This window comes from Sphaerodactylus townsendi, linkage group LG04, assembly GCF_021028975.2.
Source record: "Sphaerodactylus townsendi isolate TG3544 linkage group LG04, MPM_Stown_v2.3, whole genome shotgun sequence".
In the NCBI taxonomy this organism is placed as follows: domain Eukaryota; kingdom Metazoa; phylum Chordata; class Lepidosauria; order Squamata; family Sphaerodactylidae; genus Sphaerodactylus; species Sphaerodactylus townsendi.
The window spans coordinates 156,606,550-156,887,317 of NC_059428.1; the positions used below are offsets into that span (position 1 = coordinate 156,606,550).

General features: G+C 50.6%; 12 protein-coding genes across 16 annotated transcripts in view; 7 read left to right on the forward strand and 5 right to left on the reverse strand.

Moving 5' to 3' along the window:
* The first annotated feature begins 650 nt into the window (after positions 1–650).
* LOC125431690 (acyl-coenzyme A synthetase ACSM5, mitochondrial-like) lies at positions 651–18,424 on the forward strand. Its single transcript, XM_048494714.1, is given in 15 exon segments — positions 651–854; positions 2,022–2,258; positions 3,164–3,202; positions 3,204–3,366; positions 3,494–3,701; positions 5,386–5,529; positions 6,304–6,460; positions 9,460–9,539; positions 10,317–10,440; positions 12,034–12,114; positions 13,080–13,181; positions 13,457–13,584; positions 14,605–14,704; positions 15,452–15,571; positions 16,514–18,424. Coding segments are annotated over 14 exon segments (1,722 nt in total). The 5' UTR covers positions 651–854; positions 2,022–2,069; the 3' UTR covers positions 16,601–18,424.
* A 2,320-nt stretch (positions 18,425–20,744) lies between these two features.
* On the forward strand, positions 20,745–38,231 carry LOC125432117 (acyl-coenzyme A synthetase ACSM3, mitochondrial-like). Of its 2 annotated transcripts, XM_048495481.1 has the most exons (15): positions 20,745–20,887; positions 22,592–22,655; positions 22,762–23,004; positions 24,138–24,348; positions 26,423–26,630; positions 28,061–28,204; positions 28,288–28,444; positions 29,835–29,914; positions 30,828–30,951; positions 31,267–31,347; positions 31,441–31,542; positions 33,955–34,082; positions 35,366–35,465; positions 37,399–37,518; positions 37,811–38,231. In XM_048495481.1, exons 3-15 carry the CDS (start codon positions 22,762–22,764, stop codon positions 37,895–37,897), a joined length of 1,785 nt encoding a protein of 594 aa, XP_048351438.1. In that variant the 5' UTR covers positions 20,745–20,887; positions 22,592–22,655; the 3' UTR covers positions 37,898–38,231. The 2 variants fall into 2 exon arrangements, with proteins under 2 accessions (XP_048351438.1, XP_048351436.1); XM_048495479.1 differs by lacking the exon at positions 22,592–22,655.
* On the reverse strand, positions 31,580–32,228 carry LOC125430697 (max-like protein X). The gene has a single exon (XM_048492821.1). It carries the CDS (start codon positions 32,210–32,212, stop codon positions 31,580–31,582), a length of 633 nt encoding a protein of 210 aa, XP_048348778.1. The 5' UTR covers positions 32,213–32,228.
* Positions 38,232–41,199: 2,968 nt separating the features above from the next.
* Positions 41,200–48,436, forward strand: LOC125431426 (acyl-coenzyme A synthetase ACSM4, mitochondrial-like). The gene is made up of 7 exons (XM_048494192.1): positions 41,200–41,323; positions 42,251–42,451; positions 43,075–43,285; positions 43,380–43,587; positions 45,403–45,546; positions 46,902–47,058; positions 48,314–48,436. The coding sequence occupies exons 2-7, from the start codon at positions 42,275–42,277 to the stop codon at positions 48,434–48,436; spliced, it is 1,020 nt and encodes a 339-aa protein (XP_048350149.1). The 5' UTR covers positions 41,200–41,323; positions 42,251–42,274.
* A 20,459-nt stretch (positions 48,437–68,895) lies between these two features.
* LOC125431619 (acyl-coenzyme A synthetase ACSM4, mitochondrial-like) lies at positions 68,896–88,142 on the forward strand. The gene is made up of 14 exons (XM_048494595.1): positions 68,896–69,108; positions 70,543–70,791; positions 72,390–72,600; positions 73,575–73,782; positions 74,873–75,016; positions 76,645–76,801; positions 77,394–77,482; positions 79,015–79,138; positions 80,639–80,719; positions 80,864–80,986; positions 82,428–82,555; positions 83,732–83,831; positions 84,961–85,080; positions 87,505–88,142. Exons 2-14 carry the CDS (start codon positions 70,591–70,593, stop codon positions 87,610–87,612), a joined length of 1,794 nt encoding a protein of 597 aa, XP_048350552.1. The 5' UTR covers positions 68,896–69,108; positions 70,543–70,590; the 3' UTR covers positions 87,613–88,142.
* Positions 88,143–88,444: 302 nt separating this feature from the next.
* On the reverse strand, positions 88,445–94,595 carry THUMPD1 (THUMP domain containing 1). The gene is made up of 4 exons (XM_048494594.1): positions 94,294–94,595; positions 93,353–93,539; positions 91,038–91,286; positions 88,445–90,167 (listed from the first exon to the last, which is right to left on the reverse strand). The coding sequence occupies exons 1-4, from the start codon at positions 94,504–94,506 to the stop codon at positions 89,866–89,868; spliced, it is 951 nt and encodes a 316-aa protein (XP_048350551.1). The 5' UTR covers positions 94,507–94,595; the 3' UTR covers positions 88,445–89,865.
* Positions 94,596–96,360: 1,765 nt separating this feature from the next.
* Positions 96,361–114,905, forward strand: LOC125431680 (acyl-coenzyme A synthetase ACSM3, mitochondrial-like). Of its 2 annotated transcripts, XM_048494699.1 has the most exons (14): positions 96,361–96,423; positions 99,857–100,130; positions 100,695–100,905; positions 102,582–102,789; positions 103,715–103,858; positions 105,258–105,414; positions 106,311–106,390; positions 107,497–107,620; positions 108,008–108,088; positions 109,434–109,535; positions 110,381–110,508; positions 110,618–110,717; positions 111,938–112,057; positions 113,491–114,905. In XM_048494699.1, exons 2-14 carry the CDS (start codon positions 99,912–99,914, stop codon positions 113,575–113,577), a joined length of 1,761 nt encoding a protein of 586 aa, XP_048350656.1. In that variant the 5' UTR covers positions 96,361–96,423; positions 99,857–99,911; the 3' UTR covers positions 113,578–114,905. The 2 variants fall into 2 exon arrangements, with proteins under 2 accessions (XP_048350656.1, XP_048350657.1); XM_048494700.1 differs by lacking the exons at positions 111,938–112,057; positions 113,491–114,905 and having other exon boundaries at positions 109,441–109,535; positions 110,618–110,719.
* A 70-nt stretch (positions 114,906–114,975) lies between these two features.
* On the reverse strand, positions 114,976–122,829 carry ERI2 (ERI1 exoribonuclease family member 2). Its single transcript, XM_048494698.1, has 9 exons — positions 122,721–122,829; positions 122,091–122,158; positions 121,918–122,001; positions 121,331–121,458; positions 120,732–120,888; positions 119,538–119,638; positions 117,570–117,651; positions 116,973–117,061; positions 114,976–116,767 (listed from the first exon to the last, which is right to left on the reverse strand). The coding sequence occupies exons 1-9, from the start codon at positions 122,741–122,743 to the stop codon at positions 115,487–115,489; spliced, it is 2,013 nt and encodes a 670-aa protein (XP_048350655.1). The 5' UTR covers positions 122,744–122,829; the 3' UTR covers positions 114,976–115,486.
* A 128-nt stretch (positions 122,830–122,957) lies between these two features.
* On the forward strand, positions 122,958–142,032 carry REXO5 (RNA exonuclease 5). Its single transcript, XM_048492375.1, is given in 22 exon segments — positions 122,958–123,041; positions 124,395–124,563; positions 126,519–126,640; positions 126,985–127,111; positions 129,391–129,475; positions 130,042–130,149; positions 130,959–131,047; positions 131,327–131,366; positions 131,369–131,438; positions 131,977–132,069; positions 132,071–132,122; positions 132,499–132,593; positions 132,820–132,922; positions 134,027–134,148; positions 135,666–135,756; positions 136,826–136,936; positions 137,047–137,184; positions 137,340–137,432; positions 137,860–138,079; positions 138,825–139,033; positions 140,177–140,286; positions 141,041–142,032. Coding segments are annotated over 21 exon segments (2,277 nt in total). The 5' UTR covers positions 122,958–123,041; positions 124,395–124,428; the 3' UTR covers positions 141,105–142,032.
* A 4,057-nt stretch (positions 142,033–146,089) lies between these two features.
* DCUN1D3 (defective in cullin neddylation 1 domain containing 3) lies at positions 146,090–179,652 on the reverse strand. Its single transcript, XM_048492846.1, has 3 exons — positions 179,256–179,652; positions 153,593–154,125; positions 146,090–149,456 (listed from the first exon to the last, which is right to left on the reverse strand). Exons 2-3 carry the CDS (start codon positions 154,021–154,023, stop codon positions 148,973–148,975), a joined length of 915 nt encoding a protein of 304 aa, XP_048348803.1. The 5' UTR covers positions 154,024–154,125; positions 179,256–179,652; the 3' UTR covers positions 146,090–148,972.
* A 56-nt stretch (positions 179,653–179,708) lies between these two features.
* Positions 179,709–190,139, forward strand: LYRM1 (LYR motif containing 1). Of its 3 annotated transcripts, none has more exons than XM_048492849.1 (5): positions 179,749–179,843; positions 181,014–181,123; positions 186,058–186,216; positions 188,134–188,226; positions 189,622–190,139. In XM_048492849.1, the coding sequence occupies exons 3-5, from the start codon at positions 186,058–186,060 to the stop codon at positions 189,736–189,738; spliced, it is 369 nt and encodes a 122-aa protein (XP_048348806.1). In that variant the 5' UTR covers positions 179,749–179,843; positions 181,014–181,123; the 3' UTR covers positions 189,739–190,139. The 3 variants fall into 3 exon arrangements, with proteins under 3 accessions (XP_048348805.1, XP_048348806.1, XP_048348804.1); XM_048492847.1 differs by having other exon boundaries at positions 181,014–181,116; XM_048492848.1 differs by lacking the exon at positions 181,014–181,123 and having other exon boundaries at positions 179,709–179,843.
* A 4,632-nt stretch (positions 190,140–194,771) lies between these two features.
* Positions 194,772–280,768, reverse strand: part of DNAH3 (dynein axonemal heavy chain 3) — a 103,026-nt gene continuing 17,029 nt past the window's right edge. The window contains exons 9-61 of the mRNA XM_048492850.1: positions 278,344–278,539; positions 276,730–276,909; positions 274,581–274,714; positions 274,318–274,423; positions 272,924–273,102; positions 272,179–272,363; positions 270,509–270,632; positions 268,327–268,480; positions 267,680–267,824; positions 266,998–267,209; positions 265,122–265,213; positions 264,247–264,361; positions 263,991–264,107; positions 262,397–262,576; positions 260,018–260,154; positions 259,154–259,355; positions 257,793–257,885; positions 257,424–257,534; positions 256,651–256,765; positions 248,944–249,142; positions 247,078–247,186; positions 245,604–245,717; positions 243,317–243,493; positions 240,664–240,755; positions 238,560–238,779; positions 237,261–237,395; positions 234,770–234,881; positions 232,562–232,803; positions 231,870–231,970; positions 230,206–230,311; positions 228,479–228,608; positions 227,663–227,899; positions 227,061–227,164; positions 225,190–225,484; positions 223,775–223,954; positions 222,387–222,510; positions 221,094–221,250; positions 218,202–218,345; positions 216,819–217,485; positions 216,232–216,397; positions 215,259–215,475; positions 214,271–214,453; positions 213,655–213,853; positions 211,032–213,173; positions 206,038–206,257; positions 205,179–205,423; positions 203,974–204,090; positions 203,280–203,437; positions 202,492–202,659; positions 201,170–201,312; positions 200,243–200,447; positions 198,993–199,130; positions 194,772–195,169 (exon numbers count right to left, since the gene is read on the reverse strand). Of these exons, the coding sequence (XP_048348807.1) occupies positions 194,816–195,169; positions 198,993–199,130; positions 200,243–200,447; positions 201,170–201,312; positions 202,492–202,659; positions 203,280–203,437; positions 203,974–204,090; positions 205,179–205,423; positions 206,038–206,257; positions 211,032–213,173; positions 213,655–213,853; positions 214,271–214,453; positions 215,259–215,475; positions 216,232–216,397; positions 216,819–217,485; positions 218,202–218,345; positions 221,094–221,250; positions 222,387–222,510; positions 223,775–223,954; positions 225,190–225,484; positions 227,061–227,164; positions 227,663–227,899; positions 228,479–228,608; positions 230,206–230,311; positions 231,870–231,970; positions 232,562–232,803; positions 234,770–234,881; positions 237,261–237,395; positions 238,560–238,779; positions 240,664–240,755; positions 243,317–243,493; positions 245,604–245,717; positions 247,078–247,186; positions 248,944–249,142; positions 256,651–256,765; positions 257,424–257,534; positions 257,793–257,885; positions 259,154–259,355; positions 260,018–260,154; positions 262,397–262,576; positions 263,991–264,107; positions 264,247–264,361; positions 265,122–265,213; positions 266,998–267,209; positions 267,680–267,824; positions 268,327–268,480; positions 270,509–270,632; positions 272,179–272,363; positions 272,924–273,102; positions 274,318–274,423; positions 274,581–274,714; positions 276,730–276,909; positions 278,344–278,539 (11,077 nt within the window). The 3' untranslated portion in view covers positions 194,772–194,815. The remainder of the gene's footprint in view (positions 195,170–198,992; positions 199,131–200,242; positions 200,448–201,169; positions 201,313–202,491; positions 202,660–203,279; positions 203,438–203,973; positions 204,091–205,178; positions 205,424–206,037; positions 206,258–211,031; positions 213,174–213,654; positions 213,854–214,270; positions 214,454–215,258; positions 215,476–216,231; positions 216,398–216,818; positions 217,486–218,201; positions 218,346–221,093; positions 221,251–222,386; positions 222,511–223,774; positions 223,955–225,189; positions 225,485–227,060; positions 227,165–227,662; positions 227,900–228,478; positions 228,609–230,205; positions 230,312–231,869; positions 231,971–232,561; positions 232,804–234,769; positions 234,882–237,260; positions 237,396–238,559; positions 238,780–240,663; positions 240,756–243,316; positions 243,494–245,603; positions 245,718–247,077; positions 247,187–248,943; positions 249,143–256,650; positions 256,766–257,423; positions 257,535–257,792; positions 257,886–259,153; positions 259,356–260,017; positions 260,155–262,396; positions 262,577–263,990; positions 264,108–264,246; positions 264,362–265,121; positions 265,214–266,997; positions 267,210–267,679; positions 267,825–268,326; positions 268,481–270,508; positions 270,633–272,178; positions 272,364–272,923; positions 273,103–274,317; positions 274,424–274,580; positions 274,715–276,729; positions 276,910–278,343; positions 278,540–280,768) is intronic.

Here is a 280,768-nt window from a genome sequence, read left to right on the forward strand (position 1 = left end):
CACTGCTGCTTCTAGAAAAGGCACACAGGATGCACATCACCCCTCAATTATCATGAAGCACAGGTTGTGGGGCCACACACAGCAGGAGGCAAAACACTACACAGAAAGGCTTTGGGCTTTCTTAGCTCCACACCTGCCCCATCACACCTTCCCAGTCCCAGTCCCAGTGACTGAGTTGCTTCTAGTGACGGCGGGGGGTTGTGAGCGGCCAGGGAGGCCATTTCAGCATATGACCATAAAGGCACACAGCTTTTATGTAGGAAGTTTGGGGGAGGTGGACTAGGAAGCTGAAGCAATTTCCCACGACTGCCCCCTTCCGATCTCTACTCCGTGATTCGCACCAGCACCCTGCTTTCTCAGCACAAAGAGGTGAGTTCGTTATCTCTCCTTCAGAGGGCTTCAGTGCTTAGAAGTGTCGTGAATCAGACAAGGAACGTACCGCAGCATTGGCGGTTTACAACAAGAGAATCCACGGCACTGCTTTAAATCGGCTGCGATTGCAGAGCTGGCTTGCTGACGGCCTCTGTCTGCACAAGCCCGATATTGAGACTTTTTCTCCATTTCACTACCCGCCTCCCGCATGTTCCACGGCCTCTCACTGGCTGCTGATATCACTTAATAGCTGCCTACACCCCATGGGGCCACTGCAGGGTTGAACTTCAGGCTGTCCGCCATTGGGGTGAAGAAACAACCGAGACCGTGCTGGCGTTTCTACGTGCTAAGGCATGCCCGTTTGAGCAGATCGCCTGTCGGAACAACTCAGGGGGGACCACCACCACCCTAAACAGGGCCCCTTCCTCCAGCGATCGGGCGGCCAGCTTGCTTCTAACCAACCGGAAGGCAGGGCAGACCAGGTCAGCTCATGTTTTCCCTTTCTCGCTGCTCGAAGTTGCAATCAAGGTAAACTCCCTCCCCGGGCGCCCTTTATCAGAGTAAATACACAGGCTCGTGAAGAAACGTTTCTGGTTAAGCTCAAGGTCTTACAGAAAAAAAGGCCCAGAGGGGGGAAAGTAGGCGAGGCCGGTCTTGGTCTAAATATACAATTCTGCTAGTGCCTGGCAGGTCAGCCCATCCAAATAGATCGAAAACTCATGGGAAACTTGAGATTTATTGTTTCTCGAGTGCCAAGACTTGCAGTTTCCTGAGTGGCAGGGTTGCGCCTCCTCGGACCCTCTGTTCCAGACCAAAGACCACCCTTTCTTAAAACAATATGCAAAAAATATTAACACTCAGGGCGATCCTGAGTTTCGATTTCTCTTATCCTTTTTTCACTATTGCATGGCTCATCTCCAACACACAGCAAACCTTAGTCCCCCCCCTTTGCTTTCTTCCGCTTCCTAACAAATAGCCTGGGAATCTTGCGTGTGCAAACTGCTGTCAGATTGCAGCTGACTTATTCATTTGTTTACATTGTTCCTCGCCCTTTACTACAAGCTTCGGGGTAAGTTACAATAACTTATGGCGACTGGGCCAATGTATGCATTCAAGAAAATCTGTGGGGTGGCTCGCCCTCTAGTGTCCAGATGGAAAAACAGCAGGAGCAGAAACTAGGGATGAGCGGAACGTTTCCTGAATTTGTTTCTTTAAATTTATGGTTTGTTTCTTTTGAAGTTCTGTGACCTTCAGAGACCTGCAAACAATGCAAAAAACAGCAACATGAAGCGATTGCTGTAAAAATCAGCCATGAAAAATAATCAAGGCTCCACCGAGGCATCAAAACAGACTAGAAACAAACGAAGAGCCTGTCTGGTATATTGGTTAGAAGGCTGGACTATGACGGGGAAATCTACACTTGCCCTGAAATTCAGGAGGCGATCTTAGATCTACATGGGTGTTGTGAGGATATAACGGAGGAAGGCAGATGTATGTCCCCCACTTTTGAGTTCTTGGGAGGAACAACAGAATTAAAAACAAAACAGAACATTGAACGGAATCTTGGCAGCCAATGTAAACCTTTCGGAACATGTGTAACGTAAGAATGCATTTCCATGCAATAATTAAATCTTTAAAAATTGTTACAGGGGAACAAAGCCAATCAAAGTCTTCAAGCTGTCTCATGAACTAGCGCCATGAAGACCCTCCTAAAATTCTTCAGGACTCAGCTGACCCCGTGCCTGCTCCTCCACCACCAAGCCAAGAGATTCCTGGCCTCTCCGATTGCCTCGTACTATGAAGCTATAAACCGGGGTGAACAGGAAGTGCCCGAATATTTCAATTTCGCAAGCGACGTTCTGGACAAGTGGGCTCAAGTGGAAAAGGTATTAACGTTTCTTTAGCATTGGGGGAGCTGGTCCTTGGCTGGTAAGAAACTGGTTTGCCACACATTTCCTGCCCCTGCTCAAATGGCTCTGGAGATCCCTTTCTTTCTTTCTTTCTTTCTTTCTTTCTTTCTTTCTTTCTTTCTTTCTTTCTTTCTTTCTTTCTTTCTTTCTTTCTTTCTTTCTTTCTTTCTTTCTTTCTTTCTTTCTTTCTTTCTTTCTTTCTTTCTTTCTTTCTTTATACCGCCCTCTCCAAAGGCTCAGGGCGGTGTCCATCAATAATAAAACAATTTAAAACATCATAATATATAATTTACATAAAATAATTCATAAAATAGCAAGACTATAGATGGCTTCAACCCCCCCTCCCCCTTTTATATACCCACGGGAGGCCAGCTGTTCTTATGGCGGAGTTGACATCATCCCGGCTGGCCAAACGCCTCGCGGAACAGGTCCGTTTTACAGGCCCTGCAGAAACTTTGTAAGTCCCGCAGGGCCCTGATCTCACCTGGAAGCCTGTTCCACCAGGTAGGGCCAGAGTCAAAGGCCCTGGTCTCTTGTAGAGGCTGCCAGCCGGATCGCCTTGGGGCCAGGGATCACCAGTAGGTCCGCCTCCAATGAGCGGAGGGGCCTAGAAGGGCGATATAGGGAGAGACGTTTTGGTCGTTTTTTAAAGTTATCCCTTTTGGTCGTTTTTTAAAGCGGATCTTCCTGGTAATATGTTTTATTAAGAAATAAATCTCTAATTTAAAGCAGGGCCGTCTGGCCGATGTTGTTCCGGTCTCTTCCTGCCCCCTTCCCATCCCTATTACAAAATCATATCAGATGCACACCGCGCCATCCATTCCTTGGTCACGCTCTTCTTAGTTTAAAAGAAACCAGCCTGCCACCTTGTTCTAACTTAGGATGGGCAGAAGCCTCCGAACGCCCCAGACTGGCGCGAAGTGACGTAGGCAGAAGTGGAGCTTCGAAGAGCTGGGAGTTCGGTCCAGGAAAACCGCCAATCTGCTGACCGGCCCGTGTGGCTTACGAAGAGGGGACCGAATCGTTACCGCTTTGCCTCGAGTCCCGGAGTGGTGGTTGCTGAATGTGGCTTGCATGCGGGCAGGTTAGCAAGTGCGAGAAAGGAATCCCCCCCCGGCCAAAGGCTGGAATTTATTCTCCTTTAGGAAATTACCATCCACCCACCCACCCACCAGGCTCTTGGCTCATTTCACTCCCTTTCCATGTTTCAGGCCTGGTTCTCATCCCAGGGACGTCCCAACTGACAGCTAAAGACCTTTCCTACAGGCTCCAAGCGTCCAAAGCCAAATGCGTTGTGGTCACGGAGTCGCTGGCTCCTGCCGTGGACTCGGTTGCGCACGAATGCAGCTCTCTGAAAACCAAACTGATTGTGTCTGAAGGCGGCAGAGAGGGATGGGTGAACTTCAAGGACCAGTTCCAGTAGGTGTTGCCACAACAGTGGGTCGAGCAGTGGTCCACAAACTTGTCGTCTCTACATTGTTGGGCTTTTGGGGGGGGGGGGTGGATTTGGAGAACTGGTAATAGGCACCTCTTCCCTGACCTGAATGGCCCAAGCTAGCCTGATCATGTAAGATCTCAGAAGTTAAGCAGGTTGTTAACCCTCAGAAGTTAAGCAGAAGTTAACCCTCACTAATACTTAGATGAAGGACCACTAAGGAAGACCCAGGGTGGCTATGCAGATGAAAGCCATGGCAAACCACCTCTTCCAGTCTCTTGAAAACTCTAGTGGATCTCCATAAGTCGGCTGTGACTTGATGCCATTTTACACACAATAGCCAACAAAATGGCTGACAAGGTGGGGGAGGAATGGCCAACCAGAAAATTGCTGCCATGGGGTTGGGCCAATCATATAATGTTGGGAGGTTCCAAGCCCATGTCCTATGATGGAGACCAATTGATAATGAAACCACCGCCAGTCCTCATTTCCAAATGAGGGCTCCATATTTCCAAATGAGGGCTCCATATTTCCAAATGAGAATCCATATTTCCAAATGAGGGTTCCATATTTCCAAATGAGGGTTCCATATTTCCAAATGAGGGTTCCATATTTCCAAATGAGGGCTCCATATTTCCAAATGAGGGTTCCATATTTCCAAATGAGGGTTCCATATTTCCAAATGAGAATCCATATTTCCAAATGAGAATCCATATTTCCAAATGAGGGCTCCATATTTCCAAATGAGGGCTCCATATATCCAAATGAGGTCACCATATTTACAAATGAGGGTTCCATATTTACAAATGAGAATCCATATTTACAAATGAGGGTTCCATATTTACAAATGAGGGCTCCATATTTCCAAATGAGGGCTCCATATTTCCAAATGAGAATCCATATTTCCAAATGAGAATCCATATTTCCAAATGAGGGTTCCATATTTCCAAATGAGAATCCATATTTCCAAATGAGGGTTCCATATTTCCAAATGAGGGTTCCATATTTCCAAATGAGGGCTCCATATTTCCAAATGAGGGCTCCATATTTCCAAATGAGAATCCATATTTCCAAATGAGAATCCATATTTCCAAATGAGAATCCATATTTCCAAATGAGGGTTCCATATTTCCAAATGAGGGTTCCATATTTCCAAATGAGGGCTCCATATTTCCAAATGAGGGCTCCATGTTTCCAAATGAGGTCACCATATTTACAAATGAGGGCTCCATATTCCCAAATGAGGGCTCCATATTTCCAAATGAGGGCTCCATATTTCCAAATGAGAATCCATATTTCCAAATGAGAATCCATATTTCCAAATGAGGGTTCCATATTTCCAAATGAGGGTTCCATATTTCCAAACGAGGGCTCCATATTTCCAAACGAGGGCTCCATATTTCCAAACGAGGTCACCATATTTACAAATGAGGGCTCCATATTTCCAAATGAGGGCTCCATATTTCCAAATGAGGGCTCCATATGTCCAAGTGAAGGCTCCATATTTCTATGTTGCCTTTCTTTGCTGAAGCAAACACAAAGCAGTTTTAATTAAAATTTTAAAAACCACACACACACACACACACACACACAGAGCTTCCCAATTGAAACTCTACCAACGGAAAAGGTGGCAGGCGCGCGGCAATACGTAATGTGCTTGATTTTAAGAGCAGCGCCCGCTGAGCACGACTGTGTTAAAACCAAGAGCGAAGAGCCCATGCTCATCTACTTTACGAGTGGAAGCACAGGAGCCCCCAAAATGGCTGAGCACTCCCACTGCAGTTACGGGATCGGCTTCGCAGTCAGTGGCAGGTAAAGTCCACCTGTTATGATGTCAGGGAACAGTGCGGACGTGGGCAATGGATCTAGGGTGGCCAATTCCCACCTGGCCCCTGGCGATGGGGGTGGGGGTGGGGGTAGGAGTGGGAGCAGAAGTGGCGTAGGAGGTTAAGAGCTCGAGTATCTAATCTGGAGGAACCGGGTTTGATTCCCAGCTCTGCTGCTTGAGCTGTGGAGGCTTATCTGGGGAATTCGGATTAGCCTGTGCACTCCCACCCACGCCAGCTGGGTGACCTTGGGCTAGTCACAGCTTCTCGGAGCTCTCTCAGCCCCACCGACCTCACAGGGTGCTTGTTGTGAGGGGGGAAGGGCAAGGAGATTGTCAGCCCCTTTGAGTCTCCTGTAGGAGAGAAAGGGGGGATATAAATCCAAACTCTTCTTCTTCACTAGGGTTGCCAGATTCCTCTGGGGAACTCCTGCAGATTTGGGGGTGGAGCCTGGGTACAAGGCACCTCAGTGGGGTACAAGGACAGAAGGTCCACCCACCCAAGTATCTATTTTCTCCAGGGCCCCCGATCTCTGCAGTTTGGAGATGAACTGTAATTCCAGGGGATTCCCCGGCCCCACCTGGACGCTGGCATCCCTAAATGGAGTAGGGAGGTGTAGCCTGACACGAAAGCATGTTTTCCCGAAAGACCAGACGGGGTAGAAGGCACTGGACATAATTCTCAGAGCGGAGTTGAGCAATCGCCATTTCGGCGACGGTTCACCAAGTGACTCCAGGTGCCCTCCTTTTTCTCTGCACAGACACCTGATGAACCTGACCCCTTCAGACGTATTCTGGAACACGTCTGACACGGGGTGGGTCAAGACAGCCTGGAGCAGTGTGTTCGCCCCCTGGATTAATGGAGCGTGCGTCTTCGTACATCAATTGGCACAATTCAAACCCGACATCATACTGGATGTAAGATCAGTGGGTCAAACAGAGGGTGTGTGTTGGGAAAGCTCAGAGACTCAGAGGAGGTAGACAAGGGGATTCTCGTGTTTTGTCTCATGCAGTTTTAACAGGAATAAAAACCACACACTTGGGCAGAGTCTTTGCAACTAGATTTGAGTCCAGCAGCACGTCAGGGAACCACAAGGTTTTGGGGGCATAAGGCTTCAAGAATACCCTGTCTCTGGGGAATGGGGTTTCAACTCTTGAAAACTTATTTCCTGAAAATCTTCTGGGTCTCTAAGGAGCTACTGGACTATAATTTAGCCATTCTACTGCTCTGAGGAGCTACTGGACTCTAATTTAAGCTTCAGCATGGCTGCCCTCTGAAATTAACAGTCTGTTGAATCCAGAGATTCTGTATAACGGATACCTGGACACAGGTTACGCGTGAACATAAAAAGGGAGTATGGCCACTCTTGCGTACTAGCTGTATCCCTTGTGTCATAGTATTTAAGCAAGTTTACACACATAAAAAATATAGACACAGGGCAAGCTCTGTGCAGACCACAGAGACGTTAGGAAAGGCAAATTCCAACTGTGCAGACATTAGCTGCACAAGGTACAAGTGTGTTCGAGAGACCCTGAAAGACTTATCATTTGTGTAGCCCTTTCGGTGTCGAAAATGCTTCAGACAGAGGCATAATGGTTAAGAGCAGGTGCACTCTAATCTGGAGGAACTGGGTTTTATTCCCTGCTCTGCCGCTTAAGCTGTGGAGGCTTATCTGGTAAACCAGATTAGCTTGTGCACTCCCACACATGCCAGCTGGGTGACCTTACAGTCCAGGGCTCAGGGAACCAGGCTCTCAGATGTTCAGGAACTACAATTCCCATCAGCCCCTACCAGCATGGCCAATTGGCCATGCTGACAGAGGCTGATGGGAATTGTAGTTCCTGAACATCTGGAGAGCCGCAGGTTCCCTACCCCTGGGCTAGTCACAGTCCTTCGGAGCTCTCTCAGCCCAAGCTACCTCCCAGGGAGTTTGTTGTGAGGGGGAAGGGAAAGGAGTTTGCAAGCCCCTTTGAGTCTCCTACAGGAGAGAAAGGGGGATATAAATCCAACTCTTCTTCTTCTTCTCTTCCTCCTCCCCCCACAACATAGGTTGGCCATTACCTCTCCCACCCACACACACGCATACACTGCAGATAGGAGCGTGACAAAGAATGGCTGGGTTAGGGGAATCTAGTAACCTTATATAAGATACAGGTTTGAACCATGATACACACAGATACCAACTACTTCGGTTATCCCAATCTACCACCTAGTAAGCCCACTTCTTCTCTATGAGCACCCGTGGGAAAGTGGAGAGAACCACAGCTCAGCAGCTGAGCATCTGTTTTTTGTGCAGAAGATCCCAAGTTCGATTCCCAGTATCCCCAGTTACAAAAAGACCAGGTCGTGAGTGGGCTGAAATACCTCTGCCTGGGACTTTGGACAGCAGCTGTCAGTCAAGAGTAGATAACACGGAATTTGATGGACCAATGGTCTGCCTGAATCAGCTATGTGTTAAAGTGATGTCATTTCACAGCGTGAAGATCTTCCAGTCGACGCATCCCAGCATATCAGTAAACAGTGCCATCAAACCTGACCCATGCTAAGCAAGAGGGGAAGGTACACACAAAAGTGAAAATGAAGAAAACTTGGGCTCATTAGAGCCATAATGAGGTCCGAACATTAGTTCTCCCCTGATTGGTAGTATTTCATTTTGAAATTTATAATTTTACAAACAGTAACCAAATGTTTTGGAAAATTGTTTTCATTCTCCCATTGGAGTAATATATATAAACATAAGTTAGAACGGCACGGCAAAGTAATCTCAATGTAAATATAACAGCTTTCGAGAGGCATAAGAACAAACCAATTGCAGAGTGTTGTCCTCACTGATTGTAACCATTATTGTATTTTGAAAAACCCTGACCTGCCTTTAACAGCCGTGAAGTTTAACGAGGCCAGTTGGTTAATTATCTAGAATCTGGCTAGCTGTTATATTTACATTGAGATTACTTTGCCGTGCCGTTCTAACTTATGTTTATATATATTACTCCAATGGGAGAATGAAAACAATTTTCCAAAACATTTGGTTACTGTTTGTAAAATTATAAATTTATTTTGGTTACTTTAAAGTAAATTGCTACTCCAGTGGGAGAACTAATGTTTTGAAGTTTTCATTGTAGCCTGTGGGTACAAGTTTTCTTCATTTTCATCAAACCTGATCCATGCATTGCTTGCTCAATAAACACCCGTACATAGATTTCAAACAGCTTCACGTATATGCACACAGAAGGTATTTCCCATTTAAAAGGGTCTGGCAGCAGGTAACATGAAGAATCCTTTTACTCAAAACCTTGGAGAGCTACACCCAATCCTGACCTCCATAAGCCACTGCTTATGGCAGCGGTTCTCAACCTGTGGGTTGGGACCTCTTTGGGGGTCGAATAAAAAAACACCATCGCCAGCCCCATCACATACACCCCATACAAATACAGGGGTCACCACAACATGAGGAACTGTATTAAAGGGTCGCAGCATTAGGAAGGTTAAGAACCACTGGCTTATGGCTTCTGTTCAAGAGCATTCAGAAAGATTCAAGAGCATTCAGAAAGCAGGCTTTTATACTGATTCGCTACGGCCCCTTCTGCACATGCAGAATAATGCATTCAATCCACTTTCAGTGCACTTTGCAGCTGGATTTGACTGTGTGGAGTTGCAACAGCCCCTTGCAAACCATTGTGAAAGTGGACTGAAAGTGCATTATTCGGCGTGTGAGGAAGGGGCCTTAAATCGAATCCCAGTGGGAAACCTTTTTCCAAGTATCTGGATTCTCGAACCATTTCAGGCTGCGATGCAACCCATTAAAAGCCACTTGGGCCTTCATGCTCAGCAAACAGGACTTGCTCGAAGCCGCACTGTGGCGCTTGCATGACACTTACATTTTCGCCCCCCCCCCCCCCCCGCCTTTATCATATAGACGCTGTCAAAGTATCCGATCACAACGTTCTGCACCGCTCCGACGGCGTATCGTATGCTGGTACAACATGATAGCAAAAGGTATTGTATTTAGTTCGAGGCAAGAGAGAGTCTAAATTGGTATACTATCCCAAAAGATTGGGGTGGGTGTGTGTGTGTTTCTTACATTATGTCCAGTATTATTATTATTCAATTTTGTTCAATATGATAGCTGCCAGTTCTTTAGCTGGTTGCCGGCCTTTCATTACAATTCAAGCCTCACCCAGAAGTCTAGGACGTTGTCACGATTTGGAGTAGTATTCGTGTGAACCCCAGTCTTCCCTGTGCAAATACTCATCACAAGTGACGACTTTCCCCCTCCATCTTCCAGCATTTATCGCAATGTCCTGTAGCTGTGCTTTGCTCACAAATCTATCATTATCAGGTGATCTTGTAATGAGTGAAAACGCTCTTAAAGATCAGCTGTTGCAACTGTCAGTTGTTTCACCGTGGTGACCGAGAAAACCGTGGTTGTTTAACCCTGGTGACCGAGATAACCGTGGTTGTTTCACCCTGGTGACCGAGATAACCGTGGTTGTTTCACCCTGGTGACCGAGAGGGTGACCCTTCAGCCACGCTTCGTTTGTACTATCATTCCGATAAATATGTGAAGTATTTCACGCCACCTTCCGCAGAATCGGAACTCACTGGGATCACATAACACTGAACTGAATGCACCAAAACTTTATATTGCATCTGATGTCGTTTAATGGGCCCCTGCAATTTCAAGTGGCAAATGAAACCACCGCTGGCCGGCTAGCCTTCTGTTCTGTACTGCGGTGATTCGGGGGTTACTAACTGTCATTTTTCTCTTCCAAGCTACACATTCAAGAGTTTGCGGCACTGTGTGACGGGAGGGGAACCTCTCAACCCCGACGTGAGGGAACGCTGGAAAGTCAAGACAGGACTGGAGCTCTATGAAGCCTACGGACAAACCGAAACGGTGTGTCTGCCCTTCCTCTCCCAAGGCGGGGTCTCAGAACAGCCCTTCAGCGCTTGCCCTGTTTTGTGCAGGCTTTTGAAAAGATGCTTCCTTAGGGCCGTGGTGGCGAACCTTTGGCACTCCAGATGTTATGGACTACAATTCCCATCAGCCCCTGCCAGCACGGTCAATTGGTCATGCTGGCAGGGGCTGATGGGAATTGTAGTCCATAACATCTGGAGTGCCAAAGGTTCGCCACCACTGCCTTAGGGTGTCCTTATACTTAGCAAGTGCACATCACTGAATTTACATGTTCCAAAGTCTGTCTGTTTGCAAAACAACTCAACGGCTGTGGATCAGCCACACAGTGTGGGTTTGGCCACACGTGGTTTTTCTTTTTCATGACTGGGGTGATTGGCAGAACCAGCTGCAGCTGTTCCCTCCGCACAGGGTTGTTCCCGATAAATAGTCCCACAGAGCCGCTACTGGTTCTGTTTCCCTGCGGCCACATAACTAACTGTGCCCCGCCTCAATAATAGTGTGAATTCAGGGAGGTTGAAAAAGCATCGTAGCTAAGGATTACAACCTAGGTATCCCTTGTTTGAATCCCACCTGGGAGCAAACATACTGCCGCACTGGGTAAGACAGGGGGTCTGGTAACACCCAAGTCCTCCTTCTCCACTCTAGCAGGTCCAACTCTAGCAAATTTCACCAACATCCCACAAACCCGTGCAGAATATTCTAGCAACTGGGCTGTAAATAAATCTCCCAAGGAGTATAGAGCAGAAATGTCAAGCTTGCATTTACTCAAGTAGAGCCTGTTCACGTTGCAGTCGAAAGGAAGGAATAGAAACCTCTAAAGAGTACTTTTCTCTAGCGCAGGTGGCCAGGTCATCTGGCACCGTGTGTATGGGCATTTGAGGGATTGTTTCTATGGGAGCGACCCGTAGAGACGTCTGACGCCATGAAGAGCCCTGCAGAGAGTGCGCAAACAGGAAGAAGAGGGATCAAACGGCAGCTCACAGTTTAAGACTAAGGCCCCTTCCGCACGAGCAGAATAATGCCCTTTCAATCCACTTTCAATGCACTTTGCAACTGGATTTGACTGTGCGGAAGAGCAAAATCCACTTGCAAACCATTGTGAAAGTGGATTGAAAGTGGATTATTCTACATGCACGGAAGGGGCCAAAGAGAAGGTCACCCAACTCAGGAAGATAACGTTTATGTATGCTTAGAGTGATGCAGCACCCACCCACCCCTCCAATGTCCAGGCACGCTAAGTTGCTTGCTGCAACACTAGCCCCATCCCTGTAAGCCAAGTCCCACAAGATATCCAGGACTTCTCTGACTCTGGGTTAAAGCACAACTTCTTTGGCAGTGCTGGAACAGCCTTTTCCTGATGGGGGCTGGAAACATGAGGACAAAACACTCTGCAAACGACTCTAGGATTTCTTCCACACCATCAGACAAATGACCAGAGCAAAGTTAATTGTTTTTGCATGTCTAAGATGCACACGAGCTCAAGTGGCTGCGTTTGCCGTCCACGCAGGCCACGAAACAGGCACCGGGACAAAACAACCCAGCCTCCTTTTGGTTTCTTGGTGTCTCTTGCAGGTCACAATATGCGCTAATGCTAAAGGGATGAAAATTAAATCAGGCTCAATGGGCAAGGCGTTAACACCATACAACGTTCAGGTACGAGGAGAAATTCTCCATATGGGTGTCAGGGAAGACTGTGCACAACTGTTGTTATTTTCTCTGTTCATTCCCTGTTCCTAGCACAGTGATGGCGAACCTTTTTGAGACCGAGTGCCCAAATTGCATCCCAAAACCCGCTTATTTATCGCAAAGTGCCAACACGGCAATTTAACCTGAATACTGAGGTTTTAGTTTAGAAAAAATGGTTGGCTCTGAGGCGTGCATTACTCGGGAGTAAGCTTGGTGGTAGTCAGTGGCTTTGCTTTGAAGCAACCGTGCAACTCTTCCAACGGGTGACTCACGACCCTAGGAGGATTTACTCAGAAGCAAGCCCCATTGCCAGCAATCGAGCTTACTCCCAGGTAAAGGATTGCGCTTTAGTTCTTTGCATGAAAATCAGTGGGGTTTAACAGTGCTTAATAGGGTTACCTACACTGCTTCCCCAAAACTAGGTCTTAGGTTTAATGCTAATAATCGAGGCCAGTGGCCCAGGCCAGCCTAGATTTGGGGGGGGGGGGGGGCGACTCTGTTTGCACATGCCCACAGAGAGGGCTTTGAGTGCCACCTCTGGCACCCATGCCATAGGTTCGCCACCACTGTCCTAGCATAACGTCAATCATTATGACGATGGGCAACCATGAGAGGTGCATATATTGCAAACACTCTGTAGGAAGTCCACTGGTAGCACACTTTGTGTTCCCTTCTGAATGTTCCTCTGTTGACCTGTCCATTTTCTTTGCGCCACCAAACCTAACATGAACTATTATGAACTCAGCCAACAGACATGTATACAATTCCCCACTCTGGAATCCATCTTCTGAGTGTAACGCTGTTGACCGACAGAATGAACTTTTCTATATGGTTTCCTTTGTTCCATAGAACTTAGCAGGAGTCATTCTGCAGATAAATGTTCAATCATCAGAACCAGTCGGTGAAAATAACATGCTCCTTCATTTCCCCAGATTGTAGATGACCAAGGCAACATTCAGCCCCCAGGAGAAGAAGGAGATATTGCCATCCAAATCCATCCCAAGAGGCCATTTTGTTTCTTCTCGCAATATCTGGTAATTATGATTGCTCTAACCAGCCGCCATTGGGTGCAAGGGGTAGTGAAAGGGTATTCCATTCTAAGCACATTGATTTCCACTCTGCAAAGAATCCACTGACAATTTCACAAGCATAGAACTAAGGCTGCCACTCAAAGAAAGCTTAGTCAATCAGAGCAACAGAGGCATGCCGCTTCAAAAAGCAATAGAGCTATTTACTTGGGTGCGGCATGTGCAAAATGAAAGTCACCTATTCAGAATTCTGACCCCATTGTGCTTCCTTGCCTTGCCAGGATAACCCTGAAAAAACGGCAGCCACCCAGCGGGGAAACTTCTATATCACTGGAGACCGAGGGATAATGGACGAAGAGGGATACTTTTGGTTTGTCGGAAGGTCGGACGACGTCATCAATTCTGCCGGGTAGGGTCCTCGTCCAGCAGATTTTTACAGATTTGATCATAGAACCATAGAGTTGGAAGAGACCCCAAGGGTCATCCAGTCCAACCCCCTGCCATGCAGGAACACACAATCAAAGGAGATGGCCATCCAGCCTCTGTTTAAAAACCTGCAGAGAAGGAGACTCCACCACCCTCCGAGGCTGTGAATTCCACTGTCAAACAGCCCAGAAAGTTCTTCCTAATGTTTAGGTGGAATCTCTTTTCCTGCACCTTAAATCCATTACTCCATGTCCTAGTCTCTGAGGCAGCAGAAAACAAGCTTGCTCCCTCTTCGACATGGCATCCCTTCACATATTTAAACATAGCTATCATGTCCCCCCTTAACCTTCTCTTCTCCAGACTAAACATCCCCAGCTCCCTAAGCCTCTCTTCATAGGGCATGGATTCCAGACCTTTTACCATTTAGGTTGCCCTTCTCTGCACCTGTTCCAGCTTGTCAATATCCTTCTTGAATTGCAGTGCCCAGAACTGAACACAGTACTCTAGGTGAGGTCTGACCCTTGCAGAATAGAGTGGTACAATATTTCCTCGATCTAGACACTACTCTTATTGATGAATCCCAGAATTGTATTGGCTTTCTTGGCTTCCATATCACACTGCTGACTCAAGTTCAGTTTGTGGCCTACTAAGACTCCCAGATTCAGTAACAGAAGGTGTGCCGTTTTGACAGCTATAAATTGGGAGCCCTCAAGGAATCTTGGGGAATGCTGGTGAATGATTATGAAACGTCCCTGTAGCCCAATGCTGCAAAATTTCTGCACTTCTGGAAAAATTAACTATTTGAGGAGTTGCCTAGGTCTGCAGCAACTGCCACTAACTCAGGGTAACCACCTTGCACTGTCCTCTTGATAGCTACGGGACCATCAAGTTCATTTGTTAGGAGTTCACTTGTTCGCTTGTTACTGATTTGCACAGTATTGTTACTGTTCACTTGTTACTGATTTGCACAGTATTGACATAGAACGAACGTGTTCTCTCTTAGGTACCGCATCGGCCCGTTTGACGTGGAAAGTGCCCTGATAGAACACCCCGCCGTGGCTGAATCCGCGGTGGTCAGCAGCCCAGACCCCGTCAGAGGAGAGGTAAAGGGGCATTCAAACCGTTCTTTAAACTCAGAGGTGCCTTCATAGAACACACCAGGTACTTGCTCGGGAAAAGAGCAACAAACTTTGACGTATCAAAAAGTGATACCGCATTTCAGGTACCTTCTTGACCAGGGAAACGATCGCATTTAAAAATGCCGGGCTGATGGGTGGGCAAGGGATGGCCTCCCGCAAGTATCTGATTGTACTGCACCAAGAGGAGACCCCTTTGGGTCACCAAAAGGGCTGTGCTGCGAACAGGGATTGTGAGAAGCACATGGACAAAGGCCACGAAAGAGCAGAATGGTGGTGAGGAAAGGACTTGGATAAGATTCAGCAGAGAAGACGACAGGATAAAACCCACTGGGATCTGGCACAAAATTCAACGCCTGGATCTCTTAAAAAAATTAAAGAGCAAATCCATTTTTCTGGTCCGTATGGCCAGAGGCGTTGATTTGGGAAAACTACACACCGTCCACGCTTGCCAGTTCACCCAGCAGCTTTGTTCTTACTGCCCGGAATAGGAAAGGAGGGAGCAGGTCGACTTCTTTAGCAACCAACTGGGTAGAATTCCCACCTGCATCTTTAGGGGGAACCGTCACGAAGAGGCTGAGATGTCTGCCTTTTAATATGAAGGTTAATATGCTTGTGTGCCTTTTAATATGAAGGTTACAAACAAGAGGCCTCCTTTCTGGCTGGAGCTCTGTTTCCTCTAACTCGTTTGTGTCTATATTGCCCCTCTTCTAGGTGGTGAAAGCGTTTATCATCTTGTCCCCGGATTTTCTGTCACACGATCCAGAGAAACTGACCCGGGAGCTTCAGGATCACGTCAAACGAGTTACCGCTCCCTACAAGTATCCTAGAAAGGCACGTATCTTCCCCGTATAACTGAAGCACAGGATGAGACATGTCTTCGGCCCCTTCCGCACACGCAAAATAATGCGTTTTCAAACCACTTTCACAACTGTTTGCAAGTGGATTTTGCCATTCTGCACAGCTTCAAAGAGCACTGAAAGCAGTTTGAAAGTGCATTATTCTGCATGTGCGGAATGAGCCTTCGTCGGTCAGTGCTGAGCTGCAAATCTCTGAGGCTATCTGTCGCTCCCTCCTGCCGCTGTCCCTACGTTAGGGTGATTTCGGATTTCTCCTCCCTGTCGTTTTTACCTGCAAAAATCCCTTTTTAAATTTTGCCTCTCCTGTGTCCAAATCAAACCCACGACTCTTTATGTTCAAGTTGATCTCTTGTTTACTTGCGTGAATATGTCCCCATAACAATTATTTGCATTCTATCGAGAAACTAAAAATATAGTCAGAGCCAAATGTCCACCAAATCCAGCACCCCTGTTTCCTGCACTTATGAACCATGTTCCCTGGAAGGCCCACAGAACAGGGGCATCGGGCCAACATCCCCCACTACTTCTGCCCTATCCCCCTCCCCCACAGCAACTACTAACCAGAGGTATACTGCCTCTGAACACAGAAGTTCCATATAGTCACCATAGCTAGCAGCCACTGAGGAACCACTGAGGAACCTAACCTCCATTTGTTTGTCTAACCCTCCTATAAAGCCAGCAGAGGTCTGGTTAATCATACACCACAGAAATGTTACGACCCATGGATACCGCTGACAATATTTTCTGTTCAGAAAACGGCACGAAAATTATGGGTTCAATTTGCACAAGGGAGAAATCAAAGAAGACCAGGTGGGCTACCTGCAAGCTATTTTTTTCCCAAGAGTCCCACTCACATCAAATGAACGTTTACAGTCGGTTGGAAAAGGAACTAAAACTTTTAACTTTATAAATGCAGGTGGAGTTCGTCCGAGAGCTGCCGAAAACAGTTGCTGGGAAAATCAAAAGGAACGTCTTACGGAACCAGGAATGGAAAAAAGACTAGCCACAGCTTCACGTGTACAAAGAACTTCCGTTCTCTGTAAGCTTCTTGCGTCCTTGGTTGTGATGTAAATTTTTCAGGGGCTTGATTCTGATATCTCAAACAAAGAGGTCCTGTAAAGCCATGAGCCAAGGCAGGCGATACCCTCCCCACCCCGCGGATTTTGAACACAGTCCTAAAACGAGGCCAACCTCGCTCCTGGTGCCAGGTTTCTTGAGACTTTGCAGCCTCACCAAATTACCCCATAGAAAGTACGCTCTTCAAGGACAATGCGCCATCTTGGGAGAGAAACAAACAAACAAGGAAATACAAGCAGGGCTTGGAATGCACACCCTCTTCAAAATGACCGTGATGCACATAGATCCTGCCAAACCTCAAGACGGCCGACAGCACTGCTTATAAGCAGGAAAAGGATGCCCATCTGTAGCCAGCGACTTCCTATTGAACGGCTGGAAAGCCAGTAGTACCAAGAGGACAAGCAGAGGTCTAACGACCCAGGAATGGAATGAGCTCACAGTTCCTCCGCTCACAGACACAGCTTTGGGGGTAGGGGGTAGGGCAGTGGTGGTGAACCTCTGGCACTCCAGATGTTATGGACTACAATTCCCATCAGCCCCTTCCAGCATGGCCAAAGGTTCGCCACCACGGGGGTAGGGGGTGTTTGGAAAGAGTAGTGTACAGGCATGAGGTGAATGTTTAAGTTAGTGGGCACAGCTGGGCGGTACCGATGCTGTTCTGGCAGAGCGTGTTGCCAGGAACAGCGTCAGGAAACAGAGAGAAGCAGAAATGCTTCCCCAATACTTCTTGTATGGGCGCACTCTCTCTCTAACGCAATCTGTGCCACAATTTCATACTGCAGTCCCCTACAGTCCGTCCCCCCCCCCCACACACACACACACACTCTTGAATGGCCTAGGCTAGCTGAGTTCATGACATCTCGTCAGATCGCAGAAGCTGAGCAGTGGTGGCCCCGGTTCATCCCTGGATGGGAGACCACTAAGCAAGCCCAGGGTTGCTACTGTCGGGTCTAGGATTCATTCAGTCACAGACTCTGGGATTTATCCAGTGGTGGGATCCAAAAATTGTAATAACAGTTCCGATGGGGGTGGGATTCCAACAGTGGCGCTGCCGCACACACGCACCTCCAGTCCCTATTGGGCAGGGAGGTTGCTTTAGTAACCCCTTCTCGGCACTCAGAAAAATGAGTAACCACTTCTAGAGAAGTGGTGAGAACGGGTTGGATCCCACCTCTGGATTTATCACGCAGCAGCCTTTCTTGAAACGAACACTTTTGCAAAGCCAGTTCTAGAGGACCCCCCAAATGCTGGTAGCTTTATTACCTCTGCTTTCCACTCCCTGCCACCAACTACCTAAAGTAAAAGTGAGGAAAGTGAGGGGAAAGCGAAAGCCTTTTCCCAAGGGCTAGGGAAAGATAGGGAGCCATCTGGTTACCCTCCCCTCGCGAAGAAGGCTAGAGATGCCTCTGTTATCTACTGTTGAAGCAGAGGGAGTAAGAAGGAATGAAGGAAGACTCAGAAACCCAAAGAGGCCCTGGCCATTAAGCACACACTGACAGCTACGCAGAGGCAGGCTGCCGGAAACGTCAAGAGACCTTGGCATGTCTTGGAGTACCAGAGTGAAAACAGATCAGCTACTTCACTGCCAGATGACATTCCCAGCACAAAGGTTGTGAACATCCCAGCCCCTGTGTGAACATATTCAAAAACCAGCTAAAAACCTCTATCCGTGCACTTGCTGGAATATAAGGCCCAGGCCTTATCACTGTGATTCATGCATTCTGCCTTATTAAAGTACAATTTGATGCAAGAGTGGCATGCACACTTGTTTTATCCTGTTGACTTTGAAACTCACTCCAGCACTGTGGGGAGTGTAGTGGTTAAGAGCGGGTGGACTCTAATCTGGGTTTGATTCCCCGCTCCTACACATGAAGCCTGCTGGGTGACTTCGGAGCAGTCACAGTTCTCTCTGAACTCCCTCAGTCCCACCTATTGACCAAGGTGTCTGTTGTGGGGAGGGGAAGGGAAAGAGTTCGCAAGACGCTATGAGACTCCTTACAGGACAGAAGGGGGGATTGTTGGGGGGCACAGCGCCTGAGAGGCTCCCGAGTACGGCAGCCATTCTGCTTGGAAAAGGGCCCCCCAACACCTGGGGGGGCCCGCGCCTGAGTACGGCAATACACTGCTTGGAAAAAGGCCTCTCACGTGCAACTGACCTTTCCTTCCCAAATGTGGTTACGGAGAAAACTGCTGACATTGCAAGACCTCCTGGCTCCAATGTGTACATGCAATTTTGCCAAATCCCCTGCCCAAATCCCCCTGCGCCCTTTTGCCCTGTTCATTGTCTTGTATCCAGGTGCTGCAAACCCCTGCCCGCCTGCCTTGTTTGTTTTTCCACTTGTAAACTGTCAATAAAAGGGCTTGGGGAGAAACGGGACGGAAGAGTTGCCCCCTGCATCTCTCGCTTGCCGAAACAATATGCTGCCTCCTTTGCTGTAAGACAACAGGGGAGAGATCCAAACTCCTCTTCGTCTCTTCACTTACCGTATGGATTTCTCCCATAGAAATTTCAACTTCCTGGTTATACCAAATAAAAATTGCTGGGGGAAAGTATTTTCTACACTCTTGCACAAGTTAAAATCAGAGCTTAAAATAAGTACAAAAGATAAAAGCAACAGTTGAAACATGAGCCGGAGGGAGGGAAAGGGATTCACTGAGGGGATGCCAAGCGGGACAAGCTCTTCAAAAGAAAGGGACAAGTGAATTCCCCTGAAAGACGGTTCTAGAATTTTGGTGCCACCACCCAGAAGACCCTCCTCTAGTTTGTCACCTTCCTTATTACTGCCACTATCACTATCATTTATTATTTAGATTTATTCCTTGGCCTTTGCAGGGCAGGTTACAATAAAAGCCATAACAAAATCCTACACAATGCGACAGTAAAGCCATTATAAAACCAATGCGAAAAATGTAAACCATTCTAGACCCTGAAACTCCCACCCCAATCACCCCCCCCCAAAGTTGGAGGAGTGTACAGCACACCTTGTGCCCCCCACCCCCCTTCATCCCAGTAGCAGGGGAATCAGCCAAATGCCCAGGTGATAAGGCTGGTCTTTGCCAGGCATCAAACTCCAAGAGAATCTGGTGGGAGAGGATTCCACAGTGAAGGGGCCACTGTTGATAAGGCCCTTCGGGCTGCCCCCAACCCCATTACCTTTGAAGGGGGTGGGACAGCCAGGTAGGCCTCGCCCTCCAACCTCAGTGCCCAGGCAGCAATATATGAGCAGATGCGCTCTCTCAAATACCCAGGACCGAAGGTGAGCAGACCCAAAACAGCAGCCCCTCTGAAGGTGACCGAAGGGACCCACAGGTTCATATATGTCCAGCTGAACATTAAAATACACCAAGCAAGGCAGCCTTTTCTTAACCCAATCCCGAACTTGCCGTTAATGAAGGACACGCGACCACAGAATGCAAAGTCAGGAAGGGCGGTTTAGCCGTTCTTGGGAGACAGGATCCTCTGAGATCCTGTTACGTATACACACCCCTTAAAACAGACCTGGGCATTATACAGCCTGCGGGCCACATCCGGCCCGCCGGATGACCCTGACTGCCCCCCCTGCCTTGCTGGGGAGCGAGGTGCCTTTGAAAGCCCTGCAGAAGCCGGCAACCAAGGCAACCAGCTTCTGCGGGGCTTTCAAAAGCACCAGTCGATGAAAAAAGTAGGTCAAGGGACTTAAGTCTCCCCACTTGCTTGATTGTCACAGTGGACAACTATGCAGGTAGATTAAGCCTGTGATTCTTTGTGCCAAATAGTGTTGTATGCAGAACTGTTGCCACTGATTCCAAGTTGATCTGTGCACCTGTCTGTCACTTATCAGCCCCTATTATGCAGAATTGAGTTCAGCCTTTTGGCCCGGCCCTCCACAATATTTTCTGTTTCTTAGGCGGCCCCATGGAAAAAATAATTGCCCACCCCTGCCTTAAAATGTGGGTGAAAAGAGAAACCGAGACAAAGTCGTGAAGGTCAAGGTCTGCTATGTCTTGCGGACCGTGTCAATTATTAGAAGATGCTGGCACGCGATGCCTTGCCCTCCGGCATACTTTCAACTGCGTGCGTCGTCCCTCCCAGGGCAGCATGTGCCGAGGCTGGAGAACACTGGTGGCAGGTCCAGAGTTTTCCCAACCTCAGCGGCAATGCTCTTTCTCTTGAAACCGGAATAACCAGCGAAGCTTTTTCTCCAGAGGTTTCCAGCTGCTGTCGCTCTAACAGGTCAGTGTTGCTATCCTCACCGGCATCTCGTAGGTGAAAACAGGGACATCCCGGTGGCCAAAGGCCACCACAGACCCTCCTCCCTCCCAGCCTTGGAGGAAGGGTGGGCTACGAATCTGTAGATAACTAGATAGAGTTGTCTATAAGATTAGCCCAGCAGTGACCATTCACAAGAACCCCCTGCGCAGGAAAACTGCATGAAAAAGGGGCGTTCGGCACACTGCGCCAGATGCTTGCTGTAAAACTGGGCCACTTACTAAACCAGCATGTACATTTGAGAGCCAGCACGGTGTAGAGAGCAGGTGCACTCTAATCTGGAGAACCGGGTTTGATTCCCCGCTCTGCCACCTGGGCTGTGGAGGCTTATCTGGTGAACCAAGATTAACTTGTGCACTCCAACACAGGCCAGCTGGGTGACCTTGGGCTAGTCACAGTTCTTCGGAGCTCTTTCAGCCCCACCAACCTCACAGGGTGTTTGTTGTGGGGGGGGGGAGGGAAAGGAGGTTTTAAGCCCATTTGAGTCTCGTACAGGAGAGAAAAGGGAGATATAAATCCAAACTCCTCCTCCTCCTCCTTCTTGGTCAGAAAACCTAAGCTGGTATGTGGATTGCTCTATTTATAAAAAAATATTGATAGATGGTGCACTATAGAATGAAGACACGATGCTGCTGTCAGGAGGCCTGTCAGAATTGGGGATTTGATTATGCTGCTTTCTGTATGAGGGGGGGGGGTAGTGGAATGGGTTAATGCGTTACAGTCTGCCTTTTGACTGTTTCTTCTGTGTGATTTCACTACCAGGTGCTGGCCAAGGTCAGTGGCTGGGCATCTTCACTGTTATCTTTCTTACAGTTACTTTTAGGCGTGCTTTCCCAGGATGGGGGTGGGGGGGTGCAAGCTGTTTTAATTACTGGATTTTGCACGGGCAAAATCAGTTCTGGCTTTGTCCAGAGAAGATCCACAACTCTGAATAAACTGCTGTTCTTACAAATGAGTTTGTCTCAGTTTTTGGGATTCTGACAGCTGCCTTATATTGAAACAGGCCATTGCTCCATGAAAGGCAGTATGGTCTACTCAAACAGCTCTCTGGGGTCTTTCACATCACCGTAACTATCAAATCTTTTAACTGGAGTTTCCGGGAATCAAACCTGGGACCTTTGGATGCTCTGCCACTGAGACACAGCTCCTCCCCTGATATTGACGGAACTCATGCTGCTCTGTTCTTGCAACAATACAAGCAATTAAAGGAGCGGGGGGCATGGAAAAGAAGCTCATAGCAGACCACACGCACAGAGATTTTATAAAGAATTCCCAACATATTCTCTACAAGCCAAAGACAGTGATTTACAAGGACCAGCGCTAGAAACATCATTAAACAAACAAATGACCTCATGGTTCCTTGTAGACATGTAAATAAATAAACGCTGTCTTTAGCTGGCAACCAGCCAGCAAATTGATCTAAACTCTCCTTGAGAATCCTCTCTTGGATCATTCTTATTGATCGGCAATACCCTGCTCTTGGGGGTTGTGTTTCATGAGGGACTTGGCCGTAGATCTCTTGTCCATTAGGAGATATATTTCATGGGACTCTTGACTGAGAATATTCTATCAGCATTTTTGTACTGTGTTTTAGGACTCTCTGTATTTTTGTGCTGTATGTTGTAGGCATCCATGTTAACTGCACATTTCTGCGCCTTTCCCTTTTAGCGTTTTATTCAATCACTTTGCACTTTAACTCGGATGTGTTTATAATAGGATCGCAGACTTATAGGTATGGTGGAGTGTTTATTTATTTGTACTTTATACCAGTATCACTTTAATTTACTGGTAGACGTATGACAAAATAATATCTGCTTCCCTTCGTAACGTTTTCCTAGATGATTTTGCTAACTTTGATGCCAAGATCTAATTTTTCTACCATGAAAACGTTGCTGAAATCACAAATCCTCTCATCTTTCTGGAAACGTCAGTCTCCTCCTGGGTTATTTCGAGGACACCGTCAGCTGCTTAGCGCTCCAATTTCTGCAAAGTATGGAGTCCTTAGCCACGGAGGCCAGCAACTGCCAGAATACTTTAACTATGCAAGTGACGTGCTGGATCAGTGGTCCCAAATGGAAAAGGTAAAACTGTTCTTCTACAATAGGGTTCCCCAACCTTTTTGAATTCTGACACGGCATGGCGGGCATAGCAACAAAATGGCTGCCGCAGGAGGCGGAGCCTGCCACAAAAGGATCAACACAGCTTAACGTCAGTAACACAGCTCAAGGTGTTGCAGTGTGGTGGCAGCTTGTGCCAAAGCAAAATTTAAAAAAAAACTAGAACAGCCAATTAAATTTCAATCAGAAGCCTTGTTGGGCAAAAGCCCTAGCTCAGTGATGGCGAACTTTTTGAGACTGAGTGCCCAAATTGCAACCCAAACTCCACATATTTATCGCAAAGTGCCAACCGGGCAATTTAACTGGAATGCTGAGGTTTTAGTTTAGAAAAAACTGGTTGGCTCCCTCCTCCTCCGCCCCACCCGCTCGAGCCGGGGCCAGCCTGCTCTAGCCTCCAGCAAGTCCCATGTGCACTACTCTGTGCCTCCCTAGCATCTCTACCTCCTCTGTGCCCCCCCCCCCTTGGGCAGCAGCCACCTGGAGCACAGGCACCAGGCCCACCAGCCGAGTTCTCCCTGCTCACCACGGTGCGCATACGTCATGCTCAGTGGCTCAGGCCAGCCTAGATGTGTGTGTGTGTGGGGGGTGATTTTCCGCCCTCCACATGATGAACTCTGTGTATGCATGCCCACAGGGAGGGCTTCGAGTGCCACCTCTGGCACCCGTGCCATAGGTTCTATATCATTGCCCTAGCTGATTCTGAAAACACTCGCGGGCACCAGAAAAGGTGTTGTCCGGCACGCCCTGTTCTTCAGTTTACCCAGGCCTGTCTAAGTAAATATCTGATCATGAGGCCCTCCCCGCCAAAAACTATAAATAAACCCAAACCCAGAAATACAGTTTTAAGCAGCAGCCTAATAGGAGACCCTGACTCAGACACGAATTGAGGTGTGGGAGGTTAACGCAGACAGGTAGTTTCTGCCCAGCATAACCTGTCAATAAAGCGATTTCTGAAACCAAGAGTCTGGTTATTGCTGGGATCCTGATGGGAGAGGGAATTGGGGAGCTATTTGTAGGCACAAAGATGTGTAGAGGCGTTCCATTAAGAACCACACAAACCATCTCGCTTTCCACACCCACGTGTGTCCGTTGCACAGGACGGGAAGAGACCTCCCAACCCAGCGTTGTGGTGGATCAACGGCAGAGGAGGGGAAGTGAGGTGGAGCTTTGAGGAGCTCGGAGTCCAGTCCAGGAAAGCGGCCAACGTCCTCTCGGACCGCTGCGGGCTGCGAAAAGGAGACAGGGTCCTCGTCATCCTCCCCCGCATCCCAGAATGGTGGCTGGTGACTGTGGCTTGCATGAGGACAGGTCAGTAAAAAAGGTGGCAGAAGCCAGCAGAACATAACGGAACGTTGGTTTGCTGGACAGCTGCGGCAGGGGACTGTTCCGGACGTCACACGCCAAGTGCGACCACCGCAGGCAAGCTGAGTGCTCAATATGCAAGTCAGCGCCTTCACGTTGCAACTGGCTTTGAAGGCAAGAGAGAAGCAGAGGTGGGTTGGCCAGTGTCTTCCTCTTCAGAGTCTTCCTCGGTGATCTCCCATTTAAGTACCAATCTTGCTTAGCTGCCAGGATCTGATCCGATAGGGCTACTATGCCATGCCACCTCTCATCCTGTGATGTCAGAATACAGCCCAATAATACTAGTTATAATTGTCTGCCAACAAGTTGCAAATGACTCATGGTGACCCCAGCCTGGGGCTTTCAAGGCAAGTGTGAAGCAGAGGTGGTCTGCCATTGCCTTCCTCTGCGGAGGTTTCCTTGGTGGTCTCTCATCCAAGTATCAACCCTGCATCAGGGTGTAACATATCATCTGCTTAATAGGGGTGTAGAAGTTTGTTTGTTTGTTTGTTTATTATATTTTTATACCGCCCTATCCCCGAGGGGCTCCGGGCGGTGTACAACAATAAACATAATATAACATAAAATGGCTAAATCTTTAAAAGCAGTGATAAAACAGTAAAAGCTAAATCTCATAAATACAATACAAAAATACTAGCATAAATATAAATGGCGTCCAGCAGCTCCATATTCAAAATCCTCTCCCCAAGAGGGAGGAATGGCAGGTCCCGTGGAATGACAAACGTCCCAGATGTAGAGGGTCATGAAAGGGGCGGGAAGGGAGCACCATCAGCGGCCGGTTCCTCCAAAGGCCCGGCGGAACAGCTCCGTCTTACAGGCCCTGCAGAACTCACCAAGGTCCCGCAGGCCCCGGACAGTTGGAGGCAGAGCGTTCCACCAGGCCGGCCCTGGTCCGTGTGGAGGCCAGCCGCATCACCGAGGGGCCAGGGACCACTAGTAGGTTGGCCTCAACTGATCGAAGAGGCCGTACAGGGACATATGGGGTGATGCAGTCTCGAAGAAGTTGGAAGGAGAGGGGGTTGTTTAATCTCCATGCACCGCTGTTTTCATCCTGGTTACTACCTTTGGAAAATGTCTGCTGTTCCCAGGCAGTTTAGGTGCAAACGCAGTCATCAGTTTAAACCATATTTCTAACAAATAATACAACTGGGGTGGGGTGGGAGCAGAGGTGGGATCCAGCAGGTTCTCACAGGTTCCCGAGAATAGGTTACTAACTATTTGTGTGTGCCGAGAGGGGCTTACTAATGGGTGATTTTGCCACGTGATTTTTGCCTTGGTTACGCCCCTCCTCTCAGCAGTAGTGCGCAGAACTTGAATCAGTCTAGCAGGAGGTGCACCGGCATGTGTGGCAGCCTGCACCTACGTGCATTCGTTTCCTGCCCAAGGACTGGCGCAGCGGCTGCATCCTTGCCACAGCCCCGCCCAGGAATGCCCCGCCCCCGTCGTGGCCCACCCAGCCCCATTGGCGCTACGCCTCAGTTTGAATCCCACCACCATGGGAACCTGTTATTAAAAATTTTGGATCCCACCACTGGGTGGGAGAGGGACGAATGGTAGCCATTTTGCCCCCAAGGTGAAGGCGCCATGGAAGGAAGCTGAATTTTCACGTTGGATTAGGTCACAGGGGTTTGCAATTGGGACTACAATCCCAATTGGCCATGCTGGCAGGGGCTGATGGGAGCTGTAGTCCATGAACATCTGGAGAGCCGCAGGTTGCAGACCCCTGGATTAGGACAATCACAAAATTAAATAAAGGTTCATTCTATATATCATCAAAGGCTTCCACAGCCAGAATCAACCAGCTGTTGTGGGTTTTGGGGGCTGCGTAGTCGTGATCTGCTCCTTTCACCCGCGTCTAGATGCAGGCAAAATGGCAGGAGAAAAAACTACCAGACCACGGCCACCTAGCCCGGGAAAGTTCCATTCTACTCAATGGCCCATGGTTCAGCAACAAGGTACCATTCAAACTACGAAGTCCACGATGTCAGCTGTCTTCCGCATTTCTGTCTTGCTCTGGTAGGAATTGTCGCCATCCCTGGAATCCCCCAATTAACAGCCAAAGACATTCAGTACAGGCTCCGGTTTTCCAAGGCCAAGTGTGTCATCACCACTGATGCTTTGGCGCCCGTGGTGGATGCCGTCGCGGCCGAGGGCCACTCCCTGAAAACCAAACTGTTGGTATCTGAAGGCACAAGGGATGGGTGGCTGAACTTCAGCGGCCTCTGCAAGTGAGTCGTCCTCATTGTGTTTTCTGCTTTTGCCCCAGCCTGTACGCAAGGAGGCCGCTTCTCCTTTCCTTTGCTTTAACCTCACAACAACCCTGCGAGGTTGTTTAAGTGAAGAAACAGTGACTGGTTAAAGGTCACTCAACAAGCTTCACTGCTGAATGGGTGTGGTCCTCTCACATGGGAGATAGACAGCCCCCTGATTCTTTCTGCCTAAATGGGCACGCTGTCACCAATGGAGCAAACAGCACCCCCTGAGACCCTTTCAAGTCAACAAAACAGGGGGGGGGGGAAGGCTAAAGTTCTTTCCCCCTCCCCGCCCCCGGTGTGCTCCAATCCAAATCGGGAGCCTGATATACTTGAGAAGAGAGTACCAGAGCCAGCATGGCGTAGTGGTTAAGAGCAGGTGCACTTAATCTGTAGTGGTGCACTTAATCGTAGTGGTTAAGAGCAGGTGCACTTAATGAAGCCAGAATGATAAATGAAGAAAAATGAAGCCATGCTGAACTGCTGTCTAGGGGAAGGAGTATATATATTGTACCAGAGCCAGCATGGTGTAGCGGCTAAGAGCAGGTGGATTCTAATCTGCAGAACAGGGTTTGATTCCCCACTCCTCCACCTGAGTGGAAGAGGCGTATCTGGTGAACCAGATGTGTTTCCGCACTCCTGCATTCTTGCTGGGTGACCTTGGGCTAGTCACAGTTCTTCAGAACTCTCTCAGGCCCACCTGCCTCACAAGGGGAGAGGAAGGGAAAGGAGGCCTCCTCCTCCTCCTTTTTCAAGCTAGGCTTCTTAATCCACATTTGCATAGGAAGAAAGACACAAATGCAGCCACACAACTATATTTTGACATATTTTGCCTGGGTTCACATCGGCCTAAAATACTTAGCTTAAATTTGGGAGTAGCAGTGGCGTAGTGGCTAAGAGCAGTGGCTAAGAGCAGGTGCACTCTGATCTGGAGGAACCGGGTTTGATTCCCAGCTCTGCCGCTTGAGTTGTGGAGGCTTATCCGGGGAATTCAGATTAGCCTGTGCACTCCCACACACGCCAGCTGGGTGACCTTGGACTAGTCACAGCTTTTCGGAGCTCTCTCAGCCCCACCCACCTCACAGGGTGTTTGTTGTGGGGTGGGGGGGAAAGGAGATTATAAGCCCCTTTGAGATTTGTAAGCCCTTTTGAAAGGGGGAATATAAATCCTAATAATAATAATAATAATAATAATAATAATAATAATAATAATAATAATAATAATAATAATAATTCTTCACTCCTCACAACCAGTATTTATCTGAGTCAAACTCTGATTTAAGGAACTGAAATGTCTTAAATTTTGCCCAGGTCATTTACACTTAGTCCAGCTGACCTCACAAGGATGTTGGGAGCTCTGTAGAAAGACAGATACTTTCACCACCGTGATGCTGTCTCTTTCACAGAGAGGCATCCGCTGACCACACCTGTGTGAAAACAAAGCTCCAAGACCCAATGATGGCTTTCTTTACCAGCGGGACAACAGGTTCGCCCAAGATGGCTGAGCACACTCAAGGGAGCCTGGGTTTCCGACCCATCAGGAATGACAGGTACGGACACTAGCTTTCTTTGATATATGTCCAGTCCTGCAAATGTCCTTTATGACAAACCTCCTCTCCCTCTGTTCAATCAGATACTGGCTGGACTTAACTCCTTCGGATACAATGTGGTGCACAGCAGATACGGGCTGGGTGGTGGCTTCGATAGGATCTCTCTTTGACCCCTGGGCTCTCGGGACTTGCATCTTTATCCACCACCTGCCACAAGTGGAATCGACGACCATCCTGAATGTAAGATGACTCTGCCTAGACCCCTTTCATAATTCTGCCAGCAGTCAGGATTGAACGGGAAGAGGAATAATGACATTTGTGCTATTTTAATTTCCATTCGTGCTCGCCATGAGCTTCCAAGAGGCTCCAAGGCTGCAGGCAGCTGGGTTTGAGGCTCCTCTGCTTGTTCAACTGTTTTTATGCGCTGGCTTGTTGTTTGGTAGGTTTGGCGTGTTTTTATTGGTGTGATTTCTTTTGCTGACCTCTTTTTATTATCTGTTTTCTTTTATTGCTCCTGCCATGAGTAGCCTCACACACGTCTGGAGTGGCGGCAAACAGGTTTTCTTAGTCCAACACTCCATCTAGGTTAGAATATTGCGATATGGCAGAATACTGTACAATACCCCCATTAGACTTGGACAGGCAATATGCAGATTTTCTGAGTCTAACACTGGCCGTCTGCATATTGCCCCTCCCTCCCCTCCCTTGCATGCCACCCCTCCCTCCCCTTCCCTTGCATGCCTCCCCTCCCTCTCCCTCCACTAGGGTGGGTGGGCCATGTCCAGATGCCAGGCCCCCTCCCTCCCCTTCCCTTGCATGCTTTCCCTCCCCCCTTCCCTTGCATGCCTCCCCTCCCTCTCCCTCCGCTAGGGTGGGTGGGCCATGTCCAGATGCCAGCCCCCTCCCTCCCCTCCCTTGCATGCCAGCCCTCACCACCTCCCCTCCCCTCCCTCCCTCCCCTTCAGCCCCTGACATTACCAGTCAATCAGCTTGTGTACAAGAATTGTGTACAAGAGTTGTGAGATGGTCAAATATTTAATAATACTCCATTAGAGATCGAATTTTCTAGACCCAACCCTTCTAAGCCGTATTTTGTAACTTCGGTATGATGATTCAGCATGGTTAGCATGATGTGCTGTTGCTTCTGCAATTAAAAGTATACAAACAGAGAGCTGGAAGAAGAAGAGTTTGGATTTGTATCCCACCTTTCTCTCCTGCAAGGAGACTCAAGGTGGCTGACAAGCTCCTTTCCCTTCCTCTCCCCATGACAGACACCTTGTGAGGTAGGTGGGGCTGAGAGAGTTCCGAAGAGCTGAGACTAGCCCAAGGTCACCCAGTAGGGATGTAGAAGTGCAGAAACACATCTGGTTCACCAGATAAGCCTCTGCCACTCAGGAGGAGGAGTGGGGAATCAAACCCGGTTCTCCAGATTAGAATCCACCTGCTCTTAACCACTACACCATGCTGGCTCTATGGGTCATCTACTCCAACCCCCTGCACAATGCAGGAAATTCACAATTACCTCTCCTCACGCCCCCAGTGACCTCTGCCCAGAGAAAGACAAAAAACTGACAAGTTGAGTTAGAGCAGCCAATAATGTTCGCATGCAAATTTTGCTTTCTTTTTTTAGACTCTCTCCCGATTTCCTGTTACCGCCATCTTGGGCGCTCCTACATTGTTCCGTATGTTGGTACAAAACGATCTGACCAGGTAATCAGGGATGCTGCTTTTTGGAAAGAGCCATATTTCCCTACGCACTAGCCCATTCCATATCCCATGACTGCGAACACAAAGTCACCCCAAACAGCTCACATTTCTCGCTCACTTCGTTTGTCCTCACTATGAGACAGACTAGGCTGAGAAAGTGTGATTTCACCCAGTTAAATTCTCGGCTGGCTAAGTGGGGGGATTTAAACCTGGTTTCGTTAACTGCTACACCATACAGGACCAGTCTTTGAAACTAATAGCTAAGCATTTATAATGGCATCTGTGAAAAGCGTCTTCTCTAAATCACCCCAAAATGACAAAGATCTAGAAATGTCAGAAACACACTACCCTGCAAGTTTCCTCTACTGCAAAAATCATGAGTATATTGGCCACACTAGCAGTCTGAATGTATCTCGAGATGACAGTATCAAGATTCCTTGCTCTTTCCTGGCTAAGCACAGCTCCCAAGAAGCCTTTCCGTCTTGGGGATGCTGCCGGAAAACTCTTATGGTGTTTTTATCCTGCTGTCCCTCCAACTAGTTCACGGCCGTCCCCTTTTATCTTCACAACAACCCAATGAGGTAGGCTAAGTGGAGTCAGGGAGCAGCTACCACAAGGCCACCCAGGAAGCCTTGTGGGCCGAGCAGAGATTGAAACCTCTGGTCTTAATCAGACCGCACGTGCAGAATAACGCACATTCAATCCACTTCCACAATTGTTTGAAGGTGGATTTTGCTATTCCGCACAGTAAAACCCAGCTTCAAAGTACACTGAAAGTGGATTGAAAGTGCATTATTCTGCGTGTGCGGAAGGGGTCTCAGACATTCCTTCGCATTGCACCAGGTGCCAATTCGACACCGCATTTCTAACATACTCTAGAAGTTTGGCCTTAACCAGACTCCGCATCCTCTTTCAGCTACAAATTCATGAGCCTGAAGTACTGCGTAAGTGGAGGGGAGCCGCTGAACCCGGAAGTTATGGAGCAGTGGAAAAGCAAGACGGGCCTGGACATCCATGAAATGTATGGGCAGACAGAAACAGTAGGTGCACAAACATTACGTCTGGTGTGTTTTTTATGCCTCAAAGGACATTTCACGCCATGGGACGCAGCTTCCTTCTCGAGAGACGGCCTGATTTGTCTGCTCTGAATGGCAGCAGACTAGGAGAAACCCTGTGAAAAACGAAATGCCTGTTTGGCTATGCCCCAGGCTATCTAAATATTTCACAGCTACAGTCCTAGGCATATTTATTTTGGACTCAAAGTAAACACTGTTGTGAATAAGAATAAACCTGCGTGGGGTTTGGCCTTCCTGTGTCCTCCACACCACTGAGAAAACTGCTCTTCTCCCAAATAGGGTATGATTTGTTCGACTCTCAGAGGGATGAAAATCAAACCTGGTTCAATGGGGAAACCGTGCTCCCCCTATGATGTCCAGGTTAGTTAAATGTACCTGCTTTTTTAAAAAGTGTGCTAAATTACAGCAGGAACAAACAAGACTGGAATCAGCGCTATACTTCTCTCCTTCCAGATCGTAGATGAAAACGCAAACGTTCTGCCTCCAGAAGAGGAAGGGGATATCGCCATCAAAGTGAAGCCCGAGAGACCTCTTGGCTTTTTCTCATGTTATATTGTAAGAAATCCACCTATGCACTGGGGAAAAGCAATGGCTACGTAGGGCATACAGAGATAGAGGCATTGAAGGACTGGAAAAGGGAGTCCATGATACCCTGGAAAACATTGAATTTCACCTGGTCAGAGACCTGGTTCTTCCCCTCGTTGGGGTTGTCCTGATGAGCTTTGACAATCTGTTCATAGTTTATTTTCATGATTTTCAAGGCCATCACATCTTTCCGGAGCGTGGAGACCTCTTCTTCCTGCTTCTTCTTTTCCTTGTGCAAGAACTGAATGTAGTCAATAGTCTTCTGTAGCACAGCTGCCTTGCTTAGCTTCTGGGTGCCTATTGAGAAATCCTGCTGCTGGCACATGGGCACAATTGCTTGCAGGTCATCGTAGCCTTTCTTAATGGCATCCCGCCTCTTTTGCTCTGCCTGGGTGTGAGCACGACGGCGGCGGTCTTTGTATATTTCTTTATAGGTCTCCTGCTGGTAATCCGAGTCTTCGTCATCTGTATTTGGTACAGAAGAGGCACTGGTGGAGCCGATGCTGTTTGCCCGAGACACAACACTCCCTTTCCTCCTGCTTTCCACAAAGAGTGCAGGATCCAACCTGTTGTCACTAAAGGATGGGTCCACCTTCCTGGCCCAGGGCTCCTCCGGAGAGACGCTCGGCGGGTCCGCCATCTTCACTCCTCCCCTCCCCCCCATAGGGGATACAAAGAACCTGTCCTTTTTCTGGCTTGCCAGGGTCAGCGGCCAATGCCCAAGGGACCCTAGTTCAGGGATGGCAAACCTTTTCGAGACCGAGTGCCCAAATTGCAACCCCAAACCCACTTATTTATCACCAAGTGCCAACACGGCAATTTAACCTGAATACTGAGGTTTTAGTTTAGAAAAAACAGTTGGCTCTGAGGTATGCATTACTCGGGAGTAAGCTTCGTGGTAGTCGGTGCTTTGAAGCAACTGTGCAACTCTTTCAATGAGTGAATCACGACACTAGGAGGGTTTACACAGAAGCAAGCCCCATTGTCAGCAACCGAGCTTACTCCCAGGTAAAGGATCGTGCTTTAGTTCTTCGAATGAAAATCAGTGGGGTTTAACAGCGCTTAACAGGGTTACCTACACTGCTTCTCCAAAACTAGGTCTTAGGTTTAATGCTAATAATTAAGCCCAGCGGCCCAGGCCAGCCTAGATGTGTGAGGGGAGGCGACTCTGTTTGCGCGTGCCCACAGAGAGGGCTCTGAGTGCCACCTCTGGCACCTGTGCCATAGGTTCGCCACCACTGCCCTAGTCCACATACCATCTCAAGAACCTCAGGTGGATCCATTTCCTAACGGAGATAACACTATGATTTTGACACCCCTCAGTTTCTTAAGTAAAACATGATTTCAAATGTTCAAAACAGAGGAGAACTTGCTGTCATTCAACAAATGCAAAGGTTTTACACTTTCCCGCCCCAAAGAAAATGATACATAGATTTTGTTATTTAGAGATAACTCACGTTTTGCGACCTTGTCCTTTTCTCCACAGAAATGAAGGCTAATCTAGATATTATGGTGTCCGCAAGTCTGCACGCTGGATGCCTGACTCTGTTGTAGCAAATAAGACAGAGCTGTTCTGCCAGGTCTATCCATGGGGGCAGCCAGGGCTCAATTCCTCTTCCTCCCTCACCTTCCAGTGTGGTGTAGTGGTTAACGGCAGGTGCACTCTAATCTGGAGAACTGGGTTTGATTCCCCACTCTGCCAGTTGAGCTGTGGAGGTTTATCTGGTGAACCAGATTAGCTTGTGCACTCCAACACACGCCAGCTGGGTGACCTTGGGCTAGTAGTCACAGTTCTTCTGAGCTCTCTCAGTCCCACCCACCTCACAGGGTGTTTGTTGTGGAAAAGGGGAAGGAAAAGGGGAAAATAAGCCCCTTTGAGTCTCCTTACAGGAGAGAAAGGGAGGATATAAATCAAAACTCTTCTTCTTCCTTGTCGCTTTGTTTCCCTCTCTTTTCCTCCAGCTAATTATTTAAGCACGGTGGAGTGTTGCATTGTTTTATTGGTTTTATACAGGATGGTATTGGTAGGAATGTGTTGGTGGCCACTCTACGCCTGCTAAGGTAGGGAGAGAGGCATGCGAGTCAAATGAATAAATAAAGCCATGTAAAAATCCCTTTTGGCTCTTCTGGAGTTTGAAAGGGTGCGGGACGATTACAAAGTTTCCTGTTCCTGCTACACCATGGGATTGCGGCCTTTTTGAACGACAGGACGCTTCTCTAAAATGGTACTGAGGTCCACATGTCAAAGCTGCAGACATCATAAACTCAAGTTTGGACCAAAAAACTTGGGTTGGACCATTCCAATTTGACACAGACTGCAATTGAGTTGGAAATTCCAATGTATCCGTGGTTAATCCTCCTCCTCCTGAAATGTTTCATTAGGATAACCCAGAGAAAACAGCGGCAACGGAACGCGGCCCATTTTACATTACAGGGGACAGAGGAAAGAAAGATAAGGATGGATACGTTTGGTTTGTCGGAAGAAGTGACGATATCATCAATTCTTCAGGGTTCGTTTTAGTCCTTTAGGAGGGCGGGTTTCCTGGGAGGATGTTTGCATAACCAACCTAACATTTTCATATTCTGCTTTAGATTTATTTGTGTATTTTAAAACACTTTGATACCGCTTTCCTTCACCCGAAGGGAATTCAAGTTAGATATCCTAAAGCCCCACAAGAACACAGCCCAAAACAAACACCAAGGAAAGGAAACTAATTTAAAACACTCAATACTTTGTATTGTCGAAGGCTTTCACGGCCGGATTCAACTGGTTGTGGTGGGTTTTCCGGGTTGTCTGTGTGGCCATGGTCTGGTGGATCTTGTTCCTATCGTTTCGCCTGCATCTGTGGCTGCCATCTTCAGAGGTGTATCACAGAGGGAAGACACTGGACGCAGTGTGAAACAGACTTCCCTCTGCGATACACCTCTGAAGATGCCAGCCACAGATGTAGGTGAAACGTTAGGAAAAAGATCCACCAGACCACGGCCACACAGCCCAGAAAACCCACCAGAACCACGCAATACTTTGTTTTAAAAAAAGAAGGCATTTGCTACTGCTCAGTCCAAATGCGTAAAACTAATTTTAGCCAGAAGAGAATGGACGTGTCTTTGATTTAAAAACAAACCAACCACTGATAGATTAGCCCCCACCTGGTTCAACTCATAATCATCTCCCTCCCGCAAAAAACCCCAACCCTTGGAAAAATCCTGGGCCTCCCCAAGCTATTCCCAAGAATACTGAGGTTCTTGATGCTTGGGATCCATACACCTGACTGGATCCCCCTTCCTTTGCAGTCACATGTTCTTGGGAACGAGAGAAGGAATCGGTGTCAGGGAAAGAACCTTACAAACTGCAGAAGCCATACAGACCTAGCAGCATCCAGTCCAACATTAGTGTGTCTTCAAAGATGAAATAATATTTATTTGCGATAACTTCTCCATATGCAAGAAAGGAAAAATCTTGCGTATCACTTGAGATGGTGTGAACAAAGGTCTGGAAATGCTGTTGTTCTGTTCTTGTTATCCTCACTACTTTTAACCACCAGTAAAGATGTACAAAAACTAAAACAGACTATTTAGCACCGGGCTGGTCTGCAAAATTCAGCCACAACTCCTTTGTGGCCTAAATTCTGTAGGACTCCTATGCGTCCCCAAAGGCAGCTAATACATTCTTCCTTTTCTTACCTCTTGTCAAGATAAATACTCCAGGAAAAAAGGCATTTAGAATGCTGCGCGTTTCCTCTAGCTGGTAAATTTCCCCTCTATGCTGATTGTCTTTCCTGGCCTTCCTTAGGTATCGCATCGGACCGTTTGAAGTGGAAAGCGCTCTTTTAGAGCACCCGGCGGTCGCAGAAGCGGCTGCCGTGAGCAGCCCAGACCCGCTCAGAGGAGAGGTAATGAGAATGGCCAGCGGCCTCTCTGGGTCTCTGCCCTACCCTTGGGGCTCAATCGGGGAGAAATGCAGACAGAAACCTGCACCACCTTCATGCTCAAATCCTTGGGAACCCACAGTGCAAATTACACTTGCTTCTAACCATCCTGACCAATGAGGGATGCGTATCTGAACTGATAAGGTTGGAGGTATATGCGATACAAATCTGACTGGTGCTTTTCTAGGTCCATGGCCCACGTGGTCAGACCTGGGAGGGATTCCACTTCGCACCAGGTTCTGTAGCCATGCCCCTCCAATGGTGCTCAGCAGTGGGAGCTAGAACCCCCCCCCCCCCCCGCGATGCAGTACACGAGCCACAATTGATCTATAACATTATTTAATTTACTGAATCTCTAAAACATGTAGAAAGCCACTTTTCTCAGAGGAAACGCAGGGAGGTATACAAAACCAGCACTCAAAAGAAAGCTGTCTGGATCTCCCAGCAACATTGCATCAAATTTCACAGTACAAACTAGGATAGGGAGAGACTTCTGGCAGTCTGCACTGATAGTCCAAAAATAAGAACGAAGAAATCAATATAGTGGCCAAGAATGGAATGGAAAATGGTCATTCCAACAAGGGACGGGTTAGTAAAGCCGTCAGGAGATCGGTCCCCTGCCCTCGATAACTTCTTAGAAAGATCTGTTCTGGCCATTTAATTTTAAAAGCTCCTAGAAAATTTCAGAGAGCCCTTGACGCAAAGTGGTAAGTACTGCAGTTCTTGACGCAAAGTGGTAAGTACTCTGCTCACAGCCTGAGGCCCCTTCCGCACACGCAAAATAATGCGTTTTCAAACCACTTTCACAACTGTTTGCAAGTGGATTTTGCTATTCCGCACAGCTTTAAAGAGCACTGAAAGCAGTTTGAAAGTGCATTATTCTGCATGTGCGGAATGAGCCTGAGTTTCAGGTAGCTCAAGGCTCTCTCGGCCTTCCATCCTTCCCAAGTCAATAAAATGAGATCCCAAGTTGCTGGGGGTAAAGCATAGATAACTGGGAAGGCAGTGGAAAACCACCGCGTAAACAGAGTCTACCCTGTAAATGTTGCAACGTGACTTCACCCCCCAAGGTCAGTAACGATCTGGTGCCTGCACAGGGGACTACCTTTACCTTTAGAAAGTTTGAGGAATGTCTCAGGTGTCCGGGCGCGGGCGGAGCGATAGTATCTGTCCCCGCGCCCGGACTGAAGCCGGTGATCTGGAGGTCGGCTGGGCAGGGGGGTTCCTTGGGACCGGCGCGGCAACGCATCGAAGTTTCGACATGAGGATGCTTCGAAGAAACGAAGCTCCGTAGCTCCGGCCGCGCCCGGAGTGCAGCTGAGCCCGATCGGCTCGGCATGGACGCGCTGCAGCTGGGCAGGGGGAGGGTTTTGAGTCTGGGAAGGGGATTTAAGGGAGAGCAAAGGGAAGCTCAGGAGCTGCCGCTGCAGCAGGGTGACGTGGGAGGGGTGTGGAGTGGTGGAAGGGCCAGACAGCTCGTGAGGAGGTTGCGTTGGGAGGGTGTGCCAGGGCCACCTCCCGTCAGGCAGCAGTCGCTCGTCCAGTGAGGCAACTGGGTGTGGTGCGTCAGCTGTCTAGCCAACCCCGGCTGTTAGTGAGGCAACTGCGGCGGGGCGGGGCCTGACACGCAGGGGGTTTAGGGAAGAGACAGCTGGAGAAACCAGAGGGGGCAGCCTTCAACACCAGGCGCCCTGTGGGCTAAATTGTTTCTTGGCCCCTTGGGCCAATTGGAAAAGAACATCTCTGGGGAGGACAACCCCCAGGACAGGGAGGGAGGGAAGGTTCCATCGCCCAGGGGCCCTGCGCAGGGAGGGGAAGCGCCACATCAGGGTCTAAGGAGGAAAGCAAGGCGACAACGTATCTGAGCATCGCTGCTTGTGCCACCTTCTTCTTGCAGGTAGTGAAGGCTTTTGTCGTCTTATCTATGAACTACATCGCCCACGATAAGGAAAAATTGACTCACGATCTTCAAGAACACGTCAAGAAGGTGACCGCCCCATACAAATATCCAAGGAAGGTAAGTATGCTCAGTCAATGGAGGCATATCCAGAGACAAGGGGAAGAGCCTAGAAATCACTAGTCAGAATTTCCTTATCAAATAAAGCATCCATAGCACTCCTTTCGCCTGAGAAAGATAGAGTGACACAGAAAACCCTGCCAGCATTCAGGGGTTGATGAACATCTGGAGGGCCAGAGTAGGACACTCTGCTTTATGTGAAACTGTGAACACAGGCCCGTCCACCATTCTGAACCAGTGGCTTTTTTCTATATTCTGACAAGTCAATGTTCCTTGTTCCTTTCTTCTCTAGGTGGAATTTGTCCAGGAATTGCCGAAGACAGTCACCGGGAAAATCAGAAGGAACGAGTTAAGGAAGAAAGAATGGGGAGAAGTTTGACGTTTTGGCAAATCTACGAAACAAAGAAAATTATTCAAGTGAAGTTAAGGCTGGGATTACCTGTCTCTTTCTCCATCAGACTTTGGGTTTCAGGCTACAGATCAAGGGGTTTCTAAATTAGGATTGGGGACCAAGAGGGAAGGAAGTGAGAAGTTCCTCCACTAAGGAAGGATTTGCAATAAATACATGGCTCAGGGACGATTCTGAGTTTCTCACCTGTGCCACTTGTATTCCTGTTTTGATCTATCTTCTCCCTTGTACAAACTATAGTCACGGTTCTTTATTTTCACTTGACAGCTTCCTTGCACCTCTCAAAATGCACGCATGTCCAACATTAAACATATGACAAGAAATCAGGATGACGTATGCATATTGCACTTATAAATAATGTATGTCAAGAACATGATAAATTGCATATAACACCATAGTGTTGACTAACAGCTATTGCAGCCTAGTGGTTTAGGGCGCTCACACCCTCTTAGTCACAAAACTTCATGGGTGACCATGGCCTGGTTATTCTCTCTCCCAGGCCTACCTCACAGGGTTGATGTGAGGATAAAATGGTGGAGGGCAGAAACAGTTATGCCGCACTCAGCTCCTTGGAGGAAGGGTGGGATAAAAATGTGACAAATAACAACATGGACAAAACTGAACCAAAGGTGAAAAGTCAAGAACTGGATTGACACAAGTGTTAATGGACATAAAGAAGAAATTAAATCAGGGACACTGGGTTGTTCCTGGTTTTGAACCCTCCCTGACCATTTGATCATTTCCTCCTTCGGCAACCTGTTCACTGGTATGCAAATGCAAATGCTCCTAGTCACCTCCCGTCCGCATCGAGTGGCTCTGAGCCTATTTCATCTCCCTTGCCCACAATTCCTCACATGCAACCTGAGGATTCCCCTGGAGCAGGGGTCTGCAACCTGCGGCTCTCCAGATGTTCATGGACTACAATTCCCATCAGCCCCTGCCAGCATGGCCAATTGGCTATGCTGGCAGGGGCTGATGGCATTTGTAGTCCATGAACATCTGGAGAGCCGCAGTTTGCAGACCCCTGCCCTAGAACTACAGCTCAGTTTCCAGACTAGAGAGATCAGTTCTCCTGGGGAAACGGCTGCTTTGGAGGGCTGACTCTATGCCACTGTACCCTATTGAGGTCCTCGCCTTCCCTGGGCTCCATCTCCAAATCTCCAAGTAGGGATGCCACTCTCCAGGTGAGACCTGGGGGATTGAAGTTCATCCCCTTGAGAAAACTGATTCTTTGGAGGCTGGGCTCTGTGGCATTGTATCCCACTGCGTCCAGCATGGTTAGTGGTTAAGAGCAGGTGGATTCTAATCTGGAGAACCGGGTTTGATTCCCCACTCCTCCACCCAAGTGGCAGAGTCTTATCTAGTGAACCATATGTGTTTCTGCACTCCTACACCCCTGCTGTGTGACCTTGGGCTAGTCACAGTTCTCTCAGGACTCTCTCAGCCCCACCTACCTCACAAGGTGTCTGTTGTGGGGAGAGGAAGGGAAAGGAGCTTGTAAACCACATTGAGTCTCCTTACTGAGAAAGATGGGGTATAAATCCAAACTCTTCTTGGGTCTTTCCCCACTTAGCTTAAGCCCCGCGCTACTTGAGGAGAGTAGCGCGGGGTCCCCTGGCACTCCCCACGAGAGGGGCGGCGACAGCGCAGCCGCCCCGACGCTGCCGCTGTCGCGCCCCCTCAGCGCGAGGCATCCCTGGTGCTCTTGCAAAGGGCGCCTTTTGATGACCCCGCGCAGAGCGTGGGGTCGTGGGGACGCCCGGGTGCGCGCCAGGGATGCGGCACACTGGGAATTGCGTGCAGCGATGGCGGCCGAGGGGAAAGTGTGGAAAGGCCCCTGCTCTTCTTCTCCCCAGGGTTTGCCCCCAAATCTCCAGAAGTTTCCCAGCCTATGTCTGGCAACCCCACCCCTCATCCCTGCCAGAGGCCAGGGCGACCCTTCCACGCAGAGTTCTTCCAGCTGAAGTCTGCAAAGGACTGCCCTTTCTGCTGCTGCTTCTTTCCTTAGCGCAGGAAAGGGGGCAGGTACCATCTTCCGACCTCCCCATTGGTCCGGGGATGCCATCTTCCCTATTCCCTGCAATGTGGGGGGAGGTACTTAGGAGTCCTAGCCTTGGACATGTTTGGCCTGGCCCTGCCACCCCTCTCCATGTAGTATCTGTGGGTGGTGTGTTCCAGCAGCCACTCCGCCTACAAGCACACTGCAGTTCCCCCTTTGAACCGGATCAAGATCCCCTGAGCCATGCTCAGGCGAGCAAGATACTGTCCTCTTTCAATGCAGAGACTTCTTGCTGGGAGGGACGTCACGTCCCAGTGTGGAAGTAACCTCTGTCCACTTTCTCTGCACAGTCACTGTCTGACAGCTGACATTTTCCGCTGCATCTCTTTCAAAAGACTTCTGTATTTTTGAAAACGGTGACTTTGAGAATAGTCGATGGACGGATCTTACGGTCAGAAGTGACTGTCCTGTCAGTTGTGAACTTTAGACACAGAGTTGGTCCAAACATTAACAGGGTAGATACTGTCAGCCCGTACAAGGAAGGAAGTCAAGATACCGAGTCTTGAGGAGGAGAAGATACTTGCAAAAGGCTCTGATCTGTAACCTTTGCCAGTTTATTTATTAAAAATCAGTAACTAAGCAAGACTAAGATTAGAAGGCAAGGAATGTTGAATAAAATCTGGACACCGGTCCAATATTCTGTCTACATCTATGCCCAGTACCATGTGTGTTGGTTCACACATTATACAACCTACAAAGCTATCAACATATCACAAGACAATGGGGAGGGGGGGGATTACAACATACTGGCTTGCATCCATCCAGCTTTTTCACTCAGTCTTGCTCAATTCATCTCCTTTCTATAGCCCCCATACCCAATCCCCATAATTCCCAGCTCAGCCTTCTAGTTGGCCAAAGGGGGCCCATTCCTCTGCCTAGAACGGAGACAACTGAGGTGACATGATAGCCACCATCAAGTGCTTGAAGGACTGTTATATAGATATATACATTCAAAACCCTGATCATTTCAAAGTGAGGCCTGCGAACAGCACGTAAGTTTCGACTTCGCACGTGTTTGGGAGGACCTGCAGCGCTGATGAATTGCAACCGCGGTGAGAAAAGGTAAATGGGATTTTAACATCAACTAATCTAAAATTTAACCAGGATAGTTAGAGAACAGTTGGAAGACGAGAGGGGACGGCCGGTGTACATGGGGTCGAAGGTTTACCATGAACTGCAGAACTGTACATAAGGCAGACAATTTGGATTTTTCAGATGACAGATTAAAAGTTAATATTTACTGATTTGTGCTGAGCGCTGGCTACTTCTCCAAGTTCATTTCTGGAGATTTTCGTTTTTGGTGCTCTACGATCCGGCATGCGGGACCTGACTATTTGGTAAGATACCTGCGCATTATAAACCTCCCTCCCTTTTAATATTACCTTTTCCTTTTAGTTTTGGGGTAGGTTTATATAATAATAGCGGCCCGAAGAGCCCAAATTACCCTTCACTCATCAGAGTTTGGAAGCTAAGCTTGGTTAGTGCTTAGATGGAAGTCCAGCATTCCTCCTGCCTTGAAAATCCCAATGAGGAGTTCCCGAAAATTGGCTCCAACTTAATGGCACTCAGCTATTATTATTATTGTATTATAATGCACTGATTTGTTTCTCGGCTAGGGCGGAAATTATAAAGATAAGATGATCTAGGAATCCAAAATAAAATACAGGCCTTGAGATAGCCATGAAAGAAATGAGACTCAAAGCAGCCATGATGCAATGAACAAAGTCGGGACTCATTGCAGGGAGAGCGCAATAAGCATCAGTTACATGCAGTTATCACAGCGTGGTGGTTAAGAACAGTGGACTCTAATCTGGAGAACTGGGTTCGATTCCTTACTCCTCCACTAGAAGCGGGCTGGGTGATCTTGGGTCAATCACGGTTCTCTCGGAATTCTGTCAGCCCACGCAAAGGCAAGAAATGGCAAACCACCTCCCAATGTCTCTTGCCTACGGGGTCATTATAAGTCAGCTGAGACTTGACGGCACAACACACACACAAATGTACCATAAATCTTTTTCAGCATATTCATGGACAAGTTGCTTTCATTCCTGCTAGCCCTCCCCATAAGTTGAATGGGGCCCTGAACAAGTTGAACATTACATTTGAGGGTCAGAATTTCTGCCTTTGGGAAGCATCACGGCTACTGACTGAACATCTACTGGAACCTGCTCAAATGCAATGACTTCCCAGCTGCCCAAGACATCCGTGTTTGGTTTTGAAGCCGAACGGGGCGTCATCTCTTTCATTCTGTGTTTCTCTGAAAGGTAAAATAAGCCACCGGGAGTAGGATGAAGCTTCTCGCCAGGTTGCCAGTCCTCAGGTCTTTCGGTGCCCCTTACAGGATTAAGATTTGCAGCCGAGCGGCATCTACGGATTTCGCAGACTACGGCGCCCTCTTCAGGGAAGTTCCTGAGAATTTTAATTTCGCAAGTGATGTGCTGGATAAATGGAGCCAGAAAGAAAAGGTGTGTTGCGTTGTTTCAGCTGGTCTTAATGAAAGCTATTGTTTCAGGGACCAAGGTGACTACCTATGCTCTCTGTCTAATTCAGGGATACCTGAATTTAGCATTCTTCTAACTGCAGGGAAAAGAACCTGGTAACCCCACCCCAGTCGCTGCTTTTAACAGTTAGATTGGGATGGTTTTAGGGTCAAGAGATTCATTTTGGTAAACCATTTCCACTGAACTGTTTCATTTTATCTTCCCAACAGCCCTGTAAGGTAGGCCGGGCTGGGAGAGTGACTGGGCCAAAGTTGCCCAGTTTGCTTCGAGGCTGAGCGGGGGGGGGGGGGGGCTGGGGTTTCTCCAGACTGAACTTTATTTATTTGCTTCATTGATATCCTGACTTTCTCCCAAACGGGGACTCGGGGCAGCCTCCATCGTTCTCCTCGCCTCTATCCCTGCGAGGTAGGCCAGGCAGAGAGTTTGGGACTGGCCCAATGACACATAGCTCTGGATCCCACAACCGTAATTCCTCGCCATATTTCAAAGTCCCAACAGCAAGACCAGGTTTGGGGATAGAATCCGATAACACCACAGAAGATTTCTTAATGGTTTCCTACGTCCCTTTTCTTTTGTACATCCAATAGGATGGAAAGAGACCTTCTAAACCGGCATTGTGGTGGATAAGTGAAAAGGGAGAAGAGGTTCGGTGGAGCTTTGAGGAGCTGGGAGCCTTATCCCGGAGAGCTGCCAACGTGCTCTCCGCCTCTTGCGATCTACACAAAGGAGACAGGGTGCTCGTCATCCTGCCACGGATACCGGAGTGGTGGGTCGTAACCGTGGGCTGCATGAGAGCAGGTCAGTGGTAGCTCCGTGCGCTCTGAACTAGGAGGGCTGGGCTGCAGCAGATCTTGTCTTGGTTTCTTTCAGCTGCGTTTTGCTTGACTCCCAGGCATTGTCTTCCTTCCCGCGACAGTCCTGTTGACGGCTAAAGACATCCTGTACAGGCTTCAGGCCTCCAAAGTCAAAGCTGTCGTAACAAATGATGCCGTGGCGCCCTTAGTAGACTCCGTGGCGTCCGACTGCCGCTTCCTGAAAAGCCGGATCCTGGTCTCCGAAGGCGGGAGAGAAGGGTGGCTACATTTCGACAGCCTGCTCAAGTGAATATGGCTCCTACTGCAGATGACATTTTGCTGGGGAGGGGTGGGGGTGGGAGGGGGTCAAGAAAAAGTGCTTGGCAAATGGTGCATGCTGAGAGCATGTGCCACCCATGATGCTCACGAAATGTATGAACATGATGTTGTCTGAACAGGGTCAACACACATATTTTGCACGTGTGCACAGTTTTATAATCTGTTTCAGAAAAAGAAGAAGAGTTGGATTTATATCCCCCCCTTTCTCTCCTACAGGAGACTCAAAGGGGCTTACAATCTCCTTTCCCTTCCCCGCCTCACAAGAAACACCCTATGACAGTGATGGCGAACCTTTGGCACTCCAGATGTTATGGACTACCATTCCCATCAGCCCTTGCCTGCATAGCCAATTGGCCATGCTGGCAGGGGCTGATGGGAATTGTAGTCCATAACATCTGGAGTGCCAAAGGTTCGCCACCACGGCCCTATGAGGTAGGAGGGGCTGAGAGAGCTCCAAAGAACTGTGACTAGCCCAAGGTCACCCAGTGCGTGTGTGGGAGTGCACAGGCTAATCTGAATTCCCCGGATAAGCCTCCACAGCTCAGGCGGAAGCGGGGAATCAAGCCCGGTCCCTCCAGATTAGAGCACACCAGCTCTTAACCACGACGCCACTGCTGCTCCTTCTAAAAGATGTTAGAAGGGTTGTATATACCTCTGCCCCAGAGTGCAATGTGCCAGGTGTTCTTTGTTGTAGAATGCTCCGCCCGGATCCTACTGCCTACCTAGTACCTGGGGAACATGGCTGCTTTGAAAGGTGGACTTTACGGCATTATACCTCACTGAAGTCCCTCCTCTCCCCAAATCCCACCCTCCTCAGGCTTCATCCCGACCTCCAGGTATTTCTCAACCTGGTAGCTGGTGTAGGGGCTGGCCTGGGGGCACCGGGGAAGCGTCAGTGCTGTCTACAATGACAAAAGCGCAAGTGAATTAAAGGATCTGAAAGTTGGTACAAATAGAGCCACTCTGTCATAAAATATATGGTGTGGATGCGGGTATATACCTCCCAGTAGCATTTCCTCTGCAGAACCAAGACCAGTGAATTCTATGCTCCAAAACTATGAGGCGCGCTCTAGGGAGGGTCATCTATGGCCCCTCCCCCTTCCATTTCACTAGCCACTGAGGTACATCAGGCCGAGAGGACCTGGTTGCTCTGAGACCCCTGAGGAAGACCCTTGACCGTGCAGGGATAACGCTGACGCACAACTAATATGTGCATTTTATGAGAGGAAAACTGGGCGTGAGGAGACAGGAAACACCATGAACTTTCAGAATCGCAGTTTCGGTCTACGCAAAGAGTAAGTTAAAATCAGAACGAGGCACTGGGGCCTGAAGTACCGGGAATGAGAAATTAGAAATCGTTCCCATATCAGATTCTATTTCTAATCTAACACATGGACTCCTGGAATTAATGCCACGGTAGAACAGTGGTACTTCGCCTGCCCCCTGCACGGCTTCGGATTTCAAGTTCCAGTTATTTGCCACCATCTTCAGTGGTGTGTTAGAAATGATACAGGACCAACAATGAGCCAGAGTTAAAACCATAGAGAAAAACTCTTTGAGGGCCAGAGGGCACTGGAAAGGGGTGGTAAAGACAGGACATGTGGGAGAAAAAAGGCAGGAAGAAGAGGAGATGTCTGCCCAGGGAGGGGAGCTAAATTGTGTGTGTGGTTTGCTCACGGGGCATCTGTGAACGTGGCCCGCCATCGGCCATGGGGTACGTATGGCTGTCGACAAATACGATTAGCGCAACGCATGTAACGTGTCTTCTTTTCCACTTTAAAGAGCTGCGTCTGATCAGCATCAACCCGTCAAGACAAGAAGCCAAGACCCGATGACCATCTACTTCACCAGCGGCACAACGGGTTACCCCAAAATGGTGGAACATTCCTGCTGCAATCTTGGACTGGGACTGGCAGTAGCTGGGAGGTATCTCTTCCCATTTCCAGAGAGGGGAGCACAGGAGGGCCGTCTCAGACCCTTCAAGAGCAAAAGATCAATGAGGTTTTGTGGTTAGAAGCCATTTTGTCTGATGCTGTGATCCTTGAACACAGCCCAAAACAGGGACCGGCATTGTCTGGGTGAGGCTACGCAACTGCATGACTATTGAGGAACACGAAGAATTTCCTAATCTAGACCCATCCTTGAGCTAAAAAGTGACTGAAAACTAGAGGGGCATTTGCAAATATTGTGGAGGGGAACCCAAACTATGGCTCACCAACCTAGGGACCCTTTTCAACCAGCACACAAGAGGGGTGTGGTTTTTTCTAGACCAAACTAGGGGCTGCAAAGGGGTTAGGCCAGGTCAGAAGTAGACAAGGGCAGGTCAAAGTGATGTGACGTCCTATGTGCCCCAGAGGTCCTCTCTATAAAGGGAAGATTAGTAGTAGTAGAAGGAGGAGGAGGAGCTTGGATTTATATCCCACCTTTCTCTCCTGTAAGGAGACTCAAGGTGGCCTACAAGCCCCTTTCCCTTCCTCTCCCCACAACAGACACCTTGCGAGGTAGGTGGGACTGAGAGAGTTCAGAGAGAGCTGTGACTAGCCCTAGGTAACCCAGCAGGAATGAAGGAGTGCGGAAACATATATGGTTCACCAGATAAGCCTCCGCCACTCAAGTGGAGGAGTGGGGAATCAAACCCAGATTAGAATCCACCTGCTCTTAACCACTACACCATGCTGGCTCTCTGTAAGTCCCCTTTATAGGTCCTGGGCCCTGACCTGTATGGCTCAACCTAGCGTGATCTCATCTCAGAAGCTCAGCAGGGTCGGCCCTGGTTAGTACGTTGATGAGAGCCCAGCCAGAAACACCAGGGCCGCTATGCAGAGGAAGGCAATGGCAAGCCACGGTTGTTTGTCTCTTGCCTTGGAAACCCTACTTGGTTGCCACCATTTGGTTGCCACTTGACAGCACTTTACAGCCACACATACTGGACACCTCCTGGCTAGTCCATCTCCTGCCAGCTCAGAAGCTCTGCAGCATCACCCACAGTTAGTACTAAGACAAGAGACCCCCAAGGAAGACTGGGGTGGATATGCAGGCAACAGCAAACCATCTCTTGCCTTGAAAACCCCACTGGCAGCGACTCAGTGGCATCTCCCACCACCAGACCCCCAAGCCTGCCTGGCCCCCCAAATGCTTTATGTCAAACTGGCCCTAGGGTCAAAAAGTACGGATGTCTCTTTCACAGGAGCTGCTTTTCCCCTGCTGCAAATTATTCGTTCGACTCATTACACTTCAATGCAAGCTAACAAAACAGGTTATTTTTGCTTCCTTATTGACAGGGACTGGATGGGGCTGGATCCCGAGGCAATGATGTGGGGCCTGTCTGACACGGGCTGGGTGAAGTTTGCGTTCGGGGCTGTGTACGCTCCCTGGCTTCAAGGGTCCTGCGTCTTTGCTCACGGCCAGATGCAGTTTGAGCCAACGGCCGTTCTAAACGTAAGAGCGCTCTCTTCTTCTCTGTATTGTCAAAGGCTTTCACGGCCGGATTCAACTGGTGGCGGTGGGTTTTCCGGGCCGTGTGGCTGTGGTCTGATAGGTCTTGTTCCTAACGTTTCGCCTGCATCTGTGGCCGGCATTTACAGAGGCGTATCACAGAGAGAAGTCTGGTATCACAGAGGTGTATCACAGAGAGAAGTCTCTCTGTGATACACCTCTGAAGATGCCAGTCACAGATGCAGGAGAAACATTAGGAACAAGACCTACCAGACCACGGCCACACAGCCCGGAAAACCCACAGCAACTCTTCTTCTCTGTTTGGTATCAAGTGGTCAAATGGCAAAACCCAGCCCTGGAACGTCACCACCACTTTTTATCTATCTATCTATCTATCTATCTATCTATCTATCTATCTATCTACCCATCTATCTACCCATCTATCTATCTACCCATCTATCTATCTATCTACCCATCTATCTACCCATCTATCTACCCATCTATCTACCCATCTATCTACCCATCTATCTACCCATCTACCTATCTATCTACCCATCTATCTATCTACCCATCTACCCATCTGCACTCCGCACCTACCTACCTACCCACTCCATCGATCTGATTACGTTTAGAGATCCACACCCTCCGAGGGGGATACCTTTTCAACTAGCAAAAGAAGGGGAACAGCACTTTCATCAGATACCCGCCCTATAATCCCAGACGCCTTTTATTATTATTCATTTTTGTAGGTTACTGCTGCTATAGTTTTAATAGTTTTAAGGTTTTGTATTGTTTTAATTGGGGCTATTCGATTTGTTTTATTGTCTTGTTATATTGCTGTTGTATTCTTCGGGGTAGGGCGGTTTATCAAATATAATAATAATAATAATAATAATAATAATAATAATAATAATAATAATAATAATAATAATAATAATAATAATAGTAATAATAATAATAATAATAATAATAATAATAATAATAATAATAATAATAATAATAATAATAATAATAATAATAAAAAAGAGCCCCCCCCTTCACTTTGATGATATGCCTGGAAGTGTCCAGTGATCCAAAGAGGCCCAATTTCAGTGGGCATAAGAGAACGTGTTAGAAAAGAGGTGGAGAAAAGTCCCATTTAATCTACTTAAATGGCACCAGATCCAAGCCAGATTATTAGAAGTCCACTACATTCAGAAACACAGTTCAGTTTAGAGGGAGTTGGTTACTGTCCTAAGATGAATATCCTGGTCCTCAGATCGAGGGAAGAAGTGTGCCCCTTTCTAGTTGTGAAAACTTCGAGGAAGATGAACCTATGCACTCCGAAGCAGCTCACAATAAAGAATCCATCAACAAAACAGTGATTAAAGCCAACTACTGAGACAATGCAGATTACTGACAGTATCAACGTTTGCAAAACCCAGAACGGCACAACTGTACTTAAAATCAAAACCGGGAGTGCTTGCCCCAATACGTCTATTCTATTTGGCAGCAGATTTCCAAATGTAGTTTGACAACCGAGCATGGAAAAACGTCTTGCCATAAACTCTACTGTAGTCGCACTCTTAACAGCCGGTCAGCTGTCATAGAACGTAGGACGAGACGCGGAGGTTAACATCTGGTGGAGATCGCCAGGCAGCGGGAGACCGGAGGAGGAATCCGTGTTCCTAGCGAAGTCTCCCGTCTGCGTCAGTTCCTGGCACCTTTTATTGTTACTCTATCGGGGGCGTGTAGGAGGGAGGACTGGGGGGAGTTCCGGGAGAGCAGGAGGTCGGGAGATCATCAGGGTGATGCATGATTCCTCATCTGGCTACGTCTTGGAGAAGAGCCGTGACGCTGCCTGAGCCTAATCCTCACCTGGGGAGCAAGACCATTTGTCCCTCGCGCCGGTGATTGAGCCAGACGAAGTTCCACGACCCGCGGACTCATGGGGGGATGAGGAAGTGGGGGTGCGATGCGACCCGGCACAGGCGCAGGTCCGCTGGAGCGTTCCAACGCTCTACTACGAGCACTGCTGGGTCGGCAGTGCACTACTACATCTCCCTCCCTTTTTTACATTTTAGGTACCAAACGGGGCCGAAACGCTTAGGGGCTTTATTTAAAAGGGATCAGCTTGTCTCTCCTCCGGCCGTTTACCGGTCAAGCTGGCTACAAGCTGCTTGTGCAACATTAGAACTTTAGGTTGCGGGGTAAGGGAAATGCGTAGGGGTTTCTTTACACCACGTTACAGGCAATATTAGACACGCATTGAACTAGTAAACAAGATCCGGATAACAAGGCACACAATTAAAACCAATGCAGAGCTGTACAATAGCACTCAACCATCCTCCGACGCAGCCAGCTCCAGAGGGCTTCCACTCACCAATGGGGCAAAACATCATACTTCCAGGATTAGATACAACTTCTTGCAGCTCACGACTTTCATGTGGATCAACTGGGAATTATCAGAAAGATTAAAAACAACACATATTATGTACATTCTCACAACCTTTGGTGATGTAACAACAACAAATAATCAATAGCTGACACGATTGTCTAGGGTCGCTTGACGAAAAGTTCCTGCTGCTCGGAGGCCAGGGCATCCAGAAGCCCGGTGGAGGTAGAGTTGATGGATCCCCGCGAAGGGAGCACCAGGCCAGCCGGCCAATAGTCTTAGCATTGTAGGAAGCGAAGTCCGGGGACTCCCACTAGGGAAGTTGGGCGAGGGAGACGAACTCCGCCCGAGGAGAGAGGCGACAGCGTCCGGCTCCGACAGGAGGGAGCTTCGAAAGGCAGAGGCGGAGCGGGCGGCGGCGGGCGTCCGGGCTCCCGGGGTGGAGCCTGGGGTAGGACAATGGTGAGGCGGCTGAGGCAGCAAAGAGTTCCGGCAGGGAGTCGGGCGAGGGATGTAGTTAAACGCCCCTCCCCGCGAGGTCCAGAACCAGCCCCTGGGGAGCAGGATGTTTCCGAACACGGGGGGGGGAATGTCCTCCATGTGTGTGCAGTTCCAACTGGCCGAAAGCCCGTGAAGCGGGTCCGGGTCGGTTCCTCCGTTCGGCTGGCGCCCGGTGATGCTGGCGCGCAGGTGTTGGAGCTTCCGTGGTTAGCGACCGTCTTGGTGACAAGGGAAAGAGCGCCAGCCGGGAGGGTTTGGACGACGGGTCCCCAGTCGGCGCTCATAGAATATCTGATGGATAGAGGCATTCATGAAGGGGCTTCAGCCCAGACTCCGCTAGGGAAGTCTCCGGAGTGCTTTGCAGACGGGGGGGGGAGCAGGCAGAGAGCTCCAGCAGGCTCCCGACTCCCTGTGGTACTGGCCCAGGCAGAAAGATGAGGGATCGTTGGCAGCTGGCAGCAAACTGCTCCCAGATGTTGGTCTGGTGAAAAGCTTTCCAGGGGTGGCCGATCGCCATCGGCAGGAAGCAGCACAGAGCAGGCAAAGGATGGTGGTCAGCTGGAGTTGAGGTGGTGATGATCGCAAAGAGGGCGGCACAGAGGTTCCTCGGGTGTCTCGGGGTGGTCTTGCTGGCGCATTGGCGTTAGGGGCCTGGCTGGTGAGTCGCCTTGACGTCTCCCCCCCAGGTCATTCGGGTCTTTGGGGCGTTGGCGTGGCATGTTCCTGCTGGGATCGCTGGGCGGGATCCTCTAGAGAGATGCGTTCCATCTCCGGGATAGAGGTTGGTTTCCTCCTGGCGCCATTCCATGGGTTCCAGCCTTGTCATGGCGAATCGGAGTCCACGGAAGTCCTGTAGGAAGAGGGACTGAGGCTAACACACCCCTTTCCCAGGTTACGGGGGGGCCGGGTCCCGCCAAGCTCAGTTCTGAGAGCCGGATGGCGGGGAGATTGGGATCGAAGTTAGTGTTTAGATTTAATATGGGAAGGAAGAAGGCTTGTTTTGCAGCCTGTGAAGGTTGCTTTTAATGCAACCCGCCTAGGGCCGCCTGGGGCCGCCTACACTCCTCTTTCTTTAGTTGTTTGACAGGGAGGGCAGGAGGTAGGCGACCCTGGTGGGAATTGGCTTCAGAGCGTCATCAGGGTGCGTCAAGGCGAGGGTCCGAGCCTCGAGGGGAGGGAACAGGCGAAGTCCTGGGGATTGTGGGTATGCATACTCTTAATCCAGCAACACAAAAGGGGGCTTTGGAAGCGCACCTTCCTTTGGGGATGGAATTGCATCCGGGGAATGAAGCAATCAGGCAATTAGAGGCAAATTCCTCGCACACAACAAAGGAGAAAGGAAGGGGGGGTTTCTTTGCAAAGGGAGTTGCACTTACCGTGACCTTGGTGGCTAATGCAGGAAGCTGGATGGTGCTAAATTTTTGTGATCGAATTATCTCGGGGAACTGCAGCCCGCCGAGACCGCCTCCTTAAGGGGCGAAAGTTTACGTGCTGTAGCCTGGCCTTTAACATGGTACTGACGATAAAGTTGCCAGGCGCTGGGCCAGCAGCCATAACCCAAACGGTTTGGGTATTAGGGGCATAATGGCGGCAGCCCCTTTTTTTTAAACTGGGGCCTGTCCTGACATTGTGCTGCGCGGTATCAGGATAGGCCCAGATTTTTACCCAATCCAGGGAGGGCCAGTCAGCCAATTGGCCCTCCCGCCTTTACTGGTCCCGAAAGAACAGAGGGAAAAGGGGGAGGAGAGAGGGAAACAGTTTTCCTGTGGGGGAAATTAGGAGAGGCAATTTCGGGAGGCACGATTGGAAGCAATGATCCGTGACGGCTTTATCCATCCCAGACCAGAGTCGTTTTAACCTGACTCATGAGGTCTCTTCCCCAGAGATTGACATGGATGTCTAGAAACGATGGGGCATGGACTGCAGCTGCCGCTCAAGTCCGGGGCTGTTGACCGTGAGCCCATGGATGCCCTCCGTCTCAGCCCGGTTTGCCTCCCCCCCACCCCCCCGATGAGCGGGCAAGCCTCGGTCGGGCCACTGGTCGGGCCACTCGGCTGCTCTGGATGGCCCGGTAACATCAGCGGCGGTGTCCACCAGGCCCTTGAACTTACATCCTTCTATGGCGGAAGCTCCAGATATGGGCCGAAGCTCCCCGAGTAAGCGTCTCCACCGCTCGCGACGGTGGTGTAGGCTGGCGCCATATTGTTGGCTGCTGGGGCTCAGGCTAGCCTTTATTGGAGTGCGGCAGCGGGCAGCGCATGGGGCAAGAAGAATCAGCTGAGCGCAGCTGGCTCAGCGGCGGGCAGCTCCTGTGGGATGTTTGTCCAGGACCTGGAAGGTGGATGGGTCCTTGGTGCGTGGGAAGTCGATCACCTCCGGGGACGATGAACATCAGTCCCCTGTTCAGCGGCGGAGGGCCTTTGGCAGCACTCCAGCCCAATTATCCCGGGTAGGGATGGGCTGCCGTCATACTGGAGTTATGGGGCGACAAGAACCTCGTGGGGAACTTAAAGGAGATGGGCTGGAGGTGCATGCGCGCGCAGCCAGATGCCACGAGGGGGGGGTGGTTTTGGCAGAGGGCAGCTTGGCGTTTGGAGTCTGCTCTGAAGTACTCTCCTCCTTGGTCCTGGGCTGGGGAGAGGCGCCGGGCGGGAGTTTCCCCGGACGGGCAGTCGTTTCTCCCAGTGGGAAGCCCTTCTGGGCAACGTGGGCACCCGGGTTTTGGTGGCCTTCTCCTCCTGGGGGAGGACCCTCCTCCATCGGGGTTGTAGGCCCCCGGCCGAGGCTGCCTACACTCCCTTCGGAAGTGTCCGGGTCTGCCGTGAAAGTTAAAGCAGTCATCCTGAGACTGTCTCGCGCCGGTGGAGAGTGCTGCGCGCAGGAGGCTAGCAGTGGGCATGGAGGATCCAATGTCCTTGGCAAGCCTTTAAGCATGCGTCGGCCAGTTCAGGATTTTTGCCTAGGCCTGCGTGATTGCCCTGCGGCACTCCATGGAAGCGTTCTCCGCTTTATGCGAGGCGCATGCCCAGGAGCTCGTTTTGGGCCTCCTGGCTATCTACCTGCCTCTTGAGCGCCTTCCTGGAGCCTGTTCACAAATTCAGCATAGGGCTCTTTGGGGTTTCTGCCGGATGGAGGAGAAACTCTGGGTTGGCTGGCCGGCATTGGGGACTTTGACAAATGCCTTATAGTAGCGGCACTCCAGAAGCGCACGGCGTAGAAGGGTGGCCTCCCAGGCAAGTACAATCTGATCGTTGGGATTGGCAAAAGCTGTCGAAGCCGTAAAAGCTGAGCGGCGGTGCAGGGCGCCGCCCAGAGGTGGCTTGCTCTGTTGAAGCATTGCTGGCGGAACTCACTTTCCCCAGACCACAAATTGTGCAGGGCTCAGGAGCATGCGAAAGGTGGTTTTCCAGTCATCTGGAACCATTAGGGTGGTTCCTCATGGCTGATGGCTTCCAGCATGCCTCTCCCGCGTAGGGGCTAAGTGACTCCCTCGTCCCAAGCATTGCTTTAAGCGGAGCTTTCGGTAAGGATATTATAGCTCAGGGGCTGCGTTACTACGACAACCCGCCGTAATCTATGCCATCCTCCCTCAGTATCTGTAGAAATGGATGGGGCACAATGCAAATGAATATCGGCATCGTCTTCCGTCAGGAGTTTTCCGCTTTCTTCTGCAGATCGTGGCTAATAATGTTCTGCGCGAGTTTTGAAACCCGCCGCCATTACGATAGTGCTGACGGAGGTGCAGCGCAGTGGCTTCAGAAAATGAAGGCGGGAGCAAGGGGAACAGGGGCGGCTCAGCCGCGCGAGAGTTTGCCATGGGTGAAGGAGCGAGGGGGGCAGAACGAGGACAGGCGCCCAATTTAGTGGATAGAGAAAATCTCGGGGGTTGAAATTGCAGAAGGTGAAAGATCGAAGGAGGGCGGCCTACAGCAAGGGACCCCCCCCCCCCCCCACCCCCCCCCCCCCCCACCCCCCCCCCCCCCCACCCCCCCCCCCCCCCACCCCCCCCCCCCCCCACCCCCCCCCCCCCCCACCCCCCCCCCCCCCCACCCCCCCCCCCCCCCACCCCCCCCCCCCCCCACCCCCCCCCCCCCCCACCCCCCCCCCCCCCCACCCCCCCCCCCCCCCACCCCCCCCCCCCCCCACCCCCCCCCCCCCCCACCCCCCCCCCCCCCCACCCCCCCCCCCCCCCACCCCCCCCCCCCCCCACCCCCCCCCCCCCCCACCCCCCCCCCCCCCCACCCCCCCCCCCCCCCACCCCCCCCCCCCCCCACCCCCCCCCCCCCCCACCCCCCCCCCCCCCCACCCCCCCCCCCCCCCACCCCCCCCCCCCCCCACCCCCCCCCCCCCCCACCCCCCCCCCCCCCCACCCCCCCCCCCCCCCACCCCCCCCCCCCCCCACCCCCCCCCCCCCCCACCCCCCCCCCCCCCCACCCCCCCCCCCCCCCACCCCCCCCCCCCCCCACCCCCCCCCCCCCCCACCCCCCCCCCCCCCCACCCCCCCCCCCCCCCACCCCCCCCCCCCCCCACCCCCCCCCCCCCCCACCCCCCCCCCCCCCCACCCCCCCCCCCCCCCACCCCCCCCCCCCCCCACCCCCCCCCCCCCCCACCCCCCCCCCCCCCCACCCCCCCCCCCCCCCACCCCCCCCCCCCCCCACCCCCCCCCCCCCCCACCCCCCCCCCCCCCCACCCCCCCCCCCCCCCACCCCCCCCCCCCCCCACCCCCCCCCCCCCCCACCCCCCCCCCCCCCCACCCCCCCCCCCCCCCACCCCCCCCCCCCCCCACCCCCCCCCCCCCCCACCCCCCCCCCCCCCCACCCCCCCCCCCCCCCACCCCCCCCCCCCCCCACCCCCCCCCCCCCCCACCCCCCCCCCCCCCCACCCCCCCCCCCCCCCACCCCCCCCCCCCCCCACCCCCCCCCCCCCCCACCCCCCCCCCCCCCCACCCCCCCCCCCCCCCACCCCCCCCCCCCCCCACCCCCCCCCCCCCCCACCCCCCCCCCCCCCCACCCCCCCCCCCCCCCACCCCCCCCCCCCCCCACCCCCCCCCCCCCCCACCCCCCCCCCCCCCCACCCCCCCCCCCCCCCACCCCCCCCCCCCCCCACCCCCCCCCCCCCCCACCCCCCCCCCCCCCCACCCCCCCCCCCCCCCACCCCCCCCCCCCCCCACCCCCCCCCCCCCCCACCCCCCCCCCCCCCCACCCCCCCCCCCCCCCACCCCCCCCCCCCCCCACCCCCCCCCCCCCCCACCCCCCCCCCCCCCCACCCCCCCCCCCCCCCACCCCCCCCCCCCCCCACCCCCCCCCCCCCCCACCCCCCCCCCCCCCCACCCCCCCCCCCCCCCACCCCCCCCCCCCCCCACCCCCCCCCCCCCCCACCCCCCCCCCCCCCCACCCCCCCCCCCCCCCACCCCCCCCCCCCCCCACCCCCCCCCCCCCCCACCCCCCCCCCCCCCCACCCCCCCCCCCCCCCACCCCCCCCCCCCCCCACCCCCCCCCCCCCCCACCCCCCCCCCCCCCCACCCCCCCCCCCCCCCACCCCCCCCCCCCCCCACCCCCCCCCCCCCCCACCCCCCCCCCCCCCCACCCCCCCCCCCCCCCACCCCCCCCCCCCCCCACCCCCCCCCCCCCCCACCCCCCCCCCCCCCCACCCCCCCCCCCCCCCACCCCCCCCCCCCCCCACCCCCCCCCCCCCCCACCCCCCCCCCCCCCCACCCCCCCCCCCCCCCACCCCCCCCCCCCCCCACCCCCCCCCCCCCCCACCCCCCCCCCCCCCCACCCCCCCCCCCCCCCACCCCCCCCCCCCCCCACCCCCCCCCCCCCCCACCCCCCCCCCCCCCCACCCCCCCCCCCCCCCACCCCCCCCCCCCCCCACCCCCCCCCCCCCCCACCCCCCCCCCCCCCCACCCCCCCCCCCCCCCACCCCCCCCCCCCCCCACCCCCCCCCCCCCCCACCCCCCCCCCCCCCCACCCCCCCCCCCCCCCACCCCCCCCCCCCCCCACCCCCCCCCCCCCCCACCCCCCCCCCCCCCCACCCCCCCCCCCCCCCACCCCCCCCCCCCCCCACCCCCCCCCCCCCCCACCCCCCCCCCCCCCCACCCCCCCCCCCCCCCACCCCCCCCCCCCCCCACCCCCCCCCCCCCCCACCCCCCCCCCCCCCCACCCCCCCCCCCCCCCACCCCCCCCCCCCCCCACCCCCCCCCCCCCCCACCCCCCCCCCCCCCCACCCCCCCCCCCCCCCACCCCCCCCCCCCCCCACCCCCCCCCCCCCCCACCCCCCCCCCCCCCCACCCCCCCCCCCCCCCACCCCCCCCCCCCCCCACCCCCCCCCCCCCCCACCCCCCCCCCCCCCCACCCCCCCCCCCCCCCACCCCCCCCCCCCCCCACCCCCCCCCCCCCCCACCCCCCCCCCCCCCCACCCCCCCCCCCCCCCACCCCCCCCCCCCCCCACCCCCCCCCCCCCCCACCCCCCCCCCCCCCCACCCCCCCCCCCCCCCACCCCCCCCCCCCCCCACCCCCCCCCCCCCCCACCCCCCCCCCCCCCCACCCCCCCCCCCCCCCACCCCCCCCCCCCCCCACCCCCCCCCCCCCCCACCCCCCCCCCCCCCCACCCCCCCCCCCCCCCACCCCCCCCCCCCCCCACCCCCCCCCCCCCCCACCCCCCCCCCCCCCCACCCCCCCCCCCCCCCACCCCCCCCCCCCCCCACCCCCCCCCCCCCCCACCCCCCCCCCCCCCCACCCCCCCCCCCCCCCACCCCCCCCCCCCCCCACCCCCCCCCCCCCCCACCCCCCCCCCCCCCCACCCCCCCCCCCCCCCACCCCCCCCCCCCCCCACCCCCCCCCCCCCCCACCCCCCCCCCCCCCCACCCCCCCCCCCCCCCACCCCCCCCCCCCCCCACCCCCCCCCCCCCCCACCCCCCCCCCCCCCCACCCCCCCCCCCCCCCACCCCCCCCCCCCCCCACCCCCCCCCCCCCCCACCCCCCCCCCCCCCCACCCCCCCCCCCCCCCACCCCCCCCCCCCCCCACCCCCCCCCCCCCCCACCCCCCCCCCCCCCCACCCCCCCCCCCCCCCACCCCCCCCCCCCCCCACCCCCCCCCCCCCCCACCCCCCCCCCCCCCCACCCCCCCCCCCCCCCACCCCCCCCCCCCCCCACCCCCCCCCCCCCCCACCCCCCCCCCCCCCCACCCCCCCCCCCCCCCACCCCCCCCCCCCCCCACCCCCCCCCCCCCCCACCCCCCCCCCCCCCCACCCCCCCCCCCCCCCACCCCCCCCCCCCCCCACCCCCCCCCCCCCCCACCCCCCCCCCCCCCCACCCCCCCCCCCCCCCACCCCCCCCCCCCCCCACCCCCCCCCCCCCCCACCCCCCCCCCCCCCCACCCCCCCCCCCCCCCACCCCCCCCCCCCCCCACCCCCCCCCCCCCCCACCCCCCCCCCCCCCCACCCCCCCCCCCCCCCACCCCCCCCCCCCCCCACCCCCCCCCCCCCCCACCCCCCCCCCCCCCCACCCCCCCCCCCCCCCACCCCCCCCCCCCCCCACCCCCCCCCCCCCCCACCCCCCCCCCCCCCCACCCCCCCCCCCCCCCACCCCCCCCCCCCCCCACCCCCCCCCCCCCCCACCCCCCCCCCCCCCCACCCCCCCCCCCCCCCACCCCCCCCCCCCCCCACCCCCCCCCCCCCCCACCCCCCCCCCCCCCCACCCCCCCCCCCCCCCACCCCCCCCCCCCCCCACCCCCCCCCCCCCCCACCCCCCCCCCCCCCCACCCCCCCCCCCCCCCACCCCCCCCCCCCCCCACCCCCCCCCCCCCCCACCCCCCCCCCCCCCCACCCCCCCCCCCCCCCACCCCCCCCCCCCCCCACCCCCCCCCCCCCCCACCCCCCCCCCCCCCCACCCCCCCCCCCCCCCACCCCCCCCCCCCCCCACCCCCCCCCCCCCCCACCCCCCCCCCCCCCCACCCCCCCCCCCCCCCACCCCCCCCCCCCCCCACCCCCCCCCCCCCCCACCCCCCCCCCCCCCCACCCCCCCCCCCCCCCACCCCCCCCCCCCCCCACCCCCCCCCCCCCCCACCCCCCCCCCCCCCCACCCCCCCCCCCCCCCACCCCCCCCCCCCCCCACCCCCCCCCCCCCCCACCCCCCCCCCCCCCCACCCCCCCCCCCCCCCACCCCCCCCCCCCCCCACCCCCCCCCCCCCCCACCCCCCCCCCCCCCCACCCCCCCCCCCCCCCACCCCCCCCCCCCCCCACCCCCCCCCCCCCCCACCCCCCCCCCCCCCCACCCCCCCCCCCCCCCACCCCCCCCCCCCCCCACCCCCCCCCCCCCCCACCCCCCCCCCCCCCCACCCCCCCCCCCCCCCACCCCCCCCCCCCCCCACCCCCCCCCCCCCCCACCCCCCCCCCCCCCCACCCCCCCCCCCCCCCACCCCCCCCCCCCCCCACCCCCCCCCCCCCCCACCCCCCCCCCCCCCCACCCCCCCCCCCCCCCACCCCCCCCCCCCCCCACCCCCCCCCCCCCCCACCCCCCCCCCCCCCCACCCCCCCCCCCCCCCACCCCCCCCCCCCCCCACCCCCCCCCCCCCCCACCCCCCCCCCCCCCCACCCCCCCCCCCCCCCACCCCCCCCCCCCCCCACCCCCCCCCCCCCCCACCCCCCCCCCCCCCCACCCCCCCCCCCCCCCACCCCCCCCCCCCCCCACCCCCCCCCCCCCCCACCCCCCCCCCCCCCCACCCCCCCCCCCCCCCACCCCCCCCCCCCCCCACCCCCCCCCCCCCCCACCCCCCCCCCCCCCCACCCCCCCCCCCCCCCACCCCCCCCCCCCCCCACCCCCCCCCCCCCCCACCCCCCCCCCCCCCCACCCCCCCCCCCCCCCACCCCCCCCCCCCCCCACCCCCCCCCCCCCCCACCCCCCCCCCCCCCCACCCCCCCCCCCCCCCACCCCCCCCCCCCCCCACCCCCCCCCCCCCCCACCCCCCCCCCCCCCCACCCCCCCCCCCCCCCACCCCCCCCCCCCCCCACCCCCCCCCCCCCCCACCCCCCCCCCCCCCCACCCCCCCCCCCCCCCACCCCCCCCCCCCCCCACCCCCCCCCCCCCCCACCCCCCCCCCCCCCCACCCCCCCCCCCCCCCACCCCCCCCCCCCCCCACCCCCCCCCCCCCCCACCCCCCCCCCCCCCCACCCCCCCCCCCCCCCACCCCCCCCCCCCCCCACCCCCCCCCCCCCCCACCCCCCCCCCCCCCCACCCCCCCCCCCCCCCACCCCCCCCCCCCCCCACCCCCCCCCCCCCCCACCCCCCCCCCCCCCCACCCCCCCCCCCCCCCACCCCCCCCCCCCCCCACCCCCCCCCCCCCCCACCCCCCCCCCCCCCCACCCCCCCCCCCCCCCACCCCCCCCCCCCCCCACCCCCCCCCCCCCCCACCCCCCCCCCCCCCCACCCCCCCCCCCCCCCACCCCCCCCCCCCCCCACCCCCCCCCCCCCCCACCCCCCCCCCCCCCCACCCCCCCCCCCCCCCACCCCCCCCCCCCCCCACCCCCCCCCCCCCCCACCCCCCCCCCCCCCCACCCCCCCCCCCCCCCACCCCCCCCCCCCCCCACCCCCCCCCCCCCCCACCCCCCCCCCCCCCCACCCCCCCCCCCCCCCACCCCCCCCCCCCCCCACCCCCCCCCCCCCCCACCCCCCCCCCCCCCCACCCCCCCCCCCCCCCACCCCCCCCCCCCCCCACCCCCCCCCCCCCCCACCCCCCCCCCCCCCCACCCCCCCCCCCCCCCACCCCCCCCCCCCCCCACCCCCCCCCCCCCCCACCCCCCCCCCCCCCCACCCCCCCCCCCCCCCACCCCCCCCCCCCCCCACCCCCCCCCCCCCCCACCCCCCCCCCCCCCCACCCCCCCCCCCCCCCACCCCCCCCCCCCCCCACCCCCCCCCCCCCCCACCCCCCCCCCCCCCCACCCCCCCCCCCCCCCACCCCCCCCCCCCCCCACCCCCCCCCCCCCCCACCCCCCCCCCCCCCCACCCCCCCCCCCCCCCACCCCCCCCCCCCCCCACCCCCCCCCCCCCCCACCCCCCCCCCCCCCCACCCCCCCCCCCCCCCACCCCCCCCCCCCCCCACCCCCCCCCCCCCCCACCCCCCCCCCCCCCCACCCCCCCCCCCCCCCACCCCCCCCCCCCCCCACCCCCCCCCCCCCCCACCCCCCCCCCCCCCCACCCCCCCCCCCCCCCACCCCCCCCCCCCCCCACCCCCCCCCCCCCCCACCCCCCCCCCCCCCCACCCCCCCCCCCCCCCACCCCCCCCCCCCCCCACCCCCCCCCCCCCCCACCCCCCCCCCCCCCCACCCCCCCCCCCCCCCACCCCCCCCCCCCCCCACCCCCCCCCCCCCCCACCCCCCCCCCCCCCCACCCCCCCCCCCCCCCACCCCCCCCCCCCCCCACCCCCCCCCCCCCCCACCCCCCCCCCCCCCCACCCCCCCCCCCCCCCACCCCCCCCCCCCCCCACCCCCCCCCCCCCCCACCCCCCCCCCCCCCCACCCCCCCCCCCCCCCACCCCCCCCCCCCCCCACCCCCCCCCCCCCCCACCCCCCCCCCCCCCCACCCCCCCCCCCCCCCACCCCCCCCCCCCCCCACCCCCCCCCCCCCCCACCCCCCCCCCCCCCCACCCCCCCCCCCCCCCACCCCCCCCCCCCCCCACCCCCCCCCCCCCCCACCCCCCCCCCCCCCCACCCCCCCCCCCCCCCACCCCCCCCCCCCCCCACCCCCCCCCCCCCCCACCCCCCCCCCCCCCCACCCCCCCCCCCCCCCACCCCCCCCCCCCCCCACCCCCCCCCCCCCCCACCCCCCCCCCCCCCCACCCCCCCCCCCCCCCACCCCCCCCCCCCCCCACCCCCCCCCCCCCCCACCCCCCCCCCCCCCCACCCCCCCCCCCCCCCACCCCCCCCCCCCCCCACCCCCCCCCCCCCCCACCCCCCCCCCCCCCCACCCCCCCCCCCCCCCACCCCCCCCCCCCCCCACCCCCCCCCCCCCCCACCCCCCCCCCCCCCCACCCCCCCCCCCCCCCACCCCCCCCCCCCCCCACCCCCCCCCCCCCCCACCCCCCCCCCCCCCCACCCCCCCCCCCCCCCACCCCCCCCCCCCCCCACCCCCCCCCCCCCCCACCCCCCCCCCCCCCCACCCCCCCCCCCCCCCACCCCCCCCCCCCCCCACCCCCCCCCCCCCCCACCCCCCCCCCCCCCCACCCCCCCCCCCCCCCACCCCCCCCCCCCCCCACCCCCCCCCCCCCCCACCCCCCCCCCCCCCCACCCCCCCCCCCCCCCACCCCCCCCCCCCCCCACCCCCCCCCCCCCCCACCCCCCCCCCCCCCCACCCCCCCCCCCCCCCACCCCCCCCCCCCCCCACCCCCCCCCCCCCCCACCCCCCCCCCCCCCCACCCCCCCCCCCCCCCACCCCCCCCCCCCCCCACCCCCCCCCCCCCCCACCCCCCCCCCCCCCCACCCCCCCCCCCCCCCACCCCCCCCCCCCCCCACCCCCCCCCCCCCCCACCCCCCCCCCCCCCCACCCCCCCCCCCCCCCACCCCCCCCCCCCCCCACCCCCCCCCCCCCCCACCCCCCCCCCCCCCCACCCCCCCCCCCCCCCACCCCCCCCCCCCCCCACCCCCCCCCCCCCCCACCCCCCCCCCCCCCCACCCCCCCCCCCCCCCACCCCCCCCCCCCCCCACCCCCCCCCCCCCCCACCCCCCCCCCCCCCCACCCCCCCCCCCCCCCACCCCCCCCCCCCCCCACCCCCCCCCCCCCCCACCCCCCCCCCCCCCCACCCCCCCCCCCCCCCACCCCCCCCCCCCCCCACCCCCCCCCCCCCCCACCCCCCCCCCCCCCCACCCCCCCCCCCCCCCACCCCCCCCCCCCCCCACCCCCCCCCCCCCCCACCCCCCCCCCCCCCCACCCCCCCCCCCCCCCACCCCCCCCCCCCCCCACCCCCCCCCCCCCCCACCCCCCCCCCCCCCCACCCCCCCCCCCCCCCACCCCCCCCCCCCCCCACCCCCCCCCCCCCCCACCCCCCCCCCCCCCCACCCCCCCCCCCCCCCACCCCCCCCCCCCCCCACCCCCCCCCCCCCCCACCCCCCCCCCCCCCCACCCCCCCCCCCCCCCACCCCCCCCCCCCCCCACCCCCCCCCCCCCCCACCCCCCCCCCCCCCCACCCCCCCCCCCCCCCACCCCCCCCCCCCCCCACCCCCCCCCCCCCCCACCCCCCCCCCCCCCCACCCCCCCCCCCCCCCACCCCCCCCCCCCCCCACCCCCCCCCCCCCCCACCCCCCCCCCCCCCCACCCCCCCCCCCCCCCACCCCCCCCCCCCCCCACCCCCCCCCCCCCCCACCCCCCCCCCCCCCCACCCCCCCCCCCCCCCACCCCCCCCCCCCCCCACCCCCCCCCCCCCCCACCCCCCCCCCCCCCCACCCCCCCCCCCCCCCACCCCCCCCCCCCCCCACCCCCCCCCCCCCCCACCCCCCCCCCCCCCCACCCCCCCCCCCCCCCACCCCCCCCCCCCCCCACCCCCCCCCCCCCCCACCCCCCCCCCCCCCCACCCCCCCCCCCCCCCACCCCCCCCCCCCCCCACCCCCCCCCCCCCCCACCCCCCCCCCCCCCCACCCCCCCCCCCCCCCACCCCCCCCCCCCCCCACCCCCCCCCCCCCCCACCCCCCCCCCCCCCCACCCCCCCCCCCCCCCACCCCCCCCCCCCCCCACCCCCCCCCCCCCCCACCCCCCCCCCCCCCCACCCCCCCCCCCCCCCACCCCCCCCCCCCCCCACCCCCCCCCCCCCCCACCCCCCCCCCCCCCCACCCCCCCCCCCCCCCACCCCCCCCCCCCCCCACCCCCCCCCCCCCCCACCCCCCCCCCCCCCCACCCCCCCCCCCCCCCACCCCCCCCCCCCCCCACCCCCCCCCCCCCCCACCCCCCCCCCCCCCCACCCCCCCCCCCCCCCACCCCCCCCCCCCCCCACCCCCCCCCCCCCCCACCCCCCCCCCCCCCCACCCCCCCCCCCCCCCACCCCCCCCCCCCCCCACCCCCCCCCCCCCCCACCCCCCCCCCCCCCCACCCCCCCCCCCCCCCACCCCCCCCCCCCCCCACCCCCCCCCCCCCCCACCCCCCCCCCCCCCCACCCCCCCCCCCCCCCACCCCCCCCCCCCCCCACCCCCCCCCCCCCCCACCCCCCCCCCCCCCCACCCCCCCCCCCCCCCACCCCCCCCCCCCCCCACCCCCCCCCCCCCCCACCCCCCCCCCCCCCCACCCCCCCCCCCCCCCACCCCCCCCCCCCCCCACCCCCCCCCCCCCCCACCCCCCCCCCCCCCCACCCCCCCCCCCCCCCACCCCCCCCCCCCCCCACCCCCCCCCCCCCCCACCCCCCCCCCCCCCCACCCCCCCCCCCCCCCACCCCCCCCCCCCCCCACCCCCCCCCCCCCCCACCCCCCCCCCCCCCCACCCCCCCCCCCCCCCACCCCCCCCCCCCCCCACCCCCCCCCCCCCCCACCCCCCCCCCCCCCCACCCCCCCCCCCCCCCACCCCCCCCCCCCCCCACCCCCCCCCCCCCCCACCCCCCCCCCCCCCCACCCCCCCCCCCCCCCACCCCCCCCCCCCCCCACCCCCCCCCCCCCCCACCCCCCCCCCCCCCCACCCCCCCCCCCCCCCACCCCCCCCCCCCCCCACCCCCCCCCCCCCCCACCCCCCCCCCCCCCCACCCCCCCCCCCCCCCACCCCCCCCCCCCCCCACCCCCCCCCCCCCCCACCCCCCCCCCCCCCCACCCCCCCCCCCCCCCACCCCCCCCCCCCCCCACCCCCCCCCCCCCCCACCCCCCCCCCCCCCCACCCCCCCCCCCCCCCACCCCCCCCCCCCCCCACCCCCCCCCCCCCCCACCCCCCCCCCCCCCCACCCCCCCCCCCCCCCACCCCCCCCCCCCCCCACCCCCCCCCCCCCCCACCCCCCCCCCCCCCCACCCCCCCCCCCCCCCACCCCCCCCCCCCCCCACCCCCCCCCCCCCCCACCCCCCCCCCCCCCCACCCCCCCCCCCCCCCACCCCCCCCCCCCCCCACCCCCCCCCCCCCCCACCCCCCCCCCCCCCCACCCCCCCCCCCCCCCACCCCCCCCCCCCCCCACCCCCCCCCCCCCCCACCCCCCCCCCCCCCCACCCCCCCCCCCCCCCACCCCCCCCCCCCCCCACCCCCCCCCCCCCCCACCCCCCCCCCCCCCCACCCCCCCCCCCCCCCACCCCCCCCCCCCCCCACCCCCCCCCCCCCCCACCCCCCCCCCCCCCCACCCCCCCCCCCCCCCACCCCCCCCCCCCCCCACCCCCCCCCCCCCCCACCCCCCCCCCCCCCCACCCCCCCCCCCCCCCACCCCCCCCCCCCCCCACCCCCCCCCCCCCCCACCCCCCCCCCCCCCCACCCCCCCCCCCCCCCACCCCCCCCCCCCCCCACCCCCCCCCCCCCCCACCCCCCCCCCCCCCCACCCCCCCCCCCCCCCACCCCCCCCCCCCCCCACCCCCCCCCCCCCCCACCCCCCCCCCCCCCCACCCCCCCCCCCCCCCACCCCCCCCCCCCCCCACCCCCCCCCCCCCCCACCCCCCCCCCCCCCCACCCCCCCCCCCCCCCACCCCCCCCCCCCCCCACCCCCCCCCCCCCCCACCCCCCCCCCCCCCCACCCCCCCCCCCCCCCACCCCCCCCCCCCCCCACCCCCCCCCCCCCCCACCCCCCCCCCCCCCCACCCCCCCCCCCCCCCACCCCCCCCCCCCCCCACCCCCCCCCCCCCCCACCCCCCCCCCCCCCCACCCCCCCCCCCCCCCACCCCCCCCCCCCCCCACCCCCCCCCCCCCCCACCCCCCCCCCCCCCCACCCCCCCCCCCCCCCACCCCCCCCCCCCCCCACCCCCCCCCCCCCCCACCCCCCCCCCCCCCCACCCCCCCCCCCCCCCACCCCCCCCCCCCCCCACCCCCCCCCCCCCCCACCCCCCCCCCCCCCCACCCCCCCCCCCCCCCACCCCCCCCCCCCCCCACCCCCCCCCCCCCCCACCCCCCCCCCCCCCCACCCCCCCCCCCCCCCACCCCCCCCCCCCCCCACCCCCCCCCCCCCCCACCCCCCCCCCCCCCCACCCCCCCCCCCCCCCACCCCCCCCCCCCCCCACCCCCCCCCCCCCCCACCCCCCCCCCCCCCCACCCCCCCCCCCCCCCACCCCCCCCCCCCCCCACCCCCCCCCCCCCCCACCCCCCCCCCCCCCCACCCCCCCCCCCCCCCACCCCCCCCCCCCCCCACCCCCCCCCCCCCCCACCCCCCCCCCCCCCCACCCCCCCCCCCCCCCACCCCCCCCCCCCCCCACCCCCCCCCCCCCCCACCCCCCCCCCCCCCCACCCCCCCCCCCCCCCACCCCCCCCCCCCCCCACCCCCCCCCCCCCCCACCCCCCCCCCCCCCCACCCCCCCCCCCCCCCACCCCCCCCCCCCCCCACCCCCCCCCCCCCCCACCCCCCCCCCCCCCCACCCCCCCCCCCCCCCACCCCCCCCCCCCCCCACCCCCCCCCCCCCCCACCCCCCCCCCCCCCCACCCCCCCCCCCCCCCACCCCCCCCCCCCCCCACCCCCCCCCCCCCCCACCCCCCCCCCCCCCCACCCCCCCCCCCCCCCACCCCCCCCCCCCCCCACCCCCCCCCCCCCCCACCCCCCCCCCCCCCCACCCCCCCCCCCCCCCACCCCCCCCCCCCCCCACCCCCCCCCCCCCCCACCCCCCCCCCCCCCCACCCCCCCCCCCCCCCACCCCCCCCCCCCCCCACCCCCCCCCCCCCCCACCCCCCCCCCCCCCCACCCCCCCCCCCCCCCACCCCCCCCCCCCCCCACCCCCCCCCCCCCCCACCCCCCCCCCCCCCCACCCCCCCCCCCCCCCACCCCCCCCCCCCCCCACCCCCCCCCCCCCCCACCCCCCCCCCCCCCCACCCCCCCCCCCCCCCACCCCCCCCCCCCCCCACCCCCCCCCCCCCCCACCCCCCCCCCCCCCCACCCCCCCCCCCCCCCACCCCCCCCCCCCCCCACCCCCCCCCCCCCCCACCCCCCCCCCCCCCCACCCCCCCCCCCCCCCACCCCCCCCCCCCCCCACCCCCCCCCCCCCCCACCCCCCCCCCCCCCCACCCCCCCCCCCCCCCACCCCCCCCCCCCCCCACCCCCCCCCCCCCCCACCCCCCCCCCCCCCCACCCCCCCCCCCCCCCACCCCCCCCCCCCCCCACCCCCCCCCCCCCCCACCCCCCCCCCCCCCCACCCCCCCCCCCCCCCACCCCCCCCCCCCCCCACCCCCCCCCCCCCCCACCCCCCCCCCCCCCCACCCCCCCCCCCCCCCACCCCCCCCCCCCCCCACCCCCCCCCCCCCCCACCCCCCCCCCCCCCCACCCCCCCCCCCCCCCACCCCCCCCCCCCCCCACCCCCCCCCCCCCCCACCCCCCCCCCCCCCCACCCCCCCCCCCCCCCACCCCCCCCCCCCCCCACCCCCCCCCCCCCCCACCCCCCCCCCCCCCCACCCCCCCCCCCCCCCACCCCCCCCCCCCCCCACCCCCCCCCCCCCCCACCCCCCCCCCCCCCCACCCCCCCCCCCCCCCACCCCCCCCCCCCCCCACCCCCCCCCCCCCCCACCCCCCCCCCCCCCCACCCCCCCCCCCCCCCACCCCCCCCCCCCCCCACCCCCCCCCCCCCCCACCCCCCCCCCCCCCCACCCCCCCCCCCCCCCACCCCCCCCCCCCCCCACCCCCCCCCCCCCCCACCCCCCCCCCCCCCCACCCCCCCCCCCCCCCACCCCCCCCCCCCCCCACCCCCCCCCCCCCCCACCCCCCCCCCCCCCCACCCCCCCCCCCCCCCACCCCCCCCCCCCCCCACCCCCCCCCCCCCCCACCCCCCCCCCCCCCCACCCCCCCCCCCCCCCACCCCCCCCCCCCCCCACCCCCCCCCCCCCCCACCCCCCCCCCCCCCCACCCCCCCCCCCCCCCACCCCCCCCCCCCCCCACCCCCCCCCCCCCCCACCCCCCCCCCCCCCCACCCCCCCCCCCCCCCACCCCCCCCCCCCCCCACCCCCCCCCCCCCCCACCCCCCCCCCCCCCCACCCCCCCCCCCCCCCACCCCCCCCCCCCCCCACCCCCCCCCCCCCCCACCCCCCCCCCCCCCCACCCCCCCCCCCCCCCACCCCCCCCCCCCCCCACCCCCCCCCCCCCCCACCCCCCCCCCCCCCCACCCCCCCCCCCCCCCACCCCCCCCCCCCCCCACCCCCCCCCCCCCCCACCCCCCCCCCCCCCCACCCCCCCCCCCCCCCACCCCCCCCCCCCCCCACCCCCCCCCCCCCCCACCCCCCCCCCCCCCCACCCCCCCCCCCCCCCACCCCCCCCCCCCCCCACCCCCCCCCCCCCCCACCCCCCCCCCCCCCCACCCCCCCCCCCCCCCACCCCCCCCCCCCCCCACCCCCCCCCCCCCCCACCCCCCCCCCCCCCCACCCCCCCCCCCCCCCACCCCCCCCCCCCCCCACCCCCCCCCCCCCCCACCCCCCCCCCCCCCCACCCCCCCCCCCCCCCACCCCCCCCCCCCCCCACCCCCCCCCCCCCCCACCCCCCCCCCCCCCCACCCCCCCCCCCCCCCACCCCCCCCCCCCCCCACCCCCCCCCCCCCCCACCCCCCCCCCCCCCCACCCCCCCCCCCCCCCACCCCCCCCCCCCCCCACCCCCCCCCCCCCCCACCCCCCCCCCCCCCCACCCCCCCCCCCCCCCACCCCCCCCCCCCCCCACCCCCCCCCCCCCCCACCCCCCCCCCCCCCCACCCCCCCCCCCCCCCACCCCCCCCCCCCCCCACCCCCCCCCCCCCCCACCCCCCCCCCCCCCCACCCCCCCCCCCCCCCACCCCCCCCCCCCCCCACCCCCCCCCCCCCCCACCCCCCCCCCCCCCCACCCCCCCCCCCCCCCACCCCCCCCCCCCCCCACCCCCCCCCCCCCCCACCCCCCCCCCCCCCCACCCCCCCCCCCCCCCACCCCCCCCCCCCCCCACCCCCCCCCCCCCCCACCCCCCCCCCCCCCCACCCCCCCCCCCCCCCACCCCCCCCCCCCCCCACCCCCCCCCCCCCCCACCCCCCCCCCCCCCCACCCCCCCCCCCCCCCACCCCCCCCCCCCCCCACCCCCCCCCCCCCCCACCCCCCCCCCCCCCCACCCCCCCCCCCCCCCACCCCCCCCCCCCCCCACCCCCCCCCCCCCCCACCCCCCCCCCCCCCCACCCCCCCCCCCCCCCACCCCCCCCCCCCCCCACCCCCCCCCCCCCCCACCCCCCCCCCCCCCCACCCCCCCCCCCCCCCACCCCCCCCCCCCCCCACCCCCCCCCCCCCCCACCCCCCCCCCCCCCCACCCCCCCCCCCCCCCACCCCCCCCCCCCCCCACCCCCCCCCCCCCCCACCCCCCCCCCCCCCCACCCCCCCCCCCCCCCACCCCCCCCCCCCCCCACCCCCCCCCCCCCCCACCCCCCCCCCCCCCCACCCCCCCCCCCCCCCACCCCCCCCCCCCCCCACCCCCCCCCCCCCCCACCCCCCCCCCCCCCCACCCCCCCCCCCCCCCACCCCCCCCCCCCCCCACCCCCCCCCCCCCCCACCCCCCCCCCCCCCCACCCCCCCCCCCCCCCACCCCCCCCCCCCCCCACCCCCCCCCCCCCCCACCCCCCCCCCCCCCCACCCCCCCCCCCCCCCACCCCCCCCCCCCCCCACCCCCCCCCCCCCCCACCCCCCCCCCCCCCCACCCCCCCCCCCCCCCACCCCCCCCCCCCCCCACCCCCCCCCCCCCCCACCCCCCCCCCCCCCCACCCCCCCCCCCCCCCACCCCCCCCCCCCCCCACCCCCCCCCCCCCCCACCCCCCCCCCCCCCCACCCCCCCCCCCCCCCACCCCCCCCCCCCCCCACCCCCCCATTGTCTTCACGGATTATTTATTAGAGGCTAACCGGTGAAATGAAAACCTGCATTCTTGGGGGCGGGGGATAATCCTTTCCTCAGAAAGCCAGATACACACGGTACACACGCAAAGATCGAGGGGTTTTTAAAAGCCAATACAAGGTGGGAGAAGAGGCTGGAAGCAGTTACTGCTAACCAACGTGGCAGAGCGGCACGGAAGAATTAAAAGAAATCTGACCATAAGCCACGCCGCCTCCAGGTAAGGATATCATGCTTTTTTCCTGCTCTTGTATCCCTTGTCTAGCACGCTGTGGAAATTTCTCCCTTTCCCAACAGTCCCAAGCATCTTGCTATAGTCAACGTGACTGTGCCGTTACAGGTTGATGGCTAGAAGTTTACTCTTAGTGCAAAGCGAAAAGATGGCTCCCTGTTACCTCTAGCAATGCATCATGATTAGAGAATTAAATGATCCAGATTGCAAGCACTTCGCGTGATGAAACGGAGCGGTGTCAAACCCAGCAAAAGGGCTTTTCAGGACCAGTAATGGGAACTGGCGGGGTTGGGCACCTGGTGGGGACCACCCCTTAACAAATGGGCCACTTCTAACTGGAGATACTGGAGCTTTCCCCAATCTTCTTGAGTCTGTGCATGTTTTGGCAATCTTGATAGAGGGAACTGCTGCCATGGGGGGCAGGGGGCATGGTGAACCACTTGATTCATGCCTTGGGGAAGGGGTCAGTCTCAAAATATTTGAAGGTTCCAACTCAAGTGTCCTCCTGCAGGCAGCAATTTTAGAATGGGTGCTCCTTGTGGAATCCAAGATGATTCCTTTTGGCATCTCCCGAAGCATTTCCTGGTCCAATGCGATGGAGGAAAGCCAGGATCGGGTCTGCTTTAGGGAAACAGGAAGTGGGTGCCAGATGCCAATAAACTGGCAGGCACAGCGCTGGGGTCACAAGGGCCAACCAGTGCCGGATAAGAGCTAGCATGGGGAAGTGGTAAAGAGCAGGTACACTCTAATCTGGAGAACTGGGTTTGATTCCCCTCTCTGCCACTTGAGCTGTGGAGGCTTGTCTGGTGAACCAGATTAGCTTGTGCACTCCAACACATGCCAGCTGGGTGACCTTGGGCTAGTCACAGTTCTTTGGAGCTCTCTCAGCCCCATCCACCTCACAGGGTGTTTGTTGTCGGGGTGGGGAGGGAAAGAAGATCGTAAGCCCCTTTGAGTCTCCTTACAAGAGAGAAAGGGGGGATATAAATCCAAACTCCTCCTCCTCCTCCTCCTCCTCCTCCTTCTTCTCTGGTCATTAGTAATTTTCCTGGCACTCCATTTCAGAACAACGCTATCTTAAGCCGATAACTCTACAATAGCATTGATTTCTTATTGGATTTTGCCCTTCCAGGACTTCACTGAAGTGGACCCCATTCTGTGAGAACGCCCCCTTCATGTTTCCCCTTTCGTTTAATACAAATCTTCCATCTTCCTCTACTCATGAGGGTGGGGGGTTGGAAAAGGCGTCCCACATGGAATAGCCTAGGGCCTTTCTTTATCTGCTGGGGCCGAGCCCAAGAACATTCAATGGAATCAATGGAATCCAGGCAGACAGGCAGGATTTTGCAACGCTCCCTAAAGTCTGGCGCTCAAATTATAACACATAATGAGTCATTTTCAACCCGCTTCTTTTCCTGAAAGCCCAAGCTACACAACACCACACAATCCTGGGCACAGACGGCTGCAGTTATGAAAACGCTAGTCAAACTCTGGGCTCCGAGACCCATTTGGAACCCGAAGCTACTTTGGAAGTCGTTCCGTAAAGACGGCAGGGCGTCTGCGTCGCTCGACCTTGCCGAGCTCGAAGCCATTAACCGGTGTGAAAAGGAGGTCCCCGAGTATTTTAATTTCGCAAACGACGTTCTGGACAAGTGGTCGCAGATAGAAAAGGTAACTGTTTTCTGACGGCAACTCCCTGCTCGGCCAGGCAATACATTCTCTAAATGGATAAACAGTTTTACACACCTGTAGTGGGGGAGGGAGAAGGATTAAAGATGAAGCCAGAATGATAAATGAAGCAAAATGAAGCCATGCTGAACTGCTGTCTAGGGCAGTGGTGGCAAACCTACGGCATGGGTGCCAGAGGTGGCACTCAGAGCCCTCTCGGTGGGCACGCAAAAACAGAGTAACCCCCACCCCCCACACACACATCTAGGCTGGCCTGGGCCGCTGGGCTCGATTATTAGCATTAAACCTAAGACCTAGTTTTGGGGAAGCAGTGTAGGCAACCTTGTTAAGTGCTGTTAAACCCCACTGATTTTCATGCAAAGTACCAAAACACGATTCTTTATCTGGGAGTAAGCTCGATTGCTGGCAATGGGGCTTGCTTCTGAGTAAACCCTCCTAGGGTTGTGATTCACCCGTCGGAAGAGTTGCTTCAAAGCAAAGCCACTGACTACCACCAAGCTTACTCCCGAGTAACGCACACCTCGGAGCCAACCGTTTTTTCTAAACTAAAACCTCAGTATTCAGGTTAAATTGCCATATTGGCACTTTGCGATAAATAAATGGGTCTTGGATTGCAATTTGGGCACTCGGTCTTGAAAAGGTTCGCCATCACTGGTCTAGGGGAAGGAGTATAAATATTGTACCAGAGCCAGCATGGTGTAGCGGCTAAGAGCAGGTGGATTCTAATCTGCAGGACAGGGTTTGATTCCCCACTCCTCCATCTGAGTGGCAGAGGCGTATCTGGTGAACCAGATGTGTTTCCGCACTCCTGCATTCCTGCTGGGCGACCTTGGGCTAGTCACAGTTCTTCGGAACTCTCTCAGGCCCACCTGCCTCACAAGGGGAGAGGAAGGGAAAGTAGACCTCCTCCTCCTCCTCCTTTTTCAAGCTATGCTTCTTAATCCACATTTGCATAGGAAGAAAGACACAAATGCAGCCACACAACTGTATTTTGGCATATTTTGCCTGGGTTCACATCGGCCTAAAATACTTATCTTAAATTTGGGAGTAGCAGTGGCGTAGTGGCTAAGAGCAGTGGCTAAGAGTGGGTGCACTCTGATCTGAAGGAACCGGGTTTGATTCCCAGCTCTGCCGCTTGAGTTGTGGAGGCTTATCTGGGGAATTCAGATTAGCCTGTACACTCCCACACACGTCAGCTGGGTGACCCTGGGCTAGTCACAGCTTCTCGGAGCTCTCTCAGCCCCACCCACCTCACAGGGTGTTTGTTGTGAGGGGGGAAGGGCAAGGAGATTGTAAGCCCCTTTGAGTCTCCTGCAGGAGAGAAAGGGGGGATATAAATCCAAATTCTTCTTCTTCTAAATTCAAATCAAAGTCTGCCTCATAATTTTCTCTTAGGTCAGGCTGATAGTGAGAACGTGACTAGCCCAGGCCAGACAGCTAGACTTCATAATAAATAGGGATTGGAGCCTTTCTCTCTCCAAGTCCCATTCAGCCATCATGACTCATAGCTGTCAATGGACCACGCTTATTCTTAGGCTGTTGCAGATCGTGATGCTGAGTCTCTGATGCTGCTTTTGCAGGAGGGAAACAGACCTCCTAACCCTGCCTTGTGGTGGATCAACGGCAAAGGGAGCGAAGTGAGATGGAGCTACGAAGAGCTGGCAGCCCTGTCGAGGAAAGCGGCCAACGTCCTCATGGATCCGTGTGGTCTACAAAGAGGAGACCGGGTGATCCTCATTCTGCCTCGCGTACCAGAATGGTGGCTGCTAAATGCAGCCTGCATTCGGACAGGTGAAAATGGCGTTGTTGTCCCTGCTTAGTTACGATGGGAGACCACCAAGGAAATCCAAGGTCACTACAGCCAGTGGCCAGCGTGTGGTAGTGGTTAACAGTCAATTGCAAATGCCTTAACAGTCCAGGTGCTCGGGAGCAACAGCCGCAGAAGGCCATTGCTTTCACAACCTGCATGTGAGCTCCCAAAGGCACCTGGTGGGCCACTGCGAGTAGCAGAGAGCTGGACTAGATGGACTCTGGTCTGATCCAGCTGGCTTGTTCTTATGTTCTTATGACCCTAATTTGGAGGACAAGGTTTGATTCCGCACTCCTCCACATGAGCAGCTGACTCTTATCTGGTAAACCAGATTTGCTTCCATGCTCCTACATTCCTGCTGGGTGACCTTGGGCTAGTCGCAGTTCTCTCTGAACTCTCTCAGCCCCACCTACCTCGCAAGGAGAGGGAGGGAAAGAACTTTGTAAGCTCCTTTGAGTCCTTTTTTTCAGGAGAGAAAGGCAGGGTATAAATCCAAACTCTTCCTCTTTTTCTATGGGAATTAAATCAGCCAAGAGGTAGTGTAGTGGTGAAAAGCAGTGGACTTTAACCTGGAGAATCAGGTTTGATTCTCCACTCCTCCACATGAATCCTGCTGGGTGTCCTTGGACCTGTCACACTTTGCTCACGACTCTCTCAGCCCATGAAGAGGAAGACAATGCAAACCGCTTCCAAATGTCTCTTGCCTTGAAAACCCTACAGCATAGGTGTCAAACTCGCGGCCCTCCAGATGTTGTGGACTACAGTTCCCATCATCCTCTGCCAGAATGTTGCTGGCAGCGGGTGATGGGAACTGCAGTCCAGAACATCTGGGGGGTCGAGTTTGACACCTGTGCCCTACAGGGTCACTCTATCAGCTGAGACTTGATGGCACACAGATAAATCAATATACACGCCTGACCCCAAAGATGACTGTATCAATTCACTGCTCTTTCAGGGATTATCTTCATTCCGGGGACACCTCTACTGACCGCCAAAGACATCCTGTTCCGACTGCAGGCTTCTAAAGCCAAGGGCATTATCACCAACGAGAACCTGGCCCCAGTGGTAGATTCTGTTTCTTCGTCTTGCCCCTTTCTGAGGACAAAGCTCCTGGTCTCTGAAGGCAAGAGAGGCGGCTGGCTGAATTTCAAGGAGCTCCTTCGGTGAGTGCCCTGGTTTCCGAAGTACACTCCTTCACTTAAGCGAGTTAAAAATTCTTCTGGTTCTGGTGGGTTTTCCTGGCTGTGTGGCCCAGGTTTGGTGGATCTTGTTCCTAACGTTTCGCCTGCATCTGTGGCTGGCATCTTCAGAGGTGTATCACAGAGGAAAGTCTGTTACACACAGGGACTTCCCCCTGTGATACACTTCTGAAGATGCCAGCCACAGATGCAGGCGAAACATTAGGAACAAGATCCACCAGACCTTGGCCCCACAGCCCGGAAAACCCACCAGAACCAGTTGAATCCGGCCGTGAAAGCCTTCGACAATACATTAAAAATTCTTCCTTTTTGCAACAAGGAGGAAAGCACACATTCGATAATAGCTAACCTGTGATGGCAGCGTAAAAAGAACACAGCCAATACCTTTAAAAAATATAATAATGGGATGTGGTTCCAGTCTATCTCAAAGGCTTATAGCCCCCCTTGAAGAATGCCTCCCCCCCCCCATGACCAAATACTAGCACATGGGTTGTACACGAAGGCTGGGCATACATGGCTATTCTATGATTAATAGAAGTCCCAAGAACAGCCCCCAGAATCACAGGCTAGCCCCTTGTTAGCGACACTGGGCTACTCTATAAAGCAGGGAGCCCTTGGAATTTAAATGGCTTCTGCAGGAGGCGGAGCCCAAACAAAAATGGCTTCTGCAGGAGGCGGAGCCAAACAGTCAGTCTCTCCTTTCTTTGCAAAAAAAAGAAAAGCAAACTATAAACAAATGAAGGAGAGCTGAAGGAGGAAGGGAGAAAAAAGAAGGGGGAATGAAAAGAAGGAAAGCCTAAAAGGGGAATGGAACCACAAGCGGAGTGTTTTCCAGTCCTCCAAATCCTGCAGCTGCTATGGCAGACGAAGACCCTTTGGTTTGAACAAAGGCAGCCAGTAATAAGCCGTGCCTTACAATCACACTGCTCATTTCTGAAAGATCAGCAGATGCCCGGGAAAGTACTGGTGGCCACCACAACAAAAACCTTTCTGTAAAGTCCAACGAGACAGCTTCGTTACGAATCTCTGCCACTCTTTCTTTCCTTCCTTTAAGAGCGGCCCCTTCCAGCCACGACTGCGTGAAAACCAAGAGCGATGAACCCATGACTATCTACTTCACAAGCGGAACCACGGGGTCTCCCAAGATGGCAGAGCATACCCACAGTAGCTTTGGCATTGGGTGTGCCTTGCCTGCAAGGTATGTGCTCTGGAGTCTCAGATGCCTTCCAAACTTCTTCCTGTCCACACTTCCCTTAAGTCAGTCTGATTTCCGACTGCTGGTGACAGATCCTTTTTGGTGTTGGGCCCAGCCTTACGGAGTGGCCTCCCAGGGAACCCTGACACTAACCTTGTTCTGCAAACACTACCAAGCCGTTTTTATTCAGACGGTCTTTGAAGGGAATTCAGGACCTTCAGAGGGTGTTGCGGAAGTTCTGGGGCATTTAATTCTTGTAAACAATGCCTTTTTCAAGAGTGCAAACTTCTGAGCCGGCCTTGAAGCACAGTGAAAACAAAGTAAATAAATGGCAAGTCATTTACTTGGTAAATGGATAAATGAATCCTTAAATACTGTGAATGACTTGGCTGAAAGTGACCTACTTGGAGAAAAAGAAGAAGACACACTCTCCATGCCCTTCCCCCCTCACAACAAACACCCTGTGAGGTAGGTGGGGCTGAGAGAGCTCCGAGAAGCTGTGACTAGCCCAAGGTCACCCAGCTGGCATGTGAGGGAGTGTACAGGCTAATCTGAATTCCCCAGATAAGCCTCCACAGCTCAGGCCGCAGAGCTGGGAATCAAACCCGGTTCCCCCAGATTAGATACACGAGCTCTTAACCTCCTACGCCACTGCTGCTCCCTGTGGCACAAAAAGGATGGCTTGTGCCACTTGTCAGGAGATAGCTCCCTGGTAGCTTTCCTTGTAGGTAAAGAAATGTTGCAGAGTCCCTTCGAAGTATCCAGAGCTCACTCACTTTCAAAGGCAACACACAGGGCTGCCCCTGACATCTGAAGTTGTAGACCAGTGTGGTGTAGTGTTTAAGAGCAGGTGGACTCTAATCTGGAGAACCGGGTTTGATTCCCCACTCCTCCACCCGAGCGGTAGACTCTAATCTGGTGAACCAGATTTGTTTCCCCACCTCCTACACATGAAGCCTGCTGGGTGACCTTGGGCCAGTCATAGCTCTCTGTTATCTCTCTCAGTACTGGGAAATTCCACCACAATTCTCAGCATCTTCCCCAGACTATGGTTCCCAGATTTCTTTGGGAAGGGAGAACCAGGATAGTAGTACTGATAGATCAGTGGTTCCCAAGCAGCGGTAGGTATACCCCCCAAGGGTACATGCCAGAGCATTGGGGGTCACGTGAAAAAAAAATTAAATAATGGGTTTGCTAATTTGAGGACACAATTCTAGGGAAGTGAGTTGCCAAGGGGTATGTGAATTAAAAAAGGTTGAGAACCACTGCATAGGTAACTACCCTGTTTCCCCGAAAATAAGACATCCCCTGAGAATAAGACGTAGTAGAGGTTTTGCTGAAGTGCTAAATATAAAGCATCCCCCGAAAGTAAGACGTAGCAAAGTTTTTGTTTGGAAGCATGCCCGCCGAACAGAACACCAGAGCATGCAGCTGTGGAGCGGAAAAATAAGACATCCCCTGAAAATAAGACATAGCGCATCTTGGGGAGCAAAAATTAATATAAGACACTGTCTTATATTCGGGGAAACACGGTAGCATGCAAGTATAAAGTAAAGACGCAGTCATCCTTTCTAAGTATCTCTGGGCAAGCTAAAAATGAGCCCTGACCTATTCCTTTCTGTGTTTCGCAGGTACTGGCTGGATTTGAAACCATCAGATATCATGTGGAATATGTCCGACACAGGTTGGATCAAGGCCGCCATAGGGAGTGTTTTTGCTCCATGGCTTCGTGGCTCCAGCGTCTTCATACACCACATGCCGCAGTTCGATCCCAGAGAGATTCTGAATGTAAGAGGATAAATCCTATCACATGGCTGGGTTTACTTTTCATAATTGGTAACTGTGCAAAGTATTCTCTTAAGAGCCTATCGTTTCTGTCCCCCCTGTGTTCAGAACTGAAGAAAAGGGGGGACTTAAAGCTGTTCCAGACAATGACCCCTTCCGCACACGCAAAATAATGCGTTTTCAAACCACTTTCACAATTGTTTGCAAGTGGATTTTGCCATTCCACACAGCTTCAAAGAGCACTGAAAGCAGTTTGAAAGTGCATTATTTAGCATGTGTGGAGTGAGTCAAAGATTGATTAAATATTTGAAATGTAATGCAATATTGCGCTATACAAAAATTATAAAATTAAGTCCAGATATGTGATTTATAAATTACATTTATTTTTCAGATATGATTATTTTAAAGCTAAGTTCGTTTTAAGATTAACTTTCATTTTGGTTTAAAAGTTTCTCTATTTTAATGATATCGGCACAGTTTGGCCAACTAGGCCAACATATGTCTGAGAGCGCAAAGGACGACAATGTTGGATAAGCAGATTCATATTCTGCTAAGCAAACTCACCATGTTTTTATCTTGCTCTCTCTCTCTCCAGACTCTGGTCAGGTACCCCGTAACTACCATGTGCAGTGCTCCGACCGGCTATCGGATGCTGGTCCAACAGGATCTTACAGGTACTCCTAGGCTCTAACAACAACACAAGCCTTTATTGGCATATAAAACAGGACAAAATTTTAAAACAAAACAAGGTTAAGAAATGCAGTTGAAACTGCTAATTTCGAGTATAGAATTTTACAACGGATTTCACAAAAGAGCACATCAGAGCTGTTCAGGAGATTGGGTATCTTATAACACTCATGCCGCTGAGAACATTGCAAGAAAATGGAATTCATGTATTTCATGCGTATCTTATTGTATTTAGGGCATAGAAACAGAGAATGGTCAAGTGTTTCAACCGTAGTCATATCACATGAACAAACTCTTTTAGAACGTTCCATATTCTTAAATCTTCCCTCCAGCAGAGCTGATGGCAGCACATTACATCTTTGCAGTGGCCAAGTTGCTTCTCCCTTCTGGAGGTGGGATTAATCCAAAGCAGGCGAAAGATAATGCTGCTTTATATAACTCACACGCTGCGCATGGGATTAATAATGTAGTCGGAGAACAGGTTGTCTTGGCAGCACGAGTCAAATTATGAAAATCAAGATCCAAGAGCCTATTCTTAACTAGTCTGAAGGCTTCCACCTTTGCGAGCAGGTACTCCTGACTCTTTAATGCAGGAGTGACCAACCTATGGTGCTCCAGATTTTCATGGACTACAATTTCCATCAGCCCCTGCCAGCATGGCCAATTGGCCACCGCTACTTTAATGGCATCAGGAATGTACAGGCTCTGTCTTTCTGCACAATTACGGAGCCTTACACTTAAGGTTGAGCCACCACCCTATTGGTTGATCGACATCCGACCCACAGACTAACTTGCTCAGCCCTCCCACTTAAAACACAAAACGAAGATGTCGGATACTAGATTGGGTCATTAGTGCAACTATCTCAGTAGTTGGCATTGCCCTGCAGTTTTATAAGATGACCTGTTATACAAATACTTCAATAACATTTTTAAAGCCAGCACAATCCTCTGCTCCAATCATCTGTCTCACAGATGAGTGTGCCGAGAACTGGGTGGGCACATGTGAAGAGGTGATCAAGTAGGGCTGCAAACCTCCAAGAGATGGTCAAGGAGGGTTGCAACTAAAGATCTCCCTCTACTACAGTTGATCTCCCGACAACCGAGATCAGTTCTCCTGGAGAAAAAGGCTGCTTTGGAAGATGGGGTCTACGTTATTATACCCTGCTAAGGCCCCTCCCCTCCCCAGCCCCACCCTCCTCAGGCTCCACCCACAAAAATCTCCACATATTTCCCAACCCAGAGCTACAAACCTTGTCTTCAGCCCAATGGGCGTCCAGGGTTAGTGCCCTGGCTCTGCACTGGGAGCCTTTCTACATTCCATTGTCCCCCACATAGCCCTTTTGAGAGGTCAAAGGTGATCCTCTCCTGGCCTATTCCCAGCAGAAAAACTGCCTGGATCCAACTGGCTGTCTCTGATATTCCCACCGTGTGGAGGGAGACATTACAATGAAGGAAAACGTTTTGGATGACGGGGCAGGAAAAACACAGGCAACCCTACCCCCAACCCTATTTCGTTTCTCAACTTGAAGCTACAGGTTCAAGAGCCTAAAGCACTGCTCGACAGGAGGGGAGTCGCTCAACCCCGAAGTGCTGGTGCAGTGGAAAAAACAAACAGGGCTGGACCTCTATGAAGGCTACGGACAGACCGAAGTGGTAAGCGTGCGTGTGTAAAGTGCTGTCAACTTATGGCATGGTGTGATGGCGGCTTAACCTCAAGATCTGTATGGAAAGCTTTTACGCGGCAGCGCTACCGGCGATGAGGAGACGACAGCCTGAATGAAATTTCTGCCTAGCAATCATGCTGGCAGGGGATGACATGGAACCGCAGTCCAACACTGAGGGCCGCCGAAGCCGGACATAATTTTGCTGATTCACATAAGCCCTGCCAGCATCATGCATGGCGGGGATGGTCAAGAGACTGATCATCCCTTGCGGATGGCCTCTCATGGCAAATCTATAAGCATTGACCTGGGCAGGGAGTTCTTCATGCATATGGTTCTCCAGATGTTCATGGATTGCCTAATTCCCCATCAGCCCCTGCCAGCATGGCTGCAAGCGGTAGGGCATCTGTGGGAATTGTAGGTCTATAAGAACAGATTCGCAGGTTACACATCCTGGAGGCCATAGTGTTGAATCCCGCTGTAGAGCTGCCAAAGAAACACAAGGCAAACAGAGGTGGTTTGCCGTTGCCTGTCTCTGCATAGGACCCCAGACTTCCTTGGTGGTCTCCCATCCAAATACTAACCAGGGCTGACCCTACTTAGCTTCTGACATCTGATGAGATCCGGCTAGAACACGGCACTTTCTGCACAAAACCCGAAAACATATCCAAAATGTTTTCAATCCCCCTTATGTCCGCATTTACCCTCTCCAAACGATTTTTGCCTTTTATGTTGAGTTTGTCATGTGGAATCACTGCTTCGGTGATTCCCGTCTTGCAGCCCATCTGGAACTAACTCATCATTTTAGAACCTTAATGTGGCCACGATATGAAAATAAAAGCAACTGCATTTGCACAAATCTTTAAAATGTTACCATCTGGCAGACGATACAGGTCTATAAAAATTAGGACAAAGAGGCTTAGAGACAGCTTCTACTCTAGAGCTGTGGCGATGCTGAACTCCGGGGCTTCGTGTTGATGTGTTTGGGGCTGTGTAGGGATGGGTGGAGGAAGGGGAAAGTGAGGATGGGGTATGAGTCTGGAATTGTGTGCATCGAGGAATGCTGCTGTAAATTTTCGTTGTGCGTGCACAATGACAATAAATGCTTATGCTAAAATACAGCTTTTCAACAATCAAAAAGTCCTTCCTTAACTGATCTCTAGAAGGCTGTTTGAGTCTTGAAGGGCAGGGATTCCAGAGAGCGGGGGGCAGGGGGCTAACACAGAGAAGGCCTTCTTCTGCCTGCTTATCAATCTTACCTCCAGCATCTTCCAGCTCCAGAGGATTTAGGTCAAAGACTCTCATCCGGATTCTCCGTCTGCTGCAACAAGCTATCACGGGCCGCTCTGGAATCTGTTGACATACATAAAAGCATTCCGCCTTTACAGATCTCTCAATAAATAAATGGATACTCTTTTCTGATCTAATAAACCTAGTGTGAAAGCTGTGGATTTTTTAAAACTCAGGTGGTTTAAAATTCTATTTGCTGCAGGGGGTGATATCACTAATGGAAAAAGGAAAGGAAATTAAACCTGGCTCTATGGGTAAGCCGGTTGCATCGTATGACGTTCAGGTAAGACAACATCTTGTTTGTCAACCAGATGTGGAAAACGAGGAACAAGAATGGCATCTGAACAGGTGTATTCAGAGGCTGTTGGGAGGTTTGTTTCTCAGTCATACCTCACTCAGACTGGCCGCCATGTTTGCCATTTTCTAGATCATAGATGCCAATTCTGCAAATATTCTTGCCTCTCATACGGGGAGGGAAGGGGAGATCAAAGCGATCAGAATCCAAATCCAAGCCGGTCCCAATTTTATAACTTTTTTCACAGCTCACGTGGTTGGCTTAATTTATAACACAGCACTTTCCCCTTTTCATCATTTCAGGATGGCGATGCGCCACACAATGATATCACCACACCATGCAAGTCTATACGGTATAGGTGGAATAAACCACATGGATGCCGTTTTCAGTGGCAGCCTCGCGGCACATGTTAATATGCAGTTCTGTTCTCATCCAAAATCGCTACCGAGAGCCCAAGGGACTCCTGATGTATAAAAGGAGGAGGGCTGCTTTTCTAAAGGAGCCAGTGTGGTGTAGTGGTTAAGAGCAGATGCACTCTAATCTGGAGAACCGGGTTTGATCCACCACTCTGCCACTTGAGCTGTGGAGGCTGATCTGGTGAACCAGATTAGCTTGTGCACTCCAACACATGCCAGCTGGGTGACCTTGGCCTAGTCATGGTTCTTTGGAGCTCTCTCAGTCCCACCCACCTTACGGGGTGTTTGTTGTGGGGGGAAGGGAAAGGAGATTATAAGCCCCTTTGAGTCTCCTTACAGGAAAGAAAGGGGGATATAAATCCAAGCTCTTCTTCTAAACGTAAGAAATCAGACAGAAAAAAAAGCAAACTTTACAATCTTATCAGAGAGGATGCTTTCCTCACTTAAAACTTTCCCAAACACTAGAACAGAAATTTTCATGGCCCATCCAGGAGGCATACCATTGACCAGAGGGAGTAGAAAAGGAACGCAATGAAGAAAAACCCACAGGGGCGTTTAAAACAATTGGTTAATTGAAGGCAAGATATTTTTTAAAAGATAATCATGTTGAAATTGGTTTATTCTTCTTTTAGGTCACAGCAGCTCATGATTGACTCTCTAAAAAGCAGCAGAAAGTCCCCAGTTTGGATTGGAACCATTTTGCAGCTACAAGAAATAGGCTGCTATTTGCTCCCCTGTGGGAAAAAATACAGGGAACATTCAGGCAACCTGTTTCCACCAATGAAGCAAATAATACCTCAGGGTGGGGGATGGAGGGCTACTTGAAATTGGAAATCTGGGAACTTTAAGAAGAAGAGTCTGGATTTATATCCCCCCTTTCTCTCCTATAAGGAGACTCAAAGGGGCTTACAATCTCCTTTCCCTTCCTCTCCCCACAACAGGCACCTTGTGAGGCAGGTGGAGCTGAGAGAGCTCCGAAGAACTGTGACTAGCCCCAAGTCACCCCCCTTGGGAATGCAGAGGAGTCTGCGGAAACACATCCTGGTTCACCAGATAAGCCCACTCTAAAATTGAAGGTAGGGGAATCAAACCTGGTTCTCCAGATTAGAGTCCACCTGTTCTTAAACACTACACCACACTGGCTCTTTTCACAAAAATAAGAATTGGCAATCCACTCTGGGATCTTTCAGTATCTTGTCTGGTTTGACCTCAAGCTTATAGCGATGTAATGTAAAATTTCAGCTGTGTTCTGACTCCCTTTTCTAATTGTTTGTTGCAAGGATAATCCAGAGAAAACGGCCTCAACCTTTCGTGGAAATTTCTACCTCACTGGAGACAGAGGGTGGATGGACGAAGATGGATACCTGTGGTTTGTTGCGAGAGCCGACGATGTCATTATGTCTTCTGGGTTCGTACATTTCGCTTTCAGAGCAAAAAAAAAACACACCAGAGATTTATTTTGTTATGGAATCAGATGGATCCAGCCAGGTTGATTCACATTACTGTAAAGTCGGTACCGAATGCATGCAACACATCCTATCTGGGACTGTCCTTACAAATGATTGAGAAACTCCAGTTGGTTCAAAAGGCTTTTACTGGAGCGAGCCAATGTAAACACATTTCACCTGTTCCTGAGCATGAAAATTGCCACCTTGTTTCCAAGCTCAAAACGTTGGTCCTTAACTTGCATGGGCCTTTATTTATTTACAATTGTCAAGTCGCAGGTAACTTATGGTGACCCCATAGGTTTTCAAGATAAAAGTGGTTCAGAGGTGGCTTGCCCTTGCCTGTCTCTGCGTAGCAAACCCTGGACTTCCCTGGCAGTCTTTCATCCAAGTACCAACCAAGGCCGACCCGGTTTAGCTTCTGAGATCTGACAAGATGGGCTAGCCTGGGTCATCCGGGTTAAGATGGACCTTATTTCAAGGACCCTTAATTAAAGGACTGTTTCGGTCTGTTTGGTACATACGTTCTGCTTGCCTGTTTTTGCTGACTGTGCCACCTCTCAGCACTGTAAAAGTGGCCACGGGACATATTTCTGTAGCAGTCCTGTGGTCTGAAACTGTCTTTCAGAAGAAGATGAGAAAATCACCTTCCCTGCTGGCCTCCAGAAAACGGCACTGCTTTTAGGGCTGCCAACCTCCAGGTAGTGACTGGGGATCTCCTGCTGTTTCAATTGATCTCAGTTCACTTGGAGGAAATGGCCACTTGGCCAGGTGAACTCTATGGCATTGAAGTCTCGCCCCTCCCCAATTCTTACCCTCCTGAGGCTCCATCCCCAAATTTCCAGGTATTTCCCAGTCTGGACTGGCAACCTTGGCTGCTTAGGATGGCCTTTTGCGGAGTTTTAGGATATCAGGTAGAATGTCAACGCCTGTTCTGTGTATTTCAATGCTTTTCTAGGTATGGATTTTCCTTTCTGTTTTTATATCGGATTTCATAGGTGTAAGATCACTCGCTGGGGGTAAAGGGTGGGGTATTAATACTTTAGCAAACCAACATGTTCCCAAACCAAGACAATCCTCACCCCAAACTTTATATACGTTTAAAATGAGAATCTGGCTACTTCTGCTCCTCTTCCTAGGTATCGTATTGGGCCCTCCGAAGTAGAAAATGCATTAATCGAACACCCTGCTGTGGTTGAGTCTGCCGTGGTCAGCAGCCCAGATGCTATCAGAGGGGAGGTAATGAAGAATTTAAAGTCTAACCTTTCATATTTAAGAACTGTGATGTCATGAGGGCAAACCATTCCCCACTGAACCTCTTTCATCATCCTTCTATACTTTTGTCTTTGCTTTTTGCTGTGCAGCTTGTAGGTTCATCTATCCCATGGACATGATTTTAAATGCAATTTTACACGGTATTTATACTAAGGATTTATACACGGTATTTATACTTTGCTTCTCACAGCCCTACGTTTTTGATGCAAACATCCCCTCTGTCAATGTTGCCTCTGCCTGGTGCTCGTTACCTTTGTGTATAAATGCGTACAACAACATAAACAGTGTTTACAGTGGTGTAAAAATGCCACAAAATGACAAGACTCTGGAATACCAGAAGCAAAACCAGCCAGAACAAAAAAGATTCACAATGATAAGGGGGGGAAAGAGGGGGAAAGGCATATTTACACATCATTGATTTATATACACAATATACATAATTTATATGTATACCCCCAAAGGGAGTTGGCTGGCACAAGAAGCGTCTTCCTATGCCAGCTGCTATCCCTGGTGGATTAAACATTTCCGTACATCCAAAAACATGCTTGGAATCCAGTTTGTCTTGGGTAATGCCATGCAGTATTTCCAAAAGACGGTCACAGCAGGGCATCCATACACCAAAGCTATTATGAGTACATTATTATTTTTTCCTTAGTTGCTCCAAATTTTTTTATAGCCGGTTCTCCCCCATTTGATCGAGGGCAATAGCTCTCAACAGGAACCAGATGCCCCCTTCCAGAGGGTGATTTTCTGGGGAGGGGGACTCACAATTTTTTGTGGGCAAATGTTGAAGACAGCATTCAGGATTTCACTGCAACTTTCCACTTGCAGTTCCTTGTTCTGTACTGCTGACCCTGAGGATAAAACCCTGTCTTTTCTCCAGGCCCATAAAAATGAAACCCACAGAAAACAGGAATGACCTCTATTGTAAGTATCATTTGGCAATACGAGGGACATTAGTTTTCCCTTGGCTATACCATTTGATCTTATCTCTGTATATTTAATTTAAAAAGACTTGAAAAAAGTAAACATTGCTTTGCCAGGAGTGGCGTTTTTGATTACCCAAAGGTTACAACCTGACTTTTCTTCCTAGGTGGTGAAAGCTTACGTCGTCCTGTCTCCTTCCTTTGCATCCCATGATAAGGAGGAGCTAACCCTTGAGCTTCAAGACCACGTCAAGAAAACGACAGCTCCTTACAAGTATCCCAGAAAAGTAAGGCCTGTTTAAAGCTCTACAAAACAGGCAGGGCCTCCAGGAAAAGGGCAATCATCGCTGAGGAAATTACTAAATTTTGTAAACAGTTTCCCCGCAGAGTTCCTAGTTTCTGATACAGGCTCTCCCCTTTGGGGATTAAACTGCAGTCGTCTTTTTATCCATAAAATGGACACCTCCAGCTGCCTCTGTTGAGTCACGCTGCTGCGGTAAAAACAGGTCAAATCAAATATAGGCGAACTTCTCTTTGCTGCAACGGCTGACCACAAAATGGGTGCTCCTAAACTGCAGCGCCTGCAATAAAGAACGTTAATACATTATTGCTTAACCTATCAGGAACTCGAGTCTAGGTGCACGAATATAATTAATATGTGTCATCTTGAAGAGTAGAGGCAGTGATGGCGAACCTATGGCACGGGTGCCAGAGGTGGCACTTAGAGCTCTCTCTGTGGGCACGCACAGAGTTCATCATGTGGGGGGGAAATCGCCCCCCCACACACACACACATTTAGGCTGGCCTGGGTCTCTGGGCTCGATTATTAGCATTAAACCTAAAACCTAGTTTTGGGGAAGCAGTATAGGTAATCCTGTAAAGCGCTGTTAAACCCCACTGTTTTTTATGCAAAGAACTAAAGTGCGTTCCTTTACCTGACAATGTGGCTTGCTTCTGAGTAAACCCTTCTAGGGTCATGATTCACCCGTTCAAAGAGTTGCACGGTTGCTGCAAAGCAAAGCCACCTTCTACCCCCAAGCCTACTCCCGAGTAACGCACGCCTCAGAGCCAACCATTTTTTCAAACCTAAAACCTCAGTATTCAGGTTAAATTGCCGTGTCGGCGCTTTGCGACAAATCAGTGGGTTTTGGGTTGCAGTTTGGGCACTCGGTCTCAAAAAGGTTCACCATCACTGATATAGGGGATGGAGGCTTTGGGCCTCTCGGCCTACCTCAGCAAAACCTTGTAGTTTTCTGGGCCTACCTGAGGCCTCGCCTCCATTTGGGAGCGTCAAGCTTCATGTCCTGAAGAGGCCGTGTGGAACTGGATTTTCCAGGAGATATGACTGAAAAACTAATTTATAAATAAAACCTCATGGCTGGAAAGCTAGTTCCTGAACAGGTAAAGGTCAGGGTTGATGGAGGCACACAGGAATGGAGCCCTAAGGATTCTGGGAAATGTAGTCTGGCTTCCACAGAAGTCCTGCAAAATGGAGGACTGACAGAAAGCTGAAGAGGGAGGGAGGGAGACAAAGGCTCGTTCCGCACAAGCAGAATAATGCACTTTCAAACTGCTTTCAGTGCTCTTTGAAGCTGTGCAGAATGGCAAAATCCACTTGCAAACAGTTGTGAAAGTGGTTTGAAAATGCATTATTTTGCATGTGCGGAAGGGGCCAAAGAGCAGATTTGGGAGCCTGGCTGGAAAAGAGCAATCCCATAATGCAATCCTGTGCAGACTCGCTCCATGCTAAGGGCCTGGGTTCGAGTGGAGTCCGCCTGGGTGGTGAGGGCAGAGTTGTGAGGAGTTGCCAACTCTGGGCTGGGAAATTCCTGGATATTTGGGGGGTTGGAGCCTAAGGAAGGTGGGATTGGGGAAGGGAGCGAGTTCATTGGGGTATAACGACACGGAGCTGCCATTTTATCCAGGGGAATTATCATCTGGCGATTAGATGTCATTCCAGGAGATCTCCAGGCGACACCTGGCCGTTGTCAACCCCGCTACTCAGTTTAACATGTGCGCCACCGAGGCATGATCACGTCCTCCTTTTACGTGGTTGTTCCATACTGCTACGTTGTGGTTGCTTTAGCTACAGGCTGGCTTGTTTACTATCCATTCAGCAAAGTTTGTAGCCTTCCTTCCAAACAAGCGGCTTTTCTTCTGGTTAGTTCCCTCCTTTCCATTTTTATAACAAACATCTGAGAGGTGTCAGGCTGAAACCCGGGGCCTGAGTTCAGGTCCCCCCCCCCACCCCCACCCCCCCGGCCCGAGACATATCGCTGAAGAAACTCAGACCTTCTCTATCAAAATCCACACCCCCACATATGCTGTTCGGCCTTTCTTTGGTTTCAGGATTCAAGAAAATCTATCCACTCTTGGTAGGTGGCGAAATGACTGATGTGTCAAAGACTGGGATCTAACCAGGGTTCAAATCCCCCCGAATTGCAATTAAATTTGCAAAGGGCTCTTGGGTCAGTCATTCTTGCTCAGCCTGGCCTACCTTGCCGAACTGTTGTGAAGATTGAACGGCAAAAAGAGAAGCATGTTCACTGCCCCGAGTTCTTTGGAAGGAGGCTGGGGCTTTCGAAAGTGATGCTTTTGTATAAAGGAAGCTATTCTGAGGTTATAGAACAGACTGAGATGTGCCTGATCGTGAAACAAATATCTGTTATTGATATGGCGACTACCTTGCGTTTTCTTTTTCTTTCGATCAGGTGGAGTTTGTCCACCAGCTGCCAAAAACTGTCAGCGGCAAAATCCGAAGAAATGAATTAAGGAAAAAGGAATGGGAACAGATCAAGCACGGCACTCACATATGGTAAAAGTTCTCCACCACCCTGTTCAGGATTAGGTAGTAAAGTCCAAAAGGGACACCAAATATGTGCAATACATGTATGCAGTTTTATATTTTAGGGGTTATTGAAGGGGGAAAAAACGGGACAGATGTTAAACAAGGACTTAATTTTAAACTAATTCCTTGTGATTTGAAAGCTTGTGGGGAATTCAGCTCATCCCTATTGGTTGTTCAATTGCATCAACCTCCAGAACAGATGAAGGGCACCGGGGAAGGGGGCGGGGCAAACAACTCCATTTGCAGGTCCTTGTACGACAGTTTGAGCCCCCAGTTTCCACTAGTAAAGAGAACTGGCTCTTTTCCAATTTTCTATGTGAATTTTCTACCATGTCAATTTCAATGTGAATGTATTTGTACAACTTTGAATTGCTAGTAACTGATGGAAAGGTGGAGCAGACATCTGAAATAAAAGCTCTTTATATTAGGACACACCACGATAATGGACTGATTGTTGTCTGAAGGCACAGAATAAACACTTCTACCTGCCTTGTAGTAAAACAAAGCATCAATCTATGAAGGCCAGGTCTGTAGCATTCTAGAGTCTCAAGGTGAGAACAGCTTTCCAAGCCAGACCCCTTAAGCAGAGCTATTGGAGATGGAACTTGGGATGGCCCGTACTCAAAGATTTTAACCTCTGGGATGATAAAGATGCACCGCAGTTAGAATAAGGCTGACAGCCTCAACCTGTGCAAGATAACTCTGCTACATCCTTCCGGTTCCGGCAACTGAGCAGCCCAGCCGACTATAATTTTTTAAAAACTCTGCTACATTCACTTTGTACAAGAAATACCAATGCTGAATTCTTATTTTGAAAAGGCTGTATTCTGCAAAGTTCAAACCCAAATCCGACAAAAAATTCACTGACAAACACCAGTTTCAAAAAGGGAAACAAAACCAGTTTTGTTCTGTTTTGAAGCAAGGTATACAAGACAACATACGAAACAAAAACGTTTCACCTCGTTAGATGTTTGGAACTGCAAGGATTCTTTTGTGGAGAGATGCTGTGAGGCCAAATGAAAAGTTGAGTGCCCGCGGGTTCTTTTTTTTAGCAGAGTCTACAAAACTCAACTTTAAAGCTGTTCACAAAAATATAATGTTTAGGTGGGGCGATAGGGTAGGAAATCCCTCAAGAACACGTCTGCACCTAGTAACTAGAAGATGCCCACAAGTCTTCCTGAAAAGCGGGGTATAAATCTTTGTTTGAAAAGACACTCAAGTCTCCAGCTATAGGTATGTTTGGCCATTCACCTGTCAAAGTAACAGCTGCTCCCTCCTTCCCAGGGAAGCAGAGGAGCGGAGTGACTCTGCAGCTGTCAGGCCAAGGAAGAATTGAAAGGAGACAGCTTCCTGGCTCTGCAGAACTATGCTGGCTGCCTCTTCCAGTTTTCAAGAGGTGCAAGAGGCGGCCAAAGGAAAGCTGGGTGACCTGGCTGTGTACAACAGTCAACTGAGACTAGTTTGCCATAAGAAGGAATGAGTGAGGGAACATACAAACCCAGCAACTTAGATGTATTCTTGCTCGTGGCAGCCACGTTGAGGTTTGTTATGATATCAGAATGCATCCTGCTGTCCCCCAAGGAAACTCCTTCCAAAGTGGATCAGTGTGTAGAAAGGTTGCCACATCTCTTGGATAAATCAGCACACTGCTCAGGTTAGCCAAAGGCTGGGTGTGAGATCGTGGGAAAGCCCAACGGCACCCATAGCGTTCTGACTGCTGTGGGATTCCCGTCCCAATTTACCTGCTTTTCTGGCAATCTCCTCTGCCAGAAAAGATTTTAGGAGCTGTTTCTCCACCCTGAATGACAGGCAGGCTTTGCGAGTAGCCAAAGCCGACACCCCTTGTGCATGAAGTGCAGCCTTCAGAAGTATTGTCACAACTTTGGAAGGCTGCCAGCCAGTTCTGCAAAACCCAGCACCAGTGCAAAGCTACATATCAGGTGGTAAACAGCTTGGCCTCAGGTACTGCAGCGGAATTTCAGCACCCATTTCAGCACCACAGGAAACAGAGCATCAGAATGCGACCCTCAACACTGACAGAGGAACGACACAAGGAGAATTAGTCCTAAGAAACACTGCAAACAGGAGTTGGACGACGTGGCTTCTAACGCAGCGCTCTCAGCGGAGACTAACTTTGGGCACCACGTGGAATGCTTAAAACTCGTTAACCCCGCCATGCTACCCCGAGCCACTGGCTCTTCAAACAGTCGGCGGTCCTGCGGGTTCAAGGATCACTGTCCTTGTGATTGTCACTAGCCTTTTCCTCAGCTGATTCCCCATGCGGGTCTTTATCCTCCGTCGTCTTCTCGGCCCCTTCCAAGCTGCCCTCCCGCGGCGCCTTCGGGGCACCGGGCTGCCTGTCCTCTTGGCCGTCCTTCACCACCTCTTGGAGGTTGTATTTCCGGAAGAGGACGTAGTCCTTCGCCACGCTCAAGCAGCAGATGTTTTTAATTATTTCCACCACGATAGTGAACTTGGGGTTGCCCAGGTCGACTTTGTTTTCCGGGTTGAGATCGCTGACCACTCCTGCAAAAATGAAAAAGGTGACGGGGGGAGGGGAGGGGGGAAAAACACAATCAAGGTTTATAAAATGATGAACAGCAAGGAGACGAAGGAGAGAGAAATCTCGAGAGCGCTGGTTGAAGCCGATGAGTAGGGGAGTAATGCCAAACAAAATTGCCAAACGATGCAAAAAAAATAAAATAAAATCTCCTGGAACTCATGGCCACAGGACAGCTCGAGGAAATGCACCTCCTGGAATCTCATGGCCACAGATTCGTTCAAGGAAATGCATCTCACAGAATCTTATGGCCACAGGTTAGTTCAAGGAAATGCATATCTGTCAGGATGTGTTTTTTCCTTCCATCAAAGGTGGAGCATTCACACCTACTCAGGAGAAGAAGGAAAGTTGGATTTATATTCCCCGCTTTCTCTCCTGCAAGGAGACTCAAAGGGGCTTACAAACCCCTTTCCCTTCCCCCCTCCCAACAGACACCCTGTGAGGTAGGTGGGGCTGAGAGGGCTCTGAAGAACTGTGACCAGCTCAAGGTCACCCAGCTGGCATGTGCTGGAGTGTACAGGCTAATCTGAATTCCTCAGATAAGCCTCCACAGCTCTAGCGGTAGAGCGAGAATCAAACCCGGTTCCTCCAGGAACAAGTGAGGGGATGATTCCAGGGGAACCCCCCTTTCCTAGAAATACGCAAAGAATGTTTTTTTTTTTTAATGTAAGGGAGTTTCAGCATCAAAACTGTTGAAAAATGACATTGTGTGACGCTGCATTGTGAGACCAGTCGCCATTTAGTGGGTTATTTAGAAACCACAGGAAAGCAATGCAGCAGCATCAAGAGTGGTAGGGAAGAAAGGTGGCAACAGTGAGAAAGAACAGACCGCTTACCTGCCAGCTCTTTGATGACTTCTTCCCGACTCAGGTGGCTGTTGTTGCGAGCCTTGTACGCGATCTGGAAAGTGCCCTTCTGAGGAGCCTTAAACCATGGCTCGAAGAAGGTCTCCGCGTAACGCTTCATGTCCTCCAGGAAGGCTTTGCAGGTGCCGGAAACGGGCAACATGCGCAAAATCACCCTCGTTTTCTTCTTCTTGGTGGTGTGCATATCCTTCAGGATGTGATGCACCAGCTTCTCGGGTTCTGCAAGAAGAAAGCGCTGGCATGATGGACGGCCCAGGCTAATCTGACCTCATCAGATCTCAGAAACTAAGCAGGGTCTGCTCTGGCTTGTTTTTGGATGGGAGACCACTGAGGAAGCCCAGGGTTGTTATGCAGAGGAAGGCAACAGCAAGCCGCCTCTGAACGTCGCTTGCCCTGAAAATCTGACTGGGTTGCCATCGATTGACTGTGACTTTGCAGCATTTTAGTAGTAGTAAGGAGCAGCAGTGGCATAGGAGGTTAAGAGCTCGTGTATCTAATCTGGAGGAACCGGGTTTGATTCCCAGCTCTGCCGCCTGAGCTGTGGAGGCTTAGCTGGGGAATTCAAATTAGCCTGTGCACTCCCACACACGCCAGCTGGGTGACCTTGGGCTAGTCACAGCTTCTCGGAGCTCTCTCAGCCCCACCCACCTCACAGGGTGTTTGTTGTGAGGGGGGAAGGGCAAGGAGATTGTAAGCCCCTTTGAGTCTCCTGCAGGAGAGAAAGGGGGGGATATAAATCCAAACTCTTCTTCTTCTTCTATAGTAGTAGTAGTAGAAGAAGAAGAGTATGGATTTATCCCCTGCCTTTCTCTCCTGTAAGGAGACTCAAGGTGGCCTACAAGCTCCTTTCCCTTCCTCTTCCCACAACAGACACCTGGTGAGGCAGGTGGGGCTGAGAGAGTTTGGAGAGAACTGTGACTAGCCCAAGGTCACCCAGCGGGAATGCAGGAGTGGAGAAACAGATCGGGTTCACCTCAAGTGGAGGTGTGGAGAATCAAACCCAGTTCTCCAGATTAGAGTCCCCCTGCTCTTAATCACGTCACCACACTGACTCTGTCACACACAAGCCTAAAATAACCAGCTAAATCATTTTTTAAAAGAGGGGAAAAAAACACAAACGCAGTCTACAAGATACAATAATTTAAAAGCTAAGAAAGACTGCAAGTAGCAACACTTGTAGGAGATCAAAACAGAGTGGGAGCAATCCACATATACACAGTCAAATATAAATTACAGAAGAACACATGTTTTAACTTTTATTCTTGCCCTGAAGCAGCCATGCAAAGTTTTCCACTTTTATTTCTTAGCCCCTATATTACAACTGAAAATACCTGTTTGTTTTCGTTCTTCTATCATGCTTAGTACATTGCAGGTACCGATTATAAGAACGCTAGTCCCCACTCTGGCTGTTTTTAGGTTCGAAAATGAGGGTGGTAGTGTAACCTGTTTTTCCCCCACACTAAGGATAAGAACAGCCAGAGGGTTGGTTTGGGCAGCAGAAATAGTCCAGTGCAAATTTTGAAAGAAACCCAACCCACCCTGCGACAGACATGCAGAGGCTGCGAGGGACCGGAAGAGAGCAAACTAAAGCTTAAACCGGACAATATGGAAATGTGGCCGATGGGGAGCTGGGCTGACCCTGGAATGGGTTTCAACCTGCGTTTGGCCTCTCTTCCCCAAAATGATAAGACACCGTATGTCTGGGTGACAGAAGTGACCAGAAGAGTGTTTTTCCAGCTCTATAGCAGGAACACCAATGACATGTCTTAGGGACATCTGGCCTAGACTACCAGTGGTCTAGGGACATCTGGCCTTGACTTGCAGGCGGTTCAGAAACAGCAGTGGGTTCAGACTGTGGTGGTTATCTCGGACGTTAACAAACGCCAACTGCGATAACCTCCAGGCAAACCATATTGGCTGTGAGCTTGTCATGACATTCAATGCTCTTCAGGGCATGGTGCCAAGATACCCAAGAAACTGCTTGTGTTCACCCAAGGAAGCTCTTGCACAGGAACACACGATGGCTGAAGCTTGTCTAGTGGCAAACCAACTCCATGACCTTCTCAGCACCAGTGGACAGCCAGCGTGGTGTTGTGGTTAAGAGCAGGGAATCTAAGGTTTTTACATGTGGATTTTCCTGGGTTTGGGTCCTTTACATTACTGAAAGCTGGCTTTAGTGGCATGCCAATTAATAAAAATAAATATCAGGATTCTCCCACAGAAAACCTCAACATACATAGTCTGACAGCATACGTTCTATCACATTTCATGGCGCATACACACACCTACGCCCAACGTCCGGATGAAAACCACATTATTGGCCCCGCTCTCCACTGACTGAAAGCGTCTCAACCTCTGTGTCGTAGAAGCGCGGATCAGATCAACCTCCTTCCTCATAGCAGCCTCGGCATCATCTTCCTCCTTTGCCTCCTCCTCGCTTCCCGACACGCTGCTGTCATTGCGGTCTGTGAACTGTCCACACACAATTGTTCCACAATCAGAGCATGACCAAAGCTAGAACAGTTGTTAAAATATTTGCATGCTGCCTTTTTCCACTCAGCAGGCCCCAAGGAGGTTCACTATATGACTAAAGAGGCACCCACTACAATAACAGCAGAACTATGACTATGCACAACTAGGCAATTAAAATCACAATACATTACAATCAAAACAAGACACCATGATACAATGCCTTCCTAAACATCGCTTGCAAATGTTTCTAAATCCAACTGGGAAAGCATCAAAGATTCACTGGGACAACAGATCACCCCAGAGAATGTTTTAGCCCTGATTTAATCTCTATAGGAAGACAAGCCCAGAGGTACACAAACAGGATCAAGTAGGGAAAGGTGGTCTTTCAGGTAAGCAGGTCAATAAAATACTTGACAGGTCAAAACCAGTATCTGAAGTTGAACCCGGAAACAAGCCTGCAACCAATGAAGTTGCTCCCAGACCTGCCTAATATGCTGAAAGTATCCATCATCCGTTTCCCATAGTAGGAAATATGTTTATAGACCCCCGATTTATAAGCCTTCTGGAAGGTTCCTGCCCAGAGGCAGATCGGGTTCCAGATGGCCTGAACCTTCTTCAGTTACTACCTGGGATAACTAAATAGAACCTCCATGCTCAGGTTCAGTGTACCCCCCATTTGGGGTTATTCACAGGCATCGGGCTGGCCGCTGCTGGGGACCAGGGAGATCCTTTGGCCTGCCTCGCACCAACGCACCTGCTCGGGCCCGTAGAGCTGCTCTCCGTACTCGCCGAGCAGGCTGTAGGCTTCGGCCACGCACTTGCGCTGGTTCATGTTGCAGGTGATTAAAATGCCGCACATGCCAACCTCCAGCTGGCGCCCCGCGTCGGCCCGGGCCCGTTTGGCCGCCGGCACGTACTGCGCTTTGCCCCGCCGCTTGTGAGCCGCCGCCGCCTCCCGGGCAGCCATAGCAGCCGCCCCGGACAAGCCTCCCTCCACGCGCGGGCCACGATGGCGTCACCCGCACGCGCCGCGCACAGGCCACGGCCAGAAAGAAAAGGCTAGAGCGGACATTTCCTGTGAGAACCGAACGGTCCCCAATGGGAAAGCGCGGGGGGGGGGGGGTGCGCTTTCACCATAGAGATACCAATTCATAGAGCGGCGCCACCCATAGGAAAATCCATTAAAAAAACCCGGACGTTTGAATGGAGCGCTCAGCGGCAGCGTCTCCATGGCAACACTAGCAGCCGCTTCTCTCAATGCTTCCTGCCAGGTCCTAAACCCGGGCTGTTCTGTACCCGTGTCTCCCCTTGTTCCCAAAAGCAATTTAAAATCGAAACAAGGTGTTCAGGTAATTACCTGCCTCAAGAAACAAAATGAGCTATAGGGCAGTTTTGAACACCTCTGTGATCTGATTGTAGTGGGTTTTCCGGGCTGCGTGGCCGTGGTCTGGTGGATCTTGTTCCTAATGTTTCACCTGCATCTGCGGCTGGCATCTTCAGAGAGGTGTATCACAGAGGGAAGTGCGCTACACACTGCGTCCAGTGAGAAGGGAATGTTTAGTGGGGTATGAAATTGTCCACGTCCCAGGGTGGGGAACCCATCGATGAAGTCCATCCAGTAAAGTTTGGGTGGAACTTGCCGTGCAAAGGTGTGGTTGATAGTATTTTATTGCGGGTGGGGTTTTTCAGACCAGGGAAATATGAATTTCCCTGGACTGAAAAACTCCACCCGCATTACAATGCAATCAGCCACATTTCTGAAGATGCCAGCCACAGATGCAGGTGAAACGTTAGGAACAAGATCTACCAGACCATGGCCACATAGCCCGGAAAACCCACCAGAACCAGTTGAATCCGGCTGTGAAAGCCTTTGACAATACATCTATGAACATTGAGCATTCTGATAACCATGCTGAATCTAGAATGTAATCACCTTGCAGGCAGGGACCTGTTTCTTCGTCTCCATCCAGTTAATGCACACTTAGGGCACTGAATTTGCATTTGCCTTCCTTTGACATCTAGTTTAGCTGCTGGGACAAGTTTATCATTCACGGAGACAAATGTATACAATAGTATATTATGGTTATTTTGTTTCAGAGGGTAGCCCGATAAATCTGAATCCAGTAGAGATCGCCAAGATGTTTGGGCTATATAAGCTGAGAGTCGATCCCTTGGGAACTTTGAAGGGAACTTTGCCTCTTGAAAGCCCCCCCCCCCCCCCCCAAATCTTATGGGGAAAAAATGCCACCAAGTCTCCAGCTCACTTATGCCAAACTCAAGTGGGAATTTCAAGGCAAGAGATGTGCAGAGCTGGTTTGCCATTGCCTGCCTCTGCCTCATGACCCTGCTATTTCTTGGAGGTTTCCATCCAGATGCCAGTCAGGGTCGACCCTTCTGAGCTCTGACGAGATCAGGTTAGCCTTGGCTGTCCAGTTCAGGGCTATAGCAATATTATTAATAATATGCACTATTGCATACCACATTTGTTGTATAATTATTATGTATTATTACACATAATGCTAGTAACAAAGCTAAAAGGCAGCTCTTGACACAGCCAGATACAGAATTCTAGCTTCAAATGCAGTGGGGATCCTGCGAGGGTCAATTACAACTCTACAGCCAAATCATTTTTTTTAACTTCTTGGTTTTGTATTATCTCTCCAGCAGTACGTGCTCCAAGAGAGATGATCACTTCTGCAGATCATCAAGACTCCCTCTTCCTCCCTAAACTAGCCGGGCCAGGCAGGCAGAGTGGGTGTGACTTGGCCTGGAGCTCTGTCTCCACTTGACTCTGCGATTTGGGGCCCTTGCAACAGTCTGAGGCAGAGCTCCGGGAAGGCACAGAGGCTCCTGCAGGGCTTGCAAGGGTCTGACAACCCTTCATGTGAGTCTTTCCTTTGAATACCTGTTTGGTCTCGTTATTGTTGTGTTCTTGAAGCCAGGCATCAGAATAAGGAAGGCGGCGTAGTTTTAAACAGGAACACAGTTTAACAAGTCCAGTTCTTTCTGTGGTGGAATGCCAACTTCCTTCCTCTCTGTTCTTGCTCACACCGAGTCCTGGCATGGACTCCAGGCAGTCTAAGATACTGGCCCAGATAAAAGGAACAGAGTTGTTGCAAATACCAGTTATTTCTCCCTTGCCTGACTATTTTTAGGGCTCAAAATGGAAAGGGAACTTGCTTTTAATGTTTCAGAAGAAAGCTCCATAAATTGGAATCAAAGGAGTCAACCCCACCCCCAATTAAATATGATAGATAACTTGATTGTAAAATGCAGCCATTCTGTATTTCACTGTTGGAATTCCTGGGGGTGGCATGTTGATTTTCCTTTTACAGGCTGGTACAAAACCAGAAACTGTTCCTTTTTCTTATTTTGAAGGAGTGACTCAAACGCTTGGGCGTTGCTTTAACTGTGCAAGGATGATCAGGGCAGTCTGCTTAAGGCTTTATAGGTCAAAATCAGAATCTTGGTTCTGGCTTGAAAACTAACTGGTCACCACTGCACAAAACTTCAAATTGAACGTGCCGTGAGGTGTCCACTAAAGGCAGACCTCAGGATTCCGTCCTGGATGAATTGTGTTCAAGGCCCCATGTGGAGATCACTGCAGTAATCTAATCATCCCAGATTTTGTACCAGGACAGTCAGTGCCACGTTAAAAGCAAGAACTTTGTCAGATGTCACGGGAAACATTTGTGTCTACAAGCCTGGCATCCCAAGCTATCCTATCTACCTCTGGTCTGATTCGCTTCCCAGCCTACTGGAGCAAGCAATACTTGTGTATAATAAGTAGATGCACTGGCCAGTTTTCTTCTTGTCATAGCAGAATTACCAAGAGGGAGGTAGACTCAGGATAAATTACACGCACTGAGCTTTAGTCTTTAAAAATGTTGGACTGGCCTCTGTAATTGATTGAAAAGTTGGGAGCATTTTGCAAAGGACAACATTCATTGTCCAGCCTAGTGACATATTACCTCGTTTACCCCCTCATGGTTACTGGACAGTGCAGCACCAGGGTAACAGCCAAGAGAACTTTGACTGGATTGTTTATAAGTGACCGCTAGCTCTTATAATGTGTGTCCCCAGCCTTCTGTATACCTCTTAGTGCACACATACAGAGTTTCCAGGAGGAAACATCTGCTGCTTCTAACCAGGGGATGGTCATTGTATAGTAAACAAAATTTATGGCAGGCAACCTGACCCATATTGTCCTCGGGATTTATTTCTACAGCTAAATTGCAGGTTTGTGGATATCTGATTTATATTCTCCAGCGTGGCAGGTAGCCCAGCTGCTGAATTTCACCGCATATGCCCCTAGATTACGTGTTGTTAAGCGAGGGCTGAACAACGAAACAGGTTTATACCTTTTGTAAAGACCAACCGCTGCCACACAAAATGGTATGCAAGCTTTACAGTTCACAAGAATTCTCCATCAGGGACTGCTTTGTTGTTGTTTTTTAAAGCCCCTTAAATGTAATATTGATATTGCTTATTATATCGAGATTGCGGAGGCTGCTTTTGCATCTTAAGGGAAATGCCTGTTGTTGATCCCTGAGAGCAGCGGGGGAGGAGACTCCGTTCAGGGATCAGCGGCTGGCTTTTCTGTTAAAATACAAAGGTCACAAAAAGCAGCCTCCACAATATCAATGCAAGCAATATGGAGGGTAATATCAATCCTTCCTTTTGACAGGAGACTGGAACTGGGGGGGCAGGTGAGACTTTTGATTGGATCAACAATAGGGGCAGTGATCGCGATTGAGTCGTGCAACAGACAGTGGGGCAGCTCCTTGTGTCTAAACAGGAAATGCCAGGAGACGCCACTGCAGAGGGACTGCAGGGCTAAGAGCACCACAGAAAGCGCTCCGTGCATAATGGGCCATAGTTTCTGAATTCACCAGCTAAAATGAACATTGCCGTTAGATCCGTTCAGTGGGCCTCGGGAGAGTTATCTGGATACAGCTGGGGCCCAAAGGGCTTTGTAAGCAAAACACTGCCTGCCTCATACGTGACTCAGCCAAAGTATTTATCTTTTGGCAAAAGGCCTTCACCATCTAGCTGTCCTTCATTCCTCGCAGCAGATATGAAAATATGCTCCAGAGGAGTTTCAGTAGGTTGCTGCTGTTTTGTGGGTTTGCTTATTCTGGTGGTCTGGTTTTGAACTTCTTGTGGTACTAAGACTGGCTCCATTGGAGGGAGATGTTTGGGGGTGCTGCTGAACCCCTTCCTTTTCTGGCCTTGCAGTAGGGTGACTATCGCCCTAGAGCAAGCTAGTCCACAGGAATCCTTCCGCATTTGTATTTATAGAAGTATCATGGGAGTCCTAATGATGTCAGAGACAGCACCGCCAGAGAAAGCAATTCTGATACTTTGGATTTCTGCTTTGGTACTTAGTAATGTCTCTCAAACCCTGCTGCCCCACCCCCTTAACAGAACCAGGATGACAGGGGCGTGTTATCATCAGGGACAGCTGGAGTGTGTGCGATCTCTCTTGGGGAAAAAAAAATCCAAAATGTTTCTTCGAAAGAAGCTGCATCTTTTGAATAAATGTTCCAACCATTCGTTTTTTAAAATCCTTATAGAAACACCTTTATTCTTAATTTCTATAGCAAGGGATGAGTTCTAAGTGACTTACTTTAAAGCCTCCACCGGTGGGACTTTTCTGTTGCCAAGGTGATTTTTGAACTCAGGTAGAGGACTGAAACTGGCCACGGGACTAACCTGACCCCGTGGACGCATCTTGGGTATCCTGAAATGTTAAATGGCTAGGATAAGAGGCATGTCGGGAGCGCTTAGCCAGGCCTCCTGTTGGGATTTGGCAAGTGCCAGTCACACAATCCAGTAATGAAGGAGTTAATTGTTGCATGCTTAGTTAGTGAGGTCAGAAGTCAGTGACCAGGTAATTGATACCTATTGGTTGGGTGGGCTACATGCAGGTCTGCACGTAGGCTTTAGATATATGTTCTTTGTGTTGCACTCTGCATGTGGTCAGTTCAGTCTATCTATAGCTTAGTAGCCATGTAATAGTCTAAGCAGCAAGCTGGCTGTTGGTGCTAGCTAGTAAGAAAGATGTTTATTGTTTTTCTTCCAAGTTTCCCTTCCCTGTAGTAAGTAAACTTTATTTCAGTAAAGCAACTGGTCTCTGCCTCATTATTGCATTAACTCTGCTAATTAGGTATTTGTCCACATGACACCTATGCAGAACAAATGGTAAAAATCCTGAGGTAGAAGAGAGGACAAAAAAAAGGGGTCCTGAAATTCTTACCATCTGGAGGAAACCAATGGCTTCTTTACTATGTGGCTGTTTCTGTTATGTATTTCAGGTAGGTGAGCTGTGGAAAACATCCGGAAACGAGGACACTGTGGGAGTTCCCCACCATGGCCTGTGTTGTGCCAATATTATGGAAGATCCAGGCCATTAAGGGTTGGTGCGCTCTTGGCCAAGTTCCCATCAGACCCTTCAGCAAACGTCCCTCGGTGCCCGCGGCTCAGAATTTTTCAGACTATGACTCCATCCGAGAACAGTATAAGCCCGAAGTGCCGGAGTGCTTCAACTTTGCAAAAGACGTGCTTGACAAGTGGGCCCAGATGGAAAAGGTATCGTTTTGGCAGCTGGCTTTCAGGTGTTTCAAAACACAGGCACACGGATTCCATGTGTGGTGGGCAGGTATTTTAATTTCACAGAATCAATGCTTTTATTTTTAAAACAACTAGATGGTTCTGTAACGGGAAAGATGTGCTGTTAGTTTCCTACCTCTTCTGCCTCCATCACTCCCCATCTTCCTCTGACTTTCCCTGGAACTCGATCTGCCGCAAGAGCTGTTTATCTTCACTGTCTGGAAAGTGTAGATAACAGTTTCATAAGAGCTGAGCTCCCCCCTCCACTGATCTATCTAACCAGATTGCTAAGCACTGGGGGAAATGTCAAAGGTTTATTTCAGCTTCCATTTTTAAAAAATTAACAACACATAATGCAATCAATGAGCCTTCTTCAGTTCCCCCACACCGCTGCAGGAGGTGGTCAGGCAATGAAAACATATCCCTGCCCTTTGGTCCAGAGCGCCCCTAGCTTGATACAAGAAGTCAGTGTATCGTAGCAGCTACAGGTACCTACAAGGTCCAAATCCTGACGATTTACAGCGCGCTCAATTGTCTCCTCAGGAGGGAAGAGGACCGTCCAATCCAGCCCTCTGGTGGGTCGGCGACCAAGGGGAGGAAGTGAAATGGAGCTTTGAAGAGCTGGCATCTATCTCCAAGAAAGCAGCCAACCTGTTTTCGGAGCAGTGCGGCCTGCAGAAGGGAGACCGGGTTGTAGTGATCCTGTCGCGGATACCCGAGTGGTGGCTCTTGAACGTGGCTTGTCTGCGAACAGGTTAGCAATGACAGTGCTTGTTTGACGAGCCAATTGTCACTTGGAGAGGAGGATCGCGTGGCTTTTTGGAAACACCCTGTACTCCATCAGGCCACTGTCTGACAATGTCAGTATTGCCTACGTGGACTGGCAATGGTTCTCCAGGGTCTCCGCCAGAGGCGCTCTTTAACGGCTTTTAAGGAGGTGCCAGGGCTTGAACCTGTAAGCAATTTGCTGGATTCCCATACAGCCCTTTAAGCCAAAAGAGCAAGGAAACCCCTTCTCCCTAAGCCAAGGGAGAAGTGAAGAATCAGACCGGTTTGGTTAGCAAAACAGAGCTGCCTCTCTAGCTAGAGTCTCCGTTACAGCCTCCTAAGCCAAGGGGGCAAGGGACTCTTCTTCCCTCAAGCCAGAGGGAAGAAAGAGAGGCAAAGAATCCCAGTCACAGACAAAAGTCTTGCAAAGAATAAAGCAAAGTTTATTTCTAAGCCAGCACAGGTCTCACCAGTAATGAGAGCTGCCCCAAACTGCTGAAAGGTCCAAGGTTTTAAAGGGTCTTCTGGGGTTACATCAAAGCAAAGTCATATACATTTCAAAAGATTTAGTTTTGCAACAAATTATCACACGTCAACCATTAGTAGAAGTTCCCAAACATTCCAGGATGTTCCCAAACAACGTAAGCGGTAAATGCAGAGCCATCCATTTGCCTCCTGATTGCTTTTTAGCTCCGGTGGCTATCACCTTGCTTATGATACCCCTTGTACCAACAGTAGGGTAATTTAGTTCCTGAGAGGCCCGAGAAGCAACTAAGACCCTTTCCGCACGGGCCATTAACGGTGGCTTGGGGACGGCAAAAACGCCGTCCCCAGGCCGCCGTTCGCACAGGGGGCACAGCTGCGTCGCAGCCACGCCGCCCTCGCGCCGGCCGCCCATCCCCACGCCGGCGTTTCCCCAGTGTGCTCGGAAGCGCACTTGTTGGGGAAATGCCAGCTGGAAGCCGCTGCCGCTTCCCAGCGCTTCCCCCCCCCTGCTCCCTGTACTTACCTTGTCCCCAGGCCTCGGCGACGCGCCGGAGGCCCGGGGACACGCCGGGTAGGCCGGGCGCCGGCGCTCTGCAGCGCTGGCTGCCCAGCTCTTTCTAGGACCGTCCGTTCGGACGGTCCTAGCGTCGTCGGGTCAGCGTCGAGGACACCGACCCGGCCACTTCCGCATTCGTGCGGAAACGGCCTAAGATATTTAGATTGTTTACTGCTACTACAGAAATACTGGGAGATGTTATCTTTCTGATAGCCTTGTGTAAATTAGCTTGTCAGACTGAGGGGTTCCAGTGGCTGTATCGGTTATGTTCATTTGGGTAGCTAAAGCAATTAGCAAAGGAATGTGGCTTCTAAGTAAGGAAGAGGGGTGCATGTAAGACTGGCAATCTATATTTCCAAGCTGGATCAGTTTATTCGTTTAAAGCTGAATTTCCTGCTCCATGGTATTGCTCACAAACCTGATACCTGCTGCATTCAAGCCTGTTTCTCTACCACTGAGCTACAGCGGCTCTTCAAGCATATTCTGTCGCGGAGGAAGGATAATCACTGTGAATATGGCAGAAAAGCACAGCGTGTTTATTCTGTAACTCTGTAGCTGTTCCCTCCAGGACTTGGAAGCAAGCGACACATGACTGTCCCAATCTGATTTCTCTCTGCTAGGAACTGTTCTCATCCCCGGGACCACGCAGCTGACCGCAAAAGACATTCTGCACAGGCTGCAGGCGTCCCGGGCCAAGTGCATCATCACCGATCAAGCCTTAGCCCCGGCCGTAGACAGCGTGGCTTCCGAATGCCAGTCTCTAGCGGTCAAGCTCATCGTGTCAAGAGACCCCAGGGATGGCTGGCTCAATTTCCATGATTTGCTGAAGTACGTATCGGCTTTTCCTCCTAGTTACGGGGAAAGTTTCTCCTGGGAGACGGGACTGGGCACAGGGCCAGGCTGCTTGCTGCGGGGTCAGTTTAGAGGGTGCTGCTTCCTGTTCACACCCAACCCTAAGACGTTACCTATTTTCGGAACAGCTGTGGGTTTGATTCGGGAGTTTGCATTTCTTGCACAGTCTGTGAGCCATCACGACGAAACTAGAGTTGTCTTTTCCCCCTAACAGAGGCTCCTTCCGCACATGCAGAATAATGCACTTTCAAACTGCTTTCAGTGCTCTTTGAAGCTGTGCAGAATAGCAAAATCCACTGGCAAACAGTTGTGAAAGTGGTTTGAAAACGCATTATTTTGCGTGTGCGGAAGGGGCCAGAATTTGGTAGAAGAAACGCGGTCAAAATCGATGCCTGTGCTTTAAGTCTGTTGCTTCTAAATGGCATATGGGATAAAAGACACAAACAAAAACCAGGATATTCACCAAAGAAATAGGCCGGATGGGAAAGGACCATATAACAAATGGATGGGCGAAACACATATTTGTGCACCCAAGCGTTCCCCTTGACTTCTCAGTGGTCTGTGGGTTTGGGCCAGGCTGGGACAGATTTCAGGCTGAACCGACTGCAACAGTGAAGACAAAACCACGTTGTCATCCCATCTTTTCTCCAAAGAGTCCAAGGCAGTGGATATGGATTGTCCCTCCTCCATTTTCGCCTCACCACAACCCTGCGGGGTAGGTTGCACTGAGAGAGAGTGACTGAAGATGAAGTGGCTCAGCCTCCCAGTTTAGCATTCTAACCATTCTAACCACTGTGCCAAGCTAGCTCTGGGTGGGATGGGCTTTATGAAATCATTATAACCATTACCTCTGTTTTATAAATGCACGTGCTTTCATTTCGTGCCCCTTTGTGTCCTACAGCCGTGCACCTGCTGACCACAGCTGTGTGGCCACCAAGAGCTGCGAGCCAATGGCAATCTATTTCACCAGCGGCACAACTGGTGCTCCCAAAATGGCCGAGCATTCCCACTGCAGCCACGGAATCGGACTTGCCCTCAACGGAAGGTAGGCGCGGGGGCGTTTCCTGCTTCCCGCATCCTGATGCACAAAAGTTTCAGCAGCTGTCCCAGCTTGACTTCCTGAGACCAGCGCAGACATTCCACATTTACTGAGCATGTTTTTAAATTCATCTACACTATTGTTTCATGTACATTACTTTACATTATTGTTTTGTGAACATTACTGTTTTATTTACATTACATTATTGTTTCATGTCTGTTACTGCAGTAATTCTTACAAAACCACTGCAGGGTAGACCATTATTACCTGCATGTTGTAGATTGGGGAGGAGCTGAGGAGGGATAGAGCGCATGCCACACTCGCAGACAGGGTTCAGTCCCTAGCCTCTCCTTGTAAAGGGCCCAGGGTGCTAGAAAAGTCCAAGAGGTTGAAAAGACAGGCGAGTCAGAGAAGATGGCATTCAGCTACAAGAGCTCTGCCCAGCAGACCAATCAGGCAGAGAGCAATAGCATGCTTACATGAAGCACGACGCCAAGGAGACGCTGGGGAGGATCTGTGGATCAATAAAAGAGCCTCCGCTTGCATGTGGAAGGTCCCTGCCATCTCTGTCTAAAAGTTAGAGGTGAAAGGAAAGCCCTCTTCTCAACACCCAGGAGAGCCACGACCAGTGTGAGAAAACCCAACTGACCTTAGTGGATGACAACAACAACAACAGCAGCAGCAGCAGCAGCAGCAGCAGCAGCAGCAGAAGAAGAAGAAGAAGAAGAAGAAGAAGAAGAAGAGTTGGATTTATATCCCCCTTTCTCTTCTGTAGGAGACTCAAAGGGGCTTACAAACTCCTTTCCCTTCCCCCCTCACAACAAACACCCTGTGAGGTGGGTGGGGCTGAGAGAGCTCCGAGAAGCTGTGACTAGCCCAAGGTCACCCAGCTGGCGTGTGTTGGAGCGCACAGGCTAATAAATTCCCCAGATTCCTCCACAGCTCAGGCGGCAGAGCAGGGAATTAAACCCGGTTCCTCCAGATCAGAGTACACCTGCTCTTAACCACTGCACCACTGCTGGTTTAATTGAGTGTAAAGCACCTTCACATATGTGCTTATTTGTTATCCTAGAGATTTTAGACACCCCCACGTTCTGTGTCCAAATCCTGCCCTGAATCTCACAGCTGTTTGTCGCTGTTGGTTGGGACACCAGCATCTCTTCCTAAGGAATTACCTGCCCCATGTATATTTTTCTAACTGACTGAGCCCCAACCCAACAGAATGGTTTCTAGTATAGTACCAAACTTCAGCAGTTATCTTCCACAAATGACTTAGTATAAAAACAGATTAGAGTGTTTGATATTTTGCAAGTCAGGGGTTTGAGATTTGGAGTTTTGCCCGACATGACAATTCCTGTAATCTTTGCACCAGTGAACATCAACACATTTCCTTTCTGTTTCCTAGGTACTGGCTTGACCTAACTCCCGCAGACTTGATTTGGAACACTTCGGATACAGGTTGGGCAAAATCCGCATGGAGCAGTGTCTTTGCGCCATGGAGCCAGGGGGCAGGCGTCTTTGTCCACGGCATGCCACGTTTCGAGCCAAAGCCTGTTCTTGAAGTATGTGACAAGCTTGTTAGCATTTCCCTAAGAACAGGGCTTTCCCCGAACAGGGTCACTGGGAGTTGCCAGGGTGAGTGGTCAAACTACGGCTCAGGCATAAAATCCCACACTGGGCCACAAAGCTCACTGGATAATCTTGAGCCAGTCACAACCATTCAACCTAATCCACCTCACAGGGCTGTTGTGACAATAAAACAAGGCAGACCTTTGTAGGACTCCCTGAACTCCTTGGAAGGACAGAATTGAAATGTGTTGCACCGATACTATGGGGGTGAATCCTTATGGTCAAACTGGAATGATAAAACAGTTGGTTGAATTGATCTGTAATACCCCTGGCTTGCTGATCTCGAGAAACTAAGCAGAGTCAATCCAGGTTAGTAGAAGAAGAGAAGAATTTGAATTTATACCTCCCTTGTTTGCCTGTAAAGAGACTCAAAGGGGCTTACAAACTCCTTTCCCTTCCTCTCCCCACAACAGACACCTTGTGAGGCAGGTGAGACTGAGAGAGTTCCAAAGAACTGTGACTAGTTTAAGGTCACCCAGCAGGAATGCAGGGGCGTGGAAACAAATCTGGTTCACCATATAAGAGTCTGCTGCCCATGTGGAGGAATCAAACCTGGTTCTCCAGATTAGAGTCCACCTGTTCTTAACCACTAACCATGTTGGACACAGTCCATCTGCTTTTAACTACTACACCACGCTGGCTGCCTAGTTCTTGAATGGGAGATTACCAAGGGAATCCTGGGCTGGCGCGCAGAGGCAGATAATGGCAAACCTACCATTCCATGGACTCACCTCTCAAAAAACCCACAATAGCCAGCAAACCACCTTATCTCACCCTGACCCAGTCTGGTTTTGTTTTGTTAAACTTTCCACCTTTTATAATCATTTAGACCCTGTCGAAGTTTCCCATAACAACTTTCTGTTCTGCGCCCACTGCTTATCGGATGCTTATACGCCACGATTTAAGCAGGTAAGGAAGCTCTTAACTTCTTGTACTCTCAATGTGATTCAAAATTTCAGCCTTAGCGGTGTGAAAACGAGATCTCAGTGGCACACAGTGCAGCTCCAAAGAAAGGCACCTGAGTCCCCCAGCATTCCCACACTGAGCCAAAACTGTGAATTTACTTCAACACATAGGTAGAAAACCAGCCATCTGGTAAAGGCCCTGAATAATGCTTGGGGTCTCACCTGCAGGTATGTGTCAAATTTCGAATGGGCATAATTTGGCAGTTAAGAGAACGAGCTGTGAACCACAATATCTCCAGCTGACACCCTTGAGGACCTCCTTAGACCACTCTCAAACGTCCCGGTTGCAAGATGGCGACATAAACGCAGGTCTGCCTCACAGTGGTGTTGTAAGGGTCACACAAAGATCATATGCAAGGAGGGGTCATTTTAGTTCAGGAAAGTGGCATAGGCAGAAGCTTAAACTTTCCCTCTTCTTGCTCCCTGATCCTGCTCAGATAGGGCCCTACTCACCTGATAATAGACTTTTAAGAAAAACCCATCGGGAGCTCTTACACCTAGAGCACAGGTGTCAAACTCGTGGCCCTCCAGATGTTGTGGACTACAGTTCCCATCATCCCCTGCCAGAATGCTGGCAGTGGATGATGGGAACTGTAATGCATAACATCTGGAGGGCCGCAAGTTTGACACCTATGACCTAGAGCCGTGGTGGCGAACCTTTGGCACTCCAGATGTTATGGACTACAATTCCCATCAGCCCCTGACAGCATGGCCAGTTGGCCATGCTGTCAGGGGCTGATGGGAATTGTAGTCCATAACATCTGGAGTGCCAAAGGTTCGCCACCACTGACCTAGAGCATGTTGGTTTGGTGCATCTCATGCAACTTTTAAGCTTTGAAACAAATCTGACTAGTAAAGTAGAAGGGCAGCCGCACATTTTCAGGACCCTTGCGGTTGTCCTCTTGACAACGCAGAACGTAGAATGAAGTGTCTTATCCTGCTTTTCAAAACTGTAGACTCCTCCTCCACAAAGAAATCACAAAACCGTTGGTCCTTTTCCCAACTGGCTGGTTCACCTCGATCTCTTTTCCTTTCCTTCTTCATCTTCAGTTACTCCTTCCGCAGTCTGAAGCACTGTGTGAGCGCTGGAGAGCCCATGAACCCTGAAGTGATGGAGGACTGGAAAAGAGAAACAGGCTTGGATATCTACGAGGGCTACGGACAGACGGAAACGGTAGGCAGAGTGTGTTAAAAACTGAGGACCAGGCAACATTTCTGGGAAGGTTCCTACAACCGTAGGTCAGCTTTGGGGGCTCTTTTTAAAACAGAAATGGCTTGGTGCACACAGGTGGACGTTCTCATCCCCTGCAGGGAATTGGTTGAAATAGCTTTTCTGCTCTGCCACGAGCAGAGTTTCAAGGTTCCCTGGGCTGAAAGGGGTGATGAGTTCATTCCATCTTTCTTCCTCATAGCTTTTTCTTTATAAGGTGACCTCTGACAGCTTTTTGGAGACATTAGAGGCTTGCTGGGGGGAAGGAGAGATCTTGATAAACACCTCCATAACAGGTTTCTGTCTGTTCTGGTGGACACGCTTACCTTCCACTTTTGTCATTATGTACAGGTGCTGGTCTGCGGAACGTTCAAGGGGATGAAAATTAAGCCCGGCTCTATGGGGAAGCCGTCTCCTGCCTACGACACTCAGGTATCATATCTCTGTGAGGTCCACTGAATAGTGGAAGGCTGCCGTACTCTAGCTTTTTGAAGCAAGAGGCCATTCTCAGCATGCCGCTTCTGCTCAATTCAGTAAGCCTTTATTGGCATATACACGATAGTTCCAGTTAAAATATAGTTCCAGTTAAAATATAGTTCCAGTTAAAAAATACAGTTCCAGTTAAAAGTGAATAGTAAAAAACTTCGCGTTTGTCATACATTCAGTTTACAAACTTCTGACAAAAACTTTGCCACTATAAGGCAACAATGAAAATCCTGGCAATTTAAAAGCGTAACTACTTTATCTGATTCAGTATAATCAATCATAGGATCTATAGCTTGGGGTAGCAGGCTGGATCGGAGTTCTTGGTATAATACGCAGTTCAGGAGAATGTGTGGGATGGAATCCAGCTGTCCTATGCTACAGGTACAGAACCTCTTATCGCTTGGAAGACCTTTAAGTCTTCCTCTATGTAGCGGAGATGGCACGATGTTAAATCTAGCCAGCATATAGGCTCTCCGGTGTATGGGATTTGTGAGCGCTGTAATGTAATAGGCTGGGTATCCCTGCGTGAAGGGAATTGACATATTTGTTGGTGAACAAGATTTATTTGCCAAGCTCTGCAGTTTGTTGATAGTCCATGGCTAACAGCCTCTCTTTAATGAGGTCAAAAGTTTCAGGCCGTTTCTGCACGGGCAATTCATGGCGGCCTGGAGACGGTAAAAACACCGTCTCCAGGTCGCTTATTCGCGAGACGGGCTTAGCGCTGCAATCGCAGCTGCGCCGCCTCGCCGACCTGAAGGCGGCGTTTCCCCAGAGCGCTTCCCCAGCTTTTTTTTTAGTCGCCGGCATGAAGCCGCTGTCGAGCGACAGCGGCTTCATCGCCCTCCACCAGGCACTCACCTTCTCTCGGGCGTTAGCGTCGCCGAAAGTTTGGGATACGCTTGGCCCTGCGCACCTGCTTCAGGCGCCAGAAGCTGCGGTCCCCAGCGACTCATGACGCCGAGGCCCGGACAGGCTGGTCGGCTCAGCGGCGCCCGGCTGCCAACTGCTTCAAAAGGACCGTCCATGCAGGCGGTCCACGTCTTCAGGTCGGCGCAATCGCCCGACCTGCTGCCGTTCCGGCCGCCCGTCTTGAAACCGGCCTCAGTAAAGGTGAGCATGTTGAAGGAGTCGCTGTCATAACCCAGTTCCCCGATCTTTGCTGTAACTGTTGTGCACCATTTTGAATGGTATGCCGCCGCTGCTGTTCTGGGGTGCCCCGCTCCATCCTAAAGCAGGCTGCGATCGCATCCCTTCGTCCTTAGGGCAGAGAGTGTTTCGTGTTTGTTTTCAGATAATAGATGAAGACGGCAACATTTTGCCTCCTGGGAAAGAAGGAGACATCGCCATCAGAATCAAACCGACACGCCCGTTTCCCCTTTTCACGCAGTACACGGTAAGGGCCACAGGAGAACGTCGGGGTCGCAGCCAGATGGGAAAAACGGAACCAATTCGTACCGTGGGTGGGGGCTGTCCCATGCCGGACTGCTCTTCAGTGCAAAGCAATTCCTTGCATGTTAAAAAAAAGAAAAGAAAGAAAACCAGGTAGTCAAGAAGATGGGTTCTACCTTCTCCACAACATGCAAGTTGTCTGCGCAGGACGTGTTTTTCTTGGGAGAGCATTTGATAATGCAAGACCCTTCTATATACCGGAAGATGAAGAAGGTGCCCCTAGGTTAACTGGACAGGAGATTTTTTAAAAATTAAAATGCCCTGCAGTCAAAAGCTATTCTCTTGAGGCTTTTAACCGGCATACAGTCCTCCAGCTCACATTCTTGCAATGTCCTTAACGCTGTTTTGAGCAACGTATGGGCGACAAATCAGCATTAATGCTGAAAGTGTACTTTTAGATAAGCCGACTTCCATACCCACCCCTCTTCATTGCAAAAACTAATACTCGCATGGGAGCAGCAGTGGCGTAGTGGTTAAGAGCAAATGTACTCTAATCTGGAGGAACCGTGTTTGATCCCCCGCTCTGCCGCCTGAGCTATGGAGGCTTATCTGGGGAATTCAGATTAGCCTGTACATTCCAACACATGCCAGCTGGGTGACCTTGGGCTAGTCACAGCTCTACGGAGCTCTCTCAGCCCCACCTACCTCACAGGGTGTTTGTTGTGAGGGGGGGGAAGGGTAAGGAATTTGTAAGCCCCTTTGAGTCTCCTATAGGAGAGCAAGGGGGGATATAAATCCTCCTTCTCCTTCTTGTTGCATCTGACAAATGCCTGTTAATAAATAACTCAGGACGATCCTAAGAAGACAGCCTCAACTGTACGTGGAAATTACTACGTCACTGGAGACAGAGGGCTTCGAGACGAAGAAGGCTACTTCTGGTTCGTAGGAAGAGCCGACGATGTCATCAATTCGGCCGGGTAATATCACGCGAGCAGTCAGCCTGCTCAGCGCTGGGGCTTCTCTGAAACTTGTTTCCCACCAGCAATCTGTAGCGAGGTAACTCAGAGCCTGCTCTTGCTTCTCAAGGTACCGCATTGGACCATTTGAAGTGGAGAGCGCCTTGATAGAGCATGAAGCCGTTGTGGAATCTGCCGTTGTCAGCAGTCCAGATGCCCTCAGAGGAGAGGTAAAGGGTTACATCACTGACGGATCTCTAAAGTACAGCTCTAGAGCCAAAAAGTGGGCTGGATGTTCTGAGTGCCAGAAGATCAGATTCCCTGTATAGCAATGATCCCACCTTTATGCCCATCATGGAACAGAAGGTGGTCCTCCCACCTGCTTAGTTTCTGCAAGTTTGTAGCACCGTGTGCCTTCTAGTCCTACAGCCCCAACTGCCCTTCCTCTTCCCCCACTGAAGCTGCACTGATTGCCAACATTCCGTGACTACCAATTGGAGCAGACGTTTGTATTTGCCACAGGGACAGCACTGGGAAAGTGCTCTCCCCTAACATGTAGAACGGATTGCTGGCCTTCCTACTGGGTTTCTGTGTGCCCCCTCCACAAACCTGGTCCCACCACCAGATACAAAGAGCCATAACACGGTGAATGCAATGAACCAGCCATGCAGTTCTACACATTATACTTGGGAGTAAGGCTCACTCAAGAAGAGGAGACTACTCTTGACCGCGCCCTCTGAAGAACGCAGCACGTGTTCTTTAGATTTTAATTCTTGGAAGGGAGGACGACCTGGGAATGTTGCCTGTCAGTCCAGCTGCTCACCTCAACAAACCGGATCTGCAAGCAGAAAGCTAGACAGCAGTCTGACAAAAAAACCCTCAACACTGAGAACTCCCCACCCCTCCCCACCAATAGTGACATTCTGTTCTCTTTTCTTAGAAAGCACAAGCAGGCTGCAGGCAATACATACCCCAGATGGCTAACCCCAGTCTGAGCTATTGAGCCTTGATTGGAGATTGCAAATGCCTTAGCAGACCAGGTGCTTGGGAGCAGCAGCAGCAGCAGGCCATTGCTTTCACATCCTGCATGTGAGCTCCCAAAGGGCACTGCTAGCAGCAGAGTGCTGGACTAGATCAGGGGCAGGGAACCTGCGGCTCTCCAGATGTTCAGGAACTACAATTCCCATCAGCCCCTACCAGCATGGCCAATTGGCCATGCTGACAGAGGCTGTTGGGAATTGTAGTTCCTGAACATCTGGAGAGCCGCAGGTTCCCTACCCCTGGACTAGATGAACTCTGGCCTGATCCAGCAGGCTCTCTCTTCTGTTCTTATTCATTCTGGGACAGACAAATAGTATTGGCTCCCTCCGCAACCCCAGGGAAGATCATCAGATGGCTTGTACTAACTTCCACCATCTTAAAGATTAACGTCAACCTTTTGTTTTTGAAGGTTGTGAAAGCCTTTGTCGTGCTGGCCCCTGAGTACGTCTCACATGATCCCGAAAGGCTAACCAAGGAGCTGCAAGACCACGTCAAACAGGCCACCGCTCCGTACAAGTATCCAAGAAAAGTAAGTCAGGACCCGCTTACTTCACCGCCCCTCAGTTTATTATCAGTGCTGAGACATCTTACAGATGCTTCAGGTGTTTATGAATTCTGCTCAGGCAGCAGTAATGTCAGCAAAAGGAAAATCTATGAGGCTGCAGATGGTCTTTGTGACTGCAACCAAAGAAGCTCCTTTGCTGCGTCAAGCCGAGGTCCCATCTAGTCCAGTGCTAGGTCCAAAAGCAGATTTCCAGCTACCTCTGAAAGACCTCAGAAGGACACTGTCCCTGCCTCTCACAATCATGAACTGTGTTGTGTGAAGAAGCAACTTCCCTCACCTTTCCCTGCAAATCAGTTCGTATCAAATGCCTCAAGGAACACATAGAGTAGTCTTCTGAATTTGACTCTCCAATGTGAGATGAATATACTTCCAAAGGAGATGAAGGCCTGGCTCGGATAGCTCAGGCTACCCTGATCTTATCAGATCTTGGAAGCTAAGCAGGGCTAGTATTTGGATGGGAGACCTTCAAGGAATACCATGACTGTGATGCAGCGGCAGGCAAGGCCAAACCACCCCTGAACATCTCTTGCCTTGAATACCTCAACTGTGACTTGATGGCAAAAAAAGTGCGGCTACAGTAGACGTTTTTAAAAACAAATGGTTATGGGAACATTTTAGTCGCTCAAGGGTTCTCTTTCAAAGGGATCTCCTTTTTTGCAACACATCTCCTTCTGACACTACTGAATGAACGTCGGCATTTGTTAGATTGGCTGCCGCAAAATCACAGCAGACTAATATGATTAACCCACTGGAGGGCTCCTACCTTCCCCCCTTCAGTAAAGGGCTACCAAGGTATTTCTATAATATATCTTCACCGCCGACGTACCTTATACGCCGACGTACCTTCTATAATATATCTTCACCTCCGACGTACCTTAATGCTAGCCCGACTGAACGTCCTACCCTCAGCAGTCCTGAGCGGCAGATTTCTCCAGATCCCATACCAACAAAGAACGTGCCCCTGCTCACAAAAAGCCATCAAAACAATCAAGCACATCCTCCTAGATTGCGAACTATATGCTTCATCTAGAAGACAATATATAGACCCATATACTGAGAACTATGCCTACCCATTAGACAAGGTCAAATCTTTCTATCTGCTTTGTGATCAGTCTCCTCAGAGATCCTTTGATCGTTGCCAAATTCCTGGTAGCTTGGCAATAACAGATTCGCCACAGATTTTAGTTTATTTATTTATTGTTTTAACTGCTGAAAATGTCTGAACCTACTTATTTTAACTTGATTCTCCTCAACCTCTCTGTTGTATTTTAAACTCATGCCAATAAAAGGTTGATGATGATGATGATTAACCCATTGGAGCTGCACCTGTTCTATGTGCTTTCAATCATGTTTGGCCTCTGCTCGGGCCACTTGTAATTCTCGCTCTTGCCCAACAGGTGGAGTTTGTGCCGCATTTGCCAAAGACGGTCAGCGGGAAGATCAGAAGGAACGAATTGCGCAAGAAGGAGTGGGGAGAAGCTTAGAGCCCCCTGCTTTTTGCTTGCAAGAGTTTGTTCCGAGAACAGAGAGTTTTTATATTGTTTCCTTGTGTGCCGGCGCTGGATGGAAGACTCACAAGTCCACTCCCTCAGAAGCAGAGCCCGAGGGATTACAGCGAAGTACAGGGTCAGACCTTTGGGTGAGGATGAGTGGTTGAGCCGCCGCTCCCAACCTCACAAGAAATCCCCAAGCATCCTGCCAGGTTAACCAAAGTCAAGCGAAACTCTACTTCCAGATGTTGACTTGCGTAAGAACGTTGCGTACCCCACCCCCCACCCCAAGCCACAAACAGATTGGCTTCCAAAACAGTGCTGTGAGTCTGATGCTGAAGCCAAAGTGATCAAACATAGAGTCTGGTTCCTTCTTTTTACCCTGACCAAAGCGATTGAAGAATGACCAAGTATTCCCCACAGGGCGTATGCCCAGAGGAGACCGTCCATTCAGACTGCTTCAAACAGGATAACAATGCTGGCATCCAGTTCTGGCCTGTTTGGAGAGTTAAAACTGTATGTTGGCAGACTGGGAAAGGTCTGGAGCAAACCTAAGTCATTTTAATCAGGTTTGGTTTCAGCGGCTGAGAGATTGTGTTTGCCCACGCTCCCTCTGCGTGGCTGGCCCTTCAGTGAGCCCCCCCCCAATGCTCAGCCTTCCCAGTTCTTACCCATTACAAGTTCCTTTATCCACCTGAGCCCCTCAGCTAGTAGATGTTGAAAATCTGCCCACAGCCCAATTTTAGCAATCTCCCCCCTCCTGTTTATAAGTGAGCACAGAAGAACCAGTATGCTGTAGTTGTTAAGAGAGGAATCCACATTGCCTCTTAGCTTGAGAAACAACTTTTAAGTCGTAAAACCAGATGCTGCTCTTCATGCCTTTCGTAATGGTGGACGTGCGCCATCAAGAACAGAAAGGAGCCCTGCAATACTGCTTTGTAAGCTAAGCAACTTTTCCTTAAGTCGACACTGAAGGCTGTTCTCCTAGACCAGGCGTAGGGAACCTGCGGCTCTCCAGATGTTCAGGAACTACAATTCCCATCAGCCCCTACCAGCATGGCCAATTGGCCATGCTGACAGAGGCTGATGGGAATTGTAGTTCCTGAACATCTGGAGAGCCGCAGGTTCCCTACCCCTGTCCTAGACATTTCAGGAGCAAACAACCTAGCTTCCTAGCTCCATTTCAATGAATGATCCCAGCTCTCCAGCTGTTGAAAAGTCTTGGAATCTGCATGTCAGTTTAGAAGACAGGCAGTGGGATCCTCAAGTTTGATGGCAAGCTGGCGCAACCGTCTGGCTTTTCTAGGCCACACAAAACCAAAAGAACATCCCATTGCCCAAAAGCTTATCAGCTTTCCCTTGGTTTGCTGGAGGGGAAAAGCCAACTGAGGGTTAATTTGTAAAGCACCAAGTTTTTATTTCATTCTATTAATAAAGGACTAAAAAAAATTTAAAGGTTAAAACCATGATGGCTACTTTGTACATAATTTATGAAGGCAGAAACAGGGCTAAAGCCCCATGGTTCAGCTCTTTAAATCCACAATGGGTGCATGGCTCCAGTTATCTAACAATGTCAGCTGTACAAGTCATAAAAAGGATCACACAGGTCGTAAGCTCGGATTGTATGAAAAATAAATACACTGCAATAGGAAACCCAGGAACTTTCTTTGTTCCAATTAACCCTGATCACAGAGTCCAACCCCTCCAGAGTCTGGAATGTTTAAATGTCTATTCCACTCTGGTTCATCCTTCTCCCTTTGATTCTTGTAGCTTCGCACCATCAGCTTCCTAAAACATTTCCCAGACAACCTGTGGGACAATTATGCCCCTGGGGAACCAAATTTAGCAACCTCCCAACTTGCAGGCGCACACACAGTAAGCGAGGCCAACTGTGGATGCATTGTCACGTTCGCATAGAAGGTCGGAGACCCAGACATTTCTTTTGAATGTTTCCCGATGAATGCAAAGTTGTCCCAGGGGATGGTAGCCCGACAGGGCTGAAGGGAGAGGAAGGAAGCGTGCATTTATCTTTTAGAAGCGTATGCTCCCATTTGAAATAGCCACAACTCTTTCGGTTCCCTTCCTGCTTTCCCACTGGGCAGCTAAAGAACGCTTTACCATGATTGGGGCCCCCCTTGGATACCTGGAGCCTTCTAGCTCTCCGACCACATTTGCATAAAGGCGGGGTCACTTTCCCATTTTCGGTGAACCTGAAAGATCGGTTTTGATTGCTGGAAGAGTTTAAGATGCCGCAAGGCACTGGACGCGATACTGAGCGCCTGAAAGGGTTAATGGATGGTGCATCTTTGTCTTTGTATATGTCAAAGGGTGGCTTTTTTCCTGGAGGAGCAGGCGGTGGACTGGACGGCTTCCTCTTCAGAGCTTCAGAAGCAGACATCAGGCAGTCTCCATTTGATGACATGGAAGCTGTGTTGGTCTTTGCAGCGGGGAGTTTAAAAACAGAAGCGTTGGAAGACTTGCTTGGAGCTGTGCCTTTGCGATAAATCGTAGTATTTGGACTTTTGTACACAACAGACTCAGAGAGTTCCTCGTTCAGAGTCATTTCAGGAGCCCCTTCGGATTGCAAATTGCTCACGTCTGACTCGCTCGCATCTGTTCTTTCTCCGGAGACCGGTGAACTCCCAATGCCCGAGTGGTCCTCCAACAGTAGGCCTTCTGAACTCTGGTCAGATTCTGGTATCAATGGGAAATCCTCCCAGTCGGCCAGCATGGACAGACAATCAGAAGTAGTCCCAATGTCCATATCGGAATCATTGATGGAAGAAAGCGTAGTGGACACCAGCACCAGCCCTGCGTTCTGTGCCGGGGCACTGGCCATCAGATGCCTGTTGCTTAGTCCACTCTGGATGCTAAAAGAGGACGGCTGAAGACAGCCAATAGGGGAATGGAGTCGGCCAGCAGGCGGAGTCAAATAACTTGGAACGCTGCCGCAGCCAGCGGTTTTGGACCCATTTCTTGACAAAATTGGGATGCTTCCATACAAACACACTGGTGCGTACTCCGGTTGTTCTTCTCCAGTGTCATTTTTAATTGACGAGGTGCTTTCACAGTCCCCGTTTTTACCCAACCCCGATGTTTTTGCACTGTTGCTGCTCCCCAAGGGGCTGGCCTCGGTAGGCTTTGCATTCAAAAATCTGGCAATAGAGTTCTTTCCTGGAGGTGCCTAAAGATTCCATAAACACATGAATAGGTTTTTTAAAGGGAGGGGAACTACAGAAACAGAGAGGCTAGGACAAGCAAGAAACATCTGCCTCGGAATCCTTCACATCGGTATCAAGATCAGAGCATTGAAGTTTGTTCTTTCAGCAAAGTCCTCACTCAGTCTGTGCTCTTCGAGGACAGGCGCCAAGAAGAAAGAAACCACTAACCTTATGCAAAGATTTAGTGATTTTCATCACGCATCCATCGCGGATCATCCGCCAGGCAAGGTGAGCCGTGTTCCGAGAATCATCCAGCCCTTCAGAAAACCAGGGATCGTATGGTTGTAAATGTCCACGTACATTAAGCAAGAGAAGGTAAAACATGGCCTAAACCTGGCCTGACACAAGGATTTTCACAAAATCGATTCAGAATTGTTAATCAGTGTCACACTGTCTGCCTCAGTAAATTAAACGCCACATGGGCCGACAGTTCCATTTCCCGCTCCCTCAACCAATTTTCAAAGAGTACAGGGTGACAAGAGCACAAATTCGACAAGAGAGCACATACTTTCCATGTGGAAGGTCATAGGTACCACCAAAGGCCCTGCTAGTTAAAAAGGGATCTCGAGCGGCAGTGAGCCGAAGAAACATTTCCTTGGTAGGCTATCCATTACCTGTGCTATCCTATCCCTACCTGCTCCATATACCTTAGCTTATTTTGTTCAAAGCTGGAAAAACCCAACAGGTGTTGTCTACCAGAAATGGTTGCAGAGGATTCAAAATAAGTTTCTCAGCTGTCCCAGAAACAGGAAAAACAACACTCACCAGAATGCTCCCGTCCTGCAAATACGATCCCCAAGTCCTGCAGAGCGCCGTTTAATCCTTGGGGCCTCCTTGAATAAAAGAGCTAGAAGGAGATAAATGCAATTGCTAGCTTGGTTGCTGTGCTCTTCATTTTGATAACTGCATAGCAGTGTTAACATCTCAGATATTAAAAGGTTTTTAGAAGAAGAAGAAGAAGAAGAAGAAGAAGAAGAAGAAGAAGAAGAAGAAGAAGAAGAAGAAGAAGAAGAAGAAGAAGAAGAAGAAGAAGAAGAAGAGTTTGGATTTATATCCCCCTTTCTCTCCTGTAGGAGACTCAAAGGGGCTTACAATCTCCTTTCCCTTCCCCCCTCACAACAAACACCCTGTGAGGTGGGTGGGGCTGAGAGAGCTCCAAGAAGCTGTGACTAGCCCAAGGTCACCCAGCTGGCATGTGTGGGAGTGTACAGGCTAATCTGAATTCCTCAGATAAGCCTCCACAACGCAAGAGGCAGAGCTGGGAATCAAACCCGGTTCCTCCAGATCAGAGTGCACCTGCTCTTAGCCACTACGCCACTGCTGCTCCTGGTCTTTAATTGTACGATATTCCCCCCGCCAAATGGTTTACAATTAAAATGCTTAATTAAAACTATGAACTTTCGTTCTGCTGTTCCCCAGCTCTCCCAGAACCAAGATTCTGGGGAGATCAATAGTTGCAGTTAGAGGGACAGGCAAAAAGGGTTAGTTCCTTTTCTGTTAGGGTTAGAGGGACAGGCAAAAAGGATTAGTTCTGACAAGAATGCCTTCCATTCACGAACAATTACATTGGTGTTCAAAGCACCATCATCACAAATAAAGCTCAGTTAAAACAGACAGAAAAAATGAGGGTGGGAGGGGGAGAAGTCAACCAGCAGATAACCCCCCCTCCCAGCCCAAAACCTTTCTAACCAGTGTTGGTAATTAAATTTATATACCGCCCTCCCCCGAAAGGCTCAGGCCGGTGAACAACAACATAATATAGCATCAATAAACATCACAACAGTAATAATCATAATATCAAGTAGCAACAGCAATAAACAATATTTCAAATATCAGCGATTATGATACAACAAAATACAGCATCAATAAATATAGCAACAACAATCAAACATCAAGCAGTAACAATAACAGCATTATAAAACAGCATTACGAGCAACAATAAACGTAACATAACATTATAAACAACAAACATCAGTAGCAATATATAAGAAATAAAACAATACAGCAATGAATAAACAATAAACAAATGAGATGAGTTAAACATTGCATCTTAGATGGCGACTATATACGAACTTATTATTAAACTTCTGGACATATTAAACCTAACGGTAACCCTTACAATAATAGCAGCAATTAACTAACAAACTTTACTAACTTAATAACAGCGTCTATTCTAAACACAATACAGTCCCCAACAATATACCCAAAAGGAGTTAACTAACCTAACCCTCCCTCTACATTCCTAATGTTTTTAAAAGCCAAGAGAATTCCCGCACTGTGGTGTTGCCCATAAGAAAGCTTAGGTCACAAAAAGAATTAAAGACAGTCAGAATAACCATCTGACTGCTATGCTACTGCTGCGGCTCAATTATCAGCAGTAAAGGAATACACACATTAAGAGATGCTTAACGCAGTAGTGTGTTTAACATGCAAAAAGCAGAACATGTACTAAAGAAGGTCCACAGGCAGTGCCAACCCAGCAAGGTTATGCAAACTATCAGTGGAAGAATACACTGCAGGAACAGCAACATGGTAAAAAGCCAAGCTGAGAGAAAGAATGACAAAAGATACCTAGCAACCCATGCCTTTTCTCTAAAAATGTTATCTAATTAAAGCATGGCTAGTTTCTTGAGGGGCAGAGGGGCTTCATTTGGAAATACATTTGGGTGGTAGAGAATGGGTCATTGGCTTTCTTTTGCAGATCTGTGTTTCCCACTCCACTGGTGCTCCTACCTTGTACGTGGCCCTGAGGTCGATCCAGGAGTGTAAAATCTCTGGCTGACGCAACTGCTTCCTTTTGCATTCATATTGCAAGCAAACCCCCAGATCCCAGTCTGAATAAGAAACAGAGAAACGTTGCCGTCGATGTTTCATACTTTGCTCCCACAGCAGTCAAATGGGGTTCATTTTGGTAGCCTGCATGCTGCACCAATTCAGGCATCCACCCGCTCGGAGCCCCTGTGGCTTTTGCAGAGTGCAATGTTCACATTTTTAATTGGTTTCTCTTTTTGAGAGGCAGATGCTGACTGACATCTCCCTGATGGCCTTTCTTAGGCCAAAGCCTCTGGCAGAGAGCCCCTTGTGGTGAAGGAATATTGTTATGCCGGCAAAAAAATGCTGGAGTGGTAGGATATAACCCATTATTGTCTGTGTGTATACGCGTATGTGGTTTTTTTTTTAGTTTGCTTGTTTTGCTGCTGCCGAGTCACATCTGACTTATGGAAACTCCTATTAGGGGTTTTCAAGGCAAGAGATGTTCAGAGATGGTTTGCCACTGCCCGAGCAGTGGCGTAGGAGGTTAAGAGTTCACGTATCTAATCTGGAGGAACCGGGTTTGACTCCCAGCTCTGCCGCCTGAGCTGTGGAGGCTTCTCTGGGGAATTCAGATTAGCCTGTGCACTCCCACACACGCCAGCTGGGTGACCTTGGGCTAGTCACAGCTTCTCAGAGCTCTCTCGGCCCCACCTACCTCACAGGGTGTTTGTTGTGAGGGGGGAAGGGCAAGGAGATTGTAAGCCCCTTTGAGTCTCCTGCAGGAGAGAAAGGGGGGATATAAATCCAAACTCTTCTTCTGCCTGCCCAAGCCTCATGACTCCGGTCAACTACTGAACCTCACCTCACCAAAAGATAGAAGCTCCATTGTGAGCAAATAGTCCTCTTCTTCCTGTGGAATGCTCTGCGGTGGACATGGCTCTTCAGGAGCAGACCTAAAAATGGAGCATTCCACAAGAAGTATTTGGCCACAACGGAGCTTCTGTCTTTCGGCGAGACAAGAACCCCACAATGCTATTAGTTCGTTCTTCTCTGCATCAGGCTGAGTGATAAAAAGTGCTATTACGTTTAATAGGCCCTGGGTTTTGGGAGAAGAAATTTGATTTTTTTAAAATAAACCCCCACCAAATTTATTTTGAAAGTACTGCAAATTACCTGACCAGGTAACAAATGCACATAGTTTCCCTTCAGAAGCAGCAACATTTGGAAGAGCTGAATCAAAAATTATTTTCTTCTCCTTTTGTATCTTCTGAATCCATTTAGAAAACTGAGACAGGCATATAGGCAGAGGGACTCCTTCATCGACTTGATTCTTAACACAAGAGAACAAGAGGCCTTTAAGTTTTAGAGAGAAGGTTCTTTTTTACCTGCAGTACTACCCAGTCTTGAAAATATTGGCGGTTTCCCCACTTTTAAAATGACCTCCGTTTTGTCTGGTCCAGGACCTTTTTAGCCCGAGGGTCGTGTTCCCGGGCTTCCCCACTGCCCCACACCCTGCGCAGGGTCATCAAAAGGCGCCGTTTTGAGCAGCGCCAGAATGACCCGTGCTGAGGGGGTGCAAGAGCAGCAGAGTCGGGGCGGCTGCGTTGTAGCCGCCCCTGTAGTGGGGAGTGCAGTTGGACCCCGCGCTACTCGGCGAGAGTAGCGCACAGCAAACAGTGAGTGGGGAAAAGGCCATTGTTATTCACTAAATCCAACTTAATTCAAAATCAAATTTTTGCTGTTCTAACAAACAGAATCAAAACTGTTCTTACCTGTGTGATACCTGTTAGCTCCGTGCAAAATTCAGAGAGAACTGGATGTTCCTGAGGTTGGACGTACATATGGAATTCAGACTCAATCTTTCCATTTGTGGTGTTTAATAAAACGGCTGGAAATTCAACTGGGAGAAAAGCATATTGTCATAAACACTTCCATTTTACCTTAAGCATTAAGCTAAGGCTCAGTTTAACAGAGAGGTTTGCAAGTCTTTTGATCTAAATAGTTTTCAGTATTGAGAACAATTTTACTACGGTAGTATCCCATGTTGTGGAAAAACATGGCATCTAGTATGTAGTATTTCATGAATGCACAGAAGTCCTGCAAAGCTTGGGACTGCAGGCACAAATGCAGACTGCTTTGAATGGGCTGATGAACTACAAGACACAATCAGAGAGAATTATCTTGAAAACAGCTCCACTGATCATTCCAGCACATCAAATATAAAGGCACAAATATCATAGTAGCTAAAATAGTAGTCAATAAAAACAAACAAACTGCACAAATAATCTTTGAACAGACTCATTTTTAATTCTCCAGTTTGTCCAGAAACAATCCTTCCGAAGAGTCAACCTCCACTTACTTATTTCTTGGCTGTAATGCTTTCTCCCGTCTCTCCAGCACGTAGACTCAAAATCAATGATGATTAAGTAGCCGAACACCTGCCCTGCAGCACAAAAGGAACTGCATGACGCTTCTGTCAGAAACAGCAGGAGTGTTTAAACATTCACCTTGTGAAACAGATGTGGCACTCACTCAGTTTAGATCTGTGACTCTGACCATCAGGTGACGATTTGGAACTTCTTCTAAGAATTCCAAGCTGCCTGTGAGGCAAATACATAATAGTCAAAATTCTAGTCCTCATTGTGACAAAAGAACAGACTTTTACACATAAAGCAAGGTTGTTTCCAATAAATGTAACCTATAGGTTCATAAGGCTGCATTAAACACAGTGAAGAATCCACATGGGGACATTTTATACATCTACCTTTCTTGTGGAAATCAGGGATTATGGTACATTTCTGAAGCATGCAAGACAAGGGATTTAGCCACTGTCTCATGACAAAACTAATTTGGATCTCACTGAGAGAGCAAAGTGGCATCCGACATTTTCGTTATTTATTGTTGTTGTTGTTGTTATTGATTGCTTATATTATTTTATTACTTATTTATTGACTCTGCCCATAGGCAGCTCTTCTCCTCAAGGTGGCTTACAACAGTCACGACATATACAATAAAACCCGCCACTATCTGCAACCTTCGCTTTAATCAAACAAACAAATGTAAAAAAAAAACCCACCCTCCTTCCTTCTACCTGAACACTATTACAAAACTCCCTGCTACCCAACAGGTAGAGAAGGCATGAGACCCTCCACTAGGCCTCACCTGGCTAGCCGTTTGGTCGCCATAGTGACGGCTCCCCTCAGCGCCTCGCGATGCCCTGGCCCCGCCCACCCCTGTCAACCAGCCACTCCGTCCATTTCAAACCTCCCGCCGGGCCTGGACACCCCGCCTCCTATCGATCCCATCGGAAGCTCGGATAGTATTGCCTGCCCACCCTACTTCCTGGAATTTCAAAGGAAACAGCGAGACCGGCTCTGATGCGACCGGCTCAGGCAGAGGGAGCCGATTGCCGAGCTGGACTTTTCCTCGTTTGCAGGATCTGTGATTGTTTTATTATAAGAAAGGAGCGAGCGGTTGATGAAGGTGAAGATTTCCTCTTGTAAACGATTTCCCTGTTTTGGGACCTTATTTGAACGGGGTGGAGGGGTGGAAGGTCCCTTCAGAAATGAAGAGAAAGAGCCAGGGGAACGCCCCGCATCATGCACGTGGCTGCAGGGCAGGGTGCATTTCTGCCAGCCTATCAAATCGGAAGGCTTATTCGCAGCATGACTATAGCCTCATCTAAAAATCTTTGCATTAAACTGCTGGTTTTCGCTTTGACTTTTTTAAAATTATAGATTCATGTGATCATATATGCGTTGATCGCAGTATTTTACAATGAGCTCTTCCTGTCCCCAATGATGATTATATTTTTGTCCCTGGAGGGGAGATGGCTCGTGGGAGTACGTTTAGAAGACAATTGCAAAGCTAAACAGTAAACGCATGCTTACCCAGAAGTATTAAAGTGTATTTACTCCCAGGTAATAACATTGCCATATTTGTTTCTTGGGATGGAAGAGGCTTAGAACAGGCAGAGCATCCGATCTGGGGCACCAGCATCCTTACTCTTGAAGAGACTATGGAGGGCTACTGCCAGTCAGAGCAGATGATCCTTTCAGTGAGCTATTTTGAACCACTGACTGTGGAACCGTGCCATTCGCCATTTTGGGTCAGGAAGGACTTTTCCTCCAGGCCAGATTGGCCAGTGCCCCTGGAGGATTTTTGCTTTTCTGCGGGCATAGAGCAAGGGCCACTGAGTGGGGGATGTAGATGTCAGTTTTCTAGATGACTGCTGAGGTGCCTTACTGCTCCACTGTTGTAGAAATATTCCTTTATCCAAACAAAACCAACATTTTCTTGGCTTCTAAATCAACAGCCCCTTGGCACAGAGTGGTAAGCTGCAGTCCAAACTGGGCCCATGACCTGAATATGATCCTAATGGAAACGGCTCAAGGTTGACCCAGCCTTCCATCCTTCCGAGGTCAATGAGTACCCAGCTTGCTGGGGATAAAGTACGGACAGCCAGGGAAGTCAATGGCAAACCACCCCATCAACATAGTGTGCCTAGTAAATGTCATGATGTGATGTTATCCATGGGTCAGTAACGCCCCTGTTCTTGCACAAGGAACTACTTTTACTAAATCAAAAGTAAATGCTGTTGTAAAACATAGGATATTGCTGCTGCCTTCTTTGCAAAGGGCTGCAGGCATGACTAATTTCAGGTGGCCTGGGATCTTTGTACGACTTATTTACTTTATTTCTGTGGCTGCCCGAATAGCCCAGGCTAGCTCAATCTGATCAGAGCTCAAAAACTAGGCAGGATTGGTATTCAGATGGGAAACCACTTCCGCTTTTCTCTTGCCTTGAAAACACCATGTTTATGATTTTTCTCCTCAGGTACGATCCACCTTAAACTGTGCTTCAAAACAAAATGGCCGCAGCAGTCCAAGCGATGAAAAGCAAAAGGCCACATGAAGATGAGGAAGCCGTAAAAGAAACCCGGGAGTCCAAAAAGAAAAGGAAACTCGCTGAAGGGAACACTTGTCGGAACCAGCACAGAACTACGGTAGTTGGTGACAAGCTGTATTTTTCCTGTACTTCCCTACAATTCAGAAGAGGCAGTGCAGTGGGAATGCCACTGTTATGTGAAGCTGTCGTAGGCATGGATCCATGTTATCTCAGCCATGTCGGCTCTGACTGGAAGTGGCCCTCTGGACTCTGCAAGCAGAGAAAGGCCTTTCCCCACATCTGCTCTCAGAGATCCTTGAAATTCCATGGAGTGAACGGAGGCCTGCTATGTAGGAAGCAGCAGCTCTACCGCTGAGCTATGGTTCACTTGCCTCTTCCTCTTTCATCTGTTAAGAGTGTCAAACTCCAGGTGTTCATGGACTACGATTCCCGTCAGCCCATGCCAGCAGGGCCAATTGCTGGGAATTGTAGTCCATGAACATCTGGAGGGCCTGAGTTTGACACTTATGGTTTAGAGAGTTACAGTGAGATCTGAGTGAAATCTCCACGTTGTTATTAAGCAGTGGTTCTCAACCTGGGGGGTCGAATGACCCTTTCACAGGGGTTGCCTAAGACTCTCTGCATCAGTGTTCCCCATCTGTAAAATGGATAAATGTTAGGGTTGGGGGTCACCACAGCATGAGGAACTGTATTGAAGGGTCGCGGCATTAGGAAGGTTGAGAACCATTGTTATTAAGGTAACCTTTGGCTGGGTGTTCTCTCTGGACCTAACCCGTCTCACAGGGTTGTTGTGAGAAAAGAAAGGTGGGAGAACGATGCATGTAACCCTGAGGTCCTTAGATAAAACATTTTAGATAGACACAAATATGCTGATTTCCCGAGTCTGTGTCAAGCCCCGGATCTGTATCCGACTCAGACTCTGCAACATTCAGTTCAAAAGTCTTTTTATCGGCAGACAACAGCTAGCAAGAGGTCGAAAGCCAATTCCTAACATGGCTTTCTTACACACTCTATATCAGTCCCCTAACAACTTCCCTGTTCCCGTGTTCTACCCAAGCTACAAAGCACATAGAGAGAAAGGAATGTGTGGAAGAGATAAGGCCACCTGGCCCTGGGCGCCTCTGCTTGGTTCCCTAGGCAAAGTGAAAGTGCATCACTCCCCCATCACTCCATCCCCCTCCCTCCGTACCAGACTGCAGCCGCGCCTTCTCAGATGCCAGGCTCCCGCCTTACAGTCTGGCCAGTCGATGCTTTTGCTAAGACTTGGCTGGCAGTATTCAGGAGAAGCCCAAGATGACGAACTGAACATCGGTCCATTTCCTGGGGTTTCTACCTAGCAGGTGCAGTGGGCCGAGGTTCTCGGACAGGATGCTGGAAATGGTAACCTCCGATTTTTTTTTTCAAACCTAGCCTCTCTTGCTTTTATAGGTAAGGGTGCCTAAATCAGGACTGCTTCACAAAGATTAGTTATGCCTAAAACAGGGGTCTGCAACCTGCGGCTCTTCAGATGTTCATGGACTACAATTCCCATCAGCCCTGCCACTTGGCCATGCTGGCAGGGGCTGGTGGGAATTGTAGTCCATGAACATCTGGAGAGCCGCAGGTTGCAGACCCCTGGCCTAAAACCGCAAAGAGTTCCCCAGTATATGTCCTTGCTTTGCAAAAGTTGAAACACGGCGGTGAGCTCCTAGCCAAGAGAAAAGGAGAACACGTTTCACTTGTACGTTTCGTGATTTTCTAAGAGCGTCTGGCTGCATTTGTTTCACATTTGGAGGCTGCTCGGCTGAGATTGCGAGCTTTGCCAACGGCGTGTCTGATGGCAGTCTTTGGCACCGGCACTGTTTATGCTAAACTCTTTCCAGGCGACCTTAGTTTTGCGTAACTAAAATCTTGCATGATCGACTTGTTCTCGGGGGCTTTTTTTAAAAAAACTGAGTCCTTTTATGCCAGACAAGCTGTCCGCTTCTGGATTTCATTACTGTCAGGGTGGCCGGAATCCTGAAACGCTGCCTCTACATAAAACAATTCACAGCCTCTCCTCTCATTTCTCAGGAGAAGAAACCCCGCCTGTCGACTGAAGCCTTTGGGGAAGATTGCAAAATCAGCTACGACCAACTGTACGAATTCCTAAAATATGCTGCGCTGGGAAAAGGCCAAGCTGCTGCTCAGCCCAGGTAGCAGGCTCTTTTAATGTTCTATACATGCTGAAGAATCAAAGCTATTCCAAGCACCCCTTCCTCAACATGGTTCTAATATTTGTAGATGAGCTGTTTGTTATGGCATAGTCTTGCTTTCATTATTAGATTTCCTCCCCCTGTGGTGGCATTCAGACAACCTAAACACACCACAACGTTTTTGTGATGCGTTCCTTCCCTTTCCTTTGCACTCAGCCTAAAATCTTCCCGGCTTGCTCCTGTCCCAGTCCAGTGCTCCAACCACTACACCTAACTGTCCAACAGGAAAAGTTTCGTCAACTCTAAAATCATGCCAGCAGCTTGTCGTCTTCTTTGATTTGCAGATGGTGCTGTATTCGTCACCGAAGGCATCTGGCTGGAACGGTGGTGGTGGTTCTTCACGAAGTGAGTCAGCTCCACTTCTACAGGTTTTACACGCAATTCAAGCATCTCCGCAAAACCTTCAGGCACGTAAGTGTGTCATTCTCCCCACCCCGGCCTCCTGCATTTTGAAATCTGGATGAAACCCGGAGTTGTCTAAAACACACTGTGAATTTATATAGTATCGTTTGTGTTCAGAATGTTTAATGGGTACACTGTAATCCTCGCAACAGACCTACAAGGTAGACCAGCAAGGTAATCTTATTTATATCCTGCTTCTCTCCCTAGCGGGGACCAAAGGAACTTACAGCATCATTCCGTCCTGATTTATCTACACAATAAGCCTGTGAGATTTTAAAAAGAGCAGCGGGCTTAAGGTCAGCTGGCAGTTTTCCATGAAGGAGCGGGAATTCGAACCTGGGTCTTCTTGATCCTAGTCCAGCCCTTTAGCCGCTACACCATGCTGGTGCTGCATTTTTTATGAAAGCGCCATGAGTTAGGCTGGGGGTCATTGCTGCCCACACAACCACCCTGGCAGGGAAGGCTGGGAGATGCTGCCCAGTAATTGAACTGCTATTGACAGAGAATGCACCAGATCAGAGTGGAGGAGGAGGAGTTTGGATTTATATCCCCCCTTTCTCTCCTGCAGGAGACTCAAAGGGGCTTACAATCTCCTTGCCCTTCCCCCCTCACAACAAACACCCTGTGAGGTGGGTGGGGCTGAGAGAGCTCCGAGAAGCTGTGACTAGCCCAAGGTCACCCAGCTGGCGTGTGTGGGAGTGTACAGGCTAATCTGAATTCCCCAGAGAAGCCTCCACAGCTCAGGCGGCAGAGCTGGGAATCAAACCCGGTTCCTCCAGATTAGAGTGTTGAATCAGGTGCCACGTTAAAGAAGACCGCTTCCCAAATCAAACAAAAGCTGCCTTTCATTTCCCTGCCGCCCTTTTTTATTTTCTCTGCACAGGATGCTTTGACATTAATCACCCTCCTGGGAGGGAGGGCGCTTACCAGTAGAGGCAAAACACGACTTCTCCAGTTCAGAGCCGGGTTTCCAGGAAAGAAAGTCGACATTGTCTGTCAACAGGACGCTAGGCTGAGCTTTCCCTGCCGCCCCCCCCCCCCTCTGGAAGTCAAGGTCATTAATGCAGTAAGCAGCTGGATGCAAAAGAGACGGGTTTTAGTCACCAACAATTTCCTGCAATGTCGCCATCTCCTGCCCTCATCCAGTTTTTGAACAAATTAACTATTTCAGTCAAACCCCAGCACAAAAGTAAATATATGACCTAACGTTTATTGGTTTCTTTAAAGCTCAAAAGAAAAGCACTTGACTAAATTTATGGACGATCGGAGACCCCTGATAGAGTACGCAGGCAAAACAGAAACAAAATAAATTGTTGGCTAGTGGTTTTGAAGGGTGAGGGCTGTTTAAAATAAGAGCCGGTACAGAAAAGGGAGACTTTTAATTAGGAATCATGATGTAGATTTATTTTTGTCGGGATGCTTAATGATCGAGTGCTAAATAAACTTTCTAAGTGTTAATATTCAGGAGTCCTTATGGAGTACGTACTTTGTAACTTAGTGAATTTTTTAATCTTTGTGTGTGTTGGAAAGCTTTTGAAGTACAGATGTGAATTTCATGTGAAAAAATGTCAGATTCATAGGTTACTCTGCTCTTCCACCTCGTCCACTGGGAGGCGGGATCCCTCCTAGAACAGGGCTGGGGCAGGCGTCCTAGTTGCCTAGTGGTTAAGGCCACCCTAGCATGGATCACGAGTCACAGGCAGTTTGATACAGGCGGAGATGGTCCTTAAACACGCCTTTCCCCAGAGATCTATTTTTACATAAGAACATAAGAACGAGCCTGCTGGATCAGACCAGAGTCCATCTAGTCCAGCATTCTGCTACTCGCAATGGCCCACCAGGTGCCTTTGAGAGCTCACGTGCAGGATGTGAAAGCAATGGCCTTCTGCTGCTGCTGCTCCTGAGCACCTGGTCTGCTAAGGCATTTGCAATCTGAGATCAAGGAGGATCAAGATTGGTAGCCATAGATTGACTTCTCCTCCATCAATCTGTCCAAGCCCTTTTTAAAGCTATCCAGGTTAGTGGCCATCACCACCTCCTGTGGCAGCATATTCCAAACACCAACCACACGTTGCGTGAAGAAGTGTTTCCTTTTATTAGTCCTAATTCTTCCCCCCAGCATTTCGAATGAATGCCCCCTGGTTCTAAGTTTTAAGTTTCAAAACAGGGAGAGCAGCCATCAAAAGACGTCTTCTGTATCAACTTAGATTGTTACTTCCTTTTCTGACCTGTGCATTCATTCCTTTATCTGTCTCTTGTTTAAGACGTGCTGTGTTGTTTGTCAATAGCGATTCTCTTTGCCACCAGTCTCTGGTTTTACCGAAAGGCTCTGGGGCGTAGGAAGCAACAACAAGTCACTGCTCAGCAGAGAAGGTAATTTAATCCACTGTGTCGTGTGAATTTCCAAACACCATGTAATCGAGACTCAAGACACTGATCTTGGAGAAGCATACATTATTCCCTCCGGTTCTATTTTATTCTCAAACTTTTTGAAGGGGAACCCCCCTCTAAACTTCCTGTAGTCTTTAGGTCCCACTTGGCAAAGGTCACTCCACGTGAGTGTCTCCCTCCTCAACGTAGATCGCAGGAATCTGACCTCAGTTAACACTAGATTTGTACTGTAGCTTCCATGTTCACAAATGTATCCTGTATTTCATGGCCATTTTGCCCTTTATGCAGAGGCAAAGCCAGATTTGTCGCTAAGCTTCCAAGAGCCACTTTCTACCCGCCGTTTTCTTCCTCATCTTGCACACTGCAAGAGAATCACGACCCGTTTGTGAACTCCACCGACTGTGGGAGAACCTGTTCCCTCAATGGCTCTCATTTCTTTGAAGGAACTCCTGATAAACTTATGCAAAAGTCTGGTTTTCCCTAGAAGAGCTTTGAAAACAGCTTCCATATGCTCCCATCCAACTTTCCTGATTTGTTCCTTATTTCAGAACTGAAGAATGATCCGGTAATTCAGAAATATGGGGAAGAGAAGCGTGGGCTTTCCAGTTACATTCTAACCCTGGATGAGATGCGTCGCCACAACTACCCTCTAGAAGGTGACTGTTGCAATGTGCTTTGAACACATTAAAATGTTTTCCCAGGTATTCTGGTAAAGGGTCCAGTGCCAAGGTAAGTGTATGGATGCCTGCTAAACTCTGCATCATGGGTAGGACAGCCTAAAGAAAGCACATCTTGGAGGTGGCAGGGTAGAAGAAGGGGAGTTTGGATTTATACTCTGCCTTTCTCTCCTTTAAGTACACTAAAGGTGGTTTACAAGCTCCTTTCCCTTCCTCTCCCCATAACAGACACCTTGTGGGGTAGGCGGGGCTGAGAACGTTCTTGAAAGAGCTGTGACTGGCCCAGGGTCACCCAGCAGGCTTCATACGGAGGAGCGGGGAAACAAACCCAGTTCACCAGAGAAGAGTCTGCCGTCCATGCGGAGGAGCGGGGAAGCAAACCTGGTTCTCCAGATTAGAGGCCACCGCTCTTAACCACTGCACCACGCTGGCTGTCTAGGATTTGAATTAGGAGCCCTGTTGATCAGCGATGATTTCGTATAGCACCAGGGCAGCCACTGTTCAGAGAAGGGGAGTACAGACGGTTTTGGGCACAGCAGTCCCACAGTTTTCCTGGCCTGGAAAGTCAGGTGGTGCTGGAGGGCCAATCAGTGGTTGCTGAGGAATATAAAGACTTGCAGACCTATTTCCAGCCTTCCAGCCCTCCTGCTGAACCTTGGCTCGATGTGCTTCATTACTGGGCTGGGATTTGGACCCATTTCTATATCCTGTGTGTCAGCCTCTGTGCTGCACACTGGCTCTTGTGATGGTGTGCTTTGAAAAAAAATGATCTCCGCTTCATTCTGCAGGTGCCAGTGACTGCAGCCATTTTGCTTCCCTTGGTCACAAGGTCCTGCTTTCGGATAACAGCCCCCTCTTCGGACTCGACTGCGAAATGGTAATTGTTGTTGACAAAGAACGGTTGATCTGTGCAAAATAAGGGATGTCAGAGTCCAATGTAGACACTGGATTTTGAAAAAGTTCTGAAGTTCTTGCCACAGGGAACCTTCTCGGGTCTGTTCGCAGTCTGGAGGTGTAACCTTCGTTCAAAGCGACTCGTTCCTTGCTTTTAGGAACTATGGAAAACCAACAAGGTTAATTCTCTCACAATAGCGAAAAAGGACTGTTGGGCCAATCAAACCTGAGCCATTCTGAACGGTTCTTTCCTTTTGCCCAGTGTCTCACTGACAGAGGATCCGAACTCACACGAATCTCCGTGGTGCCAGCGGCCACTGCATCATGGATGAGCTCGTAAAGCCCTCGTTGCCAATAAGGAATTACCTCACAAGGTATGTTTGTAGCCTTAATTCACAGAATCATAGAGTTGGAAGAGAGAGACCCCAAGGGCCATCAAGTCCAACCCCCTGCAATGCAGGAACACACAATCAAAGCACTCGCAACATATGTTCATCCAGCCTCAGTTTAAAGGAAGGAAACTATTTCGGATTTTCAGGGATAATGTGATTGGAGGGCTGACATGCAAGGCCAGATCTGTGGCTAGGCAGCAGAATACTGTGCTAAATTCCTTGGGCCTGTGTTCTTCAACCCATAGATTGGGGTCCTCAGAGCAGAGCCCTACCCATTGCAGTGTCTGAAGTGAAACCTGTAATTTTTAGCATTTTAAACATGTCACAAACCTCGTCGGCTACAATTTTTTGGGAAGGCTGGTCCCACATCAAGGTGAATTTTGTGTAGAACTGTTGGCCTTTTGAAACAAGAATGACTGAAGGCCACGGTCCAGATACCATCCTACTGTATCAGAATCTGGGCTTTACTAGCTGTACGTTGCCTCAAATGACTAAATACCCTCTTGATTGGGTTTTGAAGGTTCTCTGGCATCACCCACAAACTGCTTCGTTCAGTCACCACCAACCTCGCCCGGAAGCATCCAGACTTCGGGCTGGCAAACGCCCTTCCTCCGATGCGTTTTAGTCGGTCATTAGATTAATTTTGACCTCGAGGCTATAGAAATTGTTAAGTATCTGCTGAATGGAGATTCTTCTCTTCCATGGGTGGGGTGGGCAAATCAGATCGGAACCCATCATAACCTCGGTGAGGCCCCCCCCCCAAGAGCTCTTCACGTGGTTTTGGCCCCCTCTTGTGGAATTTGCATGCGAGTGTATGGGGAGCACTTCCTACCTGCAGTTGAAGGACCTTTTAAGAAGGAAACAGGAATGGAAAGTAAAAGGGAATTCTCTCTCCACAAGTGGTGTTTTCATAGTTTGTATTAGCCAAAGGGGCCGAGGATGGAAGGTCTATCACAGTGTTACTTTTACAGCCTCAAGATTACAGCCGCACACTACAGGCAACTTCTGAGCCAAATTTCTGACACCTGCTCTTCTCTTTCAGATGATACACCCCTTTGTGATAGACACATCACTCCTGTTTGCCCGGAAGGGAGGAAAAAGATTCAGGCTGAAATTCCTAGCAGAAGCAGTTTTAGGGTAAGGCTTTTTCTGAACACAACCAAGGGGAAGGGAATAGGTTATTCCCTCCCATACACACAGCGTAAGTGCTCTCTAGTTTGAGACAAAACATTTTTTTATAAGGACTGGAACTCTATTATGAAGTGACGGTATTCTATGGCAGAATGCTCCCCTAGTGGGCACGGAATGGTTCGTATTTATCCCTGTACTTACCAGCACGGCTTTTGCTTTATCCACACCCAAGGAAAGAAATCCAGCGCACAGACCAAGAGGGTCACGATCCAACCGAAGATGCCCGAAGCGCCCTCGAACTGACCCAGTTTTTCATTAACCGGGGACCTAGAAAGGTGTGTGACTTTCCCACGGTTGTGTCCTTTTTTCACGTAGAAGTCCGCAAGATGTTAAAACTCTGCCTGTAACTACCACAGAGGAGACAATTCGTGTCAGTGTTGCCCTGCAAACTTCCCTTATTATTAATGATGTAGGTTTTGGGTTTTGGGAAACACCCTAAACCCAAATACCCTAAACTCAAACACCTTTGCTTCACTGCTTCATGGAGACATATGCCTGAACAGCCTCACTTCACTTAATATGTTGATGGCTGGCCTGTAAGGGGTTCAGTAGAATTAAGTACCAGTGTTTCTGGAGGTGCAGCGGGTGTCACATCGTGCCAGAAGACATGTCCAATTCCAGGTTTGGTCCCCAGCATCTGCAGTTCCGGAACCTCAAATGCCAGGGAATTGGAAAGGCATTTTTTCTGCCTAATACCCTCAGACTCACCTGGCATGCAGAAAGTGCCAAGATTCAACACCTGACATCTCCGGCTAAAATCTTTTCTCTACCCGATAGAGCCACTGCCAGTCACAAGATGAGACTGAATTCAGATGAAAGTAAGGGGTGTTTCCCCTGCTCTTTCCAAGCTTCTGATATTCCCAAGATGCCCCATTTAACTGCTGTTAAGAGATGGGCCCTGCATGATTCTGCCCAATGGGGGCCATCTAAGATGGTGACCTTTACTTCATTTCACACCTGACTTATGGGGACCCCTAGTGGGGTTTTGAAGGCAGGAGACACCCAGAGGTGGTTTGTCATTCCCTGCCTCCACATCACAACCCTGGGATTCCTTGGAGGTTTCCCATCCAAATATTTGCCAGGATCAACTCCGCTTAGCTTTTGACATCAGCCTGATAAGATCAGGCTAGCTTGGGGACTACCCAGCTCATAACCTGAATTGACTCCACTGACTTTGAGACAGCAAGCCTGGATACCAGCATCCCACTTACGATCCCCAGGTTTTCCTACCGAATCAGAACTGGGTACCACAATCACGTGGGAAACCTCTGCGAAATCCCAGACATCGCCAGTGGAACCCCGAGACTAGGAATGTGCAACACAGACTCCCTGTGAACTTTGGAGCAAGCGTTTTGTAAATTGACTTTATGTCTTCCGAGGTAGCAGAGCTGAACCTGGAAGCCCGGTTGCTGAGGCAGAGCCAAGCGGACAACTCCACGAAACCCACCTTGACAAAGCTAACCAACGGGAACCCAAAGTGGGTGAAGACCCCCGTCCAGTAGTAAAGCTTTTTCCCTTCCTTCCGCTGCCTGTTTTGCCTGTGTTTTTGTTTACATGGACACATGAAATTGCCTAATGTTAATTCAGACTTTCAGCTTGTCCAAGTCTACTCAGACTGGCTGTCCCAGGTTTTATACAGTGATCTTTATGTCCCCTACTGCCCAGTCCTTTTAGGCCAGTGGTGGTGAACCTAGGGCACACATGCCAGAGGTGGCACTCAGAACCCTCTCTGTGGGCATGCACGCAGCAGGTGCACGCAGGACCTGCTGGAGCAGGCGAGCTGCTGCTGCTCGAGGGGTTGAACAAACAAAATGTGTTCCTTTCCAAACACCGGGGAAATGCTCAGACCCAAGTTTTTTGCCGATCACCTGGGCAGATCAAGCCTAGGGTGGAGGAACCGAGATGCATTTAGGTGTTTTTTTTAAAGCACACCAAGGTTAAATTGCCATATTGGCACTTTGCGATAAATAAGTGGGTTTTGGGTTGCAATTTGGGCACTCGGTCTCAAAAAGGTTCGCTATCACTGTTTTAGGCAGAGATGCTGGAGGTTAAATTTGGGACTTTCTGTAAGCCTAGCTCGGAGCCACGGCTCCTCCACTACATAAGCAATGGCTCCTTTCAAATTTCAGTATATAGGCAACCAAGTAACATCACATTGAAGCAACATATTACTTGGGTGCTGTGTGGTTTTCAGGCTGTATGCATCTGTGGCTGCCAGCCACAGATGCAGGCGAAACGTCAGGAGAGAATGCTGCTAGAACACAGCCATACAGCCCGGAAACCACACAGCACCCAAGTGATTCCGGCCGTGAAACCCTTTGACAATACATTAAACATATTACTTTTTTAAAAATGCTACTCAGGGCAAATCAGTTCCCCCCTGCAATGCAGTTCATTGCTGCTTCTTGTATATTCTGTTCCACATAAAGATAATAGATTGTATTTTCCTTCGCCACAGAACAAAGCAAGCCGGACCTCTTTGTTGTAGCTCTGCCTGCGTTCCAGAGTCGATCTAACCCTGCTCCCCGCATCTGTTTGGAAGTGAAAAATACATTTTGGCATGAAGGCTCTTGTATCAAAGTGCGATGTTCAATAATGCACAAAATAACGGTTTTGACAAAGGCGGTGTGTAAAAATGAACAATAATTCTCATATTTGTTCGGGACTATATTCTAATGCGGAAGCATACAACTTTCTCAAAACGCTGCACCTCAACTGACCGAACTATTATCTTTATGTGAAACAGAGTATAACAGAATAGTGGCCTGGCTAAGAGACTTGAGCTGTAAGTTGGGGAGTCGCTGGTTCGAATGTCACCTCTGCGAGGAACATACTTTAGGTCTTAAACATGTCTCTCCACCTCAGTTCCTTTGCCTTCACTATGTCATGCTACCTGGTATGGTTGTTGTAAGGCAGTGTGCCTTGAACGATCCAAATCAAGGCTGTATATTTTATAATCTAAGGGAGCACTAAAAAAAATAAGACCCAATGGACTTTGGTTTCCTTTTTCGTCCTTAGCTTTCTGGACATCTTGCAGTCTCACGGCCAAACGACTCTGCTTCTGGGAGGACAGACGGACGCTTTCCCTGACAACAGCCAACACAAGCGAGTGAGTGATAATGGCCCTCATTCATATGTTGATTTGGAGAACTTGAATAATTAATCTCTGAGGAGAGGGGAGATAGTACCCCAGCCTATCCAGCTGCCTTCACCCAGCCCCTCTTTCTCAGCTGCCACCACAGTTGAGGAGCGTGAGGTGAAAAAGAGCAGCCCGCCATTAAATTCCCGCTGCTTTCCCCTGCAATGGCCCCACCCTGTTCCAGCAGCCATTGCAGGCCCTTATGCTAGCTTTCAAACCCATTGGTCCAGATGTCTTCAACTGGAGCCCACTCACTGGCAAGTACATTGTCAGGAAGTCCTCCGGCACCAGTGTCATGTGACAGGAAGTGGCAGCAGAAAACTCAGGCGAAGTGGCCAGCGGGATGATGCAGTCGGGAACAAGCCGAAGAAGAAACTGTCAACCGCTGAGCAGCCTTGTCTTGCACTACAATTGCATGAAAGCAGGCAGGGTGCACGGGGCTCTTGCTTCCTATGCATTAGCACTAGCCACTAGCCCAGTGGTGGCGAACCTATGGCACGGGTGCCAGAGGTGGCACTCAGAGCCCTCTCTGTGGGCACGCACGAACAGAGTTTGTCGTGGGGTGGTGGTGGAAAACCCCACTGATTTTCATGGGAAAAACTAAAGCATGATCCTTTACCTGGGAGTAAGCTCAGTTGCTAGCAATGGGGCTTGCTTCTGAATAAACCCTCCTACGGTTGTGATTCATCCATTCGAAGCGTTGCACGCTTGCTTCACCAAGCTTACTCCCATGTAACATGCCTCGGAGCCTCTTTCTAAACTAAAACCTCAGAATTCAGGTTAAATTGCTGTGTTGGCACTTTGCAATAAATAAGTGGGTTTTGGGTTGCCATTTGGGCACTCGGTCTCAAAAAGGTTCGCCATCACTGCACTAGCCCTTTCAAAAACTGTGTCTTCATAGTGGCTCTGCCCCTGGGTTTAAGAGCTGCAGTTTTAGCCTGTCGGCGAACGGGGCTCCTGCAGGTACCCTGGGATTTTCACACCACCGACCTGCAGTCTTCGATCTTCAAGTCTCCTGTTCAAACTCTGCCCTTTTCAGATTCTCCAGCAAGCCTTGGAAGAGATGCCAAAGTCGTCTTTCAGCGTCGTTCAGTTTCCTTCGGATCGACTGCCCCTGACCTCCCACCTCGCTGCAGACCTCAGAGCAAACGTAACTGCGCTTTGGCTTCCCGCTGTTTCACTGAGAGGAGGGGAACGTTGGGGGTAATCAGGTTCCTTTTAGTTTTTATGACGCCTCAGGCATGACCCTTATTCCCACAGCTGCGGACTAAGCTGGCCGGCCTGCTGACGGTTTACGCGGGCCCGTTCGGAAAGGGCTGGTGCGTGGAAGCTTTGAAGAAGACCTTTGAGAACTACGGACATATTCGGTCAATTAGAGTCGTCACAGAAACCTTGAAGGTAAGTGGGCAGAAAGGGTCCCCCCTCCCCTTTGAAAACTGTGGATTTTCCCTCCCTGAGGTACAGACGCGAAACGAATGTATTAAATCAAATGGAAACACAGTTGACTTCACATTGTTTTAAAGCGTTCTGTTGTCTGTCTTCCCTTTCTCCAGCCCCACCTCTGTATCCAGTACGAAGTCCTAGAGGCGGCTCAGCTTGCTATAGAGAATCTGGATGGGGCGGAAGTGGCAGGATCTCGTATTAAGGTACGCCCCTCTCTTGAACTGGGGGAAAGGTGGCTGGAAAGCACCTTAGGAGGATGTCTCGTGGGCAGAGCAAATGGACTCAAAAGAGGTACGCTCCTAAAGTAGGAAGAGCTCTGCCCCATCCCCTGGTCCTTGAACGCCATTTGAACGGGAGCTGCCGGGATTCCACCTCAGGCTTCCTGCTTGAGCCACAGCTCCTCCTCTGCGGGCAAAGCAGCATCTGCACAAGGCCTGCACTAACCACTGAGCTGTTCTGCACTGCACATTTCAGCTAGAAACGGGTCCTGCGGAGCCCCCAACATGTTCTCTCTTGCACCAGACTTGCAGCTGGGAGGATGTTCGGAAGCTGCTCGGCATGATTACAAGTGCCGGGCTGGGAATTCCTCGTGCTACCGGGTGATGGTGCAGTTGTTGCTTCCCCAACCAGGTGCAAAGGCCCGTCACTGAAATGACCCTGGATTGCGAGGCCGTCCTGAGACAGCTGGAGACGGATGTGGACAACGAAGGTGCGATTTACGTGGCAGGACTGGAGGAGACCCACAGCGAGGCAGATCTGCGAGAGCAGCTGGGTTTCGTGGGAGATCCGAAGTCTGTCTTCTGGCCAAGGGATCCCCAAAGTGGAAGACGGAGAAATTACTGTTTTCTCAGTAAGTACTCAAGGCGTGGCGCTTGAGAGATTCAGTCCCGGAAGCACGCGATACTTGCAGAAGCAAAATAAGAAGGTTGTTTAGCGCGAACCAGGCAGCTTGGGCCTTGAAATATGCTCGCCTGTTATGTTTCTAATCAGGAAGGATTGGCTAGTATCTTTCAGAGGGAGCTGAGTTTCCCTTAGAGGTTAATTGTTCCATTGCTCGGAAGGTTCTTCTTTCTGTCCGATGCTTTGGGAGTGTTTCAGCCAATGCCGTGATTGAGATGCATTCCAATCTAGTTCGCTGAAGGTCAGTCCACACCAGAGGAGAGAGGAACCCTCTCTTGAAGCTGGGACACTTGGAAACTGCGACCAGCAACAGACTAACATTATTTATTTATAAACAAAGAACCAATAAATGTGGTAATAGCAACAGCCGATAGACACCGGAGGCATGTAAATTCCCCAGCAACACGGGCAGAATTGAGGGTCTGTCCGGCTTACCTAATCATCATTTTGCGTCGGATTAGTGGCAAACAGTAGAACTGTTTTGAAGACTGACATTTCAGAGTTTCGTTTTATTGTGATCCAAAGTGTTTTGGTTTGTGCTTGCGGCAAACCATACTAGTCTGGATTAGGGTAAATGGAGAGGAATGGCCTTCCAGTCTTCTTTAGAAAATCCACACTTTAAAAGCTGCCCAGCTTGAAGAAATGAAAGAATCTTAAGCGAAGCATCCGATGCCTGTTTTGCATTTCTGTTGCAGGGTTTCCAACGGTAGAAAGCGCCTCCGCAGCCCTTAAAATCATACAAAAGCAGGCCGCCAGGGGTGGAACATTGTACAGCAGGGGTGTTTTGACACCGCCACATCTCCACCAGTGGATCTGCCAAGAGACTCAAAACAGCGGATGGCCCACCGTTCCACAGCTGCCCTATGAGGTGGGCCACCAACCAAAGGAACAGCTTCTTGCTTTGGTGAGTTGGCTGCTCTGCTTTCACCCTCCGAGACACAACTGGGCTGGATTCCATGGGGAAGAAGAGCCGGCATGTAGAAAGTCCCTTGTTTAGTCTCCGCAATTCAGGAAGGATAGCGACAAGCTGGAATGGGTCCAGAGGAGGGCAGCCAAAATGGTAAAAGGTCTGGACTCCATTCCCTACGAGGAGAGACTTGGAGAGCTTGGGATGTTTAGTTTGGTGAAGAGGTGACATGATAGCCATGTTTAGATATTTGAAGGGATGTCATGTTGGTGAAGGAGCAAGCTTGTTTTATGCTGCTGCAGAGACTAAGACAAGGAGTAAGGGTTCAAGGTGGTGGAAAAGAGATTCCACCTAAACATCAGGAAAACCTTCCTGACTGTAAGGGCTATTCGACAGTGAAAATCACTGCCTCCGAGTGTGTTGGTGTCTCCTCCTTGGGAGGTTTTTAAGGAGAGGCTGGATGGCCATCTGTCAGGAGTGCTTTGATTATGCGTTCCTGCATTGGAGGAGGTTGGACTTGCTGGCCCTTGGGATATCTTCCAGCTCTATGATTCCATCTCTATCATGATGGTCCTAAGTAGCAGGTGAATGAAAGCTCCATCCCTGCCAGAGACCCTAGAGAACCATCAGCCAGAGTAAACAACACTGATCTTGGTGGATCATAAGATCCAGCAATATGGGGCCCTTAGTAAGACTTCAGTTTAAGAAGCAGTGGTGGTTCCATAGCCGTGCATATGCTTTGCAGCAGAGGGTGTCTAGTAGCAAGCCCCTCACAGGCCCTATAGAGCCACCACCTGTCAGAATAAACCCTATTGGACACACTGACCTATTGGAAGGGTTTGCTTCCTATAATTCGATCCTTTTTAACGGGAGAGGCCGAGGATTCGAACTGTGACCTTTGGCTTGCTAAGCTGGTGCTCCAGCCCGAGCTGCGGCCCCCGCCTTCTTCGTTTTACTGAAGCACAATTGCTCCAAATCTGGGGTTTACTTCACTGAGTACATTTGTCCCAGAAACGTGGTGGAATTTTAGAGGAAACCGGGACCCGCCGTGCACCGTCCTCACTCATTGCAAAATAATTCTTTGCGAACTGTTTGAACAACAGGCACTTTAATGCAAGCCTTTGCATTTTTCCGACACAGGAGCAAGACTTGAAGAGCGCGATGCGGGCGCACGACCGCCGGATAAAAAAGCTCTACGGAGCTTTGCCAGAGCGTGCGCTCTGCATCATTCTGTTACCAGGGACAGACAGGTAAAGAACCCCTAGCGCAGGGGTCCCCAGGATGCTGCTTGTGGGTGCTAATGGGGCCCGCTGACATCTTTCCTGGCACCACAAGCTTCTGCGCTGAGCAAAGAGCTCCAAATCTGGGGTTTCTGCGCTGGGCAAAGAACCATCGGGGGGGCAACCTCCATTGGATTTTAATGCTGGAGCAAGCTCTCACTGGCTTTGCCCCCTTCTTCTGCCAGTCAAGCACTGAGCGTGGGAGGCCGGGGGGGGAGGGGGTTCTGTCTCTTTTCTCCAGCGTGATGTAGTGGTGAAGAGCAGGTGCACGCTAATCTGGAGAGCCGGGTTTGATTCCCTGCTCTGCTACTTGGGAAGAAGAAGAAGCCTTTATTGGCATTATAAATTACAGTAAAACATTTATCAGTAAAAAGCAACTATAATGCATCAAATATATACACATACAAATACTTGAGCTGTGGAGGCTTGTCTGGCGAACCGGCTGGGTGACCTTGGGCTAGTCACCGTTCTTCAGAGCTCTCTCAGCCCCACCCACCTCACAGGGTGTTTGTTGTGGGGGGAGGGAGGAAGGGAGATTGTAAGCCCCTTTGAGTCTCCTTACAAGGGAGAAAGGGGGGATATGAATCCAAACTCCTCCTGTCCAGATTTTTGGTGGGGGCGGGGGTTGCTTTAAAGCTGGTTCTATCTGCAAGCCCTCAGAGCTTTCATAGCGAGAACAATCTTCTCAGGAACCTAACGCACATTCCTGTGGCTTGTCTTGCAGAGTCCCCGTATCGCTACCTGGCTTCGGCCTCCTTGCAGTCAAAGATGACAGCGGCCCCGCGTAGCCGCCTCCCATCCAGTCATCCAGTTGGACGTCGCCCCACTTCCGCAAACGATTCGACAAGATCCATTTCAGACTGGCATGCTTCCCCCCTTTCCCTGCTAACATTCGAAAAGGGGAAATGATTTCAGGAGAAGCCAGACCAGTTGCTAAGGCAGTCAACTTTTCTGCCACTTTCAGCTGCTCAGCTGGCCGCTCACCAAACGCTGTCGAGGAAAAGAAGCCAGCTTCAGATTTGGGGTCCTGTGTGCGGGCTAGCGATACATGGAACAGTTTGACCCAGAAGGAAATGGCGAGTTTGCAGTAGGTTTTCAAAGGACGCTGCGTTGGCAACCTCAAGGAAAACGCTGCCCCCCTGAGCAGGCCAGGGAAAAGCCCCTCCACAAAAGCTGCATTGTGGGTAAATGAGGTCTACCCACAGTTCCCCGCCTGTTCAGGCCCCCATAATTAACTTCTCTCAGATGGCCCCCGTGTTTTCCACCACACGCGGTCTGGAGGCAACGGCACGCTTCAGAGAAAAAGAAGAGGAAAGAAAACACAGTCGCATTTACCCTGAGGGAAAGGGAATCTCTGATTCATGAATTGTTGGTCCTTTTCCACACGCTTCGTAAAAGGAACGGCTTCAGCCCAAGAGCGCGAAGAAAGAGAGAGAAAGGCAGAGCCTGTGACTCAGGGAGCAATGTGTGAATACTTGAGAGTGTGTTAGGAAACCCACATTATGGTGATCTTAACATGACCGGCTGGCTGTAAAAGTCCTGGTGGGAGGGGGGAGCGCCTGCCTCTATTTGCAGAATGTTTTCCCTCGTGTTACAATTTTAAAAAAACGGATCTAGGCACGAATCTTCTAGAAGCAACCACAGCATCGTTTTATGGGGAGAGAACCTCACTTCCAGCTGGATGTAATTTCATAAATAAAAGCATGTTGGCTTTTACGCTGTTGGTAAAGGTGAACTCGGGCCAGCGCCGCTGACAGCTTTGGCAGAAAGCTTTGCTGTGACAGTGCCTTGAATGAAGACGGGGGTGACGTTTTAACTCCTTCCCAGTTGCTGCTTGTTTCCAGTTCACCCTTTCGCTGCTTTTAAACAGGGGGCGTGGTGCAAAAATGAAGTCCTGCTTTCTGAATTGTGTGCTTTCCGTCCAGGTTTCTTACGCTGAATCGGCATCTCTGACTGGTTCTTCTCCTCCTGTTCCCCTTTCTAGCACTTCTAAACTCCTTTCCATCTCCTTTCCACCTTCTCTTACTCCACATGAGCGAATTCACACCACGTGTTGGGGCAGCACAGCTTCGGAGCAGAATACTCTCATCTGGGCCGCAATTCCGCACCGAGACGGCAGCGGGCTGGACCGAGCCGTTCCAAGAATTCGCATTTATATCCTGCTTTTCTCCCCGCTTGGGACTCCCAAGGGATTTAGAACACCCTTCTCCCCCTCCTCGTTCTCTCACAACAACCCTGCGAGGTAGGGCAGGCTGAGAGTTTGTGACGGGCCCAAGGCCGTCCAGCAAGTTTTTCTGTGGTAGAAGTGGGGAGTCAAACCAGTTTCCCAGGAAGCTATTCCAACATTCCATCCACTGCGCCATTCCAGCTCTCAAATCCAGAAAGCAAAGGAAGAAATATATTACTGCTCCATTCATCCCCTCTGCCAACCTAAATCAGGTGTGCGTGGTCACCCGTGGGCCATCAGTATTGCACACATTAACTGCCCCAGCAGGTATTGTCAGAGGCTTTCATGGATGGAATCAGCTGGCTTTTGTGGGTGTTCCAGGCTGTGTGGCCACGGTCTGGTAGTTTTAGCTCCCGACATTTCGCCTGCAGTTTATGGCTGGCATCTTTGGAGTCATGTCCAGTTAAGATGGGTTTCTCTCCATGATTTGGCTTCCTTCCAAGCAAGGCGAAGCTTTTGTCCGAACTGTGCCAGTTCAAACCCCAGATGGGGGCTTACCTGTCCATATGTTGCATACCAAAACAAAAATGTCCCTTGTGTAGAGAAAACTAGCCTCGCGTTCTCACCAAGGGCTGCAGCGCCGTGGCTTCGTAGGTGAACTGACGTCAATGCATTTTGAAATTTTACACACACGCCTAAAACACGTATGTTTCATGTAGGCAGTTTAGTATCTCAAGGAGACCGCTGTTCTTCCCTCCATAAGTCAAGGTGGTACATTGAGAGGGGGCCTCTCTTATCCAGGTGGTACATTGGGGTGGGGGGGTCTTATCGTTATCCACTAATTAGACTCTGTCATGCACAGCTTCCACCCAATAGCTGCACTGTGCGTCGTATCTCGGGACTGAAAAGGCAGTAGCTTCCATGACCAAGCATGGTCATGGTTTCGTTTTCCTGAAGTAATGGGACGTGGCTCCCATGGTGGCCCACGTTTGTCCACCCCTCCCGTCCGGTCTGAGAACCACAGGAGTAGACAACACTGAATTTGATGGATCAGGTGACCTAAGGCCAGCTGCGAAAGGCAGCAAAACGGGGCCAGTTGCGGGCAAGGGTGACAACATTTGGGAGTGTCTCAAGTACACAGAAAAAAATTAACAGATCAGTCTGATGAGGACCAAGCAGGGGGTGGGGGTGGGGACATGGAATAGTAAGAACCGTCAAGAATGAGTTGAGTGGGGGGGTGGACAGAGTGACAAGGAAATGGGCTCGTTCAAGACCCTCGCTGTTGACAGCAAATGGTTTTGAGTCCGGTTCCAAGTCCTTTACCGCCTCTCTCCTTCCACAATGGCTCCCAGGCTCCCAGCTTTGTTTATTTGTCTGGGGTTGTAAAGACGTTCAAAGAGAGAGACGCAGACACACGCACGCCAAGACATAAGCAGAGGAGCCGTTTCAAATCGGGAAAGGGGATTGGCTTGCGCTCGCTGCCTGCCGACTCGCATCTCTGCTGGCATCGCTCAGCGGCGTGCTTCAGGCGAAGGCCAAGACCACAGCCGAGGAAGAGTGCCAGGAGAAAGATTGGCACGCCGACACCTCCTCCCACAAATACAGCAGAAAGGGTTTTGTCCCCCCCCCCCCCACTTCGTTTTGAATGTCAAAAACATTAATCTTGTTCATAAAGGAAACTGGGATGTGTGAAGTAAACAGAGCCCTAGAAGCAAATGGAAGCTGCAGTGTAATTGGAAGGGGGGGGGTGTATTTATTTTCTTTTTTAATTCCTGCTGGGCGGATTCTTTTGCAAGAGCCGCCTGGGCAGACGCTCAGAAGAGCCTTGTTTTGTTCTTCTGTAAGAGACCGCCTGGTTGATGTGGGCATGCTATTGGGATGAAGAGGGGGTCAGCCCAAAATTTACCAGCATTGGCAGCTCCGGTTGCATTTCACAGACGAAAACAAGGCTGTGGGGAAGAGTTTGTCCTGATCTGGATAGCCCAGACAAGACTGCTCTTGGGAGCTCGGCAGAGTCAGCTTTCGGATGGGAAACCTCCAAGGAATCCCAGGGTCACCACACAGAAGCAGGAAATGACAAACCACCTTTTGTTTGTTTCTTGACCTACAGGGTCACCCTAAATCAGTGGTGGCGAACCTTTGGCACTCCAGATGTTATGGACTACAATTCCCATCAGCCCCTGCCAGCATGGCCAATTGGCAGGGGCTGATGGGAATTGGCCATGCTGGCAGGGGCTGATGGGAATTGTAGTCCATGACATCTGGAGTGCCAAAGGTTCGCCACCACGGCCCTAAATCAATAGTGAATTGACAGGGGGAAAAGGGGGGGGGGGAAGGGTTAACTCAAAATTCTTCAATACTGCCTTATGAAACCCTGAATTTTTTTTATCATGCTTCCCTTCTGCCTTGGGCAAACCGAACCTGCAATTCCTTATTTTTGCAGTTTTCTGGTTCCTCACGTCACGCTTTCCACAAAGTGTATACGTTTTTCATCACTATTTATGCGACAAAAAAAACAGCGAGACACTAATGTAAAAATCGGTTGCTTTTACCTGTAACCGATGCTCACCGAGTGCTCTTCTGCGCAGGAGTGCATGGAGGACTGCGTGAACAGAGGCCCGGCACGGATCTTCCAAAAGCTCCCGCCAGCGTGACATATCTTGCACACCACTGTTCCCCCAGGAGGGGAGAGGGATTGCCTAGAGATCTGAACAAAACTAGCCACTCTATCCTGCCACATCCAAAAACAGAGTCGGTACGGTCAAGAGCAGTGGACTCTAATCTGGAAACAGGGTTCAATTGCCCGCTTCTCCACACTGAAGCCCACCGGGTCACCTTGAGCTACTCGCAGTTCTCTCAGAACTCTCTCAGCCCAGGCAGAAGCAGGCAACGGCAAACCACCTGTGAAGGTGTCTTGCCTTGAAAACCGTATGGGATCGCTGTGGGCGATTCGACTGCGCTTTACACACGACATCTAAAGAATCCGAGAACTGTCTCAAATTTAAAAGGTGGTTGTTTGCAAGACCACGCAAAAGCTGTGGACAGATGAACTTGGGGTTTTGCAGCACTTTTGGCAGGGGTCTGCAACCTGTGGCTCTCCAGATGTTCATGGACTACAATTCCCATCAGCCCTGCCACTTGGCCATGCTGTCAGGGGCTGATGGGAATTGTAGTCCATGAACATCTGGAGAGCCACAGGTTGCAGACCCCTGACCTATGGGGATTCATTCTCCATTTCACTAAGTGTGTCTCACCAAGCGTGGGCATGCTAGGAGACCACAAATAATCAGCTATTCTCTGTGAGACAAGATGCTGGACTAGTTGTGCCACTGGTCTGATCCCACAGGGCTCTTCTGATGTCCTCTTTGAAATGCACACCTCTACTTGTGCCCTGCGCTGACGAACTTGAGCACAGCACAGACTGACTCATGCTCACTGCTCTGGACCAACAGGGGAAATATCGTCTGCTGAAAACCTCCTCCTCCCTACCTCCCTCAAACCCCCGCTACGGATTAAAATGCGTCTCCCGTTCCCCCCGCAGCCGCAGCAGTGATTCCGCCAGAGAGCACCTCTGCCGTATAAAATCTCCAAAGCACAGACTCGCTGTAAATTCATGTATGTGTTTAATAACCAAGGCTTGTTTCTCAAGTCCTCGGGGCTGAACCTTCAAGCATGTGGGTAAATACTTTTGCAAGGTCAAGCGAGAGGGTTCAAGGCCCGTGGGACCCAGTTAACACAAGACAAACCCACCCCATCCCATTTTAGGCACAAAACTTCGTTTGTAATTAGCCAAAAAAAAAATGACATCGATCGAATGCACATGCAGTCTTAACATGAAAGAAAGAATTCCCTAGAGGGACTCCAGTGCAGGGTCTCGGGAGTCGCCGTGGCGCTTTAAAACCAGGAGTGCTTCTCGATACACTGAACAGCAACAGAAACCAACACAACCGGTGCCAAACCCCTGCTGCTGACAAGTGAGAAAGGATGTGAATTTCAAGTATTTCTTTATTGGTTTGTAAATTTTAAATCCACCCCTGCCGTTGTCAGAGGCCGAAAACGGAGACGAGATTGGATTGTATAGATGGAATTAACGGGGGGGGTCAGGGTGGGGGGAGTCACAGAGTCCCCCCCAAAACATACCTGTGCATATTGGGAGGGGACCAAAACGATATGGCGGGGCTGTGCTATGTCCGCTGCCCTGCGCAAAAGAGCTACCCAGCAGTGCAAGGTCCGAGTTCAAAAGCTCGGCCTGTTGGCAGAATTACGCCGTGGGGGAAATGAGCGGGCGGTCATACCTGCTCGGTCAGCATGGCAGACGGAAAAGGCTATCATCGCCGATCTGAAACCCCTTGTCCCCTCTGCCGAACAAGACGGGATTGTAAGCGGATTCAGAATGCAGTCGATTGAAGCCATCAACTCATCAAAAGACGAGAGACTGGGTTTTGTTTTAGTTTAAGCCTACTTTGAGCCTTCATGACAAGAAATAAAATTTCATACTTAAAAATATATATATGTGTGTGTGTAGCGTGGAGGTCAGGCTCGTTTCCAAAGAAAGCCTCAGCAATTATCCCTTTTACCAAAAGTTTTTTTAAAATGCTGACATTTTAAGAAGTCAGTTAATTCAGCCAGTGTTAATAAAACTCCCTTTTTTTTAAAGGTCACAACAATTTCAAGCAAGTCAACAGCTCCCAGGACAGGGTCGTTGTTTAAAATAACAATAATAATAATTTCAGTCCTATTGAAACATCGTTTAAGTCAGCCCAAAACAAGATGCCAGCTGGGTTGCCATTTAAGGCCGTTTTTTTAAAAAAGAAAAGTAAAATTAACCGTGTTACCTGTTCTTGACCCAAAAGCTCTGGGTCTTTCAATAGCAATCTGAAAAGCAGAAGCATCAAACTGCTGAAGTGACATGCTGTAAAATAAGATGAAGTGGTCGAATTTAGGTCTGGGGTGTTAGAAATGCAGGGGGCTTTGCAATCAGACTTATCTGGAGCAAATTCCTTCGTGGGCGGGGACAGGGCAGGAAGAAATGGGACGACTTTAACTGCGACTTGCCAATTTAGGCTTCAGAAGTGAGGGGAGGAAAACAGTTCGAGGCAATCCTAACTCTGACACAATATACTCATCAAGCCAAAGAAGGTAACATTTTTTTTTATACAGAAATTGAAGCACAAAAGCGGGAAGTTTTAGTCACCTGTACAGGGAGGTGAAAGTGGCCGCTGCTGTCAAGATTAGGCGAAACCCCAGGAAACAACTGGACAAGCCAAAGGCGAGTTAAGTAAAAATGGTTCCGCACGTCGTGAAAAAAGGTGGTCCCTGAACTAAAAAGGAAAGACACTCCAGCGAGGAGAAACCGACAGCCTCTGCCAGGAAGGATTTCACTGCTCCTTGTTTGCCCCTTGCAGAAAGCAAGGGCTGGCCAGTCGTGGGTTTGCGAAGCTGGCAGGGACCCCAAGGAGCCCCACGTGTTTTAGCTGCGGGAGGGAGGGCCGAGCAGAGAGATCTCTCCGCACGCTTTTAACGCAGATGCCATCAGCCTAACCATTGCCAAGTCATTGCAGGGGGGAGAGGGGTTTACGAACAACCCCCCTTCCTTGCAGGGCATGATGAGATGTCCGGTTGAATGGGAGGAGCTTGCGAAATAGTCTCCAGTTATAGCTAACTGGGATGGGGATGGGGGCGGAGGTCTGGGACACAGGAAAAAGAAAGCCGCCCTCTTCAGGGAGCACATGGGTCATTTCGTCCCATGACTGGTGATACAAAACTGACACCGAAAGCTCTGTCGTATGGCATTTTTTTTCTTTTCTCCGTCATCTCATTAAAGGGGGGTGGGGGGAGCTGACTTAAAAGAGGCTAGCCGGGCTTCACAAAAGGAAAACGATGCTTTCATTGGCTTTCAGTCTCATTCACCTGGGAATTAATGCGTTCGTAGTTTAACAGTCAACACTGTTATGAATCAAGGTATACATCTTAAAATTAAACACAACTTTAAAATTAAAAAAAAATCAATGTAAACAGCAACACACACAGTATAAACCTGCCCTGACAAAAAGAAGAAAAGAACCGATGCAAAACGGCAACCTGGCACTGTATAATTTAGCAACGTTAATTTAAACCTCACCAAAAAAGGATTGTGGTTTTTTCTTTAAAGTTGTGCAACCGACGTCAAGACATAATTATTCCAAAAGTTGAAACCTCCTTTAAAAAAAAGAGAGTGAGAGAGAGAGAGAGTGAAAAGAAAAAGTAATGGTTTAACTTGCTAACAGGGTATTGAACATTCCAGGGAAAATAACAGGAATAACCCAAAACATTTTTTTTTAAATGAAAGTGCCTAAAAATATGGATCTGGTATTTCAGAGCCCTTTCAGGTAACAAGGCAGAGAAAGGTATGAAGTAGAAAAATCTGGAGCGTCTGTAAATTCCAGAGGAGTCCAGAGCTTACAAATGACAAAGGGTTCCACGGGGGGACGGCAGTCACGGCAGAGGCTGCTAAGTTGGGTGCTCGGCGCTGAAGTTGTCTGTCTGTGAAGCCACCACGCACGCGACCTCCTCTTCCTTTTTCCGCTGCTCCATTTCCCATTCCACAAAGGTGTCGAACAGACTGGGCCAAGCCTCGTCCTCGCTGTAATTGCTAAGGTCCGGCCCGATGACCTGAGTAAAGTTGAGGAACATGTTCCACGTGTCCCGGGAAATTCCCTTGATTCCTGAGGGGTTCTCGTTTAGGAAGTGTAACCACTGGTCCAAGATAGGGGGCTTGTTCTGCGTGAAAACTAACTTCCAAAGGGCGATGGCTATTTCTCGGTGGAGCGACCTCTGTCCCTCTTCGGAGTCCAGGCCGAACTGGAAAGTGAAACGGTAGAGATCTTTGAACTTCTCCTCTTGCTTGGCTTCGTTCAAGAGGCTGGGGAATCGAGCACAAATCCCTTCGATGCTGTCCGCGTGGATCGCCTTGCAGCCGTCGAAGAACTCGGCCCTGCCGCAACCAAAAGAGAAGCCCGTTAGAATGGTTTTGTTCTTAAGAGCAGAAGAGGAGGAGGAGGAGGAGGAGGAGGAGGAGGAGGAGTTTGGATTTGTATCCCCCCTTTCTCTCCTGCAGGAGACTCAAAGGGGTTTACAATCTCCTTGCCCTTCCCCCCTCACAACAAACACCCTGTGAGGTGGGTGGGGCTGAGAGAGCTCGAAAAGCTGTGACTAGTCCAAGGTCACCCAGCTGGTGTGTGTGGGAGTGTACAGGCTAATCTGAATTCCCCAGATAAGCCTCCACAACTCAAGCGGCAGAGCTGGGAATCAAACCCGGTTCCTCCAGATCAGAGTGCACCTGAGCCACTGCTCTTAGCCACAACGTGCCCTCTCTAGCCCCTCGGACTAGGGGGGCTTGATTTTCAAAATAATCTCAAGCACGGGAAGATGCAGCACGACACCAGCACCCTTGCGGGGGAAATGTGAAAAACCTCACCATGAGCACCACAGAGGGAAGAGAAGTTGTACATACAGTCTTTCGGCACTGCTAGGAAAAGGGGGGAAATTTCATATCAGCTGCAAAAGGAAACATCTACGGCAGGTGAAAGCTGGGGGGAAGAATCATCTTGCATTTTTTTTGCTTGGGTTGGGGCACCAGCATTTGATGGACAGGAAATCTGAGAGAATATCAACTGCTCTTCCATTTGGAGCTGCCAAGGAAAAGTTGACCAATGGACATCTATTTTGCCCCTCTTGGTCAGCATGCACAGAATTGTACACGCACTTTTGTCCGCTGCTCACACTCCCCTCTGATGGAAGGAAGTGACAAAGCCAGGGCTTGACACACACTATGGCTCTCAACCCCCCACCAACCCCCTCAAACCTTGATGTTGCCTGAACCAGGTCACAGCAAATTTCACAACCGCAACTTGTTTGCATGTAAGGGGAGGGGAGACTGAATTCAAAGTATTTTGGCACGGACCCACAAAAAGGAAGCCAGGTGAGTGGGCACAATACATGTCCAAGGAAACTCTCTCCCTCCCACCCACCGTAACCCTGGTTTGTGTTTACCTCGGTTGACCGTTCTCAGCAAGACACTGCATGCAAGCACACTCTAGGCAAACCATAAAAATTAGAGATGTAGTTTTCTGGACTTTATGATAATTTTTTTTTTGGCTGTAAAGTCACATCTGACTTATGGCGACCTTGTAGGTTTTCAAGGCACAAGATATTTGGAGGTGGTTTGCCCCAAGTCACAGCCCTGGTGTTTCTTGGAGGTCTCCCACCCAAGTACTAGCCAGGGCCAACCCCTGCTTGGTGTCTCAGATCTGACGGGATCAGGCTAGTCTGGGCTCTCCAGGTCAGGACACTTCATCAGCACACCACAAAGGCCACTAACTAAAAGAGTCATACATGCACACAGGAAGCTGTTGTGTATCAGCTCACACTAAATGGTCCGTCCAGTTCTCCGACTGGCAGCAGCTCTCGGGGACTTCTGCTCTGCTCAAACCTTTCTCAAGAACATTCTACCCAAATGGTCCATTTGACCTGGCATCCCATTTCTCACAACAGCTTACCAGTTATCCCCAGAAGGTATGCAGGTAAGGGATGGAGAACGCAAAGGCCTGCCCTGTGGCCAGTGACGACTCCTCCAAGCACGTGAGATTCAGCAACTGATCATGGAGGTTACAGTTAACCATCAAAGCTCATGGCTACAGACAGACCAATGTTCCACGCGGTCTTCTCCCACTTCATAGCTATCGAAGCTAGTGGTCATCGCTGGGTATTTTGGGGCAGCAAGTTCCACAACGTAGTTAGATGCTACATGAAATATTATTTGTTGACCTAAGCCTGTATCCCAGAGCCTATTATTTGTTGACTTCTTTGGGCTACCTAAGTGAAAGGTAAAGGCAGTTCCCTCAGCAGGCGCCGGAGCATTACTGATCCATGGGGTGAAGTCACATCATTAGCCAGACTTGGCCGCACAGGTGTCAAACTCACGGCCCTCCAGATGTTACGGACTACAGTTCCCATCATCCCCTGTCAGCATGATGCTGGCAGGGGATGACGGGAACTGTAGTCCATAACAACTGGAGGGCCACGAGTTTGACGCCTATGGATGGGGTGGTTTGCCACTGCCTCCCCCAGTCACCTACAAGTTACACTTGTAATCCAGGTTACAGTTTTGGAAATAAAATAATTCATAGGCATAAAGCTCTGAGAAGGAGAACAGGAGGAAGGATTCTGGCCGGGCTGTTCTGCAGTCCCAGTCCGGGTGTGGGAAGGGCTCTAAACACATTACAGCTCTCAAAAAGGTTTAAGCCAAGCACCCCAAGTGCCAAATTCTGCTTCAGGTCCCAGGTCCCATCCTCGGCAAGGCAAGCCCCCAGACCCGTTGAAGACACACAAAAAAGCCTTTGTGAACGCATATTCTGCATTCGAAAGTGACAAAGGCTCATTCCGCACATGCAGAATAATGCACTTTGAAACTGCTTTCAGTGCTCTTTGAAGCTGTGCGGAATGGCAAAATCCACTTGCAAACAGTTGTGAAAGTGGTTTGAAAACGCATTATGTTGCGTGTGCAGAAGGGGCCAATGTGTAGTTCAACTCCAGCAACCACAGAGGGTGAGCTTATTAAAAACGAAAACCTGGAAGGCATGTCTCTAAACACAAGTAACTGCAAAGATAGACAAACACAACTGGGAAAGTCCCAGAAATCAGCCAAGCATGGCTGAGCGGGCGGGCACACGACTTAAACAGTAGATGGTGTGAATTCCAATCGGGTTTAAGGTTTCACCACTGGCTGTAGCGTTTGGCCAGGTGATTACGGGCAAGCACCTTGACAGTATAATGCCATGAGAATCCTTGTTTTTCTGTCAGTTATTTTCCAAGTTCTTCCAGCATTGGGGAGCAATGTGGGAGTTTCCTTGCCACGCTGCTTTTAAGTTCAGCAGAAGGGAAGTCATTCTCCTCCAACAATGCAGTGACTTTGGGAGACAGTTCAAGAGAAACACGGGGATTTTCCCCAAACCATCCAAGTGCCAGAGACATTCAAAAGAGCGGATAAATCTCACAGCTGTGTAACTACATCTGCGGATCGGCCCATCAGGGATAATCCACCCACCCAGAACCAGGAAGGAGGAGAAGGAGGAAGAAGAGAAAGAAGTAGAAGAAGGGTTGGTTTTTACTGTAAGTGGTCTACATCGCCTTCCCTTCCCTCTTCCCACAACAGGCATCTTATGAGGTAGGTGAGAGAACTGTGCCAGATCCAAAGTCACCCAGCAGGCTTCAAGTGGAAGAGTGGGGAATCAGCTGCAGTTTTTCAGATTGGAGCCTGTTGCTCTTAACCACCACTTTACACTGGCTCACAAGGGCTCAAACCCTTTCCAAATCACATCAGGCTCACGCCCGCTGGGCAATCAAACAGCACACCCTCCCTCCCTTGGACAGAGATGGGCAAAGGTTGTAATGAACACAGATTTTAACTGGCTACTAAGCCAGCCCAATGTATTTGTCCCTCTCTCCCACAATCCCAGCACAACAGGCTTTCCACCAATTTAAGGAACAGAAGAAGAAGAAGAAGAAGAAGAAGAAGAAGAAGAAGAAGAAGAAGAAGAAGAAGAAGAAGAAGAAGAAGAAGAAGAAGAAGAAGAAGAAGAAGAAGAAGAAGAAGAAGAAGAAGAAGAAGAACAACAACAACAACAACAACAACAACAACAACAACAACAACAAGAAGAACAAGAAGAACAAGAAGAACAAGAAGAACAAGAGGAGGAGGAGGAGGAGTTTGGATTTATATTCCCCCTTTCTCTCTTGTAGGAGACTCAAAGGGGCTTACAATCTCCTTGCCCTTCCCCCTTCACAACACCCTGTGAGGTAGGTGGGGCTGAGAGAGCTCCGAAAAGCTGTGACTAGCCCAAGGTCACCCAGCTGGCATGTGTGGGAGTGCACAGGCTAATCTGAATTCCCCAGATAAGCCTCCACAACTCAAGCGGCAGAGCTGGGAATCAAACCTGGTTCCTCCAGATCAGAATGCACCTACTCTTAGCCACTGCTCTTAGCCACTACGCCACTGCTGCTCCTTAGACAAGCCCTTGGACAATCGGGGGCAGCTTCTACATTTGACACAACCACGCAGCACGGACTCACCTGGTGAATTTGCACATGGTGGCCGCCTGGAACTTCCACGCGAGGACGAGCACTTTGAACTCAGTGGGGTCGACGCAGAGGTCGTTGCAAAAACGTTCCATGCCTTCCTCCAAGATGGCATCTTCCCGCTCATCCTTGTACCTCCTAAATAACTCCTCAGTCCTATGGAGGGACGATTCCTCGGTGCCGGACGCCGGCTCCTTCTTTGTGTCCCCGCAGGAAGCCGGTGGCTGGCTAGAATCTACAGCGGCCTCCATCTTCTTCGTCCCGTTGACGAGGATGTCCCCGGAGGACTTGCTGCAGACGGTGCTGTGCTCTTCTTTGTGGATCGTGCCCCGCTTGCCGTGAGCCTTGCTGCTCGACTCCCGGTCGCCATTTTTGCTGCCGAGGGTGGAAGAGGGATTCTTGCACTTGGTGACACACTGGCCCATATTGGTGTGCCCCCAGCTGTTAGAGCAATCCCCCGGGTGTCATACATCCACTCCACTGATCTTCCGCATGTCTCAACATGCCCGCAATGGGACGCAGCCAACCTGCGGGGCAGGGAAGAAAAGACAAAAGCTCAGAAGCACATCGTATGTCTAAGCTCTCAGTAATAACTGAGCAGTAACTAGCAAGATATTGTCGAAGGCTTTCGCAGCCGGAATCACTAGGGTGTTGTGGGTTTTCCGGGTTGTCTAGCTGTGTTCCAGTAGCATTTTCTCCTGACGTTTCACCTGCATCTGCGGCTGGCATCGTCAGAGGAGATTCCACCCATAGATGCAGGCGAAACATCAGGAGAAAATGCTACTGGAACACAGCTAGACAACCCAGAAAACCCAAACACCCTAACTAGCAAGATATGCCCCCCAAAATGCCAATGCGATTTGATGTGGCGAAGGAGGTTCGTGATATATTATCCCTCAATTTTTAGAATGATGCCAAGTTATATTATTGGTTTTATTCATTTTTGTTGTGCCGGAACATATTGTAAGCTACCCTAAGACCTTTTTTCTGAAAGGGTAGCCTATAAAACTAATAAACTACACTAATCCCCTCCAGGGATATGGCGGTATAAAAATCTAAAGAATAAACAAACAAACAAACAAACAGGCACAGACCAACCCTGGGGCCTTCCTCAGGCACTGAGGCAAGTGGGGACCCCCACAAAAATGACCAAGCCCCATCCTCAGCTGCATTTCCTGTATAACCCACTCAAGGTACTACAGGCAGCGTCCCAAGGGTTCTCAAGAGGTCTCCTATCTGGGAACTGACCCAGCTCTGCTTGAATCCATCATTAACTACGGCCTCATGTATCTTCAGATCACAGCCTGGGATGACAGGTAAGGTACTGTCCTTCCAAAAGTAGCATCCAGTGCTGCAGACAGGGTTGGACTAAGACCACCTGCATTCCAACACAGGTGCACTGTGGTACCGGAAACATGCCCCAGAGTCCACTGTACAGGTAGAATAAAAGCATTCTCTGTGTAGCTAAGAATTCTGGGTATGCTTCTTGATATTACCGCTCCAGGCAGACTGCTTGTGCAGTAGGACCAGAACAGCTTGCTGGGGGTGGGGAGAAGACAGGCATCCTAAGGAAATAAGAATTGCTTGCGGGAGGGGTTGTCAGCATCCCTAGTGACACCCAAATAGCGCCCAGTCAAGTCGTGCATGTAACAAGCTACAGTTTGTCATTATGGGAACAAACCTGGGGCATCGTTGGGAATCATGTGCTCCCCAATTGCCTATAGCTCCTAACGAATCATGTCTGGCTTTCCCGTCAAGCGGCTTTGTCGTGTCTGAACGTCAAAAGGAGGGCTGTACTTGTTCCTCCAAACTAGAACTAATAACCTCCAAAACAGAACTAATAACACCATGTGTAACAGACTGTTCTCTGTGATACACCTCTGAGGATGCCAGCCACAGATGCAGGCGAAACGTTAGGAACAAGACCTACCAGACCATGGCCACACAGCCCGGAAAACCCACCACAACCCATGAAAGCCTCCGACAATACATAGAACTAATCTGTTTGGAACCTAGGCTGGGTGGGAAGAGAGCAAACCACAGTTTGGAGTTCAGGCAGAACTAATTCCGGTTGGCTTCAGAAATGGAAGCTTTCTCAAACGTCAGAGCCACGTGCAAGGGAAGCCTAAGAGTGTCCTGCTGAGATGGGGCTGTGACTCAGAGGCCGAGCACCCGCTTTGCATACAGAAGTTCCAGGTCCCATTGCTGGAATCTCCAATTAAAAAGATCTCACTGGATAGAAAGCACTGGACCCTGGAGAATTGACGCCAGTCCACAGATTGACCAAGCTCTGACTCGGAACAATGCAGAGTTCTTGTGTGCTCATGCACGCTTGTATGATCTACATAGGTGGAGCAACTATTGTGGGTCCAGCTAATAGTCACGTCTGGACGTCTGCTTCCTTTGGAGACAAGCCCTCTTTCTCCGAGCATGTCAAGTGAGGACTTTCAGCTTTACCTAGAAAGCTGCTCCGCTTCCCCCAGGGACTCACCGCTCAGCCCTAGTAAAGGAAATTCCTAAAATTCTGACTGTAACATCAGGTTACAAAGAGGTTGATTCATGTGCAGAAACTGTCAAGGCCCAGGACTCTGGCCCAGAAATACACTACCTTTTTTTTTGTTTTTTTGACAGGAAGCTATTAAAAAACCATCAATGCCTTTTAATACCTAAACATACGAGAAGCTTCACAAAACCCCAGTTCACAAGAAGCCGCTGCCAAGTCAAAGCGCTTGTGTCCAAAAGTAATACACACCCATCCATCGCTCCGGAAAGTTTGTGTTTCGCACTGGAAATCTAAGCTTCTAAAAACATGCCTGAGCGTTGTGGGGAGAGAGCGAGGCGATAGTGTAGCCTTTTACTATAAAAGGTTATTATACTGGCTAACGCCAACACTGCTCAGGAACCTGATTTAGTGTGGTTTAGCTGAAAGGGACCCTGTGATGTCCCACCTTCAATTTGCAGGCCAAAGCCTTAACAATCAATTGGCCATGCTGATAGGGGCTGATGGGAATTGTAGTCCATGAACATCTGGAGAGCCGCAGGTTGCAGACCCCTGCATCAGCCCATCTCAAATCTCCATGACCTTTTCCAGGTAGAAAAGGCAGGTACTCAAAGACAGCCAACCAGCGTGGTGTAGTAGTTTAGAGCAGGTGCACTCTAATCTGGGGGACCGGGTTTGATTCCCCACTCTGTCACTTGAGCTGTGGAAGCTTATCTGTGCACCTGCCTGTGCACTCCAACACACGCCAGCTGGGCGACCTTGGGCTAGTCACAGTTCTTCGGAGCTCTCTCAGCCCCACCTACTTCACGGGGTGTTTCTTGTGAGGGGGGGGGGGAAGGGAAAGGAGTTTGTAAGCCCATTTGAGCCTCCTTACAGGAGAGAAAGGGGGGATATAAATCCTAATTACTACTACTACTGCTGCTGCTCATCACCATCGCCATTGTCATGCTGGCTGAAAGTGAGACAGGTAAGCACGTGCTCTATACATTCCTTGAAGGATCTTTGGAAGCCTTCAACAGGGCAGAACAGGGCAGCCTAGCCAGCCATACGGTGGTCCGCTGGAAACCCCTTGCCCCAGAGCTCCAGCGTGTTCCCCCCCCACACACACACCAATCTCGTCCAAGCTGTTCCAGAACTTAGATTTTTTAAAAGTTACCCAGCCTCCAATCCAGCCATTCTCAACCAGGGTTCCGTGGTACCCTGGGGTGCCGTGAGCATGTCCCAGGGGTACTGCGGCAACACTACTGCCCCCCCTCATTTTTGTGGTGTCTCCCACCGCTGCCAGCAAGGACATGGAGCTGGCCCATGGGGCAGGGCCTGCCACAAGGTCAGCAGCCACCCCCCACCCCCCAGTGCTTCCCTTCACCCTGGGAGGGGAAGGTGGGGTGTGTGGCAAGCAGGGGCATTGGGAGGGGACGGTGGAGGGTGGCGGCAGGGGTACCGTGAGATATGAAGAGTGAGGTCAAGGGTACCCTGACCTCGAAAAGGTTGGGAAACACTGCTCCAATTGCTGAAGGGTTCTTACTGCCTTGTGCCCTTTGTGCCTGCTACAATTCAACAGAAGGACCACTTGCCAAATATGGACCAGCAGGAATGAACTCTCAGGAGCCTTCCCAGAGATACAGGAATCTTTGTGTTTAGGGCAGTGGACATTGAGCCACAGGCTGGGACTCAGCAGCCGGCCACGGAGCTGCTCTTGCTAGGCTCCTGCTGGTTCAAATTGCTCCTCTTCAGCCAGCTGACCTGCTCAAATTATTATCATTACTGTTTCCTTCCTTTATACCCTACCTACCCCATGAGAGCCAGCGTGGTGTAGTGGTTAAGAGCGGGTGGACTCTAATCTGGAGAACTGGGTTTGATTCCCCACTCCTCCATATGAGCGGCAGATTCTTATCTGGTGAGCCGGACTGGTCTTCCCACTCCTACATTCCTGCTGGGCTAGGAACAGTTCATTCAGAACTGTCTCAGCCCCACCTACCTCACAAAGTGTCTGTTGGGGGGAGAGGAAGGGAAAGGAGCTTGTAAGCAGCCTGGAGTCTTTTAACAGGAGTGAAATGTAGGGTATAAATCCAAACTCCTCTGCTTTTTTCTCCCAAATGGGAACTGGAAGCAGCTTACATTAGCCTCCCCTCTGTTCTCCGCTCGGTTTGGAAACTCAGCCGCTGCAAACAATTCCAGACCAGGATGCCGATGATACCCGTTGGACGGCACCCAAATCGGACTCCAGTGGAAAAGAGAGCATGAACTGCACAGATTAACATACAAATGCAACTCCAGACAACTCCCACATTCCGCGGAAGACAGGATGGTTATCTTGGAGGATTTCTGTTTGTTTTGGCAGCGAGGCACCCACAGCCATATTGCATCACGCTCTCTCGGCAACTTTGCAATGACACACACATTTCAGAGATCACCAGGTTCTAACTTTCCTGTGCTTTTAAAAAAAATAAAAGAGGAGTTTGCAGTCAGCTGACTATCTTCCCAAACGGATCCAAAGCACCCAGTACGGCAGGGTCTCCCAGAACAGAGAGAGTCCCACCTGGCATACATCAGCCGCCTCATGTATGCAAGAGGTCTGGCAAGGGGCCGAGAAAAGTGGATATTCAAGCAGTACATGTTTGACTCACAAGGGACGGGACTGACGGGTCTGGCCCCTAAATTATCGTCTGCTTACTGTGATTGCTGTAAGAGGCATGCATATGAAGGGCCAATGATACAGCATTGCTTTGGCTTTGCAAAATTTATTGCTGTTCAGGTCGCCATCATCCCCCACAGCTCATTTTCACTGTACCTTTATACCACCCCTCCAAGCACATTTCAGATCTAGAAAAGCGGTTAGCAAATCTTTTATTAATTTATTAATTCATTTCATTCCTCCGTTGGATAATCAAAGAGCCATGATGCATCAGCTTGAAGAGCAAGTGTCAGGCTGAGAAAGGACAACTGTATAACTGAAAATACTCATCTCCACATTAGAATCATATAGTTGGAAGAGACCCCGAGGGCCATCAAGTCCAACCCCCTGCCATGCAGGAACACACAATCAAAGCACTCCTGACAGATGGCCACCCAGCCTATGTTGAAAAACCTCCAAAGAAGGAGACTTCACCACCCTCCAAGGTAGTGAATTCTACTGTCAAACAGCCCTGACTGTCAGGACATCTTTCCTGATGTTTAGCTGGAATCTCTTTTCCTTCACCTTGAACCCATGACTCCTGGGCCTAGTCTCTGGAGCCGCAGAAAACAAGCCTGCTCCCTCACCAACATGGCATCCCTTCAAATATCTAAACAGGGCTATCATGTCACCTCTTAACCTTCTCTTCACCAAACTAAACATTACTTGCACTTGACAAGTTGATTAATAATCCATAAAGTTTCTGCAGCCCCAACACAAGTCCCATACTACGCGGTGACACTCACAAGGCCTCACAGTCAATGATAAATGCACACAGGAGCATCTTACGTGATTGCTTAAGTGGATCGGTGTAAATTTGCTCATGGTTTGCTCAGCAAAGATTACATTTTAAGAGCCATATTCGGGTCTGTACCAACTCTGTGACCCCATAGGATGCAGACCCCCTGCTCCAAACAGTTCAGCATCACAAGGGACAATTCTGCTTCAGCCCAATGAAATCTCAGAATATCTGCCTCCACATGCATTTGAATACACGTGGTATACGAACACCAACAGAACAAGCAAGATCTAACATCAACGGGGAAAAGGGCAAACCCAATTCAAAACTGAATTGGAAACCGAAGAGGGAAAGGGTAACACTACAGGAATTGGATTTTTTTAAAAAATTCCTTTTTATAACATTACCCTTAACTAAGCAGAATTTAAACCTCTGGTTGAATTCATTTTACCTGCTGGAAGCTCATGAAAGGGACTCCCCTCAAGGCCACTGCCAAATCAGCATCCTTCAAATTTTGGACGAAAAGGCAGAATACTATCAATGCCTTTCCCGTGATCAGACGTCTGTACGGAAGGATTCACAAACCAAAATCACAACACACTGTAAAACACACTAACAATTATTTACTCCACAGAAACAAGTGACAAACAAATGGGAAACATGGATTGCAATATGTGGCCAAAGGTAAATAGCTAAAAATATTGACAGTAGCAAGAGAATACAACGCAATCCCATTGTGGCAATCTTTTGTCAGCCAAAGCTTGGATCTTATGTACTGAAAGAAAACCCTAAGTAGTAAGAAAGAAGCTCTACCAGTTCAATAATTTATAAAGACTTGATAACAGGCAAGAGGAGACACAAATTTAGCAAAAGTTCACACTGACTGTGCTGGCAAAAAAATGACCCAAGAGAGGTTTTGGGTTGCAGAATGTGGAATTGATCCAGAAATACTAGAGTGATGGAGATCAAATTTGTTCAAACAACGTTTTTAAAAAACACAGTAGAGAGGTAGCACGGGGCAAAAATCAAGCCAGAGAGCAGAGAGAACAGGCTAGGGACCCACAGCGTGTTTCAGGGAATGTAAGAAGGGTACTTTTAAAATGCTACCTTCCGAAAATCGAGGGTTTGCTAAACTGCTAGGGAATGAGCAGCTCGATTTCTTTCTCTACCTACCCCCCTCAACAGGAATTGGGCTGCATTCAACGTCCTGGTCTTTTGGAACATTTTCAATAGTCATCAGGCAGTTTGTAAATCAACAAAAAGAAGAAATGCCACCAGAGTTTCATCTTTTCTGTATACCTGGGAGTCCCCTGAGCAGGTAAAGCCCTTACCTACTACCATGGGAAACTCCATCACGCTTCGACCATCAGCCGCACAAGGGCAATCTAGACCATGTTACCATAATAGACAGCCTCACCCTCCCACAAAAAGGAATCCTTGGTGGGACCAATGCGTCTTAAAAGTCTTGGAGGAAAGAGAAGACGCAGATTTTTATTTGGTCCACTGTACTGATTTTGTTGTAAAATGGTTTTTAAAATTGCTTGTAAAATGGTTTTAAATGGTTTGTTTGTAAAATGGTTTGTTTGTAAAATGGTTTAAAATTGATCAGTTTTTAAATAACTGATGGGCGGTTGTTTTTATTGAATGTAGATTATATAATTGTTTGAGTTTGTATGCGCTACGTTGGAAATTGCCCCGAGCTCGTAAGAGGAGTGGCGATATAAAAACCCTAATAAATAAATCAAAATCAAACAGATTTCCAAGAAGGTTATAAATCAAATAAATCAAATAAATAAATCAAAATCAAACAGATTGCCAAGATTCCCTTAGAAGCAATTCAGAGAGACTGAAGTTTCCCACTGTCACAGGGAATGCCAAAGAGCCAACGTACTGCCCACTGCAAATAAAAACAATCCCATAACAGTTCAGTATTAAAAGTGCTTCCAATTTCTTAACGACAGGCTTAGTTTTCTACCTGGGATTAATTATAACTCTTCCCTCCCAAGTGACCAGCCGGTGCTCTTAATTAAGAATGTCTTTAAAAAAACAACTCTTGATCTTGCATGCCTACAGGTACAACATCTTCAGTTTATTTTTATTTCGTTCAAATATTTAGACCCCCACCTTCCAGGTGGCTAACGGAAAACCTCACGGAGAACTGAAATCACTTAAACAGAACAAACGTAGCAAAGGCCAGGTGCATCAGAACAACAGAAAGATCAGAGCAGAAGTTAGCAGCTGTCCATAAAAAGCCAGTCAAGGCATTCCCAAAGGGATGAGCATTAACAGGGAAGAAGCAAGTACCTACTTCAAGAGGAAGCTCCACAATATCGGGGCCACTGCAGAGAAGGCCCCAGACTGCTGAACAACCCAAATAATTTCACATGGTGGTGAACCCAGAGCAAGCACTCGAAGAAAGATCCTAAGTCAAGGCACAGATTTCTAAGATTTTAAAGGTGAAGATGATATCCCTTGGAGAGGAAGGCGGGGGGGGGGGGGGGAGACTCCACATAGTGACACTCCAGGAGAAAGCCTAGAGCATCCGCCAGAAGTGACATCACATCCTCTCCCAAACTCCACCCCCCAAACCTTCCAGCATTTGCAGAGGCAGCGTTGGGAACTTGAGTCTATCCAGCTCAGCACCGTCTACTCCGTCAAAGTATCAGGTGCAGGAGGGTCTCTCTCAACAGCCACGACCGAAAGTTCTTTTAACTATTTCACTGTCTTTCGGATGTCCCGCCCTGTTGATTGTACAGCCTTGTTCTATCAAATTCACCCTGAATCCCAGTGAGAAAGACAGACTATAAATAATGAAAACAAATAAAATCAACTGGAGACACCGGGGCTCTTCTGCTTTTGCAGCCAACCCCTCCCTGGCAACGCAGGACTGGGGGGAAAAATAAACCTGCTTTTGTGTACACCTCACAGCGCTGTGTAGTTGTAAGCAACTGCTCTGTAGGGAATCCAACAGTTGCTTGTTAATAGTTCTCCGAAGCTAAGCATAACATCCCAAGAGCAGCAACCAAAGCAACCACACCCCCTGTGTGGAGCAGACCTGAATAATTCCAAACAGTTCTCAAGTACACACCTGCTGGGGCTGAGAGAGTTTCTGAACGAACTGTGACTAGCCCAAGGTCACCCCGCAGGAATGTAGGCGTGGGGAAGCAAATCCGGTTGGCCAGATAAGAGTCTGCCGTTCATGTGGAGGAGTGGGGAATCAAACCTGCTTCTCCAGATTAGAGTCCGCCTGCTCCAAAAAAGGGTGTGTGTGGTATCCTCGTAGGAGTAGGGAGGCTTACTCCCCCTCTGCTCCTAAACGTTCCAGCCTTTCCGTAGAATGCTGTGGAAACAGGACAACTGCTTAGAAACCCTGGAAGAAGAACGAGCAAAGGCCTCCCTCCTATGGGCAAAGGCCTCCCTCCTATGGGCAGAGAGAAGCCAGCAGGGCTCCACATAGAGTCCAATACGGGGTGGGGCTGTAGCTCAATGGCAGAGCAGTGGTGTTGCACGGTTTTCCAGTTTAAAAGAAGAAGAGTTTGGCTTTATATCCCCCCCTTTCTCTCCTGTAAGGAGACTCAAGGTGGCCTACAAGCTCCTTTCCCTCCCTCTCCCCACAACAGACACCTTGGGAGGCAGGTGGGGCTAAGAGAGTCCTGAGAGAACTGTGACTAGCCCAAGGTCACCCAGCAGGAATGGAGGAGTGCGGAGACACATCTGGTTCACCAGATAAGCCTTTGAGGAGTGGGGAATCAAACCCAGTTCTCCAGATCAGAATCCGCCTGCTCTTAACCACTACACCACGTTGGCTCTCCAAAAGCGAAAGAGGACTGTCCAGTGAATCACTCCCATATTAAAAAGTAATAGTTGAGTCACCGCAATTCATAACCATTTTTTAAAACATTACATTTCATCATTTAACCATCCATTTGCTCCTTAATTAGTATTAAGTATCCAACCATGAAGCGAATGCTTTCAATTTAATTGACTAATATCGGACGAGGACAATCGACCTGTTTGGGGTGTTTCTGGCCACGAAAATGCTGAGCTCCATAAAAAGAGGAATTCCACGTGTCAGGGACAGCGATCGGCCATTACCCATATTACGGCTTGGGCTTAAGCCAATTACAAACCCCGGTCTTCCTGCAGAGTCATGGATTCCAGCATTCTTACAGGAAAAGAAAGAAAAGTAATAAGTTTTCACACTTTCCATTGAGGCTACCTACATTTCGTGGGGGGGTGTGTGTGTGTGTGTGTTAACTTTCTCCCTCTTCCCCCCAAAGAAAGGGAGGAAGTGAAAGAAAAGAACGGCACTGTTTTGCTTCATCATTTCCAGCGAAACCTACACATGACAAAGCAGGAACTATGAAGCAGCTTGGCTGGAGAGGCTAATTTCCTTGAGGGACAAGCTTTTGGCCAATTGCCCTTCACGAAATGAGGAACGGGAAACTGACTGAACCGTCGGCGTGGCTGTCACTCCAGCGCAAACCACCAGCGGTTCTTGTTTTTCTTGCAAAACCGGACAGCAACTGTTTTTCGCACATCCAGATAGAAACCTTGGCAGGAGGCTAACAGACCCACGGAGAGTGAAAAAGGATTCCTCTCTGAATGCCCTGGTCCAATAGATCACAACACCCATTGTCAGAGGCAACAGAGCACCGTGCTCACCAGCAAAGCATAAGAATGGTGGAAACCAACAGACGGCCAAGTTGATACCTGCTCATTCCAATGCAGCATGATCCTTACAAACAGCTCACCAGAATGAGTCTTGACCCGAAGAAGATCATGACTGCACATATAGAAAAGGAGCACTCAACTTTGTGGCTATCCCAAGACATGGAGGCTATCCCAAGACCTGTGGCTATCCCAAGACATGGAGGCGGAAACCTACTGGGATCTTCTCAAGGTGGAACAGAAAGCAGCTCAACTGACTTCACTTGGAGCCGTGCTAAAAAGCCGGGATCGAATAGATCGGAGAAGACGGCCAGCGGGGAGACACTGGTGCACGGGCGTGCTTCGAAGGATGCACAAGAGGAATCTGGAGGCACTGGGACACAGAAGCACTATGAGATCGGCAACAGTGAGTTGAGGTAGGCGGGGCTGAGAGAGCTCCGAAGAACTGCTGACTAGCCCAAGGTCACCCAGCTGGCATGTGTTGGAGTGCACAAGCCAATCTGGTTCCCCAGATAAGCCTCCGCAGCTCAAGTGGCAGAGCGCGGAATCAAACCCGGTTCCCCAGATTAGAGTGCACCTGCTCTCAACCACTACATCACGCTGGCTCGCAAGGACTCGGAGCTAGGATGCAAGCCACGCCGCTAATTTGCAGGCCCATCGCTTCTATTAAATACCATTTCTTTAGCATTGCTGCAATGTCTGCTTATTTAGGCGCCAGGAGCAGAATCGGGCCAGTGGGTCCCACGTCGGCAGGGGATTATTTAAGATTTCCTTAAGCGATCCTGTCTAGACGTCACGGAAGGAGGGGGGAAGGGGGAAAGCGAGAGAAGGGGATTAAAACCAGGGACTGTTCTTTTCTTGCGCGGCATCGGAACAGAAGACACCTGCTCGGCTTGATTTTTTTTTTAAGCAGCACGCCGAGAAGAGAGTGGGTGGAGAAAGAGAGGAAAGCAACCTTATCATGTGGTTCCAATTCTTTGCTTCAAAAAGGAAACTGGGTTTATTACAGGAGAGGTGCAACACCCCTGCGAGGCCGCGTTAATTACAGAATAAAATTAGCCACCAGGAACAGATTGAGGATCAAATGGGAGAAAAAACATCTAAAAGAAATGGGGGGGGGGGGGAGCACAACAAGCATTATTCCATACAAGCTGCTCTTCAAGACGTGGGAACTACTGGAAGCTGCAACACAGAGATCTGAGCTTACCTCCCCTCAGGACGGCTTCCCAATTTCCATTCCAATACAAGCAGAATCAAGAGCATGCCAGGAAGTCGAAGGCAAAGCCCCACAGCAGAGGAAGAGCCACTTTTCATAAGAAGAAAGAGAGTTTGGATTTATATCCCCCTTTTGTCTCCTGCAAGGACACTCAAAGGGGCATACAATCTCCTTTCCTTTTCCCTCCTCCCGTGAGGTGGGTGGGGCTGACAGAGCTCCGAAGGACTGTGATTAGCCCAAGGTCGCCCAGCTGGCATGTGTTGGGAGTGCACAAGGTAATCTGGTTCACCACATAAGCCTCCCCAGCTCAAGTGGCAGAGCGGGGAATCAAACCCGGTTCTCCAGATTAGAGCGCACCTGCTCTCAACCACGACACCACGCTGGCTCTCAAAAAGCAACTGGTGAAATGCGTGTTCGGAGAGATCCTTGTTTGTAGGAACACGAGCAGAAACTGAACCCGTGTTAGGCGGGAGACACTTGAGGGCTTGAGAAATCAGGGCTTGAGAAATCAGAGTAAAGAATCCACTCCAAGAGATGCCTCTGCTTTCCCACTGCAGTGGCTGATCAGATGCTACTGGAAGGCCCAGAAGCAGAAGCCAGACTCTGCAGGTGTTTGGGGAGTTTGCAACATTTCCACTGTGTGTTTTTTAACGTTTTTAAACCACTGTCTTGACAGTTTGCTTTATTTTATACTGTAAAGTGCACTGAAAACTAATCTAGTCATTATTTTCTTCTTCCTCCTCCAATGAACTCAAGAGCTGCAGGCATGGCTGTTCCCATTTATCTTAATAACCCCAGCTCCCCCACTTCCTGAAAGGGAGGTTTCACCAGAACAACACACGATGGTTACTAGGGAAGCCTTGTAGTCACATGAGCATTTGACACCGGGTCACTCAAATTCTAGTACCACCCTAACCATTACACCCAACTGCCTCTTGGGGAATGGAAGAAATGCTTCAAAGCATGCAAAATACAGTGGGGCTACAGTGAGCTGGCATCACCACTGGAAGGCTAAAAAGAACTCTGGGGAAAAATAGGGGAGGAAGTAAACACAGCATATACGGCCACTTGAGGAACAAACTCTTTCTTGCCCCCCAAATTCTGTAGCCTCTTCAAAGTAAACACTTTGAGGGCTCTTCAGTGGGGAGAACCCAGCTCACGAGCCCCACCCTGGAGGGTTTTATGAGAGGCCAACAATAGTTCTCGAAACAGGTTGGGGGAAAGGAAAGAGAGGAAAACCACGATCCCCGCTCTACTCTCTTTGACATCAGCAATTCAAGCGTTTCTTTTGAAATGTAGATTTGGGCAGCGGAGTAGCAATTAGTGGGGCAGTCTTTGGCAACAGCTACCAGGGACCCCTCCACGAGATTCAAGAGTTGAATAATTCCATTTCATGTACTGAAGACCTTTTTTTTCACACCAAGCACACCTCCAGCCTGTGAAGTCGCCCACCTCTTTCGGACTTCCGATGCGTCAAGACAGTCCCACCATTCGCGCACCGGGAATATAGGTCCCCGGTGGGCCAGAGAAAACGAGGCTATCCACAAAGCTGGGTTTCCATGGTCTGCGCAGAACACAGCATAGAGATTCTCACAGCACAAAGGGCTGGGGAAAGGAGAAAAGATAGAGATAAGGAACAATGGAAGAGAAAGCAGCGAATGCCCACATCTACTGAATCTCTGCATGACACTGCAGCCCTCTGCCTTTCAAGCGTCCTGCTTTGCTCATTCAATCTTTACCCTCGTTTCTAGATCTTTGGAGGTTTATTTTATGCATGTGCTCATATACAAACTTACACCAGCTACAGTCATCAGGAAACCACATTCTGAGCCGGCCCAGAACAGCATTTCAAGAAATCCCACAAAGAGTTGCCATCTATGAGTCAGCAGGCAAGAGGGCACCATGCCACAACATACCGAACGCAAACCAATTTCAGACTCTTTTGACAGGCTTTGGCTTTTCCCAGAGAATGCCAAGGAAGGCCATCTTGTCTGAACGGTAATTCCTGAAACGCCTTTCAGCAGAGCTTGGCCAGCATGCCTTAAGCAGTGGCGTAGGAGGTTAAGAGCTCATGCATCTACCGTTTCCCCGAATATAAGACGTTCCCGGAAAATAAGACATAGTAGAGGTTTTGCTGAAGTGTGAAATATAAGGCATCCCCCAAAAATAAGACGTAGCAAAATTTTTGTTTGGAAGCATGCCCGACGAACAGAACACAGAAAAATAAGACATCTCCTGAAAATAAGACATAGCGCATCTTTGGGAGCAAAAATTAATATAAGACACTGTCTTATTTTCGGGGAAACACAGTGATCTGGAGGAACCAGGTTTGATTCCTATCTCTGCCGCCTGAGCTGTGGAGGCTTATCTGGGGAATTCAGATTAGCCTGGGCACTCCCACACATGCCAGCTGGGTGACCTTGGGCTAGTCACAGCTTCTCGGAGCTCTCTCAACCCCACCTACCTCACAGGGTGTTTGTTGTGAGGGGAGAAAGGCAAGGAGATTGTCAGCCCCTTTGAGTCTCCTGCAGGAGAGAAAGGGGGGATATAAATCCAAACTCTTCTTCTTCTTCTTAAGCGTAGGTGTCAAACTCAGGCCTCCAGATGTTCGTGGACTACAATTCCCTGCTAGCATGGCCAATTGGCAAGTCAAAAGCACGCTGAGGTAGAGGAAACGTCCCATTGCATCTCACTGAATGCTTTTTTTTTTGGGGCCATCAAGTTGCAACTGAACCCACAGAGTTTTCAAAGCTCCGTAAGTTCAGAGGTAGTTTGCCACTGCCTGCCTCTTCACAGCAACCCTAGACTCTTTGGGGGATGGACAAATGTGTCACACCACTGAATTTTCTTCTTCCTAAACAACACCCAATGGAGGAACCAGATAGTTTTTGTGTATTGTTGAAGACTTTCACGGCCGGACTCAATTGGTTCTGGTGGGTTTTCCGGGCTGTGTGGCCATGGTCTGGTAGATCTTGTTCCTAACGTTTCGCCTGCGTCTGTGGCTGGCATCTTCAGGGGTGTATCACAGAGAGAAGTGGTGTTACATGCTGTGTCCAGTGAGAAGGGAATGTTTAGTGAGGTATATATTGTCCATGTCCAGGGGCGGGAAACCAATCAGTAAGTATTTTGGGTGGAACTTGCTAAGCAAAGGTGTGCTGACTGCATTGTATTGTGGGTGGGGTTTCCAGTCCATCTACATTTGTATTCGCATTTGCATTCCCTGCAGTAGCAACAACGCAGATCCTGTGTCTGGGTGGAGTTCACTGTTCATGATGCAGGCGAAACAATAAGAACAAAATCTACCAGACCACAGCCACACAGCCCGGAAAGCCCACCACAACCAGGTAGTTTTTGTTTGTTTATTTAAATCGATTCTTCTCCCATTCTCTATTTTATCCTCCCCCAAATCCCACATGGTAGTTTGGGATGAGAGCGAATTACCGGCCCAAGGTCACCTTTTGCAGCAGAGCGGGGATTTGAACATGGGTCTCTCCCAGATCCCAGCCCAACACCATCTCTGCATTGAAACGAACCATTCCGTCACATTGGATGCACAGAAGCAGAATTCTCTGATTTCCCCTGAGATTGCCTGCCGCACCTCTGCAACAATCCCTGCTGCGGGCTAGACTCCTTCCATCCAAGAGGGATCCCCAGAAGAGTGGATGTTTTTCACGGCAATTAAAATTGGTGCCATTCAGTGCTCTGGAATCAAGAGTGTGCCTCAACTTTTAAACCAGACAAAGGTACTCTTCTAGTAATAAACATTCAGGAAACATGGTCAGAGTCCAGCAGAGATATCCTTCTTCCCTTCCCTTGTTGCAGAACTTAATTTTTTATTCCCATTATGGTTGGAAAAGGCACCCAGGATCATTCCATAAACACAAAAAAAACCCATTTAAAATACAAAGGAACCTCCATAATTAACTTTCTGTAGCACTTACAAAAGTATCAAGTTCTTCACAATTAGTATCACGCTCTAAGCTTTATAAAGATCCCGTGAGCTAATACCACCGGTTACCACTTATTCCCACTGTCTCACTGCCACGCAACAAGAACAGACATGCCCGGCAAGTTCCACGTTAGGTGAGCAGTTTTTAAAACTCAGTAGCGCAGCCCTGTGTGCCCGAAAGCTGAATTTTAACGAACCGCTGGAAGATCCAGGGACAGAACTCCCAGCGCGTGTCTGGTCTGGCCTCTAGCCTCTCTTTCAACTTCCTGCACTTCTGAAACAGGAAAAAAACCCATTAAACTGGGTATTTTTACAGTAGCACTCAGGAGCTATGCCAGGAAACAAAAGGAGATGTGAATCTCAGAGCTCTACAAATGTATTGGAACTTCTGCAAAGTTTAAAAGCAGTGTGGTTGACTGTCAAGACAACCCAGGCCGCTCGGGAAGAAAGATCCGCGGCTTCAGCACACATTTGTCACCCGAAGGAGCACTCCGCACGTATTCTGGGGAGGGGTTTACAAAAGGGCAAGCTGCAGTTGGCTCTCCACCAGCAGACAACAGATGCCGATATGAGTCGCTATGCAATTACCATTGTTTTGAGCTACTGTGTTATCACCAAAGAATAGGCCACTGTCAAGTGCGCAATTAACACTTGCCATCAGGGCAGAGAAGCGGCAGAATGGCTTAAAGGCCAGCGCTGGGGGGCAGTGCTGAGGGGGGGGGGAGGATTTGAAGAAAAAGAGGAACTGGGTGAGGAGAAGACACTTCATGCTACCCCCCTGCCGACAATTAAAGGTGAGAATGCAGAAGAGAAGCAGGAACCTGGAAGAAGCCAAAGAGAGTTTCTTTTTTACCTAGCAGGTCGCCTAACCAGTGGCTTGTCGCTCTGGTTGCTGGGAAGCCTCTGGTGTAAATGCAGGTAGAAGAACAGTTTGGATTGATACCCCCCCCCCCTTTTCTCTCCTGTAAGGAGACTCAAGGTGGCTTACAAGCTCCTTTCCCTTCCTTCTCCCCACAACAGACACCTTGTGAGGTCGGTGGGGCTGAGAGAGATCTGAAGAACTGTGACTAGCCCCAGGTCACCCAGCAGGAATGTCAGAGTGCAGAGACACATCTGGTTGACCAGATAAGCCTCTGCCACTCAGGTGGAGGAGTGGGGAATCAAACCCGGTTCTCCAGATTGGAATCCAGCTGCTCTTAACCACTACACCATGCTGGCTCCTATTTCTTTACAACATCCCATATTCTGATGCAGTTTCAAGAGAAAACTCCCAGGATGGCTGAAGCTCTCTCAGTTCTCCAACAGCGACTGAATAGCCAATGATAGACCTCAAGCAGCCAGCAGCTCCCTGCCCCCAGCCTTCGGGTACCAAGTGATCGAGCCACAGCTACGGCCCTGTTTCAAAAGGAATTGTGGGACAAGCGCATCACTGGTAGCCGATACCTTTAAAAGGGCTGCAACGGGGAAGGGGGGGGGATGCGCGCACTCCGCTGAGTCTCTGGAGAAGCACACTTGGAGCAAGGTCCGCTTGCTGTGGCCATGTGGCCATGCGCCCTGCATGGACACCCAGCCTCCGCCAAGCAAACGTCCACTGTCTGGCCTTGCAGCCAGCTGCTTGGACAATGGAAACAACAGCTCCTGCCTGGAGGGGAAAGAGCAAACTCTTCAAAGCTGGGACGAAAGGCGGCCACCGAAGCTCTGTTGCTCCACACACTGTTTACACTAAACAGGCAAGGCTGATGAAACTGTTGCTCTTTGCTTGCAAACTGTTTTTAAGGAACAGAGAAGACGGGCAGCGCGTCTGGTTGAGTAAGAAGTCCAGAGGCGACAGGAGGAGTGAAAGACCAGTCAGTCAAACGTGCTCGAAAAACAAACCCGTTTGCCCCTTTGAATTCTGAGCTGGGTTAGAAGAACCCACTGAAAAGGTTTTTCTTTTCTGCTCCCAAAAGGCTTCATGCCACGGGAGTCAAAGCAGCGGCGAAGACCGTCTGCACCCAGCTTGGGTTTATGACTGCCTCTTGGACGAACGGCTCAAGCGCCTCTCTAACAGCACCACGCGAGGCGAACAAAACAGCAAACGGACAGTGCCGTTTGCAAGAAGGGTCATTCAAAATGGTTCTCGTTTATCGACTTCTGGAGCTTTGCCAAGCCGGAGAGGAGGAATCGCCAATCCGCAACCACCGCGGGTGGCCCAGCAGTGGTGGAAATAAGCCAAAAGGGCCGGTGGTGCCATCAAGCTGCAGCCAAGTTATGGGTGACCCCACGGGGTTTTCAGTGCAAGAGGCTAAAACAGGTGGCTCGCCAATGCTCTCCTCTGCAGGGTCTTCCTTGGTGGTCTGCCATTCAAATATTAGCCAGGGCCAACCCTGCTTCTGAGATCGGACAAGATCAGGCTAGCCAGGTCAGGGAACAGAGGTCGCCATCGGCTTCTTCATCAGCCAGAGTTTAGAACAACCAACGCAAACTGGCCTCCACACGGGCCAGGGCCTTTACAGCTGGCCTCCACACAAGCCAGGGCCTTTACGGATCTGGCACCGGTCTGGTGGAACACACTACCACCAGCTGTCCGGGCCCTGCGGGACCTTGGAGAATTCCGCAGGGCCTGCAAGACTGAACTGTTCCACCAGGCCTTTGGAGAGTCCAGCAACTGATAGTGCACCAGCTATAAGGTCCCATAACATCATTGGGACCCATTTCTTTTCTGGGGAAGGCTGGATATGGGTTTCGTGGGCTACTATTTTAGAATATAACTGTTTTAAATTGTATGTTTTATATATGATTTTATGTTGTTCACCGCCCTGAGCCCTTCGGGGATAGGGGGGTATACTAAATTTAATAAATTAACAAATAAATAAAAAAACTCTGGGTGGAAGGATGAACTCTTCCAAAGCTTCAAGTTCCAAAACACCCACCCCCTGTGACGTTTTAAATACTAACAGATGTACCACGGTATATGCTTTTATGGATTAAAACCCACCTCATCAGATGCACAAAGTGTTATCCCTGGTCTGTAGATGACCTATGTCTATCGCTGTTGACCACAAAAGGTCTTCAAAGGAAGCCTCTGGTATGGAATTGCTGAACTAGGATTTATGGCCAAGTTTGGCTATTGGCATCAAGGTCTAAATCAACAGCATAGTTGGCTCACCCGCAGCAGGTGTGAAAATAAACTTTGCAGACTTAGAAACATGAGCACCACCACAATTACTGTTGGGAATTCCGATGGTCTCTTTCTCGGGAACATCTGAGCGTTGTACAGAAATGAAAATAAGATAGCCACAAAAGAGGATGGGACTTTGAAAGTTATAGAATATTCAGAAATGGCAAAGCTGACGACACTACTAAGGTTTGGACAATTTGGTAGCAAACTGGAAAACTTTTATGGAATATCTTTTGAAAAGTTATTCCAATAGAGAAGTAATAGTAGGATGTGAAAACTGGAGAAAACAGTAGATTGTAAACACTAGAAAATACTCAAAAATAACTATTGAATTAATTGTTTAATTACATGATTGAATTTAGAGCTAATTTTCAAAGATTGAATAGAAGTCAATATTCTGTGCAATGAGGTGTATTTTGTTTTTGCATTTGGGGTTTGTTTGTTTGGGTGCTATGCCTGATTTACGTGTGACAAAATTAAAAACATTACTAGCAGTAACATCTGAGCATTGTACAGAAATGGCAGAGGCTAAACCTCTTGTATTTTACATGGGTCGCTTTTTCCTCTCCCTGTCATTGCAGGTCTTTGCTAACTAAGACTTCACCTCGTGCACTGAATGGAGCAGTTTGAAGTCCACAAAAACGTACACCACAATAAACCCAGACTCTGGTGGGGTGCCTCTCTTCGCAGCTCGCCACAAGATTCCTTTCACAGTTTATGCTGAAACAAAAACAGGAATTACAAGGCAGCTAAAACAGTGCTTCCCGATTCAGACTTTGGCCCTTGGGGCTGAGAAGTTCAAGTTTCTTCAGATATATCCAGACAATTCTGTGGGAGGGGAGAAGGTGGGATGAGAAACAAGGATTTCAAATGGTCTTTTCTATCAAGCTTCAACCAGAGCCAGGGGACCACATGCCCCAGCACCAAAAGCCCAATTCTGTAGACTTCAGATAGGCCGGGGGGGGGGGGGGTGTCATCAAGTCACAGCTGACTTAACAGTGACTCCATAGGGCAGAGGTGTCCAACTCTGGTGCTCCAGATGTTCATGGACTACAATTCCCATCACTGCCTGCAGGGACTGATGAGAATTGTAGTTCATGAACATGTGAAGTGCCAGAATTGGACACCCTTGCCATGGGGTTTCATAACAGCTGATATTCAGAGGTGGTTTGCCACTGCCTGCCTCAATGTCACACCCCAGTATTTCTCAGAGGTCTCCTATTGAGGCTGAGAGCATGTGACTGACCCAAGGTCACCCAGCAAACTTCCATGGCCAAGTGAGGATTCCGACCCTGGTTTCTCCAGATCCACATTCAACATCTTAACCACAACACAACGCTGGCCCTCTAGGCATCTACAAGACCAAAAAACCCATTTAAGGCTTCATACTTATTTTTTTTAATCGAAAGTAGTGTTCAGTTAGGAGAACTGGTCAAAATCTGGGGGAAATAAGAGTCTGCTGGAAAAGGTACACCCCAACTCTACCAGTCAGTTTCAGAGTGGCATGGGGCCATTTTTGACAAATCCCCCTCCCCACCTTTGCTGGATTCTAACACATATCAACTTTCAAGCACGCTGGGTGTATTCTTAGGGATCACTGCATCCTTGGACAAAGCAAGATGCTGACCCAAAAGGCAAACAAAAACCATTGTTTAATCAAAGTTAAGCAATTCAGGGAGTTATGTTAGAGCCCAGGCGCGCGCGCGTGTGTGTGTGGCCCCTCCAAGGTGCATTTCTACACACGGCACAACAGCTGGAAACTGAAAAGCATTTGCTCTGTCCCTCATTAGTACAGTGAGAGAAACACGAAAGGCTGTTGTGTTAAAAGCAAAATCAGAATACAGCAGGTTGCTTCTGACCACAGTGGTCCACCCTTTGGTAAGGTCCTTCTCCAGTTCCTCTTCCACTATTTCTTACCAAAGTAGCAATCCTATGTCAGGATTCTAACACCTCTGATTGCAGGCAAGGGCATGTTACAATAGAATGCTCTGCTATAAACAATTCCCTGCACACAGAAAGCTAGCAGTCTAGGATAAAATACCCCTACCCTTCTACACTAGCCTTCTATGTGCAAAGATTTTTTTTAATAGCGAGGAGCACTCTATTACAAGGCACCAGTTACTACATCTAAGTGAGGACTAGACACTAAGTCATGTTCCCACTAGCTCCTTACCCAAGAGGCCCAAGAGATTACCAGTTGATTTAGACAGGCAGGACAAGGAGAAATCATTCCTAAACTCCACAGTCATACTGAACAATACACTGGCAAGCTGTGCTTGAACACGAGCCTTGCTTAGTGAGTTTCAAGACTTGCGCTTTCCAGAGCCCCTTCGGGTCTGACGCAAATGATTACTGCATGTTTGGGGTTAACAATTCAAAACCACAAATCTGACAGGAGGGCAACGTGTCTGTGTGTCACAGCTTGGCATCCACCACACCTATGAAAATGACCCACAAATTATGCTAATTACATGCAGCTAATATAGACAGCCTGCTCAGGCCCTCAGGCTTGAGGTACATTTCCAAAGTTGTCTTCCCTCACCCCTCAAAGCATCTTCCTGGATTTACTAAATGAATCAGCAAGCATCCCCCCTCCCATCCCACCCTTGTGATGAGGGATCAGAGAATGAGACTGGCCAATAGAAAAAGCCACAGGAAAGGAAGCAGAACCATGAATGTTCAGGAAGCACGACCAGAAAGTCCTTCCTTGAGAGTCACGATTTGGAGTGTCTGACACCTAAGCAATACAACCAGTTGACTGAGAAAGGCAAGCTTTAAAGGCAAGCTTCCTGGAAACTAGAGGAAATCTGTAGATCTATAGTCTAAGAAGGGGAGAGGCACTCCACCAGAGCCCAGAGCTCTGCTTGAAGAGACAGAGCATCAATTATTTTACCTGTCTGAAGACAGAAAATGTCCTTTTCCAATGGCAACTGCAAAATGAACCAACTTCCAGTTAATGTTTGCTGAACTGCTGCTTGCAGAATGTGTTACCTGTTTCTGATTAACCATTCGTCAACAAACCTCATTCGCTTAGGTGAACCAATTATTCACGGGTCTGTCACCTCTGTATCCTGCTGTTCTTCCAAGCAGTTCAGGGGGCTGGCCATGGTTCTTCCTTCCTCTAGTTTATTTCCACAACAACCCTGTGAGGTAGTGTTGAGTGTGTGTGTGCAATTGGCCCACAGACACCCAGAGAGAATTATGGATAAGTTGGCATTTGAGACTCGGTGTCTCCAGGCCTCATGCTGAAACGCTAACCACCAAACCACAGTTGCTCAGAAATGGAGAGCCTAAATCAGTCTGAAATGTTGCAAGCCCAAAACTTCCTAAATGCAGTGGGTCTGGAAACTGAAACTCTGCCTTTATCACATGACCTGTCCCATCAAACCTCCTATGATGCTCCCTTGTTAAAACAATAGCAATCTGGCGTCTGTGTTTAAATAATTGTGGGATGAATTTAATGGACCTACCAGGCTAATTGGTTAGAAGTGGAGCTGGACCTCCCAGAAATTGGGGGGCGAGCCCTGCAAATTAAGTCTTTGGGATATGAAAGGCAACATCGTGTTAGAGCAGGGGTAGGGAACCTTTAACACTCAAAGAGCCATTTGGACCCGTTTTCCACGGGAAAAGAAAACACTTGGAGCCGCAAATAATTTTTGGCATTTAAAATAAAGATAACACTGTATATATTGGGGTTTTTTACCTTTTACTCCGCTCATTCTGAGAAGTGCATGGATTGCCCGCCCTGCTGCCTGCAGGGCGGGCAAGGATGGGGCCAGCAGCTTGGCCTCACCGGCCGCCGGGAAAGCGCCCGCCTGCTCTAATGGGGTGGGTGAGAGGGGAAGCCTGCAGCGTGGCCCAGCCGGCCGCGGGCAGTTGGTGCGCCCGCCCTGCTGCCTACAGGGCGGGCAAGGATGAAGCCGGCAGCTCAGCCTCGCCGGCTGCCGGGAAAGCGCCTGCCCCACATCAACAGGGCGGGCAAGAGGGGAAGCCTGCAGCGTGGCCCAGCCGGCCGCGGGCAGTTGGTGCGCCCGCCCTGCTGCCTACAGGGCGGGCAAGGATGAAGCCGGCGGCTCAGCCTCGCCGGCTGCCGGGAAAGCGCCTGCCCCACATCAACAGGGCGGGCAAGAGGGGAAGCCTGCAGCATGGCCCAGCCGGCCGTGGGCAATTGGTGCGCCTGCTCTGCTGCCTGCAGGGCGGGCAAGGATGGGGCCGGCAGCTTGGCTCATGGAGCTGCAGTGGAGGGCAGAAGAGCCGCATGCGGCTCTCGAGCCGCAGGTTCCCTACCCCTGTGTTAGAGGGAGAGAGAGAGACTACCCAATACAAACTCTGAACTCATTACTCACATAAACACATGAACCCCTTGGGGGCAGGGAGCTACAGTTTTTTTTTTTAAATGTCTCCGCACCCTTCAGATAGGAAGAGAATATGAATAATGAGTGGAAAATCACACACCGGAATATGGCTCTCTTTTCCTCAGCACATTTCCAACAGAGGAAATATATTTATTATTTTAAAAGAATTGAGGGGGGGGAGTTAGAAAATCCCACATTACTAGCAGTAAAAAGAACATTTATTGTCAGCCAAATATTTGCGAGAAGCTGAAGAGATGTGTTTCTCTTTGTCAACCACCACAGGTTTTCTTGGCTGAAATATTGGGCCGGGATCTAGTACTATATAGGACCAAAGGGGGTTCTTTTAAAATCCAAGGCTAAGTGACCCAGCACAAATTCACTTCCTTTCCTGATGTTCCAAGATAATTAATCTAGAAGAAAAGCTACCACCTGCAAGTTTGGATTACAGTATTGCCTACATGAGAAGAAATTTGAGGATGGGAGGGTGGGGTGGGGGGTACTCGATGGTTACACACTTTAACCCCTTCTCCCAGGGATCCAACAGGATGACTGAAGGGTTTAAAGCAAGTGCCATCCCCACAGATTCAGGAAGGGTGCAAACCAACTCACTTTTAAAACCGTATTTAAACCACCTCCTAAAGTACACTCACCCACATATCCCTAAAATAACATAAATTTTGTTATGAGCCTGGATCATCAACCAGTCATTAACATGACGAAAGAGGTAAAAACTTAACAAGAACTCATTCGGGTGGTTGCTGGGCATCAAGTGGTAGCTACTCCCTGACCTCTTAAGTCCTCCTTGGCATCTAATTTTTAAGGGAGGGGAAGGGTTGGTTCCCAAGCAAACAGAAAAGTCAGCACACTCACATTCCAAGAAAAGGGCACTCCATCTTTTAGACACACTTTAAGAACCACCTTGAAAACACATGTAGTTGAACGGGGTGGGGTGTGAGAAAGGCGTTGGAACTTATCCTGTACATGACGTAGAGAACTGTTTAACCATACCAGAGTTCATTCACACAGTGAACACCACAGAAAGCTATCACGTGACAGTACTCTAAACGCTGTCTTCCTTATCTCTTTCTAGAGGTTTCCTCGTGGGAAAAAAAAAACTTATGATGACCAGACACTTCACAGAAAAGAGAGAGTGAGGAAAACGATGCCATCTTTTCCACCACAGTTTAATCCTGTGGAGAACAAACTGTATGTGAAAGATTGAACAAGCCAGTGGACACATTGAGTGAGTCACCACAGGGCAGCCGAGCCCCTCATTAGAAAGATATCAAGTGATAGTAAGCCCCCCACATTACATCTTGTTGAGCATTTCCTTTTAAAAGCCCCCCCCAACCCAAAAATCTGCTATACCCAGACACGCCAACAAGATCACCTTTGAACTGGAAGAGCAAATCAAAACGATCATAGGCTTAGCCACTGGAAAAGAGGGGGGGGGGCTTCTGTCATGCGAAGGCCACAATATAGCTGAAGGGTGACAAGCTGTAAGAACACATGGCATATGTTCAGCCATAAGGAGGGGATTCCTTTTAACCAGACTACAGCCCCCCCCCCTCTGACAGTGAGCACCAAGTCATCAAGCAATAGGAGAGGGACAAAAAGATATTATTATTATCAAGACAGATAGATTTGAGTCCAGTAGCACCTTAATGAGAAACAAGATTTTCAGGGTATGAGCTTTCCAAAGTCAAACGTCCCTTCATCAGACACGAGATACCCTGTTATTACCAGAGCCTCCCACACGCTCAGCTTCTGAGGAGGAGAACCCATCTTTTAAAACACCCTGTGAAAACAGAAAACTCACTGAAGAGTGTCAAGGAACAGACACCTATTTCAGGCTATTTCATGGGAGGTGGCACCTTTTAATGACACCGCGGTCACCCACCCCCCACAAGCAGTGACCACTCCGGAAGGGTGTCCAGGAGCATCAACCCCCACATTAAGTCTTCTTAGCATCTGATATTAACACCCCCCCAGATCTGTTATAGCCAACCCACCCATTAAGCACCCCAGCAGGGTGTCCAAGAGCATTAACCCCCAAATTAAATCTCAGCATCTGATTCCCCCCTCCCCCCCCCAAACAAAAATCTGTTATAGCCAGCCCACCCATTAAGCCATTCCTAGCACTTTTACCACAGGGCTCCCCTGACACAGTAGTTCCCAATCTGGGGGATGCATAAAATACATGCCAGAACACCGGGGCGGGGGGGGGGGGGGGGGGTTAATGCAAAAAAATGACATAATGGGTTTGCCAAGATGGGGGTCCAGTTTTAGGGAAATGGGTTGCCACGGGCGATGTGGGGGGGGGGGGAAGGTTGGGAACCACTGACCCAAGACCAAAAGATTACTCTAATGACCCAAGACCCCAACCAACTCACCTTCTGAGAAAGGAGAAGACCGGTGGCTTCTGGGGGTGTGGAGGAGGGAGACCACCCCCCTAAGTCCCCACTCTGGTGGGGAGGGGAGAGAAGGCTCTCCCTCCCTCCCTCTTGGCTCTCCTGCCTCCTTCCTTCTTCGGGGTCCTCATGCCTCGGCCACAACTGCCCCCCTCTGAGGGGGCGACATGTCTGTCCCTCCTTCCTTCCCCCCCCCGCCTCAGGACAGCCCAAGGGGTGGAAAGACCCCACAAGGGAAGGGGCTGAGGAGACGCCTCAGGGGAAAGTGGAGGGTGGGGGCCGACGGGAGGCTCCCCCGCCCAGTCCCGAGGCGGACGGGAAGAGAGACGGTCCAATTCACTCAGCCACCCACCCCCCTCCGCACGGCTCCCTCAGCCAGGGCTCAACCTCGGGCTCAGCCTCCCCTGCATCACTTCCGGGGGGCGTCGGTAAGGAGTGGGCGGGGAGGAGAGTCAGCTGGCAGCGCCGTGAGGTAGGACGGCCACCCGGCGGCGTGTCTGACGCCGCACGCAACGTAAGGGCAAACGGGGTTGCCCTGCGTTGGTTTCTTCCCTCCTCGGGCAGGCTGAGGTAAGTCCAGATCGGGCGTTGGGCTGAACCATTTGGGGCAGGGGAGGGGAGCAGATGAAGGGTGAAGCTATTACGTCACGCGTCGCCTCCCACTGCGGCTTGCGTTGGTACAGCCCACACGCAGGGCTCGGGGTTGTTCCTGCCCTAACCGGTAGGAGCGCTGCCGCCGCTGTCAAAATTGGCACCAAAGGCTGAAGCGAGAGGACCCCTAATTCTCCCCCAAGGTTAACATGGGTGGCGAATCTGACAGGAAATGAGTCGCTCCCAAAGCTCCCACCCCAATAAAAATTACCCCCCCCCAAAAAAAAGATGTTCACGCATTTGTTGCATTTTTGGCTGAGAGTTACTAGTCCCTCTCAACCTCCCTTTGAGGTAGGCTGGGTGACTGGACCCTTCACAGCAACAATCCTGTGAGGTTGGCCGAGAGCGGCACGTCTTAAGTGATAGGGTGGAGGTCCTAGCAAAAGGCCACATGTGCCAAGATTTCACAAGCAGAAATATGAGCACACTGATAATAAGAATGATTGCTTCCCTAGTGCCTCTGTTCTCCACTGTGGAAAGCTTTTATGCGGTAGGTAGGTAGGTAGGTAGGTAGGTAGGTAGGTAGGTAGGTAGGTAGGTAGGTAGGTAGGTAGGTAGGTAGGGCATAAAGCTTTCCACAATGGAAAGCTTCCCACATACATACATACATACATACATACATACATACATACATACATACATACATACATACATACATACATACAGGTATATTTACCTTGCTGCTGCCTCCTGGCTGTCACCATCCCTTTGATGGCCTCATTTGTGGCCCTTGAAAGATGTCCAACGAGGTCTCCCACAGGGTCAGAATGGGAGCATCATGTCCGGTCGTCTTGACGCTGCAGCGAACGCCATGGGCTTCGACCCATCACAGCTTCTGCTTCAACAAATGCATCAGTCCTCCACTCTCTTGCTACCCATCTGGCATTTGTCACATATCAAGGACAACAGTGCCTTGCTAAAAAATGTGTTTATCATGCTGTCCCCTCTGAGAGCAAAAATACGGACAAGGCACCAGAAATTTGGTTAAAAAGAGTCACGAGCAAAGGAAAGCACAGCAGCATGCTTGTTTCATTCCGCCCTCGCAAGGGGGATAACAGATTTTATTCTTTTCCTCGACGCTTCGAGAAGCAAGCGAAAACCCTGAAACTTGGAATCGGAACCTGGACTCTGGCAACCTCCTTCTGGGATAGATTAACAAAGGCCCCAGACTTTCCAGACAGAAGTCCTTTCAGTAAGCGGTGTTTGCAAGTCTGCGTCTATGTGTGGTTTTTTTCTTAGCTCTGTCTTTGGGTGTTCTGGTCATCTTTATCTGTTTATTTTCATTAACAAAAAAAAATGCATTGACTCACAGTGTCCACGACAAAAGTTGGCAATAGGACCCAGGGAGAAACAGTTATATGATGCACAGAAGTAATCCTGTGAAAAGTTTCTCTGAAATGCACAAACAACGTCGAGCTGCCCGGTTCAATTTCCTGCTCCTCTGTGCTTAACCCTGCCTTCGGCAGCGAATAACATTTCTGTTGTTTTTCATTAAGCTGTTTTAAAAGGTCCTTTTCGGCATCGAGTGTGAGCTAATTTAGATGGATGAAACTGTATGCAAATGGGCAGCTTAGAAATGGAAAGGCACAGGAGAAAGTATAATGAAGAGCTTATTCTAAAGCATAAGCCTAGGTTTTGAAGAAAGACGCAGCATGGAAAGAATGATAACACTGCCGGCTGTAGCGTGGTGGTTTTCCCAACTGCAAGCCACAAACCACCAACATTATCGAGGCATCTTCTGAATGAGCTGTGCAGATCGGAGGCGGCACTCAGATGTCCCCAGAAAACGTAATTTTTAACAATATTGAGTCACAGTGACTCAACGCTTTACAAGCCCAAGCATGGCAGATGGGAAACGGGCAGATGTCCTGGGAAACCACAATTTAATGTAACCATTCATAGCTTTGATGCTATCGTCCAAAATGTGGCCCCCTCCAGAAACATTGGTTAGATGGAAGATATCAAGCCAAGATCTCCAATCATGGTTTTAAACTGGGGCATTAACCACTATAAGCCATTTTGAGTGATGGACATCCTAGTTTAATGTTGGTTTCCCGGGCGCCTTCCTAACAGCAGGGCAGGCCCAGTCGCTACCCAGGTCTCTGTAAGACAGGCAGGAAAAGGGCCAATGTGTCATTTGTGGAGAATCTGGAGCGAAGTCCTGTTTTCAAGCTACTCCAGTAAACCATGGTTTCATGTTATGTGTGAATCAAGGCCAGGCGGTAGCTATGATCTCCAAAAGAAACAGGGGATAATGGCTGAACTCTGTTAACATTTGGATTGTTATATTTGCGGCATGCGTTCCGCAGAATTAACTCCGTAATTCTGTTCCGTTAACTAAAGGACATGCCATGAACAAGATGCACAACTCTTATCTTTTGTGTGCATTGCGGTGAATGCTTTATTATTCTACAAATTGTCATTCATTTTGTTCCAAGAGGCTAGAGAGATTGAAATTCCCATTTTAAGATAATTTCACTAAAGACACAGAAGAATACATACGTGCCTGTGGTTTTCTTTTGCCCCGCCTCCCAGCCAAGTGGGTAACAACATTGTACCTACATTGCTTTTGCTTTCCTGTTGCCATTGCGTTATTTTCTCACGATTGATTCTGATTTATTTTAACAATGGTGAGAGAAACTGGCTTGCATGTGATCACTGAGATCCCAGTTTGCCTCGACAAATGTTTGTTCAACTCCCTCTGCTGCTCTCAGATATCTCTACAACTCAGGAGTGTGCAAAACCAGAACCTGGAACAAGCAGGGTACCTGGAATTGTACATTATGTGAGATTAACACTAACCGGTTAATGAATAACGTCAAATAATTGTTTCAGGCCCTTGTTCGTTGGGTCCTAACTAACCACAGTTAGCAGAGTACCCTGCGTTCACACAAATTTTAATTAGTTTAATCAAGTTAATGATAGTTGGCTTCTGTGCATTATGTCTAAACTGACCCACAGGACGGCAGAGGGAACATAATATGATCTCAACCTGTTCCTGTCTATTTCAATTTATCTTGTAAATTACCTTGTAAATGATCCCAGCCTCTTCCTCTTGATCCAAATCCCGCCACTCCAGTTCAAACAGACTCACACGGACAAACAGCTCTATGAATATCCGTATACTCTGCTGAAACCAGACTGATGCTTGTCAAAGAAGGTACATAAATTATCTGGATTACAGTTCCCGCACAGGAATTCTGCACTCCCCGGACATCCCTTTACCCCCCTGGATGAATTGGACTTCTAACTATGGGGGTGTAACAGACAATGACATAAAAGGTTATCTGTCACCCTTTGCAGCTGCCGAACAATGGTGGGTCATCACTTTCACTGAGTGTTATAATTTAGCTCTCAAGACAGCAAAAATGGAGGGGAGGAGGGTGCCTGTGTTATAGAACAAGAGCTCAAGAGTGGTATTAAGGAAATGCGAAGAGGAGCTAATTGATGTTTCCAGCCTGGGCACGGAAGATGCTTAGAAGAGGGCTGTTCGCAAAGCCTGAATTAAAAGGCAGCCATGGATCTTTTCCTCGCTTTGTTTGGCACATGTGGCTCCTTTCATCCAAGGACAAGGGACAGGAACGAACGCCTGTTCTTGCTCATAGCAAGTACCAATTTACAGGTCATTTGCTGACTTTCCTGCCAAGACAGACCACCCCACCCCACCCCACCCCCCAAGCTATGGGATCTTTGTATCCACAGAGCGTTCTGAGCAGCAAGAGGCATCTCAATCAACCCACCCACCCATCCGCTCCCCATGACAGGGATGCCCAGCATCTGTTCCCTTGGCATCAGCTTTCACCTATAGCTAGGGGCCTGCCTTCTTCAGAAATTGCAGGAAGTGGATCTTTCTCCAAAGTGTTTGCATATCTGAAGCAGGCACTCCTGAACTACTCCCCCAGCAATCAAATAATTTGACTCCGCTTTGCCAGATTAGCTCTACTTCACTTACTGGCATTGACTAGGCCTTGTATCAAGGGAGTGGCTTGAACCCAAGTTCTCCTTTATAATCAGACAAGTTTATGCATACAGGTTGTGACGGATTGGTACACTAGCCAACCAGTTTATTAGATCCCCCGCAGCCGAACTAGAAATCTGACTTGATTGGTTTCTAGGTTGTGCTAAAAGACAACTATCCAGCCCCCCCCTCCCCCTCTCCCCTGAATGTTCACAAAAACTGGTTAAACATTTGCCATCTGTGCCTTTGGAAATGACAATAGGTAATCTCTGCTAAGAGCGGCAAGAAAGAGACTATTCTGCTCCTTTTACTGAGAATCAATGTCTGAGATCTCAAACGACAAAAACTTTTAAGTCTTTCATTTACAGAGAGGGCTGACATGAAAAGCCTCACAGTGCTGGACAACAGAAGTCCTTCTGTTCTGGGATGTAGGATGGAGCTGGGTAGCAAATCCTGACGGGTCGCTTTTGAGCAAAACTCAGTCGGATTTCATCAGCTTAGATCCCAAACCTCCCCTTTGAAAAGTGTAAGCTAGTTTCACTCAGGTCAGCATGGGTTTCTGCCCCTTCCTCACCCACAACCCCCTTTCTTCTCGTCACACATCATCCCAGAGAGTCCCAAAAGCCCAAGAGTGGATTTTCAGGGCGTACAGAAGAGGCTGTAGTGGGGAAAGGAACAAAAAACAGACCATTGGCATGGCCCTTTGAATCCAAGTCAGTTATTTTTATGGCCTGTTGCCTCATTCTTCCCCATGTTCACAGCACAGCCCTAAAATACACTCCGGTGGCCTTCTTTCAGCATCTCCTCCAGAGCCAATGGCACAGAGGTCCATTTTTGGCCAGCTTGGAAGCCTTTGATTTGTCAGTGTTTTGAAATTCCTGAAGCTGAAAGTCATATGTGTGGTAATCTGGCCTGGGAGATTCCAAGGAATCTGTCTGACGGGGAAAGCTGCAGTGTTGTGTCCTAGGCGGAAGAGGTCAATGTTCTCGTGTCAACCGAGATGCAACTGTTCTGAGACCAGTTAGACTCCAGGGGAGCTTTCCATTTCCTGTGTTATTTGGCTGTTGTGAGGATCAAACAGAGAAAGGCACAGCCATGCATGCCTCCTTGGTTATATTAGAGAAGGTCGGAAAGGTTGAAACGCAGACTTTTACCCCCTGCCCTTTGGAAAGGTTCTTCTGGGATCTTGGTCTCCAGAAAACCTTTCATCCCTTCCATCCCAGTTGGCATTTTTAAAAACAAACTGCTGAAAAGGAAGCGCTAGTGTCACTTGCAGGTAGCTCTAGGAATCATCACGAATTCTGTGGTAAGAGCGTCCTGTAAGCAGACTAGGCTTGGTTTTTTTTCCTCTTTTTAATTGTTCTCTTGGGATGCTTCCATGCACACAACTCTCCTGCCGGTTGCCAGGCACATAAAGAAAATGGGTGGTTTGCAGGATGGACTCCAAGCCATCGTACCCCACTGGTGACACCAGCTTCCAGGGGGGACCTGAGAATCCCCTGGAATCAGAACTGATCTACAGGTTACAGAGATCAGTTCCTCGGGAGAAAATGGATGCTTTGGAAGGTGGAGCGTGTGGCGTTGTACCCCAAAAGGGCCCCTGGGCTCCCCAGGTTCCATCCCCAATTCTCCAGCAGTTTCCCAATCTGGATCTGGCAATGTTACACCCCATCCCCCACCAGTGGCCAAGAAGGGCACCTGGAAACCCTGAACCCCACTGAGGCCAACCTCCCCTCCCCCCGGCCCCCCAGTCTCCACTCCCAAATCTCCAGGAACGTCCGAATTTAGATTTGGCAGTGCTACACGAAAGAGGTCAGCGACCCGAGCTTCAGCAGTGGATGAGTTTGAACCAGAGAGCTTCTTGGAAATCCAAGTCCGAGCATTTGTGAGTCAGAGGCACATTTCTGTGTATTCGTGAATGCTGGAATCGTGCGACACATAACTGAGCAGCTGGGTCCCCCACCCCGCCCACACCCCCCGTACATGAAAATAAATATTCTGTACAGTTGGCTTATAGTTTTCTGCTCTTCTGGTTCTTCTCGTGTTCACTAGGAGAGCCAATAAAATATTTGAAAATTAATTAAGGCATGTGTGAAAACATCCCATCTGTCTAGAGGCCTTTTTCCCCCCCTTCACCTCCGCCCGAACGCTGTGGGTCTGTTCCTTTTTCTCTAGATGACGCTGGCCCTGCGTCAGGAAGCTCTTGGCCTTTACCGCAAGATATTCCGAATAGCCAAAAAATGGCAGTCCGCATCCGGACAGATGGAAGAGACCACGAAAGAAAAACAGTATATTATCAATGAGGCGAAAACGTTGTTCCGAAAGAACAAGGACGTAAGTGGACATATTTCTGGCCGGCTGCGTTGTTGAATAATGATATTTTTGCATTAACATAAACATGGCATGAGAATGCATTCTTCTACTTTGCCAAGCCTTCCCTGCTAACCGGGGCAGCTACAATTTCCAAGCAAGGCTTCAAAGGAATGGAGGGCGGGGGGGGGGGGGGGGGGAATCAGCAATTCCTTCTAACCAACAGAACCCTTTTTCCCTCTCTTGTCAAATCTGTCCAATTTAACAGCCACAAAAATGCGTCCAAAACACAGAAGATGAATAAGCACATGGTTTGTTTGTTTTTTAAGCTCAGAAGTTATTTCCTATTCATATTTAAAGTTGCTGCAAAAGTTTTGGCTCTTCTGTAATCGGCACAGTCAGGCCTATTGTGAGACTAAACGTCCTTTGGTTTTGAAAGTAAATAAACGTTTAGAGCGAATTTGACACGAGGCAGATAGAGCAGAGCCTTCGACAATGCATGTACTGTGGGGGACCAGGTTGAGAGAAGGGAGAACTGCGGCATGCTTATTTCCGCATTAAATCTAACATAGCGGCTAACAAATCAGATAGCTCACACTGGCAAAGTGGGAAGGCTGACGCTCACAACATAAAAACAAACAAACAAGGGTGCGGTGGGTATCCTTCTTCATATCCCAGCATCTGAGGATAACTATCCTACCAGGTATTCACATCATCGGGGGGCGCAGGTGGGGGGAGAGATAAATCTCCTACCTTTTCCTTGTGTAACCCTTGCTAATTTCTCAACAGTCAAACCTGCAATTTTAACACATTAGCCAGCCTCAGAGAGCTACCTGGTTGGTTCTCAGAGCAACTCCCTACCCTTCTGACACAAACATACAGGACTGGTCCAAGCAAATTCAAGTCTGCATCACATTTGACTACTGTCTTCAATCCCACGGAGTACAGTAGCACCTCCGCGCACCGATATTCTCCAGAAAGCACCCTGCGACTTTGGCCCAGGCACGAAAGGCCTCCTTTGCCACTCCATGAACACCCAGATCCCATTTCCATCCACGCCTGCAATCAGAAAACGTTTGCGCTGCAGCTACCAGGGAATCAGTTTTGTAAGTAGTAGGAATAACTTGTCCTGGCTTCAGCTGCTGCCACCAACGCTCCAAGAGCTGCGTCGTGTCACTGAAGTTGGCAATCATTTTGACACTGGCTCCACCTCCTGTGGCAGCCATTTTATTGCTGTGCCGTCCAGGCCGTGTCGGAATTCCAAATGTGCCTACAGGCTGAAGGAGGTTGGGGAGCCCTGGGTTAGACCCCCTTGCTTGACATTAGCGTCCTGTACCCATACCCGGGTCTAGTTTGTCACCACTCCATAACTACGCAGTAATCCTGTGCCCAAAATTTACAGTGTGCTGTTTCACTGGTCATCACAACCGTTGTGTTTGCTGAGGAGATGCTTTGAATCCATTTATTCATAATCAGTGCTAAGGTTGACTTATGAAGGACAATGAAATGACGAAGAGAAGAAGAGTTTGGATTTATATCCTACCTTTCTCTCCTGTAAGGAGACTCAAAGGGGTTTACAAGCTCCTTTCCCTTCCCCTCCCCACAACAGACACCTTGGGAGGTAGGTGGGGCTGAGAGAGTTCAGAGAGAACTGTGACTAGCCCAAGGTCACCCAGTAGGAATGTAGGAGTGCGGAAACACATCTGGTTCACCAGATAAGCCACTGCCACTCAGCTGGAGGAGTGGGGAATCAAACCCGGTTCTCCAGATTAGAATCCACCTGGCCTTAACCACGACACCATGCTGGCTCCTATGAAATCAATGTCCTCACTTGGGTTGAGGAGAATGTTTCAAGGAAACTTGCTGAGGGTGGTTGGAATCCCAGGACGACACCCACATGTTCCGCTTGTAATTGTGTTTTCTCCTGTCCCATTTGACCAGTTAACAGACCCTGAGCAGATTAAACAATGTCTAGAAGAGTGCAAGGCCAGGATTGAGATAGGACTGCATTATCAGATCCCTTATCCAAGGCCGGTAAGTATGAATCCTCCTGATCTCCACTTTGACATCTTCACACCCTTACTCAGCAGAAGTCTGTGGTACGGGCTAGACAGAAGCCGCAGAGGAGTGCCGCTGGCTGTTCCTCCTACAATTATGTGGAAGTCCGTGAGTCAGAGCTCATTTGACTCAGAGCTATACCGTTGCCAGCCTTCAAAGCAAACTCCCAGAATCCTTAGTATGGCACTTCCCATAGCATATTCGCTTTAAGATTCAGGATGGCTGCTCAGTTCAATATAAATTTTCAAACGTATTGACATCAAAAGGTCCGGAGTTGTTCACAGATGCAGCTACGTGTCCTTCTGCCGGAGTAGTTGCCATCCTCCTATTTGCCAGTCCACAAAGTGTTGAGCGTGGCTAGTCCACAGACCATAGCTTGAAAACACTTGCCACTCAAGGTTGCAAAATAGGTGTTACGAACCTGCAGGGACCCCTTAGAGCTGTCTCAGTTTTCTGCCTTTTCCCCCCCTGGCAAGTGATGTCATGGAAATGATTCAGGCTGCCAAGCAAAAGACACCTGAAGCTATAGAGGTGTGGGATATACAAACCACTATACATTGTGTACAGGTCTAGAATGTAGGACTCCGAAAAGAAGGGCAGGTTTTAGTACAAGGGTTGCCAACATGGTACCTGAGGGTACTACAAACACTTTTTCTGGCGCCCACCAAGTGTTTTTAGGAGCCAAGCAGGGCCAGGTAGGAATTTGGGTCATCAGGGCTTCCAACTGACTATTGGAGATTAGATTGGCTTTCCCCAGCAGCGTGCTTTCCGGCAGAGTGCTTCATGCCACCGCTAGTGGCTTCTTGCGGCTTTCTGGCAATGTTTTGCCACACTTTGCACTCTGCTTTCAGGCAGCAGCAAGTGTCAACCAATCAGCAGCGAGTTATCACCACAGACCAGCTAAAATTAGATGGAATTTCCTATCTGTTCCCGCCAAGACTTAATTTTTCCCTTGAAAGTGTATTAGGAAATAGTTTCTGTAATAGGAAATTAGTTTCTGAGATAGCAAGTACTGTATTGTGAGAACTCCTGTGTTATAAGAGGAGCAGAAGAGAAAGGTGTCTTGATGTGCAGCAAATCCGGGATTGGAGTCAACTTCCTAGGGGTCTGCATCAAATGCTTTGTCCTTTGGGCTCTATCAGGCTCCTTCCGCACATGCAGAATAATGCACTTTCAAACTGCTTTCAGTGCTTTTTAAAGCTGTGCAGAATAGCAAAATCCACTTGCAAACAGTTGTGAAAGTGGTTTGAAAACGCATTCTTTTGCGCGTGCGGAAGGGGCCTCAGCTTCCTGGGACGTTTCCCCCTGAATACTGCATTTATGGGGGCCTCTGACTTGTTTTTTGCTCCGTGTCTTTTCTTCCGCACATAGATTCATCTGCCGCCCATGGGTCTTGCGCACCAGCAAGGCCGCGCGCTGCGACACCAGGAAAAGCTGAGGAAAATTTCCAAGCCTGTCTACTTGAAATCTCATGATGAAATATCGTAAGACTGGGGCCTGTTGTCCCCCGGGACTGCCTGGCAAACGGGTTTCAGGCCAGCAAGCATCAATGAAACTGGTGGGGTCGGCACTCACTCCCTCTTTCCCAGAGGTCAGATTTCCATCTGATCCTAGCAGGAGATGTGGGGCGGCTGTATTCGAGCATGCATCTCTCTGTCAAGACTCAACACAAATGCGTCGTCAATAAAAGCGAGAAGCTTTCCGGTCAAGTAAGAGGTGATACAAATACAGAACCTGTTATGTCTGATTGCTGAAGATCACTGGGTGTGCACAAGGGTACCGGCTGCTGAGTGCTTCAGAAAGCCAGTACGATGCCATGGCTAACGTGTCCAATTGGGGCAAGAGAGGACTGGGTTCAAATCTGTGTGGCTATGAAACTCACTGGATGACCTTTGGCTTGTCGCTTTCTCTGCCTCCTCACCCACGTCATAAAATTGTTGTGTGGATTAAACAGGGGAGATTTACACCGCCCTGAGCTCCATGGAAGAAACATGAGAAAAGATGGCATTTGTCCAAAAATAAAATGGTGATGTTTTGAGGGAATCTGAAGTCCAGGCATTGTTGTCAAATGTCACTATCCTCTGGCTTCCAGAACTGCCAAAGCCAGCAAAACCCATCCAGTATTGCAGAACAGAACCTCATAATGTTCAGATAAACTTTTTTTTGCTTTCAAAGTACATATGAGCCTTGTGTGATAGTTGGTATCACCATTCAATGCATAAAAGATGCCCCAAATCTCCTCTGGGTAGTGTATTGGGAGGGTCTGAGCTACTGGAGATCCACAATTTTATGCAGGGAAGTAACATTTGCATAAGATGCAAGCGTGCAAAATTCAGAACAGGAAGGTCCAAACATGGCTTCCCCACGGCTATCCCACATAAAATTCCAAGCATCGATTATGCAACACAGTTCTGTGTGCACAGATATCTGGTGAACTTGGAGGCCGGAGCAGTTGGGCAAAAAGGGAAGACCTACATTCACTGAATCTGAACAGGTAAAAAGCCACCCACACGAACTAACCCTTTAGCTAGGGGGTGACTTTCCCATAATTCGGCTGTGGAAAAAGTATACTCACTGCGTCCAGGTCTTGAAGTGTACGATAAACCCATTCTTTTGATTTGCTGTCCCCGGGGCTGCGTACAGCAACGTCTGGCCGGCCTTTAGGACTGTCACAGTTCCTGCTTCCCTTCATCCACAGGGCAGCTTTTCAACTAGTGGTGATTTTTTAAAAAAAGTTCTAAACTATCATTTACTCAGATATGCATACACAGTACTTGGAAAAAGAAAAAAGAGAGAGAAAAAGGTGAACAGCCTGCCTGAAGTATGGAAGGCCAACGACAAAGGAGGATATATCTCAGCACTAGATTTGGAGTGAGTGCAGGTAATCCGTGGTGAATGCAGAGAAAATTACTCTACCACAGAAAAACAAAAGAAGCACAAAAGCCCATTTGTTGGTACAACCATCTGGACCTTAGATCTGTCATTAAATTCATACCTCACATTTCAATGACAAGCCACAGCCTGGCGGAATGTAGGTCCAACGTGGCTCATGTACGTGTGGGTACGCTGCCACAACACAAAAGGTGCTCTCTTATCACTAATGAGCAAGCTGCAGGACAGCTTTGCCGGTAGCTGATTTGGCAAACAGCACAAGGCAAACATGGCTCCTTCGCTTGAAGTGGCTCTTGAAGTAAGTGGCACCCTCCACAAGATGTCGTGGCTTTCTTTGGATTGGATGCCCAAGTCTTCATCCAATCCAAGGCTAAAGGGCACAGTGCAAATACCTGCTAAGATACCCTTGTAAAGACCCAGCTATTTCTCGCATGGTCTTTGTAGAATCAGGTAAGAGCCTTGCATTATCCTTTTTAAGGAGTGCCATTCCGTCACCTGTCTGTCATCCTCTTAAATTAGTCCATTCCATTGGCGAAGGTATACACATGTGGTGTAGCACTGTTGCAGAAAGAATCCACTGTGGTCTGGAGGGGCCACAGTCCAATACTTCTTCTGACAGACGTTGGTTAAATTACTCTACACAAGCCACACGCTCGCTCAGCCTCCCCACCGCCAGTGTGGCGGTCGGAGTGTTGGAGAAGAACCCAGGAAATCTGGGTTGAAATCCTCGTGCGGCCACAAAACTCCCTGGTGACCTTGGTCGGTCATTCTCTCAGCGTAACCTGCTTCGTTGTGAAGACAAAACAGGAGAGGAGAAATCCTTAGAACAAATGCAAGACAAAGATATCAGATCGCATCTGATGCTAGCTTACCTTATAGGGCGTCCAATAACAATATAGCTTTCAGTGATGCTATATGAAGTATTAGTTTATTCACCTGGATCCGAAGCACTTGGCCCATTTCCCTGTCTCACTGCAGACCCTCTTCGCCTCCTTTATCTTGTGTCTGGCTGTCTGTCAAATCTGGGGCGCAATAATGGGGCACAGGCTGCAATGGGGGAAGATTTCGACTCTGGGAACACCCCCATAACCACATTTGGTACTGTAGAGTTTAAATCTCTACCTTTTGAGTCCAGGGCACAAATCAAATAAATACTTTCCTCCTCTGCCAAATATAAGGCAGGACGGGTGAGCGGATGTGACATTGCTTGTCCTAGCCAGCATGGTGTATTGGTTAAGAGCAGGTGCACTCTAATCTGGAGAATGGAGTTTGATTCCCCGCTCTGCCACTTGAGCTGCGGAGGCTAATCTGGCGAACTAGATTAGCTTGTGCACTCCAACACATGCCAGCTGAGTGACCTTGGACTGGTCACAGTTCTTTGGAGCTCTCTCAGCCCCACCTACCTCACAGGGTGTTTGTTGTGGGGCGGGGGAAGGGAAAGGAGTTTGTAAGCCCCTTTGAGTCTCCTTACAAGAGAGAAAGGGGGGACATAAATCCAACTCTTCTTCTTCTAATGAGCTGAGTTGATGTATTAGGTGGCTGTGGCATAACAGCTGGGTGCAACACCCAGTGACTCGCTCGGAGGCCTCCAGTAATCAGAAATGCTCCCTCCTGAATGTTCCTGAACTAAGGCTGCCTCTAGAACGGTTGACTCCTGGCAAAACGTAACCTCCACACTTATCCTTCCATTTCCCACCCAATTCTGTACCATTTTTTCCAATTCTGTACCTTGTATAAAGGTGTTAGGAACATACTGCTGTTTCAAAATGGAAAGTTGCTACAAGCACCAGTTTGAACATATGCAAAGGACTCTGAACTCCTCCCTCAAAAGGCTCCATGGAAGCAGAAGGCAATTTTTCACCCAGTTTAATTAAAGCTTCGGCACTGGAGGCTGGAAGGTCTAGCCCAGCAAGGGTGTGTCCAGAGGCGCCCAAAAGCAGATCACGTGTTTTCCTCCGTCCAGAAGGGCAAGTCCTGTCCCCCCCTCCCCTTTCTCCCATGCTTCACAAAGGCCACCTGCTTCTTAAAAACGTCTTAAGTGCTGCTTACATATTTGTACAAGTAGAAGTTCCTACGAGTTCCTCATTTTTTTTTTAAGCTGCAGATAGCTGCTGATTGGATCTGGAGTTGTCAAAATCACCATCCGGGCAGTGCTGCTGGGTTTCTGCTTCAAACCTGCTCAACCGGTTTTCCTTGAACTCAGTGCTGGGAGAGCAATCTGTGCACCTGTCAGATGCTGCTCGGAGAACTTGGTGATCCTTGTTTTCCATATGTCTGAACATGCCTCGGGAAAGAAATGTGGAGCTGCAAATCTGGACTCAGCAGCCTTCTTCAGATCTCGGTCCAGAACGGTCCAGTTTGAGATGTGGGCAACTGGACTTCTGGGCACGTGGAGAGAGAAATCCTAGTCATCAAATCTACCTCCTCACTTCTTTCTCTCTGTTGGAAACTAGTATACAAGTATATAATGCCATTTGACTCCACCTACATATGACTTCTATATACCATTTTCAAATCCAGCTGCGCCTTCATTATTTCCGACAGTTTGGTTCTTGGGTGCTGTGTCGTTTCCAGGCTGCATGGCCGTGTTCTAGCAGCATTCTCTCCTGACGTTTCGCCTGCATCTGTGGCTGGATCTGGTTCTTTAGAGTTTGGTGATTCTCTGATAAAGGCCTTCACCCAGGTAGATACTCAACCGGGCTGCTGGTCTTCAAGCTTTTCAGACATGGGACCAGCTGAACACGAGACCCTCTGAGCCACAAGAGAGTGACAGCAGAGTCACGAGACAAGAAGAGGTGGGCCAGAGTTATGACCCTCTGTAGTGTCAAGGAGAGGACCACAGGTAGTGGACCAACAACTCAGGAGAGGACTCCAGAAGGTGTGCCAAACATACAAGCCAAGAGTCAGAGTCGTGAATCTCTTCCACTACTGAGTGGCCCCAGCTTAGCACAAAGAAAGGAAAGACACGAGGCCCCTGATCTCTATCCACGTGCCCTAGCAGAAGGCCCTTTGACAACAAACCACTGTGGAAGTGATCACAACCCAACAGGTTAAGCCACGCAACCTCCTTGAAAGCCCCGACCCGTGGGTTAGACTGCAGGATTCAGACGGCCGCAAAATCTTGCCTGCCTTTCTTTTCTACCATGCATGTACGCAAATTCTTGAATGGTCACTAGCGTGCTGTCAGCATCACTGAGCGCACGATGTCTTGGTGCGGCTATGCCACTGCAATCTGCACCTGGATTTGCCGATTCAGGTTCAGTAGCATCTTAGAGACCTGACAGGATTTTCAGTGCGTACGCTTTGCTACTGGATTCGAATCTAACCGTTCTGCTGCAGACCGGCATGCCTATTCTCTGAGACTATCCTCATGAATTTTTTGAGTAAAAGAGTATGTTTCCTAAGCAGCAACCCCAACCAGGATGGACTCTAAAATCAGGACGGACAGACACTCGCAGGCCACTTGTGAGTGTGACCATGAATCAGATCCACGGAGGAAAGCCCCAAACAGAGGGCAAGTTGTTAAAAAACAGAAAGGGGGAGCAAATAGTCTGAAAAGAGGTCTAAAGGCTGTGACGGGCAGGCAGGGGGAAAGAGCGCTGTTTTCAAAAAGCAAGAAAATATATATATTTTTAATCAGAACGTGTGCCAGCACAGGGCGTCCTAAACAAATTTAGTCATCTAGCTGGCAAAGGGCCGCAACTCCCCGGTTGATCCAGTGCTTCTGGGGAAGGTCTGAAGGAATCTCGATGGAGACAACGTAATTGGTGGAGTGCCCTGTGGTAGATAAGGTGCCTCTCCGGGCACTGGTTTTGTAGACAGGGCAGGTATATATCCCCGAGTGCAGAAAGTTCGAGCTCTCTCCAGGTTTCAGCCAAATGATGGGAAGAGAATCGTAAAGGATTTTGGGGAAAGACTCGCCAATCTGCATGGTTTCCCGGTCCCATCGGGCTCCTTCCAGGAACAGCCCTTTTACGTAGGCCCCGTCTTCGGGCATGGCTGCCATGCTGTGCTCCTGCCTGGTCATCTAAAGTGTGGAAAGAAGAGGAAATGGGAGTGGTGTGTGTGTCAGAATGGAAGATCTGTAAATCAAGAAGACAGGAGCTAGCAGGAAAGAATCATAGAGTTGGAAGAGACCCCAAGGGCCATCCAGTCCAACCCCCTGCCATGCAGGAACACACAATCAAAGCACTCCTGACAGACGGTCATCCAGCCTCTCTTTAAAAACCTCCAAAGAAGGAGACTCCACCACACTCCGAGGTAATGCATTCCACTGTTGAACAGCCCTGACTGTCAGGAAGCTTTTCTCTGAGGTTGAGGTGGAATCTCTTTTGCTTCACCTTGAACCCATTATTCTTGGTCTTAGTCTTAGTCTCTGGAGCCGCAGAAAACAAGCTTGCTCCCTCACCAACAGGACATCCCTTCCAATATCTTAACATGGCTATCATGTCCCCTCTTCACCTTCTCTTCACCAAACTAAACGTACCCAGATCCCTAAGTCTCTCCTCGTATGGAATAGATTCCAGGCCTTTTACCATTTTGTTGCCCTCCTCTGGACCCATTCCAGCTTCTGTCCTTGAATGCCCTGTGCCACCCGTTAGGTTACTGAAATCTGCCTGCACCTATGCAGATTGATATCTGGGACATTAGGTACAGTGGCAATACAGTGCAGTGAAAGTGCTCTTTGAAAACTTATGGGATGGATGTATTGCCGAAGGCTTTCACGGCTGGATTAAACTGGTTGTGGTGGGTTTTCCTGGCTGTGTGGCCGTGGTCTGGTGGATCTTGTTCCTAACGTTTCGCCTGCATCTGTGGCTGGCATCACATACTCCACTAAAACATTCCCATTCTCACTGGACAGTGTGTGACAGACTTCTCTCTGTGATGCACCTCTGAAGATGCACCAGTTACAGGATGGAGCTTGTGCTCCCCTATGGACTTCACGTGAAATTTACACAAAAAAGTCTTGCTGGATCTTGCTCAAACTGGACACGAAAGCTCAGGCCAGAATAAACCTGTCTAACTTTAAGAGACCAGCAATGCTCTGTGATTTCATATGACATCTGCAAGGGATGTAGGATCCTATTGATTTAGAAGGGCATGTCCCACTGGCTGCTATCAAAGCTTCTGGCTGGGTACTGTGTTGTGCCTACAGGCAAATTAGAAGTGTCCTGAGAAAAAAGAAAATTCCTTTTGCCCTAGGACATAGGTGTCAAACTCGTGCCCCTCCAGATGTTATGCACTACAGTTCCCATCATCCCCTGCCAGCATGATGCTGGAAGGGGATGATGGGAACTGTAGTCCATGACATCTGGAGGGCCACGAGTTTGACACCTATGCCCTAGGGCAACCCCCACATCCATTTTGGGACAATCTGCCCAGACCAGTGGGCACTGGCTACTGATGCCTTCTGTAGGCATAGGTGAGAAATATTTATGTTTAACTCCAGGAGTCAGAGCTGTCGGGGAAGGTGTCCAGAGCATCTCCAAAGACTGCCTTTCATGCTTCCTTTTCTCCACTAGCTCCTGACAAGACTCTTGTAAATAACCCAGAGGGGCGTCTACAACGGCTGAATGCCAAGCTCTAACCTCTCTGTTGGCTTTTTATAGGGTAACGCTTAATGCTTCCCGAACTTATTATTCCAAATCTGCTTCTACGCAATTCTCCCTGGGTGTGTATTGCGACGGGGTGATGGCATCTCCCAATGGCCTGCTTTTTCTCGCCTCTCTCTTTTTTCTGTGTAGCATTAATACCTGTCGTCAATTATTTTTAATATTTTGCAGACTAGTGTCTTCCTATGTGAAGGGATCAGTTAAGTAGGAAAATGGCTTTTATTGGTTCTGGCCTTTGAAAGCTCTGACTGGACTGTCTCTGAGAGGCAAGTCCCTCTCTTCAGGTCTAAGAGGCTTTATATTTCCCTGTTACCCCATTTGTCTAAATTTGGATAATTTCTAGCAAAATATTGGCCAATAGTGATGGAGGGAAGGCAATTTTGGGAGTGTATCCAGATAACGCTCTGATCTTCTCTTGCTTAGACCACAGCGATTACATCCTCCTGTTCACAACCCTGTTATTTATTTATTTATTTACTTATTTATTGTTTGCATTTATATCCCACCTTCGCCCTGCACAGCAAGGCTCAGAGCAGCTCACAACGATAAGCACAATTCAACATGATTTAAAAAAACACATATATAATACACCTCATTCTATCTAAGACAGCACAATGTAAAAAGACCACAACTGCCCTCTGAAATGAAATACTGAAATAAAACAAAAACCATACAACACCCGCTCTGTGTGTGTGTGTGTGTGATAACTGTCAACAGCCCAGATAATATTCTGACAGCCAACGAGGTGGAGAGACTGGTTGGTGAACATTGAAGATACCAAACAACATAGAGGGTCCCATGATCCAGGCCAGGGCATAACGTTAGGCCATATAAATCATTGCTATTCTCAGCTATAGGTCTACATTTTCCTTCTCAATCCATTCACAGCCCTCTGCCCTGCATCTGGAACAGCCTCACACTCTCCATCCATTTACTATAGTTTGAAGAGGAGACATCTGAGGGGGGATATGATTGAAGTCTATAAAATTATGCATGGGGTAGAAAATGTTGACAGAGAGAAATTTTTCTCTCTTACTCACAATACTAGAACCAGGGGGCATCCATTGAAAATGCTGGGGGGAAGAATTAGGACTAATAAAAGGAAACACTTCTTCACGCAACGTGTGATTGGTGTTTGGAATATGCTGCCAGAGGAGGTGGTGATGGCCACTAACCTGGATAGCTTTAAAAAGGGCTTGGACAGATTGATGGAGGAGAAGTCGATCTATGGCTACCAATCTTGATCCTCCTTGATCTCAGATTGCAAATGCCTTAACAGACCAAGTGCTCAGGAGCAGCAGCAGCAGGTGGCCATTGCTTTCACATCCTGCATGTGAGCTCCCCAAGGCACCTGGTGGGCCACTGCAAGTAGCAGAGTGCTGGACTAGATGGACTCTGGTCTGATCCAGCAGGCTAGTTCTTATGTTCTTTTGTTCTTACCCCCATTTGGGCATTCCTCCTGGGAGCTTCTATTCACAGAAAGAGGAAGGGTGATAATTTTTTTGCCAATTTCCCTACTCTCACGGGAGAAGAAGAAGGAGGAGGAGAGTTTGGATTCATACCCCACCTTTCTCTCCTGTAAGGAGACTCAAGGTGGCTGACAAGCTCCTTTCCCCGCAACAGATACCTTGTGAGGTAGGTGGGGCTGAGAGAGTTCAGAGAGAACTGTGACTAGCCCAAGGTCACCCAGCAGGGATGTAGGAGTGCGGAAACACATCCGGTTCACCAGGTAAGCCTCCGCCACTCAGGTGGAGGAGTGGGGAATCAAACCCAGTTCTCCCTGATAACACAAGAATCACTATCTTTTTTAATGAGATACCCATCAGACTTAGAAGAAGGTGTTGCCCTTACAGCTGATATCGGGGGGGGGGGGGGGAGTTGGCAGCGGAGGAGGACAGAGGAAATGAGAATCAGAGAGGTAGGTGGCGTTAACTGAAACTTGGGGAGCAGCTCTGGGAGGCAATCCAAGTTTCTCCCTGATGGAATCTTTTCCCCTGTAGGAGTGCCTCTTTGCCTGCCACTTCTGCTCTGCTGATGGATTTGTAAGGGCATCTTCAGAGGATCCTCTGAAGATGCCAGCCACAGATGCAGGGGAAACGTCAGGAGAAAATGCTACCAGAACACGGCCATACAGGCCGGAAACCACACAACACCCAAGTCACAGTTGACTTATGACAGTTTGGCATAGCCCCCCACCCCCACCCACCCCTGGAATGGCATGAAAACCGCATACTTTACCTCGAATTCAAATCCAATATGATCTATCGGGATGGTGTATTTTCTAGCATAGTTCTGCGAAACGCCCGTCAGAAATGACTGAGTAAAGTAGAACCCTGATATCCAAAACACATTCGGGGGTCCGTGGTTGATCCAATCCTGCGTTAATATGAAAATAGTTTTTTTTAAAAAATGATTAGTGGGATGAAGCAGAGAGAAACTCAACCTTAATACAAGTTGAAATATCAGTTCCAGCAAACAAAGAACAGTGCCCTGTGCATTATTGGAACACAATTAAAAACCAGTACCAAAGCAGCAAGAAAAAAAACCTGATTGGCAACATAGCACATTAAAAGAACAATTACCCATGTAGTTCTGAATAAATATAAGTGCAAGTAAATAAATACAGAACCAGAGGCGTAGCTAGGCCAGAGTGCGCCCGGTGCACACTCTGGCTTTTCACCCCCCCGCGGGGGCCCCGCCCCTCTTGTGGCACTCCTCCCCCCGCGGCAGCGCCCCCCCCCCCACAGCACCCCATTCCACTTACTTTTAGGAAAGGAGCAGGCCGAAGAAGCCTGCCTGTGTTGCCTGGGCCTGGTGGGAACTACATTTCCCAGGAGCCTCTGGGAAATGTAGTTCCCACCAGGCCCAGGCAACGCAGGCAGGCTTCTTCTTTGGGATGTTTCATTCCTAAAAGTAAGTGAAAGAGGCCAATGGCTTGTGTAATGTCAGGGGGGGCGAAGTGGAAATCACCGAGGAAGGGAGGGCAGGGGGCCGTAGGGGGGCCGGGGGGATTTTTCCGCCCCCACATGACCAGAATCGGTGCGCCTGGTGCGTTGCGCACCCCCCTGTCCTCTGGTGGCTTCGCCACTGTACAGAACCAAAACACAGTTTAGGGTCAGCATAAAATCAATACCAAACAAGGTCAAACCAAACCACAGAGCAGGTTGCAATAAAAAAGACTCCCGAAATCTTTTCATACCCGTTTTTTGCCTTCTCTGGGCATAAATGTTTAAATAATCATTTTTGGCTCCCTCTGGGAAAAGAGAAGGGGTCACTGGGGGAACGGGAAGGGAAAGGTAGTTGTTAATCTCTTGCATGGGCTTCTGGGCTAGTGGAAGACTAGCTGAACAGAATAATTGGCTACAGGTTGAACCTCTGTTTAGACTACATGACCCTTCATATCCCTTCCAGTTCTATGCTTGTAACTGATCACTGCTGTGAATCTACTCTTAGGAGTGGGATCGGCGCTTGAAAACACATGAGCACACCTGGAAGAAGGCCAGTCGTGTGAGGAGGTCGGACATGTAACTCCCCAGCGGCTTCAGCGATGGGTAGGACTTGGCCGCCCACATCGGCGGCACTTTGCCCACCAACATGCTGTTGAAGACGTCCTCGAGTTCCGAAGACATCAGCACTTGGCCCTTGATGGCTTTGCCCAGGCTGATGAGGCTGCTCCGCACCACTTCAGTAAGCCTGCGGTAGAAGGAAATGGAGCGGGAAAATCCTTAGGTTCATCTTTGGTTTCTGGTGTTAATTTGGTCTGCCTGGAAAGCAACGAGGAATTCGAGGAAACCTGAGCATTCAACCCATGAAAAAAGTTAGGATTTTGCTGTTAATAATAACTGCTGTTAATAATGACTGGTTTTTGCTGTCAGTAATAACTGGAAAAAGGACAAAAAGGGGAGTGAAAAGTTACCAGGCTCTATCCTGGGCTCACCAAAGTCTGATGCCTCCATTCAGCCGAAGGAGCCTTTTCCAACTGCATGAGCCGGTGGAAGACTCCATAGTCTGGAGCAGGGGTGTCTGGCCTTCCAAATGTGCATGGACTACAATTCCCATCAGCCTCTGCCAGCATAGCAGATGCTGATGATGGGAATTGTAGTCCACAAACATGGAGGGCCAAAATTGGACACCCCTGGGCTAGTGGAAAGCTTTAGCAGAACGGAATAATTGCCTACAGGCTAGTATCTCTATTCTGGGGAGGGCAGTTATTTCTCCAAGTAACCTATCGCTAAGGAATCAATTTTGGGAACGTTCCCAACCTCTGCCTAATTCGTGGTCACTGCTCCTCCAGGATCCAGCTCCATAGCAAATTATCTGTATTGTTTTTGAAGTGTTTGTAGGCTGCTTTGGGTTTCAGCTATAAGGCGGCATGAAAACACAGCCACCGCGTCCAGAAGCAATTGGAATCTTACCTGTTGAATCGGATTAGTTCTTGCCGCAGGACCGTATTCATGGACTCCTGGTAAAGCACTGGGTACTTCGCCATCACGCTTTCCAAGTCAAAATCGTTCGGTAGCTTGGAAAGGATATCCTGGGCCAATTCCTCAACAGTTTCCTACAATCAGGAAACGTGGGTAAGCCTCCAAAACCTCCTGTTCTGCATAGACACTTCCTTCTATCATTCACCCTTCTAGGTTTCTTTTGCTTCTCTTACGCTAAACATGTTGTGGGTAAGTTGTAGCGGAAATCACATTTCACAGGCTTGATATTTTCCCTCCATGCGTGACAAAACAAGGAACCATTTCCCAGAGATGCACACAATAACCTCGGATGTCCTTTCTCGAGAAGTCGTCTCTGATCATGTCAGAGGAGCTTATATTGAAGACCTAGAAGAAAAACACTGGGCTTCCCTACAGGTGAGGAAATCTTGTACCTGTACTGCTGGAGCAAGTAGGAAGGCACTCAGGTGGAAAGGCCTTAAATACAACCCAAATTATCTCAGAAAAATTCGGGTAGGTGGGACACACAGTTTGCAGGTGTATGTGAGAAACCTCAGAGCCTTCAGTGCAATTCTACATCCTGGTTCCCACAGTGCCCCCATGAAAGCCCACAGCCAAGGCAAGAAGAAAAAGAAGAGTTTGGATTTATATCCCCCCTTTCTCTCCTGCAGGAGACTCAAAGGGACTTACAATCTCCTTGCCCTTCCCCCCTCACAACAATCATCCTGTGAGGTGGGCAGGGCTGAGAGAGCTCCGAGAAGCTGTGACTAGCCCAAGGTCACCCAGCTGGCATGTGTGGGAGTGTACAGGCTAATCTGAATTCCCTAGATAAGCCTCCACAGCTCAGGCAGCAGAGCTGGGAATCAAACTCGGTTCCTCCAGATTAGATACACGAGCTCTTAACCTCCTATGCCACTGCTGCTCCAAGAAGGCAAAAGCCCTCCCCAGTATTGATACCCCGGACACTGGTCTTCAGAGCCACACTGCCACAGAACATGGAGGTTCCACATAGCCACCACAGTCAAAAGCCGCTGATAGATGTATCTTCTGTGACTTTGCCTGGGCCTTTTTAAACCACATTCGAGGCAGGGACTATCACTGCATCTTACTGCAGCAGATTCTGTACGACAATTACACCCTACATGAAAAAGAGCTGTGTTTTTTTGGTAGCCGAGGACAGCGACTAAACCCAAGGCATCTGGGTGCAAATGCCAAAAGCACGGATCAAACCCTACGACAAACACAGGGACCGACTGCAGAGCAGGTGAGGGCTGTCTGTGTGCTTGTTTACTTACCTGTGGGGATTTGCCTCCTCCCCCTGCTTGCCTGGGCAGAGTCAACAAGACGCTGTTGAAAAGCAGGTTGGTCTCCTGGTTATCCTTGGTGATATCTGCGTTCTCGTGCAGACCAAAGACTCCGGGGTGGGTCGTAATTGGCAGCCTCCGCAAGTAATCTATGTAAGACTGTAACGTGACATTGCTCTTACAACCACCAGAACGACAGAAACCGGCTTGTTCAAATGTCTCAGTAAATACGTCAGCTCCGAATTACTTCAGAACAGGTCCACCATAAGCACTTCAGCAGCATAAAGGTGAATTAGCACACGCAGGCCAACAAACACCTCCCTCCCCAAGGCCTGGAGGCTTTTGTGATGGCCTAAACGGGGCCATCAAAGTTTTTACAGGCCCCTGTGGCCAGGAGCTTGCATTTGAAATGTTGGGATGAGGGAAGGCAACCAAGGGGCAAGGAAGGGAAAAGCATCACGCGAGTTTGGGACCTCAGCACCTGCAGTGTGTGCTCTGATCAGACCGTGTACTCCAGGGGTGGGCAATTATTTTTTCTATGGGGCCGCATAAGAAACAGAAAATACTGTGGAGGGTCGGGCCAAAAGGCAGGGGGGGCGAGGCACTTTTGAAAGCCCCACAGAAGCCGGCAGCCAAGGCAACCGGCTTCTGCGGGGCTTTCAAAGGCGCCTCGCTCCCCAGCAAGGCAGGGGGGCCAGTTAGGGTCATCCAGCGGGCCAGATGTGGCCTGCGGGCCGTATAATGCCCAGGTCTGGTGTACTCCCTCTTTGTGCCGTTACCTGGTGTGGTCCATAGGGAGGTATATAATATTCCTCTTCAGAGGAAAGCCTGTATTCTTCCTGGATTTCTATATCTTTGCAGTACACAATGGAAAGAAGGGAGAGGAGGAGGCGTCGGTCCTTATCATCAGTTACTCTCCCACCATAGTTACATTCCCCTGGAATGTCAGGAATCCACGAGGACAAAAAGAAAGAGAGAGAGAGAAGTTACGTATGCAGAAAATATAACCTTGATTGGCGGTCAGGGGAGATGTACATCGGTTCTGTGCGTGAAGAAGAGATCTTCACACACACCCCTATAACCTCCAATTCTCTGTCCTCAGTTTCAAGATGGCTGTGGCCGCATTTTAGGGTCAAACTATACATTTGAATTTTTAACAAGTTAGGTCAGGGCTCATCAGACCCAAGTGCTGCACAGTCACATAACGCTCCCCCCGCCCCACACACATTTGTTGAAAACCTGAATGTGCAGTTTGGCCATCAGGGGCACAAAGTTGGTGTTCAGTATCTAACTGCTGTAAAAATGGAGTTCTAAAAGGGCACAAAATGCCATAAAAGCAAATCGACCAGGAACACTAGCAATCTAAATGGGGAAAATGAAAAAGCTCACGATGACAGCAGAGGAAAACAGAGGGGATATTCTCTCACACACACACAAGTTGCGCCCACAGAATTCCCAGTGCTGCATCCACACCTGTTAGATAGGTCAGAGCCTCAAATGGAATTTCTTCATATTCGTTCAGAAACATCTGGATCTGCCGCATGCTGATTCTGAGGTCGGACTCGTTGAATTCGTATGGAATGTTCCAACCTGTCCAGTTCAGAAAAGAAGCCAGTGAGCGCTCACCCAGTTAGCTTTGCTCTGAAAATAATATCACTGGCAAACATTAAAATGTCATTAAAGGCTCATAGGCTCAGTCAGAGTGAAGCCCAGGTGAATACTGCAGCCAAGTGGGATAATATTTATCTTTAACGATCTTCTCTTCCAAAGCAGCAACGTGTGCCAGGTTAACGGGTGTCCAAGTCACCGTGGTTCAATTGTTATTAATGTGCCTCCTAGCGGCCATTTTGGAATTGCTGCACTCCCAACTGCACAGCTGCATTTTGGTGGACATGCCTTTGTTAATCTGTTCTTGCATATTTAATTGCATATTTAAACAGATCTTGCATATTTATTGCTATTTTTAGGGAGGAGTTTGGTCGCTCCCTTCTTTTTGGGGTGGTTTTTAAAGGAATTGGGTTGCGGAACGCCATTTTTATTGTTACTGTTTTTGACCGCTGTTTACATGGTTTTAATGGTTTTAATGAATTTTAGTACATATGGTCACTATTGTGACCCTTGTTATATATTGTACATAGATGATGTTGTGCACCGCCCAGAGCCCCTTGGGGATTGAGGGGTCTATAAATTTAAATAAATAAATAAATAAATAAATAAATAAATAAATAAATAAATAAATAAATAAATAAGGAAGGAAGGAAGGAAGGAAGGAAGGAAGGAAGGAAGGAAGGAAGGAAGGAAGGAAGGAAGGAAGGAAGGAAGGAAGGAAGGAAGGAAAGAAAGAAAGAAAGAAAGAAAGAAAGAAAGAAAGAAAGAAAGAAAGAAAGAAAGAAAGAAAGAAAGAAAGAAAGAAAGAAAGAAAGAAAGAAAGAAAGAAAGAAAGAAAGAAAGAAAGAAAGAAAGAAAGAAAGAAAGAAAGAAAGAAAGAAAGAAAGAAAGAAAGGCAAACAGCCCCAGTAGGTTTTTTAAACTGGTGATTTAATAGTTATGTCACTGTAGCCTTATGCTAAAATATGTCTTTCCGCACGTCGGTTTGGGACGGCAGCACTGCCGTGCAAAAATCCATCCTTCGGGGCAAATAGTGAAGTGAGAACGACACACACACAAAAAAATCTTACCCAATGGGCCAAAGTTTCTTCTTTCTTGCACCAGAGCATGGAAAAAGCAAAGCCCAAAAAGCAGCTTCTGCCACATTTCTTTCTTCCCGCAACTGTTAAAGAACGTGGGGTCAGAAACCGGGTCGTTGAGGTACGATCGAAGGAGATTCGCTCTGACCCCCTTGGGCGGCTCGTTGGTCATTTTTATTCCGTTTTGGAGGATGCTAACGGGAAACTTTTCTGACGGATAACTGGTGAGCCACAATCTGGTGGAGAAAGAGCAGAGATGAATTTGATTGTTGGCGACAGAAGTTGCGCCTGTGGTCTGCTGCAAGTGGGGAACTCGCATAATGAAGCACTGTTTCAGACAAATAAGAATATTTCCTGTTCATAGAAAAGCAGGGTGGCAGGACAAAGGCTCAAGGGTAGAAGAAGGAGAAGAAGAAGAAGAAGGAGGAGGAGGAGGAGGAGGAGGAGGAGGAGGAAGAAGAGGAGGAGGAGGAGGAGGAAAAGGAGGAGGAGGAGGAGGAGGAGTTTGGATTTATATCCCACCTTTCTCTCCCGTAGGGTGACTCAAGGTGGCTTACAAGCTCCTTTCCCTTCCTCTCCCCAAAACAGACACCTTGTGCGGTAGGTGGGGCTGAGAGCGTTCGAAGAACTGTGACTAGCCCAAGGTCACCCAGCAGGAATGTAGGAGTGCAAAACATGTCTGGTTCATCAGATAAGCCTCTGCCACTCAGGTGGAGGAGTGGGGAGTCAAACCTGGTTCTCCAGATTAGAATCCAACCACCTGCTCTTAACCACTACACCACGCTGAGTCAACCTGGAGCCAGCTACCCCAAACTGACTTTTGCATTAAGAGGGAAGGTGACATTCTTGCCTGAATTTCTCATGGGTATTCTCAGGCACGATGACTTCTTCGCAGATTTTCTCCAAAGCAGGCATCCAGCTGGTGGCGAGGTGGCAGTTCTGCAATACTACCCACGTCCCGTTGGCGATGGCTCTGTCAATCATTTTGGCCGCAATGGGCCCTTGACCTTGGCCCAGCGAAATGGTCTGGATGTTTTCCATCGAGAGGTCGTCAGCAAACTTCAACAATCCTAATGCGTGTGTGTGTGTGTAGGGGTGGGGAAATGGTGGACATACATAAGTACATACAAATATATGGATTTTCTTAAGCATAAATGTGACTGTAGAACCCCAGTTCGCTGGGATTTAACAGTCACCCGTTCTTATCATTAATGTTTCTTTTTCCTGCAGCAGTAGCTGTGCTTGTCGCAGAGCCGTTTGCCTGGTGCCTAATTCCAGAACAGCGCCCCCAAATCTCTCTCCATTCCAAATTATTTTAGCTGAGTTCTGTTCCTCACAGACCGCTCTTTCGCTAGCTTTTGATAAATAATTCACCATTTTAACATGATTTTGGCTGAGGTTCTAGTTATCACTGTGCTTTGCTGATCGGAAGTTGACTTTTAATCACTGGGCTGACTGTTCTGTAGGATATAATTATTTTACAAAAAAATTCAGGTGGCTAGAGCCCATTTCATTGGATGCATGATGTGTCTCCCCACCAACCTACAGCTATAACACCTCGGTTCTAATTCCAACGATTGTTGCTCAAGCTTCCCCCCGCTGATAGTACAAACTGCCAAAGGCTCTGTCAATCAGAGCAGCCAGTACTGACGAGATGGGTCAATGGTCTAACTCAGGGGTAGGGAACCTGCGGCTCTCCAGATGTTCAGGAACTACAATTCCCATCAGCCTCTGTCAGCATGGCCAATTGGCCATGCTGGTAGGGGCTGATGAGAATTGTAGTTCCTGAACATCTGGAGAGCCGCAGGTTCCCTACCCCTGGTCTAACTCAATATAAGATTTAATGTGCAAACTCTCCATCCACTGTGCATCAAGGCATAACCTTGAACATCAGATTTCTGTCAGCTAACAACTCACAGTAGATGTGGCCAACAGTGGCTTCATTCCAACATCTGCAGAGTTTCTGGCAGCAGGGACCTTACCAGGAGGTAAAGGTAGTCCCTTGTGCAAGAACCAGGTCACTACTGACCCACGGAGTGACAATGTTTACTGGGCAATGCACATAAGAACATAAGAACTAGCCTGCTGGATCAGACCAGAGTCCATCTAGTCCAGCACTCTGCTACTCGCAATGGCCCACCAGGTGCCTTTGGGAGCTCACGTGCAGGATGTGAAAGCAATGGCCTTCTGCTGCTCCTGCCCCTGAGCACCTGGTCTGCTAAGGCATTTGCAATCTGAGATCAAGGAGGATCAAGATTGGTAGCCATAGATCGACTTCTCCTCCATCAATCTGTCCAAGCCCTTTTTAAAGCTATCCAGGTTAGTGGCCATCACCACCTCCTCTGGCAGCATATTCCAAACACCAATCACACGTTGCGTGATGAAGTGTTTCCTTTTATTAGTCCTAATTCTTCCCCCCAGCATTTTCAATGAATGCCCCCTGGTTCTGGTATTGTGAGAAAGAGAGAAAAAGTTCTCTCTGTCAACATTTTCTACCCCATGCATAATTTTATAGACTTCAATCATATCCCCCCTCAGACGTCTCCTCTCCAAACTAAAGAGTCCCAAACGCTGCAGCCTCTCCTCATAAGGAAGGTGCTCCAATCCTTCAAACATCTTCGTTGCCCTTCTCTGCACTTTCCTGGCTGAGATGTGGCGACCAGAACTGAACACAGTACTCCAAGTGCAGTCGCACCACTGCTTTATATAAGGGCATGACAATCCTTGCAGTTTTATTATCAACTCCTTTCCTAATTATCCCCAGCATAGAGTTTGCCTTTTTCACAGCTGCCATGCATTGAGTTGACATTCCCATGGAACTTTCAACTAAGATGCCCAAATCCCTTTCCTGGTCTGTGACTGATAGCACTGACCCTTGTAGCATGTATGTGCATTTATCAAGGTCCGCTTGGAGCTCTTCGCAATCCTTTGTGGTTCTCACCACCCTACATAATTTGGTATCATCTGCAAACTTGGCCACCACGCTACCCACCCCTACTTCCAGGTCATTTATGAATAAGTTAAAGAGCACTGGTCCCAAAACGGATCCTTGGGGGACACCACTCCTTACATCTCTCCATTGTGAGAACTTCCCATTTATACCCACCCTTTGTTTCCTGTTCCTCAACCAGTTTTTAATCCATAGGAGGACTTCACCTCTTATTCCTTCATTGCTGAATTTTCTCAACAGTCTCTGGTGAGGAACTTTGTCAAAAGCCTTTTGGAAGTCCAAGTAGACAATGTCCACTGGTTCCCCCTTATCCACATGCCTGTTTACACCCTCAAAGAACTCTAGTAAGTTTGTAAGACAGGACTTGCCTCTGCAAAAGCCATGCTGACTCTTCTTTAGCAGATCTTGCTTTTCTACATGTTTAATAATTTTATCTTTAATGATAGATTCTACTAATTTACCAGGAACAGATTTACCAGGAACTGACTGGCCTGTAATTTCCTGGGTCCCCCCTAGACACTTTCTTAAATATTGGTGTGACATTGGCCATCTTCCAGTCTTCAGGGATGGAGGCAGATTTCAGGGATAAGTTGCATATTAAAGTGAGAAGATCAGCAATTTCATGCTTGAGCTCTTTAAGAACTCTTGGATGAATGCAATCTGGGCCAGGGGATTTGGTAGCATTTAGTTTATCAATGGCTGCCAGAACTTCTTCCTTGTCTACCACTATCTTCGCTAGTTCCTCGGATTCACCTCCTAAGAAGCTCGGTTCAGGTGCAGGAATTTTCCTCACCCCCTCTTGGGTAAAGACAGATGCAAAGAATTCATTCAGCTTCTCTGCAATCTCCCTGTTATCTTTTAGCACACCTTTTGTTCCTTCATCATCTAACAGGCCTACCGCTTCCCTAGCTGGCTTCCTGCTTTTGATGTACTTGAAGAACTGTTTGTTGCTGGTCTTGATGTTTGCAGCCATGCTTTCCTCATAATCCTTTTTTGCCTCCCTTACAGCTAACTTGCTTCTCTTTTGCCACCATTTGTGTTCTCTCTGGTATTCTTCATCAGTTAAGTTATTCATCAGTTAAGTTGGACTTCCATTTTCTAAAAGACATCTTTTTTTTTCCTAATAATTTCCTCAACCTCCCTTGTTAACCATGGTGGCTTTCTTTTGGACTGGGCGCTGCCTTTCCTAACCTGCGGAACACATTCCAGCTGAGCTTTTAAGACTGTGTTTTTAAATAACCTCCAAGCATCTTGGACAGTTTTGACTCTCTTGATTTTCCCTTTCAGCTTCCTGCACACTATCCCCCTCATCTTGGAGAAATTTCCCTTTGTGAAGGCAAATGTAACTACATTAGTAGTTGTCACTTGTTCGCATGCAGAGATATTGAATCTGACAGCATTGTGGTTGCTGTTCCCTATTGGCTCAACAACACTGACTTCCCGCACCAGGTCCTGGGTCCCACATAGAATTAGATCTAGGATCACCTCTCCCCTGGTTGGTTCCACAACCATCTGCTCTAAGCCACAGTCATTTAGCATATCCAGGAATGTTCTCTCCTTTCTATGACCTGAACATGCATTTTTCCAGTTTATATGGGGATAGTTAAAATCGCCCATTGCCACTAAATTTTTGCTTTTGTTGGCCTCTCTAATTTCTTTTTCCATCTCAGAATCCTCTTGTGCGCTTTGGTCAGGGGGACGATAATATATTCCTAAAGTTAAACTATGCTTCACCCCTGGAATTGATATCTACAGTGCTTCTGTAGAGGAATCAGCTCCCCCTGCATTGTCTATATTATGTGACACTATGCTCTCTTTGATGTAGATAGCCACCCACCCCCAATACGCACTGTCCTATCCTTCCTGTAGAGCCTGTAACCTGGGATAACAGCATCCCACTGGTTCTCCTCATTCCACCATCTCTCTGTGATGCCCACTATATCAATGTCCTCCTTCAAAACTCTGTACTCCAGCTCCCCCATTTTAGGTCAAAGGCTTCTACTATTAGCATAGAGACACTTGTATACTCTGCCTCTGTCCCTAACCTGGGATTTATGTGTTTTGCCCTCTAGCCTTTTGTAGACACTATTACTTATCACATTGCTATGCTCCTCGCTTGTATGTGGTTGATTTAGAAAAACCTCCCTCTCTGTCTGCATCCCCATGGACTCTGTATTCCGAACCGAAGTCACTTCAGCTCCTGTCGGCTTTCCCTCATAGGTGGTTTGCCATTGTCTTCCCCAGTTGTCTACACTTTATCCCTGGCAAGCTGGGTGCTCATTTCATTGTCAGAAGAAGAAAAAAAGAGGAGGAGGAGGAGGAGGAGGAGTTTGGATTTATATCCCACCTTTCTCTCCTGTAAGGAGATTCAAGGTAGCCTACAAGCTCCTTATCCTTCCCACAACAGACACCTGAAAGTGAGGTAGGTGAGGCTGAGAGGTCAACCAGCAGGAATGTAGGAGTGCAGAAATACATCTGGTTCACCAAATAAGCCTCTGCCATTCAGGTGGAGGAGTGGGAAATCAAACCCAGTTCTCCAGATTAGAATCCGCCTGCTTTTAACCACTACACCATGCTGAGTCAACTTTGAGCTACCCAAAACTGACTTTTGTCAAGATCAAACTCAGGTCATAAGCAGAGCTTTTGATTGCAGTGCTGTAGCTTACCACTCTGTGCCACAGGGCTCGTGGCACAACGAATACACTCTTATTTTAATGTAAAAATTCGTTCTTCAACCTAAAATGTGGGTTAAGAAAGGAGGCAGGAGGATCTGCTGCTGGCAATTATCCTGCTGCCGGTCACATCAGAGCTATGGCTGCAGAAAGGTCAATTCAACTTCTGAATTCTTACCATGAACAAACACTATAAACTTGTCATTATTTAAAAGTGCTTACCTGCCATGGGGTCAGCTCCGGGAGACAACACAAAAATCAGAGGTGCACAGCTATTGGAGTCACTGTAACTTCCCGAGAGGTCGAAAGTAGGCGGCTCAATGTATGTCCTTCCCATATTATCCGTGATGAATCCTTGGGTTGCTGGAACAATTTTGTCCGGCCGTAGGCAACGGAGGACAACCAATCGACTGAGGCCCGTGATCTGGTCCCAGGCATCTGGGAATTCCTCCTCGTGTGGCTTGGCAGAATCGTAGATCGCTTTCCATTGCGCAATGTTGGATTCGACATGATCCATCAACCCATGCAACTCTTTGAGACCGGATGCGCGAACGATTTCAGCCCAGGATTTTTCAGACAACCACTCCGGAGCAGGGTTGGGGTAAGGATTTTCCAGAGCGACCCCTCCTGTCAGTAAGAAACGCCACATTTCGTCGTCAACCTCATCTCTGCCTTTCATTATGCCGATGGTCAAGAGGAGGGAGAAAAGAAGTTTATCTTTCTCAAACAGGGATCGGCAGACATTGTTGTAGATGCTCACCGTGAAGTGCTGGATGATGTTGTTGATCCTGTCTTCCAGAACCTCACTTTTCTTGCTGTTTGCCAGGGACTGCACGTATAAGTTAATAAACCAAATCAACGAATACTGATACATCGGCTCAATGTTTGCCAGATCAGAGATGCAGAAGAAAATTATTGCTGAGTGAACAGCCACAGGCTTATAACCCATGCGAGTGTTGTCTATTTCCATCTCAGTGACGGTGGCGATTTCCTGCTTCTCAGAGATCTCTTCTGACAGCTCTTTGGAGGAAGACAGCACTTTGATTGCCGTCTCGTCTTCCAAGATGTTCCCTTCTGACTTGGAAAGGACTTCAAGGATCTTATCTTCTATCTCCTTCAGCTGCTTCTTGTTAGCGGCACTCTCGACAATCAGTTTGTTCTTCTTCTCTTCCAGCTCGGGTTTCTCCTTGGCGGCCACGATCCCAAGAAGCTGGTCCTGAAGCCCTAAAGGCGTGATCATGAAGTTGAGCAGGCAAACTTTCACCGCCACTTCAGGAAGGTAGTGGGGGTTCCTCAAGCGAGTTGTAATGTAGAACTTGAAATCTCTTGAAAACTCGATAATATTTTCTCCAAGTCTCATGTACTCAACACCCTGCTGTTTGAACGTTGTTTTCAGCAACACGGGCTCCAAGAAAGCATCTAGTTCCTCGCCAATATTTTCAAGCAAGACAGGGGTCCCGAACTGGATGGCATGTTCCAATGACCTAACGTAGTTCGTATCGGACAACTTGATAACAGAGAGCTTATTGCCCTTCTCCATGTTTTTGACCCATTTGTTGGCTTGCCCTTGAGGATCAATCATTAGAGCCCAACGCCGTGAGTTGGAGACAATGATGCCGTTGTCAATGGAGAAGGAATCGATTGGCAACCCGGCGATCTGCCAGGCGCGGATTTTGACTGGATCCCCCAAAGTGTTACTGAGGCTGAAATCATCAGAGCATGGGATCTCCATCTCTTTACACAATGTCAGCCATTTCTTCTGACACTCGAGGCGGTAATCTACGGTAAAGGCTCCCAAATAGGCCACCGTGCCGGAAGACAACAAGACGTCCCCGGTCAGGTCTGTGTATTGGATACCCAACAAACGCGCAGCTTCCGTCCACCGATCCTTCTCTCCTCCTAAGCCGCTGATCAGCTTCTCAGCCCTGATCAGCTTCTGGGAGCATATGTCGATATTGTGCTCGAGGCCTTTCTTCCGGTCGTTCATGTTTTCGAATTCGTCGTTCAGTGCCTGGAGACGGTCGATCACGTTCTTCAGCTCTGCCCGCTTGGTGTTCAGCTTCTGCATTTGTTCAGCAAGCAAACCTTCCGCCTCCTTCAGCCGTTCACGTTTTGGGGCCACAACCTTTGCAACCCGGTCGTACACCTCCATGGCTCTGACCCACTTGCACAAGCCTTCGCAGGCCGAGGACACGTTTTTAATGACAGCGGGCTGGAAGTCCGGGTGATTGATAAACCTCTCTCGGATCCTTTTCATGACGGGCAGCGGAATGTTATCTTTGTCATACGTCTTCAGACCCTCGAGGAATTTCAGATCTCCAAGAAGCTTTTTGGAACTACCCCAATAGTCTTCTATCATTTTACCTGCATTTCACACAAGCATTTTTTTAAAAGACTTAGCATGCCGGAGAGATGTTGTAAAAGACCAAAACAAAACCACAACTTTTTCAGGGGAAAAAAAGGTTATTCTCAGACATTTTCTACCTTCTTTTTTTTTTTTGGAGCTATCAGCCAATTAAAGAAACTTTACACTGCATCCTGAGCAGAGTTCAGATTCAATGCCGTTAAAATCAGTAGGAATAAAATTACCTTATTTGTTGCAGGTTATAAAAGCAAAATATCTGAGGGGGTTTTATGCATTTCCTACTATCTAGCATCTAGATGAGGGGTGTCCAATTCTGGCCTTCTAAATGTTCACAGACTACAATTCCCATCAGCCCCTGCCAGCATGGCCAATTGATCTAGATCATCATGAGGTTAACACAAATAGGACAGGAGGCTCCGAGACTCAAGGGGAGCTTGACAACGACAAACTCCCCGTGGGCTCTTGTGGCCAGAGTTTTACCGCTTCCACTTGGATCAGGCTTCCTCTCTGGCTTTATCCCTTTCATGACACAAATACTCTCCATGACGAGCTTGACGGGGCCCGGAGGATTCTGCATGGATTTCACAAGGGAGATGTCGGAAGGATTCAAGGTGTCGAGAGCCGAGAGGGCAGCTTCCAGGGCCGGCATGGCCTCCGCAAGGTCCCCTTCGCATTCTTCCTGTAATCATATCAAATGTAACGATGCCAAACAGTCAGGGCCCGCTACAAAGCACCCCGCGCTGGTCTGCAAAACATCAATCGGTCAGATACTGGAGGTCCATTCCACTAGCGGCACCAAGGAGCTGTCAATCAACCCAAGAGAAAGGCCTCTTGGGTTAGCAGAAGTCTCTTTGCCCTAGAGGAAGGGGCTGTAGTTAACACAACACATCTGGGGTATCCAATTCAATATTGGCAGAAGTGGCCTCAGGACGACCAACCAGACACTGCTGTTAATATTTCATTTCATTTATCTTTAATAGGCATAAATTAAAAACTTGAACTTTGGAGCGCAAGTTGCGACCCACAAGTGGCCACAACAAGCCAGACTCTGCTGGGGAAGCAAACGCCACTGCCCACCCATCCAGAGCCAAGTGACCTTAATGCCTTGGGCGACGGCTGCTGCTTTGTTGGCCTCCTTTTCGTCCGCCGCCACCAGCTCCTTCTTCGCATCCACTTCGACTGTTTCTTCTTCTATGTGGACCATCATTTTCTCTGTTTCGGCAGAGGTTTTAATCAGTTCGGGCTGGAGGGCAGTCAGCTCCTTCTGCATTACGGCTACCTAAAGAGGACGTCCAGGAGAAAAACAGGGACAGAACAGTAAAAAACCCCCAAAATATTTCATTTCATTTTATTTTTTCATTTCACATTTAATTTATATCCCGCCCTCCCCCGGAGGGCTCAGGGCGGCGAACAACAGTAGTGAACAAACAATAAAGCATAGCATAAACAGCAACAATAATAAATCATAATACAACAGTATCAACAAATAATGCATCACAGTGATATACTATAAGCAATAAACAATTTAAAGATCAATAAAATACATATGATGTGGAAATATGATGTGATCACAGAGTTCAGAGAAGGATTCATCGCACAAGAAGGCGGACAACGGAGCCTTGTGCTTTCTCAAAAGCATCCTAAACTGAGCTGTTTCTTTTTAGTAACAAGTTTTTATTTTCTTACACGTATCACAAACAAAGCACACAGACAGGGAAAAGAAAAGAGACAGGAAGAAGAGTAAAAACAAAACACAACCCATTACACACCATAGCTTTCAAAGGGGCTTGGACAGATTGATGGAGGAGAAGTCAATCTGTGGCTCCCAATCTTGATCCTCCTTGATCTGAGGTTGCAAATGCCTTAGCAGACCAGGTGCTCGGGAAGAGGAGGAGGAGGTGGAGGAGGAGCAGCAGCAGCAGCAGCAGCAGCAGGCCATTGCTTTCACATCCTGCTTGTGAGCTCCTGAAGGCATCTGGTGGGCCACTTTGAGTAGCAGAGTGCTGGACTAGATGGACTCTGGTCTGATCGAGCAGGCTCTTTCTTATGTTCTTATATATTGACTTCCAGCAATCCACACTTACCTGGGAAGCAGCAAAGTCCAGTTTCTGAAGTCCCACAAGGTAACGATTCCTCATTGTATCGACTTCCAGCCTTTTGCTATTCAGGAGCGTTTTGAAGGTCAGAATCAGTTCCAGGTAGGACGTTGGCGTGACGTAGTTGTGCCTTCGAAGGACACTGTAATAGCTGACGGACAGCTCTCTCACACTCTCTTGGAAGTATTTGCACATAGCCACGACCCTACAGAAAACATAGGTGTTAACAGGCAATTCAGGAGTTACACCTCATCAATTAAGGTTGCATCGTTGGGTCTGACTCCTGGATGGGGAAGGGGATACACGTAAGTTTGCCTCCATTGGTTGGTTTTTGAAGAAGGAGGAGGAGGAGGAGGAGGAGGAGGAGGAGGAGGAGGAGGAGGAGGAGGAGGAGAAGGAGAAGGCGAAGGAGAAGGAGAAGGAGAAGGAGGAGGAGGAGGAGGAGGAGGAGGGGGTGGAGGAAGAGGAGGGTTTGGATTTATATCCCCCCTTTATCTCCTGTAAGGAGACTCAAAGGGGCTTACAATCTCCTTTCCCTTCCCCTCCCCCCACAATTTACACCCTGTGAGGTGGGTGGTGCTGAGAGAACTCCGAAGAACTGTGACTAGACCAAGATCACCCAGCTGGCATGTGCTGAAGTGCACAAGCTAATCTAGTTCACCAGATAAGCCTCCACAACTCAAGTGGCAGAGAATGGAATCAAACCCAGTTCTCCAGATTAGAATGTGCCTGCTCTTAACCACTACGCCACGCTGGCTCTCCTGATGGTTGGGTGAACCTTTATACTTCTTTTTAACAGCAAATGGACAGAGATGAGGAGACACAAGTGCTTCCAAGAAGCGTACAGTGAGGCAAGGGAAAGGGTTTAGCTCCATTATTTGTAAAATAATACAGTCCCCTCCCAGCTTTAGACATTTTCAGGGAAGTGAAAGGAGTTGCCCTCAGACATCTCACAACATACGATTTCCTGATTTCGTCTTCCAGCTTCACATCCTCCAAGAACTTGTTGGCGACCATTTCGAGAGCATCCTTGGGCCAGGTTTTGAACCAATCAATCGTGCAGCAGTTGATCAGAGAAGGGAACATCCTCAAGCGATTTCGGAAGGCATCTCCAATTGGACTCATGGCTGCGGGAGGGAGGGGAAGAGGGAAAAGGAAAGGTGCATTTTTCAACTAAGTTACCAACCCAGTAGCAGGTAAGAACATAAGAAAGAGCCTGCTGGATCAGACCAGAGTCCATCTAGTCCAGCTCTCTGCTACTCGCAGTGGCCCACCAGGTGCCTTTGGGAGCTCACAGGCAGGAGGTGAAAGCAATGGCTTTCTGCTGCTGCTGCTGCTCCCGAGCACCTGGTCTGCTAAGGCCTTTGCAATCTCAGATCAAGGAGGATCAAGATTGGTAGCCAGAGAGCGACTTCTCCTCCATCAATCTGTCCAAGCCCCTTTGAAATCTATCCAGGTTAGTGGTCATCACCACCTCCTGTGGCAGCATATTGTGGCAGGTAAGAAAATGAAAGGTCCAAACAGAAAGGAAAGGTCTGCGATTCGTACCTAGAACGATGTGCAAATTCTTCTTCACTCTCTCGATGAAGTAGTTGTACATGGCCAAAGGCGTGGCGTCGATTCTCTTGCCTTCAGTCCTTGCCGCACTCTGCATTTTCTCAACGATGTCGGCCTTCTCATCCGCCGCAAAGATGTTGGGCACATCTCCGGTGTTCAAGAGCATGTTAATGTCCTCGACGTAGGACTCATCCTTGATTTGGTTGTCACAAAACAGGAACACGGTGCTTTTGCTGGCCACTCCCGACTGCAACATGACTTTCTTGATATCCTCCCTCCAGTCGTTCGTGCTGTAGAACTTTGTGATTTCAATCATGAAGATCTCAAAGGAGTTCATAAAGGTGGCGAGCTTGGTTGCGCTCTGCCGGCCGCTCCCGCCAATGCCGACCAACAGCAAGTGGCCGTTGTCCTGTTTCAACACGCGGCATATCCTTGAGATGTGCTCGATGGCAAATTTGAACATGACCAACGACATGGGCGCTTTGCTGATGTTGTTGAACTCCTCCAGGTAGTATTCCATGACTGAGGTCAGCTGCTTCAAGTCTGTGATTTCATCGTAGATTTTGGCATCACTGGATGGTTTAAAGTAGTCTCCAAAGAACAGGCTGCGGATATTATCGTCTCTGATCTTCCCAGTAGGCGACAAATGACTTAGTACCTATACAGAAGACCAAGCAAAAACCACATAATTTGGTATCGTCTGCTGTTACCACTCTTCACATAATAGGAAGTGGTGTAAGTGGATGAGGAAGCAGCTATAATTACATTGCTGTCCCTTACTTTTGTGGAGCTCAGGACTGCTTGTGTTACGGCTTGACGTATAATTTTGTTCTGCATGATAAAGATGCCCTAACCTGTCAGATCTCAGAAGCTACGCAGGCTTGGCCCTGGCTACAATTTGTCTGGGAGACCCCAAGGAATACCAGGGATATGACTCAGAGACAGGCAATGTCAAACCAAACCACCTCTGAACATGTTGCCTTGAAAACCCTATAGCAGGGGTCTTCAAACTATGGCCCTCCAGATGGTCAAAGACTACAATTCCCATGAGTCCTACCACTTGGCCATGCTGGCAGGGGCTGATGGGAATTGTAGTCCATGGACATCTGGAGGGCCATAGTTTGAAGACCCCTGCCCTATAGGTTCTCCACAAGTCATCTGTGACTTGACAGCAAATGGAACATGCGTTTGATGTGGGTACTATTTCTGGAACTTTTCACGGCTTGAGAAACTTGGGGAACAAGCTATTGTTGCGCCTGAAATGTGGGAGCCTTGTGTAAGACGATCAAAACCTGGAGATTTCAAAATTACCCCAAATGCATGGCTGCTCCTCTTCTTTTATCAAAACAACAATCTGTTCAAAGCCCAACATACCTTATCAACACTCTGCTTGAAGCAGTTAGAAGTCGTCTCTTTCACCATGTCGAAGAACACCTGTCTGTCTTCTGAATCGATTAAGCGATCGTAGAAAACACGATACACTTCATGAATCCACAGCCTGATTAGTTTGTCTCCATCCTGATGAAGAAGAAAAAATTTGTTCCGAGATTTGAAACAGCAGAATCAAACACTAACGTATTCGCACATCAAATCCCACTCCATCTCAGGCCTTGCCACTTGCAAACTTTTCATGTGACATTAACAAGAATCAGTGAACAGAGAAGATGGGCTACGAAGGTCTCCCGGGAGGTGCTGAATTGGAGGGAAGACCTCCTCGAAACTGTGTCAAATCCTTGATTTGCTCCAGCCCGTGGAACCATGGCCCACTCAGCTCGTCACACAATTGGATCGTCTTACAGCTAAACAACAAACGGTTCAAGTTGTTGCAGAAATACAGAGAGATGCTCTGATGTCCAACCTCTGGGCAGCTTAGTACTGTCTGTAAACTTCGACCGGGCTGTGAACACGGTTGACAGAGGGAAATCTTTATTCTGCACCTCTCTCCTTGGGGGCTTCGTCTTCTCACGGGTCTTCAGCACTTCCCCAGTTGGAAGGAGATGAATCCAGGGTGGGAGTGATGGAAGCTCTGTTGACACTGAGACCCTGAAAGGGTGGAACCTTTCCTGGGGCTCAGCATGGGAAGGGAGTGGTCAAGGCAGGCGTACAGATACCTGAGGAATGGGGGTGGTGATCGGAAGGAAGGCAGCAAGCCCTCTTTGGTCTCTACCAGGAAGGACCCTGATGCAGATGGGGGGAGTGGAGAGAAGTAGAGTGAAATTTCTGGGGAGGAGGCAAATTCCCAATAATGCACTGCAGGCAGGGGCAAGTGAGAAATTGGCTGCTTAAATTCAATTCCCGAGGCATAAGAACATAAGAAAGAGCCTGCTGGATCAGACCAGAGTCCATCTAGTCCAGCACTCTGCTACTCGCAGGGGCCCACTAGGTGCCTTTGGGAGCTCACAGGCAGGCAGAAAAACAGTTTGGATTTGCACCCCACTTTTCTGTCCTGTAAGGAGTTTCAAAGCAGGTTGCAAAGTCCTTTCCCTTCTTCTCCCCAGAACAGCCACCTCATGAGGGAGGCGGGGCTGAGAGAGTTCAGAGAGAACTGTGCCTGGCCCAAGGTCACCCACCAGGCTCCATGTGGAGGAGTGGGGAATCAAACCCAGTTCTCCATATTTATGTGACGCAAGCGATGAAGAGCTCTGAGTAACAGCAGCTGCTGGGAACAGCCTCAGAGTCCCACATTACAGTCTGTTGCTCTTAATCACTGCATCACACTGGTGGGATGTTTCATCTGGGCTAGCAGTATTGGGAGGCAAGACCCACTTGTATGTCAACCTCTGCACTGACCCCCCAACACCCACAAAAATAATTATAAAATGAGCCACACCGGACTCAATTCCCATGAGTTCCGGAGTCACAGGGAAGGCAACCCCAATTGCCTTGTGTGAACAGGTACAATATTCTGTCAGGCATGGCTCCTGCTCTCCCTGGCATCACACCATCCTGGCCTCAAGGCTACACCTGGGCAGGGGGGAAGCATCTGTCATATGTAAATGGGTCTTTTGTTCTTAATCACTGTGCTTGGTAACATAGCAACTAGGCGACCTCGCCAAGGGCCTCCGGAATGGGGGAGGAAGACTATCAGTTGGACTTGAAACATTCAGAACTCCATAACAAAGTTTCTCACACCTTATTGTTCTACTAATCTGTGGGAAGGGTTTGAGCGGGAAACCGAAAGGAATAACTATGTTTGCAGAAGCCAGGATCCCTAGATATGGTTTCTTAGCACTTGAGTCTCTGCTGACAACCCAATAAAGACTTCTGATTTTATATCATAGCAAGTAGTCCAAATTATTGACCGTTGTGCCATAAGAACATAAGAAGGAGCCTGCTGGATCAGACTAGAGTCCATCTAGTCCAGCACATCTAGTTCAGAGTCCATCTAGTCCAGATGCCTTTGGGAGCTCAAATGCAGGATGTGAAAGCAATGGCCTTCTGCTGCTGCTGCTGCTGCTGCTTCCGAGCACCTGGTCTGCTAAGGCCTTTGCAATCTCAGATCAAGGAGGATCCAGATTGGTAGCCAGAGATCGACTTCTCCTCCGTCAGTCTGTCCAAGCCCCTTTTAAAGCTAAACCTTACTCAAACCTAGCATACTCAAAACTCCAGATCGCCCCCAATTTCCTGCAGTACGTTAACTTTGTCCTGATCTGGATAGCCTCAGGCTAGCCCGATTTCATCAGATCTGAGAAGCTAAGCAGGGTCAGCCCGGGTCAACATTTGGATGGGAAGCCACCAAGGAAGTTCAGGGCAGTGCCACAGAGGTTAAGTGATGGTAAACCACCGATCGGTTCTTGTCTTGAAAACCCCACGGGGTCACCATAAGTCAGCTGTAACTCGATGGAAGTTTTTAAAAAATTTCTCCACCAGATATTTATTCTTCTTGGGCCTTTCCCCACTTTTCCCTCGGCCTGCGCGTTGCTGCTTGCCAATTCCCAAGTCGCGGCATCCCTGTGCCTTGAGGGTCATCAAAAAAGAGCACCCGCTTTGCAAAGAGCGCCAGGGACCGCTTACCTGCGTGCTGAAGTAGCGACAAGTGGCCATGCCGCTGTCGCCACCCCTCTCGTGGGAAGTGCCGGGGGACCCCACGCTACTCTCCTCAAGTAGCGCGGGGCTTAAGGTAAGTGGGAAAAGGTCCCCAGTCACAGGCCAGACAGGTCAAACTCCAGGGCTGCACCCTTCCCTGAAAGACACACTTGCACCTGCCAAGCAGAAAAGAGGAGCCGTGCCCTCTTGGGCACCGATGCTTTCGAAAGATCGCCCCACCTGCAAGTGAGTGTGCGGGCACAGCAACACTCCTCTGATCACACGGGAGAAATCGCGCAGGTTGAAGACGTAGTGAGACTTGGAAGGTGTCGGGAGGAAGTTTTCCACAGCCAGCTTGTAAATATTCATGGTTGCCTGAACCATCATTTTGCCGAGCCTTTGAGGAGGAGAAGAAGAAGAAGAAGAAGAAGAAGAAGAAGAAGAAGAAGAAGAAGAAGAAGAAGAAGAAGAAGAGGAGTTGGGATTTATATCCCCCCTTTCTCTCCTGCAGGAGACTCAAAGGGGCTGACAATCTCCTTGCCGTTCCCCCCTCACAACAAACACCCTGTGAGGTAGGTTGGGCTGAGAGAGCTCCGAAAAGCTGTGACTAGCCCAAGGTCACCCAGATGGCGTGTGTGGGAGTGTACAGGCTAATCTGAATTCCCCAGATAAGCCTCCACAGCTCAGGCGGCAGAGCGGGGAATCAAACCCGGTTCCTCCGGATTAGATACACGAGCTCTTAACCTCCTACGCCACTGCTGCTCCACGAGGCCTTGCTCTCTCCTCTCACTCTAACTGCCTTGTGGTTCCCAGTTCCCCCTCGCCATCTCCATCTGTCCAACCACCTCCAGCAAACCCTCCCCCCGAAGCCTTCATTGGACCTCTGGCATCTCACCTGTTCACCACAGTCTCACCTGGCAGTTTAGACTTCCCAACACTGGTCACGCTTCTCCTTTTATCACAAACACCTCTTAATTGCTGTTCTTTACTACAACCCCTGTGTAGGCCCAGAGTTTCAGAGGTGGCCAGGCTCACCTTCAGGAGATTCGAGCCCAGTAGCACCTTAGGGACCACGATTTTGGGGGTACAAGCTTACAACAGTCAGAGCTCCCATTGTCAGATTCCGATGACTCGATAGTCCGTATACCGAAAATCTTGTCACTTTGACTCTGAAAAGCTCATACCCCAAAAATCCTGTTGGTCTCTAAGGTGTTGCAGTACTTCGGTATATGAACTATTGTGTTATCTGGCTAGCGCCCATATTTGTCTGACCCACGGCTTTGTTGGATGCCAACTAGTATTACAGTAAAGGGTTATTGTTCTCCACGCCACGTATCATTGGATAAAGTTCTATCATGGCCTGCCCTCTGGCTACGACAGAACTCCCTATTTTTTTTCCAAACTCGAAAACCACGGTTTTTGAGGTTTGCCTCAGCAGGAAGCTGCTCATTTTAGTTGCCCTTCCCTCTGCATCTTTTCCAGCTCTGTAGAATCTATTTTAAGATGAGGGAGGATGCCCAGGCCAGCACTTACCTCAAAAACGAAACGTCAAATCCTTTGCCAAAGTGCCAGTCGACAATTGACGCGAAAATCTTGGTCAAAGTTTCGTCGTCAAAGGCACTGATGGAAACAATGTTCAAGTGCCGTGTGAAACGTCCTGTTCAGAGACAGAAGGTGGCTCAGCATGGTACACCTTTCTATCGGCAGGCTCATATATGTTTTTGGTACACTAGAGATCCTTTTACAGATGAGAGCGTTTTGTGTTTATTTTCTGTCTGGAGACTCTGAGCTGTACCGATCCTCCCCTCGGGCGGCAATGGACTTTAAACACCAACAAGGTAACAGGGCTCTGGATTTGACTGGGGACACAGCAGAGGCGTAGCTACAAGGGGGCTGGGGTGTGTGCGTCGCACCAGGCTCCCACAAAAATTTCAGGCCTTTTTTGTATTTTTTAGTGTTTTTCAGTTTTTGGCCTGCAGGGGTGCAGTTTTTGGGATAGCAGCACCAAAATTTCAGGGAGTTTTCGGGGGACTCTCCTGATGATACCACCCAAGTTAGGTGAGGTTTGGTTCAGGGGTCCAAAGTTATGGACTCCCAAAGGGAGTCCCATCCCCATTGTTTCCAGTGGGAGCTAATAGGAGATGGGGGCTACACCTTTGAGAGTCCATACCTTTGGACCCTCTGAGCAGCACCTAAACTTCCTAACTGGCTGGTATCTATCAGGAATGATCTCTCTAACGATACTCTGAGAATTTGGCCATTATGCTGCTATCACAAAAGCTACGCCTGAACAGGCTGAAAACTGAAAAAACACTACAAAATACAAAAAAACACAAACGAACAAATGGGGGGGCAGCAAAGCTCAGATTTTGCATTTGGCTCCATTTTCACTAGCTACGCCTCTGGGACAGAGTGAGCACAAAATGCACTTCACCCTTCCCACTCCTGCCATTTTTTCTGATCAAATTCCCCCCTCCACTCTCCCAGAGTGGCTAAACATTTCAAGAAACACGTGAAGGAAGTACCATATCAGCAGCGTCCAGGAGGTAATTAAGATCAGGAAAACAGCAGGGGAAAAGGGGGGCATAACTCCTCTCAGAATTTCCCCTTCCCCTCGGCTACTTAAAGCCTTCAGCACAGAACAGCTTGATGGGTCATTATTAATTCCTAAAAGCCAGATTCAGATTCCTGCGAAGAGTTCTGGTGTGCTGAATGAAGCCAGCTATTGACCTTAATGGTGGCAGGCCCTTCATTGATCAAACTGTATGTCTAAACAGCCGTCCAAAAGGGATTTAAGATCTCACAGCTGATTTCTGGATCACAGCCAAGGTCTACTCTGGAGGACAAAAAAAATTCCTCTTTAACTAGCTGAATAAGCTGCATCTATGGTGCACTGTAGGGGCCCACGGACACGGTCGTACCTGTAATGTCGTTCCTGCCCCCGCCTGGAGGCCCCATGGCCGCAATCAACAGAAGGTCGACTATGTCAAGCCTTGACGTGTCCTTCTTGTCGTACCAGTGGCCGTGGTCGATCCACTGCCTGAGGAGCTCGATCGGCGGCTGAGCTCCATAGACTTCCTTTGCTGGCATGTTTAAGTCGTCTGAGGAAGGATAACGAGAGGTCACAGGATGCCAGCCTCCCCAATCACAGCAGCAGGCAGACCTGAGCAGAACCAAAGGTGGGGGTGGGGGTATGCGCTGGGGCCCACAGGCAGGGCTTCTTGTGGGGCCCACAGGCAGGAAGCCCTAGACAGGATGTGCCCACAAGTTTACAGTCCATGGGTCAAATAAGTTGGGATGGTAGTGGGCTGATTAGAATTAATCTGCGTCTGCTTCGGTTCGGTTCCCCTGAATGTACAGTGGAACCTCGGTTTTCGTTGGTAATCTGTCGAAAAGAATCAATGAAAACCAAAACCGATGAAAACTGAGGCAAACTTTTCCATAGGAATCAATGTAAACCCCAGTTAATCTGTCCTAGGCACTCCAAAAACATACCAGAAACACATTTTTTGGTGAATAAACATAGTTTAATGCTGAAAACAGTAACAAACAATAACACTAGGACCAGCTTCAGAACCAGTGGACCAATGCTGCACCAGAAAGCTGTCCAAAGAGGTCTGTTTCTGACACCTCTTTAAGATTTGTCTGAAATGGGGCAAGACATTGTCATTCAACAAGTTGCGGACACTGCCTGCAACAGCTTTGTCCGGGTGATTTTTCTCCACAAACCCCTGCAAATTACTGCAAATCGATGAAAACTGAGGCAAATAGATGAACACCGAAACAAATTTTTCACTGAAAACATCGATGAAAACCAAAACCGATGAAAACTGAAGCCAATGAAAACCGAGGTTCCACTGTACCAGTCCTCTCCGACACTTTTCTGAGCGCTGACGTACAAAGCTCCACGTGGCCTGGGCCATATATATCTGAAGGAACACTTCCTCTTGTATAGACCTGTCTGGGCACTGAGGTCAGCCGGGGGGTGGGGGAAGGCCTTCCTGGTGGCTCCATTGCCTTCTGAGATTAGGGAGAAGGGGCTGGCCAGACGGCCTTCTCTGTGGTGGCCCCAGTACTTTAAAACACTCTCCTACAGAGAAGGCCTAAGAAGGCCCAAGGTTGTCTTTTTTCACTGAGACCTGTACAGGTAGGTTCCACACCTATTCAGGTGGGTCTTGCAAACAATCTAAAGTTATGAGAACGTACGAGAAACATGATGTAGTGGTTTGAGCGTGAGACCATGAAGCTTTCTGGATGGCCAGTCAATCTTTCTTACCCTAGCCAACCTCACAGGGTTGCTATAAGGGATGTAATAAACAGGTAGAATAACTCTTACCTACAAACACAATGGCCTTTTTCCCCACTGGAGGCCCGAAAAGTCCCTTTCTCCTTCTGTCCAGCTTCGACATAATGATATCTTGGGTCTGGTTTGCTGAGGTCCTGGCTGAGAAATTGACGACGTTCGGGATGTATTTGACCTTTGGGAGCTGGACCAAAAAGCTGTTTGTAATGGCTGATTTCCCTGTACCGGTGGGTCCCACGAACAGCACTGGGATGTTATGTTCCACGTACGTTTTCAGGAAAAAAGTCTGCCGGGCTGTTTCCATGGTTGGGATGATAAGTTCAGAGACCTGTTGGGAAGATGGTGTCAGGATAGAGCAGTGCTGGCAAACCTTTTCGAGACCTAGTGCCCAAATTGCAACCCCAAACCCACTTATCCATCGCAAAGTGCCAATTTAACCTGAATACTGAGGTTTTAGTTTAGAAAAAACAGTTGGCTCCGAGGCGCACGTTACTCGGGAGTAAGCTTGGTGAAGCAACCGTGCAATGCTTCGAATGGGTGAATCACGACCCTAGGAGGGTTTACTCAGAAGCAAGCCCCATTGCCAGCAACCGAGCTTACTCCCAGGTAAAGGATCGTGCCCAGGCTAGCCTAGATGTGTGTTGGGGGGCTGATTTTCTCACCCCCCCCGATGAACTCTGTGTACGTGTGCCCACAGAAAGGGCTCTGAGTGCCACCTCTGGCACCCGTGCCATAGGTTCGCCACCGCTGGGATAGAGGTACCTGTCTGGGACTGCAGAAATACCCAATTTGTTATTTACTTAGAACATTTATATTTTGTCCTTCACTTGGCAAAAGGTCTTCAAGGGAGTTAACCACCTGGTTTTATGTTAACCATACAGTGAACCAAAATACATGGTGAAAAGAAAATGGTTGAACTGATCCAAAATCATACAGACCATCAACATCACAACAACACGAACAGAAGTATCAGGAAAAGAAGATTAATGTCAACAAATACCGTTTTTTGTCAAAAGGCAGGCCGTGAAGAAAGCAGGCAGATTTCCAAGAAGTTGGATATAAGTTGGACAGAGGTGAAAACACAACAGGGCCTCAAATTATTGACCTAACACTTTGGGATAGGTATGAGGAGAAAGACTGCCACTGCAAACCATTTTGGTTTCAGAGGGTAGCCATCTCGGTCTTAAGTAGAATTGCTAGATTTGAAGAAGAAAAAAATAGAGTTTGGATTTATACCCCACCTTTCTCTCCTATAAGGAGACTCTAGGTGGCTTACAAGCTCCTTTCCCTTCCTCCCCCCCACAACAGACACCTTGTAAGGCAGGTGGGGCTGCGAGAGTTCTGAACAAACTGTGACTAGCCCAAGGTCACCCAGCAGGAATGTAGGAGTGCAGAAACACATCTGGTTCACCAGGTAAGCCTCTGCCACTCAGGTGGAGGAGTGGGGAATCAAACCCAGTTCTCCAGATTAGAACCCACCTGCTCTTAACCACTATATCCCATTGGCTCCAGTACCACCCCAAAAACCTTACACCCTGAAAATCTTGCTGGTGCTACTGGACTCCAATCTAACTGTCCCAACCATTTAGGGCAGGGGTAGGGAACCTGCGGCTCTCCAGATGTTCAGGAACTACAATTCCCATCAGCCCCTACCAGCGGCTCTCGGATGTTCAGGAACTTCTGAATTCCCATCAGGCCATGCTGGTAAGAGAGCCATGATGGTGAAACGTGTAGTTCCTGGCCTCTGGAAAGCCTGGAGGTTCACCCCTGATTTAGGGCTTCAAAGGTGAACAGGGGCACTTCAACCGAGGCCCAGAAACCAATGAGCAGTCAGTCAAGTTGGTCAAAATCTCAATTATATGTGCTGACATGGCTTTCTTCAACAGACCCTTCTGACATCTCACCTTTGTGTCAGCAGCGATAGTTTGCTCTTCCTTCGTGATGTACTCGGTCCACATGTTCCACTGCCCGCTGGCTTGCTTGTGAAAATAAAAGTCATAGATGGTCCCTGGGAAAGGAAAGCCAAAGGGGGGTCACATCAAAACCAGCAAAAGAACTCTGGGTCCTGTTTAGATCATAACACCTGAATATGTGTCTGAATATTTTCTCACCCTAAAAGAAGAAGTTTGGATTTCTAACCCCTCTTTACTTTCCTGTAAGGAGACTCAAGGGGGCTTACAATCTTGTTTTCCACCCCACACACACACAACAAACACCCTGTGAAGTAGGTGGGGCTGAGAGAGCTACGAAGAACTGTGACAAGCCCAAGCAGGCATGTGTTGGAGTGCACAAGCTAATGTGGTTCACCAGATAAGCCTCCACAGCTCATATGTCAGAGCAGGGAATCAAACCCGCTTCTTCAGATTAGAGTGCCCCTGAACACCTTATACCCTGAATATCTTGTTGGTCTCTAAGGTGCTCCCAGATTCACATCTAGCTCTGCTTAAACCGTTATACAAATCACATTCGATTTTTAAAAGAACATCAACACACAGCGTAAACACACCTCTTTCTGGAAAGATATTGTTCTTGGTTAACTTCACACTTTTGGGGCGGGGGTTGTCATCGTCCGCTCCCAACAAGATGTTCCGGAAAAAGAGGTCGAATTTTTTCCTGCCCTCGGCGTTGACGGTGGCCCCAATGGTCCAGACCAAGGCGAACAGGAAGAGGCCCTGCAGCCACAAGGTGATCTGCTGGCTGGACATGGTTTCTCCTTCTTCTTCGCCTGATTTGTTTATTTCATCTGAAATGGAAAACGTAAATGGATGACGAAAGCAATGCCCAAATGACAAGCATCATCTACATTTACACACTGGGGTTTTTTTCCCACTGAGATTTCAAAATCACATTTTGGCTCAAGCTCCCCATACAATAAACCAACCATTTCAAACCCCAAGAAGGAAAAACACAACACCATAAAAATGCCAATTGAATAAAGCAGGAGTGTTCAACTCTGGCCCTCCGGATGTTCATGGACTACGATTCCCATCAGCTCCTGCCAGAAGACTTTACATTCAGGGCATGCAAGCCTCAAAGGGAAGACTGTTTGCCATGAGATGCAACATGGACGGGACCAGAGGCTTTGGTGAGGAGGTGATGCAACGAAGAAAATCGAACTCTGGTTTACAAACATCAGCCAAGTTTTATGTGGATTACTCTGCGTTTGCTGTTTTAGAATGGATTCAGGATTTGTCCAATCACATTTACATACCTTTGCCAGGAAACCAATAAATAAGAAAATATTAGCAACACTCGAATGTAACATTATAGCACATCCAGGTGGGCAAGAGGGTGGCGGACGAGGGGGCAGGAGGATTCTCACCTAGCAAACAGGTATACAGCTTCATCATGGTAAAGGTCAAGTGGATGGGAGAAGTCTGCACAATCACTTTGCAATTATGGTGAATGAAATCCAACGAAGGCTGAACCAGCCACAGAAACAAGTCGTCGATCTGCAAACGGAAAAGGGGGAGACGGCTGCAAAAGGCTGCGGTCGCCGCACTAGCGGGAACTGATGCTGCTCTATCTGCCTGTTCTTCCTCGGTGATGTCGGGTGGCAGGCAGCATGGATGGTAGAGCCCTAAGCAGATGGGGGTGTGGCACATGGACAGGTGGCAGGGGAGGCAGGGGAGCAAGAGGGCAGCGGGCCCCAAGAAGAAGAAGAGTTTGGATTTATGCCCTGCTTTTCTCAACTGTCAGGAGTCTCAACGCGGCTTACAAACTCCTTTTCTTCCTCTCTCCACAACAGGCACCTTGTGAGGTAAGTGGGGCTGACAGAGTTCAGAGAGAATTGTGACTAGGAGCAGCAGTGGCGTAGGAGGTTAAAAGGTCGTGTATCTAATCTGGAGGAACCGGGTTTGATTCTCCACTCTGCCGCCTGAGCTGTGGAGGCTTATCTGGGGAATTCAGATTAGTCTGTGCACTCCCACACATGCCAGCTGGGTGACCTTGGGCTAGTCACAGCTTCTCAGAGCTCTCTCAGCCCCACCTACCTCACAGGGTGTTTGTTGTGAGGGGGGAAGGGCAAGGAGATTGTAAGCCCCTTTGAGTCTCCTGCAAGAGAGAAAGGGGGGATATAAATCCAAACTCTTCTTCTTCTTCTTCTTCTTCTTCTAGTTCCAGGTTACCCAACAGGTTTCATGGGGAGGAGCAGGGAAACAAACCTGGTTCATCACCAAACCTGGTGGGCCACTGTGAGTAGCAGAGTGCTGAACTAGATGGACTCTGGTCTGATCCAGCTGGCTTGTTCTTATGTTCTTATGATTAAAGTCTGCTGCTCATATGGAAGAGTGGGGAATCGAACCTGGTTCTACAGATTACAGCCTGCCACTCTTAACCACTCAACCACACTGGCTCCCTGGGACTGCCTAAACTCAGGTTATGCTGACACCGGCCCTACCACTGAGTTCTGTCCTGTTACTAACTGACAGAACCACCAAGAGGTTTCTGGGACAGAACATCTTTCCCTCTACACACTTGCCAGACACCTGAATCTTCACTCCTATTCTTTCTGTGGGAGACAGGCGCAAATGAACCTATTGATAGAAGCGAGTGCAGTTGGTTTTTCATGGCCAATTGGCTCCCTGGCTCTATTGATAGAAGCGAGTGCAGTTGGTTTTTCTTCTTGCTTCGTTTTGCCTTCACACCTCTAATGAGGCAAGTCCTTTATGCCAAAGCAACTTTGATTTTTCACTCCTTAGTACATGCTTTGGACAGGCCCAAAATTTCAGGCACCTGGCAGGTCTCTCTGGTAGACTTTTGATTTAGAGACTTCTTTTTCAAAGCTAGTCCTGTCCTTAAAAAAAAAGTCTCTTCCCTTGAAAACATGAAGGAGTTAGTACAAGTCAGCTGTGACTTGATGGCACACAAACACATCTAGCTTCAAAGTATGGCTCCAGGCATTGCCTTTTGGGCAGGCTTCCGGAGCCAAGGAAAAGGCAGGCAAGACCTGGCCCCAACAATTTCCATTGCTGGCACGGCAAAGGATCCGACCAAGGATGCTTGAAGGTGACATGATCCAAAAATAAAATGCATCTGAAATGTACACACCAACTCTGTATGAGTCTCTTGCAAGGTGGACGGCAGCGTGTTCATGTAAGAATCCTTCAGGGGTTTCCAGCCCAACTGGTGAGGTTCCATATAGATCATGCCACACCTGGAAGACATAAAGACTTTTTGTTGTTGCACCGACTGACCTGTCTTGGCAAAAGAATAACACATTCCAACCTAGAGCAACTGAAGAGCTCCCTGCGGCGTACAAATCCAAACTCATCTTCTTGTGAATGAGGCAGTGTTTGGACCTAGTCCTCCTGATCCAACACTCCAGTGCTTAAACAATGTCAGCTCCTGACTAACTGCCAAGAAGTGGGAATCCCTCACTCAAAATGACAAAGGGCGTTTCCCCACTTACCTTTGCTGCCCCTAATGTGCTGAAGCAGCTTACTCTCCAGCTGGCCTTTTGCATCTCTGGCAGCGCCTGGGCGTCAATCAAAGAGCGCACCGTTTCAAGGAGCGCCAGGGATGCCGCGCGCTGAGGGGGCGTGAGAGCGGCAGCGTCAGGGCGGCTGTGTTGTCGCTGCCCCTGTAGTGGGGAGTGCCGGGGGACCCCGCGCTACTTGAGGAGAGTAGAGCGGGGCTTAAGGTAAGTGGGGAAAGGGCCAAAGAGAGAAGCCTCTCCAGGTAAGATCTAGCATGCTGCAGCCCCTCTTCTGTGCTATTCGTAATGTGCAAGAAGAGTCTTGAAAGAAAGCAAGCAGCGCACTCCTGCATTATCAAGTTCTAGTAGGGTTGTTGGTTCAGGGCTGGGGAATACCTGGAGATTTGTGGGTGGAGCCTGGAGAAGGTGGGGTTTAGGGAGGGGAGAGACATCAGAGGGTATAATTCTATCTTGAAGAGATAGAAAAGGTGCAGAGAAGGGCAACGAGGAGAGGCTGCAGCGTTTGGGACTCTTTAGTTTGGAGATGAGACATCTGAGGGGGGATATGATGATTTGATTGAAGTCTATGAAATTATGCATGGGGTAGAAAATGTTTCCTCTCTTTCTCACAATACTCGAACCAGGGGGCATGCATTGAAAATGCTGGGGGGAAGAATATGACTAATAAAAGGAAACATTTCTTCACACAACGTGTGATTGGTGTTTGGAATATGCTGCCACAGGAGGTGGTGATGGCCGCTAACCTGGATAGCTTCAAAAGGGGCTTGGGCAGATCTATGGAGGAGAAGTTGATCTATGGCTACCAATCATGATCCTCCTTGATCTGAGATTGCAAATGCCTTAGCAGACCAGGTGCTCGGAAGCAGCAGCAGCAGCAGCAGCAGCAGCAGCAGCAGCAGCAGCAGCAGAAGGCCATTGCTTTCCCAAAGGCACCTGGTGGGCCACTGCGAGTAGCAGAGTGCTGGACTAGATGGACTCTGGTCTGATCCAGCAGCCTCTTTCTTATGTTCTTATGTTCTTTAATGCCATAGAGTCCACACTCCAAAGCGGCCATTTTCTCCAGGAGAACTGACCTTGTTTGGTTAGAGATTGATGGAAACAGCAGGAGATCTCCAGACGCCACCTAGAAATTAGCACCCAGAGTGCTAACAAACTGGTTTGGAACAGAAAGGATCAGGGCGAAGACTGCCAGACCAAACCCAGAGCAAAATCGACGCTTCTCAAGTTGCCCAGATTTTACAATGCAAAGCTGGGAAGGAGTCGAACTCCATGTTACCTGCTGACCGTGGCTGGGGACGCCTGCTCCAGATCCTCGGGCTCGAACATCAGGCTCATTTGCGCACTCATCTGAATTATTTCCCCACTCATTAAGCACAGCTGGAATGGGAAACAACACATGCGGCCTCCGTTTAGGTCTCTTATTTCACTAAGTCTCACAGCACATTGCCTCTCTTTTAAAGCCTCTCCGGTAACCTTACTTAATAATCCCATATGTTACTGTGTCTTAATAGAAGACGAAGAAGAAGAAGAAGACGAAGAAGAAGAAGACGAAGAATAATCATCATCATCATCATCATCATCATCATCAAACCCGGTTCTTCCAGATTAGAGTGCACCTGCTCTTAACCACTATGTCACTGTTGTGGGGGAACCCAATGGAATAGCGCCAAGGGGCAGAGTGCATAGCGCGCAAAGCGCATGCGCCCTGTGGGGGTGTGGCTTGAGGGGGCAGGCGAGGGGTGTGTAGCAGGGTCACGCTTAGGGTTCTGCCGCATTATTGCCCCAAAATGCAGATTCCCCTTGCTCCACCTCTAGGGAATCCCATGGCAACAACAAATTGGCACCAATGTGAATGGACAAAGTCAGCTATCTTGCCAACATGCCACCTTCACAACACACAGTTTTCACATTAGCACGTCTTAACACCTTCCCTTCCTCGGTGACCAAAGGAAGATACTGTCGGGCTACCTTCTTGTTATCATCCAAGACCGTGTTCATGTTCTCTATCCAAACGGCGTCCACAGGACCATCGAAGACAATCCACTTCCTGTCCTCTGTAGTGGAACAGGCCTGTTCCCGGAAGGTGTTGGCAAGGATGCCATCCGTCCACTCGTGGCTCACGGGGTCGAAGCACCCGTACAGCTGCCCCATAGTGATAGCCTTTGGGTTAATGATTCTGAACTCGACCGCATTCTCCCCCGTGGAACTGTCTGAAGGGGAGACGAAATCTTTAAACAGGCAGAAGACAATCCGCCACAGGCCCTCGCCGTTTGGAAGCTGTTTGTCAAGGCCAAATCAAAGATCACATGCTTCTCCACAACATTTTCGGTATCCACTCCTTCTCTTACAAAAGTCCTCTCTGTTTGTAGGGCCAAGGCATGAAGGCAGTGGCGTAGCTAGGGAAAATGGAGCCCGGGACAAAATCTGAGTTTTGCGGGGCCCCCCCACCATATGGGCAGCGTCCCTCCCCCACCATGACCAAACAACATTTTTTTGCACCAGGTCATCTCAAAGTCACCATCACATTATAGAACATGCCCCAACACATAAATCTGAACACACCCAGGGCTCCTGGTTTAGAAGCAACATTTGAAAGTGATGCTATTTTTTTTTGAAGGGGAATCCACCTGAAACAGCATCGCAATGTTACATTTAAACTAGAGAGCCCAGATTCTCTTTTTAAATCCACCTTAAAGAGAGACTCTGGGCTCTCTAGTTTAAACAACATTCAAAGTGATGCTGTTTCAGGGTAGATTTCCCACCCATCCACCCCCAAAACAGCATCACTGTGTCAATGGCTGGTTGTTAATGGAGTTTTTTTCTGGGCTGCCTTGAAACAACGGTCTGGTAGATTTTGTTCCTAATGAACTCCTCACCTGCATCTGTGACTGGTATCTTCAGAGGTGTATCACAGAGAGAGTCTGTTATACACTGTGTCCAGACTTCTCTTATAACGAAGAGCTTCTCTCATGTGATACACCTCTGAAGATGACAGCCACAGATGCAGATGAAACAGATTAGGAACAAGATCTTCCAGACCACAGCTCCAACACAGCCTGTAAGAAACCACAACAACTCAGATTGAAATCTGGTTGTGAAAGCCTTCAAACCAATACTTTCAATGTTTTTTTTTTAATCTAGGGAGCCCAGATTCTCCCTTTAAATCCCACTCCAAAGGGGGTGGATTTAAGAGAGAGAACCTGGGGAAAAGAAGTGAGGATGCCTGTCCAGGGAGAGCAATGTTTGAAGCTAACAAGTACCAAGAATTTTGAGGCTATCTTCAGGAGACTCTCCTGATGGAAACCACCCAAAGTTTGAGTGAAGTTTTTTCAGGGGGAGTCCAAAGTTGTATGGACCTTCAAAGGGAGCCCCATCTACTAGTAGCTCCCGGTATTGGAAGAGCAATGGGGATGGAGCACCCAGCACGGGGGTCCATGGCCTGTAGACCCCCTAGACTTAACCTTCACCAAACGTGGGTGGTATCAGCAGGAGACTCTCCTGATGAAACCACCCAGGTTTAGTGAAGTTTGGTTCAGGGAGTCCGACGTTATGGGCCCTCAAAATGATAGCCCCATCTACTATTAGCTCCCATTGGAAACAATGGAGGATGGGGTCACCCTGAACCCAATGGAGGATGGGGACCCCCTGAACCAAACTTCACCAAACTTGGATGATATCATCAGGAGAGTCACCGGACGATAGCCTGAAATTTTGGTGCCACTAGCCTAAAAACTGCGCCCCCTGCAGGCCAAAATTGAAATAAACAATATACTGAAGAATGCAAGAAAGCCACAAAGCTTGAACCTGCAATTTTTGCAAGCCAGCCCACAAGGTGAAATGCGCCGGGTACTTGTCCTGGATAATGTGATCCCCATGGTAGCTACGCCTGTGCATGAAGGCACTTAACTAAATTAAATTTTGTGCATGAAACAACATCTTTCAAACACAGAGCTCCTGGCTCACTTGTGGTCCACAGCCCTCCGTTTTGCAGCCCAGCAGCAACAAAACTTAGCACATCTACCTATTTTATTGGCAACACTTTATTTAGATGCCGCTCCACTACCCAACAAGCCAAGGGACTGGATGCCTGTCCTTCCCCATGAAAGGAGATCTAAACCCAGAGTTCTTTTAAGGGAAGCCGCTATCCCCAGCAGGATTCGTTTTATATGTCGTTACCTTCGCTCAGGTCGCTGAGTGCTCCGGCCAACACTTTGTAGGCGCTGGTCTTGCCTCCCAGGGCATCTCCCACGATCATATAGCCGTGACGCACCATCATCATTTCGTAAATCTGTACCGAGGACAGGAATGTTGTGACGATGGGTGTTGAGTTGTTTGATGCAGGGAGGAGCGGGCCTGGGTGGAAATGCCAGCAGCACAGGAGAGTGGGCTGACAGTTTGAGATTGATTCTCTGGAGGGGGGATCAGCCAGCCCCAAGCCCAACCACGGGGGATGGACACAGGGCCTGACCGTTCAAAGAAACCCCAGAAACAGGGCAGGCATCAGCATACCCTGGGTGCCTTGTAGAAATAAAGTGGTTTATTTAGAAACTAGCGGGGCCCGGCCACGCGTTGCTGTGGCTTATTGTGGTGAAATGGGAAAGGAACAGTAGCAGCAAATCAATTGCAGAGGCCAGCAGTACGTGCTCATGCAAACACGCAGCCTGATACTGTGCGATGTCAGTGATATGTGTGTCCGCATTCCTGGGGGTGGGGGGGAGGGAATGGAAAGGCACACCTCCCATACATCTAGGCTGGCTGGTCATGATCCTGTACCTGGGAGTAAGTTTGGTTGGTAGCAATGGGTGCCGCTTCTGAGGAAACCCTCTGAGGGGCACATCCATTCAAAGTATGTCACAGTTGCTGTACTGAGCTTACTCCTGAGTAACGCGTGCCTGGTTTTCTTAACTGTAACCGCAGTATTCAGGGAATCTAGGGTGCCTGGCCTCTCCCTCCCATCCCTTGCATGTCGCCCCTCACTCTCTTCCCTCCCTCACTTCTCTTCCCTTGCATGCCACCCCTCCCCCTCCCTCCCTTCCCTTTCCCTCTGCTAGGGTGGGTGGGTCATATGAAGATGCTGGGCCCCCTGCCTCCCCTCCCTTGCATGCCACCCCTCACTCTCTCCCCTCTCTCACTTTTCTTCCCTTGCATGCCTCCCACTCCCTCCCTCCCTTTCCTCTCCCTCCCTCTCTTGCCTTGAATGCCTTCCCTCCCTCTCCCTCCCTTCCCTCTCCCTCGTGTGTATGTGTGTGTGTGTGTGTTTCACTTCCACTCGAGTTACTGCCTATGTACTGTTTCCACTGCTCGTATCTGGCCATCTGAGCGAACATTCTAAGCAGCACAAACATTCTAAGGGTGACAGTTACACACAGGCAGCTGCATGTCCTTCACCATGGAGCGCCAGGAAAAGGGCGTTTTACCTGGGCCAGGTGTGAAATTTCAGGTATGTGAACATCTAAAAATACTCTCGCCTGGCTGACTATAGTGGCTGGGAATTTTCAGAGGAATTGGCCCAGCAGTTACTGAGTTATACTGTCATCAACAAAAACACTGTTGGCTTTTTATATATATAAAGTGGTTTATGTAGAAATAAAGAGGCCCCTTCCACGCATGCAGAACAATGCACTTTCAACCTGCTTTCAATGCACTTTGCAGCTGGATTGAAGTGGATTGAAATGGATTGAAAGTGCGTTATTTTGCATGTATGGAAAGGGCCAAAGTCTGTAAAAGTCCTTGCCTACCTGTCTTGACTCCTTGGCACGCTACAGAGATACACCCCTGCGGAGTTGCCCTTGGGGGACCCATGGAGAGAACGGAACTGGATTTTACCCGAGGTGGGGAGGGCGGTAGGGGAAGGGGAGCAAAACAGTGGCCAGTCTTGCCCCACAACAGGACAGAGACCACATCATGGCTACTGTCCACAAATGGCAAAGTGGCGCCTCGATACTTGGAGGCAGAAAACCACTCAGTGCCCTGACCAGGATGGGCCAGGCTAGCCCAATCTCAGAAGCTAAGGCCCTGGTTAGTAACTGAATGGGAGACCACCACGGGAGACCAGGATTGCCATGCAGAGAAGAAGAAGACTTTGGATTTCTACTCCGCTTTTCTCTCCTGTAAGGAGTCTCAAAGCGGCTCACCAATTTTTTTCCCTTCCTCTCCCCGCGACAGACACCTTGTGAGGTAGGTGGGGCTGAGAGAGTTCTGAGAGAACTGTGGCTAGCCCAAGGTCACCCAGCAGGGATGCAGGCGTGGGGAAACAAATCCAGTTCACCAGGAAAGAGCCCACCACTCACGCGGAGGACTGGGGGGATCAAACCCACTTGGTTCATCTCTTGCCTTGAAAACCCGAATGGGTTGCTACTTGTCAGCTGCCACTTGATGGCACTTTACACTGATATGTATCTCTTAATACCAATTGCAGAGAGGGAGCAAACTCTTATCCCCTCTTGTGGGCCATCCAGGGCTTCAGGGGGAAACAGGACACTGAAGTAGTTGAACCTTTGGGCTGATCTAGTAAGGCTCTTCTGACATGCTCAGAGTAATCAGACTCTAGTAACTTCTTGCCTTCATATATCATGCTCCCCCCCATCTGCCTCTCAAGAGTCATGCATACGAATGAGAACATTCCTCTCAGTTGGTTTCCTAGGTGCCAAATATCCTTTTAAATAACCTGAATAATCTTCCCAATGAACCACGGAACCGGCTGAAGATTCATTTTGTGGATATTGCTGTTCAGGGCCTGTATGAAGCGCTCGTAATCTGGCTTCGGGAGGTCCACTCCGGGAAACAAATCCGATATGATACCCTGTGGGACGGAAGACAAGAAAAGCAATTTGCCAGAGAAAAATTAGAGTGGCGTTCCCAGGAGTAAAGCCGTAGACAAGCGCATTCCAAGCTTGCTTTTACATCAATGCGGAAGAAACCCTTCTTAGCTAATAGCTGATATCCTGCAATGCCCTTGGAGAGGTCTATTGTGCAGCCATATTTGAAACATTGTGCACTGTTCAAGGTTTTCCATTTTTAAAAAAGAATATTGTAGAGCTGGAAAAGTGTAGGAAAAATGCCCCCAGAAAGATTAAGGAGCACAATCCCAATAAGCAAAAGGCCGAAGGGTTTGGGACTTTTGAGATTTGAAAAAAGGCAACACAGAGAAACATATAACGAAAGAAACTCATACATTTATAAATGGGGCGGGGGAGAAAGCTAAAGAAAACTGGTCTTCCTTTTTCTAAAATCCCAGCAGGGTAGGAGATTGAGGAACGACAGACACGGCAACCAGATCGTCCTCACATTCAGAAGAGGCAAAAAGACACCCTTCTTCACATCATTATACAATATAATCCCCTAAAGGACGGAATGAATCGACGACTCACTTTCCACCAATCAGCACATGCATGTTTCCACCAATCAGCACATGCATGATTTCCACTTTCCACCAATCAGCACATGCATGTGCTGATTGATTGGGAGCGGTCATCGACTTGCATTCCAAACCAGTCCCCCACCTGCCTTCTCCCTGGCCCAGGAGCAAGCTGGGCCCGGAGAGGAGCAAGCTGCCCCCCCGTGCCAGGCCTGCCATTCCCCCGCCAGCCTTCCCGGAGCCCCAAACCCAAGCCATGCCTGGTGGGGCAGAGGCAGCAAGTTGCTCTCTCCGCTGGGCCCAGCACAAGCCTTCCCCCTGTAGGAAACAGAGCAGACGGATAAGTTGAACCCTTGATCCGATCCAACAAGGTTTTTCTCTGGTATGTTATCAGTGCCATCAAGCTACTTTCAATTCATGGTGACCTGAGGAATTAACGAGCCCCAAAATGTTCTGTCCTTGCAAGCATCGCTCAGGTCTTGAAGCCTGCGGGCTCTGTCATCAAGCCAGTATGTTCTTATGGCAATCTCTCCCACATGTACACATTTCTTGTTCAAACAGCAGTGCCTGACGTCCTCAGCTTCAGGATGTCTCGATTTATTATCTCACCTGAAAGAGAGGGACATCCTGTGCCAGAAATTTCGCTAAGTTAACATCCAGCAGCGCCCGGAGCAATAAGACGCTTTCGTTTTCATCCGGATACTTCAGTTTCAAGTTCCCCGAGGCGGTCAGGACTGACTTCACTGCACGCATCCCGTAGTCATAGTGATGCTGTGAAGACAACTGTTCGGAGCAGAGGCGGTAGGTGGCCACAATTTTTTGGGCAAGGCTGCGAAAGATCAGAACATATTACAAATTACACACCACGGTGAGGAAAAAATCGATAAAAGCATCTATGTTTTTTTTTTAAAAGATACACTCAAGTCTGCTTATAACAGAATTCAGGGATAGTTCAAAACATGAAAATCCAATTTTGTTCTTGTTTGTGCATGGGGTGTGTGTGTTAATTATTTGAACAGGGGGATTTTTTTTGGTCAATGCATTCCACAAGTCTTTCCTGCTAGCAGGGGAAAGTGGAGAAGCCAGACACTGAATCAAGAGACTAGCAAGAGTGCCATGCATCCCAGAAACCCTCCTTCTGCCAGAGGAAAGCACGGCTGCGGGATCCAGCTCTGTGGCTCTAACAAGAAAGAAATCATTGCTAACTCAAAATACTAAAAATTTTATTGGCATTTCTCCCTCTGCCGATTGCTGGCAGAAAAAAAGTCATCAATATTTTATCGTGAAAAACACGAGAATTCCTCCGCTGGGTCAGACTTTGTTTTTGATCCAGCGGCCAGCCACACGCTTCTGGGTGAGCCCACAAGGAAAGCTTGTCAGCAGCAATCAGACCCCACTGTCTACCTTCTTGAAGCGGGTATTCTGAGATATACTGCTTCTGAACCTGGGGTGTCAGGGTTTAGTCAATGTCTGCCCAACAGTATATTCAATAATTATTTTATCCAGTTCTTTCGCCCTGGAAACATTACAACCTATGACCCTGTATTTCCTTGACATTTCTCATGGCTTTTGGCTGATCTCTTTTTTTATGTATAAAAAGGTTTGCCTCCTTTAATTCAAAGCAGTTTTAAGATGGTCACACCTTAGGTTAAATCGTATAAATCAAATCTTCGATTAAACATTCAGCATTAGTGTCATGTGAGCCAATGTAGTGTAATGGTTACGAACAGATTCTAACCTGGAGAACTGTGTTCAATTCTCCACTCCTCCACATGATGCCTGTGGGGGACCTTAGGCTAGTCACATGGTTCTCTCTGAATGCTCTCAGTCCCACCTACCTCACAAGATGCCTGTTGTGGGGAAAGGTAGGAACTGTGATTATAAACCGCAAGGAAGAGAAAAGAGACAGTGTGGTGTTGTGGTTAAGAAGAAGAAGAAGAAGGAGGAGGAGGAGGAGGAGGAAGAGGAGGAGGGGGGTTGGATTTATGCCCCACCTCTCTCTCCTGTAAGGTGGCTGACAAGCTCCTTTCCCTTCCTCTCCCCACAACAGACACCTTAAAGTGAGGTAGGTGGGGCTGAGAGAGTTCCCAAGAATTGTGACTAGCCCAAGGTCATCCAGCAGGAATGTAGGAGTGCAGAAACACATCCGGTTCACCAGATAAACCTCTGCCACTCAGATGGAGGAGTGGGGGAATCAAACCTGGTTCTCCAGATTAGAATCCACCTGCTCCTAACCACTACACCATGCTGGCTCTTAAGAGTGGCAGACTCTAATCTGGTGAACCGGGTTTGTTTCCCCACACCTTCACATGAAGCCTTCTGGGTGACCTTGGGCCACTCACAGTTCTTTCAGAACTCGCCAAGCCCATGTGGAGGACAGCAATGGCAAACTACCTCTGAAGTACGTTGTCTTGAAAACCCTACTTGGCTGTGACTTGGCAGTACTTTACCATGTTATATAGCACAAGAGAAAACAAACTATAAACTAAGAGAAAACATTTCTGAATCATCTGTGATGATGATGCCTTCCATGACATTGAAAACACACAGGGAATCCTCTCAAGTCACACCTAAAAATTGATGCCAGGCCTGAGCACAGCCAAATTCCAAAAGCAGCTGTGCTGTTTGTTTCCTCCCCCAGGTGGTAGTACATTACAGGTAATTTTTTAAGGTAAATAAGAATCTTGGAAAAAACAAACCTGATTTAACTTACCTCCTCGAGTCAAGGAATCCCATGGAATAAAGCGAAATTTCACCAATCAGGGCATAATCCGGGACCATCATGGCTACTGTGCGGAATAATGCCTAAAGAAGCACAGGAAGTCGAGCAGAGACGTGGCTAAATGACAACAGGGTCTAATGAAAGGAGTTCCAGGTAGCGGTGAAACAAAGGTACACAAGCAAGCTGCACTCGTGGGGCTGAAGAACTGGAAACAGGCACATTTTACCAGAAACCAAGAACCGACGTGCAATACAATCCTCAGCAACAAAAGAAAAATTTGGGCAGAAGGTCTCAGACTGTTTAAAGCCAGAGAGAGTCTACTTGCTTGGTGGTGGTAGAAAGAAGAAGAGTTTGGATTTATACCCCACCTTTCTCTTCTGTAAGGAGACTCAAGGTGGCTGACAAGCTCCTTTCCCTTCCTCTCCCCACAACAGACACCTTAAAGTGAGGTAGGTGGGGCTGAGAGAGTTCAGAGAGAACTGTGACTAGCCCAAGGTCACCCAGCAGGAATGTAGGAGAGCGGGAACACATCTGGTTCACCAGATAAGCCTCTGCCACTCAGGTGGAGGAGTGGGGAATCAAACCCGGTTCTCCAGATTAGAATCCACCTGCTCTTAACCACTACACCAAGCAAGAGGCAGGCGGCATAAACTCCATTTGCTGGATCCCAAGTTGAACCAACTTGGTGGAACGCTCTGTGCAATGAGACCAGAGCCCTGCGGGAACTATTTCAGTTCCCCAGGGCCAAAACAGAGCTGATCTGCTAGGCCTATAGCTGAGGGCAGCTGTGGAGTGTGATCCAACTTGACTGTCCTCTCTTTCTCCTCCCTTCCTCTTCCCTTCTGTATTTTACGATTTTGTGGTATGGGTGTCAAGGGAGATATTGTAGTTTTAAATTGTCCCACCCTGCTTTGGAGTTTTGACGGTGTCATAACATTTTGTTTGTGTTTTCATCGTCAGATGCCGCTCTGAGCCTGCTTTGGCAGAATACAAATCTAATAAACATAAAATAAACAGAGGTGCCCAAACCACTTCTGAATCTCTACATGCACGGTGAGCCTTCTTTGGTTGTAATCCTCATGAACCAAGAATCGAAGAGGGGGCAGGGTTGGTTCAGGCTCATTCCAATGGCACCCACGATTTATGTCATTTCAAAACATTAAACAGAAGAACAAGACTATATGGTGGAAAGCAACTGTGTGTTCAGAAATTATGCTTTGGTTCTGTGGTTATGAATAATCAGAGGATATCACTTCCAGAATTAATAAGACCGGGAATAAGGATTAGTTTTGCCTGACTGATACCAGCGGCTTCAGAAATGCAAATGAGAATAACCGTAACCGTTCCAAAAACGCACACGGTATAATCCTTCCCAAAGGATAACATTTCAGAACGCGGGTGAACATTACAGGATCTTTCCTCAAAATGTAAGTGAATGAGGATAAGACGTGTAAGACCACATGAGCATTCAGCCTCTGACTCCCGTAATGCTTTGGTTTTCAATTACTGGATCCGCTGCCAGAAACAGTTTCTCTCCTCCCTCAAGGGTTTTAAGAGAGAAAAAGACAAAAGAAGTAGGAAGTTACCGAAAAACAGAGAAATGTGGGGGAGAGACAGAGAGAGGTAGAGGAAAGGCAGGTAAAGGGAGGGCCAGACTAGACATTGTTTATTTACACAGCTACCGTGTTAGTGGAGTTAGGAAGCATCTCAACCCCAATTAGATCCACACAAGAAGGCTCCATGCAAAGCCAAAGACTTAGTGAGGAAATAATCTCCTTCCTGCTCCGTCAGCAGCTACAGTTTGCTGGGACACAAGCTATTTCCAATGCCACTCGAGTGTTGCCGGCAGCATACTGTTTGTCAAAACTGTCTTCTGGAAGTTTAGATTGATTTTAGATGCCTTAGCCTGAGGAACTGTTGAGGGCCCATACCTCTGTGGGCAGTCAGGGTCATTAAGGAAGCCGGCTTTCAAATTTTGGTTTTGATTATCCCCCCCAGCCGCTCCTGGCTCACCCTACAGTGGAGTGTTAAGCTGCTCTAGCTTATGAGAAATCTTATTCAATTGCTGGAAAATAGCTATCGCAGTCTCTGTGGTAAGCAGACACTGTCCTCCACCATTCTGAACCGTCGGGATTTGTTAGTCTGCTCCCGTTACTCCTTGGGCCCTGTGGGAGTGGGTCCTGTGATTTGATGGCCAAAAAAATCTGTTTGTATGCAAAGTACAGATCCTGTTAGAAAAAAATGCATGAGAGATCTTTCTCCAGGTCCATTTCCCCTGGGCCTTTCCCAGCAATCAATGCTTTCTGGTATTGTTGAAGACGTTTACAGCTGGCTTCAACTGGTTGTTGTGGGTTTTCCAGGCTGTGTGGCCGTGATCTGGTAGATCTTGTTCCTAACATGTCGCCTGCATCTGTGGCTGGCATCTTCAGAGGTATATCACAGAGAGAAGTCTGTTACACGCTGTGTCTAATGAGAAGGGAATGTTTAGTGGGATATATATTCTCCATGTCCCAGGGTAGGGAACCAATCAATAAGTGTTTGGGTGGAACTTGCTATGCAAAGGTGTGGTTGAGTGCATTGTATCGCAGGTGGGGTTATCAGTCCATTTACATTTGTAACTTTGCTAGAAGAAGATGACATTTACCTTCAGGTTATCAGGGAGTTCTGCTCGTCCAGCATACCCGGGATTCATCGTGATGAACACGGCACAGGTAGGGTTAAGGGAAATCTCTGTGCCTTCAAAGAAAAACGTCCGGAGCTTCCGAATAATGGCCTGCTGGATGCTGAGGATCTGCTGAGCGACTACGGAAAGCACTTCAACCTAGCCACAGAGACAAAACAAAACACTGGTCAGACACAGAAAGGACAGCCATATTCAAGTCCAGAAGCACCTAGAGACCAGCAAGAGGTTTGGGGGTATAACCTTCAGGGAGTCAAAGCTCCTTCATCAGATAAGGGTGTTGAGCCCCTGAGCCCCAGCGGTGCCTGGGGTGTCCCTACTCATGGTCTGAGGAACACTTCCTCTGACCTCAGACAGGGCACCTGGGTGCAGCTGTGCATCAGTGGCCCTTTCCGAAGGCTAACAGGTCCTTAGTCGGCCAGTAGCTACATGGGAGCATCCTTCCCAGCCGTCCGGGCCGTCAACCTTTTTATTCCATCCCCACAATCTGGGTTCTGCCCTCGGCCCTTCCCCTGGCTCTTCCCTCAGAGCTTTTAAGGGTCTTCATCCAGCTTGCTTGCTTCCTCACCAGGCTAGGCCCCACCTCTTCTGTTAAGAACATAAGAACAAGCCTGCTGGATCAGACCAGAGTCCAGCACTCTGCTACTCGCAGTGGCCCACCAGGTGCCTTTGGGAGCTCACAGGCAGGAGGTGAAAGCAATGGCCTTAAGAACATAAGAACGAGCCAGCTGGATCAGACCAGAGTCCATCTAGTCCAGCACTCTGCTATTCACAGTGGCCCACCAGGTGCCTTTGGGAGCTCACAGGCAGGAGGTGAAAGCAAGGGCCTTCTGCGGCTGTTGCTGCTCCCAAGAGCGCAGAGGTCTCAGTTGGGCTTGTGGGCCTGCTCTAGGCCCCTTGTTGAGGACCTGGGTTTCTGACACGGCGTCGGCCATGCCTGGGTGCATCTCGGCCTGCCTTCCAGACCTCTTCTGCCACAGTGCGGTCTTTGGAGCCCAGGCAGCTGCTGGCCCAGGGAGGGGCTGCTCCCTGCAAGCTGCCTTGCTCCACGGGGTCTGTCGGGAGTCCCCAGACAAAGGGAACTAAGCTTACACCCCACAAAAATTGCTAGTCCCTAAGCGGCTTTTGGACTCTATGGTCACCCTCTGAAACAATATATAAAGGACATCATCCACTGAGCCTCTGTAACAGTTCAGGTAGTTGGGCTGAAAGGATGTGTTAAGGTCTGAAAGTCCTGGGCTGGAGAGTGTCCACATTAAGCAATACGGTTTGAAACAAGAATGGCCCCCAGGGGCTGTGTTCAGGGGCCATCCAGGTCCAACTGAATGTAGCCCCCCAGCCTCTGAAAGGGTGGTCGGGATGCAGAGTGAAAATTGGAACCCCCAGGGAGCTGTCCAGCAATGTCAGCTGAAGAGTAAGCGGCAAGGGAGCTGTCCAGGTAGTGGGGAACTGGGCTATGCGTACACGGCATTGGCAGCTTCTCCACAGCAGCAACACATCTGATCTGGACACAGTGTGTGACAGACTTCCCTCTGTGATACACCTCTGAAGATGCCAGCCACAGATGCAGGCGAAACATTAGGAACAAGATCCACCAGACCACGGCTGCACAGCCCGGAAAACCCACCAGAACCAACATCTGATCTGATTTGATTTATAGACCATCCTTCCGTGTCAATGAGCTGAGAGCAGCTCAAAACTATAAAAGAAGAAGAAGAGAGAGAGGAGGAGAAGAAGAGGAGAGGAGGAAAGGAGAAGAAGGAGGAGGAGAGGAGAGGAGAAGAAGAAGAGAGGGAGAGAGGAAGGAAGAGGAGGAGGAAGAAGAAGGAAAGAGAGAGAGAAGGAAGAAAGAGAGAAGAGGAGAAGAGAGAAGAAAGAGAAGAAGAGGGAGAGAAGAGAGAGGAAGGAGGGAGAAGAGAGGAGGAGGAGGAGGAAATATCCTCCCTTTCTCTCCTGTAAGGAAACTCAAAGGGGCTTACAATCTCCTTTCCCTTCCCCCCCCAAAAAATAAATGTTATTTGCATCTTTTTTAAAAAAAAAATCCCACTGTTCTCCTACTTCCAAGCTCAACAACATTATAAATAAAGTTTTGTTTGTTTGTTCATTTATTATTGGTTTTATGTGCCACCCTTCCCCAGCAGGGCCGATCAAAGAAACACTCAGGCCAAAAGCAGAGCCTTATACGATGCTCAGCAAAGTTGACGTTAGAGGGCTGTGACAGAGACAAGCGTCTCTGTCAGAATGGCGTTACCTCGATTCTGTTGAACTCGTCGAAGCAGGCCCAGGCTCCGGCTTGGGCCAGCCCTTTGAAGAATTTGCCCATGGCTTTGTAGTCGAGTCCATCAGAGCAATTGAAGACGACACACTGGAAGAAATGAGAGAGGATTAAAAGCTCCAGTGGACGCAGGACCGCTGCCCGCAATTCATGTTGCTAACCTGCCTTTTTGTTACTAGCAATTGTGGCAGCTGTGTGATCCTTTACATGCTGTCTCCCCAAAGCAGTTCATGTTGTTCTTTCCTCCATTTTACCCTCCCAACAACCCTTTGAGGTAGTTTAGGATGTGAGTGTGTGATTGGCCCAAGGTTGCCCAGCAAGCTTCCATGGCAAAGTGGGTATTTGAACCTGGATCTCCCAGAGACTAGACTAGCACACGATACCACAGTGGTTCACCACATCCAGGAATTTGACAAATGAAATTTGTACCATGACTGGGAACAGCTCCATTTGCTGCCTCGCAGCTTGGCATGCTGTTAGGATGAACATGCTGAAAACAAGGGCAGATCGGGAAACTGAAACAGCCAGGAGCAAGCCAGGAGCCGAGTGGCCCCTGCCTGTAGCAGTGAGGACAGGCATCAGTTTGCCTGTTCCCTCCTCCCATAAAGCAGCAGATAAATTGGACGCTTGTTTCCATTCCCACCGACGGCCGGGTCTAGGCTGAGCAGCCTTCATGGCTCCTAGTGGTCAAAGGCCAGCCAGAAACGTTCCCAGTAAGTTAAAGGGACAGTCAGTCTCTGACCAAAGCTGCCTTGCACCAATTCAGACCACTGGTGCTTTGATTGTGTGTTCCTGCTGTCAGGATCATGCTGACTGTGCTTGATGTTTTCTCTGAGTGAAATGCAAATGTTATTGCTATTGCAATGTCCCTCTCTTCCTTCCCCTCAGCAACCTCCGGGCGCCGGTCTACCGCTTCAAAAGAGGTGCGAAAGGTTCCCAAGTCCTTTGATGTTTGGTAGTATAGTGCAGTGACCATTTGGTGTGGAGTGCAACAGGGGGAGGGGGGCTAGTGAAATAAAGTAGCGAGATCTGAGTTTCCCACTCAGATCCAACTTTAGTATGTTACTCTTCATATCTAGGATAAACGCTGTAGAACCTTTCCACGGTCTCCGTTATTTCTATGCTCGAGAGTCTGACACCTGCATGGCAGGGGGTTGGACTTGATGGCCCCTGTGGTCTCTTCCCACTCTATGATTCTAGGAAATCCACTGCCGGTAACTCTCTACAAAGCTTCCAGACCACATGCTCACAAATTACACCTGAATGTACACAGGGCAGAGGGTCCTCTACCTTTTTGAGTCTGTGCACAAAAGAGCTTAGAGCTTCCCCTTTTGTTCTGGTCTTTGTGAACATCTGATGCAGTTTGGAGACGGCCGCCCACGTTCAAAAAAAGAAAACAGCTTCTCTCAACAGACTCGAGAGAGGTCGGGGCAAACGGTTATTTGGGTACCTGCTTCGCCAGGGCTTTTGCAAGGTCTTTGGTTGTTTCGGTTTTGCCAGTCCCCGCGGGTCCTTCCGGGGCACCTCCCAGGTTCAGCTTCAAAGCCCCCATTAACGTTCTAAAGACACGAGTGGGAATTAGCAGAAGGAACGTGATTCACGGGCTGACAATGGCACGGCTTTGTTTCTGATGCCTGTAATCTACTTTCCTCTACAAAGCAGTTGAGAATTGGGCATGCAAATAATCCAGAATGATTCTGAACAATTCTTAACTGTAAAAAAAAAAAACAACAACCCCAAAACAAAACCGTCCTGTTGGTACTTTTCCACCCGTAATTTAAACCCATAATTGCAAGTCCTGCCCTCTGCCGCCAACAGGAACAGCTCCCAGCCCTCCTCTGAGTGACAGCCTTTCAAATACTTCAAGAGAGCAATAATGCCCCCCCCTCAAACTCCTCTTTGCCAGACTCAACACTCCCAACTCCCTCAGCCTTTCCTCCTAGGGCTTGGTCTCAAGGCCCCCAATCATCATCCTCACTGCCCTCCTCCACACCCTTGCAATGAAGCAAAAACAAAACCCCAGCCCTGCGCTTGACCCTGTTTCTGCACGTATCTGTACACAGCCCGCAATTCTTACTCCCAGTCAAACCACGGAGCGCTAATCACCTGCACCTCTGCAAAAGGCCATTTCACAGCTATTACATGTCTGGCAGCTCTGAGGGAGGAAGAATTTGACATTATCGCTAATGGAAGTAGCACACAGTTATTATTTCAGTTCACAGCAGCAGACAAGATGAACCGGGAGGGGGAGCGGAGCCGTGTCCTCTACGGCCTAGCTCTGCGGATGTTTTAAATCAGTTGGATGAGTTACAGGGGGCTAGAACGAACTGCAGAAATGACTTATCAGGCTGCAGCAGAACAGAGACAGAATTGCAAATCTCCTGCTGGAGAGACAGTAAGAACGTTCCTCCAAAATCTTGCAGTCAGATGCCTGCAAATGGTTCAATAATTGCCTCAATTTATTTTAAAGGCAAACACGCCTTCGCCTAGAAATTTCTTTGCAAGACAGTGCAGAATTTAAGAAAAAGAAGAAGGAGTTTGGATTTATATCCCCCTTTCTCTCCTGTAGGAGACTCAAAGGGGCTTACAATCTCCTTGCCCTTCCCCCCTCACAACAAACACCCTGTGGGGCTGAGAGAGCTCCAAAGACCTGTGATTAGCCCAAGATCACCCAGCTGGCATGTGTTGGAGTGCACAAGCTAATCTAGTTCACCAGATAAGTCTCAAAAGTGGCAGAGCAGGGAATTTCCAGATTAGAGTGAACCTGCTCTTAACCACTACACCACGTTGGCTGACAGGAACTTGAGGAAGTGGGTTCTAGCTTGACGAGCTACTCTTTTATGAGTAGGTCATTTTTTTCCCCTACGGGGAAATATTCCACCCTGTGGGTCCCCCTGCAGCTGGAAATGAAAAAGCCCACAGAGAGATCTGGCACCCCGTGGGAAGTGATGCTAATTTTTTATTGCTTTCTCCATTTTAAACATTTTCCCCTCACTCTTCTCCCCCCTCCCCAAGTAACTTAAAAGAAACACAAAAATATAGTTTAATCCAGCCGCACACACCGACAGCAAGATGCTGAGTTGTAACAAAACAACTGAATCTCATCACGTTCTGTGTGTTTTCTCTTGATGAGACACAATTCAGAATCTGCTCCTTGATTGAAACGTATGACAATCGAAGAGAAGAACCGCCTCCTGTTCCGGGTCTCCCCAATGCTCAGCCTCCTCCCCTGACATCAAGATCCCAGCTCCGTACAATCTAGGTCCCCAGCGAGCCACACTGACTACAAGTAAGTTTTTGGGAAGGGGGGGGTTACCTATAGCATCGATCGGTGAGCGGCGTGATCACCAAGCGCAACGAGTTGCCCAGGTATTCGTAGCCATATCTGGCTTCTGTTGTGATCATCCGGACCATCACTTGACCCCCTTCCCAGTAATATCTCAGCTGAGAAATCCACTGGAAGTCGTTCAGGTCTGAAATTTTGTCCTCAGCCAGCTTTGCCACGACGTCGCGTGCTGTGGAAGCAAACAAGGGTTAGAAACCAGTCGGAACGTCCAGGCCAAACATTCAGCTCAGCTACGTGGCCCTGACTGACACGTGACGTAGACTCAAGCAGAGAGCGGGGTGGGTCTTCTCCAGCCCCTGCTATCAGAAATTCTTTCAGAGGGTCGGCCCTTCTGCATGCAAACAGGTGCTCTGCCACTGCGCGAGGGCCCTTCACCAACCTTCCAGATGAACAACACCAGTCACTTAAGAACATAAGAAAGAGCCTGCTGGATTAGACCAGAATCCATCCAGTCCAGCACTCTGCTACTCACAGTGGCTCATCAGATGCCTTTGGGAGCTCACAGGCAGGATGTGAAAGCAATGGCCTTCTGCTGCTGCCGCTGCTCCTGAGCACCTGGTCTGCAAAGGCATTTGCAACCTCAGATCAAGGAGGATAAAGATTGGTAGCCACAGATCGACTTCTCCTCCATCAATCTGTCCAAGCCCCTTTTAAAGCTATCCAGGTGAGTGGCCATCACCTCCTCCTGTGGCAGCACTTACATTTGTTATTCAAAGGCATTGTGGGTGTAAGGAATTCCATAGAAGCAGAAATAAAAGGCTTTTGGGAGTAAAAGTCCATTTATTAAGACATCTTAGAAAGCTCAAGTACACGCAGTGGCAGGAATGGCGCTTCCCGCCAGAAGCACAGGTTATAACACCATTCACCCCATCCCCCCTTCCTGCTTCCCATGGGAGCGGGTCTTCATCTCAGCGCCAAAGATAAAGTCTCGCCCGATGCATCTGGCCCATCGCCGGGCTGGAATGCACTCGGGTTACTTCACCATCAACACCACTGAATCCTTTACACTCTGCCTCCCTAAAGAAGACCCTTCCACTGGGTTTGCGGAAAAGACGCGATTGGAAAGAAAAAAACGAAATAAAGAATTTAAGGGGGGCTTCAATATTTTGGAATAAACCCATTGATTTATACCCAGAGAATATCCACCCGAGACCTAAATATTGCAAGCGTTCGCGGTCATGAAGTCAGGATAAGCGTCAACCGTAGTGCTGTGGCCATCAATAATAGTCGGTGAGGCCTCTCCAGTAGTCGTGCCAGGCATCGAGGCAGGAGCCTCCTTGAGCAAGCTGGGCCAGAAGACAGGATGGATGTTACTTGCAAGAGAGTTAGGCAAATCTAAGCGGCGGTGACATCATTAATCCTTAGTAATCTGAGAAAAGGTCCACAAATCTCTTACCAAGTTTGGAATATTTATGCGATCTCTGAGATTTTTTTTGTAGATAAAGTACACCCAGAGCCCACAGAGGAAAATCGGCGGTGTTTATCGCTTACAGTTTTAAGGAGTCCTTTGCTTGTTGTAAGCGGTCTGGACCCGACTTCCATCCCTCGGCTGGGATAGAAATCATTGTTGAAATTCTGGGGGGGTCCAAAGCTGCTGCGGGTAGTTGTGGCAGCGGCGGGGAAAGGGCGACCAGACACAATTTCAAAGGGGTTTTCTTTGTACTACTATGAACGCGTGTGAAACATTACTCATAAGCGGAATAAGCTTCGCACCAATTGTCTTGGTGGTAGTTGGTGCTCGCGTAAATACTACTCTAGGGTTCCTGTTACGTTCTCTCCGTCTAGCCGTCACTTTGAGCGTGGTGACGGCGGCGACTAACAACCCCAAAACTTTCCAGAACTTTTGAGATGAATTGGTGGGGCATGGTGGAGACTACCTTGAGCGGAATGGAATGAGTAAGAAGCATGTTGAATAAGCAACGTGCCTTAACTTAGCAGAGGCGGAGGGAAGTGGAAGCACATGGAATAAATAAGGGCCTTGCCCAGAGAATAAAGTCTACCACCACCCATAAAACCGTGTTTACCCATGACTTTTCCCGGGCAAATCTATGTAATAAAATCCATGGAGATGACTTCCCAAAGGCGGAGGCGAGCTACCGGAGAGGTTTCCAATAGTCCATAGAGGGCTTTCCGGGATGGTTTTGGCTTCTGCACAAACCGAGCAGCCTTTAATGTATGCTACCTCAATAATGTCTTCTCGCGTTCGCGCCACCAGAAGACTGCGGCCGGGCTAAATGCAGAGTTTTCAAAAGCCCAAAATGTCCAGCGAGCGGGCATGCGTGGCAAGCTTCAGAACCTGCTAGCGGAGGGAGGCACATACCAGCATTCCCACTAGCCAAAACCATTCTCCAAAGCGCAGTGGGAGTCTCCTTACCGGCCGCTGGAGAACCGTGCAGCCCGCCTCCTCCAGTTCCAGGAAAGGGAGGCGAAGAGACTGGGAATGGGGGTGGAGGAGAAGTGGGCCGTTTGAGATGGGGTGACAACCAACCGCCAACTGGGAGGGGGGGAAAAGAACAGTCGTGGAATGTCACCATTAGGCGAAACACCCCCTCGGTGGTAAACGCTGGCGATGCCAGCGTCAGCGGCGTAGTTGTTGGTTTTCCCAGGAAAAAATGGACTGTAAAGAGAAGCGAAGAAATACATTTGCGCCGAAGTTGTTTTGGACGCGGTTTTATCTTGAGGGTGGAAAGAGCTGCCAGGTTTTATGATCCGACCAAACTTGAAAGGGGTGCCTAGCCCCTCCAGCTTCAGTGGCGCTAAGTGGAAGTGCTACTTTGTGTTTGGCCGCGGTCTCTTTTGTCCCCACAGTCCAGTTCGGAGTTCGAAGCACCAGAATTTTTTTTGAATAGAAGCCAAACTGCACGCGGAACCAGCCTACCATCTTTATTTTTTTTTCTGCAACAGGGCTGCCCCAAGTGCTTTGTCCGAGGGCATCAGCGTGAACCACAAGCGGAGATCTGGAGTCAGGGTGCTTTAGGATAGGTTCGGAGGAGTAAGCGCATGAATTTTTAATAGTTGAAAGGCTGTTTGGCATTCCTCAAGACCAGGAAAGGGGCCGAGGGCTTGGCCCGGACAGTGGATCTTTACCCGCGAATTAGTGCGTAGAGGTCTGTGAGAGGAGAAGTCAGTTCGAAGCGGGTGGTGGTATAAAGTCCACGCGATAGAAATTATGCAAAACCAAAGAAGCATTTAGGTTCTTTGCACGGTAGTTGGTGGGAACCGCCAGAGCCATTTGGAGGGACTATTCGTCAATTTTAGCTTAGGATCAAATTTTAAGCCCTCGAGGCGAGATCGATAGCTTAAATAGTCAATGGAGGTCTGATGAAAACAGCAGCATTTGGAAGTTTGGCAAAAGAGAGAGTTTGTCAAGAAGCAAAGCGTTTTCCCAATACCTCTCGAACCAATATTTCATGCTCTTCTATGGTTTGTGAGGTAAAATTCACAGAAAGCGTCATCTAGAAATTATACAACGGCAACTCCCTTGTACAGTAAAATCATGGAGAACTTAGATTGATGGGAAGACGCGTAAAGCTCCGGGGGGGCCCCACTTAACCGAGTGGCATTATTAAATATTCCAAACTGTCCAACTTATTTGTTAAGCGAGGGTAAAGGGTGTTCATAATATTCAGCGAATTCTGACTCTGTAGTAAGCTTCTCCTCAAGTCCAATTTAGTAAAAATCGTCCTTTTGCGGTACATCTAAAAGGTCCTTGATCGAAGGCAAAGAGATATTTATTGGACAAGGGAGACGCGTACGAAGACCTCGATAATCTGTTGCAAAGCCGTAAAGACCCATCTTTCTTTTGACAAACAACTGCGGGAGCAGCGTGTGTGTGTTTAGCCCTACGCCCATTATGAACCAGCGAGAGCAAGGTTCTTAACTTGTCCAAAGGAGCCGCGAAGTTCCTTCCTTCTCCTCATTGCTGGGACTCATCGCGGTAGATTCTACCAACTGGGTAGTTGTGCCCTAGTTCATGAACAATTTTACAGTCTAAGTGTCTCTGTGGGGTGTAGCGGCTGATGCAGCATTCCTGCCACAGAAAAAACTCTGGCTAGATCATGATGTATGCCAGGGTGGATGCCAATAGAATCGGGAACAATCACTGGGGAAACCAGGGGAGGGGTGTGTTAATCAGGAGGCGTTGGGAGTTTTCTCCCAATTCATGTGTTTACCGCGCCGAGGAGGGTCAGTGAATTCTATAGGATCCGTTCTTTTTTTTCCAAATGAACTTTGGTTCATGTAACAATAACAAGGCATGCCCAAAACTATGGAGTGTTTGGCCACTGAAGTAAAAATAAAACTAATTTTCTCCCAATGAATTGGTATGGGAGGAGAGAACGGCTGTGTGTTTGTACTGGGCGGTCCTTAGTTCGAGGGAGCTTACCTGCCGTCCATTTTTAGGTGAATGGTATGGCTTAAGCAGCCAGGGGGTGGTCCAGAACCTAGCTCCTCATACCTGGGGCGCATTAAGCCAGTGGGGAGCAGCGAGATCCACAAAAGGGCGAGGCTATAATGCGGTGATGTGGCTAAGCGGGAGGTTGGCCAGAAATGCTTAGCGAAACCCAGTAATGGGAAGGCTGCCTTCACTCACAGCGTCAGAAGTCGGGCCCATGTCCATGGGGGGCTGAAGAAAGGCAAACAGCTGCTTCCCCTCTAGATGCGCTCGTTAACCGGTAACCGCTTTAGAGCAAGAGCCTGTGGGGCTGACCCTGACCCACCTGCGTGGTTAACCAGTTTGGCAGGCGAGATCGCTTGGCGGAGCTGGGCGATTTGGTTTTGTTTCTTAAGGACAGTTGGCGTAGATGATGGCCCTCGCTTGAGTAAAACACAATCCCAGTTCGTGACGGCGTTCAGAGAGTAGTTTCAATGGTAGAGAGGCTGGACTGGAAGCGACTGATGAACTGGTGGTGGTTTTACCGGTGGAAAGGCGCACTCGCTTAAGCTGGCGTATTCCAAGCGAAGGGCGCCACTTGGGACCCCAACTGGATCAATCTGCAATGAATGCACGAGGAACCGAGATTAAACACGTTTCGCGTAGCTTGCATCCACAGCATCTGAGAGTAATGCAGCATTTCATGCGTTCAAGGCCACTCAGGAGGAAGTCGAGCAGCCGCCGCCCGCGAAATTCCGCGGGCAAATTCTGCAAACAGGCGGTTGCCTTGCTGGATGGTTTTTGATGGATGCCGGATAGCTTCATTCACCGGTAACCTTGGATCTTGAAAGCAGCTCTTAAGGCTTGGAAGGAATCACGGGCACTGTCGAGAGTCCTCATCCTGCAAATCCAAAATAATGATCCGCAGAACCAATTCGGCTGCTGCCCCATCCAGGACTGAACCGATGTCCGTATTTTTATCAGCTCAGACGGTTATAAATCATCATAAGTCTTCAAGTGGGCATTGAGTTGCAAGATAGAAGTAGGGGAGAAGTTTGGGAAGCGGTCCCCATCAAAAAGCGAGGGCTGGTATGTCGGGGGACGGTACGGTAGCCCGTTCGGTGACTGCAATCTTAAGCCTGGCGCCTGAAGGTGGTTGTAGCGGCGAGGTTGAGCTTAAGGTTGAGGCAGGCAGCTGTTCAATGCGGGGAGGGGCGAATGGTAAGCTGGCGGTGCAGCTGGCGTTTGGGTAAGCCTTGGCAGGTTGATTACGAATTACCGTACGAAGCCCCTGGCACCGGCCTGATCCAGTAACAACCTAGGCGACTCCAACTTGGGGCTTCCCTGGTCTGCTGCCTCCCTTGAGTTCCCTCTTCCAGCGCCAGCCAGCTCCCTCTCGCTGAGTCAATGCATCCATGAATTATGGCATGCAAAGCAGCTTTTCTGCGTTCCCGAATTTAGCCAAAGTTAAGTCCGTTTAAGGGCTTCAGTGAGCTTAAGCACTGCGTCGCGCAGAAGCCTGAAAGCAACTACCGGCGTTGGCGTTGTAAAATCCAGTCTGGAATGTTCCAGGACTTTATCATGGACTGACTTAGATTCTGGAGCATATTATTGTGTCGTTGAGACGCGTCTTTGGCGCGGTCCAACTTCGAGCTGAACTTCTTTCACGTTGCTGTTCACCGGTCCCTCTGCAGGTTTTGGCATCTTGCCAGCAACTGGTACGTTCCTCCTCTCCATAGCTGGGCGTTCACGGTTCCATGCCGCTTGGGCATCTTGCGCCAGTCGCCCACTTCCTCATCCCAGTCCTCTCTCGATGGGAGAGAAGCGGTCCGGCTAGGGAATGCAGGCTTTTCTTCGGACTCTTAAAATTCGTCTGGAAGCGAGACATCAGGCGGAGACTTACCGTTGCCGCGTAATTAGCCACGGTAGCTCCCAGGAACACCTATCGGAAGGTGCGTTAAACTGTCGCTGGGTAATGGCGAGGATTAGTGAGTTCGATTGGGAATGCCGATACCGGACACCCCTCCCAATTCAGAGTTTAGTCCGGTGTCCTTTGGGCCGGAATTTGCTGAATTAACAATACCACGGTGAAGTTCCTTGGGAGCATCACCAAAATCTGAGTCAGGGAATGAACCGTTCAATGGATTCCTGGGTTGCGCTATGAAAGGTGAAGTCGAAGCCCGTCTCCTCCATGACAGGTTGCATCTGAGGTTTTGTAATCCACCGCAGCGGGTAGGAATCCGATCCACGAGGCTTCGATCCATAGACAAGCCCGCTAAGCGACTCATGGAAGTCCCCATGGTGCGATGCCGTCCGTCCCTACGTTCCAGCGAGGAGTAAAGGAGGCTTCGTGCTGATCACGAGGGAAGCGGGGAAAAGAGCCACCAGCGAAGCCCGTTCTCCTGCCGGTTCCTCCAGATCCAGAAGGTCGAAACCGGTCGAACCCTCTTTAGAGCCTACCGCTTTTTTACCTTCCGCCCAGTAACATTCCAACCTCTCCATCGCCAAGAGACAAGAGGTCCACTGCACAGGAATATAGATGAATTAGGATTCCTGCCACAATGTAAGGAATTCCATAGAAGCAGAAATAAAAGGCTTTTGGGAGTAAAAGTCCATTTATTAAGACATCTTAGAAAGCTCAAGTACCACCGCGGTAGCAGGAATATGGCACTTTCCCGCCAGAAGCACAGGTTATAACACCATTAAACCCATCCCTTCCATAGCGCTTCCCATGGGAGCGGTTAGTCTTCATCTCCAGCGCCAAAGATAAGAGTCTCTGCCCGATGCATCTGGCCCATCGCCCGGGCTGTGGAATGCACTCAAGGTTACTTCACCATCAACACCACTGAATCCTTTACACTGGGAAACTGTTCCACCAAGAAATTCCCTAGGAGAGGTCTAGTAGGCATGGACTGGAGAGTCAAAATGGCCCTGGAGCAAACCAAGCTGAACGCCCCTGCCCCTCCCATGCCAAAAAAGGGCTCCTGGGACTTGGCTCTGTCTGTTCTGCCTTGCCAGCAGCCTTCCAAGGCAGTGGTACGCTAGGAATTTCCCTGGCAAGTTAAATAGTCAGTCCCCCTAAGCAGGTGTAGATTCAGCTAGAGTAAAATACCCTTAAGTTCAATTTAAGGGATTCGAGCAAATGCTGAGCTCTCAAGCGTCCACAGATGATGTTTAAAGATGTTGAATTATGCACACCCATGCCCATGCTCCTTCGGATGGAATTCATGCAAAGAGGCCTTGCAGCATTTCCTTTCACGTCCCACATCCACTGCATTCTTCCACGCCCTTACATGGCCACTTACCGTGGACGTCAATGACGGTCAGCGCCCCCAGTGTCAGGCGGGCCCCGCTCGATAGCTTTCCACGCACCAATTCCACAATCTCTCCGATCTGCATGTTGCTCTTCTCCAAAAAAATCTGCATGGCCCCCACAAAAAATGAGAGATGCAATTCGTCAAGGGAAGCAACCGGCTGGCTGTCATAATGTAACACTCTCATGCACAGAGCTGTGTGTGCTCTCCACCAACACATGGGCAGAGCAAAAAAAGAAAATACCCCTACAACATGAACACGCAGGGCTGGGGTTGAGGTTCCTACAAAGCTAGGGATACCCATGGTTTGGAGGGGGAAAATGATATTACAAATTGCAGATAAACCCTCCCCAAATGGTACACGAGCCCCGTGGCTCAGAGCGGTAAGCTGCATTACTGCCGTCAAAGCTCTGCTACAACCTGTGTTCGATCCCAACGGAAGTCGGTTTCAGATTGCTGGCTCAAGGGTGACTCAACCTTCCATCCTTCCGAGGTCAGTAAAATGAGTACCCAGTTTGTGGGATAAAGCGTAGATGACTGGAGAAGGCGATGACAAACCACCCTGCAAACACAGTCTGCCTAGTAAATGCCCTGGGTCAGTAGTGACCTGGTGCTTGAACAGGGGACTACCTATACCTTTTACAAAGGGTACCGGTGATGTCTGTGGCACGTCGGGTTGCCATGACAAGCCAAGGGGCCATGCAAATGCATGCTAGAGAAGGCTTGTGTCTTTCTACCTGCTGACTATAAAAAAGTAGGCTTACAGGTAATGTCCTTTCTGCTATGGCTTCTGATACTTCCTTTGTCCAGAAGATTGACGACACAGAGATAACTATTTGTCCGGGCCACTGAAGCACCCACGTTTTGCGAGGAACCTTTTAAAACACAGGGATAGATCGTATCAGTTGCCTTGAGCGTGCTGTGACCTTAGAAAGGGAGGGATAGAAGGTCAAATGTTTGTATCGATGCATCGATACGAGCCACACAAGCAGCGTCTCTTAGAGCAGATCCATACATTTAAATTTCCCCACATTGAAAGAGTCTGACATCATGTGAATTCTGAATGCCGACTGTGCATTTCATGACTTCACGGGACTAAGTTGGTCTTTTAAGAACAAGTACGTCATTATTACCTGAACATACCCTCCAATGCCATCTTCTATGACTTGTCTGATGCTGGAAAGCATCATGTCTTCAACTTGCAGCAACCATTTCTCAACCATGCCCTTAAAAAAAAAAGAAAATTGTCAAGAATCATAAGGAATCTAAGGGAAACAGGGATTAATGGGAGAAAAAAATTAGGACACAATGGAGAGAAATTCCAGAGGGGTCTGGCGCATCAATGCTTAAGGCACTGCGGCAGAAAAAGCTTCAAATGTAGAATCCAGTGAGATACTGCTTAGATGGAATTTATTCACAGATTTGGCAGTATCAGAATTGGACTCAACAAAACTTAGAATAGTTAGTAGTTAGCTCTCTACAAAAAACCAAGTGTCCATCATGTCAGGGTTTAAATAGACCCGTAGTGGTGAACCTTTGGCACTCCAGATGTTATGGACTACAATTCCCATCAGCCCCTGCAATTAGCCATGCTGGCAGGAGCTGATGGGAATTGTAGTCCATAACATCTGGAGTGCCAAAGGTTCGCCACCACTGAAATAGACTGTTCAGATACATCATACTCTGCCAATTCATAAGCGTTAAGGAGTGATGCGTGCTACTCTGATGGTCAATCGTATACACGTATGGCTGGATCTTGTTTTCATCTATGCTCTGCATCGTAATCCAGTATGTATTACATCACTGGTGTATCTTCTGGCCCTCCCCACATCCTTTTTCTACACATTGCAGTTTTGGGTATGTACATCTCTGCCAGTTGAATGTTAACATTTTATGTATCTGATGACGCGAGTCCTGGCTCACAAAAGCATTTACCACAATAGGCCCTTAATCCACATAGTCTTCATGGCGCTACTCGGTTTTGCAATTTTTACTGGACAGCACACTACAGTGGGAACTGCCCAGGAGGTATTGCACAATGTAAATCTGCCCTGTTTCCAATATAACCTTTAGGTCTGTGAACAGAAGTTGTCTGATGAGAATCTAAGCACACGGGACTGAAGAAGCTGGTGGCGCACTGTTACAAATTTGCCCCAAATGTCAGTACCCACTTTATGTCCTATAACAGTGGGGGTGAACCTTTGGCACTCCAGATGTTATGGACTACAATTCCCATCAGCCCCTGCCAATTGGCCATGCTGGCAGGGGCTGATGGGAATTGTAGTCCATAACAACTGGAGTGCCAAAGGTTCGCCACCACGGTCCTATAAGATCAAAAGACCAGTAGTTACGCATGTTATGATCCATGAAGCCATCAGATGTGCAACCTGAAAAAACCTTAACCTGTGTGGTGTCATGATACTATGGGGTATATCATGGACATGTGATGAAACTATATAGAATATTCAGCGGGGGGGGGGGGGGGGGAAATTACCTTGGCATGCGCTGGGTAGATCTTCTTTATAAAAGGAACGGTTTCTTTCTCCGAACTGATCATGCCCGTAATCTCCAAGTCCTCCGTAAACTCCAGTTTAGCAATTCCCTCAAAGCACTTTTTCAAGTGCGGCTGGACACGCAGAGGGTCTTTTGTCTCGGACAAAATCTCCAGCAGCTCGTCGTTGGAAAGGAAGAAAAACCTGTCCAAAATACACATTTGGAAAACAACGTGTGTGGGGGTTTTTTACATCAAAAGCAGGGATGCAGCAGGGCTGTACCTTGACGATCCCTGACCATACAAGGGAACATTATGTTTCAGTCAGTGAGCACTTGGCTTGCGTGCCAGAGATCCCAGGTTAGGTCTCAGGTCAAGGGAACCACAGATGACAGGGCTTTCATGTGCAAAGATATATTTCACAACTACTGATCTGAAAGGCTAAAGGGTACTAGACCTTATATATTTCCCCAAGACAAGACCTGGAGGGCTAGCTTAGAAGGATGAAACTCAGCTTCGTTATTACCTTGCAAATGAATTAATTAGTGTTCCTTTGATGCAAGCCAGGGATTTTTAACAGGCTTGCTGGTGGAAATAAGTTGGCTGCAGCTTGACAGTAACTTGGTGGTGGAAATTACTGTCAAGCTGCAGCCAACTTATTGTGACCCTGTAGGGTTTTCAAGGCAAGAGACAAACAGAGCAAACGCAGCAAGAGACAAACGGCCCCTTCACAGCAACCCTGGACTTCCTTAGAATGAACCCTTAGACATTCCTAAGAATGAACCAGGGACCACCCTGCATAGCTTTCAAGATGAGATGAGACTGGGCTAGCCTGGGCCATTCAGATCAGGGTACTTTTGAACCTACCTTGGAAAAAACAACCTTTTCTTTTCCAGGTAAGTATTCAGACCCTTCTGGATATCTTCCAAAAGAAGATTTGCTTCCCGGAGCCTGTCCAACATCTTTGGCTGTTCGGTTGCAATGAGGACTCTGGTATCTTTCACCTATGAAACAAGAAGGATATCCTGCGCATTAGTTTGCATTTTGTGGAATAAGAAGTCCACAGAAGACCTTAGCAATGTGGAAGGAAGGCGGCATGGCATAGCCCGATCTTGTCTGATCTTGGCAGCTGTGCAAGGTGAGGACTTGGAAGGGAGACCTCTGAAAAAGGCTCTGCAGAAGAAGGCCATGGCCAAACACCTCTGCTTCTCCCTTGCCTTGAAAGCCCCTTGCTGGGGTCACTATAAGTTGGAAGCCTTCATAGAGGTCACGTTCCCTATACTTGGTTTGGGAGACCACCAAGAAAGACTCTTGACAGAGGAGAGCCATGGCCAAACACCTCTGCTTCTCCCTTGCCTCAAAAGCCCCTTGCTGGGGGTCACTATAAGTTGGGCTTAGCTGGGCCACTGCCCGGTTGGGAGGCCACACCAAGAAAGACTCTGTAGAGGAAGGCCATGGCCAAACACCTCTGCTTCTCCCTTGCCTCAAAAGCCCCTTGCTGGGGTCACTATAAGTTGGAAGCTAAGCCGGGTCACTACTTGGTTGGGAGACCACCAAGGAAGGCTCTGTAGAGGAAGGCCATGGCTGGGTCACTACTTGGTTGGGAGACCACCAAGGAAGGCTCTGTAGAGGAAGGCCATGGCCAAACTCCCTTGCCTCAAAAGCCCCTTGCTGGGGTCACTATAAGTTGGAAGCTAAGCAGGGTCACTACTTGGTTGGGAGACCACCAAGAAAGACTCTGTAGAGGAAGGCCATGGCCAAACACCTCTGCTTCTCCCTTGCCTCAAAAGCCCCTTGCTGGGGTCACTATAAGTTGGAAGCTAAGCTGGGTCACTACTTGGTTGGGAGACCACCAAGAAAGACTCTGTAGAGGAAGGCCATGGCCAAACACCTCTGCTTCTCCCTTGCCTCAAAAGCCCCTTGCTGGGGTCACTATAAGTTGGAAGCTAAGCTGGGTCACTACTTGGTTGGGAGACCACCAAGAAAGACTCTGTAGAGGAAGGCCATGGCCAAACACCTCTGCTTCTCCCTTGCCTCAAAAGCCCCTTGCTGGGGTCACTATAAGTTGGAAGCTAAGCTGGGTCACTACTTGGTTGGGAAGGCTCTGTAGAGGAAGGCCACTACTTGGAAGGAAGGCTCTGTAGAGGAAGGCCATGGCCAAACACCTCTGCTTCTCCCTTGCCTTGAAAGCCCCTTGCTGGGGTCACTATAAGTTGGAAGCTAAGCAGGGTCACTACTTGGTTGGGAGACCACCAAGAAAGACTCTGTAGAGGAAGGCAACGGCCAAACACCTCTGCTTCTCACTTGCCTCAAAAGCCCCTTGCTGGGGTCACTATAAGTTGGAAGCTAAGCAGGGTCACTACTTGGTTGGGAGACCACCAAGGAAGACTCTGTAGAGGAAGGCCATGGCCAAACACCCCTGCTTCTCACTTGCCTCAAAAGCCCCTTGCTGGGGTTGCCAGAAGTCGACTGCGATATGACAGCACTATATACATACACATACACACACACACACACGTGGAGCTTTGTTGTTTTATTTACTGATTTCCTACTTTTCTCCCCAGTGGTGACGCAAAGTGACTTCCAACCTCGTTCTCCCTTCCTCCCTCCCTCCCTCATAACAACCACCCCAGTTAAGTTGAGAGAACCCAACTGTCCAAGGGCACCCGGTCAGCTTCCGTGGCAGAGTGACAGATCTGACACTCTAATTAGTCTCCCGCTCTAACCACTAGTCTGAGTTAAGAAGAAGAAGAGTTGGATTTATATCCCCCCCTTCTCTCCTGCAAGGGCATACAAACTCCTTTCCCTTCCCCCCTCACAACAAACACCCTGTGAGGTAGGTGGGGCTGAGAGAGCTCCGAAGAACTGTGACTAGCCCAAGGTCACCCAGCTGGCATATGTTGGAGTGCACAGTCTAATCTGAATTCCCCAGTTAAGCCTCCACAACTCAGGCGGCAGAGCGGGGAATCAAACCCGGTTCCTCCAGATAAGAGTACACCTGCTCTTAACCACTATGTCACTGCTGCTCACTGCTGTTAGCACTCACAAATTATGTATTGATCTTCTCCGAAGGAGTCAGGACAGGCCAACAGTTTGCTGTCTCACCTCTATCATGACAGAAGCCATACGAGTGGGCCATGCGGTTCGCAATTGGCCCACACTTGCCCACCAAGCTGTGTGGCTCAGCAGAGATTTGACTTCCCAGGGACGAGGCTGTCGGCAAATGTAAGGAAGGTGAGAACTTACCGCTTGGACCATGATGTCTTTCCAGTAGCCGTCGACTATTCCAAACTTCCTGCCCTCTTCTGGCATTTGAGCGATGATGTCCTCGGAGCTGAAGATGGGTTCCAGGTACAGCCACGTGGCCTGGCATTTTAACCAGTTGTCCAAGATCTCTTGCATCAGGACCAGTTTCTCCTCCCACCTCTGTGGAGAGGAAATTCCCCTTTCAGCTTTGTGTGGAGCTCACCTGGATTCTTAGAAGGGAAACAGTATTTGCCCAGGAAAAAAGTTTTGAGTCCAGTTTGCACCTTTAAGAACAACGAAGTTTTCTTACTGTAAGCCTCCGTGCGCATGCGTGAACATCATACAGATGTTAAACAGAAAAGAAGACAAGATGGCTGGTTTCTGGCCACCCGACGAGCTTCACAGCTCGAGGCAACGGAACAGGAAGGAATGTGGGTGGAGGGGAGAGTCTCCCCAGACCAAGGCTCTTAACTACCATTCCATATTGGTACGAGGAGGGATGCGGGTGGGTGCTACCATGGTTTTGCGATTGTTTTATATGTTGATGTTTTACTGTTGTTTTTATAGTCGCTTTGTAAGCTGCCTTAAGACTTCCGTATAGGGCAGGGTAAAAATCAGACAGACAGACAGACAGACAGACAGACAGACAGACAGACAGACAGACAGACAGACAGACAGACAGACAGACAGACAGACAGAGGACATGTATATATACAAATATAGGACTTATCTGTAAATAGTGTGTATGGATAGAGAACTTATATAGAGAGAGAGAAAGCACTTAGCTGTAACTATTGTTGACAGACAGACAGACAGACAAGACAGACGACTTGTATATATAGAGAGATAGAAGACTTAGCTGTACCTTTTGTGTATAGGTAGGTAGATAGAAGACTTGTATTGATAGAAATAGAGCACTTAGCTGTAACTAATGTAGACAGACAGACAGACAGATACAGATACAGATACAGGACTTACCTGTACTTGCTGCACTTAATATGTATAGATAGAGAACATGTGTATATATATATAGATAGAAGACTTAGCTGTATCTAGCATGTATAAGTAGGTAGCTAGGTAGGTAGCTAGGTAGGTGGGTAAGATGGATGGATGGATAGATGGATGGATGGATAGATTTAGCTTTAAAAGGGGCTTGGACAGATTGATGGAGGAGAAGTCGATCTATGGCTACCAATCTTGATCCTCCTTGATCTGAGATTGCAAAGGCCTTAGCAGACCAAGTGCTCGGGAGCAGCAGCAGCAGAAGGCCATTGCTTTCACATCCTGCATGGGAGCTCCCAAAGGCATTTGGTGGGCCACTGCGAGTAGCAGAGTGCTGGACTAGATGGACTATGGTCTGATCCAGCAGGTTCTTTCTTATGCTCTCATGCTCTTTAGATAGACAGACAGACAGACAGACAGAGATAGAGAGATAGAGAGATAGATAGAGAGATACAGAGAGAGAGAGAGAAAGAGAGAGAGAGAGAGAGAGAGAGAGATTGCCTCTCCAAATGTTTTATGGGAGAAAATATTTAGGGAACAACAACTGGACGGAAACAGATGGGACGACAGATGTCCCGTTTCTTCCTCTTACCCGGCATTCCGTTTCTATTGGTCTGATAAACGGAGAGCCACACATCGTCTGAGTCTTGACAATGTGATCATCTAGCAACAGCTGGATGTCATCGACGGCAGACAGAATACTGGTGTCCTGCCAATAAAAGCAAAACGGACGGGCTGAAGGGCATCATTTAAGTTCTGATCCTCTCCGATCTTCAATCGCTTCTATCAGGGAGGAAGAATTAGAGGAATCGCCTCCACCGGGGCTACTGAAAAACAGGGGGGCTCACCGTGTCCCTGTACTTGACGAAACAGAAGCATATGGTAATCCATTCCATTTTCATCTTCTCCATGTTCTTCTCTAAGGAGTACTCCTTGCTAGCCGCTGCCCCAATGGGCTCCAATCTACAGGGGAACAGAAAGTGAGGAATGAAGTAAGAACAAACTGATGCAACCTGGAAGGCAAAAAAGAAACAGCAGAGAGGAAAGTTTTCACCTGCTTTGACTGTCAGATCAGCCAGCCAAAGTTTTGAAGGGCCCATCCCCATACAGGTGCACAGACTACTTTTCCCACCTGTCTCTGTACAACTGGGAGGGCTCTCTATTATTGAAAGTCTTCAGGCTCTAACTGGGGAGCAGAAGGCTAGGCTAGAGAGCCCCTGATGTCCCCTCTGACTCTATGAGTCTAGGACTCCATGATTACGACCCTATATCGCTGGTTCACCACATGCACTTTCTGTTTGTTGCACATAAGAAAGCAGACATAACCATGAGGAACTCTCTGGCCCCTTCCGTGCGTGCGGAATAAATGCACTTCCAATCTACTTTCACAATTGTTTGCAAGTGGATTTTGCAATTCCGCAAGTCAAATCCAGCTGCAAAGTGCATTGAAAGTGGATTGAAAGGGCATTATTCTGCATGTGCGGAAGGGGCCTCTGTGAGAACAGGGTTCCAAATCATCGCACGACAAGAACAAAATGCCTTCCCACAAATATTTTGCGCATGCCGTTCTTAAGTTCAGCCCAGTTTTTGAATTTCCTGTAAACATGATATCTAAAAAAACCCCGCAACCTTGAAATGTTTCCAGGAAGCATCAAGTGGTATCGAGCACTTTGACGCAGTAGAAGACACATACTAGATAAAAGATTGGGTTAAAAGATCTTACTTCTCAATATGTTTTGATAGCCCAAATTCCAACATGTTGAGGAGAGAAGTCGTTTCGTCAGGCCTGATCTCGTAGCCAACTATGTCGCTGATCTGCAAGCAAAAGGGAGACAAATAGTTTCGAATGGACAGAAATTAAATGGCAATAGTAAAGCTGGCCTGCCTCACAGGTCTGTTGCAAGGATTGCAGGGATGGAGTATGTAAAGCCATCTGAAGAGTCAGAAAATCTACCACTGGGATCCTGTGTACTGCTTAGAACACAGGTGTCACTCACGGCCCTTCAGATGTTATGGACTACAGTTCCCATCATTTCTGCCAGCATGATGCTGGCAGGGGATGATGGGAATTATAGTTCATAACATCTGGAGGGCTGCGAGTTTGACACCTATGGCTTAGAATGCCAATCCTAAGGATTGAGGGCCTCTCTGGGACAGGGGAGGGGGGATGTGATATGGCAGAAAGGGAGAACCAGAGAAAATCTGGGATGTCCCCTTCCGGTAGGCAGGCAGGCAGGCAGGCAGGCAGGCAGGCAGGCAGGCAGGCAGGCAGGCAGGCAGGCAGGCAGGCAGGCAGGCAGGCAGGCAGGCAGGCAGGCAGGCAGGCAGGCAGGCAGGCAGGCAGGCAGGCAGGCAGGCAGGCAGGCAGGCAGGTAGGTATTTATTTATTTAAATTTCTGTGCCGCCATTCCCCTTTCGGGCTTGAGGCAGCTCTCAATGGGTCATAAACATTATATTGTTCCGTACAATAAATATCATAAAACCCAAACCATGAATGATTTCTACATTTTCCAGATGGTGATAAAACAGCTGAGCTCTATCAGAACTTGCTAAAAATCAGGGGATAAGGGAGGGAATGAAGGAATATAGAAGGAGAAAGGGAGAAAGAAGGCGGGAAGGCCAAGACGGTGCCTGTGGCTGCCTCACCCATATGCCTGGAGGAACAGCTCTGTCTTACAGGCCCTGTGGAACTGCATCAAGACCCGCAGGGCCCTGGTACTATTGGATAGAGTGTTCTATCAGGTTGGGGCAAGGGCTGAAAAGGCCCTGGCCTGGTTGAGGCCAGCTGGACTTCCTTTGGGCCAGGGGTCTCCATAAGTCAACTGTGACTTGATGGAACTTCCCACCACAACACTACCCTCATCACCTCCAGGTTTTAGGGGGTTCTGGGCCAGATGTTCTCCACCAGCCCTCCAAAGCTGGGGAAATTACCTGATTGCCTCGCCCATCTCCTCATTGTTCAAGACAGAAAAGTAGACAGAGCGCCTACAGCAGTTCGCTTGCTTGCCCAGCAAGCCAACAGCAGCTGGGACTCTAATCTGGAGGACTGGGCTTGATTCCCTGCTTGCTCCACATGAAGCCCATGGGATGGCTTTGGGCCAGTCACAGCTCTCTCACAACTCTTTCTGCCCATGGAGGCAGGCAATGGCAAACCACCTCTGAGCGCTCTTGCCTTGAACACCCTACAAGGCCACCACCACATCACCCTTATTTCTCAATACAAGTGCTGCATGAAGAAGAGTAGAAGAAGAGTTGGATTTATATCCCCCCTTTCTCTCCTGCAAGGAGAATCAGAGGGGCTGACAATCTCCTTTTCCTTCCCGCCCCTCACAACAAACACCCTGTGAGGTGGGTGGGGCTGAGAGAGCTCCAAAGAACTGTGACTAGCCCAAAGATTACTTAACAGCATCAGTCCGAGTGCACAGGCTGGTCTGAATTACGGAGAAATATCCACAAAGCTCAGGCAGCTTGAGCAGAGGTTGGGAAATGCATGCTCTTGTAGCAGCATTACACCACTGCTGCTCCCAAAGCTGCTGCATGCAGCCCCCCAAGCTTGATTCACGCGACAGCCAGCCATCACACGCGCGCTTTTACCACACCTGCTCCCAGTGCCGGTCCTTCATCCCACGGTTGCAAGCGATCGAGAGGACCGGCAGGTGCTGCTTGAACTTGTCTATTTTAAACTTCACATTCTCCGCTAAACGCTTCGGCCCTGGTAGTTCCGCAAAGGTCTTCGTCAGTTTGTACATGGTCCTCCACATGGTCCCCACCTCTTCAGTGATCTCCTCGGCATTCAAGTCCTGGAGAGGCCCTGCACAGAAGGAAGAGGGGAAACGAGGCCATGAAGAGCCAGGAACTCTTTATATTCAAGGCCTGATCTTTTACTTTCTATTGTCTGGTAAAACAATGAACATTATAAATGAAAAAAACTAGACCAGGGGTAGGGAACCTGCCGAAACCTCCGGAGGAGTGTTTCCAGGAACTACAATTCCCATCAGCCTCTATCCAGCGCATGCCCAATTGTTTATGCAGAACTGATGGAAATGGATAGTTCGTTGTCATCTGGAAAGCCGCAGGTTCCCTACCCCTGATCTGGGCTCTCAAAATCTCCGGCGTTGGCGGCGGAGTTTTCTGGAGTTGCCATGTATTGTGTTCCAGTGCGGGTGCTTTCTCCTGACGTTTCGCCTGCATCTGTGGCTGGCATCTTCAGGGGATCTAGAAATATACTTTCTTTTAAAGTTTCTTGCAACCAGTTTATGATCATGTGGTAAATATCCTCACCGTTCATCCATTCCTCAGACTTTATGGAAAAATTATACGCTGTCACCCACAGTTGCTCAAACGGCTGCTTGTTTGTGATTATGGTCCGCAGCTGAGGAAACTGACTCTTCTCTCGTTCTAGCAGCTCCTCTTCTTTATTAATTGCCTGTAATGCAGACGCACATTAGTTCTGTTTGAAAGGTTTGGGCCCCTTCCGCACACGTAGAAAAATGCACTTTCAATCTACTTTCACAATTGTTTGCAAGTGGATTTGGCCGTTCTGCACAGCTGCAAAGTGCACTGAAAAGCGACTGAAAGTGCATTATTCTGCATGTGCAGAAGGGACATCTGGCCAATCCAGTTCACCTCTTCCTTCTACTCTTAAGCCACAGGTGTCAAACTTGCGCCCCTCCAGATATTATGGACTACAGTTCCCATCATCCCCTGCCAGCATCATGCAGCATCGTGCATAACATCTGGAGGGCCACGAGTTTGACACGTATGTCTTAAGGCAAAGGTAGTCCCCTCTGTAGATACTGACCCCTGGGGTGACATCACATCATGACATTTACTAGGCAGACTATGTTTACGGGGGTGGTTTGCCGTCACCTCCCCCAGTCAACTAAGGAAATGTTTGCAAGCCCAAGTTCCATTACGAAAAGGCTAACCTCGTATTCATTCAGCGCACGCTCCAGATTCTTCTCCAGCTCGCGGAATTTCTCCACGTTATTTTTCATCTCTTCCATGGTCATGATGTCCTTCTTGCGGAAGCTTTCCACTTCTCTGTTGTAGCCTTCCAGGATAGCCTCGAACTCAGAGCACCTGGGGTCAGGAAGGAGGGCAAGGACGCCAAGCACAGTCATCCTCCAGTTTCCTTCTCAACATCAAAGCACAGGTGACTCAGGGGCAGAGCTTGCCTGGGTCAACCTGCTAATGGCTAACTTTTGACCATGGGAGTGGTGCTGGAGCGAGCAGTTCAGCATGCCTGGACACTAGGGGGCACTACGTCACTCTAAGTGTGCATGTTACCTACGTGAATGGAACATTTCTCTCTTTGTCTTAACCTGGGAGAGCCCTCTGGCCCCTCCCTCCGCTGTCCTTTGTTCTTCCCACTCTTCACATTGCTTTTCATGGAGTCACCACACCTCTACAGGCCACTGCTGCAGAAACAGTGCCTCACGCTGCCATGCACATGACGCCAGACCAACTGGCCACTTGCGATAACCTCAATATGAATGGAATCTACTTGAATAAATGTAAGCTTTTCATCTATTTTTTTTTCTGGCAGAGGTTCATTTACCGCACTCAACACCGTCCTTCTAAGACTGGGCAAATTCTGCAATATTAAACAAATATCCCAATAAGTGGGTCAGGCTGGTTGCGAGGGAGCTAAGCCCTGCCCTCTCCTCTGCTGGTCTTTTGCTGCTGCCAGAGCTTTCCGTTCACTTTCCGTTCACTCAGAAGTCAAGCAGCAAGAAAGTTTCAGGTAAGCAGTCATGTTGTTCTGAAGTAGGAGAGCAAGATTTGAGACCCGCAACACCTTGAACACCAACCAGGTTTCCAGGGTATAGACCAGTGATGGTGAACCTTTTCGAGACCGAGTGCCCAAATTGTAACCCAAAACCCACTTAATTTTCACAAAGTGCCAATATGGCAATTTAACCTGAATACTGAGGTTTTAGTTTAGAAAAAACTGTTTGCTCCAAGGCACGCGTTACTCGGGAGTAAGCTTGATGAAGCAACCGTGCAACGCTTTGAATGGGTGAATCACGACCCTAGGGGGGGTTTACCAGAAGCAAGGCCAGCCTAGATATGTGTGTGTGTATGGGGGGGTGATTTTCCGTTCCCCTACATGACGAACTCTGTGCGCGCGTGCCCACAGAGAGGGCTCTGAGTGCCACTTCTGGCATGCGTGCCATAGGTTCGCCACCACTGGTATAGACTTTCAAGCCCCATAGCTGGAGAAGAATCTGGAGCATGCACTGAATGAATATGAGGCTAGCCTTTCAACAAAGGGATTGAAAGCATCTGTCAAAGGTAGCTTTGACTCTTGAACGCTTATACCCCGGAGATCTGGTTGGTCTCCAAGGTGCTACCGGATTCTAATCTTGCTCTGGCGCAGAGAAAACATCCTTGACATGATGGCATGCAGGAGGCACACAGAGGGGCAGGCGATTTTGCTAAAAACAGGCACATACACACTCTGCTTCAGACATGAATGGGGAGGCAGAGACCTAAACATAATTTTTAATTTTTTTTTATTTATTTTATTGGGCTTATAAACCGCCCTCCCCCTAGGGGCTCAGTGCGGTGAACAACAGTTTAAAACATACTTTAAAACACAGTATAAAATCAGCTCAATATACACTCAATAAAACCAGAACCATATAAATATAAATACAGATGGCATATGTCTCTCCCCTCCCCACCCTCGTGCCCACAGGAGGCCACATAGAACAGCAGATGTACTTAGCCAGGCTGGCCAAATGCCTGGCGGAACAGGTCCGTCTTGCAGGCCCTGCAGAAACTGCAAGTCCCGCAGGGCCCTGATCTCCCTTGGGAGCCTGGCCCACTAGGTGGGGGCCAGGGCTGTAAATGTATAAATCTCGTTCACAATTAATTCAGCCCTTCTTCTTGGATTTAAAAAAAAACTCAATTAGGATGTGTTTATGTTGGAAGATTTAGACCCCGTGCCAAATCAGAAGTATTCTTTTTTGCACGTAAATACATTTTGAAGCGTAAGACAGACAATGCTAACGATGGATCTCTCTTCCCGCTGCTTTTTGTCTTCGTTTGCTTATTTCATAGAATTTACATTCTGCTCAAAAAGCGGCCCCTTGGTTCACTTGCCTTTTTATCAGCGTGAGCTCCACGTGATCCCTCCTGTTCATCAGCTGATTCCTGCTGGTTTCAAAGATGATCTCAATCTCGTCTGGCCAGTGGAGAACCGTGCTGTTCAGCTTTATATCCTCATCTAAGAGAAAAAATAGGGAAGAAGCTTCAGCTGAATAAACATCTCTTACCGTTTGCGTTGCGCTTCCAAGTGATGCACGTCACCGCAGTGATCCTCACAACAGCCCTGCAAAGCAGGTTAATATTATTATCCCCATATTGCAGCTGTGCTGAGGCACAGAGAGGGTGGCTTGTCTGAGGCCCCCTGGAGAGTTTAAAGGGCAGGTGAGATTTGCACTGGCAACCATCGAGATCCCAACTCTGCCTCCTGGCCACAAGTTACCTGTCTGCTAATCCTTGTTAACTATCTGCAGGTCAGAAAACCACCAGTTAACATAATCGTTCCCCCTAACTGCATATTCATCCCATCCACCTTCTCAGGCAATTCCAACTGGTCCAGAATGCTGTGGTTTAGATGGGAGCTAGACTGGGAGCTAGACTGAGCATGCACACTACTCCTATTCTGCTCAGTTTAAGATATTACTTATCAGATATAAAGAAGAAGAAGAAGAAGAAGAAGAAGAAGAAGAAGAAGAAGAAGAAGAAGAAGAAGAGGAGGAGGAGGAGGAGGAGGAGGAGCTTAGATTTATACCCAACCTTTCTCTCCTTACAACCTCCTTTCCCTTCCTCTTCCCACAACAGACACCTTAAAGTGAGGTAGGTGGGGCTGAGAGAGTTCCGAAGAACTGTGACTAGCCCAAGGTCACCCAGCAGGAATGGAGGAGTGCAGAAACACATCTGGTTCACCAGATAAGCCTCTGCCACTCAGGTGGAGGAGTGTGGAATCAAACCCGTCTCTCCAGATTAGAATCCACCTGCTCTCAACCACTACACCACGCTGGCTTCCAGCCCTTCACAGCCTTTGCACCACTTATTTGCGGGACTGTCTCTCTCCCTATGCTCCACCATAACAATTTTGCTCAAGCTGGCAGGAGCTTCTGCAGGTGCCAACCTGCAAAGGAGCAAAATCAACAACTGCCTGCACATGTGAAGAAGAGCAGAAGAAGAGTTTGGATTTATACCTCCCTTTCTCTCCTGTAAGGAGACACAAGGTGGCTTACAAGCTCCTTTCCCTTTCTCTCCCCACCACAGACATTGTAGGTGAGGCTAAGAGAGTTCTGAAAGAACTGCGACGAGCTCAAGGTCACCCAGCAGAAATGTAGGAGTGAGAAAACAAATCCATCATGAATGTGGAGGAGTGGGGAATCAAACCCAGTTCTCCATATTAGTGTCCACCTGCTCTTAACCATGCTGCTTCTCAATAAAGCAATATTAAGGTTTCATGACACCAAAGGAACGCTGCCCCACAAGAATATAACATTGAGGCCTTACATCGTTTCTGCGTAAATAAGTAAATATCAATAAATAAAACTTGAGGCTATGCTCTTTGATCCTCACAATAATCCTGTGAAACCGTGTCATTACGGCTACTATGGGAAGACCACGTAGGCAATGTGGAATCCTAGTCTCCAACTGAGAATTCTGAATGGAAACGTTTGGAGGAAATTTAGGTGAGGGTTTTCACCGCGCATTTGTTCTTTAAAATGGTTATCGTTTCTCGATCGTACATGGGAGATCAGCATAGTCCATCAGGAATTCGAGCCTGTAGATAGCCTCGCGGATCTCACGCCGCAGCTTAAAAACAGTAACTTCGCTGGATTTTTTCAGGTATGCCGTGAGCGTGACGAGTTCTTCGGTTGTTAAAGGCACTTCAGTGACTTTGTCTGCAATTATGTTGTACTGGTTGCAAATGCTACGACAAAAACAGACGAGAGACATGTTTTTTTCCAATAGTCACAACAGCGGAAAATACGTATTTTTTATTGCAACCAGTCCTAAGATTTTTTTTTCATTCCAGGCAGGGTGAGTCAAAGAAGAAGAAGAAGAAGAGGAAGAGGAAGAGGAAGAGGAAGAGGAAGAGGAGGAGGAGGAGGAGGAGGAGGAGGAGTTTGGATTTATATCCCCTCTTTCTCTCCTGTAAGGAGACTCAAAGGGGCTTACAATCTCCTTTCCCTTTCCCCGCCCCACAACAAACACCCTGTGAGGTGGGTAGGGTTGAGAGAGCTCCAAAGAGCTGTGACTAGCCCAAGGTCACCCAGCTGGCATGCGTTGGAACGCACAAGCTAATCTAGTTCACCAGATAAGCCTCCGCAGCTCAAGCAGAAGCGGGACACAAACCCAGTTCCCCAGATTAGAATGCACCTGCTCTTAACCACTAAACCATGCTGGCTCACCATGCATGACTTGATGGCAACAAAGAAACCAGAGTAAACAGTCCCCACTCTACACCCCGGTCCAGACAGCCACACATACCCGGAATTCAGTTCCCTGTTTTCCTCGACTTCAAACTGAATCAACCTATCCTTCAGCTTCTGAGTCCGAAAGCAGAGCTCCTCGTTCAGGTTCAAGGCGTCCAGGCAAAACATAGCCAGAGGGACCGTGACATGCATGGAAGCAATTTCTCTCTTCAGTTTCGTCAGGCCATCAATCTTCTGCGTGGGCAGGGGAGGGTAGGGGACAGAACATAATAATATAGACTGATTGCAATAACGACAGCAGGATGTTTCAGGCTGTCGCCAAGCAAGGTGGCCTATGCGGCTGAAAAATCAGATTTAAGACACATCAGGAATGGAAAACCACTTTCTATAAACTTGTATCCTTTCATGAAGGATGACTGAAGGGGGAAGGCTGCTTCACACCCCCAAAGCCTGCATCCTGGGCTGGTTTAATTACTTACACAAAACAATGGAATCGCAGTGTATCGGACCTACATTCCCATTCATAGGCCTCTTCCACACAACCAAAATAAAACGTTTTGAGGCAGGAAACAAAACGTTTCCCTTGAGGAGTTCTGCAACATTTTTAGCCCCAAATGTTTTCTCTCCAGCCCCATTTTAAGTGCATCCTAGATTTCAGCAGTCCACAGGAGGTGGAGCCAAACACGAAATGATTGCCGTAGCTTAGCTTCTGTAACACGCTGCGGATTCTTGTGCTGGGCTGGCAACTGCTGCCAAGACAGTAGCATTTTTTTAAAAAATCTACCCAGCATAAATAAGCCTGAAATTCAAACTTCTTGGCCCTTCAAAGCCGTGAAGTTCGACTGGGGTTTTGAAGTGCCTGTTGGTATTCAGTCAGAGAAGCAATAGCACACGCGCTTACACACACACAGAGGATTTATTTGAGAGTGTGTTAATTCAATGCAGAGTCCATCCTCCAGTCTGCAAAGGTACCTCTGATTCTGAGATAAAAGCCTGACAGACTCTTGAAGACTCAAATGTTTCCAGATCAGAAGGTTAAAAAAATAAAAAACCTGTATGCTGTGTAGAGCTGCTGCGTCCATCACATGCCAGCGTAATCTTCTGTTACAGCAGCTCCCACTCCTCTTGCTAGGGACTAGCGCCAATAAGATCTGGTCTTTACAGGCCGCTATGGGGCTGCCTTCAATGCCAGGAGAATCGGAAATGAAACCCTCTCCCTTTTGGTGTCGTTTAGCCTACCACCCAGCATTACTCTGGTTATACCATAGGTGTCAAACTTACGGCCCTCCAGATGTTATGGACTACAGTTTTCATCATCCCCTGCCAGCAATGTGCTGGCAGGGGATGATGGGAACTGTAGTCCATAACTTCTGGAGGGCTGCGAGTTTGACACCTATGGATTATACCATTCCAAAACCCCACTTTCAGATACATAAACAATGCTGTTACCTCCACAAAATCATCCAGTTCGTGCCTTTTGCTTAAAAAATCAGTCACATCTTGTTCTGCGTTGTTATTCAAGAGGTCGCTGTACTTCCGGTACACATTTAAGTATCTTAAAACACAGGAAAAAATAGAAGGAAACATTTTCCAGCTCAGGATCCATGGTAATCGAATAGTAAATATGCCTCCCCACCCTCACCCACTCCCATGTGAGAGCCATGCGCCTTTCTTTCTTTTCAAGGTCAGCAGATTTGACAGCATATGCTCACTTTTGCGGACCAACTATGTTGCGGTCAAAGATCTCAGCCATTTTGCCCATGAACTCAGCCACCAAAGATTCGTCTTCTTGAATAGTATGAAGAGTCAGGTCTTCTTTTATTCCTGGGAAAAGCTTAACGTGCACCTAAAAAAGACGGGCCGCAAAAAAAGAGAGGACGGTAGAAACAGGAGAAACAGTATGATATCCATGGGAAAGACTCACTCCAGCGAGCAATTTCACTTGCAACAGCCAACAACGCAAAAGAGAGAAAAAGTCTGCCCCAAAATGAATTGGGATATCATCTGGGTATGAATGTATTGTCGAAGGCTTTCACGGCCGGAGTCACTTGGGTGCTGTGTGGTTTCCGGGCTGTATGGCCATGTTCTAGCAGCATTCTCTCCTGACATTTCGCCTGCATCTGTGGCTGGCATCTTCTGGATCTGAAGATGCCAGCCACAGATGCAGGCGAAACGTCAGGAGAGAATGCTGCTAGAACACGGCCGTACAGCCCGGAAACCACACAGCACCCATCTGGGTATGATCCGCACTGAAAGAAAGGAAAGTATGACCCAGTGCTTTTCACAGAAACGTAGCCAGCTAAGCTCAGTGAGGCTTACTCCAAACCAAGTAGGCACAGAACTGCAGCTTTAATTAAAGAAATTCTTCAAGCTACAAGGAATCCCTAAATTAAAGGAATTCCTCAACATGGTCTGCTCAAGCATACAAATGAGCACAAACATGCTTCAAACCCCAGATAACCGCCTCTGAGATGCTGTTATCAAAGCGAGCACTTTACAAAGGCTGTTTAAAAAACAAAAAACAGACATCAGAAAACTCAGAGGTGGATACAATATATAACCTCAGTTGAATCTCAAGGACTGGCTGGGTCCTGAGGTTTCTCTGCATGCTCCAAACCTCTGAAGCACAATGGGGAGGGGATGGCCTGGCACTATAGCAGTAAAGAACATCCCCTCTGTCTGAGAACAAGGGGTTTGGGATACCCACAGGGAGACCCTAAGCTCAGAATAAGGTTCAGTCTAAGAAGCTGGGGGAAATGGGGAGGGGGACCCTTCTCCCCAGTTGGATGGTCTGCCTCTGAAATCTCCATGATCACCCCCAAGAACCCTAGAAGGCAGTGAACCTAAGAACGGACAAGGAAATGGCATGTGCGCCTTACAGACAAGGGCATCCGATTGCATGGTTCTTCTCATAACAATGAGGAGGAGGAGGGAACTAATATAACTTCAGACACAACCCCTCCAACTAGATTTCATACAAGCAAATGGGAAACAATCAAAGCAAAAGAGGGGAAGGGTCAGGAAGGGCAGGGCAGGGAGGCAAGAAATGACGCCAGTCACAATTGCAGGCGAAACGTCAGGAGACGCCAGTCACAATTGCAGGCGAAACGTCAGGAGAAAATGCCACTGGAACACGGCCACACAACCTGGAAAACCCACGACACCCGAATGATGTAAGCATTGCTGCATCAACCATCGACCTGGTAGAATATTTCCATCTTACAAGGTCTGGAGAACTGAGTTCAACACCGCAGGGCTTGGGTTTCAACTGGGGCCAAAGACAATTGACAATTTTCAGCTAATACTGTTGAAATGAAGGTTTTTAGCTGACGTGAGCTTTGCTGTTGTACATTTCAAAACACTGGCACTGAGGGTTTCTCGCAAATGGGAGCTTCTAGGTTTTTAAACCCGTCCTGTGGGTCCATTCTCTGAATCGAACGGCAGGACAAAAAAAAAGATTTGAAAACAAAGAAACAAACCAAAGCACAAGCTCTTGATACCTGGGGTGAAAATACCATGGATAGATATTATAGATTTCTGCTGAAGTACTAAAATTTTTTGACTTCCTTTCATATTCTGCCATTGATTCCACAAAACAAACCTTCTCACTCCAACATACAGAGACGTATCTAGGGGAAACATAGCCCGGTGCAAAATCTGAGTTTTCCGCCCGCCCCCACTCCTGCATGTGCAGCCGCCCTCCCCCACTAGTGTATGGGGTATGAAGTCAGCGTATGGACCCGGGGGGGGGGGGGGAGGAGTGTGGGGTCAATTTTCCACCCCCCACATGACTAAATGGCTGCAGCCCTGGGACATTTGGCCCCAAATGTCCCCCTGGGCGGTACACCCCTGCCAACATACCTTTGGCAGGCCCTCAGAATGCTTCAGGATCTCCATGAAGCAGCGGCAGATTAAATCCCAGCAGTCTTTCATACGAGGCAGAAACACAATGGACGGCTCTTCCACTTCCAACTTTATGACCAGCACTTGTGGTACGAAGAACTGCATTTCATGGTAGGGTTCTTCAAAGTCATTTCCATCCTTGAGACAAAGAAGGAGAGAGAGAGAGAGGCAGAATTTTGGTAATGGCAGCTGCCCGCTGCAAGGAGAATCCCAAGTAGAAAAACTGGGGAAAAGCATAAAGGAACTGGTCAGAAGACTGCAGAGCTTACATTGGCATAGGTCTACCCAGAATCTTGTTTCCTTCTTCTATAAGAACATCTCTTGATGTTCTACTGGTCCCCCCTCAAGATCTCTACCCCTTCCCTTTCCCTTCTCTTCACTATTTTCTCCTTCTGCCTACCTGATTCCTTTCTTCTTTCCTCTCCAAATCACGTGATAAGACGGCCATCTCATTTGGTACAGCTCTGGCCACCCGTTTTTTAAAAAAGGGGCAGTGAAGAACTTGAAAAAGGGGCCCACCCTGGACTCACCGGTGTTGAGACAAGCTGTACAATTGGTAGCTTTGGCAGCCAGGCCAGAAGGCACCCAGAATGGGCAGGGCAGCTGAGTTGCAGATTCGGGGTTCAGCAACAGAATCATGCAACCCAGCAATGCTGGTGTCATCATCAAGCCCTGCTTGGGGAAAGGGAGCAACTTTACGCAAATTGTGAGAGGGTGGGTAGGAAGGGATGCCTCTGTACTTGGCTCTTGTGGCCCTTTCTTACATGCCAATGACCACTTCGGGATCAGCAAGGAATTTTCCTCCAGGCCAACTTGGCCCAGGGACCGTGGAAGTCTGAGCACAGAGCAAGGGTCACAGGAGATTTGCAGGGAGGCAGCTGAGAATTTCCTGTGTTGTGCAGGGGGTTAGAGTAGATGACCCTTGAGGCGCAGTGATGTAGTGGCTAAGAGCAGGAGTAGTCTAATCTGGAGGAACCGGGTTTGATTCCCTGCTCTGCCGCCTGAGCTGAGGAGGATTATCTGGGGAATTCAGATTAGCCAGCACACTCCAACACAAACCAGCTGGGTGACCTTGGGCTAGTCACAGTTTTTCTGAGCTCTCTCAACCCCACCTATATCACAGGGTGTTTGTTGTGAGGGGACAAAGGTAAGGAGTTTGTAAGCCCCTTTGAGTCTCCTACAGAAGAGAAAGGGGGATACAAATCCAACCTTTCTTCTTCTTCCAGCTCTGTTTTGAAGAGCATTGCAGACATTGTTCTTTTTTGCCTAGACATTGTATTTTGTCTTCATCCATTCCATAATGCCGATAAATATGAACTTAATACAATCCTTTTTATGCTTTCTTCTTTTCTGTTTTTGCACTATATCTCTAATAGGAGAATATTTCTGTCTTCTGATGGAATGGTAATGAACAAGTTACAGGCTCAAAAGGACAATATACCACTACAGCTGCTGCAAGGGGTAACAGTGCGAGGGGACATTATCAATGGACCAAGCTATATATGACTGCATAGCATACCTTATCAATATGGCTCAGAAAACCAAAGCAACCATAAGCAACCCCTTCCCTACCTTGTGTATCTTAAAAAAAGTAAGAAGGTCGTCAAATGAATTAACGACCATTTCCCGAAGCTGCAGGGACATCAGGACTGCTACTGAAGCGAAATATTCTTCTATTTTTTGAGAAGAATCATGTTCATTCCTGGGAGCCAAGTGAAGCCACTGGTCCTTCTGTTCCATAAAAAGGTCCGCGCACATCGGGATCCACCTGTGATACAGAACACCGAGGGCAGAACGGTTTGAAACTCTGAGGTGGATCCAGCCAGCTTTTTCGGGCAGTCTTGCTTAACTCTCATCTTTACCACATCTCCTGCTTCACAAGGTTTTTGTCCACAAAGATCCCATGACCTCAGCACAATTTTTCAGAGAGTCAAAGGGCCTTTCCCCACTTACCTTAAGCCCCGCGCTACTCTCCTCAAGTAGCGCGGGGTCCCGGGGCACTCCCCACGACAGGGGCGGCGACAGCGCAGCCACCCCGACGCTGCTGCTGTCGCGCCCCCTCAGCGCGAGGCATCCCTGGTGCTGGATAAAATGGTGCCTTTTGATGACCCCGCGCAGAGCGCAGGGTCATGGGGATGCCCGGGCGCGCATCAGGGATGCCACGCGCTCAGAGCAGCGCGCGGCATAGCGGGGATCGGGGTGAGTGGGGAAACGCCCAAAGAAACCCTGCCGCCCTTTCTCATCAGCCTCACCAGGTCCAAAGAGGCATGAGAGAGTGCAGGGCTGTAGAGAGCTTTGCTTCAGTTGGCGGTCCACCATAAAGCTTGCCCTCCAAAACCAACAACAAGCCAATGGGAAATGCCCTTGGGAGGAGATGCCACATTTGGGGGAGCGCGGGAACAAAGTGGCTGTCACCAGGAGGCGGCCACAAAATGATTGCCCTGGTTTCTGCTTCCAAAGCAACGTTTTAAAAACTGTGCACAGCCAATGAAATTTCCCGTAGTCAGTCAGAAGCTTTTCTGGGCAAAAGCCCTATCCTACAAACACTTAGCACCAGAAAAGGTGGGCACCAACTTGGGGACAATTGGCATATATGTCTGATAACAGACACGTTGCACCCTTAATCTTTTCTTTGAGCGACCGAAGGACAGCAAGGTTGCCAGCTTTTGAACCTGTTCCTCCAGCTGTCCCTTTTAACTATAGTTTGTTCTGCAGTAAGGACCAGTTGATCCTAGTTAGCTCCGTACCGCAAAAAGCCTCACCTGTCAATTTCTGCTCATCCCACCTGTGTGAAAGTGACAAGAGCAGACCACAGTTGCCGTTGCTGTTTTCTGGCTAGCTGGCAATCCTAACACGCACAACACACAATTAGAACGTAACAAAAGGGGGGGAGGGAGAGAAAAGGTACTTCTCTCGAGCCAGATCAACACTGCACTGAAGTGCGAATGTAGCCAGAGGCCCTTAACATTTGCATCTGCAGGTCTGGCCTGTTTCTCCTGCTGTGACAAATTGTGCCAGTTTTGAAATGAATGTAAATAACGAACAGCAGAGGCCACTGAAGCAACGGGGATTCAAAATCCTTCAGTGGCTCCAATCTAGCTGCCTCAAAGCATTTTATGTAAAGACTTTTAAATGAGCTCAACTCAAGTAGGATTTGCTGCAGTCAAAGGCAGGAATGAACGGCTTTCCACGTCCAGTGTTTATTAAGTACTCAGTTTACAGAAAAGCTCTTTTGGGAGCAAGATAAAGAGTGCAACGCCTTATTCCTCCTTTCAAATAAATGCAATCATTTCCCTACACAGTAGACCAAATGTCAGAGGCTAGCATCAATGAGTACCAGCAAAGTTGGTGAAATGCCTCAGATTAAATCCACTTCGATCGTCTGGGCTTAGACCAGTGGTGGCAAACCTATGGCACTCCAGATGATCATGGACTACAATTCCCAGCAGCCCCTGCCAGCATGGCTGATGGGAATTGTAGTCCACGAACATCTGGAGTGCCATAGGTTCGCCACCGCTGGCTTAGACTGAATTGCTGCCATTTGAGGAGCTTCTCAGCCCCTCTCTTGCCATCAGGCGTACGTGTGTGAGAAACAAAACAGCCGGTATTGGGACTCTGAATTAAACTGATTGCCAGGGGAGAAATGCTAGTTTATAACCACATTTCCTTCACCTTACTGATGCATACATGATTTCTTATTTACGAGAGAATGCTGATCAGTCTAGTTTTACCGTGTGTGTGTGTGCGTGCGCGCGCGCGCATGCGCGCTCCACCAGGGGACTGTAGTCCAACTCACAAATGCTGTTTACACAGCGTTGCACAAGATCAAGGGTCCCCAACCTTTCGGAGCCTGGAGGGCCCATTTGGATTTCTGACATGGCATGGCGGGTACAGCGATGAGACTGCTGCCCCAAAATGGAGGGCACAAGAGGCGGAGCCAGCCACAACATGATTGCTGCCGCTTAACACAGTGTAGATCTCTGTGCTGTGGTGGCAG

Bases quoted from the DNA above. Each gene is read 5' to 3' on its own strand.
- LOC125432117 (XM_048495481.1), top strand. From the start codon at position 22,762: ATGATTTTGCTAACTTTGATGCCAAGATCTAATTTTTCTACCATGAAA. The intron at 26,631-28,060 runs GTGAGTCGTCCT...TCTCTTTCACAG, and splicing joins AACTTCAGCGGCCTCTGCAA to AGAGGCATCCGCTGACCACA. The intron at 31,348-31,440 runs GTTAGTTAAATG...CTCTCCTTCCAG, and splicing joins GCTCCCCCTATGATGTCCAG to ATCGTAGATGAAAACGCAAA.
- LOC125430697 (XM_048492821.1), bottom strand. From the start codon at position 32,212: ATGGCGGACCCGCCGAGCGTCTCTCCGGAGGAGCCCTGGGCCAGGAAG.
- LOC125431426 (XM_048494192.1), top strand. From the start codon at position 42,275: ATGAAGCTTCTCGCCAGGTTGCCAGTCCTCAGGTCTTTCGGTGCCCCT. The intron at 43,286-43,379 runs GTCAGTGGTAGC...CTTGACTCCCAG, and splicing joins CGTGGGCTGCATGAGAGCAG to GCATTGTCTTCCTTCCCGCG. The intron at 47,059-48,313 runs GTAAGAGCGCTC...CCTGGTCCTCAG, and splicing joins AGCCAACGGCCGTTCTAAAC to ATCGAGGGAAGAAGTGTGCC.
- LOC125431619 (XM_048494595.1), top strand. From the start codon at position 70,591: ATGAAAACGCTAGTCAAACTCTGGGCTCCGAGACCCATTTGGAACCCG. The intron at 72,601-73,574 runs GTGAAAATGGCG...CTGCTCTTTCAG, and splicing joins TGCAGCCTGCATTCGGACAG to GGATTATCTTCATTCCGGGG. The intron at 77,483-79,014 runs GCTCTAACAACA...CTCAACTTGAAG, and splicing joins GATCTTACAGGTACTCCTAG to CTACAGGTTCAAGAGCCTAA.
- THUMPD1 (XM_048494594.1), bottom strand. From the start codon at position 94,506: ATGGCTGCCCGGGAGGCGGCGGCGGCTCACAAGCGGCGGGGCAAAGCG. The intron at 93,540-94,293 runs GTGCGTTGGTGC...GTGTGTGGACAG, and splicing joins AGCTCTACGGGCCCGAGCAG to TTCACAGACCGCAATGACAG. The intron at 91,287-93,352 runs GTGTGTGTATGC...TTCTTCTTGCAG, and splicing joins CATCCGGACGTTGGGCGTAG to AACCCGAGAAGCTGGTGCAT.
- LOC125431680 (XM_048494699.1), top strand. From the start codon at position 99,912: ATGGCCTGTGTTGTGCCAATATTATGGAAGATCCAGGCCATTAAGGGT. The intron at 108,089-109,433 runs GTATCATATCTC...GTTTGTTTTCAG, and splicing joins CTCCTGCCTACGACACTCAG to ATAATAGATGAAGACGGCAA. The intron at 109,536-110,380 runs GTAAGGGCCACA...TAAATAACTCAG, and splicing joins CCCTTTTCACGCAGTACACG to GACGATCCTAAGAAGACAGC.
- ERI2 (XM_048494698.1), bottom strand. From the start codon at position 122,743: ATGGCGACCAAACGGCTAGCCAG. The intron at 120,889-121,330 runs GTAAGAACAGTT...TCTTGTGTTAAG, and splicing joins AGCTAACAGGTATCACACAG to AATCAAGTCGATGAAGGAGT. The intron at 116,768-116,972 runs GTTAGTGGTTTC...TGGAATCTTTAG, and splicing joins TCACTAAATCTTTGCATAAG to GCACCTCCAGGAAAGAACTC.
- DCUN1D3 (XM_048492846.1), bottom strand. From the start codon at position 154,023: ATGGGCCAGTGTGTCACCAAGTGCAAGAATCCCTCTTCCACCCTCGGC. The intron at 149,457-153,592 runs GTGAGTCCGTGC...TGGTTGCGGCAG, and splicing joins ACCATGTGCAAATTCACCAG to GGCCGAGTTCTTCGACGGCT.
- LYRM1 (XM_048492848.1), top strand. From the start codon at position 186,058: ATGACGCTGGCCCTGCGTCAGGAAGCTCTTGGCCTTTACCGCAAGATA. The intron at 186,217-188,133 runs GTAAGTGGACAT...CCATTTGACCAG, and splicing joins TGTTCCGAAAGAACAAGGAC to TTAACAGACCCTGAGCAGAT. The intron at 188,227-189,621 runs GTAAGTATGAAT...TTCCGCACATAG, and splicing joins AGATCCCTTATCCAAGGCCG to ATTCATCTGCCGCCCATGGG.